General features: G+C 39.0%; 1 protein-coding gene and 1 pseudogene across 3 annotated transcripts; one reads left to right on the forward strand and one right to left on the reverse strand.

Moving 5' to 3' along the window:
- The first annotated feature begins 35,174 nt into the window (after nucleotides 1-35,174).
- Nucleotides 35,175-243,310, forward strand: MAN1A1 (mannosidase alpha class 1A member 1). 3 transcript variants are annotated; one of them, XM_008263299.5, is made up of 13 exons: nucleotides 35,175-35,328; nucleotides 36,537-37,397; nucleotides 81,264-81,360; nucleotides 93,579-93,694; nucleotides 111,566-111,646; nucleotides 151,611-151,705; nucleotides 205,407-205,530; nucleotides 207,075-207,168; nucleotides 216,892-217,007; nucleotides 226,954-227,173; nucleotides 227,846-228,018; nucleotides 240,077-240,192; nucleotides 240,590-243,306. In XM_008263299.5, the coding sequence occupies exons 1-13, from the start codon at nucleotides 35,302-35,304 to the stop codon at nucleotides 240,714-240,716; spliced, it is 2,247 nt and encodes a 748-aa protein (XP_008261521.1). In that variant the 5' UTR covers nucleotides 35,175-35,301; the 3' UTR covers nucleotides 240,717-243,306.
- On the reverse strand, nucleotides 58,769-58,867 carry LOC127493335 (U6 spliceosomal RNA; annotated as a pseudogene).
- Nucleotides 243,311-243,793: the final 483 nt, after the last annotated feature.

The following is a 243,793-nucleotide window of genomic DNA, read 5'->3' on the forward strand; positions in this document are numbered from 1 at the left end:
ATAACTCTGATTATGACTTAACATTTAAGTAGGGAAAATTCTTTTTCCCAGGAAACAACAAGAGTAAATTTGTTGTAGATACTTGATCAGCATAGCCCTGACTGTTAATGAACAACTTAATACATTATCCCTCTTAGTAGTTTTTTTGTCTGTTCTACTTAATATGACTGATTTAATTCTGTAATTAATACACAGTTATTCTTAAGTGTTGAAATTTAACTGAAATGTGATCCCTGTTAAACATAAGAGTAGGAATAAGAGAGGGAAGAGATATATAATTTGGGACATGCTCAAGCTGACTTGCCCCAAATGGTAGAGTTAGAAACATACCAGGGGACTCCAATTTAATCCCATCAAGGTGGCATGTACCAATGCCATCTCACTAGTCCAAGTGATCAATTTCAGTTCGCAATTGATCATAATGAAAGGACTAAGAGTCAAAGGGAGCACATAAGCAAGTCTAGTACCTGCTAATGCTAACCGATGGAGTAAATAAAGGGGAGAGTGATCCAACATGGGAAGTGAGATACTCAGCAGACTCATAGAATGGCAGATGCCCTAAATAGCACTCTGGCCTCAGAATCAGCCCTAAAGGCATTCAGATCTGGCTGAAAAGCCCATGAGAGTAGTTCAGGCATGGAAAGCCAAGACACTCTGGCAAAAGATCTCTGTGAGTGAGATCTCAGTGGAAAGAACAGGTCTTCAAAGAAGGAGGTACCTTTCTCTGAAGGGAGGAGAGAACCTCCACTTTGAATATGACCTTGTCTAAACAAGATAAGAGTCGGAGAACTCAAGGGGCTTCCATAGCCTTGGAAACTCATGACTGGAGCATAGGGAGATTACTGATGCCATAGACAGGAGTGTCAATTGGTAAAGTCAACAACAGGAGTCACTGTGCACTTACTCCTCATGTAGGATCTCTGTCCTTAATGTGCTGTGCATTGAGATTTAATGCTATAACGAGTACTCAAATAATATATTTCACTTTGTGTTTCTATGGGGGTGCAAACTGTTGAAATCTTTACTTAATGCATACTAAACTGATCCTCTGTAAAAAAAAAAAAAAAAAAAAAAAAGAAAAGAAAAGAAAAGAAACTATCAACTCCCAACTTGACTCTCACTGGGATTAAACATGACAATAGGTCTGATCTGATTTCATCATCATTAAAAAAAATCATCTATTATTTTTCACTTTATGTTTCTGTGTGGGAGCAAACTGTTGAAATCCTTACTTAATGTATACTAAGCTGATCTTCTGTATATTAAGATAATCGAAAATGAATCTTGATGTGAATGGAAGGGGAGAGGGAGTGGGAAAGGGGAGGGTTGTGGGTGGGAGGGACGGTATGGGGGGGAAGCCATAGTAATCCATTATTCGTACTTTGGAAACGTATATTCATTAAATAAAAGTTAAAAAAAAAAAAGAAAAAAAAAAAAACATTTAAGTAGGGAAAATTCTTTTTCCCAGGAAACAACAAGAGTAAATTTGTTATAGAGTTAGTGAAATATGGTTTAATCGTATTATTGAAGTATAACTGACATGCAATAAGTTGGACTAAAGTGAACAATTTTATTTTTCAAATTTTATTTCTTAATCTTTTTATATTTTAAACATTTCATTGAAATATAGTATATATACCAAGAAATGCACATAAGTATACAGATAAATAAGCTTCTGTTCCTCTGATCACATTCATAACAAACACTCAAATTAAGAACACCCTCCATTTATTTTGGGAAGAAGACTGTATTTTCATTTATATGGCATGATTCAGTGAAGTGATATTTGTAACTATATACCAAATGGTATGATATCCATATAATTTTTATACTCTATATATATTAGCTACCACAAATATCAAAAAATATGTGATATTTATTTTTTTGGATCTGGTTTATTTCACATAGCATAATGATCTCAAGTTGCATCTATTTTGTTGCAACCGTCAGGATTTCATTTCTTTTATGGCTGAGAAATAGTCCATCATGTAATTATGGCATATTTTCTGTATCCAGTCATCAGTTGAATGTTTAAGTTGATGCCATATCCTAGTTATTGTGAACTGAGCCACGATAAACATGGGAGAGCAGGTAACTCTTTCAGATGCTAATTTCATTTCCTTTGGATATATCCCCAGGAATGGGATAGCTGGGTCACCTGGTAGATCTATTTTCAGTTTTCTGAGGAATCTCCATACTATTCATCATTGTTACAACATTCTACATTCCCACCAGCAGTGTTTTGGAGTACCTTATTCTCCACATCCTTACCAGAATTTGTTATTTTTGATTTTGGGGTAGTACCTGTTCTACCTGGGGTGAGGTGATACCTAATTGTGGTTTTCATTTCCACTTCCCCAATGGTCCGATTCCAAGCATTTTTCATGTACCTGTTGTCCATTTGTATTGTATCCTTTGAAAAATGTCAATTTATATCCTTTTCCCATTTTTTAACCAGATTGTTTGTTTATGTATTTGTATTTTAATCCTTTATGGGATACACAGTTTGCAAATATTTTCTCCCATTCTGTTGGTTGCCTCTTCAGTTTCCTAACTGTTTCCTTTGGTGTGCAGAAGATTGTTAGCTTGGTAATATCCCATTTGTCTATTCTTGCTTTCATTGCCTATGTTTCTGCGATGTTATCCAAAAAGTATTGCTGAGGCCAATGTCTTGCAGAGTTTCCCTCATGTTTTCCTCTAGTAATTTGATGATTTCAGATCTTAGGTTTAAATCCTTGATTGGTTGTGAGTTGAATTTTGTATAGGGTGTAAGTTAAGGGTCTTAATCCAGTTTTCCCAATGGCATTCTTTGTAGAAATTGTCCTATCCTTAGGGAATGATTTTATTTAATTAATCAAAGATTAGTTGGTTGTAGGTGCATGGACCAATTTCTAGGGTTTCTATTCTTTTGTATTGATTTACATGTCTATTTTTGTGCCAGTACTGTTAGTAAAATGGCACAGTCCCCACACCATCCTAGGCTCTAGCCCCCGCTGACATTGCTGGAAACCAGGTGGCCACATGGCCCAACCACTGGTGGCAGCCCCACCCCCATCCTAATGGAATTCGCTGCTCCTACTTCCCTGCCTGCCCCCTGGCAAAGTTTTAAAAGAACCTGTTCCTGAACACGTGGCTCTGTTTCTTTCTGTCTCCTGATCTCTGTCTCTGTCTCCATCTCTGTCTCTCTCTCTACACTGTTCTTCTCCTTCTTTTTCCTTCTTCGCCCCTTCCCTCCAGCCTGTCAGGTATCCCCCAATAAACCCTTTCCCTTACTCCAGTGTTTGGTGTATTTTGTGGTGGCCTTACAAGTACCATACAATTTTGAGTAAACATTCCTGTAGTTTGTCTTGAAATCTGGTATTGTGATACCTCCAGCTGTTTTTATTTTTTAAGGTTGCTTTGGCTACTCAGCATCTTTTGTATTTCCATATGAATTTTTGGATTATTTTTGCTATATCTGTAAAGTATGTCCTTTTTTAAAAGATTTATTTTATTTATTTGGAAGGCAGAGATATATGGAGAGAAACAGAGAAAGTGAGACAGCCCAAGAGCAAGATCTTCCATCCACCGGTTCACTCCCCAAATGGCCACAATGACTGGGGCTGGGACAGGCCAAAGCCAGGAGCCAGGAGCTTCTTCAGGGTCTCCCACATTGTGGCAGGGCCAAGGTTTGTACCACCCTCTGTTGCTTTCCCAGGAACATGAGCAGGGAGCAGGATTTGAAGTGGAACAACCAGGACTCAAATTGGCACCCATATGGGATGCCAGTTCTGCAGGCAGAGGATTAACCTTCTAGGCCACAGCACTGACTCCAAGAATGTCCTTGATATTTTGATTGGGATCACATTGAATCTGTAAATTGCTGTGGGTAGTATGGACACTTGATGATATTGATTCTTCAATCCATGCCACGGAAGATTTTCCCATTTTCTTGTGTATGCTTCTATTTCTTTGTTCAATGTTTTATAATTTTTGTTTTTGAAATCTTTCCATCCTTAGTATTTAAAATTATCCCAAGGTATTTAAAATTTCTTTGTAGCTATTGTGAATGAGACTGATCCTGTAAGTTCTTTCTCAACCAAAACATTGCTGGACTATAAGAATGCTATTGATCTTTGTGTGCTGGCTTTATATCCTGACACTTTGCCAAATTCTCTTATGATTTCTCATAGTCTCTTAGAAGAGTCTCCTGATTCCCCTTTGTAAAGGATCATGGGAGGGATGAGGGAAAAAGAATGAAGGAAGATTGAATAACTTATTGAAACACAAACACTAGAAGTTCTACTGCACAGTGGGGTGACTGTGATTCACAAAAATGTATTATATACTGTAAAAAGCACTGGAGGACAAAAGTGGGCAGCCTTCCTAACTTGAAGAAGATTGACTTGTTCATTATAGCTTTGTATTTTTTAGGGTTTGTTTATGGTTTATACCATTTATATTTACCTTATCTTTGTCTACCTCCAATAATATTCTACCACTCACACAGTCTTATCCCATTTTACAGTATACTTCCATTTCTCCTCTCCATATCATTGTGCTGTTGTTGACCCACATTTGACTTCTACAAATATTATAAACCCTCTAATATTTGTAAATTTTGCTTTAAATAATTATCTTTCAATATATTTAATACAAAGAAAATAAGGAATTTAAATGTAAACATGTAGTAACCATTTCCAGTGCTCTTCATTCCTTTATGTTGGTCTAAATTTCTACCCAATTTTTCTACTACCTGAGAATTTCCCATCAAATGTAAATGTGATCATGTTATTCTTCCACTAAAACTGTCCAGTGAATTCCATCACATTTAATATAAAATTCAAAGTCTTAACCCATGACCTGCTTGGTTCCAAAACATCTGGTCCCAGGATGCCTTTCTGACGTGCTCTTCCCCTCACTCACCTCTTGTATCTGCTGCAATCACAATGGTTTCCTACAAAGTACTTGCTCCCCTCAAAACTATGCACTCTTCCCCCAAGTTTTTGCTTCTATTGCTCTCTCATTTCATGGTTATTTTTCCTACAACATCACCTCATTACACACAGACACACACACCCACAGACACACACACGTCATTTCTTCTACTTTATGTTGCGTTGTTTCTTCTCAGAGCATTTACGGTTACTTGAAATCATGTTATACTTTTGTTAATTATCTCTTATGTCTGTCATCAAAATCAAGCTCTAGGAAGACAGATTTTTATTTTCTTCACCCGTGTATCTCCAGTGCCTAGAAAAGAGACTGGCATCCAGAACTAGCTCAAAAAGAAGACTGGCTTCCAATAACTACCTAAGTTAATTCTGATAATCCTCATTATCCTATATCAAAGAATTTCAGAAATAGAGGACCAAGAGCAGACTGGATTCTGGAAATAATTCAAGGGTAATCACAACTTTGCCTATTCTAAAATGACAATTTCTTTTCTATTAACTTAAGTAAGTTGGCTTTGAATTTCAAAGCTATAATTAAGATTCTGCCTCAGGGCAGCAGAGGGCAAAGAACAAAGGACAAGAAAGGCTCTTTTCTTCTTAATTATTCCTTCATCTCCAGTCCTTCACATTTATTGAGTATACAAAGCATTATTAAGGAGGAAAGGGAGAGGAGGATGAAGTGCCACCTTCTTTGGAAGAATAGAGCTACCTCATATCTCGCTCCAACCATTAGTACCCAACAGGTCATATCAGATCTTGGATTCCCAGAATGCGAAGGTGCACAAAGGCTGCAAAGCCGTTTCCTCTTTGATAAATTATTTGACCCACTCAACTGGCCACACTTATAAAGAATTAAGTGATGGACTGAAGCCTGGATTCTTGGACCCAGTCAAAAGAACAAGCACCGGAGTTCTCTGTCCACAGAATCAGCATTTGTCTTCCGTATTCTGAGTACCCTGCTAAGACAAATGGATGTTACTTAGAATTACACTATTAGTCCCTAATTTATACTTAGTGTGTAGCATTTCCAGACAACACTTTCTGTGATTTAACAAAGGTGAATTTATGCTATGTAAATTTTTTGTAATGCAAATTATTTCCTTTTTTTTTTCTCACAAAAAATCCATACTTGCAACCAGAGCAGAAACCATAATAAACTGTGTTGGTAGTAAATTTGGAGCAGGACTCCTAAAGCAAAAATTATTTTCCAAATTCCTTATACCACATTATATTTTCATGATTTATATCCTATTTCAGAAACTATATGCAAATTAACTGCAGGAAACAAAGACAGCATTCTAACAACAGAACCCATATTTGCCTATGCCCCAGGTCTATTCATGTTTACAATAAGAGAGATTTTGACTATCTTTAAATGTGCTTTTATATAGAACACCTGAAAACATTCCTAACACACAGTTTATTCATAAGATCATTTTGAAGAGAAAAAATAATGTTGGTAAAACCTTTCATGCATATTAAACATTTACTAAATGTTACATTTTATTTATTAATAAATAGTAGTGCTCCAATTACATGAATTATCTCATCTGGAATATCATAAAATGATTCTCAGGGCTGGCACTGTGGCGTAGTCGGTAAAGCCTCTGCCTGCAATGCCGGCATCCCATATGGGTGCCCATTCTAGTCCTGGCTGCTCCACTTCTGATCCAGCTCTCTGCTATGGCCTGGGAAAGCAGTGGAAGATGGCCCAAGTCCTTGGGCCCCTGCAACCGCAAGGGAGACCCAGAAGAAGCTCCTGGCTCCTGGCTTCAGATGGACCCAGCTCTGGCCGTTGCAGCTATTTGGGGAGTGAACCAACTCATGGAAGACCTCTCTCTCCGTCTCTGTCTCTGCTTCTCTGCAACTCTGCCTTTCAAATAAATAAGTCTCTAAATCACAGGTGGCCTGAGTCAAGAAAAGCTTCTTTAAGGAAACTGCACAACTTCACATGTTATCTTGATGTATAAGATGTTGTTTCTTTAAAGATTTCAAAATACTGAAGAACTGAAACTTAGTCTGTAGATACAATATTTGTCATAAAGTCATCCTGAACAGTAGTCAGTCTGAAGTTCCTGAATATTGCATACAATTAAAATTATCTTGAGTGACAACAAAAACTAAGTATATGCACTAAGATTTGTATGGGATTGCCAATTTTGAGCTTTAACTGTGAAACCTGTTCTGGAAAATTGCAAATATTTTTATCTTTTTTTTTTTTTTTTTTTTTTTTTTACAGGCAGAGTGGACAGTGAGAGAGAGAGACAGAGAGAAAGGTCTTCCTTTGCCGTTGGTTCCCCCTCCAATGGCCGCTGCGGCCGGCGCACCGCGCTGATCCGATGGTGGGAGCCAGGAGCCAGGTGCTTTTCCTGGTCTCCCATGGGGTGCAGGGCCCAAGCACCTGGGCCATCCTCCACTGCACTCCCGGGCCACAGCAGAGAGCTGGCCTGGAAGAGGGGCAACCGGGACAGAATCCGGCGCCCCGACCGGGACTAGAACCCGGTGTGCCGGCGCCGCTAGGCGGAGGATTAGCCCAGTGAGCCGCGGCGCCGGCCCGAAAATTGCAAATATTAAGAAATTCTCTTTATCCTTTTGTGTTCTGGGAAGTTGCTTACCCTTCCCATATGTCTCAGGTAAGACTTGATTCATTATGAAACCAGACTGATTCTCCAACTTCCCATTCTTTGCCTCTTAAGTAATAAGCTAAACAGCCTGTCCCCCCTCCCCTGATGAAGCAAATGAATGCTTCTTAACCAAATGTTGACTATACTTTTCTCCTTCCCTGAAGTCTCTAAATGTTGGCCTATCTTCACTGTGAATCAGCGCACAATCCCTCCTTAAGCCAGCCCAGAGAGAGTGGGCTTAAGTCAGAAAAAATCATTCTCTGATCTGTCCGACCATGCCATTGTTTTGTGCCACTTCCCCTCACTCCGTTCCTTCTACTTTGTTTAGTTCTCTCTGCAAAAGAAACCCAGTGCTTATTGGGTAAGATATTCATCCCTTTCCCACCTTGCAATAATCCTTTCAAATAGTCTCACTCTTACTAAGTCCAGATTTGTATTTTATTTGACACCATACACTGGAAACCAACAGAGTGTCTCTCAATAAGTACAATACAGATTCACTCTAGCTTGTTTTGAAGAGTTTAATGTGTTCTCAGTAGTTCAACAGATAAAATATGTACTTGGGATGTGGCACAAAGGAATATGTGGCTTCAAACACCACAATCACAAAGCAAGATGCGCACACTATGAGAGCTGAGAGAATAACTCAGAATGGAGCGACAGCAAAGGCCTGCCTGTCTCTCCAAGCCCAGAGCTCAATGTGTTCTCACAGAGTGGAGCGGCCAATAGAAACACCACCATGGGCTTTTTTCTTCCTTTTTTTCAGTACTCTTTTCTTTTTCTTTGTTGTCCCAGATACATACAGCAGGATTAAATTCAGTGAAATTAAAGAGTGATATGTCTTCTCCACATTCTAAAATACTACCTAAGAAAGGAGACAAAAGAAACACAATATAATGAAATCTCATCTGTCAGGAATCCTCAGAGGATGTGTCATTTTTGAAGGGTTGAAGATTTGTTCATATCTTTATAGAAATCGTTCTGAATTGCCTTGGATATTTTACTGCTTTTAAACAAAGTACAGTGAAGGTAATTTAACCTTTTATTGGATGATACATAATCACTGTTACTTTAAAATAAAAGTCCACTCTAGTGTAGAACACTGCATCATCTGCCATGGTGCATGGCATTGTGCTTTGCTGGGCTGGGAGTTCTCCTCCCCCTCCTTTTGTGGTTACTCTCTCTTCTCCTGCAAAAGGTCAGGATTGTTTTTCGCTTTTGTCATTGTATCTGCATGTGATGGCCACTCTTCCTTTTCAAATATTCCTTTTCCTGTTCTTTAGATGGGAGGGGAGAGAATAGCAGGAATGTCTCTACCTCTAGGACTTATTGGAAAGAGGACTTCAGGAGGTTTTCTACCTCACAACTATTTGCCTATGTGTAAATTATAAAACCTTTAGCATGTTGACTTTGTTCCCACCTTGGCTGTGCAGAGCTCTCTTTATCTAGTGACTTCCAGCTATATTCCAAACATTGAAAAAAGTAAAACATAGTCATGCATCACTAAAGATCATTGAGAAATGCATCATTAGGTGATTTTGTCCTTGTTCAGAAATCTCAGAGTACATGCAGGGACTTCAAAATGTCTCTAGAAAAGGACACTAAAAATAAGTTTATTTCGTAATTATAAAATCTATGCACAGTGTTTTTTTGTTTTTTTTTTGTTGTTGTTTTGTTTTGTTTTGTTTTGTTTGTTTTTGTTTTTGTTTTGTTTTCTTTTGACAGGCAGAGTGGACAGTGAGAGAGAGAGAGAGAAAGGTCTTCCTTTTGCGATGGTTTACCCTCCAATGGCCGCTGCGGCCGGCGCACCACGCTGATCCAAAGCCAGGAGCCAGGTGCTTCTCCTGGTCTCCCATGGGGTGCAGGGCCCAAGGACTTGGGCCATCCTCCACTGCATTCCCAGGTCACAGCAGAGAGCTGGCCTGGAAGAGGGGCAACTGGGACAGAATCCGGTACCCCAACCGGGACTAGAACCCGGTGTGCCGGCACCGCTAGGTGGAGGATTAGCCTCGTGAGCCGCGGCGCTGGCCGCACAGTGTTTTCACAGTACACATTTCTCATAAATTTTCTGAAGTACTCCCATACTTAAATAGACCTAAATGGTATAGGTCAATCAGTCAGCAGCACCTCCTGACATGAGCTATATGAGGATTCTGCTAGTCTAACACAACACTGTGTTATAGTCAACATTTTTAAAAAGAAGGAGTAGGATCCTAAATTAATGATAAAAGTTTAGTAAGTACATAAACCAGTAATGTAATAGCTTATTATCATTATCAATTATCATATACTATACATAATTGTTATGTGCTATACTTTTATTTGGCAATGCAAGAGGTCTGTCTACACCAGCATCACCACAAATACATAAAGGCATTGCACTAAGGGATGGGCAGTTGTTAAGTCACTGCTTGAGGTGCCCATATCACATATAAGAGTACCTGGTTTGAGTTCCCATTCCACTTCCTATTCCAGCTTCTTGCTAATGTAAACTTTGGGAAGGCAGTAGATGATGGTTCAAATTTTTAAGGCCCCCACATGGAGAGGCCAGATTGAGTTCTTGGCTCTCGAATTTAGCCTGGCACAGCCCTGACTATTCTGGATATTTGAGAAGTGAACCAGAGGAAGGAAGATCTTTCTCTTTCTCTGCCTTTCAAATAAAATGAAAATAAATTAATAATTTTTTAACTTTTATTTAATGAATATAAATTTCCAAAGTACAGCTTATGGATTACAATGGATTCCTCCCCCCCATAACTTCCCTCCCACCCACAACCCTCCCCTTTACCTCTCCCTCCCCCCTTCCATTCACATCAAGATTCATTTTCAATTCTCTTTATATACAGAAGATCAGTCTAGCATATATTAAGTAAAGATTTCAACAATTTGCACCCACATAGAAACACAAAGTGAAAAATACTGTTTGAGTAACTAGTTATAGCATTAAATCACAATGTACAGCACATTAAGGACAGAGATCCTACATGAGGAGTAAGTGCACAGTGACTCCTGTTGTTGACTTAACCAATTGACACTCTTGTTTATGGCATCAGTAATCACCCTAGGCTCTTGTCATGAGTTGCCAAGGCTATGGAAGCCTTTTGAGTTCACCAACTCTGATCATATTTAGACAAGGTCGTAGTTAAAGTGGAAGTTCTCTTAATTAAATTTAAAATTAATAAATTTTAGAAGAACTTGTTGCACTAGGAAATTATGATGGCTATGATATCACTAAGTTATAAGGGTTTTTCAATTCCATTTTAATCTTATAGGGCCATTGTTGTACATGGGGTCCATCACTGACTGAAATTTCATTATGTGATAGTGTACAACAGTATAAAGAATTGAACATCCTGGAAGAGCATGCTGATTTCAGTAAGAATGAAGGCTCCTTGCAGTGTATTTGAAGGGTTAGACTGACAAGTCATGTGAAAGATTGTATTGGGAAGATCAGTTCCCTCCCAGGAAATATAATATCCAGATCAGCATTTTTTAATAGGCAGAAGAACCTGAAAATGTAATTTAATTAAAAGGAACACTGAACTTTTGTCAGAGGACTTCATTCAAAATAAAGACCTGCCATTTTGAGTATTATCTGTACAACCTTGAATATATGATTGGTTTATCTACACAAATTTTAGTTTCTTGAACTATCAAATGGAAATAGGAATGGTTCCTCAATCTGTATAAATAATCTTCCTGTCAATATAAATAATATAATATGCTTTAGAAGTGGTTCATAAACAATACAAGTATTAAGACTGAACTATCATGCCACAGCTGAGAAAGAACTTCTAAGATCAACCCCATTCACAATAGCTACAAAAACAATCAAATACCTTAGAATAAACTTAACCAAGGACGTTAAAGATCTCTATGATGAGAATTACAAAATCTTAAAGAAAAAAATAGAAGAGGATACCAAAAAATGGAAAAAATCTTCCATGCTCATGGATTGGAAGAATCAATATCATCAAAATGTCCATTCTCCCAAAAGCAATTTATAGATTCAATGCGATACCAATCAAAATACCAAAGACATTCTTCTCAGATCTGGAAAAAATGATGCTGAAATTCATATGGAGACACAGGAGACCTCGAATAGCTAAAGCAATCTTGTACAACAAAAACAAAGCTGGAGGCATCACAATACCAGATTTCAGGACATACTACAGGGCAATTGTAATCAAAACAGCATGGTACTGGTACAGAAACAGATGGATAGACCAATGGAACAGAATAGAAACACCAGAAATCAATCCAAACAGCTACAGCCAACTTATATTTGATCAAGGATCTAAAACCAATTCCTGGAGCAAGGGCAGTCTATTCAACAAATGGTGCTGGGAAAACTGGATTTCCACATGCAGAAGCATGAAGCAAGATCCCTACCTTACACCTTCACAAAAATCCACTCAACATGGATTAAAGATCTAAATCTATGACCCGACACCATCAAATTACTGGAGAACATTGGAGAAACCCTGCAAGATACAGGCACTGGCAAAGACTTCTTTATGACCTTGGGTGTTTTTTCATGTACTTACTGGCCATTTCTACCATTTTCTTGGAAGAAATGCTGGTTCAAGTCCTTAGCCGATCTTAAAATTTATTTATTTGTTTATTTATTTATTTGAGAGAGAGGGCACGTACATTTCTGTCTAGTGATTAACTCCACAACAGCCAGGGCTCAGCCACAGCCGAAACCAGGAGTCAGGAACTCAATCCAGGTCTCTTACGTGGGTGGCAGGAAACCAAGTACTTGGGTAATCACTGCTGCTTTGTGGGGTTTGCATTATCTGGAAGCTAGAGCCAATAACTGGAACTGGGTATGCCAATGTGGGATGTGGGAGGTCTTAACAGATGTTTCAACTACTAGGCTAAGGCCGGAGTCGCGGCTCAATAGGCTAATCCTCCGCCTGCAGCGCTGGCATCCCGGGTTCTAGTCCTGGTTGGGGCACTGGATTCTGTCCCGGTTGCTCCTCTTGCAGTCCTGCTCTCTGCTATGGCCCAGGAGTGCAGTGGAGGATGGCCCAAGTCCTTGGGCCCTGCACTCGCATGGGAGACCAGGAATAAGCACCTGGCTCCTGGCTTTGGATCAGCGTGGTGCGCCGGCCGCAGCGGCCATTTGGGGGTGAACCAACAGAAAAGGAAGACCTGTCTCTCTGTCTCTCTCTCACTGTCCACTCTGCCTGTCAAAAAAAAAAAAAAATCAACTACTAGGCTATATAATTCCCCCCCTTAATCCATTTTAAAATTGTGTTATTAGGGTTGTTTTCCATTGTGTTGTAAGAGTTTTTTAAATTTTTGGATATTAACCCCTTATCCAATATATGGTTTGCTGATATTTTCTCCTAATCCATTGATTGCCATTTCATTTTGTAGCCACAACTTTTGGCAACTCAAGTTTATCATATTAATCATGGCAGTTCCCCTACATTTCTGGGTAATACAAAATATCTCAAATAGCACTTCTTAAATGTTAATTGGCACACAATCATGTTAAAACACGCTATTAAAGGCAGATTCGAATTTGAAAGTTGGAGGATAGAATGGTACTTCCACCTAATGAAAATGCTACTCACCTGGGAACAGTTTAGCTACTCATCTGATAGCTTATTGTAAATGCAAAACCCACTCTCAGACTCCCAAAGTTGGAATCCACACTTCAGTTATGAGAGTGACTCACATGCACATTGAAGTGTAGAAGCACTTTCCCAGCCCACAGCAGTGGTTCTCAGTTATAGAAATGCAAATTATCCAACCACACCCTGGACTTAGTGAATCTGGAAACTGGAAGGGAGTGAGGAGTAACATTCTCACAGCTTTAACAAGCCCCCTAGGAGATTCAGATACACAATAAAGCCTGAGAACCACTGGCCTAGAACATTTATTAAAAGGACACATTTCTGGGTCAAGTTTCCAGAAATTCTGATTTCACAGATCTGAGTCAGGACTATAGAACATATTTGCAATCATTTATTCCTGGTGTATTTTATGTTCAAGCACATTTAGAAAACATGTTGTGGCCATGGGGGCCTCACCTTCAGGGCCCTTTCACTTTCCCCATTGTATTGGAAACATTGCTGTACACCATCTCCCATCCATTTGACAGTTCAGCAAGTCTCTACTGAACAGTTGTGTAAGTAAAGCTCTATGTTAAACACCATCTGAAATTCCATCCCCATAAATCCTAGGAGCTAGTGTTAGATTCTGGCAACTCTGTAGCCATGTGAATAACTTGTTTCTTTCCACCAAGAATTCTTTATCTCTCAAATGGGCCTTTTAGCAACATTTGATCAGTACATTAGATACTGCGAAGAGGCCACAACTTTGCCCTTAGCACATATAAGCTACTTTGTTATTAAAACACACACACATACACACACACACACACAAACACACACACACACAGTTTTGCTTTTGTTTCAACCAGCTACAACTGTAGCACACACTAACTCAATGATTAATATTATAAAAATCAAAGCTAGCTTTCTAATGTTTCCCCCAAACAACATCAACTGGATTAATGTTGGTTCATTCATCATTCATTCATGTATTCATTTATATCATTCATCACAGTCTATTCAGCAACCACTTCATGGCTAAGGACTGGGAACTTGGGAAATGTGTCTATAATTTACTTCACAATACTTTGGCATAAACAATGGAATGTTATCAATGTTCAGATTGTACCCTAGCTATAATATTTTTTGTCCTAAACTGAAACCACCTGTCTGTGAATTCCATGGGTACTCAACTAACATACCCTATCCCCAAAAGGCCACAATTTAGAACCAGTTATTCACAAACTTCAACAACCTTAAACATAGAAAGCAGAGGTCTTTGCAAATTAGCATGTGAGTATGAGAAATTTATTTTCTTTGGTAAAATTAGTGGCTTCTTAGTTAGCATAATGGATGTTAGAAATGCACACCCATTAGTGAAATTAGTATTTAAAATATGCAGTTTGAGCAAGGTATTTTGGAGCATCCTTGCCCATGTCATCCCCCGTGTTTCCATAAACAAGGTATAAGAATCTAATGAGAAACTCATTTTCCCCTTCATCTTCCACCCTTATGGATGATGCTGAAGCCTTGATCTCTAACTGGACTTGAGTGCAACTGTTGGGTCAACATCTGACAGCTGGTGCCCACTCCGAAGATAACTGAATCCTTATTCTAAATCAATGTTGCTTTCAGTGAAACTGTCTTCTAGGATGTAATTAGAACACATAAAGGGACTGAAATCTTTTGTGTAGCTTATCAGAATATAGTGTACACTGGTTTTTGCCTTCTTATTGATTCGTATGTGTTCAATAAATGACCACTGAGCGGCAATAGTCTAAGACCTGCTTTCAGCATAACCTGGAGGAAGCATCCAATCTTCACCCATTTTATTATCAGCTCCTATTATCTGTGGAAAGGAAACTGCTGTGCTTGTCCAGAGTGGTTTAAGTCAGTTCTAAGCAAGCAAAGCAACAAGCACCTTCTCCTTATGGAACTTACTCTATGAGCAGTGAGATAGACATTAGTGACATACCACTAAGCATGTGTCAAATGCATTCATGGGAAGTTCTCTAAAGAACAGTTAATGGAACAACAAGAGCATGTAAAAGGGATTCTAAACTTGTTAGAATCAGAACCTTGTTAGGGTCAGGGGACATCAATTGCTATGGATTGAATTAGTTGTCACCTCCTCAAATTCATATCTTGAAATCCTAAACTCCAATGTGACTATATTTAGAGAGTCTTTAGGAGGTAATTAAAGTTAAATGACACCACAATAATAGGACTCTGATAGGATTGGTGACTTTATAAGAAAGAAAGAGATCTCTCTCTTCCACCCCTGATCTGTCCCTATCTCTGTCCCTGAGCTCATACCAAGGAAAGCCAATTAAGGACACAGTGAAAAGGTGGCCACCTGCATATGAAGAAGAGGGCCCTCACCAGCACTCAATCTGCTGTCGCTTCACTGTTGGACTTCCTAGATTGCAGGTCTGTAAGAAATAAAGTCCTATTGCTTAGGTCACCCCACTTTTGATATTTTGCTATAGCAGTCCAAGAAAAATAAGAGCAATCACAGGGAAGGGTAAGTAGAAGATGTGAAGAAAGAATATGAATTAACTATTTATGGAGGAAGAGAAAAAGAGAGTTCCAAGGAGAGAAAAAAGCATACAGGGAAGCCTGAAAGTAGGTGGCAGGCAGCAAGGCAGGTTCCCATTTGGCTGAAAGAAAGTGGATATTGTGGGGCAGTAAGGAGTATAAAACATGATCAGATTACAAACTTAGAAAGTGGAGGGTGTGGGGCTGGGGAGGACAGATTGACCAAATAAGTTGTTGTAGTCTAGGCAAGATGTATTAGTGGCTTGGACTAGGGTGTTGCTGTTGATGGTCGTAGAGCTGGAGAGAAGTGAGTAGACTCTAGGGATATTTAGAAGGGAAAATAAATGAAATCTAGGGATGGTTTAGATGTGAGGTTGAGAAAGAACAATTGTGGGTGCACCCTGGGATTTGGCTTGTCCAACTGCATCAATGATGCCACTCACTAAGACATAGGATATTAGAAATGGACCAGGATCATAGAAGAAAGAGTTCTGAACAGGCCATCAGGGAGGGAGGCGCCTTTCTCCGAAGGGAGGAAGGAACCTCCACTGTGATATGGCCTTGACTAAACAAGTTCAGAGTTGGTGAACTCAAGGGGCTTCCATAGCCTAGACAGCTCATGGCAAGAGCCTCGGGTGATTGCTGACATCATAAATAAGAGTGCCAATTGTTAAATCAACAACGGGAGTCACTGAGTACAGGCTCCCCACGTAGGATCTCTGTCCTTAATGTGTTTTACTATGAAACTTAAAAACAACACTACTAGTCGAACAATATCCTATACCTTGTATGGTTGTGTGAGGGCAGCCTGTTGAAATCCTTACTTAGTATATACTAAGTTAATCTTCTGTATATGAAGGTAATTGAAAATGAAACTCGATGAAGGGCGGGATGGGAGACGGAGTGGAAGAGGGGAGGGCCATGGGAGGGAGGGAGGTTGGGGGGGGGAAGCCACAACAATACAAAAGTTGCACTTTGTAAATTCATATTTATTAAATAATAAAAAAAGAGAGAGAAAAAAGACCTTTCTCTCTCTCTCTCTCTCTCTCTCTCTCTCTGTAACTCTGTCAAATAAAAAATAAATAAAATAAAAATATTTATGTATTTGAGAGGCAGAGTTACCAACAGAGAGAGGAAGAGACAGAGAAGTCGGTCATCCATCTGCTTGTTCACTCCCCAAATGGCTGCAAATGGCAGGAGCTGGTCTGATTGAAGCTAGGAGCCGGGAGCTTCTTTTGGGTCTCCCGTGTGGGTATAGCAGTCCAAGCACTTTGTCCATCTTCCACTGCTTTCCCAGGCACATTAGCAGGGAGCTAGATGGGAAGTGGAACAGCAGAGAATCAGACCAGTCCCCTGATGGGATGCTGGCACACAGGCAGAGGCTTAACCTACTACACCACAGTGCTGGCCCCGATGAATAATTGTCTTTTGGACATCAATTGATGTATAGTTTTATGGTTGGAATTGGCTCATTCAGAACTGGCTTAGCACCATGGTGGTTTTACTTTTTTTTTTTTTTTTTTTTTGTAAGATTGATTTTATTCATTTCAAAGGCAGAGTCATAGAGAGAGGCAGAGACAGAAAGATGTCTTCCATCCACTGGTTTACTCCTCAAATGGCTGCAACAGCCAGAGCTGAGCCAATCTGAAGCCTGGAGCCAGGAGCCTTTTCGGGTGTTTCATACTGGTGCAGGGGCCTGAGGACTTGGGCCATCTTCCACTGCTCTTCCAGGCGCATTAGCAGGGAGCTGGATTGGAAGTGGAGCAGCCAGGACTAGAACTGGCACCTCTATGGGATGGGCACTGCACCATAGTGCCAGTCCTACTTTTACTTTTTAATTGTTGAATTTTTTATTTAGTGGGGCCATAAAGTCTTGGAACATAATATATGTAAAATGTTATTTATAAAATAAAAAATTAAAGAAATAAGTAGTTTAGATATAAATATTTTTAATTTTTTATTTGAGAGACATAAAGAGAGAGACTTTATACAACAAATATGCCGAGACATTTTGAATTGTTTGCATAATTTCTAGGAATTTATGGGCACAAAACTTTCTCTTGTGAAATATGAAATCCTTTTAAATCATATGACAAGTTCTTAAATGTTAATACTTCTAATAATTATATTCTTGCAAATTCTAATTTTAATGGTGGTATGGTAGTGCATCCTATGGAAATTTGATTTTTAGGAATTTGAATGTTGGATTATTTTAATTTTTTATTTTTTTTAATTTTATTTAATGAATATAAATTTCCAAAGTACAACTTATGGGTTACAATGGATCCACCCCACCCCACCCCGCAAAACTTCCCTCCCACCCGCAACCCTCCCCTTTCCCACTCCCTCTCCCCTTCCATTCACATCAAGATTCATTTTCAATTCTCTTTATATACAGAAGATCAGTTTAGCATACATTAAGTAAAGATTTCAACAGTTTGCTCCCACACAGAAACATGAAGTGAAAAATACTGTTTGAGTACTAGTTATAGCATTAAATCTCAATGTACAGCACACTAAAGACAGAGATCCTACATGAAAAATGCTGCAACAACAACAACAAAAGAGTTCTGAGAATATCTTAAATTCTGCATTCATTAGGATGCAAATAACATTTGCAAATAATAGAAATGAGGGAGGAGAAAGGCAATCAAGAGCTCACCAAATCAAAGGATGCTGGAGCACAAAGCCTGGGAAGCAGACAGTAATGTCTAAGAAGCAGGGTTTGGAAGTACTAGATGTGTCTTCTGATAAGAACCATCTGGTCAAGACACCCTAACATCCCAAGAAACATGCCATTCTAATACCAATGATGAATCATAATCCTGTCTTTTTTTTTTAAGATTTCTTATATATTTGAAAAGCAGAGTTACACAGAGAGAGGAGAGAGAGAGAGAGAGAGAGAGAGAGAGAGAGAGGTTTTCCATCCACTGATTCACTCCCCAATTGGCTGCAATAGCTGGAGCTGCGCCGATCAGAACCCAAGAGCCAGGAGCTTCTTCGAGGTCTCCCTTGCAGGTGCAGGGGCCCAAGGATTTGGGCCATCTTGCACTGCTTTCCCAGGACACAGCAGAGAGTTGGATCAGAAGTGGAGCAGCAAGGATAGAAACCGGCGCCCAAATGGGATGCTGACTATGCAGGCAGCGGCTTTACCCGCTATGCCACAGACCAACCCCATAATCCTGTCTTCATTCAAGTGCTCCTTATCCAAGTTTCTAGTACCTAGCAATAATGTGTAAGTGACCAGGTGAGACACCCAAGCCTTGGTTTCCAAGAGCAGAGAAAAAGAGGATCTGACACCTTCAACATCAGAAGTGGGAAATAGGCACTTATCTTTACCCAGACCATATTTACTAGAGACTCCCTTATATGGGAATGTGGTTAAGAGCTAGGCAGTCAGAAATAAAAATGATAAACATAGATTCAAGTCCAGACCTCTGGTAGACCAACATTCATTCATATCCTTCTCAAAATTATACTTCCTAAAAGATTGTTCCTAAACTAATATCTGAGAGGTCTTCACAATGTTTACAAAGAATGCATTATATATATATATGCATTGATACCCCCCAAAAAGTACCAGAATAAAATCTTTTTTAACTTTTATTTAATAAATATAAATTCCAAAGTACAACTTTTGGATTCTAGTGGCTTTCCCCCCCATAACCTCCCTCCCATCTGCAACCATCCCATCTCCCACTCCCTCTCCCATCCCATTTACATCAAGATTCATTTTCAATTATCTTTATATACAGAAGATCAATTTAGTATATACTAAGTAAAGATTGCAACAGTTTGCCACCACACAGAAACACAAAGCATAAAGTACTGTTTGAGTACTAGTTATAGCATTAATTCACATTGGACAACACATTAAGGACAGAGATCCCACATGGAGAGTAAGTACACAGTGACTCCTGTTATTGATTTAACAATTGACACTCTTGTTTATGGCATCAGTAATCACCCTAGGCTCTTGTCATAAGTTGCCAAGCCTATGGAAGCCTTTGGAGTTCGCCAACTCTGATCTTATTTAGACAAGGTCATAGTCAAAGTGGAAGTTCTCTCCTCCCTTCAGAGAAAGGTACCTCCTTCTTTGATGGCTCATTCTTTCCACTGGGATCTCACTCACAGAGATCTTTCATTTAGGTGTTTTGTTTTGTTTTGTTTTGTTTTGTTTTCTCCAGAGTGTCTTAGCTTTCCACACCTGAAATACTCTCATGGGCTTTTTTTTTTAATTTTTTTATTTAGTAAATATAAATTTTCAAAGTACAGTTAATGGATTACAATGGCTTCCCCCCCCCATAATTTCCCTCCCACTCACACCCCTCCCATCTCCCACTCTCTCTCCCATTCCATTCACATCAAGATTCAATTTCAATTCTCTTTATATACAGAAGATCGATTCAGTATATATTAAGTAAAGATTTCATCAGTTTGCACCCACACAGAAACACAAAGTGTAAAATACTGTTTCAGTACTAGTTATAGCATTACTTCATATTGGACAACACATTAAGGACAGATCCCACATGAGAAGTAAGTACACAGTGACTCCTGTTGTTGACTTAACAATTTGACACTCTTGTTTATGGCGTCAGTAATCTCCACAGGCTCTAGTCATGAGTTGCCAAGGCTATGGAAGCCTTTGGAGTTTGCCGACTTCGATCTTATTCCAACAGGGTCATAGTCAAAGTGGAAGTTCTCTCCTCCCTTCAGAGAAAGGTACCTCCTTCTTTGATGGCCCCATTCTTTCCACTTGGATCTCACTCACAGAGATCTTCCATTTAGGTCTTCCTTTTTTTTTTTTTTTTTTTTTCTCCAGGGTGTCTTGGCTTTCCATGCCTAAAATACTCTCATGGGCTCTTCAGCCATATCTGAATGCCTTAAGGGCTGATTCTGAGGCCAGAGTGCTATTTAGGAATTCTGCCATTCTATGAGTCTACTGTGTATCCCGCTTCCCATGGTGGATTGTTCTCTCCCTTTTTGATTCTATCAGCTAGTATTAGCTGACACTAGTCTTGTTTGTGTGATCCCTTTGACTCTTAGACCTATCAGTGTGATCAATTGTGAACTGAAATTGATCACTTGGACTAGTGAGATGGCATTGGTACATGCCACCTTGATGGGATTGTATTGGGATCCCCTGGCATGATTCTAACTCCACCATTTGGGGCAAGTCCGATTGAGCACATCCCAAATTGTACATCTCCTCCCTCTCTTATTCTCACTCTTATATTTAACAGGGATCATTTTTCAGTTAAAATTTAAACACCTAAGAATAATTGTGTGTTAATTACAGAGTTCAACCAATAGTACTAGAACAAAACAAAGAGAAAATACTAAAATGGATAAAGTATCACATTGTACATCAACAGTCAGGACAAGAGCTGAATGCCTTAAGGGCTGATTCTGTAAACTCACCTTTTAATTCCATTTTCCACAAACCTTTTGACTTCCCCCCATATTCTTTGTACCAAAAAACACACAAAGAAATTCCTTTACCAAATGAAGTTAATCCTAAATCTCACTAGTTACCATATCCAATAACTGGGTAACATCTCTTCCTTCTCTCATTTCATCGTGATATATATTCTGCAGCCTAAAGAGTACATTTTAAATTTGACCATCACTGATGAGCCACAGTCCTACCATTTTTGGATAAATGAGTCAAATTGACCTAAGTAAACTGTTCTGTTTTAACCCCAAGGAATAGATGATCAATTACCCACTGCTAAAGACCAGTATAGTCAGCCTATTTCCCCACCATTTCTCCAGCTGTGAATGACCCATCTGCTTTCTACCACTTTAGGGATTCCTATTCCTACTGAAATCAGGGAACCCATTTCAGCTTTTCCCACACCCTCCAGAGAATAACCATTATTTCCCTTCCAATTTTCATCAGAACATTGATTACAATATATATCTCAAAACCTTAGTGCTAGGGGTCCGGCGCTGTGGCTCACTTAGCCAATCCTCTGCCTGCGGCACCAGCATTCTATATGGGCACCGGGTTCTAGTCCCAGTTGCTCCTCTTCCAGTCCAGCTCTCTGCTGTGGCCTAGGAGGGCAATGGAGGATGGCCCCAGTGCTTGGATGCCTGCACCCTTGTGGGAGACCAGGAGGAAGCACCTGGCTCCTGGCTTTGGATCAGCATAGCTCCAGCTGTAGTGGCCATTTGGGGGGGTGAACCAACGGAAAAAGGAAGACCTTTCTCTCTGTCTCTCTCTCTTTCACTAGCTCTATCTGTCAAAAAAAAAATTAAAAAAAAAAAAACTAGTGCTATAGTTTGAAAGTCTACTTCAAAACTCCTGCTAAAATCCAATTCCATGGTAACATATTAGAGTGGAAACTTGAACTGACTACAGAAGTGGGATGTTTGGGAGGTAATTAAGGTTAAATGAGGCCATACGGCTGTGTCCCTAATCCAATGAGACTGTGGCTTTATAAGAGGGGAAACCAAAGCAAGGACATTCTGTGTCATCATGGTGCCCTGGGACTCTGTACAGAGCCGCACCAGTAAGAAGGACCTTGCCAGATATGCCTGCCTGATTTTGCGCTTCCCAACCTTCAGAAACATGAGCAGAATAAACCTTTATCTTCGTAAATTAGTGTGTGGTTTTCAGTAATAGCAACAGAAAATAGACTAAGACACCTAGTGAATGCAATGTCCTATGGGCCTGCATGAAGGACATTTTTTTGAATAGGTAGCAGGATGCTGATTATACATCAAATGCAGGAATCCAATCTCCCAATTATTTGAATTGCTTTCTCCATGTTATTCTCAGACATTTCTGGCATTTCAAGTTTATTTGTCATTTCAAGCTAATGTTAACCAGCCCGGCTTCCCAACATCATGAAGCATTAGGAGTCTCTGATAAGGAAATTCATATAGATAAATTCAGTATAATACAAAATGATGTTTCTCCATCTATGGTTACATACCCTAAAATTCCATTCTTAAATATGTTCTCCAAATTACTGCTGATATCAATTGAAATCTAAGCCTTCTCTTCCTACTGATACAATCATTGAAATCTAAGCCTTCTCACTTTTTAATAGGCATCCTGGGGCTTTCTGGGACTCTAAGTCTGGATACAAGTCTGAAAACAATTCTAGTTCCTTCTAGAATCATAACTGCCTCATTTAAGGAAATAGTACATCAATTCCATGAGTCTAGGTGTCTTAATAAATACTCCTACCCTTCTTTCTCTGGCTGAAGGAGATCTGTATTGCTTTCTGTTATTTATAGTCAAAAGCATCTTAGAGAAAAGAATTTGGAACCAGGAAAAAGGAGGTTACACAAGGCATGAAATCCTTCTTAATATCTTGGGAAGATAATGTAGACTTTTATGGGACTCAATGACCAAAAGCAATGCAATTATCATTTTTAGTCACCCAGAATCAAGTATCCAATAGGGATAAAACTTTGGGAGACATTGCTGCCATCACCAGTGAAAAATTCAAACAATTTAACAACCATTAGTAAAAGTTAATGCTTTTGATGGCACTGGAAATCTTAAGGGAAGAGCTTATTAATTTAAATATCTACATTTTTGTTTCACAGAACTAAAACCTAGGAATATTTACTTACACACTAGTAGGAACTTTCGTTTCCTGCAAAAACTAAAACCAGACTATCAACAGTCCAAATGTTAATCCATTTTTGATTGCCATATTTTAATATCAATCTACCTAGCCCTCCCATGAATGTAAGCATTGATTGCAGAAGAATTGTCCCAAAAAATTTGGATGAGGGCATAGAGAAAGACTCCCACCAAGATAAGCACCCTTATCCTCACAACAAACCCTAATTTAACAGACAAAGACTGAGATCAATTTGTAGATCAGGAACCATAAAGGACTATAAACATCTTTTAAAGGGGGCAGTCTGACCAAAACCACTACAGCAGAGTACTATTATTATTGCATAAACTTAAAATGAATGCTAATACCTCTTTGTCTTTGGATCAGTTTTTCAAGTGGCAAAGAGGAAATTAGAATAGCTTACATCATGTGCTATGAACTGGCTGTTTTGGTATTGAAGAGAAAGAGGATAAGGCTCTTCTAGATTCCAAGGTACAAATCTGTAACTTCCCTCTATCCGGAACTAGGGACTCTCCCCAAAATTGGAAGGGGTGTGTAGGAAGGAGGAGAGTCTAAGAAAAGAGGCAGATGTTCAGTAGAAATATGTTGAGACTGACATATTTTGAGACATAAAAAAAGGAGGTAATTGGAGATACAGTCTGAAATTCTAAGAGATCTGGACCAGAAATATTAATTTTAAAATATCTTTCATATGTATTCTAACTGAAGCAATAGGCTTGAGTGATGCTAGTTAGGAAGAGAGAAAATTAGGAAGATATGAAATTCTAGGATTGAAGATTAAGGAATTATCGACATTTAAAAGACAGGAAGAAGATGATCCTCAAAAAACAAAAGAGCTGACCAGAGACAGTGAAAATGAGAGACTGTTATGTCAGAGAAATCAGGGAGGACTGCTTCACCAAGCAAGGATTGATAAACATTGTTGAATGCGCTGAGAGGTGAAATCAAATGAAGATTGAGACTTATCTCAAGATAACATGAAGGGCCTTGGTGATGTTCATTAGAGCTATTTGGAATAACAGGGCTAGAAGTCAGACTTGGGTAGTCTGAGCAGTGAGTGAGGACTAAGAAACTGCAGACAGCTCACATCATTAACAACCATTTGGAGAAACATGATTGCAAAGAGAGGGCAAGACAGCCCCTGGATGGAGAGGAGAGTTTTTGTTTGTTTTGTTTTGTTCTAAAGGAAGAAATCTTGTGCTTAGAATCAAGAGAATTTAAAGAACAAGAATCAATATACACAAAAGAATAACAAGTGATATAAAGTCACAGAGAAAGTGAAGAGCTTTGAAGTCAAGTCACAGGTGATGGGGGCGGGGGAGTTAGTCTCAGCCTGGAGAGGGGATACCACCTCTATTCTAACAAGATGTGAGGCTGGGTGAGTAGTATATGTTTTGTGTTTGAAATGAGAAAGATGGGGGCATTTCCATCAGTTGGCTGTAATTTTCTCTGTAAAGGAAGGGACAATTCTGTGTATGACAGGATGGTGAGTAGTTCCCTGACCTTTACCCAGTAGATGTCAGTAGCACTCTCCACCTGCAACCAGGAAAAAACCTGTCTTCAGACATGTCCAAATGTTCCCCAGGGATGGGAGCGGGAGCATAGTTGCCCCTCTCCCACACCTCCCCTTCCCCTCAAGACTCAGTGGACTACAGGTGTGGAAGCGAATGGAGAAGGTCTGAACATGTTGGGCAGAGCGGGGATGTAAATTGACCAAACAGACACAGGCAGCTTGCCAGGCAGTGTCAAGGCCAATCTGAGGTTGGCTATGAATCCTGGTGGAATCAATCTGGACTTTTTCTACTTGGGTCTGGCTGCCAGGATATAGACACTGAAAAACTAGATGCTTGTGTTCCCAAGAGATGGAGCTTTGGCCAGAGAAATGTGACAAAAATAATGAGGGACAAAAGGCTTAAGATATTGCCAAAATATTTATTGAAATTATGAGCCACAGAATCTAAGCAGTCTGAAAGTTGCACAGTGAAAAAGAAATTATGTTTTTAAAGAAAAATATTAACTTTAGGAGCTAGAAACAAAGTTTTGACCAAAACATCCTTGAGATATCCAGACATAGACAAACAAAAGCAATTTATGACACAGTATCTAGCATCCCTTCTTTAGGTACAAAATGAAGAAAATAAATGTGAAGAGAAAATATGTGTTTACTTTGTATCCTAATTTCAAATCGCTGTTTCCATAGTGTTCAGTTTCTCATTAACAAGATCTGGAAACTGTTGTAGAGAATTTTATCTTTGCACTTCAGACTTCCAAGTCCCTTATTTATTACAGGTAATATATAAACACTGAGGTACTTACAAAGTACAAAAGAATTCTTCAGGTTGGCCAACTAACATGTCCTATCACTTACTGTATAGCATGCCTAGAATTACCTCCTTAGTTTTCAAAGAATAGTGACATTGAAGGGAGAAATTAACAGCGGTACAACTATTTTGAGAGATGGAAAGAACTGATGAGCCAGTTTCTTTCAACTGGTTCTAACATGTGGGAGGAAGACAAAACAAAATGAAACAACCAAATATATTTAATTGAACTACAAACTTCCAAAGAGAAAGGTGAAACAGAACAAAAATTAAAGAGTAACCACAATTTTTTAGTCAACCAAACGAGGCTTGTATAATGTGAATCTGATAGGAGAAGAAAAGGCACATAGAAATAAGTGACGATGTTAAGTCCTCCTGAACTAATTCAGTTTATTCTTTCTACATGTCAAGTTTCTATGATTTGTAAAAGAAATTGTACCTAAACATTTAGCTGCTTTTACACTTTTGTCTAAATAGTTTCATTCTATGTGCATATGTTAATGATGAAAGTATATGAAAGATATTAATATTACATATTGTTTCTATGAGAATAACTGGTTTCCTTTTATCTTACTGTGTTTTTATTTCCCCAGTTTTCTGTAAAAATATAACTCTGTATTAAAATACGTGTTGCTACATTTTAATGGTTTGGCATCAAGTGAAAGCAAATAAATAGGTGGTAAGAACAAACTGGAAACTTTACGGACTAGAAAGAGAAAATTGGTGATAAAGATTATTTGATTTCTCAGCAGTTATATCGTTTTTTAGAGAATTAGACTTTTAGCAAAGGTATTACACAATCCTTCTGCCTTCAATGTTAGGCAAGAAAGATAAATATTAGTGCAAGTGACTTTTAAAGGTGGAGGTGAGGTAATCCAGAAAAAAAGTTAGTTGAACATATTGAAAAAGAACTGACAAATATGCTGACTTGGACATTTACAAATAATATTATTTTAAGAGTTTTTAAAAGATTTATTTTATTTATTTGAAAGATAGAGTTAAAGAGAGAGGTAGAGACAAAAAGAGAAAGGGCCATCAACTGGTTCACTCCACAAATGGCAACAATAGCCAAAGCTGATCTGATTCAAATCCAGGAGCCAGGGGCTTCTTCCAGGTCTCCCACATGGGTGGAGGGGTCCAAGGACCTGGGCCATCCTCTGCTGCTTTCCCAGGTACATCAGCAGGGAACTGGGTTGGAAGCAGAGCAGCCGGGACTTGAACCAGCACCCATATGAGAGGCTGGTGCTGCAGGCCAGGGCTTTAACTTGCTACACCACAGTGCCAGCCCCTATTGTAAGATTTTTTAAGTTTTTTTCCTTTTTTGCTAATGCATATATTATAAATTTTATAACATATATGTCGCTCCCCCTCTTCGTGGAGGAACGACACAGGACCCTGCGCTGTTCTTTTGTCTGCTCGGCCCTCCCCGGGTTTGCTGCTGGTTCTTCCCGGGTTGGCTACCATCCCTTCCACCTCTGTGGAAGGGCAGTTCCCCCTGGCCACTTTCCCCACTTCTGCGGGGGAGCGGCACACCGCCGGCCGGCTCTCTCGGGGGCTGCACAGGTGTTCCTTCAGATAGATGTTCCCCTTAGATGTTCCTCGTGCATGTTGTCTCTCTCCTCCTTTATAGTCCTCTTCCACCAATCCCAACTCTGCTACCTACACGCCTAGTATGCTGCTCTCCTCCAATCAGGAGTAGGTCCTACAGTTTATCGGTTGAACTGGAGGCAGCTGTGTAGAAGCTGTTTCTCCCTTCTCAGCGCCATATTGTGGGAGAGCAGATGCATAGAATAAGTCTTAATTCCAGTAACTTAGTCTAGTCCGAGTTGCTCCCAGTTGCTCCCCACACATATAGGTATTATATTTGTAATAATAATGTAAAATAACAAAAAGACAAAAAGTACAAGTCAATGAAAATGAAAAACAGAAAATTCTTAGGATGTCCCAGTATTATTATTTTTGAAGGCATGCGTGATAATGAGGTTTCTGTTTTGAAGGGATTGACTGAACTAGAAGAATCAGACACAGGTTCTACTAAAAACTTGATGATATGGCCTATTAAATATTATACCTTTAAAAGAATAATAATCAATTCTTCAAAATATTTTAACTTTTTTAAAAGATTATTTATTTGGAAGAGAGAGAAGGAGAGAGAGAGAGAGAGAGAGAGAGATCTTCCATCTGCTGGTTCACTCCTCAAATGGCCACAATGGCTAGGGCTGGGCCAGGCCAATTCTGGGATCCAGGAACTTCATCCAGGTCTTCCATATGGGTGCAGATGATTAAGGACTTCGGCCATCATCTGCTGCTTTCCCAGGCCATTAGCATGGAGGTGGATTGGAAGTGGAGCAGCTTTGACTCATATCAGATGCCTACAGGCAGAGGCCACAGTGCCAGCCCCATATTTTTTTTAACTTTTGGAGTTAAGAATCCTGGGGAATTTTATCTCAATGATGATTGTAAAGTAATTCTTTTTTTTTTTTTTACAGGCAGAGACAGAAAGGTTTTCCTTTGCCATTGGTTCACCCTCCAATGGCCGCCGCGACCGGTGCACTGCGGCCGGAGCACCGCGCTGATCCGATGATAGGAGCCAGGTGCTTCTCCTGGTCTCCTATGGGGTGCAGGGCCCAAGCACTTGGGCCATCCTCCACTGCACTCCCTGGCCACAGCAGAGAGCTGGCCTGGAAGAGGGGCGATTGGGACTAGAACCCGGTGTGCCGGCGCCACTAGGGGGAGGATTAGCCTAGTGAGCCACGGCGCCGGCCTTGTAAGGTAATTCTGATACTAGGTTCTACACATGCTTAAAGGCAGTAAGAAATATTAGCTAACAATATTAGCTATTATTTAAGTAATAGTTATTAACACTTATTAACAGTTATTTAATACCTTACCCTTGTGGAGTGTTCTCTATACATAGATGACATCTAATTGGATCTTTCAGTTAGAAATTTCCAGCAGAAATTAGAGTTTAGGGTTTAATCCATAGAAATCATAGCTACTTTTTAAAATAGTTCTGCTGATTCCCAATTCAGCTCTCCCACATGATTTTGCTTAAGTTTAAAGACTATCATGTTAAGTTCTCCTAAAAAACATTTTGGTCACCACAGTACTGTGAGGAACAGTTAATTTAATAGTAATTTTCCATACATCAAAGATATGAATGATATTTGTCTAAGTTTCACTTCATAGGAATGGAAGTGATTCATCGCTGAAAAACATTCCCTTGGTGTGACTACTCAACAGAAATAGCTAGTTCTCAAGCTGAACAAGTGTAGCATTTTCTTCAGTGTTTTTGGAAATGTTCCTCGACTTTATATTCTCTACTTACTAGTTTTTAGGCTTTGATATTTAAAATGCTATTTAGTATGATGCCTACTTCATTCTCTTTGCTTTTATATCTGTTTTCATCTTACATATTTCATGATTCTTGTTCTAAAAAGGAAACGTTTTTATAATAGCTCTATTAAAATAATTCCTATCCCATAAAATAACCCATTTTAAGTATACCATTCAACAGTTTTTAAAAGTATATTCAGAGTCATGCCACCATCACCAAAATTAATTCCAGAACATTTTATCACCTCCAAAAGAAATCTTATAGGCATCAGTGGATACCCTACTGCCCTCCATCCCACCCTAATGCAGCCCAAGACAATCGCTCATTTTCTAACTCTATGGGTTTTCCCACTTTAGACATTTCATACAAATAGATTCATACTGTATATGGTCTTCCATGATAGGCATCTTTAGTTTAGGATAATGTGTTCAAGGTACATCCATGTCATGTGATGTATCAGTGCTTCAGTTCTTTTTATTGCTTTGAATGGATATGCCACATATGTTGATCCATTCATCAACTTAAGAACATTTGTGTTATTCCTACCAGTCTGACTGTTTTGAATACTATTGCTCTGAAGATTCACATAGACTTTTGTGTGCACATATATTTTCCTTTCTTGTGGGTGAAATTTTAAGTGTGGAATTGTTAGATAATATGATTACTTTGTATTTGTCCTTTTGAGGAACTGCCAGTCTGTTTTCTAAAGCAACTTCACCATTTTATGTTCCTACCATTAGTGTATATGAGTGGAAAACTTATTGTAAGGAGAAGGAAGTTATGAAACTACATATACATAATAAAATGTACTTATATAGTTCACTCACAACTGGAAATTTTCACAAACTTAAATTTCATGACTTTCTTCTTAAAGTAATTTATTCTACCTTAAGAAATAAAAGAAATTAAAACTAGGATTACTTAATAAATTAAAGTCTTTATCATGCTTATTAACTGATAAGGATACTGAAGTGTTTTTTTGATGGAAATATATATGGATTCTAATGTTAAGAATGCAAAATGAATGGCTTTTTAGGTATGTGATATTTTCATTTCTTGTTAATCACTGAAGATATAATTGTATTGTAATAATGGAATGTATTACACCCTTTTGATATTAGGTAGAAACTGGGGAATCTAATGAGGTTAGTGAATGTTCAGTAATCATTTATGATCTAAGAGTCATCTCAAATTCATCGCATTTAAATCTCAATAATTTACAGAAACTATATATGAGTCCTTGCTAGTACCAGCCAATTAAGACTAACAGATACATGGGTCACTGGCTTGGAATTCTTCCCTTATCTTTTCTGATGGTAATTTCAGTATGTCTCCCCCTCATTTCCCACAGTCAACACCAGTTTTAATTGTACCAAATGAATAGACTCTCAGTCAAACACCAGGAACTACCATTTGTTCAGGTACAGATCTGCTTTTATCTCAGCCCCTAAATGAATATATTCCAAAAGAAGCCTCGAAGTGAACTTGAAAACAAGTTTAGTGGACAAAGAACCATAAGTGAATTCCTATTTATTTATAGAGATCCAGGGCTAAAACAAAGTTCTACCCTCATAGACAATCTGAAATATGAAAAATCAAAAATGTAGCACAAACAGTACATTTATTTTGCAATGAAATTGGAAAGCCAAGCACTGTCAAGTCATAGTTGTAGATAGTTTCTCCAAAATAGAAACAAGCACATGTGGTTTCATTTCACTTTATTTCATATAAAAAAAATCAACTGGGTAGAATAATGTATCACATTTTTTTTCTATTTCTAAGTTTGTTTTGGTTTCAAATTTCCCTAATGTATTAACGACTAAGAAACTAAAATTTTTATCTCTTTTTCTGTCTATGAAACCTCTTCCTTTGTTTCACTTAGTTGAAATAGTATATTCTCTTCAAGTAATGAACTTCAAATATTTTATATACAAGGGCCCTTAATGATTATTGTTAGCATTCTCTGTCCGCTTTTTCTGCCCTAAGCCCTTGGTTTCCAGATTCTTCAAGCACTGAACCAGAATATCATTCTGTCTCTGTGAGACTTTGCTGTTACTCACATTTTCTCAAGTCTTTAGGAACTGTAAAGTTGGTTAGTTGGCATACCTTTTGAGTACTACTCATAAAGTGAAGAAACAGTGTATGATCCTTCTCCTACCAACCCAAGGCTGCTCCTCTGACTCACCATTTCATTTCCGGTTTCTACTATTCAGAGTACAGGGCTTGAACAGTGACAGCCATAAGAAAACCACTACAATCTAAAATTTTGTCCTTGTCACCCTTTTCTGGGTCTTCTTTTTAAGAATCCCATAAGGGCCAACACTGTGGTGCAGCAGGTTAAAGCCCTGGCCTGCAGCACCAGCCTCCCCTATGGGTGCTGGTTTGAGTCCTGGCAACTCCATTTCCAACCCAGCTCCCTGCTAATGTTCCTGGGAAAGCAGCAGAGGATGGCCCAGGTCCTTGGACCCCTCCACCCACGTGGGAGACCTGGAAGAAGCCCCTGGCTCCTGGATTCATATCAGCTCAGCTCTGGCTGTTGTGGCCATTTGTGGAGTGAACCAGTTGATGGCACTTTCTCTTTCTGTCTCTACTACTCTTTGTAACTCTTTGAAATACATAAAATAAATCTTTTTTTTTTAAAAGCAATCCTATAAGGATCTTTTTTTTCACTACTCTCAATACTCATTTTTTTAAATGAGCAACTTAATTAATTTCTTGAATGCCTATGTTAGTTACATCATTTAACCGAAGAGCCACACCAATGCTGGAGATGAAGACTGACAAACCTAGAACACAGGTGACTTATTGGCCATGGTCACCCAGCCAAGTCCTCTTTAAAGAATTCTACTCTTATTCAAACCCTAGCTTAGTTACCTAAGAAAATCCTCTTCCTTCCTTATTTCTTTGAATACTTTTCAATCCAAAACAAAAATACCATAAGGCTATTTCTCACCATATTCCTCTAAGCAATAAAAAGCTACATGTGATGAAGGGAAACTACACTGAAGTTCCATACATCTTTCTGACCTTGAAAGTTGGCTTAGCATCTTTCTAAAGCTATTATCAAATATCTCCTTTTTCAAACAAATCTGTTAGTCCTCAGGCTCTACCACTCAAAATTAAAAAACAAACAAAAAAAACCTTTCTAATTTAATCCTACTTTGATTATTAGCATTGCAACAGTATTTTATACCAACATTTTATTCTTCCCCAAGGTCTTAGGCCTTTGTAGAACAGGCTAGAAACCCAAAGTATCATTTACAACTCTGCTTCAATGAAAAGAAATGCGCTGAAAGTTCCAAAGAGGCAATTCACAAATACCTGTGGGACCCAATGTTTTTAAATGGGATGCTGCTAATATTTATTAAGTTAATATTCAAAACCTTTCAACAGTATCCCACAGGGACAGAGGGGCCGTTTCAGTCCTTGGCCTCAATCTTTTTCCCTCAGTACCCACAAAGGTGAATGAAGTTCTATATTTTAAAAAAAGATTTGCTATTCAGGCAATTCCAAGGTAAAGTGAGGAGGAATAAAAAACCATGGTATCAAATATATATGACTTAACTCCAGTCTAATTACGAAAATCACTGCTAATTTCTTTTAAAACTTTGATCAGTTCCCACCTTATTAAACTTCATGTGAAAATCAGAGTTGTCTATTGAAGAAATTTTCAAACTAATATTTATAATGAACTAGCTCTTACATATTACATTTTGATTTTTCTCAAAATAAAATAAAACCCTATGCTTACCTGATATTTGAAGACAATTAGAAAATCTCCTACAGGAAGATTTATGAAAAATGAAATTTGTTGGAGAATTCCAGTGGTTAATTATTACACATATACACTAACTTCTTTTATTTTATTAGATTACTTTTTATTTTTAAATCTGAGAACACAAATACTTAGAGGGATTCTTCCCTAAACCTCTAATTAGTGCCTTCTAGAAACTTTCTAGTAAGAAATATTTTTGCATCAAAATTTCCGAATTTATAATTATTTAAAAGTACTAATTCATCACAGTTTTTATAAAAATATTGCCAATTTTCTCTCTATGCCCTTGCTAATAACTATTATATTTTACCTTATGCATGTTAAGGTAAAATTGTAGCTATTCTTTGTTAAATGCTATTTTAAAAACAGAGGAACAAAAGCAGCCAAATATATTGGGAATTTCTTTGTACTTTTGGGGGTATCTCTGACTATAACAAGTTTCTAAAATTACTGATACTAAAGATTTTATCTTGGAACACAAAAATCTGTCAATTGTGAAATAAGACACATAGACATGAGCATTTAAAAGAGAAAAGAAAGAACTACATTTACAAGCAAACTTTCAAAAGGTATAAGGGAATCATAGTTCAGAAGGACTGGCTGGCAAATAAAAAAACACAGGTATTTAAAGAGAAAAAACTCACAAAATTACTATGGTTGCCAAGTTTGTATGAGACCATTCATAATGAGCAAAGAGCAATTTCAACATGATCGCTGCATTCACAAAGATCATGATCTATCTCCATGTAATTATGGCCGCCAAGAGTCTGGACTTCAGGGACACACTCAAGGTTTGGTCTATTGATGGACCAGAACCAGAGACTTAGATTTTGGGTTCATCTCAGAGTACAGAGCATTTTTTAAAATAGTGGGCTATGAAGTGCTTTGTGCTTATTGAAATCATGGCAAAGCATCAGATTTTGCTTCTACAAAATGCACATTTTTACTTATTGACTGTTTTCTACTCTCCCATACCACAATTACACAGGACTTTGCATAGTTATTTTAAATGGATTTATATGGTTAATTTCATTGGTATGTCTCTTCAAATACGTCTCTGAGAACTTTTTCTCTTAAACTGGCTTTAGCCCTTACACAAGTATTCCCAAATATTCCTCATTCCACCTTATGTTGCTTGGCACCCTTTAATATGTACAATGACCAATCAAACATGTTAACTTCTTTAACAAATTATTAAATCCAGGCTTCAATCACAATAAACCTTTGCATTGTAAGAATTACAGATACTAAGAAAGCAATCTTAAAAAAAAACTTGAACTAAAATAAAAAGAACATACACCTCAAAATATTGAGAAATATTATAGATAAATCAAATTTCAAGTTCTTGGTGGGGGAAGACCAAACATAAATATGTGTGTAACATTATGAAGGTTGCCACTACAGGTGTTATGTTAAATACCCAAACTAGTCTAGTATCAAAATGAGAGTGGCAAAAATAGGATTAGGCAATACTTTCCCCTCACTCCTTTAACATGCACAAGTAAGTGGTTTTTATTGCTGTTCTGGAATACTTAGTAATTTAAAACAAAAGTGTCCAAATATTTCTGTGGCTGAAACATAATTTTTCAAATCATAACTCATTCCAAAAAGATGATCGCAAAGAGACTTGCTTTGGGGACATATTTACCCCAGTTTCTACCTCTCTTCCACCTAACTACGAGATCGCTCAATTTTAAGGAAGTTGTTGCAAACAATATTATTTCACAGTGATTCAAGCATTTCAGGCTGTTCAATGTAGTTTGAAACAAAAATTATCTTTCCATCAATAAAAAAAAGATCATTTTTCTTTTCTTTTTCAGTCTTGCTAAATTTTATTACCCTGCTTGGATATGCTGCACTCTTCTGGGCATAGAATTTCATAGCAGGCATCAAAAAATAACCAAGCCATAAAGCCGACTTTATCAAATCATAATTCCCTACAGATAAGAACTTGGAGGCTATGCCTGGCATATTTTACACAAAGCAAATACACCACAAATAATGACGGCTCAAGTTAATCCTTAAATGCAAGCTGGAGTTGGGGCGTGTGATTCAGTGTGTTTACTCACACAGCCTCACACGTGAAAACATCTGTACTGTGGACACCATCCTGAAAGGTGCCCAGCTGCTTCCTCTGTGCTAAGACCAAGGGCAGCAGCAGAACTGAAAGCACGTTGCCAGAGAGGGGTGTAACATAAGTCTGCTACTTAAGCAGCTTCCAGAAATGGCAAGTCAGTCAACTTTTCCTCTCTGATAACCCTGTATTGCGAAGCAACAGGAAATTCAGGAACGCACACTGGAAAACAATGCTGCGTTATCTTTCTTTCTCTGGGCGGGGGTCTTAGGAGGCGGTCAGGGCACTGAGGCTGTCTCTATGATATCAGCAGGGGCCGGGGTATTCTGAGCGATGTCACTGGGGGTGGAGCCAGCGTTTCCATGACATTCCCCAGATAGCAAACCCTGTAAGGCTGTCTGGAAAACAATCTCTATTGGACCAAGTCCTTACTTCGCTGGAAGTAGTCGGATCCAAGACTTAATTTCAACAAAGTGTTCAATTTATTGCTTGAAGCTCTGGCAGCATAAAACTGTCTTCTTTGAATGGAAAATTTGACCAACTGCAATGAGGTAAATGAATTTCGAAAGTGGGGGTTGGCGGGGAGGCGCACAACTTTTTTTTTTCTTCTTCTTCTTTTTAAGGGGAATAGGGTGCATGTGTGAGGAGTCCTAAATAACCACAAAATCCTGGGTGTCTCGGGACGTAAAAGGGTGTTAGTCAGCCAGACCACAGGGCCCCGAAGCGCTCAGGTTCACCGCCCCTGTAAGGCAGGGACTCCAGCTTCCAAGCTCCCGGGAGCCGGGGAATCCCTGCCTCGGTACTAGGAGGAGACGCGCTTCAGAGCCTCCCAGGGCCGGGCTTTCCTCAGCTTCCACAGACCCCTGGCGGCGGGGCCCGGGCGCGGGCCGGAGAGGGAGCCCAGGGGGTTCCGCATCAGCCCTGGGTTCCCCCGGGATCAGCCACCCGGGGCAGGGGCCGAGGTCCCAGCGCGATAAACTCCCCGACCCCGAGCCCCGCCCGCTGCCTGTCCGCCCTGGGACCGCGCCAAAGGTCTGGCCGGCTCGCCTCTCCGCCGCTCCCGCCGGGCTCGCGCTCTGGGAGGGGGAGACCCGCGACCTCCCCGCCCCCGACCCGGGCCCTGCCGGGGGCCCCGCCGGGCTGCGCTTCCCGTAAACTCCCCGCCCGCGCTGCCCCCTCCCCGCCTCGGCCCCGCCCCCGCGGGACCCTGGGCGGCGCGAGATTGGCCCGGCCGCGCTGTCACTCTCCGGCCGCGTCACCGCCCTCGTTTCCGACCGCCGGGAGACCGGCAGTGCTGTTTTAGTGCTGGCGGGGCCGCGGCGGAGGGCATCGTGCAGCCTGGCTGGTTCCTGCTCACCGGCCGCTCGCCGCGCTCGCCCACCTGAGCCGCGGCAGGGGCTGCGCGAGGCCGCACGCCCGGAGGGACGAGGCTGCCGGTCTCCGCTGGGAGATGGGGAGCGGCCGAAGTTGACGAGCCCCCACCCACACCGCGCCCCTGCTGCCAGCCGAGCGCTGCCCCCTCCAGGAGGTGTCGGCGCGCGGCCCGGCCCCAGGTGTGCGCGGGACGCCCCGCCCCCGGGGACCCGAAAACTTCCCCCCAAGTCCGAGGCGTGGGCTGCGAGGGCGGTGCCCGGAGCTGGACTCCGGACTCCGCACAGGGGAGCTGTCCTGTGGCTGGCCAGGCCGTCGGAGGGCGGAGACCCGCGGGAAACTTTGTCACCGAGCTCATTCCGTGTTCCTGTCTTCTCTCTCCCCGCAGGGGCTGCAGCCAGCGGTCTGTCGCGCCTGCCTGTTTGCTAAAGGAGCCGCCCCGGGGAGAAGCCCCAGCAGGGAGTGGTGTGCGCTGGGGGACCCTGAAGCCCAGCCGCGCGGCTTGGGCGGCCTGGATGCTCGGGACCCAGCCCCGCAGGCGCTGACGCCCGGCGGCGGCGGCGGAGGCGAAGTTTGGCTGCTGAGCGGCGCGGCGCCGGGCCCCTGGACAGACGGCCACCCGGCGGCGGAGGCGATGCCCGTGGGGGGGCTGCTGCCGCTCTTCGGCAGCCCCGCGGGCGGCGGCCTGGGTGGTGGCCTGGGCGGGGGTCTCGGCGGCGGCGGCGGCAGGAAGGGGTCGGGCCCCGCCGCCTTCCGCCTGACCGAGAAGTTCGTGCTGCTGCTGGTGTTCAGCGCCTTCATCACGCTCTGCTTCGGGGCGATCTTCTTCCTGCCCGACTCCTCCAAGCTGCTCAGCGGGGTCCTGTTCCACTCCAGTCCCGCCTTGCAGCCGGCTGCGGACCACAAGCCGGGGCCCGGGGCGCGTGCCGAGGACGCGGCCGAGGGGCGAGCCCGGCGCCGGGAGGAGGGCGCGCCTGAGGACCCGGCGGCGGACCGGGAGGACCCCTTGGCCAGGATCCGCGAAAACCACGAGCGAGCCCTCAGGGAAGCCAAGGAGACGCTGCAGAAACTGCCCGAGGAGATCCAGAGAGACATCCTGCGGGAGAAGGAGAAGGTGGCTCAGGACCAGCTGCGTGACCGGGCGCCGTTCCGCAGGCTGCCTCCCGTGGACTTCGTGCCGCCCATCGGGCTGGAGAACCGGGAGCCCGCCGACGCCGCGGTCCGCGAGAAGAGGGCAAAGATCAAAGAGGTGAGTGCTCCGTGCCCGGAAGCCCTGCTAGCGGCCGCGTGGTCAGGCAGAAATGGAAAACCCGTGAAACTCTGAGGATGCATGTGGTTCCAGCGTAGGCGGACTCGGAGGTTGTCCTCTTACTCCAGGTGCTCTCGGGGCCAAGGCTTTTTACGCTTCCCTCTTTTCCTTATCATAGTAGATATGACCGTTACGGATCAGAGGTTGAATCCCATTGCCTTTAACTTGCATGCTCTGGTGAACATCAACCAGACCAGGTAGAAAAGTGACAGGCGATGGAAACCTCCTCCTAACCTGGAGAAAGGTAACAATGAAGGTATTAACCAGCTCCTTCCGCTCCCCTCCCTCCGCCCCCGGGAAGCTCAGACGTGGCTTTAATGTAAACGCAAAGCATCAGTCTTGCTGAGTAAAAAGGTTCTCCCAGAGGCCAGCCCAGCTGGCGTTAAGTCATGTGTCCCCATTCTGCCAGGTGGCACTGTAAGAGACTGTAAGGGTGAACTCCCGTCACAGGAAGGGTATTAATATTTACTCTTTTGTGGGGGACGGCGGGCAAGAAAACTTGAAAAGCCAGTGTTTTTGTCGAACTGTTGTGCAGTCAGAAATAGGGAATTCCGTATGATGCAACAGGTTTGCCTTTACAGCAACACAGTGATGACAAAGTTAATCTAGGACAAACATGGACTTTGGCATGGCTTACGTAATTTCTTTCTGGTAATTTTCACTTAGAACTTGCAACATGATTAAGTTCATGGCCAGCTTAAAGCTGAAGGGGACCTTAAAAATCCTTAAAGATTTAAATCCTTAAAGATCAAAGTTGAAGGACCCAGAGTTCCAGAACCAGTTAGTGATGGAGTCAGGACTGAAGAGAAGTACAAACTTACTGCCAGGCACCTGTCACCAGGAGTGCTGTGGACATGGCTCCCTCGAGGACCTACTTCCCTCTGTGAACCTCTGCCAGCTGGGTGTCACACAGAGTCAAGAGCGGCAGGGGCCATATTAAAAACTTGCCATCCCAAACTTGACTCAGTTTTCTAGAATATTTTATGAATGGAATAGGACTTTGGCGTTTTGAAAAGTAACACAGTCTCTGAACTGGAATGCTGTGTTCTCTCCTCGGGTGCGTACTCAGTCAAGGAAGCTTCCTGATGGCATGTTCAGAAAGTAAGCAGAATTGTGAGGTGGTCAGGAGGTGTTTTCTTGAGTGACTGCAAAAGAGAGGCAATCTGTTGTCTCAAGGGTTAAGAACGGATGCATTTGGCGAAGCTGTCATGGGGCATATCTGAGTGCTTTTCAGGTTCCTCTAGGAAGAATGCCTTTGTGCCTCCAGCTCACGTAGCTCACTTCCACAGTGCATCTGTCTTTCTGCCTCTTTGTGGCCTCTCCTCAGATGTAACACCCTCCCAAACAGGGGGATGAACTCTGCTCACCTGGATAACTTCTGTCTAGTAGTTTCCATTCTCCATGAAGTCCCACCAGTGTTTTCCAGTCAGGAAGTGTATCTGCCTGTGCTTCCTTTAAATAGGAAGAGTTTCATTTATACGTTTCATGCCTCGGAATTCATATGAGCTACCGTGTAGTACATCACAGTTGTCCCTGGGAAAGATTCTCAATTCTGAAGAGGCACAGATGTGAAAAAGCCGCCAGCACTGACCAATAATTCACAGTGCGTTTAGAGCAGAAGCAGTGGGATAGGAGCAGTCCATTCAGGATGGTGTATTCAGTGTGCATAGCCATCTCTAGTAGATCCATGTAAAATGTGTCCCGAAATCAAAGGGTCTTAATTAACCATGAAAAGGGAATTGATGTGGCTTCTGTGTAAATGTGATGCTAACATCTTAGCACCTACATGTTTTGAAACTGCCCGGTGTTGCATAAAGTGCTGGAACTAAATGTGTTTTTAGAAATTCCATGTTGCTGTGAGAACCCAGAAGAGCCAGCATAATTGCCTTCAGCATTTAGTGCAAGGCTAACGGAAAGAAATGGACTATGATTTCCTATCAGATTGGTTCAGGCAGATGTCTGTCTTTGTAAATTAAAAAGGTACTCAGGCTATTCTAAAACCGTGCTATTTAGAGAGGAGAGAGTGGTTGCCCATTGTGGATAGGACACTGGACTTGACACTTTAAAAATTAGATTGGGGAAACACTATGGACTCCTTGGTGTTGGCCAATGAATCTTCTCTTTGGTTTTGTTCTTTATTGTGCCTATATTTTTAGTTCTCTTTATACTTTGGTTCTGTATTGCACCTGAAAGCACTAACCCCTCTGTTAAAATTGAGAAGATAAAGGCAGATGTAACATGTTGGAAGCTTAGACCATAATTGAAGATAAACTCTTGTTTCATGAATTTGGTTCCAAGGCAGTCCTTACAATTTTTTATAATGCCAACATAGTTGCATTATGGCACTGCAGTAAATTTTTTAGCAAATTTGTGTCTTAAAGGAGATGGATAGTTGGTTTATTTCAAATGGGACATTCCTGATGCCTTTCACAAAAAAGTGTTGAGTGATTTCTACTACTATTTTCCACTATGAAATCTTTGATGTAAAACTTCAAATTAAAGAAAAAAAGATTTTATTTCCCTGGTCCTTGTGAAAATTTTGTAAATGAATTAACTCCGGGATGTCCCAGAAATTAATGATATGTTCATATATAGTATGTATTTATTTTCATGAGTTTGATCTGGAAATTGTATTTGAGTGTCCTTAGCTTTTAAAAGCAGTGTTAGAATAATGAAGCACAGAAGTTAAAGTAGCACTGTGGAATTTTTAGGAAAATAATTCATTTCCCCTTCTCTATCCCCTCTCCCTCCCCCCCTTTTTTGGTCTATACTACCCATTAGGATTAGAGCCATAATTCAGTTTGGGGAATTAACAGTTTATTGTTGGATTTCTTGGGTAAAAGGGGTTGAATACAAATTGCTAGAGGGGATTCCTCCTCTCAGACACTGGAGTCTGCACCAACCTCAGTGGCTCTGGGGTATCCAGGCTTTGGGACTATCATGTAAGACTTTTGGACCCATCAGCGGAGGAATCACAAATGCCTCTCTCAGTTTGTCCAAACAAAGCATTGTTAGTCTTCTATTCCAGACTTTATATAACCATAAAGAAAATTTTGATACTGGTGGCTAATGGTTAAAATAGGTGTTTTTTTTTTTTTTCTGGCCTTTCATATACAGCCTTGAATACAATATGTAATTATGTAAACTATTGACAATTAACTTCTAGTAAAGATCAGATGTGGGAATAATCTACTTTTATTAAAACAAAATTATTTTATTTTGATACTTCAATTTATTTTATGGGACATTCTAGTGCAGAAAATAGCATTTACAAAATAATAAAAGCTACAGCTTGAAGACCTGTTCCAAGAGGCTTAGACACCCTTCGGCTGCTTGCCTATTCCACTGTTCTCTGCTCCATGACACCCTGTGTCCTTGAACATGGACCAGTGGAGATCATCCTACTTTGAGCTGGGAGAGGGCCTGCAGAGTTTGTAAAGGCTTCTCTCTAATGCAAAGCTATGTAAATTAAGATTTCAACAATGTAAGTACTGCAGTAGATGCTGATCATTGAATATTAATATGCAAAAGCAAGAGAAGATTGTTAATGGATAGTTAATTATATTTAGGTTAATTTTCTGTAGTTACTGATAAATTCTCTGAGAGGAATATTCTGTCTTCCTCAGCACAGGCAACAGAAATTCATATAAAAGGGCTCTATATAGGACTTAGAACCTGGTTAGGGTTGTAAAAAGAGGTTTGAAATATGCATTTTCTAATCTATGCATCTGTATTTCTTAGGTGAGTTAATGACCTAATCCATCTTGAGCACTTGAACCTAGTATTTCACAAGTTTAAGAAGTGCTGTTGTATGAGATCTGAATTGTTGAAACCTCTTGGAGAACTTGCATATTTGAGTCATATTATTTCATAAGCTATGGTAGTACCGATTCTTTAAGATTTGTAGGCATGTGTCGCAAGGACAGAGAGAAGAATAACTACACATCTATGTGAGGTATGAGGGGTAATTGTATAGAGAGGTCAGAATTGCTCTGGGACCTACTGATATTTCCTGGATCGGAAGAGCCCCTTTAACCTTTTAATTTCTTTATGACCTCCAAAATCATAAGTCTTGTATGTGTTTGTAGAAGATGAATTTTGATTGATCAAAATAAGAGCAGCAGCTTCTCTTTTGATAGTATAAAATGATTGGTCAATGGTCTGTTCTCTAGGATGAAAATGATAAACAAGAAACTTAACGTTTAATTTAAGGGAGAGGGGCTGGCGCTGTGGCTCACTTGGTTAATCCCATATGGGCACCGGGTTCTAGTCCTGGTAGCTCCTCTTCCAGTCCAGCTCTCTGCTGTGGCCCAGGAGGGCAGTGGAGGATGTCCCAAGTGCTTGGGCCCCTGCACCTGCATGGGAGACCAGGATGAAGCACCTGGCTCCTGGCTTCGGATCGGCGCAGTGCCGGCCGTAGTGGCCATTTGGGGGGTGAACCAATGGAAGGAAGACCTTTCTGTCTCTCTCTCACTGTCTGTAAACTCTACCTGTCAAATAAAAAATAAATACATCTTTAAAAAAATAATTTAAGGGAGAGATATTCTTTCTTTGTGGAAAGAGAGTCTCAACTTTGCTGTCAGTGTTCTTTGCCTAGTTCCTTACTTGGTGTTCAGTAATTGAACTAGGTATATTCCTCAATCCCCTACCTCTCAATTTGTTAAAAGACCCTTTACACAAACTCTGTAATTTTTTTAAAGTTACCAACAGTACACCATAAAAATGATAATTTTTAAATCTCTGATTTTTAAAACTAAACCTATGTTCTAGGTCATAAAGTATTGTATCTGCATGAGACCTTAGAGGTAGCTCACTGCATTCATTTTATAGTGGAAGCAGCTGAGATACAAAGATTGACCTGAAAATCACTTCACCAGTTAGTGGCAGAATTGAGTTGAGAATGGAAATCCTGGTCCTCAGTGAGTTTTGCTCACTATTCCCTTCATGGCAGCCTGCCTCCTAAATAAAGCTCTGAAATATAAAAATGGACTGTATTCATTGCTTATAGACCCTAATGTACAGTGAGTACAAAACACAGTCAGTACAGTTCTGTAGTATTTTAAATCTGGTTCTATGTTAGTTTTTGTTAACTGGTCATTTTTAAAATATCTAAACTGGAGGCACATTATTGACATCTTCTTTTTAAAGTAACCAAGGAAAGTTTGATGTAACATCCCCTTCTCTTTATAAAGATCTCTGTATGAAGCAGAGACATAATTATTCCATCAAACATTCTTCTTGAAGATATGAGAGGACTAAAAAGGGAGAAAGGAAGCAAGACAGAGTTGCTGATATGCAAACGGTGGAGGGCTGCCCAGAGAGTAGGGATGTGATGGTGTAAGAAGTTCATTCAAGCTATTAACGGGCATGCTCTTCTGACATTGCACAATGTGTAAGAGAATTGATAACTATCCTAAAAGGCTATATACTTTTTAATAGAAGACACACATTTCAAAATCACATAGGTCTCTCTACCTCAGCAGGTCCTAGAGACAATCTGGGTGCTCCTGTCTGTCCCTGCTCTGTTCCTCTGCGCACTACAGTGATTAGAAGGATACGTTCTAACAGCAAGCATTGTGTTGCTTCAAGTTAAGCTGCTGTTTACAATGCCAGCATTCCAGATCAGAGAGCTGGTTCAAATCTTGGCTACCCACTTCCATTCCAGCATTCCTGCTAATGTGCCTGGGAAGGCAGCAGGTGATGGCCCAAGTACTTGGGCCTCTGCCACCCGTGTGGGAGACTGAAATACAGTTCCTGGCTCCTGGCTCTGGCCTGACCCAAACCTGGCTGTTGTAACCAGGTTTGGGTCAGGGGAGTCACTCAGCAGATGGATGATCCCTCTCTCTTTCTCTTTCTACCCTCCCCACCCCCATCACTCTGCCTTTCAAATATATAAATCTTAAAAAAAAAAAGCCTACGTTCTAGACTTCAGTTAGCCGACTTCTGTTCACAAGCTTTGTGACCTTCAGCAAATTACTTCTTAGAGTTTCAGTTTCTTCATTTGTAAAATGGGAATAATAATAGTACCCACGTTGTGAAATACTTAGAATGGTATCAGGAATGCCTTGGAAACGTAATAAATGTTACTTGTTATTGTTACTGATCCATACCTAAAGCCACCAAGCCAAGATTACATTGTTCCATCTACTGTTCAATAAATCAAGAAAGTGGATCAGGAAATTTCAAATGATCAAAAATAGTTAAAATTAAGTTTTGGTGCATAAAGAGATACATCTCCAGTTCAGCTAAATGATCTCTCCAGATGGCTACAATTTTATTGTGGTGTGGTCAACTCTGGTTTTCTCATATTCTTGCCAGATTCCAAAAAATCCTTAAGTATCTTTAACATCATAAACTTATTGGGTATACCTCTTCAGCTTCTGCACTTCAAAATATGTGCTACAGTATGAATTTGTCTCAAAGCCAGATGTGTTTATTTCTAAAGTATCATCATCTCAGAGCAGTCCCAGTTGGCTTGTGTTCTTAAGCATTAAAACATTCCTCAAAGTAGGGAGATGGAGTAAACTGAATTTCAATTAAGTTTGTCTTTAGAGGAATTTTTTTTTCTTAGATTTATTTTATTTATTTGAAAGGCAGAGTTACAGAGATATAAGGAGAGAGAAAAAAAAAGTGGTCTTCCATCTGCTGGTTCACTCCCCCAGATGGCTACAATGGTTAGGGCTGGCCAGGCCTGAGTCAGGAGCCAGGAACTCTATTCAGGCCTCCTGTGTGGGTGGCAGAGGGCCAAGGACTCCGGCCATCTTCCTCTGCCTTCCTAGGCGCATTAGCTGGATAGGAAGTCAAGCACTTATTATACTCAAACTCATACTTCATTATGGAATCTGGGATACAAGTGGCCACTTAACTCACTGCTCCATGATGACTGCCCTAGAAATGTTAAGAAACTATTTTAGATTTAGAAAAAATGTATAATTATGGCAAATTCTATAATCAGATCTAAGTCTATTACCCGATAGGCATGGTTTGCAGAGATCAGTTATACTTTGGATCTCATAAAGTCTGGTCTTTTTGAGGGCTTCCCATTGAATTTAAATGTAATAGGGTTTCAGACCCTGAAGGAGCTCCTGAACTCCAGTATTCACTTTACATCTGAGAAATGGGGCCTGGTGAGCTGCAACTTCCTAAGAATCTCCCAGTGTCCAAAAGCAGGGCTGGAAACTGCTTCTTAGTGCCCAGGCCCAGATTCGCCTGGATAATCTTGACTGCAGTGAGAACATGTGCTTTGGAGACTGGCAAGTGGTGCCCTCCCTCTTCCTCAGCCCTGAAAGGCACGCCAACAACAAGAAGCCCAGAGGATCACATCCGGGAGGAAGAAGGAACATCTTTGCTGGGTAAGGCATTGCCAGACAAAGCAGTACTGGCTCATTCCTTTGCTCCAAGGAATGTGCCAGCACTGCTCCACCCTCCGTGAGTCCAGATAAAGACTTCTGTGATCATTAGGTACTTGAAAGAAAACCAAATGCGATTAAGGTTTAAGAGCATTTAAGAGTCACAGCCCTCATTTCTATCACAAATACTCTGGGCACATTAGTGCTCAGCGCTCTTGCAGATAATCCAGAACGAAGATAATAAAATTAAAAAGGGTGCATATCCTTTATGTTTACTTGACTTCTTTAAACTGTCTGCTCCCTCACTCTGATTTGTTTTTTAACACTGTGTTTGTCTCCCTGGCTCTTAAAATTATGAAAAGTCCAATTCCTGATTTGTTCTACTACTTTCGCTCTGTATCTTGCAAACAAGTAACACTCCCACCATATTGTACCAACTTTTATTTGCAGTTTTCATTTATTTATATGTGGGTTTCCATTAGATTGTCCTGTCTCCAACCCCTTGTATGGGAGTATTCAATATGATTAACTTAGTCTGAGAGAAGGCATGGAAATAAGGATATGAAACCTGGTCAAGTTCTGCAAGTTTAATAATAGTGGCACACCACATTCTAAAGCAGTCCTTGTTGCAGTGCTGTTGAGAAAGCCTGTTTACCCATGCTTAGAGTTTATGGAAAAGGATGTGGCAATAATTTGATGTATATAGGCCTGTGAAAGACTATGGTGAAACACAAACTCAAGCCACCCAAGGACCATGAGCTATTGCTGGACTATCCATTTCTGCCAACTGCTTCTTCACAGAATGGTCTTTTCAAGATGACTTGACGAATGCTTGGTTCTTCCAAGAGACAAGAGGGTTTCACAGATAGGAGGCCAGGGCTCTAGGCCCATGCTGGGATTGGTACATCCAACTATTCTGATTTATGTTTAGGCCTTGATTGCCTAACTCTAGCACATCTTTTATGGGAATATATGCTGTAGCTATTAAAAGGGTATGTTTCCTCACTGTAACTGTGTGTTGAGACATAAGGCACAAGGACAGACCTGTGGAATGATAAAGATAGCACAGGGGTATGTGCCCAGGGTCAAAGTTTCCATCCAGCTGCCTGAAATTTCACCACTGGTGCTTCTCTTTCTTTGGTGCATTGCTTGCTAAAGCTTGCTGTTAAAGGTATATCACCCAACTTGCTCAGCAGAAATCATACTTTGAGATTTGTCACAGCAAGGAGCATAACAAGTTATTTGGAGAAGCTAGTATCTTTCATTGTGTTATTTCATTATAAACAAATGCCTGCTTAGGAAAGAACATTTTGAAAGTACATAGGAGTAGAAAAAAGAAAAACAACTCTTCACAGTTCCCTCCTCAGTCATAAGCAGGGTCAGCACTACTCTTTGCCTGCCCCAACATGGAAGATTTTTTTTCCTAAAGTGATAACCCTATATATGTGTATGTATATGTATATATGTATATATGGGTGTGTGTGTGTTTCATTTTCTTTTAAGTGTCATTTTACCATAGTATAATACATGAGATAGAAGCATCATAATTTATTTTAGAATTTCCTTTACATTTCCTCATTGTGAGTTGTATAGAACAAAGACTTTCTAAGGAGCAGGCTGGGAAGAAGGCAGAGCTCTGAGTCCTAAGGCCTGGGATAGCAGAGGAGACCCACCTCCCCAGCTGGCTGGAAGCATGTGTGCTCCACAGGGAGGCCACGTCCTGAAGGCCATGGATACAGTTTTATGCCAAAAAACTTTACATATTGACTTCTTCCCTGTGTTGGACACCTAGGATAAACAATTATTTTTATTGATAAGGAGTTGCTACTAAGTACCTACCAGCAGCCCACTTTCCTACAGCTGAGACCCTGTCTCCTTCCACCAGCTCTTCTTCATTTTTCAGTCCTAGTTGGGATTTGCATGAGATACATGAGAAAGGCATTAACATCTATAGATTCAGGCATGGAGATCGGGGGAGGGGGGACCTTCTCTTTTTAGAATTCATCAAGGTAGTTTCCTAATCTTTTAAGGTCATAGATGAAGATCAAACATGGTCCAGATGAAATTTCAGAAGGGTTTTATTGGTGCCAGAAAATGCCAAGTCTTACAAAGCTGAATTCTTATCAAAGAAAAATTAACGAAAAAGACACCATTCCTAGGATTTCATAGCAACATACATTCTTATGGTTCAAAGGACAGGCAAATCTTTTTTTCACTAGAGACCTTTAGGGTTTTAAGTAGAATCAATAGGCTTTTTGTCTAAGGTATTTTTTTTTTTTAAATAAAAGGAAAGCATGATTTGTTTATGAAGTTTGGGCTCTGTTTCTTTTGGTTTTGTTTGATTGGGAGGTTTTGGGGTTGTTGTTTGTTTGCTAACTCCTTCAAGGGTTTGCAGTCATGCTTTTTAAGATAGTTAATAGCTGCATGTTTCATATTCTGACCTTAGTTAGTTCATAAAAGTCTGCCAAGTGCCAGGACTATTTAAATTCAGCTTTGAGACTGCGTTAACATGATGAATAACGATTGACATAAATGTACTATATTATTTTTATAAATTGTGGTTTAAGATGATAGTAATTTTAGAATGTTTAGGATGCTGTTCTCTGAGGCATGTTATTTTTGTAGTGAACTAGCAGAGTTGAATGTTAAACCTAGTCTGCTACAGGTTTTCAGCTCATAATTAGAAACGTCTGACCAGTCCATATTTTGATTTACAGAGGTATTAGCCCAAGTCAGCAATTTTATAAGGCATTCTTATTAAGAAATATAAAAGGAACTTTATGTAGTAAAAAGTGTATTTTATAATTGGCACATATTTAATAAATTGTATACATTCACTCATATTAAGCACTTTGGCTAGCCTTCATTATTTAATCCTTCTGGGGTTACTTAACATAGAATGCATGATGAAGAACTTGGTAGCTTTCAAGGGGGAATGAGGTATTTGAGGAGCATAAAAAATGAAGATGATTTATTAACTACTGTTGAAAGCTGCATTAGCAGTTAGAGTGAATAAAAATTATGATTTCTGGAGTATTCTCTCAGTGGTAAAATAAAGCCATAGTGCAAGTTATAAGTACTTTATTTTTCTTCTACTGCAAGAATACAAAATTTCTGTGACACGGGCTCTTCATAGTCATCAATTTACTTGCAGCACTACTCAGTTGAGGGTGGGAGAAAGAACCTCCCCCTTTCATTCATATTTCCCCCGGCTCAGTTATCTGTTGGCTTTGTTGTATGCGCAAGCTTTTTAAAGACAAACATACCAGCAGGAGTTATTCAGGTAAAGTGTGATCCCCTTCTAAGTAATAAAATAGTCCAAGAGTGGTGACCAGTGGTCTTTGGAATCTTTCTCCTATGTATACGCTAAGTGTAGCTGTCATCTGTTGAGGGAATTTTTTTTTTTTTTTACAGTAGTCAAACTTTGTTCAGAATCAGATCTAGTGTTAAGAGTGGAGTATGTTAAAAATTACCTTTCCCAGTTTTAAAGTTTTTATGAATGATTTTTAAGGTTAAATCTGTATCTGTTTTCTTACAATTTATAGGCTGGCTGTGAAAATGGTTCCTAAAAAATATTTTGAAAAATTTTGCAGCATTGGAATAAATGTAGATAATTGTAAGATTCTTTTAAAGGTCAAAACTTGCTTGACCATAAAAGTTCTGTGGTTTTGTTGACAAGTCAATGTGCTTTGTATTTAGAACCTATGTTTTTTCAGATATGTTATTTTTAAATTAGGTACATTTCTGTTCATTCTTATCTAAAGTAATATACTGTATTTAATAAGAGCTGCCATTTTTCTTGTGTTTCAATGTTATACAAGATAAAGATACACCTAATTAAAGTTGGTTTGAGTTTTTTTTCTCTTCCAATAAAAAACTTTGAGATAAAAACGTGTTTTAATAAGTAGTGCTTACAATACCGCACTGAGTTGAAAAGTTAGAGGTTAGATATTATTTTCCACTAGAGGAATCAAAATTTTATAAGCATATTCTTTTGTAAGAAAATGTGCTATTTTAAGCAAGAAGAACACTAGCCGTCTGTTTCCCAGTTTAACATTATATCTTCTGAAATGTGCCATCTCATATACTAATTGCAGGGTAGAGTCTATGAATTTGCCAGTGATTCCTTTTGCAGCCCACTCTGCAGAGATTAGATTAATCTTCCTAAAATATCACTCCTCTCGTGGTGCTCATCTCAGTTATAGTGGTCTTCCCATTTCATATGAAGCAGCAATTCAAACCTCAAGGTGTACTAGAATCACCTGGAAAAGATGTTAAAATACAGATTGCTTGACCCTGTCCCTAGAATTTGATTCAATGGACATGGGTGGGCCCCAGAATCTGCAATTTTAATATGTTCACAGGTAATGCTGATGCTGTTAGGCTAATGATTTCAATTTGGAAAACATTGCTGTAGAATGAACTTGTAACTCCTTAGCTTCTACACATGGAGCTCAGTTTGCTTCTTGAGTCATATCTTCAATTATTTACTGGGAAGGACTCTGCTTTCATTAAACTTAAATCATTACTATCTCCAAAACACATGTAATGTAGGATTTTCCCTTGTTTATTTCATTCCCCCTCAAAAAAGAGTGTCCTTTGATTTGCTCAAAATCTATGTCTTCACGCAGCCCTCTCTATACTCTCAGCCTTTACTGATATCCCCACTTCTGCAAATCCCATGTCATTTGTTATTTCTGCCTTTGTTTTATACATGTATGTGTTATCTTTCTGCTGATTTCAGACCCCTTAACAGAGGAGACTTCTTTTCCTATCCACTGGGTTCATGGTCCAGAATTTGACAGTAGAAGTTGATTCAGATTAAATATGAACAAAATGAGAAACAGTTTCATTCAATACATCACCAAAATTTTTTACAATCTTGGTAGAGTGTTGAGGAAGTCTGTCAGAACAGAAACAATGTGAAGTGGGGATAATAACTATTGCCGGGTTCTAAGAGTTAAAATAGGAAGTGTATGTGAATCTCAACACAATGCTGAGTACAATGGCATGTAGCATTATTTAATAAATATTTATCATTTATTTATTAGCAATTAGGGTTGGATGGGAGTAATAATCTTGGACTTTTGCTAAGAAAAATAGTTGGTGGGGCCGACACTGTGGCATAGCAGATTAAGCCGCAGCCTGCAATGCCAGCATCCCATATGTACGCTGGTTCCAGTCCTGACTGCTCTGTTTCCAATCCAGCTCTCTGCTAATACACCTGGAAAGGCACCCATATGGGAGGCCTGGAAAAAGCTCCTGGTTCTTGGATTTGGCCTGGCCCAACCTAGCTGTTGCAGCCATTTGGGGAGTGAACCAGTCAATGGAAGATATCACTCTGTCTCTCCCAGTGTAACTCTGCCCTTCAAATAAATAAAATAAATCTTAAAAAAATAAAATAAAAAAAGGAAAAGAGTTTGTAAGTAAATTGGATTCAGGAAGTTTTTTCCAGGAAAGGAAAAGTTGTTTGCAGCATTGGTGTGTTGAGCAATATCTCCTATTTTCTATTGTTATTTTCCTCTTCAGTTGCTGCTGCCAAATCTGTGCTTCCTGTGGCAGGAAAGTAAGCATTGTTTGCCTTGTTTCAATTGTTTTTCCACCGAAGTCACACTTATCCTTAGGGAGACAGTAGAAAGGGTGTTAAACAGAGCAGGTTCTCATTCATTCATCAGTGTCCAGTTTCCTCCGACTTCCTAGCTTGGTGTCACAGAAACACTCAGATTTGGGCAGAGGAAGGACAGCCTGGGAGAAGAACAAAATCTGAAGAAATAGTGTCAGGGCAGCAAAAGTAATATTGTGTGAACCAAAATGCTGAAAGTCTTTCATTCAGAGATAGCTATGTGTATAAATTTAGCTCAATAATTAGGCATATGGTGCTTTCATTTTAGGACATCTCTGCAGCCTTTGTGATAATATCCGTTGATTATTAGAGCTGCTGCAGCTTTAGCTATGTTGGCAGTACAGATTCCTACTGCATTGAAAACAAGAAGTGAAGAATGAAATGGAAAACTGAATTAATAACTTTTCTTGGTTGGCTTTAATCTGCTCTTTATTAACTGGGTAGTTTATGCCTGGAGGATTAAATTTGGAAACAGAAAACCAACTAACATTCTAAAAGTTTACTCCCTCTTTCTGGAAAATTATACTCTTAAAGACTTCTGAAAAACATTTTGGTTGCCGTTAGTCTTAACATAAGACACTTAAATTCTTATGATTCAACTTAAAATAATAGTCCTTAATCTATGATATAATTCTTAATTTTAAGAGTATTTCATATTAGAATTGAAATCAGGAGTTATTTAATAAAAATTGGATAATATTAAATGGTAAAGGTATTTTTCCTGGGCATAGATGTATTTTGATGCCCCATTTTTTCCCCTAGCTTTTCAATCTACCCAGACCCATAGCTTTCAATATTAGAATTATAAATCTGCTTGCCCTTAGTTGGTGGTAAGGAACACAGGAAAAGCAAAATCAAAAGATATTTCTCTTTCTTTCCCATGCTGTGCCAAATGTTTGTAGAACTGATTTGAAACAGACAATTGTAATTTTATAAATTTAGGAAAGAGCTCCAATTCAGGATGTAGCATAGTAAGATGGACTCAAGCACAGAGGTTTAAAAACAGTTTCTTTCAGGGGAGTGAGGGAGGGTGATGCTATTCATGTATTTTTAATGCTTCTTTAATTGAGTCCCATTCCAATCGAGTATGTATGCCTTTGAGCCCGGGACATCAGTGTCTTCAAATGCTTCTGCGGTTGTAGCTCTCCACCCACCTGTGATGCGGAGAATTACACTCTAGGTTTCACTAAGGCATCCACACTAGAATTCAGACATTCAGAGGGGCTTCTTGGAAAACAGGGAAGAAGTTTGGCAAAAGGTAATACCAGGTATTAGCCTGAGTTAACCAGTTGTGGATTCCTTATTAGGAAAACTGCTCTGGCTGTGTGTATTCATGCATAAAGCTTCAGACCTAGGTTTCCTGTGTTTGACTGATGGGGTAAGAGAGATTTAGGATTTGATAACTAAATATGCCACAAGTAATCAGGTGTTAGTTTCACTTGCATAGTTCTGATCAGTTTCCTGTTGACTGCCTTTTTCTGTCATGCCTTGCTGTTTACAACGTGTATTCTTTGGTGTTTTGTCTTAGAGGAGAGCAGCACTGATGCACAGAAGGAGACAGCAGGAAAGCAGCAGAAGTGGGGTTATAAATATTAGACACATCCGCTTATTAGTCACCTTCATAATCAGGAATGGAGTGTGCTTGTCAGCAGGATCTCGGCAGCTCTCCTCTTCCTGGAAGCCTGACACGTGAATCACCCACACCACCACTGCCTGCAGACAGGTTACCTTTCCCCTGAGCCCTGCAAGGCACTCTCCAGCTGCTCGGATTGGAATTCCTGAGGGAGAAAGCTGTCTACTTAGGCGATTGGTTAATGTGTTTGTGGGCCTTAAGCTCTCCATAGAGTTGCTCCAGAGCTATCCCAGGAAGTGACGCCTTTGATTTGAAGTCTGCATCACGATTGTGTTGCCCCTGTGTTCCAGAGCACAGGGGATCTTTGCAGGCAGCACTTCCAGGATCTGACTTGAAGGTGATAAAGCAAACTGGCAGGGAGGGAAGGTTCTTCCCCCACTGCACGGTGAGATCACTGCTCCTACACTTCACTCTGGAGTGCTCCGTCCTCACAACCCTCAGGGGGCACAGAACACAGCAGTACTCTAAAAGAGAATGCCTGCTGTATATAATGCACTCCAGTTCTCCACTGTTACATAACAAGATCCCAAGTGGGAGATTTCTCTTTTAAGTAGAATTTTGCCTTAATATTAAAAATGAGAATTTTATTGCTTTAAACCTCAGCTATTTTTAGGTGTATTTGTTTTATGAACAACAACAGTGCCTGGTAATTATCTTTCTCTGTAGGTTTGAAATAGTGGCAGCCACTAAAACCAGACATTTCATAAAAGTGCAGCGCCTTTGTTATACTCTACATACGTTTCTTCTTCCTTCTCATATAAGGGATTTGTTACTCTTCCTGTTCTGAGAATGTCTCTTTACCTATTTTCTATGTAGCTAGATCTGTATGCTTATATAATTAAAAAGTCAATAACTAGATTCTTTAAATCTTGTACAGATTTTTGTCTGCTTTATCCACATTTGTAATTTTAGAGTGTTGAAAGTATGCAACTAAATGCTGCATGCCACATGTTCCAGTGTTTTCTTCTTTTTAGGCACTGAGCCAACCCCTTTATATACCTATTCTCATTTAATTCTCAGAATGATCTTGAGTTCAATACTGTTTCCTCCATTTTACACATATGAACTTGAGGCTAAGAAAGAGTTCAGAAAATTGTCCAGAGTTAAAAAGCTCCAGTGTGCCTTCCTGGAGATTTGAACTCAGGTCTGTCTGACCCTCACAAGCATTCTGCCATCAGGCACTGGCTCCACTGGGCTTCTCTTGGCCTCTGGGGCATTGGCGCTCTCCAGGGCCTTGAGCAGTGTTTGCATCCCAGCTGTGGCAAACACTATGCTTTGATTCTAAGAGTAAAACCCATGTTCAGATTCTTTGGAAAAGCTTCTCTTAAGAGCAATATTGTGCTCAACATTAAGCATTATGTTTACTAGTGTGTATTCATGCATTTGATATACCTAAATAATATGTATATACATAATGTATACATGGTTGTGTGCATATATAATTATTTAAAATAATGCTTTAAGCACTAATAAAAATAATTGAGAGTTCTAGAAAGTTGTTTAAATCAACATTATGAGAAAGACTGCCAAATTAAGAATTTGTTTCCTTTTCTATTCCTGGCCCTGAGGAAACTATGACTTGTAAATTTTGGAATATATAACCTTACAATTATTTAATTTTTAAATGAGAGATTCCATAAAAAGTATAACCATATTAACATAGATGAAATTTGAATGCTAAATTCACAGTGAGGTAGGTATTCATGGTACTTCAAATACCACTGGAGATGCAGAATTAAAAGATAAGTTTAGTTTGGGTGCCAGAGAACTGAGCTACAGTATTGTAGCTGAGAACATGCTAAGAAGTGGGCCACAGAACTAAAGCAGAGAAGAAATCTTGTGAAATGTGTAGTCTTTATCCTGATATTCTTGGGAACCAGGAGGAGGGGTGATATGTTTAAATTGGGGAAATAATATCATTTTTGCATTTTCAGATGATGCTGGGGTCAAGGACATGTGTTAGAATGCTCATCAGTAATGCAAATAAGTGATGACAATGGCCTAAATATAAAAAGGGGTAGTGGAGCTAGAGAAAGTGAACAGATCCTTGAGATAATTTAAAAAATAAAATTGAAAAGCAGAATGTTTAGCCTAATGGTTCAGACACCCTTGCCCCACATCATGGAACCTGGATTTGGTTCCCGGTGCTAGACTGACTCTACCTTCCTGCTAATGCAGACCCTGGGAGACAGTGGTGATGGCTGAGTTCTGCCACTCAATGGGAGACCTGCAGAGCATTCCCAGCTTCTGGTTTGAACCCCAAACTCAGGCCATTGTGTACATTTTGAGAGTGAACCAGTGGTCAGAAGCTCTCAGTCTCTGTTGACTCTGAAATAAAGATAAAATGAATTGTATAGAACTTTGTGAGCCCTTAACTCTGGAGAATGAGGGAGGAAATTGAATAAGAGATGGTACCTGGGTTCCTGAATTGAACAAAGGGTTGGATGGCAGTTGAAATCCCAGGTAGAGGAGTGGAGTGAGGAGGGGGTGACAGATTGTGGGGTTTGAGGTGTGATAGTGAGGAGAAATGTATAATTAGAATAGCTCTCTTGTAAGCAGGAGGAAATATACAAGATTGCAAAGAGAGGTCCAGATCAGAGATACCAACCTTGAGACCATCAACCATGGAAGTAAAGAAGATCCCTCAGGACAGAATGTCCCATTAGGAGAAATGAAGGCAAAGAAGCCTGAAGAACATGGGCATTCAGTAGATAGAGTAAGAGAATGACAGGGAAGGAGCTCAGAGATGCAGTGAGAAAACCAGCAGAGTATGACGTTTAGGAACGTTTTTTAGATGTTTAATGTTAAGTGTAAGGATTGAGAATCACTTTTGGATTTAGTAACAAGTAGGTGAAGGTAACCTTCCTGCATTGTAGCTGAGGAAGCTTATAGGCAACTCTTTCAAGAAGGTCGCTGTGGACAGAACTGGAGAGGCCGCATAGTGCTTACTGCAAAGTGACAAAGGATGACAGACTTGAGTAGGCAAGGGAAGGCTTGCCGGGCACAGCTGAGCACAGTGCCTGGGCTGGTAGCCATGGATGTTGGAGAGGCTGCCTCTGCTCCCTGGTTTGGTTTTTCCATAGCAGGCCTCGGCCAGTCTGCCCAATGTGGAGAAGCAGGAGAGTACATTTACCCCACCTTTGGGGTTTTCCTAGGTGTTGGAAACAGAGAACACACAGGATCCTCTTATGCTTTTTTGAAAACCTGACAGAAGTGATCATTTGTTTGTAAGTTTAAATCCATTCAATTTAGACTAAAGGAAGACAGAGTTTTCTTTTCTTTTTTAAGATTTATTTATTTGAAAGACAGTTACAGAGAGGCAGAGGCAGAGAGAGAGAGGGGTCTTCCATCTGGTTTACTCCCCAGATGGCCGCAATGGCCAGAGCTGTGCCAATCCAAAGCCAGGAGCCAGGAACTTCTTCCAGGTCTCTACATGGGTGCAGAGGCCCAAGGACTTGGGCCATCTTATACTGCTTTCCCAGGCCATAGCAGAGAGCTGGATTGGAGGTGAGCACCTGGGACTCAAACCAGTGCCCATATGGGATGCTGGCACTGCAGGCAGTGGCTTTACCCACTATGCCACAGTGCCGGCCCCTAGAGATGTTTTATTACAAACATAAAAAGGGGTATCTCATGGATCCTGGTCAAAAAGTACAGCAGGACCTCAGAGGGACTGGAACTACAAGTCTAGAAGGCACCAGGAACCAAAGCTGCTATTGTTCATTTCTTTTCCTGGGCTACTTGGTCTTGTATCTCTAGATAGACTTGTTTGACTTTTTTCTCTGCAGACAAGCTCCCTATGGGTCAGCCTCCAGGTTTACATGGCCAATGCGTTTAAGCACTGATTGAGTCCCTAGTAAGCATCCGAGAGGCTCCATTCCAAATTGCCAGAATGGCGACTCCGACCCAGCTTCAGTTAGGTATCTAATCAGCTATGGCCAGGGGGTGGAGTATTGATTTTTAGCACAATGTGGGTGTGGCATAGAGCCTCCTGAGTGACAGGGAAGAGCAGTTTGCCTGGCTGCACAGGAGCCTCCCAGTGTCTGCTGCATCCAGATATCTGCTTTGCTTCATTATCGTTATCAGACATTTCTCTGTTGCAGTGTTCGGTGTCAGAGGCAGATTTCCTGGACTTATACTATATATTCATTTCAGAACATTCTGCCTTCTTTGTTTTTTTCTATATTTTTTTTATTTTGATTTATTTGAAAGAAAAACAGAGAGGGATTTTCCAGCGACTAGTTCATTTCCCAAATGCTCACAGTAGCTAGGCCTGGGTCAAGTCAAAGCCAGGAGCCTGGAACTTCATTTAAGTCTTCCATGTAGGTTGCAGGGACCCAAATACTTGAGTCATCGTCTGGTGCCTCACAGGGTGTGCAGTAGCAGGAAGCTGGAGTCAGAAGCAGAGCGCAGGGGCCAGCGCCGTGGCTCGCTTTGTTAATCCTGCGCCTGCGGTGCCAGCATCCCATATGGGCGCCAGGTTCTAGTCTCTAGTCCCAGTTGCTCCTCTTCCAGTCCAGCTCTCTGCTGTGGCCCGGGAGGGCAGTGGAGGATGGCCCAGGTGCTTGGGCCCCTGCACCCGCATGGGAGACCAGGAGGAAGCACCTGGCTCCTGCCTTCGGATTGGCTCAGTGCCAGCCATGGCGGCCATTTGGGGAGTGAACCAACGGAAGGAAGACCTTTCTCTCTCTCTCTCTCTCTCTCTCTCTCACTGTCTGTAAACTCTACCTGTCAAATAAAGAAACAAAAAAAGAAGCAGAGCTCAGACTTGAACCCACGCAGTCCGATATGGGATGCAGGGGTCCCAGTCTGCATCTTAACTGCTACACAGAATACCTGCCCCCTAGTTCTGCGTTTTTGGAATGACATTTCACCAGCATTAGCATTGTGTTGTTCCATTAACTATGACGCAAGCATGCCTACGACATACTAGATTGTGAACCAAACTTACCTGCCCTGAGATGGTCAGCACTTAGTAACTACCATATTGCTATTTTATGCTGTGGGGGAGTTTAAACACTTTAATGGTGACCTTTCCCCCTCTGTTTCTCTCTCTCTCTTTCTCTCTCTTTTCAAACACTTTAATGGTGACCTGTCCTCTCTCTCTGACACACCCACAAACACACATACACACTCACACGTACACATGTGCTCGCACACACAGAAGGAATTGATTCCGAATCAATTAAAAAATTAAGTTGTACCATTCATCTTTTGAAATCCCACCTGTCCATCAAGACCTGATTTAAATCTTACCTGTTCCATAAATTCTTACTTGTTTTTACCTCTGCCAGCAGAAAATCATTTCTCCCCCTGTGTTTTTGTGGCTCGTTTTGTTTAAACCTCTATATTTATTACTCTCTTGCTGTTAAAGGCAGCACAGGTTTATAAAGGCAATGAGATGAAAGAGCTCACAGCTGTGTCACTTCTTAACAGTCCAACCCTGCATCCATCCATACACAGTGCCTTTGAGTCTCTGTCTCTCATCTGTGAAAGTTGATGACCGTGCCTGCGTTTCATGGCATCTGTTAGAAGCCTGTAAGTGGATGCTAAACAGTTTGCATGTTAGGAAATCAATGCAGATATGATTATTTAAGGAAATAGTTTAAGGGTTTGAAAGACCCGATTTTCTAAACTCCTACCTGCCTTTGCTAATTCATTATTTATCGGTGGCCAAATTTCCTGCTTGTCCTGAGCATGTTCTTTTGCTGCTGTAACAAATAGTCATAAACATCATGGCTTAAAACAGAATCAATTACTAATTCACAGTTCCATTCATCAGAGTTGCACTAGGCTTGTTTAGTTTCTCTGCATTGGGTCTCATATACCAAAAAGGAGATGTTGCCTGGCATGGGCTGTTAGCTGCAGTCCTCGGGAGAGAATCTGCTTAGAAGTTTGTTTGTGTTGTTGGCAGAATTCAGTTCCTTGCAACTGTAGGGTTGAGGTCACCATGTCCTGCTGGCTGTCAGCCAGGAGACTCTCAACTCCTCAAAGCCACCTGCATTTTTTGTTACAGTTGCCCCTCTCTATTTTCTGTGAGGGGGTCTTCAAAAAGTTCATGGAGGTGCTGGAGTTGTGGCATAGCAGGTAAAGCTGCAGCCTGCAAAGTCAACAACCCATATGTATGCACTGGTTCAAGTTCTGGCTGCTCCACTTCCAATCCAGCCCTCTGCTAATGCACCTAGAAAAGCAGCAGAGGATGGCCCAAGTGGATGGGTTCCCTCCACCCATGTGGGAGACCCAGAAGAAACTCCTTGCTTCAAACTTCAATCTGGCCTAGTCCTGGCTGTTGCAGCCATTTGGGGAGTGAACTCGTGGGTGGAAGATATCTCTCTCTTTCCCTATCTGTGTAACTCTGCCTTTCAAATAAACTTTTTTTTTAAAAAAAGTTCATGGGAATTGTATTATGAAAGAAAGATATATGAACTTCAAAATTTTTGCATCAAAATAAACTATCAATTCCATTTTCCACTGACTTTTTGAAGTACCCTTGTGTTCATTCATTCATTCAAATAAAATGCATATGTATTTTTTGCATGTATCATGTTTTTAAATACATTTCCATGTAGAATGACTAAATCCAACTAATTAACATATCAATTACCTCACCTTTTTTTTTTTTTTGGTAAGAGCACTTAAAATCAACTCTCAGCAACTTTCCAGGATAAAAATACATTTAAGTATATTCACCATGTTGTACAATCTTAAAAATATAGAATGTTTTATAAATTTGCTAGTCATTCTTGCACAGGCCCATGCTATTCTCTCTATGGTTCCACTGTTATAATACAGTAGCCATCCTCCCCCAACCTCTCTCCTGTCTGCATTTTCAGTTACTCATGATCAGTTACAGTGTGAAAACATGAATATTTGTCTTGGCTATTTCAAGAGACAGCCCACATTCATATAACCCTTAGTACAGTATACTGTTTTACTTGTTTTATTTTATTGTTGTTGTTAAGTGTTTACTATACCTGATTTATAAATTAAACCTTATCATAGGTACATATGTGTTGGAGAAAACATACTATATGTATGGCTTAGTGTGTTTAAGAGTTCACTCCTCTACTGATTCTTGGAACACATTCCCCACAGATCAAAAGGTACCATTGTATGTGCTCCAAAAGGAACATACTCCATCCATTTCCAAGCAAGCAATATCCCATCAAGTCCTAGTCACTTGAATCTCTGTGACTTTCCCTTCTGCTTCAATTCTTGTGCCCCAGCTGCAGAATGTTTTTTGCCTTTATGGGATCAGGTGATTAAAATGGGTCTACCTGCCTGGACAATGCAGACTAGTCTCTAATTTTAAGGTCACTTTAATCATTCTTAAGTAAGTTTACTTATATCTTCCAATGCCCTTTTGTATATAAAATAACATTCACAGGTTAAGAGATTAAAGCATTACTATAGTTTGAATGTGATTTGTCTCCACTTTCTCCATCTCAAGCAGGAGTTTAATTCCCAAAGTCTTTTGTCAATGGATTAAGGAGGTAGAAACCTAATCTGACTATGGGCTATGGTGTTTAGGTGGGAGCCTTTGGAAACTGGTGTGATTAGATTAGGGCATGAGGATGGGTGCCCATGATTGAATCCTGGTAGCATTAAGAGGAGGATAAAAGAGACCCCACGGATACAGACAGACGTGCCTGCTTCCTGACTCCTACCACATAATGCTGTGCGTTACCTTAAGACTATCAGCATGAAGGCCAGCATCAGATGAGGCCCCCAGGCACTGACCTCTAGAACCATGAGCCAGAATAAACCACTTTTCTTCATAAAGTTAGCCTGCCTCAGGTATTTCATGCAGTGATGAAAAATAACTAATACAAGCATAGACATTGGGTGTTGGAGGCCATTTGTTCCGCTTATCACTTGTGAATACGATGTGCATATAGAGTGTGGAACCCGAGCACAGTGCCTTACATACATAGAGATACTCAGCAGTCACTAGTGACTCATGTGCCTGTTGTTATGACTCATGCTCAGCAAACAAAAGATGTTACCCAAAAGGTGTTTTGAATCTCAAGTTACTGGTAGGAGTAAACCAAATCAAAAGAAAGTAGGTATACAGTAGTTCCTTTGTATAACCAGCTGTTACTATATGTAGTTACACAGGGAAGGAAACTGAAGATGATGTATTGATGTGTAAGGAGTATTAAAAAATAGGAAGAACATTGCATTCTTTCCTAAACTTTTGTTGAAGCCTTACTAATTGCCTTTGATAGAGTATTTTATTTTAATCCCATTATTGTTTCTGTTTTACAAATGAGTATCCTGCGTGCAACATATATATTTAAGATATCCAATGTTACAAGACTACTAAAATTCCTGAATGAGGGGCAGGCATTCCTTGTAGAGATTAAGTTGCTGCTTGGGATGTCTGCATTCCATTGTCAGAGTGCCTGGTTTGATTGCTACCTATTCTGTTCCTGATTCAGTTTCCTGCTAATACGCACCTTGGGAAGCAGCAGCTCAAGAACTTGGGTCTCTGCTACCCACCTAGGAGACCTGAATTAAAGCCCAGGTTCCTGACTTCAGCCTGGCTCAGCACTGGCTGTAATGAACATTTTGGGGAGAGAACAAGGAGATGGAAGATCTTTCTTCATCTCTTTCTCTCTCTCTTTCTCTACTTATCAAAAAATAAGTAAAAATAAATAAAAATTGAAAATCTTGAATGAAAAAATCTTGATTTGTGGTTATTCTTCCTGTATTTTAGCAGGTGTAGTGTAGAAATCAGGAGTACAAACTCTGGAGCCAGACTCTGCATTGATTCCTCTCTCTGCCACTTGTATGGCCAGTGACCCTCAGCAAGTTACTTAAACTCCCAAGTATCTTGGTTTCCTCATCTGTGAAATGGAGCCTAAAACAGGCCCTGCGTGATGGAGTTTTTATGCAGGATTGAATTGCAAGTCGTGTTATGTGTAAAATGCTTAGAATCTTGACTGATGCATAATGCTGTGTAAGTATTGGGATTGTTATCCTAATAGAACAGTTTGCTTCAATGCTTGGCTCTCAGAGCTGCTTTGTCTCCTGGGGTACACTTGACAATATCTGGGGACAGTAGCTGTCGCACCTAGGGGTGGGCTGCAGGCACTGAGTGTTTGGAGAATAGCGATGCTGCAGAGCATCCTGGAAAGCACAGGGCTGCCCCAACCCGACAGAAAGAATGGCCTACGCTAGTGTCCATAGCACGAGGGTTTCATCACTCTGTTTAAAAGGCTTCAGTAACAACTTCAGTTGCAAATAGCTTCTTCATGTGTCCTAACTGAGTTTTCACAGTGAGGATATTCATACCTGAGACCCCTGGGGCTGTGAAGTCTACAATTAAATGAAAAGTAGAAAATAAAAAATAATAAAAAAAATTTTCTAGTGTACTCCATATCTACTTTATTATTAAATGTAACATATGGCCAGCGCTGTGGCTCACTTGGCTAATCCTCCGCCCGCAGCGCCAGTACCATGGGTTCTAGTCCCGGTTGGGGCGCCAGGTTCAAGTCCCGGTTGCTCCTCTTCCAGTCCAGCTCTCTGCTGTGGCCCGGGAGGGCAGTAGAGGATGGCCCAAGTGCTTGAGTCCCTGCACCCGCATGGGAGACCGGGAGGAAGTACGGAGCTCCTGGCTTTGGATCGGCGCTGTGCCGGCCATTAGGGCCATTAGGGAAGTGAACCAATGGAAGGAAGACCTCTCTCTGTCTCTCTCTCACTGTCTATAACTCTCTGTCTCTCTTTCTGTCTAACTCTGCCTGGCAAAAAAAAAAAAAAGTAACACAAATATCACCGGAAAACAGTGTGCTTATCCTATGCAGTACACATTTAGGGGTAGGAAAAATCCTGTTCCTGTGGAAAGTTGAGTGAAATTTCTGATTTTCTTGATTTCCTAATTTTCCATTGAGCTTTGTTTTGAAGATCGTAAGAAAATAAATTACCTGAACTTGAAAACTTGCTATTACTATGTGTGTTGGGATACTGTAATGGTATAGACAGTCCTGTACTATAGTCTATGATTTGCAAGGCCCAAAACATTTTTGCCAGTTTCATTTTTATTTCTCAATATTATGTAAAGCATTTGCATTTCCTGTATTCACGTTCTCCCATCCCATGAGCATATCTAAAAGTGTTAAATGTTCTATGCTGTATTCCTTAACTACTTTTCCCACCATCACTTGCTCCTGTCACTTCTCCCTCAGTTTTACCTACTTGAGTCTCTCTCACTACCTGAGATCCCATTCATCCGTTCTTGTGTTCACACAATTTGTCCTTTTGGTAACTGGACAGTTAGTTACCAGCACCTGCGTTACCACAGAGCTGGTGAGCCCACCGTTCCTGGAGGGTAGGAAAGAACTGGGCACATTCCAATGCTTCCCACTCTGTTGTCTATTTAGAGAAATTGAGAACCACAAGAGAAAAACACAAAGGTAATTTGCAGTTGTACATCACTATGGATTGAACAGCTATGCCTGGCATGAATTAGCTACTCAAAATACTTGATTACGTGATACAGTTGCTGTGTATTGGTGATGCAAATAAGATTGTGGTCATATTATAATGGCAATACATTTGTCTTGTGGCATTTAGCAAATTATTGACTTACAAATGTTAGCAAAAGGAGCATGTTGTAGCAAGGGCGATACCTACTCAATCCTTTTTGGGTCATTATGTTACAACTTTGAATCTATGGGCGTAAAGGAAGCACCCTGACATCTCATTGAAAGGGAAGAAACAAAACATGTTGCACTCAAATCTATATGCCACATTTTCAAATCAGAGCTACTGCAAGTGTGGAAAAAAGCAGTTTACAACAGAATTGCTATTTTGTGATGTGATTTTTGTGTTAATCTTGACGAGTTTATTTTGGTGACACCCTCTAAAGTGGTGAAACAGTGATGACTGCTTCTTCACAGACTCTGTAATTCAGAGGGATCCGCTTTAAATGTAATTGGCATCTTTCGAGGGTTTGTTTCCTGCAATCTCGAGATACTAGAACCCTCCTATGTCAGTAGCCATCTTGCTGCAGACTTGGCTGTGTTTTGGAGCGGCATGCTGCACATCGAGCTTACTGCAGCTGAAAATGAGTCCCGACCTTCTTTCCATTGTGAAATGACTGCTACCCACAGCTTGTTCTGCCACTTTGTAATTCAGAACCTCATGCCAAAGACATTTTAGAAAAACTAATAGCTTTATCCATAAAATACGGGGAGTTGATGAAATTTCTCCATCAAAAATTAATTGATCTGAGGAAGGGGAACATTACCTAATTTCAGTAAAAATAATGGCATTTTATTAGATAGTCTGGGCCTGGGCTAATGGGCCCAAAGACTAGAGGTCATACTCAGAACATATTTCCTTTACAAGAGATGTTTGGTACCAGTAGTCCTCGGAGTAGAATTGAGATGTGAGTCTGGATTTCAGAGACTACCAGCGAGGGATATCATAATAGTCATGGATGTAAGATGAGTAGATCCTAGTACCTGAGGATTCAAATCAGGGAGAGGAAAAAAACAAAACAAAACAAAAAACTCAAAGTGGAACCAGAATTAGAGCACTAGGTGTCACTGAAAAGATTAGACTTACAGCTGTGCACTAGTGAGTCCCTTATGGACAAAAATTGAATGCAGGATAGACCTTGTAGCTGTAGGTGCTCAGAGGATGTTTGTGGAAGCAATAAATGGTTCAACCTGTCACCAAGGAACAGGGAATGGGATTTGGTCTGGAGAGTCCTGCACCCTGACAGGTTCTTCCCTGCTGCCCAATTGAATCTCTTCAAGAACTTGCTTTCTGCCTGGCTGACACAGGTGTGACCGCACATGGTGCAGTAGCCAGCACCTGCAGTACAGGAGCGTTTTCCTGAAATGTCTTCACCATTGCCCAGTGCAGACGCTGTAGGCCATGTGTTGGATCCATTACATTTTGGGACCTCACTTCCTTGTTGGAAACTACAGGTGAGTAGTTAGTTGCTGGGGTGAGGGTGGAGGCTGCTTACCAAGAGGGAACCAAAGAAGGAGGCAGGATGGATATCTCCCAGGTAAATTCTGATAGAGCATCCTGATAGAAGGCAAAATACTCTCCTGGTTTGATGGAGCATTTTAAACAAGGATATTTTAAATCAAGTTAGAAAGTCCTGAGCCAAGGACAGTTTTGATATTCAGTACTGGGAAGGTATTTTCTGTCAACAGCAGAAGGTCATACTTTTCCATTTGGAACAACAATCTTGTTTTCAGAAATGAAGGATATGGAATTCTAATGTTGTTCAAACAATGAAAAGAAAATGCGTGGTATTAAGAGAGTCAGTTTATATGGAAATTGATAGTGGAATATTACAAATATACAGTTCCATTTTAAATAAAATTTGGTGTAGTTATAATGAAACTTGGGGGAAGCTTTATATACATGTTTTAGGGTGAAAACTTTACACTTGAGAAAAAAGGAATTATAGCTTCGTTATGATCATCTGTAAAAGTAGATAAAATTACATTTCAAATAGTATTATTTTGCTAACCTTAGGTACAGTACTTAGTAAAAATGTTAATTTTAAAAATATTTTTAACCAAAGCTCTTTTCAAAAGCCAAAGCTGTTTAGTATAGTTAACAAAATGAGATGCAGTTATCTGGGTGAATCAGTTTTTACTAGCATTGTGAGCAAATTATTGGAGATGCTTTAATTAATACTTGAGGCTTTTATCCAAAAATGGTATGTCATCTTCTTTGATAGCAGTATTTACTTGAATAGTTTATTCCAGATAAAGCAAATATTTTACTTTTTCAAACATGTAGTCCTCAGAGTAGAATTGAGATCTGAGTCTGAATTTCAGAGACTCAGCGAGGGATACCAGGATAGTCGTGGGTGTAGGGGAAAACTACTTGAAGTATTCCATGATGTTGCTGTTTTCTAAGTAAATCCTGGAACTCGAATATTTACCTCTTCTGCTTGTGCCCTCCAACTTTACACATCATACAAAGCTTGATCAGAGGGCCTGCCTATAATTTCTAGTAAATCCTATTGATTATAATACAACTGTCGCCTGTCCAACTTTGAAAATAGTTAAAGTGGGGCCAGCGCTGTGGCAGCGCCGGCATCCCATATGGGTACCGGTCCGTGTCCCGGCTGCTCCATTTCCAATCCCACTCTCTGCTATGGCCAGGGAAAGCAGTGGAGGATGGCCTAAGTCCTTGGGCTCCTGCACCCTCATGGGAGACTGGCAAGAAGCTCCTGGCTCCTGGCTTCAGATCTGCGTGGCTCTGGCTGTTGTGGCCAGTTGGGAGCGAACAAGCGGATCGAAGACCTCTCTCTCTCTCTGCCTCTCCTCTCTTTGTGTAACTCTTTCAGATAAATAAATAAATCTTTAAAAAAAATAGTTGAAGCTATCAAACAATATAATGAAAAGACATATTGCAGGGAAAAAAGCTTCATATTTTCCCAAGTTGGGGGGGGTGGTATGGAGTTCAATTTTGAACAAATCACTCAAGTTTCATAAAAACAACCAAAAGATAGCTCTTAAATGTTAAAAACCTTAGTGGCTGTAGCCTATCTGTTAATAGTGAAATAACCTTTGAACTTTAAACAAAACCAGCTGACTCCTGCGAGGGTCTAGGTCCCAGCAGTTCCCCTGGCTTTTCACTCATGGATGGCAGCATGTCTGCACTGTGACAGCACGCCTCTGTGCGGCACACTTTGGTGCAAGGCAGAGGGCCAGGGAAAACATGGCCACCCACAGACCTTGGCATGTGTCTGTTGGTCACTTCTTGCTGTGCAGAGGCTGAGACAGCACACATTTGACTTTTATAGCTTCTATTCTGGGAAAAGCAAAGGGAAAAATAGATTTTTGGTGTGGGGCAAATCAATCTATAGTGTCTGGAATAGGTAGGATATTTTTCCATTTTTATTATTGTTTTTCGGCTTTGACTAGTCTTTTGAATAGTAAAATAATTTGATCTCTGCTGACAAACTTGACATTTTTTTCCTTCCTAAATTTATGGAGATCTTTGGCCGATTTTTCAGCCATAAAATCACTGTACAAAATTGGAAGTCGTTGTACTCAAAGCTAATACAAAGTAATGCAGTCTATTTTAACAGGTCGCTGAATCTGGCATATATTTAATGCTGGGCACTTGCCATCCTGCAGCCATAGAATGAATGATGATTATCTTTTTTACCATTTGAAAAAAAGTCAAGCTTTATCGAATTTTAAAGCTCTACTAGAATGGCTAGAGTAATGTATTTTCAGGTACAGGATATACCTGCTGTCATTTCTAGAATGTTTCAGATGATCATCAATCCATAAACAATCTGTTTTATAGTATGATAATGATACATACATATGGATATTAATGTTGCCTTAAATATAGTAATATATCTTATACAGTTCAAATAATTCTGTTATTTCCAGTAATAGTTTATTTTTTTAAGATTGATTGATTGATTGATTGATTTTGAAAGGCAGAGTTACAGAGAGGCAAAAGCAGAGAGAGAGGTCTTCCATGCGATGCTTCACTCCCCAGATGACTACAATGGCCAGAGCTATGCCATTCCAAAGCCAGGAACCAAGAGCTTCCTCCGGTTTCCTATGCAGGTGTAGGGACCCAAGGACTTGGGCCATCTTCTGCTGCTTTTCCAGGACACAGCAGAGAGCTGGATCAGAAGTGGAGTAGCCAGAATTCGAACCAGTGCCCAAATGGGATGCTGGCACTGCAGGCGGTGGCTTTACCTATTACACCAAAATGCTGGCCCCCAGTAATAGTTTTAGTAACATAGTAGAAGACTAATTGAAACTATAACAGAGGAGGCTTTTGAAAATAATCAGTATCTCTGATGTTGCCAATTTAGAATAATTTTTAGACTGCTACTGACATTTAAACTAGTATATTGATTAATATGTATTTTTTCACTAGCCACAAAATTAAATTATTAGGGTATTCTACTGGTGATGACCATGTCATCTGCAGTGAAACCAAAAATAAAGATTATGAGCTAACTACGTAATATACTCAAAGATGAACACATATCTTTGAAATAAAGGAATTTTAGTGGTTAAAGTTGCCATAAAGCACAGTTTTTTCCTAACACTAATAACTTTTTCCCACAGCATGCCAGAAGCAAGAGAGATTGTTGTTTTCAGCCCTTATTGTACCAGGGTATTTAATGTTTCTCCCTGTGTCTGTACACTTTTCAGAAGAAAGATTGGAAGCTGGTTTTACATGTCATATTTCTGAAAGCTTCACCTTAAAAGTTAAATTTTCTCAGAATAATTAAATAGGAGATGGAAACTCTAGCAGATGCATACTAACAGCACATTAGTAGCAGTTTATTTAGAAGTCTATTTGGCAGGCAAGTTTCTCTCAGATTTCTTGGGTCATGTGTTCGACTCAGGACAATGTACAAGACAATATATCTTAGGTTTCAGAGTTGGCCTGGATTCAGAGCCAGCCACCACTTGTCACAGGTCTGACCTTAGAAAATGTACTTAACATTTTGATTTGCTCATCTGTGCAGTGTGACTCTCAATGGCGAGATGACTTTGTTGCTTTGAGGGACTGAGAAAATATGCAAATACTTTACATACTTTCCAACATAGAACTGTTAATAAATATTGGCTATTTCTATTATAAAGATAAAAAAAGTACCTTTTTGGAACATGCCATTTATGGACTTTCTTAAAAAAGGATTTTTATTTATTTGTTTGAGAGGTAGAGTTACAGAGAGAGGGCAAGACAAAGAGAAAGATCTTCCATCCACTAGTTTACTCCCCAGATGGCTGCAATGGCTGGAGCTGTGCATATCTGAAGCCAGGAGCCAGGAGCTTCTTCCAGGTCTCCCACGTGGGTGTAGGGGCCATCTTCTACTGCTTTCCCAGGCCATAACAGAGAGCTGGATTGGAAGAGGAGCAGCTGGGACATGAACCGGCACCCATATAGGATGCCGGCATAGCAGGCAGAGGCTTAGCTGACTACATCACACATCAGCCCCCAATTATGGACTTTAAGTCTTATGAAATGACTAGTTGCTACTCAAATATTATACTTAGGAACCAACATTTTTGGTAGTAAAACACAAATATTACATTTCATAAGCAATTTTTGAAATATCTCTTTTTACTCATTTTTATTGCTATGCCCAGATAATAATTTTAAAAAATTTATTTGCAATATACAAAAGTATTGCTTGCAGAGTCTCATAAGATGATTATGAACTCTAGGATGACAATGGATGTTCCACTTATTAATAATGGATTATTTTGAGTAATCATTTTTTCCTGTAATATGTAAAATCTTATACCTAGTCTATTTAATTTAAAGTTTATCCTTCATAACACTTCAGTTAAAAGAGTAGTAATTTCAGGTTTTAATTTGTAAAAAGAAACACTTTGGTTGGTATTGCGGCACGGCAGATTATCTCTCTGCTTGGAGCGCTTGTATCCCATATCGAAGTGCCTGCAATCAAGTCCCATTTCCAGTCCAGCTTTCTGCTCATGCACATCCTGGGAAGTAGCAGATGCTGGATCAGATACTGAGGTCTCTGCCATCCAGGGGAGACCCAGATGGAGCTCCTGGCTTGCATCTGGCCCAGTCGTGGCTGTTTCTCCATTTGGAAAGTGAACCAAAGGATGGAAGATGGTACTCTATCTGTCTATCTCCCTCTATTGCTCTACCTTTTGAATAAATAAAAATAAATCCAATAAATTTAAACAACAAAAAAACCATACTGTGCCCTACAGTTACAGGTCTATTGATAATAGTGTTATTCATAATTGCTAAAACTTGGAAATAACCAAGATGTCCTTCAGTAGGTAAATGAATAAGCCATGCCAAATCCAGACAATGAAATATTATTAAGTACTAAGAAATGAACCATCAAGCCATGAAAAGACTGGAAGGAAACTTAAATGCACATTTCTGTGTGAAATAAGCCATTCTGAAAAGGCCACATGCTGTGTGATACTGACTGCACTTATGTGGTAATCTGTGCAGGGTCACACTGTGGAGACAGTAATCAGATCGAGATTGAAGAGAGACAGGGATGAACAGGCACAGCAGAGGATTTTTGGAGCAGTTAAAAAATATGTGCTCTGTGTATGTATAGTGGTGGATTTGTGTCATTGTACATTTGTCAAAACCTGTAAAATATACCACTCTGAGAGTGACCTTTGGTGCAGGCGGGGACTTTAGGTGATAATGATACGTCAATATAGGTTTATCAGTTTGGTGTATGATGTTGATGGTGGAGAGGTTGTACATTTGTGGGTAATACATGGGAACTCTGTACTTTCTTCCCAGTGTTGCTGTAAATCTAAAACTACTCTAAAAAAATCTGTTTTAGGACACGCACACACACTACAGACTTACATGCTTATACCCTGCAAGTTTACTCTTGAATAACTAAAGAACAGAGCTTGACTGCTAAGGTTGATCTGCTTGACAGTTTAAAAAGTGAAATACCTCTAACTTTTGCTCATTTTTATATAATTCAAGCTAATTCTAATTCATTGATTATTAAAGATGTTTTCATAATTAGTGACTTTACTAGTTATAAGTCATTAATCCTAATAACTTCCTAGGTTTGCACAGCTAAAAAAAAATCTAAAAAACAGTTTAGTTGTTTTGAACATGACAAATCCATAAACAAATTCCTTACAGGATACTTCAATTAAAAAAATTATTGTGTCTCTACTAGAAAAAGAGAGATGGAGACAAACGGTTTTTCATTAGTTTGTGTGTTATGTTTTTTAATAAGAAGTATAGTATGTGGCACTTTTTAAAGAATAAAGGAAATAGCTTTGTATGAGTACTCTTAATCTTTCAGGTAAAAGATGCTCTTGCACTAGTGAATTATCTAAAGAAACTAAAGGGCAATGATGCTGTGTTTGCAGTAATAATATTTGTTTGTCAGTTTGTTCTGGCTTAACTTTCAGGTTCAGTGTAGTAAATTATGTTTCTTAAATATTTGAGAGCCAGGGCGAAACAGATCTGCTGTAGACTTTTTTTAAAATACATTCACTCCTATAACCTCCATATTTTCAGGTTTCCTGCAACTGTTGACCCTTTTATGGTAATTGTTTTAAACTGTGTGAAATAGTATGAAAATCATTGATGTTCATTATTTGCTTTGCTTGAGCTCAGATCAAAATGTTTGAAGAAAGAAACTTTATTTTTGCAACTTAAGTACAGTTTTTATGCTTGAGATATTTCAATATGTTATGTATATTGGAACCGCAGCTTAATGCCTCCTGCTTTTTTAGCAGTGTATGGTGAGCACATGAAAGAGAGGGTGTGTATGTGTAAATTTTTGAATATAAATATATAACTGTCTTCACTCCATGTTGCTAAGTGATAATTCACATGTGTGGTTATACTAATAATAGTGGGCCTTGTATGTCTTTTGACCTTTCATGATAATAAATATGTACTGCTGGCATGTAAAAAAAAAAAAAAAAAAAAAAAAAAAAAAAAAGGCCGGCGCCGTGGCTCAATAGGCTAATCCTCCACCTTGCGGCGCCGGCACACCGGGTTCTAGTCCCGGTTGGGGCGCCGGATTCTGTCCCGGTTGCCCCTCTTCCAGGCCAGCTCTCTGCTATGGCCAGGGAGTGCAGTGGAGGATGGCCCAGGTGCTTGGGCCCTGCACCCCATGGGAGACCAGGAAAAGCACCTGGCTCCTGGCTCCTGCCATCGGATCAGCGCGGTGCGCCGGCTGCAGCGGCGGCCATTGGAGGGTGAACCAACGGCAAAGGAAGCTGTAGGATGCATTTGAAGCTGTAGGATGCATACATGAGTTAAAAGAATGATTTTTTAAAAATTACAAATATTAAAACTCTTTTGAGATAACAAACTATATGAAAATGGTATTAGTTAAAAAATCATGTTTTAGATCTCCTTGTAATATGAAGGGAGCATCATGATATTCCATCAAAGGATACTATTTCCTCTTGATTGCAAAAAAATAAAAACCTGTAGTAGTTAATATGTCCCAGGTCTTGGCTTGGATACCAGGTAGGCGAGATCAGCTAACATCACAGTCCTTCAAGGAACCACTTGCTGGTTACACATTGATCCCAGAGGTCTTGGCTGGACTAATGTAATTAATGCAATTTTAGTGTTAATTAAAAGCCAACCAGATAAACGGACCAAAAGCTTTTAGGTCAAACCTTTGAACTCAAGTGTCAACTTCTGCATAAAGAGCCTGTTGTCATTTACAGAGAGAGAGAGAGAGAGAGAGAGAGAGAGAGAGAGAGAGAGTTTTGATAAGGAAATAACTGCCAGTGGTAAAGCGTCCCGAAGCGAAATTACTCCATGTAAAGAAAATGTCCTTGGCTGGCGCTGCGGCTCACTAGGCTAATCCTCCGCCTGCGGCGCCGGCACACCGGGTTCTAGTCCCAGTTGGGGTGCCGGATGCTGTCCTGGTTGCTCCTCTTCCAGTCCAGCTCTCTGCTGTGGCCCAGGAAGGCAGTGGAGGATGGCCCAAGTGCTTGGGCCCTGCACCCGCATGGGAGACCAGGAGGAAGCACCTGGCTCCTGCCTTTGGATCGGCCGCAGCGTGCCGGCTGTGGTGGCCATTTGAGGGGTGAACCAAGGGAAAAGAAAGACCTTTCTCTCTGTCTCTCTCTCTCTCACACTAACTCTGCCTGTCAAAAAAAAAAAAAAAAAAAAAAAAGAAAGAAAGAAAATGTCCTTAGCAATACAGCTGCACTCCAAAGAAATGCTCTAGATACCCACACATAAACACGCCTTTTCTATCCTTTAACTTTTGAGATGCTAAGCTTGTATCTCTTAGAATATTGTAAAGAAATGTAGTTACATATTAGTCAACTAACAATTTTCTCTTTTTGTTTTACTATGTGTTGTTTTTGTTTCTTGCTCCCTGCCCTCTTCCTTTTTGTAGCAGCACAGAAGTGTTGTAAAATAATTTCAGAATTTGGTCACAGAGAAAGAGAGCCATTAAATGTTCATGATCCTTTTTTTCTTTTTTTCTTTTTTTTTTCCAGCTAGAACTAGAAACCCTGGCTTTTTCTTAGGAGAATGAAAAACTTCTTAGAAACAGGACGATCTGCCCTTTACAAGTAGTGATTACTAGAATTCACGTTTTTTTAAGCTGGCTTTATCAGGCATTCTGACTCTTGTTACAAAGAAATTGCTGTTACTAGCCACTCTTTCATTTCACTGGGAAATAAATGCCCAGCAATGCATTAGGTCTCAAGCAATAGCATTATATAATTACTCTTTCTTTATATGTCTCCTTCTGTCTTCCAAAATGTTTATGAAAATTGGCAGATGGGGAATTTAGGACATCTGAACCTAAAGAGAATTTACACACACCTGTATATATGCTCAGTGCTTAAGAGGCAGCTTTGAGTACTAGGTCACAAATGAATTGCACACACATCAGTGAGGAACAAGAAGAGGTAGAGTTGTGGAGAATCAGGAGAGAAAAACTGGTCAACATGAGCTGCACTGGTAGTGGGCTGATCCTTGGAGAATGGTGTCAGTGTAGCCAACAGCTGTAGGAAGGGAAGGGACACGTGGTTTTCCATTACTCTAGGCCACCCAGGTCAGCATAGAGCAGAGCAGTTGCGTGTGCCCAAGGTGCATACTGGGCCAGGTGGAGAACATTTGGGTGTAGATCTGCAGGAGAACTGAGGTGGAGGAGAAGGAAGCTTGTGAGAGCTGAAGTCTGCAAGAAGAGGCATTGCTGTGGTTTCCCTTGTCAGCTCACAAGCCCAGTCTGGCACATATTATTTTAAAATAAAATAATAATAAAAAATAATAAAATAAAAAAATCTTTAATTTACTCATTTCCACTTGATTTTAACAGCAAAGAGACATAGAAGGAGTTTCTATATACTGGCTCAGTCCCCAAATACCTACAACAGCCAAGGCTGGGCCAGGATAAAGCCAAGAATCCAGGTCTCCCGCAGGTGTGGCAGGAAAACATGTACTTGAGCCATCATCTGCAGTCTCCCAGGGTTGCATTGGCAGAAAGTTGGATCAAGGCAGAGCAGGAACTTGAATCCAGGCCTCTGTTATGCGATGCAGGTGTTCCAGACAGTATCCTACTGCGTTCAAGGCCATTGCCAGTGTTCATGTTATTTTGGTGCAGTGTCTGACCATAGTTCATCAGACTCCAGAGAGAGCTGCACTCTGTGCGTAGAGCAGCAGGAAAACTCAGAGGTTGCAGCTATTTGTCTTGAGGTTTGAAAGTAGCAAAAAAGTTAAGGTTGGGGCTGGTGCTGTGGTGTAGCAGGTAAAGCTGCCACCTGCAGTGCCAGCATCCCATATGGGCACCTGTTCGAGTCTCGGCTGCCTCACTTCTGATCCAGCTCTCTGCTGTGGCCTGGGAAAGCAGTGGAAGATGGCCCAAGTCCTTGGCCCCTTCATCCGCGTGGGAGACCTGGAGGAAGCTCCTGGCTCCTGGCTTTGGAGCGACACAGCTCTGGCTGTTGTGGCCATTTGGGGAGAGAACCAGCAAATGGAAGTCCTCTCTCTCTGCCTCTCCTCTCTGTGTAACTCTGGCTTTCAAGTAAAATAAATAAATCTTAAAAAAAAAAAAAAGTTAGGGTTGTTTTCAGTGGTCTGCTGGAGAGAATCAGAAATGGGAGTTCTCAGCCTTGTTTTGCCTCTCTGCTAAACTGGGTCTCAGCTTTCTCCTCTATAAAATGGGAACAGTGACATCCCAGAGGGGTGTTGTGAAAATTTGTACGAAGTTCCCCTCATAAGCACAGTAGGAGTCTAACAAATCAATTCACTTCTTCCTTTTCAGCCTTCAGCTTTACAACCCACACTGATGCCAGCCTCCTACAGTTTCATTTGTAGGACATGGAATTAGAATTCTTAATGTTTTCTAAAATGTGACACTGCTACTCATCCAGTGAAAAGAAAATGGAGGATTTCATGCAGAAGCTTTATGTATCTCAGGTATTAAGGACTTTGCTAGTTTGTGACAAAGAGACAGAACCTCCAGCGGGGCCTGAGCCGACCAGGGCACCGGCACTGAAGGGCAGACTCCACCGAAGTGGGCCGGTTGCTGCTTGCTGAGCAGTGGGAACAGACCCATAGCAGAGTGGCTAGTCCTAGACACGTGCCTGCAAACTGGAGCCTGCAGTGCTAACTGCTGGGCTGAGGCTCACTCTGGCTCACAGACGTTTTTTCCTTTAGCTAGCGTTTTATTTTTTCTTAAAATTTTATTTATTTTATTTGAGAGGTAGAGTTACAGACAGTGAGAGGAGAGACAGAAAGGTCTTCCTTCCATTGGTTCACTCCCCAAATGGCTGCAATCTGAAACAAGGAGCCAGGTACTTCTTCCAGGTCTCCCATATGGGTGCAGGGTCCCAAAGACTTGGGCCATCTTCTACTGATTTCCCTGGCCTTATAGAGAGCTGGATTGGAAGTAGAGCAGCTGGGACTAGAACCAGCACCCACATTGGATGCCAGTGCTGCAGGTGAAGGATTAACTTGTGCCAAGGTGCCAGCCCCAGCATTATATTTTTTCTAAATGACTTTAGTTAGGGCCCTCTGTCTTTTGGTCACATTCCCCAACATTCCAGTTGTCCTAGATCTGGCCATTCTAATTCAGTCTGGTCCTTCAGTTTTCTGTCCCTCTTCTTCAGAGCCCAAGGCAGAGCAGGGGTGCCAGCCAGAGAGCTGGCAGTGGAGACAGAACCAAGGATTGACTGTGTCCTCTCTATATGCGAAGGTTGCTAGATGAAATATAGCACTCTCAGTTAAATTGAATTTCAGATAAACAACAAATACTTTTTTTAGTGTAAGTATGCCCCATGCAATCAATCATTCTATTTCTTCAATCTGGCAACCCTACTGTATTCCTATTTATAATTCTTGTCCTGGCATCAGTAGGTACTCAATAAGCAGAATTGTCATTGTAACACTGGAAAAGAGATCTTGGAACTAGAACACCTTAGCAGGCTTAGTAGGGAAAGGAAGAAGGACTCATATTTTAGCATTTGAAAGGGGTAAGTTGAGCAAAAAGTAGGAATGTATGTTTTAATTTGATAGGGGGAATATCAGAAACTGTCGTGGCTGGGGAGGTTATTTTTTCCTCCATGTGAGCAGTGACAGCTAGAAGGTGACTGGAGATAGGGCCTTGCTCTGTGAAGAGGCCTGTTAGGGTGAGGAACACTCCCAAGACTGATACCCCTCAAGTGAGGGAGTGCTCAGCATTTGGCAGTGGTAATTGGGACAGAATCCAGGCTTGCAGTCTCTGAATGTGGAGGCACATCAGGCTCTGTGTTCTGTCACCTCCCGGTGACATTGTCCTCTTTTCCTTCCAATCCAGTAATCCACCTCTCCGTGAATTGCCCTGTACACCTCGAGTTTCCTTAGAACCCCACTTTCTTTCAGGCTGTTCTTCTTTGTCTGTGTGACACCTGAAGCTAGGTGGATCTGAGGAAGGCGGGGTGTGTGGGTACAGGTCAGCCACACTCACCGAATGTCCTCCACCAGTCTGCTGCCTTATCACTTTTGATCATCTGACCATGTTGTCAGAGAGATAAATGTTAATATTTATTTTTTAAAAAATAGGCATTACTTTTAGAGCAGTTTTAAGTTCACAGGAAAATTGAGCGGCAAATATACAGAGTTCCCACATACCCCCATACTCCTGTAGGCATAACTTCTCCCATTATCAACATCCCACACCACAGTATGTGCACTTGTTACAATTGGTAATTCCATTTATTTATTTATTTATTTAGACAGGCAGAGTGAACAGTGAGAGAGAGAGACAGAGAGAAAGGTCTTCCTTTGCCGTTGGTTCACCCTCCAGTGGCTGCCGCGGCCGGCGCACCGCGCTGATCCGATGGCAGGAGCCAGGTGCTTCTCCTGGTCTCCCATGGGGTGCAGGGCCCAAGCACTTGGGCCATCCTCCACTGCACTCCCTGGCGACAGCAGAGGGCTGGCCTGGAAGAGGGGCAACCGGGACAGAATCTGGTGCCCCGACCGGGACTAGAACCCGGTGTGCCGGCGCCGCAAGGCGGAGGATTAGCCTATTGAGCCATGGCGCCGGCCAGTTCCTTTTATTTTATTTTATTTTATTTTATTTTATTTTATTTTATTTTATTTCATATTTGTTATTTATTTGAAAAAGAGAGAGAGAGAGAGTCCCATCCATCTTCCACCCATTGGGTTACTCCCCAAATAGCTGCAAAGGCAGAACTCAGCCACACCAAAGCCAGGAGCCTGGAACGCCATCCAGGTCTCCACTGTGGGTGGCAGGAGCCCACATACATGAACCAACTTTCACTGTTTTCCCAGGCGCATTAGCAGGGAGCTAGATCAGAAGTGGAGCTAGGTGGACTCAACCAGAACTCATATGGGATGCGGCTTCTCCCTCTGTGCCAGGACACCAACCCCATTCAGTTACTTTTTTTTAAGGATGAGAAAACCAAGAGTTTGAGTATCAAGCCTTTAGGCAGCACAGCTTCTGTTCACCTACTGCAGCCTGCCCTACCCTGTCCTCAGCTAGCTCCCACATTGTCTGCACTTCTCTGCTCATCTGTGGCTCCATCCCCATGGGAAAAGACAGGCGCTTCATAACGTTAGATGTGCAGAGCAAAGGTGGCTATGTTGCTCTCTCTTCTTCAGCTTTCTAGGAGTTCTTTTCCAATAGCTGACTGAGGGTTTCGAGAAGCTGTGAATTAATTCTTGCAAATTACTTTATATCTTGTTCTTCCTCCTATTTCCAGTTCCACCAAAGACTGAAACAAAGTGGATACTGTGACTCTAAAAATATTTTGTGTTGACATTTTATTTAAAAGCTCTAGAAATTCCTTTTACCTGGCAGTCAAGTGCTTTGGTGGACACTACTATCAGAAGAGCCATGGCACATTCTTGTTAGCTCTATGGACCAGTTTGTTAGATTGATCTTCCACCGTGGACCTCTCCTAAACCAGACCCACCCACCCCCATCCTCCAGAATTGGGGGGAGGGGAGGTTGAGTATCACTACGCTGCAGAGCCTCTTCCCTATAGTTCCAAAGAGCAAACTTTTATCAGTTAGCCAGATAGCCTCTGTCTGTTGGCCTTGGCATTGCTTATTTCCCCACTGTAGGCTAAGGCCTATTAACAGAAAACTGACACCAAACAAATGTTTAATCATGTAATTGCTTTTGAAATTGCCCAACCTACCTTCTTTTTGGCCATTTAGAACCTGCCTGCTTTACACTGTCTGCAAAATCGTACCCAACACCTATTGGTCATTGATGAGATAAAATCTTGTGGTTTGAAGACCCTAAGCTGCTATTGCTGACCCAGAGACTCTCCACCGGGCTGCTGATGGACATCACATAGTCCTAGGCCAGAGACCCAAGCCCTCCCTCTAATGCCGTCTCTGGGAGCTCCCTCTCCTCCTTCCTTCTGGGTTGACCCTCTTACCCTGCCCTAAGTCTCTGCTCTTATGCCATGAGAGGTTTCTGTCTCATGCAACCCCATGCCAACAGCACCCAGTAAAGCCTGTAGTGTGTGACTGCCTCGTGTGGCCAGATGTTCTTCTACATCAGCTGCCAATCCCTCAGACATGCCTCTGACACAAGTCTGTGGGGGCACAGTGACGATTTCCTGAAAACCACCCTGAACCTCTCTTGAACCAGGCGCATGCACTCATATCTTAGTGGGGACTGTAGTTTTTCTGCACTGGAGAGTTTCTTCAGAACTCAAGAGTCCAAACCCTTCCTGCTCTTCAGCCTCTCTCCCTCCACCTTTTCCATGGCAAATAGTTGTGTGTATTTTTAAAATGCAGATATTTGTAAGGATTTTCCTGGTTTTGTATAACTGTCTCTCATCCTTCCTGCTGTGTGTGTGTGTGTGTGTGTGTGTGTTTGTATAAAACTAGGAAAATAATTATGAAGCTCCTTCATAAATCAAAACATACTTATGACTTTTAGAAAAAATACGCTTCAGGCCTTAAGCGTATTGAATACTTACTGTGTGCCAAGCAATGTGTTAAATAATTTGTTTGCATTATCTTATTTAATCGTCACCACAGACAATGAGACTGGTGCTTTTACTTATTCACATTTTATGCCTGCAGAAAGTGGGCTCAGGGAGATGAATTGCATCACTTAGAGTCACATCTGTGTTGGCAGAGCGTGCGTATGAACCCAGTTTGTCAGAGGCCTACACCTGTGACCTGCTCTTATGCATCACTCCTAGTAGATGAGAAGGCTTTCTGCAAGGACTCTCGGGGAGCAGGCAAACAGGCATCAGGCAAAGAGCCACTCCTCACAGAGGAGATGAAGATAATCCATCAACATTCAGGCATCAACAGCTCTGTTTGTAGTTCTATAGCTGTTCTACAGCCATAACATAATCCACTGGTGCACCTTGCAAATGACGGAGCACCTAATTCCAGCTGCTCTCAGCCGTTTACTCTTCTTCCTTGCCTTCTGTTTCCCTCGTGGTTTCAATTGCCTCATGACTCCTTTTAATGCTTTTTTTCTTTGTGTATTTTTACTTCTCTGCGTCTACAGCACTTTCTGGCCTCCAATTCTCGGTGGATGTCTCCTAGGCAGAGTAACGTTTGAGTTGGCCCAACCTCATCCATGAATGAGGGCCACACCCTGGAGTGCCTCACCTAGGATGTTCATGGCCACCCCTAGGCTATGTGCTTTTGGGCCAGGCACCAGACTCTGGATCATTCAGCAAGGGCCAAGGTCACATTATGAATTCTGGAAATATTGTGTAAGACACCCCAGAAGGGAGCTATAAATGGGAATTGAACTTGAATAGGCTTCTTTGAAGGGGGTAGTAAAAGCCCAAAGCCTTTGTAAGACCTGTTAAAAATGGTGAAATTTTCTAAAAGATTTTTGATGTGTTTGTTATGAAAAATTTTAGATCCTATGATTAAAGCTTCAGCTAATGAAATGTTTGCTAAGGTTAGTTTATAGCGACAAAAATGCATACCCTGGGAAATTCAAGCATACTTCACCCCCCCACACCCCACTGTCCTTGATTGGGTCGCAACATAAAGTTTAAGACAAATTGTTAGGTACAATAAAAAGTTGTGTGCAAACTTTAATTAATTCTTATTGTTTTCCTATATTTATAAGCTTTTATTGACTGTGTAAGAAGAGAGAGTGTTAAACTTCCATACCTTATCTGTTTGATTATAGGCAAGATAGAGTCTGTTTGCCTCATTTCTAGGCTTTTAGCACCTTATTATTCATAGGGTAGCAGACACTCAATAAGTGACATTGCCTGGTTACTCAGCCTGATACCCACTGAGAAGAAAGTACAAATTGAGGAATCTTTTCTATAAGCATATACTCAAAGAAGTAATGCTTTTCCTGGGATATCTTATGCCTTAATTCCATCTTCTCTAGGTCGAAATAAAGGATTACTGTTTTGAGCCAGTCTCAAAACAGTAGTTTTTTGTTAGTGTTAGTGTTCCCTTTCACAATTGCAAAGATAAATATGCAGAAAAATATCTTTGGTTTGCTTTCAGATTTTATTTTTTCATGAAGGTTTTAGTACTGCATTTGAAGTTCTGATCAGCCTCTGGTTTAAGCCTATTTTAATCCTTCTACATGGGATGTCAGACTGTAAAACCCTAATTAAGTTGATGAAAGACTACAAAACAAAATTAAGGGGCCTGTGAAAATTGGGGTGGGGGATCAATCCTATCTATTGATTTCTTTGTTAACAATTGAAATTTAAAAGTGACCTTCTTGTCTTGTCAGCTCACAAGAACAGAGTCTGGAGAGATTAAATGCCTTCATCCACTTGGTTCTTGAACTGACTCATAGCTAGTAGCATTTTGATGTTTTCAAATATTTGTATAAGTCATAAGTCTAAGTTAACAAGTTATTTTATATGCATTGTGAATCTGATTTTATGGTTATTCTGTATGCATGCATGTACACTCAGGCAAATACCTAGTGTCTGGTAGTTAGCTTTAATGTAGTGAATCATTTCCAGAGGTGACCAACCACTGGAATTAGGTAGCAGTGTGACTGTTCCTCTTGGCTTTATAGATTACCTAAAAAAACATTCTTGATGCTCCATTCAGGACATTTTGATCACATTGCTGTCTTATTTTTAACTTTAACTCATAGAAATCCCACAGGATGAGGAACCCATTTTGAAAAACGTGTCACAGCAGTTTTTGAAATGTAGGCATCTACGCAATTAGTGTCAAATTTTCCTTTGGGGAGGGAGATAAATTCATTTATACTACAGAGGTAACTTAAGGAAATTCTGTGTTAGTGGTGCATTGTATAAATGATCGTGTTTTTTTTTTTTTTTTAAAGCGGTCCATTCCTCTCTGATCTTCAAATCATGATAGTCTATGCCTATTTTATTTAATGGGAAAAAAACTTGGATATAACCTCAAGGAGTTTTTCTGAATATATCTATTCTTTTGGAGGCTCATTACTTTCTATTTTTTGTCATGGAAACTTAATTAAATTGTTTCAATATCGGTTTAAAATTTAATGAACTTGTAACTGTCAGCCATCTATCAAACTGTATACAAGATGCAAAAACACAGGCCACCCTTTTTGGTCCTTCCATATACCCTATGAGTAGTTATCCCCATTTTTTCAGATGACAAAATAGAGCTTCACAAAAACTATGACTATGCATGAGTATGTGACTTATCAGTGGCATTCTGGATTATAAATCAGGTTATCTGGCCCTCAAATGTATTATACATTTCAATAAAATTAACTCATAAGAAGAAAATTCTATTAACACTATTTTATGCACATTCTTTGATTATTGGGAGATAAACAACAGTGCATTAAAAGAAGATTCTGTTGCTGATTCCTTAAAGAACCTTTAAAGCTTCATTATGTCGGCACCGCAGCTCAATAGGCTAATCCTCCACCTAGCGGTGCCAGCACACCAGGTTCTAGTCCCTGTCAGGGCGCCAGATTCTGTCCCGGTTGCCCCTTTTCCGGGCCAGCTCTCTGCTGTGGCCCGGGAGTGTAGTGGAGGTTGGCCCAAGTACTTGGGCCCTGCACCCCATGGGAGACCAGGAGAAGCACCTGGCTCCTGGCCTTGGATCAGCGCATTGCGCCGGCCACAGTGCACCAGCCGCGGCGGCCATTGGAGGGTGAACCAACGGCAAAGGAAGACCTTTGTCTTTGTCTCTCTCTCTCTCACTGTCCACTCTGCCTGTTAAAAAAAAAAAAAAGCTTCATTATATGATTTATTTTGTAGCAAAAACAATTCAAATTTTAATACTGTTTTTATTTCTTTTCTCAGATGATGGAACATGCTTGGAATAGTTATAAACGTTATGCCTGGGGATTAAATGAACTGAAACCTATAACTAAAGAAGGCCATTCAAGCAGTTTGTTTGGTGAGTAGAATGTGCTTTGGTTTCTTAGTAACAGTATCACCTGAATTTATAGATAGTGGTGGAGGCAGGGGAGTGTGTAACGAGGTGACCCTCCAGGACATCTCATTAGGGAACTTGAATGCATGATGGGCTGTCTGTGAGGTCTGCACAGTGTGAACTCAGATGGCACAGTGGGCTGCACGTAGGAGGGACCTGTGTAACTTGAAAAAGTGCTGCTGTCAGAGGCATAGTTACAAGGAGTCTCACTTTGTGGATGTGGGGTACAGCATCAGGACATTTTAGCTCCTAGAGTCCTTCCAGGAGAGGAGCAATCGTCAGCTGCATCAGTTGTGGGTAGGTATACGCAGGCTGGCCAAGACGACCAGTTGAGGTGATCTTCACTGGATATCAGCTTTGGCTGTGAGTTTCTCCTCTTTGAAGAGAAAGTGAGGATAATTTCAGCCAGTATTTTTGAACTTCTGTTTATCCACTTTTACATGCCCTATTGCATTTGGCTCTCACAGTTGCCTCTATGGTTGGTACTGTGAATATTAATAATGTTCTATTCTGGAAGTGAAAAAGCTAAGTAACAGAGGGTTTGATGAAATCTTTGGGACAGAGATCTACCCAGTCTCTTTCTTATGGCACTTTCATTTCTTTCTAGCTCCAAAAATTTTGTCTGTAAGGAATGAGATGAAGGGAATGAAGCCTTATTCTGAGATTACTGAATTCACCAGCAGAACCCGACTTTCTGTACTTTGAATATGTGAGATAATATACATCATATAGCACATAGCATTTTTGACTGACCATTCAGCACTTACTGTGTACCTGATGCCATTCATACATCATCTCATTTGACCTCATTACAATATCTATTTTATAGTGAGGAAAATGAAACTCAGAGATAAGCCTTCCAAGAGATAGTCACTCACTAACTGGTTAAGCTGAGTCTTGAATCCTGATGTGTATTTCTAATCCCACCACTATGCTTTTCTGTTTATTTTAGACCTTCCATATGTTTGGCTGCATTGCTGGCACTACTGTTAGTGAAGATAGTACAAGTCTGCAGAGTTCATGGCCTAGCCCAGAGTACTTATGAGGGGGCTTCAAAAAGTTTGCAGAAAATAGAGTTAAAAGATGTTATTTTGGTGAACAAAAATGAGATTCATGTGTAATATGTTTTTTCATGATGCACATCTTCTGCAGACTTTCTGTATGCTCATTTGTATAAATAGTGACTTAAAGCTCTAAGGTAGTTCAGAGGATACTTATGCAAAGTTCTGAGGAAACAATTGGATCTTGGGTGGGGTGAGTTGCAGGGGTAGCACTGGGAAGTATGCAGAAAGGAGGCTGGCTGGTCAGTCACAGTGACCTAATTTAGACATGAGAAGGATCCCAAGCTTGGAGTCCTGGGACTAGAAGAGACTTCAGTTGCTGGTAGTGTTTTCAGGACACAGTGACCCATTATTGTTTGTGGTGAGAGGCAAAAACTGAATGGAGAAACTCTGAAACTTCATGTTGAACCAGAGGTCTCTATGTTATTATTATTTATTATTATAATTTTTAATAAAAACTATCTCCATTTTTGCTTTTATCTCTATGAAAAATGCAAATGACAGAATTTCAGTCTTTTATGGCTGAATAAATAGTTCATTGTGTGTATATACTACATTTACATAAAAATAACTTGTGTGTTAATTTTCTATAATCTTTATCAAGGAGATTATTTGCTTGTCCTTTCATATGTTCGTGGCTTTAAATTTACTATAGAATATTAAATACATCCTAGTCCCTTTTGCCTCACTTTTTATATAGTTTTCATTAACTTTTTCAGTAATTAACTTTTTTCATAATCTAGATAATAACTCACTCTTTAAAGAAAAAAGGAGTTTCAGGTATTGGTATAAGGAAATGCAATATTAATAATTGAAATGCTATTTATCTCATTCCATCTTCAAATTAAAATAGGATACATAAAGATTTCTTATAGTAACACCAGTGTACTAGGACTTATTACAAAAATATAAAGTTCTCACTTTTACAAATAAGAAAAATTATTCTAAAAATGTTTTCCAGTTTTAATTGACACCTGGTAGCTGTACACAGTTATGGGGTACAGTGCAATATTTCAATACATGCAAACAATGTGTAATAATCACATCAAGGTTTTTAGCATGGCCATGATCTCAAACGTTTATCACTACTTTGTGCTGGGAACATTCAAAATCCTCTCTACAGCTGATTTGAAATGTATAAATAGTTATTGCCAACCATAGCTATCCTACTGTTGTGTAGAGCATTAAAGTTATTCCTCCAATCCAACTGCAGCCCTGTACCCATTAATCATTCTCTGTCCTTCCTTCCTACCCCAACACCCTTCCCAGGCTTGATAGCTGCTATTTACTCTCTACTTTTGTAAGATCAACATTTTAGCTTGCACATACAAATGAGAATGTGCAGTGTTTGTCTGCACCTGACATATTTCACTTAAGAGAGTGTCCTCTGGTTCCATCCATATTGCTGCAAATGACAGAATTTTATTCTTTTTTTATGGCTGAATAGATGTTTCATTGTGTATATATACTACATTTACTTATCCATTCATCTGTGCGATGGACACCTAGGTTGATTCTGTAAAGGAAAACTTTTAAATGACTTCTTTAACCTACTTCTCAGCCAACTTTCTTATCTGCATGTCTTCCTGTATATTTTCTCAGTAAGTCAATTAGAAAAAAGAGAAATTTAAATTCTTTACCATTATGGCTTCTTAGGAAATGGTTCTCAATTTGCCATGATTTATTCTGATCTTTGACCTTAAAAACAGTCTTACAGCCTTGATTTTTGTTGTTGTTGTTGTTATGTTTTTTTTTTTGTCTTTTTTTAGAGAAAGTATTAATCACTAAGAATCTGGGTTTTCTCAATTATTAGCCAGTAGGTAACCCTTTGAGACTGCTTCTTTCTCATGGTTGTTTCTTGCTAGTTATGTTGAACCTTATATCTAAATCCCATCAAGAGCAAAACTGGTTATTTTATTAAATTAAAACAATTTTTTTGTTTGTTTGTTTGTTTTTGTTTGTTTTTTTTTTAACTTTTATTTAATGAATATAAATTTCCAAAGTACGATTTATGGATTACAATGGCTTCCCCCACATACCGTCCCTCCCACCCACTACCCTCCCCTTTCCCACTCCCTCTCCCCTTCCATTCACATCAAGATTCATTTTCGATTATCTTAATATACAGAAGATCAGCTTAGTATACATTAAGTAAGGATTTCAACAGTTTGCTCCCACACAGAAACATAAAGTGAAAAATAATAGATGATTTTTTTAAATGATGATGAAATCAGATCAGACCTATTGTCATGTTTAATCCCAGTGAGAGTCAAGTTGGGAGTTGATAATTTCTTTTTTTTTTTTTTTTTTTTTTTTTACAGAGGATCAGTTTAGTATACATTAAGTAAAGATTTCAACAGTTTTTTGCACCCCCATAGAAACACAAAGTGAAATATATTGTTTGAGTACTCGTTATAGCATTAAATCTCAATACACAGCACATTAAGGACAGAGATCCTACATGAGGAGTAAGTGCAGTGACTCCTGTTGTTGACTTTACCAATTAACACTCCTGTCTATGGCATCAGTAGTCTCCCTATGCTCCAGTCATGAGTTTCCAAGGCTATGGAAGCCCTCTGAGTTCTCCGACTCTTATCTTGTTTAGACAAGGTCATAGTCAAAGTGGAGGTTCTCTCCTCCCTTCAGAGAAAGGTACCTCCTTCTTTGAAGACCTGTTCTTTCCACTGGGATCTCACTCGCAGAGATCTTTTGCCAGAGTGTCTTGGCTTTCCATGCCTGAAATACTCTCATGGGCTTTTCAGCCAGATCCGAATGCCTTTAGGGCTGATTCTGAGGCCAGAGTGCTATTTAGGACATCTGCCATTCTATGAGTCTGCTGAGTATCTCACTTCCCATGTTGGATCACTCTCCCCTTTATTTATTCCATCGGTTAGTGTTAGCAGGTACTAGACTTGTTTATGTGCTCCCTTTGACTCTTAGTCCTTTCATTATGATCAATTGTGAACTGAAATTGATCACTTGGAATAGTGAGATGGCATTGGTACATGCCACCTTGATGGGATTGAATTGGAATCCCCTGGTATATTTTTAACTCTATCATTTGGGGCAAGTCAGCTTGAGCATGTCCCAAATTATACATCTCTTCCCTCTCTTATTCCCACTCTTATGTTTAACAGGGATCACATTTCAGTTAATTTTTAACACTTAAGAATAACTGTGTATTAATTACAGAATTAAACCAGTCATATTAAGTAGAACAGACAAAAAAACTACTAAGAGGGATAATGTATTAAGTTGTTCATTAACAGTCAGGGCTATGCTGATCAAGTCACCGTTTCCCATAGTGTCCATTTCACTTCAGGAGGTTTCGTTTTTGGTGTTCAGTCAGTTGTCACCGATCAGGGAGAACATATGGTATTTGTCCCTTTGGGACTGGCTTACTTCACTCAGCATGATGTGTTCCAGATTCCTCCATTTTGTTGGAAATGACTGGATTTCGTTGTTTCTTACTGCAGTATAGTATTCTAAAGAGTACATATCCCATAATTTCTTTATCCAGTCTACCGTTGATGGGCATTTAGGTCGGTTCCAGGTCTTAGCTATTGTGAATTGAGCTGCAATAAACATTAGGCTGCAGACCGCTTTTTTGTTTGCCAATTTAAATTCCTTTGGGTAGATTCCAAGGAGTGGGATGGCTGGGTCGAACGGTAGGGTTATTTTCAGGTTTCTGAGGAATCTCCAGACTGACTTCCATAGTGGCTTGACCAGTTTGCATTCCCACCAGCAGTGGGTTAGTGTCCCTTTTTCCCCACATCCTCGCCAGCATCTGTTGTTGGTAGATTTCTGAATGTGAGCCATTCTAACTGGGGTGAGGTGAAACCTCATTGTGGTTTTGATTTGCATTTCCCTGATTGCTAATGACCTTGAACATTTTTTCATGTGCCTGTTGGCCATTTGGATTTCCTCTTTTGAAAAATGTCTATTGAGGTCCTTGGCCCATCTCTTAATTGGGTTGTTGGTTTTGTTTTTGTGGAGTTTCTTGATCTCTTTGTAGATTCTGGTTATTAACCCTTTATCTGTTGCATAGTTTGCAAATATTTTTTCCCATTCTGTCGGTTGTCTCTTCACTCTCCTGACTGTTTCTTTTGCAGTACAGAAACTTCTCAATTTGATGCAATCCCAATAGTTGATTTTGGCTTTGACTGCCTGTGCCTCCCGGGTCTTTTCCAGAAACTCTTTGCCTGTGCCTATATCTTGAAGGGTTTCTCCAATGTTCTCTAGTAACTTGATGGTGTCAGGTCGTAGATTTAGGTCTTTAATCCATGTTGAGTGGATTTTTGTGTAAGGCGTAAGGTAGGGGTCTTGCTTCATGCTTCTGCACGTGGAAATCCAATTTTCCCAGCACCATTTATTGAATAGACTGTCCTTGCTCCAGGAATTAGTTTTAGATCCTTGATCAAATATAAGTTGGCTGTAGATGTTTGGGTTGATTTCTGGTGTTTCAATTCTGTTCCATTGGTCTATCCATCTGTTTCTGTACCAGTACCATGCTGTTTTGATTACAACTGCCCTGTAGTATGTCCTGAAATCTGGTATTGTGATGCCTCCGGCTTTGTTTTTGTTGTACAAGATTGCTTTAGCTATTCGAAGTTTCTTGTGCCTCCATATAAATTTCAGCATCATTTTTTCCAGATCTGAGAAGAAGGTCTTCGGTATCTTGATTGGTATTGCATTGAATTTATAAATTGCTTTTGGGAGAATGGACATTTTGATGATATTGATTCTTCCAATCCATGAGCATGGAAGATTTTTCCATTTCTTGGTATCCTCTTCTATTTCTTTCTTTAAGGTTTTGTAATTTTCATCGTAGAGATCTTTAACGTCCTTGGTTAAGTTTATTCCAAGGTATTTGATTGTTTTTGTAGCTATTGTGAATGGGATTGATCTTAGAAGTTCTTCCTCAGCCATGGCATTGTCTGTGTATACAAAGGCTGTTGATTTTTGTGCATTGATTTTATACCCTGCTACTTTGCCAAAATCTTCTATGAGTTCCAATAGTCTCTTAGTAGAGTTCTTTGGGTCCCCTAAATAAAGAATCATGTCATCTGCAAAGAGGGATAGTTTGAGTTCTTCCTTCCCAATTTGTATCCCTTTAATTTCTTTTTCTTGCCTAATAGCTCTGGCTAGAACCTCCAGAACTATATTGAATAGCAGTGGTGAGAGTGGACATCCCTGTCTGGTACCAGATCTCAGTGGAAATGCTTCCAACTTTTCCCCATTCAATAGGATGTTGGCTGTGGGTTTTTCATAGATTGCTTTGATTGTATTGAGGAATGTTCCTTCCAAACCCAGTTTGCTTAGAGTTTTCATCATGAACGGGTGTTGTATTTTATCAAATGCTTTCTCGGCATCTATTGAGATAATCATATGGTTTCTCTTCTGCAGTCTGTTAATGTGGTGTATCACATTGATTGTCTTGCGCACATTAAACCATCCCTGCATACCAGGGATAAATCCCACTTGGTCTGGGTGGATGATCTTTCTGATGTGTTGTTGCATTCTATTGGTGAGAATTTTATTGAGGATTTTTGCATCTATGTTCATCAGGGATATTGGTCTGTAATTCTCTTTCAGTGCTGCATCTTTTTCCGGCTTATGAATTAAGGTGATGCTGGCTTCATAGAAAGAATTTGGGAGGATTCCCTCTTCTTCGATTGTTCTGAATAGTTTGAGAAGAATTGGAGTTAGTTCTTCTTTAAATGTCTGGTAGAATTCAGCAGTGAATCCATCTGGTCCTGGGCTTTTCTTTGTTGGGAGGGCCTTTATTACTGTTTCAATTTCTGTCTCAGTTATGGGTCTGTTTAGGTTTTCGATGTCTTCCTGGTTCAATTTAGGTAGGTTGCATGTGTCCAGGAATCTATCCATTTCTGATAGGTTTCCCTGTTTGCTGGCATACAAGTCCTTGTAGTAATTTCTGATGATTCTTTTTATTTCTGTGGTGTCTGTTGTTACGTTTCCTTTTTCATCTCTGATTTTATTGATATGGGTCTTTTCTCTTCTTTTTTTAGTTAGTTGGGCCAATGGGGTGTCAATTTTGTTTATTTTTTCAAAAAACCAGCTCCTCGTTTGGCTGATTTTTTGTAATGTTTTTCTTGATTCAATCCTGTTGATTTCTTCTCTGATTTTAATTATTTCTCTTCTCCTACTAGATTTGGGTCTGGTTTGCTGTAGGTTTTCTAGATCCTTGAGGTGAATTGAAAGCTCATCTATTTGGTGCCTTTCCAATTTCTTGATGTAGGCACCTATTGATATAAACTTTCCTCTTAACACTGCTTTTGCTGCTTCCCATATGTTTTGGTATGTTGTGCTGTTATCCTCATTTACTTCCAGAAAGTTTTTGATTTCTCTTTTGATTTCTTCTATGACCCATTGTTCATTCAGGAGCATGTTATTCAATCTCCATGTGTTTGCGTATGCTCTAGGGATTCCTGAGTTGCTAATTTCCAACTTCATTCCTTTATGGTCTCAGAAGCTGCATGGTATGATTCTAATTCTTTTGAATTTGCTGAGACTTGCTTTATGGCCTAGTATGTGGTCAATCCTAGAGAAGGTTCCATGTACTGCTGAGAAGAATGTAAAGTCTTTAGCTGTAGGATTGAAAGTTCTGTATATATCTGTTAGGTCCATTTGGGCTATAGTGTCGTTTAAATCTACTGTATCCTTGTTGATCTTCTGTCCGGATGATCTGTCTATTTCTGAGAGTGGAGTATTGAAGTCCCCCAGTACTATTGTATTGGGGTCTAAGTCTCCCTTTAAGTCCATTAACAAATCTTTTAGATAAACCGGTGCCCTGTAGTTAGGTGCATATACATTGATAATTGTTATATCTTCCTGTTGAATTGATCCCTTAATCATTATGTAGTGTCCCTCTTTGTGTCTCTTAACGGTTTTTGTGGTAAAGTTTATGGTGTCTGATATTAAGATGGCTACGCCCGCTCTTTTTTCATTTCTGTTGGCATGGTATATCTTTTTCCAGCCTTTCACTTTCAGTCTGTATGGATCTTTGTTGGAAAGATGTGTTTCTTGTAAGCAGCAAATAGATGGGTTTTGTTCCTTAACCCAATCAGCCAATCAGTGTCTTTTAACTGGACAGTTCAGGCCATTCACGTTCAATGTGACTAATGATAAGTGGTAACTTTGCCCTGCCATTTGCCAAAGAGAAGTTCTAATATATGCTTTGAATTCCCTGTGATCTTTTGCTGTGAGGTTTCCTTCCTTGGTTTCCTTCCTTTATCTTCTTTCATATTGATGACCGTGTTTCTGTGTTTCTGTGTGTAACACATCTTTAAGCATCTTTTGCAGGGCTGGACGAGTGGCAACAAATTCTTTCAATTTCTGTTTGCTATGAAAAGTCTATTTCACCTTCATTCACAAATGATAGCTTTGCAGGATATAATATTCTGGGCTGGCAGTTTTTCTCTCTTAGTACCTGGGCTATATCTCGCCATTCCCTCCTAGCTTGTAGAGTTTCTGATGAGAAGTCAGCTGTGAGTCTGATTGGAGATCCTCTGAGAGTAATCTGACGTTTCTCTCTTGCACATTTTAGGATCTTTTCTTTATGTTTCACTGTGGAGAGTTTAATTACAACGTGTCGTGGTGAGGATCTCTTTTGGTCGTGTTTATTAGGGGTTCTGTGGGCTTCCTGTACTAGGATTTCTCTGTCCTTCTCCAAACCTGGGAAATTTTCTGCTAATATCTCACTAAAAAGGCCTTCTAATCCTTTCTCCCTCTCCATGCCTTCAGGAACTCCTAGAACCCGAATGTTGGGTTTTTTAATAGTATCCTGAAGATTCCCGACAATATGTTTTAGATTTCTAATTTCCTCTTCTTTTCTTTGGTCTGACTGTATCCTTTCCTGTTCTCTGTCTTCTAAGTCCGATATTCTCTCTTCTGCTTCACCCATTCTGTTTGTAAGGCTCTCTATTGTGTTTTTCATTTGATCTATTGAATTCTTCACTTCAGTCACTATCCCAGTTTCCTGTTGTACTAGTTGTTTCGTTTCATTTTGATTCCTCCTTAATATTTCATTTTCACGAGAGAGATTTTCTATCTTGTCCATTAAGGATTTCTGTAGTTCAAGAATTTGTTTTTGAGAACTTCTTAATGTTCTTATCAATTTTTTGAGATCTGCTTCTTGCATTTCTTCTATGTCATCATCTTCATAATCTTGAATTGGGGTGTCTTTTTCATTTGAGGGCTTCATGTTGACTTCCTTGTTTTTATTACCTTGGTTTTTGCGTTTGTTATTTGGCATATTGGAGATATTTGGTTTCTTCACTGTGGTGCTTTTTCTTGTTATACTATGACTCTAGATTAAGTGGACTATCTGTTTTTGATGGAGCCTTAGGGCTTGAGATGGGTGTGGCCTGAGAGCTCTATTTGGTGTGCCAAAGGTGACACTCCCAGGTTAGGCGTGGTAAAACTCTCTCTCTCTCTCTCTCTTTCTTTATTTTTTGATTCAAAAGGGAAGTTATTCTGCACAGCTGAACGAAGTTGGAGGTAGTTAGCAGGCAAATGATATACCCACAGGAGCCAGAGATCAGAAGCTCTTTCCCAGGGACCACACAGGGAATCTGTTCGGCCCTCAGAGTGGGCTCAAATTCTCCTTCAGTCTCCCACTGGGTTGCCAAAGTTACGGAATTGTAGCGTCTCTGGAGAGTGCTCACGTGAATTCCGTGAGTTCTCTCCCCCACCGTCTCTTTTTTCACAGTCTAAGTTCAGTAGCACCACAAATTTACTAGGTCCTAATCTCCTGTTAATTTGCCCCGCCCAGAGTCAGGTTTTTCTGCTAGGCTCAGGGCCGGTGCAGACCTGAGGTCGCTCTGCTTATGACTTATGTCCAAGATGGCGCCTGCTCTTTGTCTTGCTCGCCCTTGAGAGGTGAGCGGAGAGAGAGAAACCCGTGTCCGTACCAGTCACCTTTTTTTTTTTTTTTCCTCTCTCTCTCTTCCAGTTAGCCTGGTGAAGTTTCCCCCCACCCCGGGGGTCGTTCCCTCTAGTCTCCTCTCTCCACTTGCCTGCCGGTGTCTCGGGCTATTGAGGTTCGGCTCACCTTGCGTTCCAGCGCTGGTGTGTTGAGTCTGCCGCTGGTGTCCCGAACTGTGGACTCCCACGCTCTCCACGCAGGTCCGCTCCCCTTCCAGCGCCGATGTGTGGACTCGGAGCCCTGGACGTTCCAAGTCTCCCCGCTGTTGTCTGTGTGGCACGCACTCCCCTTCGAGCACTGGCGCGCAGAGCCTGCAGCTTGCGCAGCTCGGTCCCGCGGCTTGGCTTCCGCGGCTCGGTCCCGCGGCTCGGCTTCCGCGCGGTGGGCGACCTTGTTCTCCCACTAGGTCCTCCGATTCACGGCCACTCAATCCAGAAGAGTTTCCTCTGCAATATTTTCCTGGTTCTTTTTTCTGAGGCTACCGTAACTCCCCTTTTATTAAACTAAATTTTCCCGGACTATCGGTGCGCGCCCTCACTATTGTGCCATCTTGGCTCTAATGCCAAATTAAAACAATTTTAATGAACATAAAAAATTGTCTCAAGCATTCATGTTCTCCACATTCCACTCTAAATAGGACACTAAAACTGTAATTTCAGAATTTCAGAGGTAAAAAATATTTCACCTGGAATTGTACCTCAGAAAGATATTTTGTACTTAACAGGTTATACTCAGTGTAAAGTTAAAATATAAGGAATAAAAACATTTTAAAGCACTTAATGACAGAGAAGTGATACACCAATGAAAATATGAAGCTATTATAACATTTTTAAATGCCCACAGTAAAATGTCCCCACCAGTGTCTCTTTAAATCCATAGTTCTAACTCAAAAATAGTTACATTTTTAAAGAAAATGGAGTTATAGTAAAATATGTCATGAAATGAAAAATAATACTCTGGTTGTTTTCTCCTAATCACTTTTAGAATTACTGTTTACATCTTTTAAAATCAGGTATTTTAACATTCCATTACTTATAATTTCTACTGATCATTTCTCTCTTTGATATTTAAAGAAGTATTGTCACTAAAATAATTTCTACTTATGTGCAGTTGGTCTTGAACTATGAGAAACAATGTTTATAGAAAGTATAGTACCCAGTCTTTCAACAGCTATTCACTGGGCATTACCGTCAGGTGTGTAGGGCATTATAAAGAATGTGGAGATGAACAAAATATTATCTCTTTTCTGTAAGGAAGTTTACACACTGAAAGATATACACACAAGTAATTGTAACCTGAGACTGAAACTGATGAGTGTCAGAGCAATGTGGAGTTTCCATGTTAGGAGTTCAAAGGAGATAAATGAGAGTCCTGACTTGCCAGGGGTCCAGTCTCAGTCAGGGTTTCATAGAGGGGTGAAATTTCATTTTAGAGCAATCATTTCTTAGAGGTATCATGAAACAATTTTAGATCTAGAAATTATATTCTAACAGTTTTGCACAGGTGTACTTTGATGTAATTACACTAACATTAATTGCATTGCTTTTTTTGTTTTAGGCCTATTCTTTTGATAGAGAATGCAGTCATAAATGGAATTTTAAGATCTTCATTTTCTACAATTCATCAGCCTGTGATAACTTTTGGTTCAGTTGTAGTTTTTATATTTTCTTTCGCTAAAAGAATTTTGACTGTATTCAGTATTACCAGTTATTAATAATTCCAGTACTACCCTCTTTCTTTCCTGGGTATGGTCAATTGGTGTGTAGGAAGATACCAGTGTGATGGTGCAGTGGGTTAAGCTGCAGCTTGCAACACTGGCATCCCATATGGTTTGTGCTGGTTTGTGTCCTGGCTGCTCCGTTTCTGACCCAGTGTGCTCTCTTGCTCTAACTCTCTCTCTATCTCCCACTTTTCCTCTTTCCCTCTCTTGTTATCATTCTGCCTTTCAAGTGAATATTTTTTTTTAATTTGTAGCAAAATAGAATTAAAAGATAAGTTTGATTTGGTGCAAAAATTTTGAAATCCATACATCTGAAGAATCTTAAAAAATTTCAAAAATTTTTTGCACCAAAGTGAACTCGTCTTAATTCTATTTTCCACAATCTTTGTGCAGTACCCTTGTATATATTTGTCAAAGATATTTTACTGAATAAGTGTTCTTTTGATATCTTCAGGTACCATCAAAGGAGCAACCATAGTAGATGCCCTGGATACACTTTTTATTATGGGAATGGAAAGTGAATTTCAAGAAGCCAAATCATGGATTGCAGAGAATTTAGATTTTAATGTGGTAAGTTTAAGTTGCTAATTCATTCCTTCAATCTCAGTTAACAGGGATAAATGTATAGTGGGACACATTACTGTATTATGATATACTGTAGCAGAAACAAATCTGATTCAGAACTAAAGATAGTGCCTATTTCTATTATTGCTTGTTAATTTTGATTGGAGGGAACTATACCCTATCAAATCTAATTCAGTAGCCATTATTTTACTTTATAATGATGTTGACGGAAAAAAAAAAAAAAAACTTATTCAGAGAAAAGAAAGTGTGTTGGAGGGAAGGCACTGTGGTGCGCTGCTTGCAATGCTCACACCCCATATGGCAGTGCTAGATCAAGTCCCCACTACTCTGCTTCCGATACAGCTCCCTGCTATTACCAGGGAAGCAGCAGCTCAAGTACATGGGCTCCTGCCACACTACTGGGAGACCCAGGTGGAGTTCCTGGCTCCTGGCTTCAGCCTGGCCTAGTCCTGACTGTTGCAACCATTTTGGAGTCAAATGGTGGTTGGCAGCATTCACTCAAGTTCTCTCTCTCTCTCTCTCTCTCTCTCATTCTGTCTTTCAAATAATAAATAGCTAAAAAAAAAATAGTATGTCAGCCTGGCAGTTTTTTAGCTATTCATTTATGGTTGCCTTATTTGTATTATTTTTTATCTGAGATTACTTTGTAGAAATCCTCATAAGCTTCTCGACCATCTGGTAAGTATTTTATAATATATGTAAATTCCATAACCAAGCATAAGTAATGTGCTGTATGTGAAAATGGACAAGGAAAGAGGTCTCCCTATTGATCCCTAAGCTTTAGGGCACTCTTGTTCTCTCACAAACCAAGTAAAAACACCAGGGTCAGTACAAATATTGAAGGCTTTTCCCCATCTCTTTGGAGATATATATATATATATTTTTTTTTTTTTCTGCTCTTCTAATTAATTGCTGTATAAATAGCACTTGGGAGACCTTAAGGACAAACAGATAAGTCTGTCTGATCATTGCATCTAGAATATAAAAGAGACTATTTCAATACAAAGAGACCTTAGAGATCAATGTGTTAAGATTTTTTTATTTTAAACATGAGAAAACAAGTGTAAGGAGCTAGTGATTTTCCCTAAGGTTGTAGAGATAATTGATTGGAATGACCCTGGTTGCTCTGATAATTACAGGTAAGTATGAAAAATTAAAGCAATGGAAAAAAATTATTGATTTTTTTACATGTTATTTCTGTTAATAATACTTTTGCCCTGTCTTGTTATTATCATAAAATTTACCTACTCACCCTCAAAAACCTACCGGCTTGTCTGCCACTATCTATGTGATCACTCTCTCTCTCTCTTCTCAGCAAAGAGTGAAGAAAATGATAACTAGGTTCCTCCAGAACCTTATGATGGAAAGCAGGAAAGTTGACCTTCATAACTCTATACCTATGAACTTAATTTGGGGGTTTGGGGAGTATATGTCTGATTATTATAGTCATGTTGACCCAAACCTCCCACAATATTTCAACAGCTCTTTGCTTTCATGACCAGAGACAGTAAATTGTAAATTTAAATTGTAAATGTAAATTCCATAACCAAGCATAAGTAAAGTGCTGTATGTGAAAATGGACAAGGAAGGAGGTCTTGCTGTTGATCCCTAAGCTTTAGGGCATTCTTGTTCTCTCACAAACCAAGTAAAGACACCAGGGTCAGTACAAATAAGTTTAAGGCATCCTAAACTTGGAGTAGAAGTGGGGATGAATTAGAGTGTTGAAAGAAGTTTTATTTAAAAGGACTAAGCACCCATTCTCCCAAAAGCAATTTATAGAATCAGTGCGATACCAATCAAAATACCAAAGACATTCTTCTCAGATCTGGAAAAAATGATGCTAAAATTCATATGGAGACACAGGAGACCTCTAATAGCTAAAGCAATCTTGTACAACAGAAACAAAGATGGAGGCATCACAATACCAGATTTCAGAACGTACTACACGGCAGTTGTAATCAAAACAGCATGGTACTGGTACAGAAACAGATGGATAGACCAAAGGAACAGAATTGAAACACCAGAAATCAATCCAAACAGCTACAGCCAACTTATATTTGATCAAGGATCTAAAACCAATTTCTGGAGCAAGGACAGTTTATTCAATAAATGGTGCTGGGAAAACTGGATTTCTACATGCAAAAGCGTGAAGCAAGACCACTACCTTTCGCCTTACACAAAAATCCACTCAACATGGTTAAAAATCTAAATCTACGACCCATCAAATTACTAGAGAGCATTGGAGAAACCCTTCAAGATATAGGCACAGGCAAAGACTTCTTGGAAAAGACCCCAGAAGCACAGGCAGAAAGCCAAAATTAACAACTGGGATTACATCAAATTGAGAAGTTTCTGTACTGCAAAAGAAACAGTCATGAAAGTGAAGAGGCAACCGACAGAATGGGAAAAAATATTTGCAATCTATGCAACAGATAAAGGGTTAATAACCAGAATCTACGAAGAGATCAGGAAACTCCACAACAACAAAACAAACAACCCACTTAAGAGATGGGCCAAGGTCCTCAATAGACATTTTTCAAAAGAGGCAATCCGGCCAGCACCGTGGCTCAACAGGCTAATCTTCTGCCTTGTGGCGCCGGCACACCGGGTTCTAGTCCCGGTCGGGGCGACGGATTCTGTCCCAGTTGCCCCTCTTCCAGTTCAGCTCTCTGCTGTGGCCCGGGAGTGCAGTGGAGGATGGCCCAAGTGCTTGGGCCCTGCACCCCATGGGAGACCAGGAGAAGCACCTGGCTTTTGCCTTCGGATCAGAGCGGTACGCTGGCTGCAGCGCGCAGGCCGCGGCTGCCATTGGAAGGTGAACCAACGGCAAAAGGAAGACCTTTCTCTCTGTCTCTCTGTCTCTCTCTCACTGTCCACTCTGACTGTCCAAAAAAAAAAAAAAAAAAAAAAAAGGAAATCCAAATAGCCAATAGACACATGAAAAAATGTTTAGGATCACTAGCCATCAGGGAAATGCAAATCAACACCACAATGAGGTTTCACTTCACCCAGGTTAGAATGGCTTACATACAGAAAACTATCAACAATGGATGCTGGCAAGGATGTGGGGAAAAATGGACACTAACCCACTGTTAGTGGGAATGCAAAGTGGTTAAGCCACTATGGAAGTCAGTTTGGAGATTGCTCAGAAACCTGAATATAAATATAATAATATAAACCCTACTATACAACCCAGCCATCCCACTCCTTGGAATTTACCCAAAGGGAATTAAATTGGCAAATAAAAGAGCTGTCTGCACCTTAATGTTTATTGCAGCTCAATTCGCAATAGCTAAGACCTGAAATCAACCTAAATGACCATCAACAGTAGACTGGATAAAGAAATTATGGTATATACTGTATAGAATATTATACAGCAGTCAAAAACAATGATAACCGGTCATTTGCAACAAAATGGAGGAATCTGGAAAAGATCATGCTGAGTGAAATAAGCCAGTCCCAAAGGGACAAATATCATATGTTCTCCCTGATCAGTGACAACTAACCGAGCACCAAAAAGGAAACCTGTTAAAGTGAAATGGACACTATGAGAAACAGTGACTTGATCAGCCCTTGTCCTGACTGTTGATGTACAACTTAATACTTTCTCCCTTTTAGTATTTTTTTGTTGTTGTTTTACTCAATACTATTGGTTGAACTCTGTAATTAACATACAATTATTCTTAGGTGTTCAAATTTAACTGAAAAGTGATCTCTGTTAAATATAAGAGTGGGAATAAGAGAGGGAGGAGATGTACAATTTGGGACATGGTCAAGCTGACTTGCCACAAACGGTAGAGTTAGAAACGTGCCAGGGGATTCCAATTCAATCCCATCAAGGTGGCATGTACCAATGCCATCTCACTAGTTCCAGTGATCAATTTCAGTTCACAATTGACCATACTGATAGGTCTAAGAGTCAAAGGGATCACATAAACAAGACTAGTGTCTGCTAATATTAGCTGATAGAATCAAAAAGGGAGAGAACGATCCAACATGGGAAGTGAGATACACAGCAGACTCATAGAATGACAGATGCCCTAAATGGCACTCTGGCCTCAGAGTCAGACCTTAAGGCATGTGGATCCAGCTGAAAAGCCCATGAGAGTTTCTCAGGCATGGAACGCCAAGACACTCTGAAAAAAAAAAAAAAGACCTAAATGAAAGATCTCTGTGAGTGAGATCCCAGCGGAAAGAACGGGCCATCAAAGAAGGAGGTACCTTTCTCTGAAGGGAGGAGAGAACTTCCTTTTTGACTATGGCCTTGTCTAAATAAGATTGGAGTTTGTGAACTCAAGAGGCTTCCATAGCCTTGGCAACTCATGACAGAGCCTAGGGTGATTACTGATGCCATAAACAAGAGTATCAATTGTTAAATCAACTAAAGGAGTCACTGTGCACTTACTCCCCATGTAAGATCTATGTCCTTAATGTGTTGTGCAATGTGAATTAATGGTGTCACTAGTACTCAAACAGTACTTTACACTTTGTGTTTCTGTGTGGGTGCAAACTGTGGAAATCTTTACTTAATATATACTAAATTGCACTGAACAGTAATTGTATGTCTCAGAGTAGCTATTGGGATTCTGCATGTTCCCAACACGAGTGATCAGCATTTGAGGTGACGGGTATGCTAATGAACCTGGTCCTTACATGTTGTGTACATGCACTGGAGTACCGCACTGGACCCCATGTGGATGTATGTATGTGTCAGTTATGAATAAATACACGTCAGTGTCAAAAAAATATATATATATACTAAATTGATCTTCTGTATATAAAGATAATTGAAAATGAATCTTGATGTCAATGGGATGGAAGAGGGAGCAGGATATGGGAGGGTTGCAAGTGGGAGGGAGGTTATGGGGGGAAAAAGCCACTGTAATCCAAAAGCTGTACTTTTTTTTTTTCTTTTGACAGGCAGAGTTAGACAGTGAGAGAGACAGACAGAGAGAAAGGTCTTCCTTCTGCTGGTTCACCCCCCAATAGTTGCTACGGCCAGCGTGCTGCGCCGATCCGAAGGCAGGAGCCAGGTGCTTGCTCCTGGTGTCTCATGCGGGTACAGGGCCCCAACTGGGACTAGAACCCAGAGTGTTGATGCTGCAGGCAGAAGTTTAGCCTATTCAGCGGCGGCGCCAGCCTAATAACTGTACTTTTGAAATTTATATTTATTAAATAAAAGTTAAAAAAAAAAGGACTAAGCACAAAGGCCTCTCAAGATAACAAACAAGGTATAGACTATAGCAGAAGTTGGTTGGCTGGCCTTATACCATATGTGATGTTTTTATTGCACATCAGGGACCTGTGAGAAAGCAGAAGGGATTAAGATAGGGGATCTCAGACTATATAGAAAAGAACAAGTCACTTGGCTTCTTTACTTTGTAAGATATAGGAATTGAATTATTATCAAGTGACTGTTCAGATACTGAATGGTAATGTTTTCTTATTTAATATTTTTGTTTCTAGTAAGATTATATTCAATTACACATTTTAGGACTATTAATGAGGATCCTGGAATATAGCCTTCAATATATACCATAAATATTTACTTAAAAAATTAAGGGCTGGCATTTGTTACAGTAGTAAAGACGCCACTTAAACTGCCCACGTCGCATATCAAAGTGACTGGGTTCCAGTCCCAGCTCAGTTTCTGATTCCAACCTCCTGCTATTGCATTCTCAGGCAGCCGGTGATGGCTCTCACCAACATGGGAAACATGGATTAAGTTTAAGTTCCTGGCTCTGGCCTGGCTCATGCTATTGTGAACATTTGGGTAGTGAATCAGGCTATGGAAATGTGCTTCCTCTCTCTTTCTCTCTGCCTTTAAAATTAAAAAAAAAAATAAATGATGTTAAAAAGAAAGAAAAGATTCCAAGCATAGGTCACAAATTTCTGTTTATTACACATTTCTTAATTTGGAGATTCTTGAAACATATTTTTTGCCAGCCTTTCTTTGGGTATTCCCATGTTTTTTCTTTTTAAAAATATCAGTTATTGGGGTCGGTGTTGTAGCATATGGGTTAAGCCTCCTCCGATTTGTGTCCTGGGTGCCCCACTTCTGATCCAGCTCCCTGCTAATGGCCTGAGAAAGCAGTGGAAGATGGCCCAAGAACTTGGGTTCCTGCACCTACTCAGGGAATTCAGATGGAGTTGCAGGTTCCTGGCTTTGTCCTGGCCCAGCCTCTGCTGTTGCAGCCAATTGGGAAGGAACCAGCAGATGGAAGATCTCTATGACTTTCAGATAAATAGATAAATCTTTTTAAAAATAACCATAAATTATTAATAATATCTAAAGGTTGCCCATATTAAAAATAGTAACACATATATTTAGGAAAAATATATTGATTTACTCTAATCATTGCAGTATAAAATTCTTCAGCTTACTGTTTTCAGTTTATATTCATGCATCTTACAAGAAATTTGTTTTACATTCACCCACTTTACCTAGATATCCTAATGGTTGTTTATTGTTACTCAGTTATCAAAATAAAAAAATTTTCCACTTTATCTGAAGGAAGGAGAAGTTGACAAATTTAGGAAAAAGAGAAAGTCCTTTTTGTGATTAGTATGTAATATCATTATAGTTTAAATATGTTATACCTTGTATTTAGTACTTTTTTCTGATAAAGATTTTAATAGTATGACGGTATTTTTAAAAATTAAATGAATGCACCAAAACTTATTGCAAGGGAAAAGTAAACGGAGACGCTGTTGTTGAGCATGAGTTTATCCTGTGATAAACCCCTAGATGTGAACAGGTCTTCCAGTCAAGAATAAATTCGTTTATATGTGAAATACTCGATTTACATCACTTAAAAGTAAAAGTAAATGCTTTTTATTGGTTGATACTGTCATTAACTAAAACTTACTTTCATTTCACAAGGCACAGCAAGTTGATTCATTTTGCATACTGGGTATCACAGAGTTCAAATGGTTTCATTAACTAGCTTAAAATAAGTCACCGAGATAATGTGTTTGGGGAATGGGAGCTCGGGTTCTATAGGTGTAGCTTCATTTTCAATTAAGTTCTCTGCAGAGGCACATGGATATTGGCAGGAGACCCTGAGAGGAGAGTCCAGTGGATATGTTTTCTGATTTTATTTCAAAGTAATCCTAGGACAAAGAATCTAGAACTGACTCTTGGTTATTCAGTAGTCACTCATGCATCTGTTAATTATTCATCAGGTGCCTTCTGAGGGTTAAGTCCTTACCCTTATGGGGCTTCTAGTCTAGCAGGAAAGTGGCCCGAGTATCCTGGCTAGAGCTGGGTCATCTGAGGAAGAAAAGAAAAAGGGGAAATTTCAATTTAATGGGTACCACGTACCTGTCAGATATTATGGTAGGTGATTTTTTTTCATACTTTATTTCATTCAGTCCTTGTGACAACCATACAGGGTAAGTGGTATTTTCCATATTTTTACAGGTGAAGGAGGAATGAATTAACCTACCCAAAATTATGTAGCATATAAGAGCTGTGATTTGAACAAAGTCTGCCTAACTCATTGACCCTGTTTCTTATTGAATAGGAAATACAAAAAGTTGAGAAATGTTGAAATAACCAGAAAATTTGAGTCCTTTAAAGTTGAGCACATAATCTTAATAGCACACTATTTAGAATGTGCCATTCAATAGGCATTTGTAAATGTTTGTTAAATGAATGAGATGTTAACTCTCTTGTTCTGCTTCCTGACAGACTATGCTAGATTCGGGTGGAAGATAACTTGACTAGGGAACAAGGGGAGCTGTATTGTACCATTTTTTAAATTTTTGTTTTTTATTTACTTGACCGCGGGGGTGGAGGGAGAGACAAACCAAAACCAGGAGCTTGGAACTCTATCTGGGTCTCCCATGTGGGTAGCAGGGACCCAGCTGCTGGAGCCATCACCTCTGCCTAGCTGAGTGCACACTAGCAGGAAGCTGAAATTGGGAATGGAGCCTGTATTCAAACCCAGGGATTCTGACACACATGCTGGTGTGTGCCCCCACCAGCATCTTAACCTCTAGACCCCTCACCTGTGTCATATTTCTGTATAGTTAGAAATGATCTGGAGTTCTAGTGTAGGTGATCTCCCTGCGTATTGTCACCTAACAGATCTGTGGTGGCTCCTGATGTAGGAAAATCATTAACATAAGGACAAATGAATAAGACTTTCCTATTCAGGAATTTCTAAATTCAGTTGTGAGCTTCCTGTTCTTTACTCGCACTTTAAAAAAAATTGAATAACTAGATCCTCACATGAGAAATATTGAAAACTATCTTCAGTAACAAATTTTGTAGCATATGTACAACTTTTCTCCAGATAAAAATTTCTTACATAAAATTTCTGTAAAAGCCAAAGCTATATTAAAATTATCCTTAAAAAGCATCTTTATACACTAAGGTAAAGTGCTTATCTCAGAATGAGAAGTAAAGCTTTGAGAATGAGAGAGTCATGACTAGTTCATTCCAGACAGTAACTAGCCATACATGGACACTGTGATCTTTGGCAGGCATCTGGCTTGTGCTTTTGATTGTAATGAACAACATGTTTTAGAAAGTGGAAGAACTGGTGGCAAGGGTGACTTTATTTTTTTAAACTTAAAGATTCAGAATGTTAGTGCATCCAACTGAAATGTTGCCCTACCTTTCAAGAAAGAAAACTTTAGGGCCGTATGTCAGAAGGATGTAAACTGACTTGAAGAAGCAACGTTGGATCTTCCCAAATGAGTACTTGGCTTGGATCCAGTGTTCCATGCCATAGAGCAGGAAAGAAGTGATGTTTGTCTTAGTGCTTCTCCTGAAAAAAGGCCTGTTTGAGAGCAGCGTTACCTCCCAGTGGGTGCAAATAATTTAGTTAATTATTCCATTGAATACAGTTATTTACTATATTCCATCTGAATGCTAAGGGGTACCTGCCAAGAGTGATGATTTGTTTTCTTGCTTTACTAGGATACTGAGCTGTTTTCCCCGACAATAATTAGCAGTGGTTTAGGCAGCTACTTGAAAGCCTTTCTGGACCTCATGGTTAAACGAACAGTTAACACAGAGAAGATGAGTATTTACCTATCTTTGTGGTCCAGAGGACTTGCATTTTTTTAACAATCTATAAAAATTTATCATGTCATTTAAGTATGAAACTAAAACCTACTTTGAACTTACTGTTATACTGACATACACTGTGAAATGTTGCAGTTTAATCTGTTGAAAGGACTTATGCTTAAACTTAATTCTCTCTTTTTAAATTTGTTATATAAGGTGAACAAATTTCATGTATTTCATATAAGCAGATTTAAGGGCATAATGATACTTCCCACCCTATCTCCTCCTTCCTTTCTTATTTTTCTTTTAATTGTTACAATGACATACATTAAGTTTATTTTCTAATCATAAGCTTAATCTTCCACTAAATAATTCAACAAGTAGTAAGAAGAAAATCCACTCTTCCTTAAGAGTATAGACAAGAGCTATAAACAATAACAAAATCTCAAAATGTCAATTTTACTCATACATTACTTTTTTATGCTCTGCATAATACCACAAATCAAGGAAATCATATTTGTCTTATGTGGACTGGCTTACTACACTAATCATAATTGTTTCCAGTTCCATCCATTTTGTTACAAAAGACAGGATTTTGTTCTTTTTTTCACCGAGTAGTATTCCATGGTATATACATACCACAATTTCTTTATCCAGTCATCAGCTGATGGACATCTAGGTTAATTCCAATGTATTAATACAACACATACTTTAAAATAACATTTATAAGAAATAGGCTTTCCTAAGTACCATTTATGAATATTTAGATTCGGCATACATTGATAAATAAATGTGTATGCTACCCTAAATTTGAGGTGACTTCAAAATGTTTGTGGAAGAATAGAATTAAAATGGAAAAATATAAAATATAAGCTTTATTTTTCAGCATAAATTCCATCAAGTTCAAGGCACTTAAAAGCACTGATATCAGCCATTCGGTCCTTCTAAAAGAACTGAGGATCCAAGAATAATAAGCAGATGTTATTCTTCCTTGGCCCTCTGGAATACCACCAAGTGAAGTGCTTGAGCTCTCCAAAAAAAGTGTTGCCAGGACCTTTACTCTTCACTGCGTTTGCTTCGACTATACCACTTCCACCTCTTGCAGCCATTGTTTTGTTTGTGCTTTGTCTTCAGCATCATACTGAAGAAGCCATGTTTCATCTACAGTTAGAATTCTTGGAAGGAATGTTTCAGGATCTTGATCCCATTTGTTTCAAATTTCCACTAAAAGTCCTATTGTTGTCTATAGCTGACGTGAGCACAACAGTTTTGCCACCCATCATGCGTAGTCTGCTCCACTTTAATTTTTCAGTCAGAATTATGTAAGCTGAACCTTTCGAGATGTCTATGTTGTCTGTTGTTTTTGCTATTAATGATCAGTAATTTTCAGTTAGGTCACAGAGTTAATTTTTTCCTCACAAATTAATGTGGATGATCTAATGCAAGCTTCATCTTCAACATTGTCTTTTTTTTTTTTTTTTTGAGAGGTAGAGTTACAGTGAGAGGGAGAGACAGAGAGAAAGATCTTCCTTCCATTGGTTCACTCCCCAAATGGCCGCAACGGCTGAAGCCAGGAGCCAGGTGCTTCTTCCTGGTCTCCCATGCGGGTGCAGGGTCCCAAGCACTTGGGCCATCTTCTACTGCTTTCCCAGGCCACAGCAGAGAGCTGGATTGGAAGAGGAGCAGCCGGGACTAGAACTGGCGCCCATATGGGATGCTGGCTCTGCAGGCGGAGGATTAACCTACTGCGCCACAGCACCGGCCCCAGCATTGTCTTCTTAAGAAGAGTCGTCATTTGTAAATTTGATCTCTTTGAGGGCATTAGCATTACCTCTATAAATTTCTCATAAAGCATGAGTGATTTCACCATTTTTCCACCTAAGCTTCACCATAAGTTTCATGTTCATTCTTACTTCAATTTCAGCAGAATTCATGTCACTCTGATAGGGCCTTTTTTCAAACTGATGTCTTTGCCTTCCTAAGACTTAAAACTAGATCCTGCTCAGGCATGTTAGGATGAATTTATTTTAGTGCAGAATAATTTGAAATTCATGCATTTTCTATGAACTGTTTGAAGATTCCATGTATAGATATGGCCTATAGACAGTCACTGGTATTTAATCACTGACTTTGAAAAGTCTCATGTTTCCAAATGATTCTTCGTAAGCACAGTTACCATATATACATAGTTGTGGAGCAGTTGCTGTTAAACACAGATTGTACTGTAGAGGGGCACTGTTATCACAGCTTGCTTGTTTCTCATGTGTGACAGTAGCTTGAGGACCTCAGCATTATGGTTCACTGATTAAAAAGCTGACAGGGAATTTTGAGGAATAGCTAGCAAAGGAGCAATGTCTTTCAAGGATCAAAGAGTTGCCCTTAAAAAAAAAAAGGAAAACTATTATATTTTGAATATACCCTGAAAATCAAATACTGTAGAATTTAAGCATTTTCCCCCAGAAGACTTTTATTTAAGGTATACAAACTTCATGCATGTCATAAATACATCTTCTGAGAGGTTGTTTTCCAAGAGATCATTTTCAGCTTAATGTAATCAGTCTGATCTGTGATGCTCTGTGGATTCATAAGAAGACAATTAAGAAGGAGAATTCTTGTACCAGTTTCATTATGAATAACTAGCATAAGGTTTAAAGATCATAAGAAGCAGCTCTTCTCCCTCTTAGGGGAAGCTTGTGTCTGTGTAGTTCCTTAGGCAAAAGGAAGTGTGGTTGAAATTGCTCCCAATCCTAAATTTGTTGCTTTCATGGACAAGTCTCTTATTTCACTTGCTATGATCTATTAAGTAGATCATTTTGTAGATAATTTTAGTGAATGAATTGCTAGTTTTAGAAAGCATTCTAAGAATTTTTTTGAATTGCTTAAAATAATACATTGTCAGTGGCAAGAAGTTGATCACACAAGCATTCTTTGGAAATAGATTTTAAAGTGTTCACTTTCTCTGCTGCTCAGACAGGATTAGCGTCTTCATGCGCATGAGTTCATGTTATGTTGATGTGAACTGCAGGACAGGGACAATCAACATATAAATTAGACTCTTTTGTGTGTATTATCCATCTTTATCACTTTCAGCCCATAATTATGTGTATGCGCATCTCATAATTGTGTGTGTGTGTAGTCAGATAAAAGAAATCTCTTAAAAAGGAATACCCTTATGGTGAATTATGAGTTTTAGACACCCAAGGGCCGGCGCTGTGGCTCAACAGGCTAATCCTCCGCCTAGCGGCGCCGACACACCGGGTTCTAGTCCCGGTCGGGGCGACGAATTCGGTCCCAGTTGCCCCTCTTCCAGGCCAGCTCTCTGCTATGGCCCAGGAGTGCAGTGGAGGATGGCCCAGGTGCTTGGGCCCTGCACCCCATAGGAGACCAGGAGAAGCACCTGGCTCCTGCCATCAGATCAGCGCGGTGCGCCGGTCGCAGCGCGCCGGCCGCGGCGTCCATTGGAGGGTGAACCAACGGCAAAGGAAGACCTTTCTCTGTCTCTCTCTCTCTCATTGTCCATTCTGCCTGTCAAAAAACAAACAAAAAAAAAAAGACACCCAAGATAAAAATAGAGATTAGTACTGGAGCATAAACTTTTCACGATTTATAATATCTCCTGTTTTAAAAAGATTGTACATATTTTCTGATAAATTTAGTAATATTATATATTTTATTAAATCTATAAATGAATCTAGTTAAGTGTCTTCTTTGATTCAATGGCCATTACTAGAAGAAAGTCAAAACCAAAGAGCAGTTTCTGCACTACAGATTTTAAGTGTAATCTTTTAGCCAAAAGTTTCCAACCTCTTCTCACTCATCACTAATAAGTACATAAAATTTAAACAAAAGATTAGGTCTACTTCTCAAACTGGCAGTTTACATCAAACTACATATTAAAAGCCACAGAATACATAGAGCAGGAATGCAATTTTACTTAAGGATTTAAGGAGGAACCTAATTTTAAAACAAGCACAGATGAAGTAGACAGCAAAGGTCACACTACTTGTTAGGGTATATCTCACAAGTTCTAGTGTTACAGGCTGTTTTGTACACTTACTATCCTTTCATTGCCTCAACTCTTTTTCTGTCATAAGGCAAAACCATTAAGAGAACTTGAAACATTTTAAGACATTGCATGATTTTTCATAGGAGGAATGTTCATGAAAACAGCCTTGAACTCTCAGATTGTAGATAATCTCTTTTGAAAAGCCAGGATTCATATGAAGTATATCAAGCCCAAAATGAAGTTCCTCAGGCTACTGTATTTTTTTTAAAAGATTTTATTTATTTATTTGAGAGCCAGAGTTACAGACAGTGAGAGGGAGAGACAGAGAGAAAGGTCTTCCTTCCGTTGGTTCACTCTCCAGTGGCCGCAACTGCCGGAGCTGTGCCGATCTGAAGCCAGGAGCCAGGTGCCTCCTCCCGGTCTCCCATGTGGATGCAGGGGCCCAAGGACTTGGGCCATCCTCCATTGCTTTTCCAGGCCACAGCAGAGAGCTGGACTGGAAGTGGAGCAGCCGGCACTAGAACTGGCGCCCTTATGGGATGCTGGCGCCGCAGGCGGAGGATTAACCTACTGAGACACAGAGCCGACCCCAGGGTACTATATTTTAAAAGAGGATTTCTAGCCATTGAGAAATATGACCCCCTATGAGCTTAAGGGAAGATGAATATTATGATTGTAAACTTTCTCATTTTCTAATAACTTTGTGGAAGGTACCACTTGTTTTTTTTTTATCTTGAGCTACTGCATGGTGGTAATGGTAACAGCTATCTGTTGAACAGTAATGTGCACAGTGCTTTACATTCAGGAACCCATTGTGCCTTGTAAGGGAGGGATTGTATTTGTTAGCAAATGATGAAACCAAGGGACTGAGAGGAAAAATGAGTTACATGAGTTCTCGTTCTCAAGTAGCTTCCAGACTAGCCTTCAATCCCAGGTCTTTCTGGCTCCATGCCAGTATTTTTATGGCCTGTTATCCCACGATACCCAACCAATCTGTTATGGTAGAAATATTTTTGTCTTCTTAGTCCTTATCATCTAAGGACTAAGAGTCTGTAAAGAGTGACCTAAAGTGTCCAAATTTTAAACTTCTGGGCTTAAAATATAGCAAACATAGAACATTGAAAAAGCTCTGAAATTTCTAAATTTTAAATTTGAAAAAAGGAAGGAGAAAGAATTACAGGGTGGAATTCAAATGTAAGTCTGATTTTTCATACAGAGGAAGATGAAGATGGTGACTTTTGAGAACTACTGATGAAGAAGTGACATTCCTGAGAAGGATTTGTCAAAACAAGGACACAGCAGTCACTGGGGATTGCATACATTCACTACAAGGAATGCTTGCTAGTTGGGCAGACTCACCAGACTGTTCCATCCATGAAATTCAAGAGTCATAACAGCTGACCTTGAGCATAGCACCGTGCAAGGTCATCTCTCAATATCTTACAGAACAAGATAAATAGAATTTAGATTCTCATATACTATTTATTGGGGGATCAATAACTACATCCAATAAGTGATTGATGTCTAGCTGAAGATATATTTCTGGTTGGATTTGACATTGCTCAGTCTTCTACCTTGAATAATTCCTATCAGATATCTCTATGAAGGTCCTGATTCAGAATTTTCCAAGGAGGAGGGGGAAATGCATATGAAATAAGCACATAACCAGAATAATATAATATAAAATCATTTTACCGTGCATCAATACGTGGAAATATAAAGAACTACTCTAAGATTAAAAACTGAAAAACAAAAGCAGAAATTGAGGTGAATATGATTTGAGAGTTTAAAATCATTAGATTTTTATTGTTAGACATTACTCTTAGACATAAGAAGTAATAGTAGTGCAAACAAGCTAAATTAATGGATTCTCTTCCCATTCCCTCATCAATGATTGTATAGATTTTTAAAGCTTTTACCAGTATTTATATCATATTCCTTCAGAGTGACAGGCCTTGAAGATAAATTATACATATACATAGTGCTTTTAATTAAAGTATATTAGGTCCATGTTACAAATTATGAAATACAATTAAACTCACCAGTCTAATTTTATGATGCTTTTGCCTAATTTTAAACTAGTAATTCTCTCCTGTTTTTGTAATCTTTTTTGCAGGATTTATTTTTAACTTAAGCAATTACTTAGGTTTGTTATTTCCTTATTACCTTTCTAGAGAGGTAATAAAATGAATATATGTATTATATATATGTGTATATATATATATATATATATCTCCTTTTTTGCTCTGGAAATATTTTGTCTCCCTAAATGTAGACTCAGTGAGTTTGAATGCCTTCTTTGCTGTGTCTCTAGCACCCAGGATATGGCCAGAACTTACTGTTGTTACTGAATAAATGTTTGTTAAAGGAAATGATAATTTAGACTAAGTTTGTCTCCCAGGGACTGACTCTATATGTCACAATTTGCTGTTATCTCTCATGATTATCAGTTAATGGTTTGATGTTAGGTAAAATGATTGTTAACAATTACTGAGTAAGCTCAATAAGCATTAAAAGAAGCTAACTAAACTTGAAGTGTATCTTATATCTATTGTAGGCTAACTATGCTAAATTATACAGAATGAAGACAGATCCACTTAGCATTAAGTATTACAAAATAATAAAAGTATTGACAATAGTTACTAATTATATGTCACAATTATGTGGCCATTAATAAAGAGATTTGTGGGGCCAGCATTGTGGTACAGCAGATTAAACCCTTGCTTGCTACTCTGGCTTCCCATATCAGAGCCACTGGTTTAAATCCGGCTGCTCCGCTTCCAATCCACCTTCCTGCTAATGTACCTGGGAAGGCAGTGGAAGATGGCCCTAGTGCTTAGGCCTTGCCACCCATGTAGGAGACCCAGGTAGAATTTTGGACTCCTTGTTTCAGCCTAGCCCATCCATGAATATTGTGACCATTTGGGGAATGAACCAGCAGATGAACAATCTCTCTGTCTCTCCCTCTCTGTCACTGTGCCTTTCAAGTGATTTTTTTAAATGCATGAGAGAGAGATTTTGTTGGATTCCCTTTTACAGCTTTTGAAGTTTTGTGTCATATGTTTTTCAACTTCATATTTTATTTACTTTTATTGAGATGATGTGTTTTGATTCATATTATACTCAAAGGCTCAATGGTTCCCTTAAATAGAGTTCAAGCAGTAAAAAATAAAGAAGACCACAGTCCAGCTACAAAATAGGGAAGGGCTATAAACAATAGTAAAATGAAAAAATGTTCAACTTCACCCACAAAAATTTTAAAATAGTCATAAAAATCAGTAAAATATAATTCCTATCAATTTGTTTCACAAAGATTCAGAACAGTTTGACAAAGCATGCATTTGCAGCAAAACTGATACACACAGTCATTTCTTTTCTGTTTTGTTTTTAATTTTAGCTCACACATTTCAAGGAGAACATGCATCATTTCTCTTTCTATGCCCGACTTATTTCACTAAACATGATGTCTTCCAGTCCCAACCATTTTGCAGCAAATGATAGAATGTTATTCTTTTATAGCTGAATAATATTCCTGTGTGTGTGTGTGTGTGTGTGTGTGAAGTAATTCTTAAAAAGTAGACAGATTTGGTGCACTATCACATGTGATATTATAAGAGTAAATGTAGCACAGCGCTAAACAAAGAATCTGAATTCTCAATTTCAAATCCTGATTCTACTGCTGAGTTATCTGACCTTCAGAAAGTTAGATTAACCAGCATGAGTCTCAATTTCTCCATCTATAAAATCAGCATAAGAATAGGAATTGATTCATAGGGTGATATCAGAATTTAAAGGCAAAATCAATGTAAAGAGATTAGCACAGAGGCCGGTGCCCCGGCTCACTAGGCTAATCCTCCGACTTGCGGCGCCAGCACACTGGATTCTAGTCCCTGACGGGGCACCGGATTCCATCCCGGTTGCCCCTCTTCCAGGCCAGCTCTCTGCTGTGGCCCAGGAGTGCAGTGGAGGTTGGCCCAAGTGCTTGGGCCCTGCACCCCATGGGAGACCAGGAGAAGCACCTGGCTCCTGGCTTTGGATCAGCGCGGTACGCCGGCTGCAGCGCGGCGGCCATTGGAGGGTGAACCAATGGCAAAGGAAGACCTTTCTCTCTGTCTCTCTCTCTCTCCCTGTCCACTCTGCCTGTAAAAAAAAATAAAATAAAAAAAGATTAGCACAGCATCAGCTAGTTCTGATATAAATAAGAAGCCTTTTGGCATGGTAGAGCATGCATCATTATTATCATTTCCTTTATGCACAAATAAAATGTTCTGTCAATGAAGTATAGCCATCCAAAGCCACAGGCAGAAGGTGGGAGCAGCACTAGGGGCCAAGTGCCCCAATTTCAGATCCTGTTTACTTTCTATCTATGATGCTACCTTAACATGACATGAAAGTTTTGCTTGACTCATGTTGAAGTATCAGCCACACTATAATCTGCATGGCTGCCCTTCCGGGAAGAAAAAAAAAAAAGAGACTAATGAATAAATACAGGGATAATGTAGTCTAGGAAAATAAAAAAGCCCCAGCCTTACTGCAGCTGCACACATAGAGCCAACCAAGTCTTGTATCTGCTTTCCACTAAAGAAAAGAACTTTATTTTATGAATATTTTTATAATTTTGATCTTAAGGGTCAAATGTATTTTTATCTACTTAAATACATTTTTATACCATTAAAAGCTGGGCTTCCCCCTCCCCCAGTTTGTAAACCTCTCTGGGCAAGGATTTGATATTTGAACAAAATGTCAGTGTGTATTGCGGTTTATCATGATGGTGATAACCATCTGGATTGTGTTCTATCATGTTTGAATCTCCTCTATTTTGTGTCCATAGAATGCCGAAATTTCCGTCTTTGAAGTAAATATACGCTTTGTTGGTGGATTACTCTCAGCCTACTATTTGTCTGGAGAAGAGGTAAGATGGAAAGTATATATAAATGTGAAATACAAAGTGTCTTCTATTATCATTTTTGTAAAATATCCCTTTCTGATATATATTTAGGAGAAATTCATTTTACTGTTGTATTTTAATGAAGTTATGGTTTACATTGAATTTCTTATAATGTATGATAAATGACCACGATGGGGGAAGTTTGGCAGAAGTATTGTTGGGAAATGTTAGGCAATGACTTTGTTATTATGTGTGTTGTGATTACAACTACAAGTTACATATACCTATGGACAAGTTAAAGAGATTTAGTCAAGTGGCAGGTTTAGGGATGAATTTTTCTCTTAAAATTCTTTTAACGTTGGTATAATATTAGCTTAATAAAATCTTGTTAAAATGAAGAATACATAGCAAAGAAACTATAAAACCTACAGTGTTTTGGAAGTTGAGGGGTGAGTGAGACACTCAGATTCCTAGTTGAATAATCCTGTAATCCAGTATAAAGTACTTTGGTGACTTTCCAAGGTCTAGGCTTAATTAATTATCTGCTGTTTACAGCAAAACAGGAATTTTTAACTTTGCTGCCTTTTATTGATAGATTAAGAAAGCATTTTTGTATTATGTTCATAAAGGGCATGAGTGCTATTTTCCTGAAAGGTTTTGGACAACTTTATGAATAATGTTAAGCATCCACTGGGAGTTGTTGGAATGGACCTCACTTTTAATGTGGACAGTGTTAAAAGCTGACATCAAGGAAAAGCAGTCACGTATTTCAATTGCATGACAATCAGATTTGTGTTAGCCTCAGCATTCTAGCTGGGGGAAAAGTGGCTCTTACCCAGGGTAGTATTTCACGTGTTTCTGTGCTCCTTCAAACAGATTTAAGCAGAGTAATAAATATTTAATGAGAAAAGTTCCTTGCCATTGTTCCTGTCCCTCAAGTACTTTTCTAACCATAGCAAAACAATCCTCTGAGTCTTATATTTTCTTTCTCTCTAGATTTTTGTTCCATAGTAGATCTTTTTAAAGTTAATATACATGGCTTCTGTATTCCTCTGTTTCTATCCTAAGAGTCACATTCTATCATCATGAATTCAGTCACCTTCCCAGCCAGGGTAATGAGACCCTCTGGTATGTTATGCCTCTTCCTCTCTTTTCCCAGTCCCAAATCACTTCATTTATCCAATTGCTTTAGAATGTTTTAAACATTAAGCCAAGGGATCCACGTTTTTTAAAAGTCATACTTAAAATTAACTAGTGTTATTATAGTTCACGTGTTTCTGTTTTTGGAGTACTTGTCTTTGAATAACCAGTGCCTGAATGTTTTCATTGATTTTAACATAGTAAATTGGTTTTAACTTTCTCCATAATTTTTGTGTAGATGGGACAGTTTGGAGAGAATCAGTACTGTATCCTTCTGTGTCTGGGCAAGAGAAGCAAAAATCCATCTCTCCTAAATATGCATTATGTTTAATTTGAATAGTTTTTCATTCACTAGCAATATTTTAGTAAAAAGTGAAAAATTTATACAATCTGAAGAGAAACCAGATTATACAATATTTTAAATCTATGTACATATCCATGTGTTTATATATGTATGCTTTTTGATATATATTCATGTAATTATATAATACATAAGTATTATAGATTGTAGATATAATTTGCCTAAGACCTTATTAACATTTTTAAAAAATCTATATTTATCTAATTTTAATAAACAAGGAAGAACAAAGAACTTTTCCATGGCAAATAACTATTCTTTTAGTATGTTTCCTCTGTCCTTTTCACCATGCAGCCATTGTTTTATTATACCTAGACCTTCTAAATTTTAATTTTAATTTTAATTAATTAATTAATTTTTGACAGAGTTAGGCAGTGAGAGAGAGAGAGACAGAGAGAAAGCTCTTCCTTCCGTTGGTTCACCCCCAAATGGCTGCTACGGCCGGCGCACGTGCCCGATCCGAAGCCAGGAGACAGGTGCTTCCTCCTGGTCTCCCATGGGGTGCAGGTCCCAAGCACGTGGGCCATCCTCCATTGCACTCCCGGGCCACAGCAGAGAGCCGGACTGGAAGAGGAGGAGCAACCGGGACAGAATCCGGTGCCCCAACCGGGACTAGAACCCGGGGTGCTGGCACTGCAGGCGGAGGATTAGCCAAGTGAGCCGTGGCACCAGCCCTATTTTAATTTTTATGATAAAAGGTTATTTTCATTCTTATATGCTTTTTTACGTGTCTATATAATACATTTTAATTTTATTTCATAAAGCTTCATCTTCTTAGCATATGTTTTCTTGAGCATTACCTAGATTTTAAACAATTTGGTTATCTTTAATATTTCCATATTTTGAATAATAGAATCATTCAATACATATTCTCTAAAGTGGAGTTGCCAGGTGAGAATTGATAAGTACTGATTGTTTTAAGTTAATCTCCTATTTTTGTCTCCTAGTTTACCTTGCCACTGACAGTTACCTTTCATTTGACTAAGGCACTCAGGATAATTGTCAGGCTTATGGTCAGGAGACATTATTTTGCCTAAGGTCTCTGAGTGAGCTGTTTGTCTCCACATCAAGATGAAAAAAATGATCAATCATTTAAAGAAGGAACACTAGCATGCCCAAATTACAAATTTTATAAGTTGGTTTCAGATAATTGGTAAAGTCCAATACCACACACTTCTATTATGTAGGTCAAAGGATTTACTAATGTAGTCTAGGAAAATTCATCTTCTTAAAGGGACTACCAGACCATCATAATTTGACATTCTGATGTCACCACCAAGGTTTAGGAGTATTTTGAGAACACTTTGTGAATCACCATTAGAAGTATGTGGAGTGGATGTTGTGACACAGGGGTTAGTTAAACCTCCACTTAGAATGCTTGCATCCCATCTCAAAGTGCCTGTTTCAAATCCCAGCCACCCTCACTTCCAATCCACCTTACTCTTTTGGTACCTTGGAGGCAGCAAATGATGACCAACTCCTTGGGTCTCAGCCACCCACATGGGAGACCTAGATGGAGTTCCTGGCTCCTGGCTTCAGCTTGGCCCAGCCCTGGTTGTTGCAGGCATTTAGAGAGTGAACTAGTGGATAAAATATTCTCTGTCTCTCTCCCTCTCTGCCTTTCAGATAAATAAATCAATCTTCTTTAAAAAAAGAAGTATATGAACTCATATTGATGAAACTTTTAAGTGTGTATTGCATAAAAGCAAGAGAGAAAACAGTGCCGATTTGTATTACATGCTTCAGGAAAGCTGCACATAGAACTGCTTGATTGCCACAATAGCCAGAGTGCCAGTGGAACGCTAACCTAGCAGAAGAACAGTAGAAACGCTCACTAGCTGTAGTAAACTTGGATTACAAGCAGATATTAAGAAGGTAACACATCCTATCCTTCCTCAGTTAAAATATCTGTAGTACCATAAAAAACAAGCAACCTTCAACATTTTTCAAAGTCTATATAAGAAACCAGTAGTTACAAACACATAGGAGACATGATTAATACTAAACTGAGATGATCAATATTAATAAATTTAAAAGATGGCATTGCTCCATAGTAAGCACAGGAGAACTGAAGTCCTTATGGGGGACAGTAAATATAGCAACATCTAGAATAACACCACCCGTTTCCTTTGATATGGCAGGATAAATCTGTATCTGCATAGGTGCTAAAAATAAGCTTGGGAAGAGCCACATCCTATATTCTTTTTTGGAAATTCACAATGCCCAGAAAAAGAAACTAATTTCATTTTTATTTATCCTTGTGTTTCCTACTTAACTATAACCTACTCTGGTTTTTTGTTTTGTTTTGTTTTTTAAGTAGCATCTATTTACACCAAGTTAGAATTTTTGTCTTCCCAGAGCAAATTTTGGAAATTGCCATTCTAAGTAGAATAAGAGTAACCAAAGAAAAAGCATGCTGGACATTGACTAATATGAAACATAAATAAGTAAAATAAACTTAAGACGTAAGAGGTGATAATACACATAGGGAAGAGCATTAAGAGTATCCTATGTAATATTATTTGTGTTATAAACCAGTAGCTTTATTGAGCAGCATTTAAAAGGAAAGAGTAATGCCGTAGAAGCAGAGGTGGCTCAGGAACAACCAGGAACAAGTCTCAGTAGACATAGGGGATGTCAGTAGCTTGATTATCACCCTGGGACATCCTAGAATTAGTCAACAATTTCTTCTACCTATGTCTTACTCTGCCTGACACAAAATCTCTGGAGAAAGACTGGCAAAATTTCAGTTATGTGCAGCCACAGGGGAAATAGAAGAAAGGATCCAATAGAAGTCTTCTACAGTGTTTGAAATCAGTACCCCATGAAGGCTGGGTATAAGGAAATATATAATTCCTGAAATAAGGCCCTGTGAGAAGAGTGGGGAGAGATTTCTGAGAGCCGAATGTCAGCTATGAGTCTACTATGTGAATATTATGGGTGTCAAAGGAAATAGAAAATCTTTATAGAAACTGATCATTTAATTAAATACCTGAAAAAACTTTACCTGATTTGAAAAGGTACTTTATTTTGTAAATGAAGAAACTACATTTAGAATTACTAGAGTATTTAAACTTCAAATGATGCATTCCGCTAATGTAAATCTTCAACATGAAAAACACAGACCAATTCCTGGAACCCAATATTAATCAACATGCTTCCCACATCTTCCCTCTTCAGTCAGTTCCCCACTTTGACACGAGGACAACATAGAATCACATCACACAATCTTCTTGCAAACCTTCCCTGGGACCTATGTTCTTTCTTGATTGTCCTACAAAGACTAAATAATTTGGCCTCAACCTGTCTTTCATCGTTTCATCCATCACCTTCATCACACATCTTCCCATATAACTGTGAGAGGACCCTACCACCGATAAAACCCCCAGAACATATCGATGTGCTTTTTATATCCACATCTTACCTAGAATGGTTGTCACACTGCTTGTTCTACCTCTACATCTTAGATTGCTCCTCCATGGGCCATCCCCGCCCCCAACACTGCCCACCGTCCTCTGGGCGTTGAGCCCTTTCTTTCCTGCATTCTCTGTGCTGCAGTTAAAGCACTATTTATGAGTCTGTGAGTTGTCTTAGCATCTCACTGCCTTTCCCCAGTTAATTTCTACAGCTCAGAAATCAGGTTAAACTCCCGCAGCCTCTGTATCTCCTTGATGAGCACTGACTGTATGCCTGGCAGTAAAAAGCATTTAGTAAATGTTGGTTGACTATACTTTCATTAGGTTATCTGTGACCTTGTTAAAACCACAACAGAAAAATTTCACAATGACTTTCAAAGTAGTATCTGTACATTGATGACACAGATAAGCAACTGACCTGGAAGTCTTGGCATTGGACATGGGAGAAAGAAAATCTAGCATAAGATGAGTAAAAATGTCCATGATCTCTAGCCCTGGTGTAAACCCCCTTTGTCCCTACCCCAGTCCCACCTCCAGCTCTCCAATGCCAGAAAAGCATCTTTCTCTTCGTCTTTTCTATGCAGGCTGGTTCTCTCAAAGGGAAAGTTTTGAAAAACCAGTGATATAGAACTCATATCTAAATTAAGTCATTACCAGATATAGCAGGTCATTTATTAGGGACCTTTTAAATATAATTGACATTGTCAGGGCATTTTTTGAAATTATAAAACTAGCTGGGAAATTATTAAAAGTAAGTATAAAACAAATTCTGCAGAATATTTTCTTTAATTTGAGAAAACTGTTCATCTAAAACTTAGTAAACCATTTAGTGAAACATTTATGCTAATTTCTTAGAAACAAACAGCTTTATTCATATTTATCAAATGATATTGATTGTTTATGTTTTGTACTAATGTGCTTGGCCTTCTGATTTCATAGACATTTAGATTGATCCCTATGCATACTTTAAATATTTAATTTATTATTTGGCATTAATTATTGAAATTTATGAAAAGAAAGGAATATGATATACTTATTAGTTAGCATTTTCATTAAAAAGGTTTAGTAAAGCATATTAATTTTCCTTATTTATAACTATGGTTGATGAGTTACCACAGTCATACTTTGAATATTTTTTGATTTATAAATTTAATATTGTCTCTAAAAGGAATATATCTGTATACAAAATTGATTCTAAAAGACATACATTTTTTTCCAAAATAAATGAATACTCTTTTTATCCTACAGTAAAATGTAATATCTAACCTCCTCCCTAATTTAGGTTGATTATATGTGCCTCCCGATGTTTAAACCTCTCCCCTTATTTGTAATTGTTTTCAAAACCCTAGAAGTTTTATCAACTGTAAGACTATTGTCTCAGAAACTCATGAAAGCATTTCTATTTGCTACCAGCTCCAATTCTTCAACTATATACTGATGTATAAATAATAGAAGCTGGCCTAGCCTTGGATCTGATTTCTGAGTGAGTGATTAACAACTAAAGGAAAAGAGGATTAAGAAAATTCTTTAAAGAAATATTTTCATCCTTTTTGGTTTAGCACAGTTCTCACACGTAGTACCAAACTACAAATTTAGATCAGTGACAATAACAAGGTACTTCAAAAAAAGTGTGTGGAAAATAGAAATAAAATATAAGTTGATTTGAGTGCAGAAAATTTTTTTAAATCATATATGCAAGTAGTTTTCAAATAATTTGATGGAAAATGCATATTATGATAAAACTGTGCATGGATTATAATTTTTGCACCAAAATAAGCCTTTTAATTGTATTTTTCCACAAACTTTCTGAAGTTGTGATTCAGTAGCAACCTCAGAAGTTGAGTGTATTGAATAAGTCTGCTCTGTGAGAGTGCTGCTTCTCATCATTCCTCCCTTGTGAGCCCAGACTGAGAACAGCAGCCCAGCCATCTGGGTCATTTCCAGTTGCCATGAGTGAGAGGAAGGATCAGCAAAAGAGAACTTGACATCTCTGAAAGGATGCACATTACTTCTGTTCTTATCTCATTGGCTGGAGCAAGTCACATGACCCCTATACTTTGAAGGGTTAAGGAGAAGGTGCAGTGTTAACACCATGTGCCTGGATAATGTGGTGAACTGCCACAATGGCTAGTGATTGGGTTATACTATATAACTATCCTGATAACAGTAGCAAAAAGTAAGAATCAGTGAAAAGACAGGTTCCTTGTCAAGGGTCCCCAACAGGAACCAGTGAGCTCTGCTGAATAAGCCTCCCATACGTTAGTAAGAAATATGGAGATAACTGATTTTGGATAGGAATACACACCTTCACTAAATTTTCAAATAAAAGTTTATTCTTCTAGCACCTGATAAAAAGCTCTGCAAGAAACATCCTCTACTCTGTAGGCTTCTCCCGCGGAGGTTCTCAGTAGGGCTGAGTGAAGAGCTCTGTCACCCCCACTGCACTTGTCTGGAGCTGGGCTAGTCACTGCTCTGTGGCAGCCCCTGCTGTGGTGGCCAGACTCTGAGGACCTGGTGCTTTTCCTTCTGCCACTTTCTCTGTGGGTAAGTGTTCCCCCTCATGAGTCACTGCTGTTTTACAAAAGCCTACTGAAAGAGATGAGGTGGTAGACTCACATTTCGATTTGTTTTGAATCATTTCATAACTCACAGTAACTGTTGAAACCAATACTTGAATCAAATGAATCATATTGACATAGGTTTGTGCCTATTTCCAGCAGAAGTAGTTTCGCAAATCAGGTCTTTTGATGGGTTTTATCCCCACCTTGTAACTGAATGTCATCTGAAATTTTTTTCTTCCCCCAAAATTGTGCGTAAAAATCCCAGAACCACCAGCCTCTTCGGGTTTTTCCCTCTTGTGGAAGCCCCTCTGACTGGACGTCTCTGACTCTAATAAACTTTGTTTTAAATCTAAAAAAAAAAAAAAAAAAAAAATGTGGTTTTTGTCTAGGGGTATTCTTAAGTATTTTCCCTTGAAATTGGAATACCTTTTAGAGGCGTGTCATGAGGTCATTATATGAGGAGTTTAAAATTTAATCTGGGTAGCAGAAATGCCTCAGAATTGTGATAATTACCATCTGGTAAGCTCATTCATTAAGTGAATCAGCAGGTGTTCCCTGAGAACCTGCTTTGAAGTGTGCATTTCTGTGCCTCAGAAACAACAATGAACAAGAGAAACACAATCCCAGTGACAAATACTCATGCAAATCTCAACTTCACAACCCTGTAAAGTTGGAGCAGATGTTTTTATCTACATTTTACTGAGAAGAAACAGAATTAAATAATTTGCCCAACGTCCTGCAGAGTACAGAGCTGGGATTTTTTTTTTTATTTTTTTGACAGGCAGAGTGGACAGGGAGAGAGAGAGAGAGACACAGAGAGAAAGGTCTTCCTTTTGCCATTGGTTCACCCTCCAATGGCCGCCGCAGCCGGCGCACCACGCTGATCCGATGGCAGGAGCCAGGTACTTCTCCTGGTCTCCCATCGGGTGCAGGGCCCAAGCACTTGGGCCATCCTCCACTGCCTTCCTGGGCCACACCAGAGAGCTGGCCTGGAAGAGGGGCAACTGGGACAGAATCCAGCGCTCCGACCGGGACTAGAACCCGGTATGCTGGCGCCGCAAGGCGGAGGATTAGCCTAGTGAGCCGCGGTGCCAGTTCAGAGCTGGGCGTCTAGCTTGGGCAGTCTGGCTCCAGGATGCTGAGTAGCAGTTAGTTAGTAGGGATACCAAGCCCAGAAGAACCACATCAGCCCTAAGCCTGCACTCACAAGTCATCAATAACTAAATGAGAACTGAGGAAACATACAGGAATGGGGTTGCCCAGGGCACTGCAGGCTGATGAGACTAGAGGGCCTTGACACGTAGGCATTGGTGAGAAGCAGAAACTAGAAAAGGAGATTGAGAACGGGGAAGGGTGTCAGAGAAATAGGAAGAAAACCAGGAGAAAGTGATATTACAGAAGCCACAAAAAATAAGATTTTATAAAATGAAATACTCTAATGTGTCAAATATTGGTCCTAGGACAAGTCGCATAAAGACCATATCAGTATGGAAGTGCCAGATGACAGTATGGAAGGTACTTTTAGTAGAGGAGAAGGTAGAATCCTGGTTGTTTCTGACTCAAGAGGAGACAATGGGTATGAAGGAGGATTAGTTTAGATCTGTAAGCGGATAGAGGAGACTGGGATCCAGGGGACAGATGGCCTTAGGGAGGAGGAGGTCTTTCTTACATTGCAGTATGAGAAAGTTGGGGAGAAAGTATCAATAATGCAATAGTAATTATCTCCTGTCTTTGCCATCAAATCTATCCCATGGTCCTTCTTAGCTGCATGAAGACATACAAGGCAAGGATATTTGCGGAGATTCGGGAAGAAGACAGACATTTGAGATGAGTGTGTAGTTAAAAATTGTCATTCAGGAAGAGTTGACTAAAGAAACATGGCAGTTTCTGGAGGGTATCTTAAGTGGTGAATTTATGCTGCCTTTAGTCTTCCCAGGTGTATGACATTTCTTTTAACAGCTGGGCTCAGCTCTTCAGCTACAAGTATGAAGAAGACAGTGAGTTAGTTTTAGTTGAGTTTTTGGCAGCCAGCTGACACAGACATTTAAAAAAGCACAGAAGGGTCGGTGCTGTGGCATAGTAGGCTAACTCTCCACCTACAGTGCTGGTATCCCATGTGAGCTCTGGTCACAGTCCAGGCTGTTCTTCTTCTGATCCAGCTCCCTGCTGATGCATCTGAGAGAGCCGTGGAAGATGGCCAAAGTGTTTGGACAACTGCATTCACATGGGAGATCTGGAAGAAGCTCCTTGCTCCTGGCTCCTGGCTTTGGAATGGCCCAGCTCTGGCCATTGTGCCATTTGGGAAGTGAACGAGTGGATGGAAGACCTTTCTCTCTGTAACTATGCCTCTCAAATAGATAAATAAAATCTTTTTAAAAAATAAATAAAAATTTAAAAAATTAAAAGGCATGGATTTTAAGGCATTTAGGCAAGGTTTTTTGAAGTTAGGGAGTGTAAATAGTATCAGGAAAAGGGAGTGAGTGGTGATTAGAGAGTAAATGGACTAAATAACCTAAAGTTTAGTTTAAGTAGAAGAGTAAGGGTAGCAGTAATTTAGTAGTGGCAGGAAGCTCTGGAATTAGAGCTATAAACAGATGTATGAATCAGAGGAGTTTTTTTATTTTTCAGTGGAGCATTTTTAAATGTCATAATCCAGGATAGCATATAAGACTAAGTGACTGAAGGGGGATTTTGCCACAATCTATCTGCAGGGATGACTATGCAGTATATTTTTTAAAAAGATTTATTCATTCATTTGAAAGGCAGAGTTACAGAGAGGCAGAGGCAGAGAGGGAGAATCTTCTGTTCGCTGGTTCACTCCCCCAAATGGCAGCAACGGCTGGAGCAGCACCGATCTAAAGCCAGGAGCCAAGAGCTTCTTCTGGTTCTCCCACATGGGTGCAGGGGCACAAGAACTTGAACCATTTTCCACTGCTTTCCCTGGCCAGAGCAGAGAGCTGGCTCAGAAGTGGAGCAGCCGGCGCCCATTTGGGATGACTGCGCTGTAGGCAGCAGTTTTACCCACTATGCCACAGTGCTGGCTGTCGCTCCCCCTCTTCGTGGAGGAACGACACAGGACCCTGCGCTGTTCTTTTGTCTGCTCGGCCCTCCCCGGGTTTGCTGCTGGTTCTTCCCGGGTTGGCTGCTGGTCCTTCCCGGGTTGGCTGCTGGTCCTTCCCGGGTTGGCTACCGTCCCTTCCACCTCTGTGGAAGGGCGGTTCCCCCTGCCACATTCCCCACTTCCGCGGGGGAGTGGCACACCGCCGGCCAGCTCTCTCGGGGGCTGCACAGGTGTTCCTTCAGATAGATGTTCCCCTTAGATGTTCCCGGTGCATGCCGTCTCTCTCCTCCTTTATAGTCCTCCTCTGCCAATCCTAACTCGGCTGCCCACACGCCGAGTACGCTGCTCTCCTCCAATCAGGAGCAGGATCAGCTCCTGGAGGTCATCACTCAAGTTGGCAAGAGGCAGCTGCGTAGAAGCTGTTTTCTTCTCTCCCAGCGCCATATTGTGGGAGAGCAGATGCATAGAATAAGTCTTAATTCCAGTAACTTAGTCCAGTCCGGGTTGCTCCCCACAGCTGGCCCCTCTGCAGTATATTTTAATTGCACCTACTCCCCATGTAGGATCTCTGTCCTTAATGTGTTGTACTATGCAAATTAACGGTAAAACTACTACTCAAACAGTACTCTATACTTTGTGTGTCTGTGTGGGTGCAGTCTGTTGAAATCTTTACTTAGTATATATTAAGTTGATCTTGTGTATATAAAAATAATTGAAAATGAATCTTGATGAAGAATGGGATGGGAGAGGGAGTGGGAGATGGGATGGTTGCGGGTGGGAGGGAGGTTATAGGGGGAAAAGCCACTGTAATCCAAAAGTTGTACTTTGGAAATTTATATTTATTAAATAAAAGGTTAAAAAAAAGAAAGAAAAATAAACTTTAGAAGAAATTAAAAAAAGTGTAATATAATTTTTTTCTTTAGAAAAATCCAGCAGGCATTGATGAACTTAGTTTTGAAATTGCTAAGATATAAATACTGTTTATATAAAATTCATAAATGTATGAAAATACATACTGAGCAAAAGTGGCTGCTAAAACAAAAAGCAGAGAAAAATATTAACACAGAAGGAATTTAAATACATGATTGTTGGGCATACATTGCAGACTCTGAAGCCTTAACAAGTTAGTACATATAAATGCAGTTGAAAGTATAAACAAAATGCATATCAGCTAATTAGTTGGATTTAATGTAGCTATACCAATGCAGAACTGTTTCTTTGAAACTAACTGGTAGAATTTGTCTACATGGATACATATAGTAAATTTGGTCTTGGTGATGTGAATTTGCTTTGGGTTTCTTTTAAAGATAAAATTTACCTAATATATGAAACTATCTTTTGATTTACCAAAGAAATGCTTAGTTTAAAATCTTTATGGTTTGAATGAATAAAAAATTATGATTTGGAATTAGTAGCTTTCTTTCTAGAGTGTATTTTTTTTAAGACTTATTTATTTGAAAAGCAGAGTTAGAGAGAGATAAAGAGAGACATAGAGATCTTCCATTTGCTGGTTCACTCCCCAAATAGCCTCAACAACTGGGGCTGGACCAGGCCGAATCCAGAAACCAGGAGCTTCTTCTGGATCTCCCATGTGGGTGCAGGGGCCCAGGGATTTGGGCCATCTTCCGCTACATTCCCAGCACAACAGCAGGGAGCTGGATCAGAAGTTGAGCTGCTGGGCTCGAACAAGTGTCCATATGGGGTGTGGGCATCACAGGCAGTGGCTTCACCTGCCATGCCACAATACCAGCCTTGAATTAGTAGCTCTCTAAAGTAAGTCCTTTAAATATTTCATTTGCAAAGCTTTATCATGTTATTGTTTTATAATAAAGATTTATTGTTTATGTAAATTTTAAAGTTCTCTAAAACATTTTAGAAAATAGTTAATTTACATGTCTTCATGCTAACCATTTTAGTAACTTTGTCCATTTCTGCCCCCTTATGAAATGTTTTTCCAAGAGAGATCATGGAAAATGGAATTAAAAGATTAGTTTATTTGATGAGTTTATTTTGAAATCCATGGATAGTTTTTTCATACTACACATTTTCCATGAACTTTTTCGCCATTAACTCTATTTCAAAGTGGAAAGTCTCAATCTTATAATTTAACTGAAAAATCATTTATATAATATTAAATAAACTTAAGCCTTGAGGACAATGCTTGTTTTTTAACTTAAGAATTGATTTTTAATTTGAAGTATGTTGTTCCTCTGAGGCAGTTCAGATAGAGATTCTAGGTTCCTGCAAAATGAGGAAATCCAACAGTTATAATGGGATAGTTATAGAGCATAGGATTTTTTTTACAGCCTTTTATTGTAAACTTTTGTTTTTTCATTCTTACCATTAGAAGGCTAGGGCAAGAACACATAAGCAGAAGAGACTGTCACCTTGGTTTTGTAGATTGATCTGTTTACTTGTTTGAAGTGATTCTAACCAAGTTCTTAATGTAATAATGGGTACAATTGCTGTAATTTATAAATCACTGTTAACTTCAGTTTTTTCAGTTCTTAAGTGTAACTCAATATTATGATTTTTAAATAATGACTTATTTAGTTTTTATTCATATACTTCCTCTACCCAGGTAGAAAATACACTATATTATGAAATTTAAGTTTAACTGTCAGTTCAAACAACTCCGGTATTTCTGTGACCTGATCTTTGTAACTGAGTGTGTAATAATGCTAACCTGGAGTCTCACCCTGAAGAGTTAGTAATGGTAGACTTTCCTCTACGTGTGCTCAGCCTCTCCAGTTATTATATTTAGTCCCTTATGACTCACTCCTTTATTCAGCAAATATGAACTGAGCATCTGTTGTGTGCTGGACAATATTATGGTTTCTATAGGATTCAGCGGTGAAAAAATTAGACAAAGTCCTTGCTTTCCTGAAATTTACGAGTCAGAGCAGGAAAATGTGAAAGGATTTCATAAGATAATGGTATTTATTGACAGCAATAAGTGCTGTAGAAAAAAACACAGTAAAGACATGTGATAAAGAGTGATGAAGGGTGTGGTGGGGAGATGATACAGGCTACTTTGGTCAAATTGGAGCCACAAACTGACGTAAAGAAGCCAGCCATTGACGATGTCAAGAAACTGACATTCTAAATGGAAGAACTGAAGAGTTCTGAGCTTGTGGTTGATTTCTCTCACTTGAGATGAAGAGATCATGATGGTAATAATTGTATGGCATGACCATTTTTTTGAGAACTTATTGTTTGCCAGGTATGCAGTATAAGAATGGGAAGTTACGAAGTTATATAATCTCCATATTGTAGGTACACTGAGCTCTGAGAAGCTAATTCTTTAGCCACATAGGAAATGGCATAAATGGGATTACCCTCCTGTGTCTGCCCCAGAATTCATGTCTCTGCCAACATGTTGTTACCCCAAAGCCAGTGTTACTATGGTCATTACCACATTTTTTTGTTTTTTTTTTTTTCTTATTTACTTTCTTATTAGTTCATTATCTAAACCTCATATGATGAACTAGAAGAAATCTGTGACCCATTAGATCTTCCATTTCCTGAGCAATGAAGGAAACTTAAGTTATGAAAACTAAACCATGATGCATTTATAACCCTTGTGAATAAATAACAAATTTTGTTAAATTGCATTGGGAGTTATTTATTCAGTGTACTTGGCTTTTTCAAAACACAGAAAAAAACCTTTTTTATATTTTCCCACACTGTTAATTAAGTTGAGCACATTCTCATTCTTCTTCTCCATATTTTCATTCTTCATTTCCCCCTCCCCTTCATCAGTAGGGTGAAATGATTGCTATTATCTATCTAGTAAGTGTATGTAACAAGAACTTTGCAACATATGTAAAATTTCCATCTCTAGTTCAGCTCTAATCTCTCTTACATTGAATTACTTTCACAAAAATTCAAAATGTTGGTAATATTTTTATCTACATTTTGGTCTGACACTGTGATGATTAAATATACATTTCTTTTTCTCTAGAAGTTAGACATATTGAAGACAGTAGTAATTGAGAGCACTGAATGATATAGATGTATACAATTTAGAAACAACTATTTTCAACTTTTGAGTCAATTTTCTGATAAAGAAATATGAAGGGATAAGGTATTACCTTGTCATTTCAAATGAAACTAGAACATTTTGGCTTTATCAACAGGTTGTGAAGGCTTACCAACACAATTGGTGTGCTTTTATGCAATTAGAGAATTCCAAACACATTTAGAAATACCTAACCTACCTTATGTTGACAATACTTTAACAAATTTCACCAGACTGTGAATAAATATTTGGAGTCCAGTTGCCTACATAGTTTTCATATTTTATTCACTTAGGAAAAATAAGGAGAGAAAGCTCATATTTATCATACTTTAAGAAAGTAACTGCAAAAATTATTAAAGTATTTACTCATCATAGTTATTAAAGATTTATACTGAACCAATATTTTATGGTATGAATCTTTAATTATATTAATTGTTCTCAAAAGAAAAAACTCAAAACCAGTGACCCTACATTAAACTAAGAAGAGACTTAATGACCCCGTATCCACCAAGAGTTTTTCTGAGGGGTCCATCTATTATGGAATTTCAGGTTCTTCAAATAAGGAAGTTTAATCAGTACTCAGATAAATGGGAAGTGCTTCTATTTCAAGTACTACCAATTTCACCAATTCTGCATTTGTCATTACTTTTAATTCATTCATTCAATGGATGCTTCCAAAAGCCAAAAGATACAGATTCATCACTCACTTTATAAAACACTCAAGTGAAAATACAAACATGTTGTTCTTTCCCCGTCTTTGTTCCTATGAAATAAGCGAAGATTTTTTTTAACTTTTATTTAATGAATATAAATTTCCAAAGTACAGCTTATGGATTACAATGGCTTCCCCCCCCATAACTTCCCTCCCACCCGCAACCCTCCCCTCTCCTGCTCCCTCCCCACTTCCATTCACATCAAGATTCTTTTTTTTTTTCTTTTTTTTTTTTTTTGACAGACAGAGTGGATAGTGAGAGAGACAGAGAGAAAGGTCTTCCTTTGCCGTTAGTTCACCCTCCAATGGCCGCCATGGCTGGCGTGCTGCGGCCGGCGCACCGTGCTGATCCGAAGGCAGGAGCCAGGTGTTTCTGCTGATCTCCCATGCGGGTGCAGGGCCCAAGCACTTGGGCCATCCTCCACTGCCTTCCCGGGCCACAACAGAGAGCTGGCCTGGAAGAGGAGCAACCAGGACAGAATCCAGCGCCCTGACCAGGACTAGAACCCGGTGTGCCAGTGCCGCTAGGTGGAGGATTAGCCTATTGAGCCGCGGCGCCAGCCAAGATTCATTTTCAATTCTCTTTATATACAGAAGATCAATTTAGTATATATTAAGTAAAGATTTCAACAGTTTGCACCCACACAGAAACACAAAGTGAAAAATACTGTTTGAGTACTAGTTATAGCATTAAATCACAATGTACAGCACATTAAGGACAGAGATCCTACATGAGGAGTAAGTGCACAGTGACTCCTGTTGTTGACTTAACAAATTGACACTCTAGTTTATGGCATCAGTAATCACCCTAGGCTCTTGTCATGAGTTGCCAAGGCTATGGAAGTCTTTTGAGTTCGCCGACTCTGATCATATTTATACAAGGCCATGGTCAAAGTGAAAGTTCTCTCCTCCCTTAGAGAAAGGTACCTCCTTCTTTGACGACCTGTTCATTCCACTGGGATCTCACTCACAGAGATCTTTCATTTAGGTTGATTTGTTTGTTGTTTTTTTTTGTTTGTTTGTTTTTGTTTGTTTGTTTGTTTTGCCATAGTGTATTGGCTTTCCATGCCTGAAATACTCTCATGGGCTCTTCAGCTGGATCCACATGCCTTAAAGGTTGATTCTGAGGCCAGAGTGCTATTTAGGACATCCGCCATTCTATGAGTCTGCTGTGTATCGTGCTTCCCATGTTGGATCTTTCTCTCCCTTTTTTTGAAATAAGCAAAGATTAAAACCCATGTTGATACCAAGTTTTCTGAAAGTAGGTTGAAATATTCACCCCCAAATATTGCTCATGGGAATGTAATTTGATAATATTATTCTAAAAATTATTAAGTACTATGTATGAATATATAAGCAGATCCTTAATTGGGATATTTATGTAGATCAGTTTTTCTGTATTTGTGATTCTATCCAAAGAGAATAACCTTAAAATACAATTGTACTATCGCTTCTCAGCCTTTTCGCTAAGATCAAGTGTAAAATGTAATTGTATTACACCTAAAACAGATAATGGATATATTCTCTGTATTTACCAAATAATAAAACATCTCAATAATCCAACAGTAAGGGAACAGAGGAGCTGATCATGGGATGCTAATGTCATGGAATATTGGGCAACCAGTAAAGTTTTTGTTTGTTGATTTATTAAATTACACGGACAAGCATTGTTATAATAAGTAAAGCAGGATCTAAAACTCCATTTGTAATAGGATTACAGTTGTAGAAAACACATAGGTAAATGCATTAGAGGACTATTCCTGAATATAAACAATTTCCTAAATTTAAATCAATTGGCTCTTGATCCATGCACTGATGAAAAGAATATGTATTCTGTGCCTGTGGGATGAAATGAAATGCAAGTATCAATTAGATCCATTTGGTCAGCAGTTTAGATTAGCTCTGTTGGTTCTTTGTTGACTTTTTGTCCAATTAACCTTTCGATTGTTGAAAGTAGGGTGTTGATGTCTCCCATTATTATTGTATTGCAGCATATTTCTTCCCTAGACCCATTAATGTTTGTTTTAAATAAGTGGTTGCCCTGGTACTGGGTGCATAAATATTTACAATAGTTAAACCTTTCTGTTGAATTGTTCATTAAAAATTACATAGTAACCTTCTTTGTCTCTTAACAGTTTTTGTCATAAAGTCTATCTTGTCTGATAAAAGGATAGCTGCTCCTGCTCGTTTTGATTTCCATTTCATGGAATATTTGTCCATCTTTTCACTCTTAGACTATGTATATCTTTGTTGGTGAGGTGTGTTTCTTATAGGCAGCATACAGATGGGTTTTGCCTTTTCATCCCTTCTGCCAGTCTATACATCTTCTAATTAGAAGATTTAGCCCATTTACATTCAAAGTTATTATTGACAAGTTATGACAAAATTTTCAATAAAAATTACTATTTTTTGTTTTTGTTCTCCTCTTACCAGGAGATTTTCAAACTCCGCATTATTTCTTGATGCTGATTATCGTTCTCTGTTTCTGTGTGTAGTACATCCTTTAGTATCATTTGTGAGGCTAGCCAAATGGTGACAAGTTCTTTTAATTTTTGTTTTTCTTGGTAGGTCTTTATTTCACCTTGATTTATAAATGAGTGCTTTACTAGATACAGTATCCAAGTTGATAGTTTTTTCTTTTAGGACTTGGGGCTATATCTCTCATTCTCTCCTAGCCTGTAGGGTTTCTGGTGAGAAATCTGTCCATCTAATTGGAGATCCTTTAAAGGTAATCTGACATTTCTCTCTTGAACATTTTTTGCTATTTTCTTATTTTTTTTGAAATTTTTGTTGTAATATGTGATGATGAATATCTTTTCTGATCATGCGTATTTGGGATTCTATGCACTTCCTGTACTTATATTTCCATATCTTTCTCGAAATTGGGGAAATTTTTTGCTTTTTTGTTATTAACACAGAATAAGTCTTCTAAGCCATTCTGTTTTTCCATTTCTCAGGAACTCCTAAGACACATGTGTTTGTTCATCCTGTAGATTGCATTGTTTTCAGTTTTTCTAAATTTTCCTCTTTGTGTGTGTGTGTGTGTGTGACTGAGATATTTAAAAAGATTTGTCTGATAGCCCAGATCTAGAGATTTAATTTTTAAAAGCTTTTCTGACTACAGTCCAGTCTAATTCTTAATAGTCACCTTTTTCCTTTTCTGATATTTGCTTCATAAAGAAAATGTCTTTGCTTAATGATAATTGAGTTTCCTTCTTTATAGTCAACTGGTAGCTTGCCATTTCAGAAGATGATTTATTTACCACATTTGTTAATTGTTAATATTCTCCTCAGTTCACATGAGAATGGAGGTGACACAAATTGGTCATCAACCTGTGCAGTCTTAGATCTAAGTACTTACTATTAGCAAAAACAGTTTAAAAAGATGAAGGCTCAGTATAGTAACAAGATTTGTCTGTTACATCATGCACTTACAAGCAAATCAACACAAAGTATCACAAAATTTTATGTAGAATTTTTTTTTAAAAAATTGTGCTTTTGAAATCCATTTGCATTTTCTCTAATCAACCCATTTAAAAGTTTAAAAGGTGGAATTATTTGTGATGTGTATTGGTTCTGTGAGCAAAGTTTATGTTCATTATTAATATAGAAGGAGGCGTGAGGATACTGAGGCACTTGGCACGACTTGTGACTTTGTCTTTCCCTACAGGATCTAATTGAAAGAAGGTGTAGGGAAGACATAGCAGAGAACGTTTTCTGGTTGTTACAGCAGTAAATTTCCTTTAAGAAACCTCAACAGGAATGCATGTTTGCTTGACAAGACAGTAAGAAAAAAGCTGTTCAGTAATGAACCAGGGGAAACAAGTAAACCTGGTGTGAGAGATAAAGGAGGTGACTATAAAAGGGGGAGGACACAGTCTACCAGAAACTCATGAGGATTCACAAATCAAAATCTAGACTTTACGTTGGAAACTCAAGGTAATTAGAAAATGTATTTTTTCAAATTTATACAATTTTACTATTTTAAAACGCAAAGTAAATATAACTAAAAGACTATATTTTTGTGGCTACACAGGTATTGAAATTTTTGGCTTTGAAATATTTAATTTTTAAATGTCTTGGGGAATCTGTAGATGTGATAAAATATTAGTAATGTCTTTTTTGCTGTACTGCGTCCTCTTCCTAAGATGGAGCCTCTCCTGGTTAGGGGTATTAACTGCTTTTCTGTGAATTTGTGATTGGAATAGAATTTCATGTATTGATATGAGACTCTCACAACTTAAAATTGCACAAGTATTCCTAAAGGGAATTGCCAAATTTTAGCCTGTAAATAAAGCATTTGTAATTAGGAGACTGTGTGAAATATTATATTGGAGACATTCACTAATGAAACTTTAGAGGTAGCTTTTATGGAATATAAAGAATATTGCCCTTAGGGTCTGAAATCCTGATTTCTCAAATGCTGATTGCTGATTCTCTGCATTATCTTTATTGTGAAACAAATCCTTTTAACACATTTTATTGATTTAGAATCATGTTATAAGAAATAAGTGTCATTAAGTGTTATTAGAAAAAAGCATCCTTTTATGTCTGGTTTTTTAGCACTATGATCCACTGATTTTCAAGTTCACAGAATGTTATGAACTAGGGAAGGGAAAGGTGAGAGAAATTTCCTTCCCATAACCTCATACTTCTTAACTCATTTGAGTGTATAAACATGATAGCTGCTTCTGGCAAAGTGTAGGGTTGTGATGTCTGCTATGCACTGTTAAGGACATGCAGGTAAATAAAAATACATGGCGACAAAATAGAAGTAAGAAAATATGGCAGCTGCTTTCCCTGGAGACTCCTGTGTTCTATGGAAGTCAAAGTGACTGGTTCATAGTATAAGGGAAATTTACTTAAAAGTTGAAAAATACTTCAAGGAAAGCAATAAAGTTGTATTAAAACAGAAACAATTAGGAATACATACTGGTTCTTTATTTATGGAATGGTCACAGTCATAACACTTTTCTTACCCTAAATTTGAATGCAGAATGTATTTCACTATAAATATATTATACATCTCATTTTCATGACCATTTCAAGGGAGAATACTGGTAGCTATGGGTAAGAAAGTAAATAGTGATTTTATACTCAACAAAATTGACTCTTAATGGTAAAGGACGTGAGTAAACTATTACCAGTAAGTGAGAACTCAGAATATTCCCAGGAGATCTACCTATTGAATCTACCAAATAGTCTTCTCAACTTAAAAGACTGTAGTTTATATGATTCCACACTTTTATGAAATGTCCAAAATATGTACTTCCATGGAAACAAAGAAGATGACGATGCATGATCGCCTGGAACTGGAAGGGTTGGGAGTTGAGAGAATGATGGAGAGTGATGGTTAATGAGCAAAGTATTTCTTTTGAGGGGTGATAAGAGTATTCTAAAATTGGTGGCTGTGAAACAATATTTGAGTATACTAAAACCACTGAACTATACAGTTTAAATGGTTGAATTGTATGGTAAAGGTGTTAAAAACATCATACTAAATTTTAATAGAAAATATTAGTGTAAACAAGGGATTATTTTGTCCTACAAATATACAAATATGTTTACAGATATATGTATGTGTAGCCCCTGAAAAGGCTTAGAAACATTGTTTAGTGCAGTAGCTGTGAACATCCCTATCAGGAAAATAGTACCTTTCAGTTCTTATTTCCTACTAGTTAAAATTTCTTGGAGAAATGACTGACATTGGAAATTTACAAGATTAGTCTGAAACATGTCATTAAACCAGATCGAAAAGAAGCTAGCAAAGACCACGAGAGTAATGTAAAATAACTCAGGAGCCAACTTGAAGAAGCTTCCACTGGACAAGGATAAGAGTTTTGAGTTGCAGTGAAAATTAGAAAGTAACAGATTAAAACTCATTAAGTATGCTTAAATGGATAATTTCATTATGGTGTAAAATTTAAAAATTAATCAGTTACCTTCGAAGAATGACAGTGAAACAGTATATTATACTGAAAACTGGTTAAATAAAGGAAAAGAATGAAACATACATGTTACATTTTCTATGTGAGCTGTATCACTGGTAACCAAATAATAAGCAAGCCAAATGTCTCTTAATAAAATTAAACTCCTGTTTACAAATGAAAGTGAAATGATTAAAAAAAATAAAATCACCTATTTTTACAACCCTTGATGAATTGTTGGATATAGGCCATGATCAGGAGTATCTACTAAGTTCTCAGCAGGAGAGTAAACCACCTAAGTGCCTCCTGATAAAACAACTTGTCACCTACAATCTTGCCAAAAGGATCAGGATTCTGGATCCAGTCCATAATGTGTCAGAAATAGAAGAAGGTGTTAAATTAACACTATGCATGTGCAAGCAGGAAAACACACAATGTGCCTAAAGTGTCTCCTACAGTTAAAATGACCTAAGTTTGTTCAAATAAATTGTAAGGAAAAGAAAGAGAGTGAAATGGGGAGCCTATGATTTAAAAGCTTAAAAGTTCTAGTGTTTCTGTCATTTTCAGTGAGTGTGAATTTCTGTAACGTCTAATGACGCTACATCATTGATAAAACCATAATGAAATATAAGATAATAACTTCCAGTTGTGATTACCTTTGGAGAAAGGGAGGGCTATGATTAGACCAGTGCAGATATAAGACTTCTAAGGCAGATCACAAAATCTTGTTTCTTGATGGTGGTTACGAGGGTGTCTGTCTTATTAAAACAGGTCATACATTTTTCGGAGTTTATGTTGGGGATGGGAGGATATGTATCTGTGTGTCCTTATAACTTAAATATAATTTTAAATAAATGAATAATCTTAAAAAGATTATCCAGAAGAATAGTGAAGCTTAGTGGCAACTACTTTAGGTTTTTTTTTTTTTTTTTTGGACAGGTACAGTGAGAGAGAGAGACAGGTCTTCCTTCCGTTGGTTCATTCCCCAAATGGCTGCAATGGCCCGGCGCTGTACCGGCCCAAAGCCAGGAGCCAGGTGATTCTTCCTGGTCTCCCATGCGGGTGCAGGAGCCCAAGCACTTGGGCCATCCTCCACTGCCCTCCCGGGCCACAGCAGAGAGCTGGACTGGAAGAGGAGCAACCAGGACTAGAACCTAGTGCCCATATGGGATGCTGGCACCGCAGGCGGAGGATTAGCCAAGTGAGCCCGGGCGCCGCCCTCCCTCCCCGGCTTTTTTTTTTTTTTTTATTTTGACAGGTAGAGTTATAGACACAGAGACAGAGAGAAAGGGTACTTTAGGTCTTAAGACCTGCTTTGGATCTCTCACTCACGCTCTCACTCTCGCTTTCCTTAAAAGGATATTTAATAGCCAGCGGTTCTAGTCCCGGTCGGGGCACTGGATTCTGTCCCAGTTGCTCCTCTTCCAGTCCAGCTCTCTGCTGTGGCCCGGGAGTGCAGTGGAGGATGGCCCAAGTGCTTGGGCCCTGCATCCGCATGGGAGACCAGGAGAAGCACCTGGCTCCTGGCTTCAGATCAGCACGGTGCGCAGGCCACAGCAGCCATTGGAGGGTGAACCAACGGAAAAGGAAGACCTTTCTCTCTGTCTCTCTCTCTCACTGTCCACTCTGCCTGTCAAAAAAAAATAATAATTTGAAAGCTAAAAAAAAAAAGGATATTTAATGTGTTGTATTGAGTTGGCTTTATGTAACTAAATTAGGTACTATATTTCAGACATCAATGATGCATAATTCAAATATATGTAAATGCTACAGTTATCTTAAAGTGCTGCTATAAATATGTACAGGTCTTTGCAGGTCTTTGTGTAGACATATAGCTTCAACTTCTTTGGGTAAATACTAAAGAGTGCCTTTACTGGATTGCATGGTATGAGTGTGTTTAGTTTTGTAAGAATTGCCAGACTATCTCTCAAAATGACTGTACCATTTTGCATTCCTACCAGCAATTACTCCATATTCTCACCAACACCTGGCGCAGTCAGTGTTCTGGATTTTGAGCATTCTAATCAGTGTGCTAGCGTCTCAGTGTTCTAATTTGCTTTCTATGGTGCAGTATGTTGTGGAGCATCATTTCATATGCTTATTTGTCATTTGTATTTGTTAAGATCATTGTTCTATTTTTAATTGAGAGTGTTTTCTTATTGTTGAGTTTTAAGAGTTCTTTGGGGGCCTGAGTTGTGATGTGGTAGGTAAAGCCGCCACCTGTGATGCCAACATCCCATAAGGATGCCAGTTGGATTTCCAGCTGCTCTACTTCTGATCCAGCTCACTAAAGATGCACCTGGGAAAGCAATAGGAGATAGCCCAAGTGCTTGAGAGCCTGCACCCACATGGGACACCTGGAGGAAGTTTCTGGTTCCTGGCTTCAGTCTGACCTACCTCTGGCTGTTGCAGCCATTTGGGGAGTGAACCAGCAATGGCAGAACTAAATCTCTCTCTCTCTCTCTCTCTCTCTCTGTCTGTCTCTTTGTAATTCTGCCTTTCAAATGCAAAAAATAAATCTTTTTTAAAAAGGGGTATTTTTTTGTATGTTTTGGCTAATAGTACCATATCAAATTTTTTTTTGCAAATATCTTCTCCCAGTCTGTGGTTTCCCTTCTTATTCTCTTGACAGTGTCTTTCATATAAAATGGGAAATTTTAATTTCAATGAAGTATTGCTTGTTAATTCTTCCTTTTGTGGATCATATTTTTAAAGTTGTATCTAAAATGTCTTCAACAAGCTCAAGGTTTTCTAAGTTTTCTCCTATATCCTCTAGTATTTTTATATAGTGTTTCATTTTACGTTTAGCTCTATGATCTATTTCAAGTTAATTTGTAAATGTTGTAAGATCTGTCTGGATTCATTCCTTTGCTTCCCTTATTTCTTCTTCCTCTTCTCTCTCTCCCCCTCTCTCTTTCTCTCTGTATTTCTCTCTTTTGCATGTGAATTTCCATTTTTTTTAATATTGTTGAAAAGACTTTTCATAGACTCTGATTATATTTATACAGATCTATCTTTGGAGTCTCTGTTCTGTTCCATTAATCTATTTATTCTTTCACTAAGAACATACTATCTTGATTGTAGGCAAGTCTTGATTAGAGTCTTGAAGTTGGGTAGTAGCAGTCCTCTAAGTTTGTTCTTTTTCAGTATTGTGTTGGCCATTCTGAGTAATATGTCTCTCCAAGTATAATCCTTATAATTAGTTTGGTGATGTCAGCAGAGATTTTGATTGGGATTCTATTCAAACTATAGATCATATGAGAAGAAGTGACATCTTGACAATATTGTCTTCTTATCTATATACATGAAATGTATCTCCATTTATTTCATTCTTTGATTTCTTTCATCAGAATTTTGTATTTCTCCTCACATAGATCTTATCACTTTTTCAATAGATTCATACCTAAGTATTTCACTTTAGGGTGTGCCAATGTCAGTGTCATTTGGTTTTTAATTTCAAATTCTACTTCATCATTACTGTAATATAGGAAACTAATTGATTTCTGTGTATTAACCTTGTATTTTACAGCCTTGCTGTAATCATTTATTAGTTTTAGGAGGTTTTTTGGTCAATTTTAGATTTTCGAATAGGCAATCGTGTCATCGACAAATAAATGTAGATTTATTTCCTCTTTCCAAATCAACATATCTTTTATTTCCTTTCTTGCTTTGTCCTTTTTGTCTCATTGTGTTAGCTAGGACCTCCAACACAACATGAGAATATTGGTGAGAGATAGCATTCTTGCCTTGTTCCTGATGTAAATATGAAAGCTTCTAGTTTCTCATCATATTATGATTTTGAAGTAAAAACTTTTATTCAAAACCAGTACAAAACAAATATGTTGATTTTCTCCCAGTTCTAGATTCTAATTAATCATTGATAAATGAAGCTAAACTTATTTGAGAAGAGTTTGGAAAGACCTTAGGAAACTTTTTCAAATGTTTATTTAAATTTTCCATGTTTCCCAAGGAATCTAGACATCAAGAAATATTTACATATATCCATTGGTTTACATTTCTTTCCTGCTGATTTGCTTATTAAGAACTTAAAAGAAGTCCAAGATGTGCTTTAAGAAACTCATACATTAATAATTAAGATATACCTTATGATAAAAATGTCTTCAATTACATTATTTGAAACATATGGTATGGTGTAGTTCTGTTGAAAAATTTTTATTTTAAAAAACTATTTTTAACCTTGTATGACTAATCTATACTAAAACTAGGTTACCTACAAACTACCACAAATAGATAAAATAGCTACTTTACATATAAATGACCCTTTAAAACTGGATACTATATTATGCTGATTTGCAACATTGTCTGTATGAACAGGGAAAAAAGTAATAAATGCTGTATTGTGAACCAATAATTAGATTCTCAATGTGGTATAAAGTACTCACAAGAGGCTCATTCTTGGCCTCATAAATTTGACCATATCTTTCCATTCTAATGCTATTAAGTGACTTAGAGATATGACTTAACGGCTAAATAAGCTCCTAAACCACAGTGGCAAGCCCATAAAGACTAAAATTATGCAGTGATGACATGCCATTTGTTTAGGAATTGGCTATCCCATTTGCTCTTAAATGTAATAGCAAATGGAGAGTTGGTTGTTAAACTGAAAGTTCAGGATCACATGGTTTAATACCTTTTGTGCTATTTGCTAAACCTGAAGATTATTAAAGATTTTTGCTTTGTTCACCACAGAAACAGCATAATATCTAGGGTGTTATACAAATATTTTGATTATGCTACTGTTTCCAGTACCTTTAATTTTTCCCATTCTTATTGAATTACCCGAGTCCAGCTGGTCCATTGATTCTCAAACTATGATGTAAAGCAGAATCTAGAGAAAGGTTTGTTAAAACACAGATTTATAGACCTAACTGTCAGAGCTTATGATTTTGCTCTGGATGGAGCCTAATAATTTGCATTTCTGTCCAGTTCCTCAGTGGTGCTGAGGTTGCCAGTTTGAGAACCCTACTTTGAAAGCCGATGACCCAGTACTGTGGAAGTTTCTCTAAGCAGTTTACAGGGTTCCTTTAAAAAAAATTAAGAATACACACATCAGAATTCAGCTGTTGCCATTGTTTAGAAAACTGTGTCCTAATTTACTTGGTCATGCATTGAGGGAAACATTTCTCCTATTAGAGATTATAATAAAACTTTTCCCCTAAAACTTTACAAATGAAACATTAAACAATTTGACATTCCATTTATATTAGGGAAACATATTTATATAAAGCAGTTAGAGGCACTGTCTAGCTCCTGTCTCTATGCTTGAGAAACAGTGGTTTTTCTACTTAGTACTTGTTGAATTATTTATTTAGCAGAGGTTTAAACTTGTGATTATGAAGAAAATTGAAAGTTATATCATCGTAAAAATTGATAACTAGTAGGGAATGTAAAAGGTAACCTACAGAACTGAAATTGACACTTGAGATCCAGTGACTTTTAACAGCCTTGTCTTCACTGTTGAGAAACAGTTTTTTTTTTCTATACTATTTGTTGAACTGTTTACTTAGTATAGAGTTAATTGTGTGTGTATAAAGTTAATTGAAAATAGATCTTGGTAAAAAATAAGCATGGGAATAGGAGAGGGAGGAGGAAAAAGTATGGGAGTATGGGGGGAATGGTGGGGTCCAAGGGAAGAATCACTATGTTCCTAAAGTTGTATTTATGATATACATAAAGTTTGTATTACATAAATAAAAGGTTTCTGGGGAAAAACTTGAAAGAAAAATAGAAAAAGAGAAGGAGGGAGGATAAGTTTGAGGGAGGGTAGGGTGGGAACTATCATTATGCTCTTAAAACTATATATATGTATATGAAATATGCAAAATTTGTTACCTTTACATAAATGTTAAAAGTAAAAAAATCCCTGAAGAATATGTGACACGAAGTTATATCATTAATATATAATAAAGAGATTTTAGGAGATTATTGGAATCTTATTTCCTTAAATCCAAGGTCATGATAGATTTTGTCTGAATCTTTGAGCTTTTATAACCCAACCCCTAAAAATGATGTTTTCACTTTCCCAACTTGCCAGTCAGTTGTCCTAATCAGTTCTGCTTTGGGGTGACTAAATTTAGGGTCTGGGTTAAATATACCCCACTTTTATTCTATTCCACAACAGATGAAATTTTCAGTGTTCATATTAAGTTTTAAAACCAGTGCATTGCTAATGTTGATACAGCTTGACTTCATTTCTTTTGTACCTTGATTCTGTGCATTTTATCTTCCATCCCTGTCTGCTGCCTGGCTCTGGGTCTCACCTCTGGACTATGGCCCATCCTCTTTCACTTCCATTTTACTCCCCTCCTATCCTACTTGCACTTGTTTATTCTACTTGGAACTTGAAGTCTTTTTAAAGCACAGTACTGCTATCCCATCTTATACCTGTCTATTAGAGCTGATTCTTTTGAACAGATTTGATGGAGCCATTCCTTAGCTGCTAAGGGTGATCCTTGTCTGAATGATAACCTTCATGATGTTGACCAGTCACAGAAGGAACAATGTGGATGTGATGTCCACAAATCACACTGGGCACGTCTGCTTTGTCTAAAGCTAATTTAACTTGTTCAAAACACCTAACTAAGAACTTTCTCTGGAGTTTTGTACAGTTGTCTTTCTGTATATCTGTGATACAGTTGCCAATTTTGTAGCAAGACTGACCAGCTTGTGCAGTATTCACAGCAATGTTATATTCATCTTCATTTTCTTTTTGAAGAGGAAATGGAAGTTGCTGCTTAATCTCTTCCTGTGTGCCATAAAATAGTAGCCTGTGGATGTTGTTCCAGTGACACCCTTCAAAAACAAGCATTACTATGAGTCATTGGCCACAGCTGTCTTGTTTACTTATGTATTCCAAGTGCCTTGAACAGCTTGGCATGTGGTACATAGGCACTCAATAAATATTTGTTGAATAAATGAATTGACATTTTTAAAAGGTCAGAATCGTAGAAGGGATTCCTTTTGGAAAGTTTATAATTTAGAAAGTTTAAATTATGTTGAAATGTGTGTGTGTGTAATCCTTTAAAAATGTAATTATTTAAAAAGCATTCAGAAAAATCTGGTAGTATAAGAGTGTCCATAGTGGACATAATAAATTATGTTTCCTGGTAGTTATGATTTATATTTGCATTTTAAAGGGACAATGTCTCTTTAAATTGATATGTTTGAAATTTCTGACACGTACTGAGTTATGCTACATTTTGGTATTCTGGTGATGATTGTTATTAATTCAGGTCATTCAGATATCTGAGGAAATAATTAACGTATACAAGTAAAGGTGTATGGGAGTATTTGTTCCACAGCTGTTTTTAATATCAAAACAAAGGAAACCTAAATATCAGCAAATAGGTGACTGTCTATGTTCTGTTGTATCTATTCACTGGCATACCTTGGAAATGGTTATTGAAATATGTTATAGAAGTGTATCCATTAATATAAAACAAGAGTCATTCAGCTACAGTGTCCTGCCCAGATGTGGCCTGAAATCTGATTTTGTACTGTTAGAGCTAAGACATGTTTTATGTTTTAAATGATTATGAAAGCAAGAAATAAACATAAGACAGTAAGTTTACACTTGTGTAGAATGAAAAAGGAGTAGCTTATATTGTGCATTTAAAAACAAACAAATCCTATATACACACAGAGGTATTTAGTTTAGTTTGTAAATTTGCAAACTGTCACTGCCAAAAATACAATAATTTATTGCTATTTTTTAAAAAATATTTATTTATTTGAAAGAGTAACACAGAGAGAGAAGGAGAGACAGAGAGAGAGAGGTCTTCCATCCACTGGTTCACTCCCCATTTGGCCACAATGGCCAGAGCTGTGCCAATCTGAAGCCAAGAGCACGGAGCATCTTCCAGGTCTCCTACGTGGGTGCAGGGGCTCAAGGACTTGGGCCAACTTCCACTGTTTTCCAAGGCCATAGCAGCTGATCCACAGACAGCTGGATCAGAAGTGGAGCAGCCGGGACTTGAACCAACACCCACATAGGATGCCAGCACTGCAGGCGGCAGCTTTACCCACTATACCACAAAACCAGCCCCATTCATTTTTTTTTAATATCTATAGAGTTAATAGTTCAGATTCAGCTGTGTGACATAAAAAGGCATTCATCCTGAAGCTCAAGCCTTTCACTATTCAATAGACACAGAATAGAATTGACTTACCCTTATGTAGACAGCTATTTACAAGGTAAGTCAGGTGCTTGGAAGAGGAGACAATATATTATAATAGTGAGAAATCTTTATTGTAATGAACTAATAACTATTACAGCTCATGTTGTCGTGTAGCTAATAACAGAAGGAAGCACTAGGACTATGGAAAGCAGAGGTAAAAGCTAAGCAGTCTTTGGGCCTTTTAGTGTATGGATAGTAAGCCCAATGTCTGTTATTCCTGAGGGAACCACTGTTTTATAGCAAAGAACACTGATGATGGCTTTCATTGCTCTTCAGAAAGCACCTGTGCTTTATTCATAAACTTTTTGTGATTTGAGAAAATGATTCCCTATTCACATAGTTAGAAACTGAGGCACAGAGGGGATTACACAAGTGTTCAGCATGGTAGAGATCACCCAGGTGATCCTGCACTTTCCATACTTATGTCACATTAAACACAGGTGATTACAGAAAACCAGAACACCTAGTTGCAGCTTATTGTCTGCAGAGGATGAAGAAGCGGAGTCATCAAGTCAGGATCACTGTACATTTCACTAAATCAACAAAGAAGGTAAACATGTTTTTAAAACTGGTAAAAGGGCTAACTGTAAATGTTTCTATGTTTAGAGGTGAAGAATCACAGTGTGCATGCATGGATGAAGCTGTCATTGTTCTTCTCTTGACTTTTTTTGAACAAAGAATTTTAGCCTCGACTTTATGTTTCAAATAATTTCTGATGTCTTTCTGCAAAAGCAATAGTAAATGAAACAGCTCCTATTTTAACAGTATGATATCACATATTAACCTCCGTGTCGTCAATTCCATGCATTCCAGTAGAAATCACAGCCAGGCGGAGTACATATTTTCCTGATTCTCTGTCTCTTTAGCAGGCATTGTACTTTATCAAAGATATTTTCCTTTTGATGTGAAACATATTTTCAGGAACTATTTGGCATATCTATATTAAATACATTTCATTATAAGCTACATATTTCTTAAATATCATGTTTGTTATATTCCCATTTAAAATTTTTTTATTTGAGAAGCAGAGAGAGAGAGAGAGACAGACAGACAGACCAAGAGCACCCATCTACTGGTTTAATCCAAGATGACCATAGTAGCCAAGCATGGACTAATGTCAAAGCCAGGAGCCAGGAACTTAATCCAGATCTCCTGTGTGGATGGCAGGAACCCAGTTACTTGAACCATCATCTCTGCCTTCAAGGGTCTGCATTGGCAGTGATGACCCAGAGCAGGATATTAAGCCCAAGCACTGTGATGTGGACCATAGGATTTTTTTTTTTTTTTTGACAGGCAGAGTGGACAGTGAGAGAGAGAGACAGAGAGAAAGGTCTTCCTTTGCCGTTGGTTCACCCTCCAATGGCCGCCGCGGCCGGCACGCTGCGGCCAGAGCACCGCGCTGATCCGATGGCAGGAGCCAGGAGCCAGGTGCTTTTCCTGGTCTCCCATGGGGTGCAGGGCCCAAGCACTTGGGCCATCCTCCACTGCACTCCCTGGCCACAGCAGAGAGCTGGCCTGGAAGAGGGGCAACCGGGACAGAATCCGGCGCCCTGACCGGGACTAGAACCTGGTGTGCTGGCGCCGCCAGGCGGAGCATTAGCCTAGTGAGCCGCGGCGCCAGCCTACCATAGGAATCTTAAATGGAGTCTTGATTGCTAGGCTAGACACCCACCCCAACTTTCGCATTTTAAAACCTAAACTGAGAAAGAATGAGCACCTTAACAATCTCTCTTTGAGCACTGTAGAGTGGCTTGGATTATTATGTATTATGTGTTATTCTGGCTTATAATTGTTATTTATTCTTGAGGAGGTATTTTAGGGGTTAGAATTTTTTGTTTGTTTGTTTGTTTTTTGTTTTGTTTTACGGGCAGAGTGAACAGTCAGAGAGAGAGACAAAGAGAAAGGTCTTCCTTTTGCCATTGGTTCACCCTCCAATGGCCACCGCGGCCGGTGTGCTGTGGCCGGCTCACTGCGCTGATCCAATGGCAGGAGCCAGGTACTTATCCTGGTCTCCCATGGGGTGCAGGGCCCAAGCACTTGGGCCATCCTCCACTGCACTCCCTGGCCACAGCAGAGCTGGCCTGGAAGAGGGGCAACCGGGACAGAATCCGGCGCCCCGACCGGGACTAGAACCCGGTGTCCTGGCGCCACAAGGCGGAGGATTAGCCTAGTGGCCGCGGTGCCGGCCAGGAGTTAGAATTTCTAAGAAAACAAATGTGTTGTAAAACAAGAGATAATTCTAAGCTGTACAGCCATTGGGTTTCCTCTCTTTTCTGTGCATTTTTAACTTCCATGTTGAGTGCACATTACAAGGATATATGAGTACAGTTGCATCACACTATTTCCTTTCTTTAAGCCTATTCATTGATACCTATAACAAATATGTGATCTCCTCTTAAGGACATATTTTTAAGAGATGCTAATTATTTCTCAAGATTTTCCATTTATTAGATAGCCAGTAAAGGGTTACTTCATATTGTCATGTTTGTGTGTTTTTTTCTTACAACTCAGAAAAGTTCTATAACCAGTGAGCACTGTTGCCTTTCTCCCTGCCCCATTTCTCATGACCATTATGAGCTAGAAATCTACTTGCCATAAATGGGAGGCACACAGATAGCAAGTATTGGGCCTCACCTAAGACATCTGATGTGCTCTTTGAACCATTCCTTTTCAATTCTCTCTCCAGTATTTGACACCTTTGTTTTGTCTTAATCTTTTTGTTACCATTTCCTAGGTGCTATTAACCTAGCTTTCTGTCTGTTCTCTCTGATGAAAAGTGTAAACCTTTCATCTCTCATTTTGTTTTATCTCCTGCCCTCCCCCAAATTAACCCAGAGTGTGTGCACAAATGAGTGCATGCCTACCCCCAGACAAGCAGATAACCTACACCCACATAAGTGCTACAGCACCAATCTTACCTATCCCCCAAGACCCAACTCAGTTTTGGCTTTTTTTATTTCCACAGTTAGAGCCTGTGTCACTCAATTTATTATCTATCTATGTGTTGGTTTATGGTGGGTTTTTTTTGTATATTTTATTTTTGTAAAGTTTTATGTGACTGATTTGCCTTCCTGGTTGTAAGCTCTGTGCAGTCAACGACCTGTTTGTTTGTTTTTCATGTATCTTTTATAACCCTCATCACATTATACATATAGGTCATGCTGTTAAGTCCTAACCACATATCCTGTGGAGCAGAAAAGTACCTCAGAAAGTGTCTTATCTAGTGTCTTCATTTTACAGAAAAGCACATGAGAGCAATGAAGTTACCTATCTTGATTGTGGTAGAACTGGTGAGCAGCAAACGTACAGCTCCTGCCTCCCAAGTCAGTGTACCTACCAGGCATCCTTGACCGTGGCTGATGCTCAGAGAAACACAGGGCCAATTCCAGGAGTAGGTGGCCTTGGTTGTTGTCCACATGGATAGTGCTAATATGCCTATCGTGAACAACTGCCTAAAATTCTCCCACGTATATCTCCCAGTGTTTCACTCTGCCCTCTTAACTTCATAAAATTCACCACTTGGGTTCTAGTGGATGAAGTCAGAGTCCTCTCAGGAAACAATGCCACCATGCAGTTTTATTCATTAATTTGTCAACATTTATCCATTTGGTCTATGGGATCATATAAAAGCAACCTATTTTTAAATTTTTACTAGCTGCTGAATTTTTCATGAGAATATTTTTTAAAATGCTAGATAAATCTAAAATACCTATTTATTAGTGCATTTTATACTTAGATTTTTTATTTTTAATTTTTATTAATGTAAAGAGAATACATTGCATATATTTCATAGGCACAATTCTAAGAATATAATCATATTTTAAATTATACTTCTAATCATAAGCTCTTCCTTTGTTTAAAGCTTGTGTTTTCATATATTAGTAAATTCAGGCTAAAGAGACAGTTAACATTGATCCTTCTTGGTTATGACCCATGATTACTACAAATTAGCATGGATATCCTTTTTATTTTCAACGAACAAGTTGAGGATGTCTTCTCCCTTTAATTTTGCAGGAAAAATGCACAGCACTCTCTTCATCTAATTGCCCAAAGACTGGAAGTTGAATTGTGTATTGAATAACAGGGGACTTGGGGTTCGGGTGTAAGACAAAAATTGAAAAGTTAACAAAAATAGTCTCCTGATTTTATGTATGATACTTTTAAAATGACGTTCATAATGCAATTTGACAAATACAACAAATAATTCACTTAAAAGCCAGTTTTAGGTTGTGATCAATGAAAGAGAGAATAGGGAGATTACAGAGGTTGTGAAAGAAAGATGTGTGCACAAAACATACACATACCAGAGACCCCCAGGGACAGTCACCCTGCATGGAAAGGATTGCACTATCTGAGAATGCAGAAAGTGGCCATATCTATCAATGAAACAGCTCACATCAGGGCATTTATCATGGAGAACAGGGTCTCTCTCAGCTTCAGTTTCCACAACTGTGTACCAAGGTTATGGAACTAGATGACCTTGGATGTCACTTTCAGCTCTACGTTTCAACTGAATTAAGTGTTTTTGTGTTATCTGTATTCTGATAATTAAACTTTTCAAGATTCTCCTCTAAATTGAAAAGCCAATAGTTTAGTGAGTAGATTTCAGTTGAGTGATTGAACTTGGTCCATATTATGTGCAAGTGAACCAAACCAACCATATGTGGGTTATTTCTGTTACTTTCACTTGAAGATATCTGTCATTTGATATCTTGTGCTGAAAGGTTTATGTAGTAAAAATGAGTAGTAGTTAAATTTTTCTTATACTAATGGGGAATTAGTGTTTGAACAGAGAAGTCGCAACAAGAACATTTGAAGAAAGGCTTTGATATTGATTGTGCGTTTCAAAATGAAGCATTTCTTAACTGCAGTGTTTCTTTCCAGAGCCATCTGTTCTTACTCATTTCTGCTTCCCTTACTCTTTGCTCTAGCTTGTATATACACTTATACCATTCTTCAGAGAACTGCAAACTAGAAAGCAAAAGAAAGCCATGCATGTTATTTACAGCTTTGTCTAATCCTATCTGTAAGGGTAAAGTAAAAAGATAAATATTTTGTTCTGATACATTTAATTTTTTGAAATTTTAAAACATTAACCAACAAAAATAAAGCTATGTTGATCTTAATAAAATGCAGTGAAAAGATAAAAAATTAAACTGATTATTTTGAAATTCTTAACCATAAAAGTTGTTTTTGAAACGATTTCATCATTTTTAACCACCCTTCTGTCAGCAAATGATATTAGTTTTGACTTTTGCTATGAATATAATCAAAAGCTCATAATGCAAAACTGTTTTGAAAAATTGGGGGTCATAAAATGTCTACCCATCTCAGAGCTACTTGCCAGGTATACAAAAAGCCCATTTTCTTTTTAATGGTCATTTTTAAAGAAGTCTTCCATTATAGGCGAAGATTACATTTTGTGAACTGTCATTTCTCATCTTGCCCTCTTAATGTACAACCCTCTGTACAAAACTCATATAAGTACCGGCAAACCTTGGAAACGAATGTTGACCAAGAATTGGGAGCAAAATAGCCCTTCCCATCTTTTTAAAAATAGTGGTAATTTTGCTTTCCTGCCAGTCAAAATTTTGTACTAGTTTTGTGGCTCTAAGTAGTTTTTCCAGTGATAATTCAAAAGTAGAAATGATCAGTCCTGTTCTCCCATTTTACTAGGGAAACAGAGCTAGAAAAGTTCATTCACTACAGCAGGCCTCCCATTGAAGCAGTGATGGGACCATTCCCAAGACCTAGGTCCTTGCCGCACCCAATGACATTTCCAGCATGCCTGTCCCCATTGGAAGCAGCACTGAAGTACACTCCAGTGTTCTTTTGTAATGCTTTGCTTTCTAGCACATCATCTGAAATATGCTGGTTAAAGCTTAGTTGCCCATTAGAATGATTTGTTATATGCATCTTCATTCTTTTAACAGTATTAATTTGATCAGCTAATTTATATTGAATGCTCACCATTTTTAGGTACAAAGATGTTTGCTTTTAGAATCTAGGTTCATCTTCCAGGTAACCTTTCAGGTCTCAGAAGTAGATGCCAGGCCGGCGCCGCGGCTCAATAGGCTAATCCTCCACCTAGCGGCGCCGGCACACAGGGTTCTAGTCCCGGTCGGGGCGATGAATTCGGTCCCAGTTGCCCTTCTTCCAGGCCAGCTCTCTGCTATGGCCCAGGAGTGCAGTGGAGGATGGCCCAGGTGCTTGGGCCCTGCACCCCATAGGAGACCAGGAGAAGCACCTGGCTCCTGCCTTCGGATCAGCGCGGTGCACTGGCCGCAGCGCACCGGCCGCGGGGGCCATTGGAGGGTGAACCAACGGCAAAAGGAAGACCTTTCTCTCTGTCTCTCTCTCTCACTGTCCACTCTGCCTGTCAAAAAAAAAAAAAAAAGAAGTAGATGCCAAATAGGACTTTGAGAACTGAAAAGTTTCAGGTTCATCTTTAAATCATCAGTAGGTAATGTTTACATCAAAAACTATTTTTTAATTGTTTCCTAATTCTGCCCAAGGTTGAGACTTCAGAATTGAGATGATTACTTGCAGATTGTTGTTACCAGTGCGATGGAATACAGCACTTAGTAAATACTCTAGTATCAATAATTTCTCATTACAATGCATTAGGTATGCTCATCTTTGATTGATTTGTTCATTTATTAAATAAACATTTATTGAGTACCAGCCACTTTGCTGGACACTGGGTATAAATACAACAAAAAAACAGGGCAAAGCCCATGCTGTCATCAAGCTTGTATCTAGTGGTAATGTCAAGTAATAAGTAAGCAAATAAGATAATTAGGATGTGATCAATAGTGGGACAGAAACAGACAAGGTGGTAAGATAAACAATAATGAGGATGGCAAGTTTTGCATGGAGTTGTCAGGAAAAGAGCTGTCTTAAGAAGAGACATTTAAACAATTCTTTCTTGTAGATAAGAATGAGCCAGGCATACAAGGGTTAGCAAAAAAGTATCACAGAGTAAACAACAAAATCCCTGAGATGGGAAAGGGTCACTGCTTCCTCTCTGTTGATGGAGAATATAAACATCATCCTATCTGCTGCTCAGAGAGATATCAATAAATTTAAGCATAAAGTTACATACTGTAAGTTAGACATGTATAATAGACAATGGAGAATAAGTTGAAATCTTTTTCTCTACTTTTAGAAAGAAAATTATTGTGGGATACAAGAGAGTAATACAAGAAAACATTTAAAGATCTGTATGTTGCCTTCTGTAATCAAACACTGTATTATATGATAACCACTTGTAAACAAAGGAGTTCAGAGTAGGCCAAAATCTTGGCCTGGAGTTGACACTTCATCTGGGCCTTGAAGAATGGACGCATTTGGGTTGGCCTAAAGGAGGCAGAAGAGAGTGATTCAAAATGAGAGAACTGTGTTAATAAAGTCGCTGAGGAGTACTGAACTTGAGTGAACACTTGAGACCACAAAGACTCGAAAGTTGGAACTTGGCAATCTTTAAGGAATTAGAAAATAATAGATAGATCTGATTCATACAGCTTCTTGAAATATCAGTAGTACAGTTTTAACATTACATTTTGGATCACAAAAAGAGTCATTATGGTGTCTTGAACAATAAAATTGTATAGTAGAAAAAGAAAATTGGAGATACAAATACAAATTAGTGAAAATAAAAGGAAAAATCATGGAAGGCAGCATAAGAACTTCTTTTTTCAATCGTGTTTCATTGTGCCTGGTGCTGAGAACATGGCCTATGTTTATTTTAAAGATGAGCAGAATACCAGACATTTCTGTGGGATTAAGAATAAAACTTGGTGAGTGAATAAGAGTAAATCAAAAGTCAACATGCTTTCTCCCTCAAGTCAAGGGACTAACCAATTTTATCAGTGACAGAGTGGGGGAAGTTTGCCCAGGATATGAAATGATTGTTTCCATGTTGGACATGTTGAGTTTCACAGAACAAGGGGCCCCACTTGTGATGTGATATACAAGGAATGAACTAGAGCTGTAGTGGAAAGTGGATTTCAGAGATCTAAATTGGTATCGAAAACTGAAGGCTTAACTCTTGAGAATGAATGCTCATGATCAAGAGTGTGTGTGTTTGTAGGGGAGGAAGGCAGAAGAGGAATAACTTAGGGGCAGAGGATGGAGGAGGAGGAGAGAGAGAATACCTGTAAACCTAAATAGGTAGAAGGTACCAAAACAGCAGTTGTATAAAATCCAATACAAGAAAAGAATTTCAGGGGCTGGCATTGTTGCGCAGCAGTTTAAGCTGCCACCTGCACCTCTAGCATCCCACGTGAACACTAGCTTGAGGTCCCACTGTCCCTGATAATGCACCTGGGAAAGCAGTAGAAGAGAGCTGAGTAGTTGGCCCCTGCCACCCATATGGGAGACTCAGGTGGAGTTCCTGACTCCTGGCTTCCGCCTGGCCCATCTCTTGCTATTGTGACCATTTGAGGAGTCAAACAGCACATGAGAGATCTGTCTGCATTTCCCCCCTCTCTCTATATCACTCTGCCTTTCAAATAAAAAATATTTTTTTTAAAAAAAGGTAATTTCAAGTAGTAAATAAGGGAAGTTTTGGGGGAAATATCATTATCATTGTCACCATCAAACTACAACTAACCTTTAGAGAGACTACTCTGTGTCCTAAGGCCTTTTAATATTGTAGCTTATTTCTTTCCACAACCTTTTAAAAGCAAGTACCATTGTCTCCATTTTGTAGATTAGAAGTTAGGCACAGAGAGATTAAGAAACTAGACCAAGATTATCCAATTTGAGGTATAGCAGAGATTCAGACACAGGCATTGTGCCTTCAGAGTTTGAGTCCTTAACTTGCATGCCATATGGTTATATTCAAGATGGTGTTTTAATTACATGGTTTGACTTCTGTCTTATGTGAGTGTTTTGAAAAGGAGTTAATTAGCAGATTACAAAGTTGGGTGGAAACCAGAAAGTCAACAGATGATTAGGCAGTGATCAGATAGATCCTTGTGGCAGAAGACAACCTCCAATTCTCCAAGGAAGGGCAGAGAAAAAGAAGGAAGAATATCCCCTTTGATTTGTTTGCTTGCTCTCTCTCTCTCTCTAATTTAGTGTGTTCTGTATACTACAGGGATAGAATATCTTAATTTATGTATCTTAAATGTATATGGAAGGAATGCCAATTTCTCTAAATTATCTACCCAACTGTTAATAAATGTGAATTAGATTCCAAAAGAGTAAGGTTTGGAAGTAGCCTCAGTATTGTTAGTCCTAAATTACCTTTTAGTCTGGAATCTCAAATGGCTGGATTTCTGTGTTCAGAGGCTCAGGTCTTAAGTCGGTAGTTACGGATTGGAGCCATTCCCTCATGTGGAGACACGCAACTTCTCTGACAATCCCTTTAATGACTGCTTCCCTTCTAGCTGAGAGAGGCCTTTGCTTCTATTCTCTATGCTTTTGGGGGCTCCTCCAGCCTTTCTCATTCCTCACTTACTTGATAAGGCAGAAGGAAATCATAAGGTCCCAGCCCACCATGCTGAGTCATAGAATTTCAAGGAGCACTTGCTTGTTCCACAGCTGTTGCAGGAAAAACTGAAACACTCTTCTTTCAATGAATATAAGGATTACTTTCCTTTAGACCTAAAACCATCAAAAGATATCATCATCTAATTAATCATCCCGAAGCACAGTTCTGCTCAATTCAGTGGGATGCCCCAAAACTTAAATGGAATATAATTCTTAGCTTGCATTTGTGACTACTCATGATTTTTAGCCCATGCTATGGGTGCCCAATAGTATTTCCCAGTCCTCTCCTTTATGGTTAGTCAAGCTGCCCTCTACCTGTTCATTCTGCGGTACCCCACGTGCCTCCATCTGTACTTAGACTGATCCCTCAGGAACGCCCCCTCCACTTCTCACTCCTCACACCAGTGTCTCATATTGTTAGCCCCAGTTCAGTGCTATAATAGATTCTTCTTCTACCTCCATCTGTATACAGGCTTACTGAATTCATCCAAACAACTATAGGGTTTCAGCTTTTATCTTTCCTACTAAACTCTAGGTAGAATCTGTGTCTAATTCAACTTTCTATTTTCCACAAAACCTATAATTAAAATCAAAGGAAGTTATAGCTGCAAAGCACTGGAGGAATGTGTGATAATGTCTTTTCTAAAACTTCTGCTTTCACTGTTCCCCTGTAAATAATGGTCCTGAAGATGGGGTAGGTCCACATCTCCCATTCCCAGCCTAGGACTCATCCTCCGAGAGCAGAGTTTTCCCCACCACCTTGTGCATCACCTGGGTGTCTTCTGTAATGTTTTATACATCCTGATCCAGGAGCCCCAAACCATAGAAATTAGAGTCTCTCATGGGGCCCATACATCACTACTACTAACATTTCCCCACATAAATCCAATGTGCAATCAAGATTGAGAATTGATACCCCACAATGCCATGGCCTTTGGATCGTTCTTGCTTTACCAGGTAATTCTATTAATTTGAAAAACCTTATTTTTTAGATAAAGAAAATTTTGAAGTAGAAAAGTGCTAAATGTGAGATAATAATGTGATACATTTTGTTTTGCTTGCTACAGCAGTTTACTTGAGTGTTTTAACTTTTCAGATATTTCGAAAGAAAGCAGTGGAACTTGGGATAAAATTGCTACCTGCATTTCACACTCCCTCTGGAATACCTTGGGCATTGCTGAATATAAAAAGGTAAAACTCTTCATTTTCAGTAACATATTATAAGGAAAAGTATTCAATATTGTGGCCTGACCTGCAGACACTAAATGGATGATTGCTTGTGTGCTGCATATGACTAACTGACTCCATTGAGACTCCTGGAATCCATACCTACATGAGAAGCTATTATCTTTTCAGTGTTCCATAGCCTCAGATTAGTCCTTGTCATGGGAGAGCATGACCCCACCAGAGCCATGCAACTAAACATCATTTTAAGTTTTTACTATTTCATGATGTTATCAGTGATACTATCTTGTCTATAAATAGCAAGAGCATCGCATTATCTTTTAACTCATCAAACACTTTGATGACAGCTTGAAAGATAATGAGATGATCTTGGTATTCATGGAAAGAAAACATTTCACTTCCAGTGAGGCAAATTCCTGAGAGCACTTTCTTCTGTTAATCTGGTCAGAGACATTGCAGAGATAAACACTGGGACCAGTCAGAACTCCATACAAGGAACTGGCCTAAATGAGACTGCTAGTACCTTAGGCTGCCCAGCCCACAACTCTGAGGAGGAAAAGGTCTTGATCTGGTGACCAAGGTAGATCTAACCTGCCCATGCCTTTTACTTGGAGAGCCCTGGGATGCCAAGTAAATGAGAATATGGCCCCCTTTAAAAAACTGGGTTGGCCAGGCTTTCTCACATTCCCTCAGGGAGTAATTTGAATTGTGCAAGCTTACCCATTTCACATTTCATTAATAAATGGCTTTGTCTTAAAACTCCTACTTAACCCCTTCCTCCCATAAGTTATTAAATGTGTGTCTTTGTGAAGATGATGGTGATGATTTATTATCATCATAAATGTGACAAGCTTTTTACATGTTTTACTATATATAATCCTCATAACAATCCAATAAGGCTAGTACTGTTGTTATCTCTGTTTCACTCACTGGGAACTCCAATCACAGAGATATTGAGTAATTTGCCTAACATTGCACAATAATAAGGAGCAGAACTAGAATGTGTACTTAGATGTTTATATACACATTAATGCACACACACAGATGAAAGAGATTTCTTGTTTTAGAAATTCAGTAAGGGTGTTCAGGGTAGTGTGATATGAGTAATGTAGATTTCTTCTTTATTGTTTATTCCAGTGACATGCTGCCCTAATATTAACCATGAAAAATTGTGAAAATAATAATTGATGGTTTTAATTAATAAATCAATAAATACCATGCCTTGTTTTATTTGCCTATTATGAATCTATTCCTGAAATCATCCTGTACCAATCTATAAATGTGCGAGTAGGAGAGGGTATGGGTACATGTGTTGGGGGACATAGCAATGGTGTTAAGGCCAGTGAGATGGGGAGATTCCACACTACTGGTCCATGTTAAAGTATGGATGTTCTTTGTGGTATGGTGTGATGTCTAAATATCTGCCCTTTCCTTTGCAGTTGGAGTGCTTTCTCTGTAGGTTTAAGATCATTGTATATGTTGCAGGATATTAAGGCAGGGATGGGTCTGAGCTTCACATGGAGGCAGTTTGGAATTTGTTCTGAAGCCCATGAATTTCCTATTTGGCTCAAGTAAAACTTTTTTTTGTTTGTTTTTAAAGATTTATGTATTTATTTGAAAGAGTTACACAGAGGAGAGGCAGAGAGAGAGAGAGAGAGAGGTCCTCCATCTGCTTGTTCACTACCCGGATGGTTGCAATGGCCAGAGGTGGGCTGATCTGAAGCCAGGAGTTTCCTCCAGGTCTCCCACACGAGTGTAAGGGCCCAAACACTTGGGCCATCTTCTACTGCCTTCCTAAGCCACAACAGAGTTGGATTGGAAGTGGAGCAGCCAGGACCCGTACTGGCACCCATATAGAATGCTGGTCCTGCAGCTGGCGGCTTTACCTGCTACGCCACAGCGTCGGCCCCTCATGTAGACCTTCTGTATTATAACCTTCCGTTCATCACATTTTGTGTTTATAGATAGTGTCCTGAATAAGAGATGACTCTATTACCTAAAATAAGAGCTGGTTGCAAAATCACTGTGCACAATTAATGCATAATTTTTCTGACCTTCCTTCTGAGAAAATTGATATGGGAAGAGTAGTCCCCTAAACCAGTTGTCTTTCAAAAGACCTCCCGCTCTTGGAGGTTTCCGTTTGGAGCAATCATTTAAATTCTCCGCGCTTGTTTGTAAACCAGACAGTAAGCTAGCTCGGCAGCTCTTTGGTCAGCCTTTTTGGGTTCACCATCCAGTATGAGATTCTGCTGAAAACATGGTTCTTTCCTTATAAAATGCACATTCCTAAGTACATTGTTTCTAGTTTCCAAAAGCTGACAGTGCCATGGGAGCCTATGTAGGACCTAAGAACCTCAGGCTTAAAATCCTGGAGCGGACAATTACTCCAGCCTTCTACTCTGAAATTCAGTAGAGCTATTTTCTCTTGTCTCCTGGAAAGTAATGAAATTAGATAACAGCCTACTAAAACTAATAGAAAATGATGTAGGTTTACATCTTTGCAAAAATTGAGTCAATTATTGTAAGATGCTGCTATCATTATATTAGTTCTGGCCTCTCCTGAAATAAGCATAACAAATTAGGTTATTTTTAAATATATATAAGTTAATGCTTATTTCTAATAGATAAGTAGATTTTTTCCTTAGTTAAATATATTTTATTTATTGTAGCATGGAGGTATTTTTCAGCACATAAAAGAATGTGTACCTATTAAATAGTGAATACTCTATTATCTGTACCTGTCAAGAATTCATTAACTCAGCATTCAAACTTTTTATAATACCTTGCTTTGCACAGTATTTTACATTAGAACTTTTTAATTCCAAAGATTACAGAAAAACTATATGTGGTAAAAAATAATGTGTCATTTCATTTTGTGTATTCTCCAATATTTTTAAATTAAACTAAATGAAATTAGGCAAATATTTGGAAGCATATAGGAACACAATTAATTCCTTCTTGATAACTTGCATGATTTTTATAATTTATCCACTCTTAATTCCAGTTACTAAATAACAGGGAAATGACTCAAATTAAAATGATAAGCAAAATAATTGAAAAACTTATTAGTAATATCAATTCACTAAAATGCTTATCCTTTACCCAGTCAGGTATGTTCAGTGAATCACTCCCCTTGCAAAAGTTGTAGCTGATTAACTATCTTCAATAGTTTTCTGTAGGAGAATAAATATTGAATAGTTATCTTTAATAGTATTTCTTAGTGTATCCTGTTGATATGACTTACACATATGTGCTGTTTCCTCTGAATCTCTGTATTTTTGCAGTATGAGACAAGGTGTAAGGGACAGCTAGCATAGAGCTTCTTTTCTGGTTTTTGAAGCTGTCACCAGGAAAAGTTCCAAAGGAGAGGGGGAAAAAATGTCTGACAAAATCAGATTTTCTTAATTACCTTCTCAAAATAAGGGCATGTTTGTAGAAGGATGCCCAAGAGTAGCTGGGCATTCACTGTTGACTGGCTTTGAAACTCTTAGCAAGAATTATGAGTAGAGAGGCACTGAACATGCTGGCTACCAGATCTTAATTCTCTTTACCACTCAATTTTGAAAATAGTTATAAATGCTTCTCTTTGCCCACATCTACATGGTAATGAAAATATGAACTTTTTGGAATTATCTGTTCATATTACTCTAGTATTCAGGTTATTGCCTAAAGATTATTGGTTTCTTTACCTTTCCCTTGTCAAAAGTAAGCATTAATTTTGTGCCAGCTGTGATGAAAGTTCCATTCTAAGTCCTGAGAAGATTTTCTACTTCGCTTTATCCAAGAAGATAACAGACATATTTTCCCCTTGGGGAATTCACAGCTTGGTTGGTAAAGCAGAATGTGCATTTTGTATGTTATATTATATACTCACACATGTAATTGGCAAATGTAAGATATTCAGTGCCAAGGAGAGATAATAAGTACTCACCAGGTTGAATTTAAAGAAAGCAGTATTTTTGAATTGGGGAGACTTACATATTTGGAGGCAAAACAGCAATAAGCCAAACTGGATTTCAGTATTTATGCAAGCTGAAAATATGTAGAGAATCTAAGTAATTATCAATATTTTAATTAGGAACTCTGTCTCAAAATCTGTTCAGAAAAAAAAAAGTTTTTTCAGATTGTCTCTTCTGCCACATCTATGATAAACTCTTATTTTTAAAAGATTTATTTATTTATTTGAAAGGCAGAGAGACAGGGACAGAGATCTTCCAACTGCTGGTTCACTTCCCAAATGCCTGCAACAAATGCCCAAGGCTAACTAAACTAAACTAATGTAGGCCAAACCCAGGAGCCAGGATCTCCATCTGGGTCTCTCAAGACCCAGGACTTGAGCCATCATCTTGCTCCTCAGGCATCTTAACAGGAAGCTGGAGTCAGAAGCAGAGGAAGGACTTAATCCCAGGCACTCCTGTATGTGATGCAGGCATCCCCAGTGACAGCTTAATCTGCTGAGCAACAATCCCTGTACCTGTAGTAAACTCTCAATTCAAGAACTGACATACACATTTAGTTGTAAGTTAATTGAATTGTGATTTAATACTGAAGGTGTCCCAAACAGTACTGACTAGACTAACATCCTTGCTTCATCAATATGATCTTAGAATAAGCAAGCGTAGGTTGTATATCCCCTTTGCTAAAAGAAAACCATTGCCTTCCTAAGAGATTAGATTTTGGTAGGACTCAATTTCCCTAATGCAAAAGTGTCAAAATTTGATGTCTGATCTCATTATCACTGTTAGCAAGAGGTTCTGTGCATTTTGTCCTCCAGTCCACAGCAGAGGAATCATGTCTGTGGTTTGTAAAATCAAGCATTTCACCATTTCCATATTTCAGGAGTAGACTACTAGAGTAGACTTATTAGATTTGAGGTTTCCTAAAATGTGTTCTTAATTTAAAATAATGTAGTTAATATTCCCATAATTCATTTCTATCATAGAACATTGCAGTCTGTAATTATTCTCTTTCTTCATCAGTGAGATGAAGTTTTAACTATGTACTGTTTTATCACTTGTTTGTCTTTGATTTTTCTGAACCGACACCTGTGTGGTGGTTTTGTGAAGTGGTAGGATGGTCGGTAGGATGGGTATCCTGGGAAATGGCCAGTCTCTGTTCAGATTCTCAGTAGTCAGGTGATGAATAACACACAACTCCCTCACCTGTTTTTATTTCCTATTTTGTGAAGCTTTACTTACTGACTGTTCCAATCATCTGAAAATATATACTCTGCCATTATTCACATTGCAGTCTATAGTTATATTGCAGATCTTTTGCTTTAACTAAAATAGGGCCTAAGAGTAACACATAGCTTGATGTGTTCTAGTAGTTAAATGTGGAATGTGTAGCATCTATATTTTAACTAAAGGTGATAGTCCCTTTATTGTTTCTTAATAGTATGATGGTATATTAAATATTAAGTTATAGTTGATTAGTTTAATAGACACAACTATGAAAGATAGTCTAATAAGTGAAATTCTTTTTAAAAAATGTTTCCATATATTTCTTCATGTTTTTATCTGACAGTTGAAATATAAATTTCTATATTACTAAATTTGCCAGCGATTTTTCAAAGTTTCTGGTATCAGATCTGAAGAAAGTGCATTATGTTTTAAAATGAAGCAGGATGTGGTTTCATACATCAACATGGGAATAATATTAAAAATATCAATAAGCAAGTTCACTGCATGTAAGAAGGCCAAACTGACTTAATGATTTGCTAGTACTCTAAGAGGGAAAAATAAAAATATTGCCTAATTATCCTAAAAATTTTCTGTAGCAGTGATTTAAGCCTGAATATAAAAATCAAAGCTTCATCTTACAGTTTATGTTTTATTTATATGTTTTATGGTCTGTTAAGAATTCAAAGACAAGTTCTGCCAACTCAAGAAAAGTAAAAAGGAAATCATATTTTTCCATTGGAAAGTTCTGTTTTCCCCTTGATTGAGTATTTTATTATATTGGATTTCCCTCTTTCACCTTTTTAATTCATTCTCTTAAGTCATTTGTACCCTACTAGAAACAGTAATCAACCATACTTTATATTCTTAGTGACATGCACAAAGTTATTAATATCAAGCATTAGATTATTACCAAAGTCAAAGCTTCTGTTTATTAACATTATCAGTATAGTTCTTAGCCTTGGATAATTCTCTTGACTATTCAAGCATGTCTTTCTTTTCTTTTTTTTTTTTTAACAGTCAGAGTGGACAGTGAGAGAGAGAGAGACAGAGAGAAAGGTCTTCCTTTGCCGTTGGTTCACCCTCCAATGGCCGCCGCGCTGATCCGATGGCAGGAGCCAGGTACTTCTCCTGGTCTCCCATGGGGTACAGGGCCCAAGCACTTGGGCCATCCTCCACTGCACTCCCGGGCCACAGCAGAGAGCTGCCTGGAAGAGGGGCAACCGGGACAGAATCCGCCACCCCAACCGGGACTAGAACCCGGTGTGCCAGCGCCGCAAGGCGGAGGATTAGCCTAGTGAGCCGCGGCGCCGGCTCAAGCATGTCTTTCACAAGTGAAACTAAAATAGCAGCAGTAATATCTATTCTGATGACCTCACAAGACTTGAGTGTAAATCTAATTAATATGTCAAAGAAGGTTAAAAATGGCAAAATGCTGTGAGATAAATGTATATTGGAATTATTTTTATTTCTGGCTTTATTCTCAGTGTGTCTTTGCAAAATAGTGTATATAAATAGCTTGATTTTGCTAGCCTTCAGTTTTTGAGCCATCAGTGCTCCTATCCTGTTTACAAGCTCCAGTCCCATTTTCCCAGGTAGGAAGGGAGTTGGTGTCGCTAAAACTGACTAGAAATGGGGAATGTCTCCATGTGGTCCATGTAGGATGGTGGGAACTCCCTGCTTGAGTCTTTATTGTTTTTATTTATCATTTTGGGTTCAATCTGTAGGATCAAAACAGAACTTTATTGTTGATTTGGTGAATTGCCTAATTTCTGTCTAGAATTTAGAACTGCTGAATCCATAAGCTTTAAAGACTGTGAGGCAATAAAATATTAATGTTCTTTCCCAAGTCATGAATGATGAATGCTAGCTAGCACCTAATTAATATGGTACAAACCCAGTCTAAGAAAAAGTGTATATTCCTGCCAAAAACATCCACATGGCCCTATTTCCTGTTTCCTACTAAGGGGCTGTGCGCTCTGGCTACTTTGTATCAGTGATTCTCAACTTTCCCAGTGCTTTAAAATAACTGGGAAAATTTTAGTAACATTGCTGCTTCTCCCATTCCTTCCCCTCAGTCTTTTTCAGGTGGCTAATAGTTAGGTATTTTTTAAAAGCCACTTGGAGCATCCTAAACTTCCACTAAGGTTGAGAGCAACTGCTTTAAGTCTAATATTTACTTGAAAACAGCCTCATTTCTCTTCTCAGTTGCCTTTGAAAATTTTTGGCTATTAATGGTCAACTGAATTACTGAAATAGAAAAATTCTAGAACATTTGTTTGAACATACCCACCTTTAATAGAAAAATGCTTCTCAAATTTGAATATGTACAAAAATTGCCTGGGTAACATTGTCTGATGTATATTGCTGGATCCCACACACAAAGTTTTCTGATTTAGTAGATCTTTAATATGATTCAGTAATTTGCTTTTCTAACTAATTCCCAGCTGAACCAGAAGCTGCTGGTGGTGGTCCAAGGACCACACTTTGAAAACTCTTGGAATCGGAAATGCCTAAGCTGTCAGAGCTACTTAGATCTTATACCTCTGAGCTGCTCCATGAGTCAGCCGACTCCACTGTCTGGTAAAGGTGAGGGAGTGTTCTGGTTCTCTCACTATTGTTACACTTTTGTTACTTGAGCATTTTTTTTGCTTCTTTGGAAAGCAGCTGATTCCAAACATTAATTTCCAAGTGAGAGTTTACATGTCCTTTCTCTCCATATTTATGTTTAATCCACTAAGTCCAGAAAGCAAACTTTGGGCCATTTTAACATAGAGAAAAAGAAAAACCATTTAAAATGAAAACTTCAGCATACTTGCTAAAAAGAAAATCCATAAAGCTACACTTGTAATTTCAGCAAAGTGATTTTATTATAAGCAGTTGATGACCTGGCCCCTATATATGAAGGTATAACGGATGCCAAAGCAAACACAAGCATTATCCTCCCAGCCAGTGAGTTAGGAGGGAACCCAGGCCTTTTCTGATACTGTTTAATTTTCTCACCAAACCTTGGAGTACTGTCTCTTTGCCAGATCCTCCATAGCTTGCCCAAGCTAACAGCCTTTGATTATTGCAAGGGAACAATAAGGATAGCAGCATTTAATTTGAACATGCTTTGTGCATAGCCTCCTTTCTGGAGACATGACAGACAGGCAACTCTGAGCAAAGAATGCTTTGGTGTTCTTAGTCATGCCTTGTGAAGTAGATGAGATTTGAAGAGCCTCAGAATGCCTGGACTACTTTCTTTCTTCCCAACTCTCTGGTTCCAGTTGAAGGTAATGCACAGGTAAATCAGGTTTTAAAGTGTCATCTTCTCTCTGGGGGATAAGCAAAAAAGCCTCTGAACACAGTCTCCAGTGTTCTCATTTCTTCTGCAAACCCCCCTCCCCTTTCTCCTTCTCCTGGAAGTCCCATTTACATGACACCTATTGAAAGGCAGGGGCAGAAAATGGACAGATGAGTGGAGTGTCTGGTTGATGGTTCACTCATCCACTTATAAATATTTTTATAAGCTTCTAGAAGGTCTAAGGAAAAATTGTATCATATGAGTAATGAAAGTGCAGACTTTTATCAAGGGTGATATGTGGATAACGTAGAGACAACTTATCCGAAAAGGGTTGCTTTCATTCCATAAAAAACAACGTGGTTTATGGGAAGTCTTGTTAGGAGGCCTTCTTCACCTTTCAGTTTGGAATAGTTACAAAATAGCTACATAATACATGGGACTGGCTTGTTAAAAATGGCCACAACTTTCCCCATATCATCTACCATGTTAAAGCAGTTAACTCACTGGGAAAACTATATATAAGGAAAATTACAGTTATTTGAATGCAAAAAACTCAAAGTGGCTTTCATCGCTACTTTTTTCAAATACATAGAGCCAGCGCTTTACAGATTCAGCTTTGTTCTCTATTCACAGAACTGGTGGTGAATCAGCCTTGGCAACTTGAAATTGATGCTGTGTGCAGAACTTAGGTTAGGAACAAGTCAGAACACATAAATTCATGCACTGTCTTCACAAACCAGCAATGGAATAATCTTCGAAGGAATTGACTTCCCCAGGTTTTTAATGAACCAGAAGTCAATTTTACTGTGATTAATCTTAAGACCAGGCTTATGTTGTTATAGTGGGATAAACCTTTCAAATATATAATTAATAAAGTTTTATTTAAAAGTTTATCAAATAGTTTGAATAGGTGTTTGAAAAGTAGTGCAGGTATTGAAGCACTTTATCAGCCCTTATATTTTTTAATCATTGCAAATATTGAACTAGCCACATTAAATCTGCGAGTGGAAATTGGAAGGTCAATATGAAATACTTCGATGACAGCCAATGACTTTTAGAGAATTCATAATTCAGTGGGTACATTAAGCACTACATTTTCCTGTTTGTGTAGTAATAGCTGTAGTTGATCTGTTCTGGAAAATGGGATGAACAATAATTGATTGCCACATCTTTTATTAACTGGAGAGGGAAAAGTGATGGAGCAATACTGAGAATTAATTGTAATTTACGAATCTGGATTAATGTGCAGCTGGGCATGAGTACAGGCAGTGCAATTTGGTGATTTAGCAATCATGACAAATTATCTTCATCTGTAAGGTGGAAAATTGTTAGCATTCTTTTATTCAGTTTTTAGTAAAACTCGGTTTTAAGAAGATGCTGTGTGAATGCTCCTGTTGTCCTTTGATCCTGAAAGTGTCTTTTGGAGTTTAGCATTATTAATTAAACCTCACTTTCTTTCTTTGTCATGTCATGCTATAGTTTTTATGGAACATTTATACAAAACAGTGATTACTGGTAATTGACCTGCATATGTTGAATAATCTTAAGATGCAACTGAGAGTTTAATGTACCTTGTAAATTGAGAGGCTTCCAATTAAGTCGAGTTCTTAAGATAATCACTTTCAAAACTAATCAAGTAATAGGACATTAGTAAAGCTCTTATTGATTTAATTGTGACAAATTAATAAACATACCCAGTGCAATTACTATAATGGCTTTATCAGTGAACAGTTTTCTAAGATTTAAGCATAAATCTATTCTGTGCCCCCCACCAGAAGTACAATAAAAATTACATAAGCCATTTAAGATGGATATCATTTCTAATAGCTATATTTGAGTACACTGTACAACTAGCTTGGATCTGTGTTTCTTTAAAATATGATTGTATTTGTATGTTTCAAGGATAAGTGCATCTACTTGCTAAGTCTTTAAAGCATATAATTTTGTATGAGATCTAGACAAAGCTATATTACATATTCTCATGGGTTCCCTCATATCTGCTTTTCTATGCCCTATCCACTGGTTTGATGCTCTCTCTGCTGTGAGTGCTGTAGAATGTCTTGCTCTGTGCTCTCTCTCTCTCTCTCTCTCTCTGTCCCTAGAAACTGTCACCGTAGTGCCTTTTTATGCCTGGCAGACGTCAGCAGATGAACACTGGAAAATGAATGAATTATGAATTATGGATTTGCTATAATTTTTTTCAATATCTGACAGTGCCAATTTCGATAACTGTTGATTATGTTTTAGAAAGGTCAGCAAAAAGAAAGGACAGCAGGAAGAGCAGGGGAACAAGTGCTGCTTCCATCTTTTTAAGCATACAAGTGATGTGGAAAAGAATAATATTACAAAATGCATCAAACTCTGTGATACTGTGTTTCAGTGAATGTAGTAATTTTTTAAGAGACAGAGAAACATACAGGATCAAGAGAGCTTCCATCCACTGGTTCATTCACAACGTACCTGCAAAGCCTGAGCTGCACTAGGCCAAAGCTGAAGCCAAGAACTCAATCCAGGTCTCTTACATGGCAGGAACCCAATCATTTGAGCCATCACTACTGCCTCTCAGATTTCTGCATTGGCAGGAAGTAGAGTCAGGAGCCAAAGCTGAGAAACAAACCTAGGCACCCTGATACACAACACAAGCATCTTATCTGCTAGGCTAAATGCCCAATCTCGTGTATTACTGTTTTTTGAAAAATATGATCACTTATTGCACAATTTACCTTAAAATCCTACCCTCCCTTCTGCCCACACTGCTACCCTCCCTCCTCCTTCCTTTCTTATTCTTTTTTTTTTATCTTTTATTTAATGAATATAAATTTCCAAAGTATGACTCATGGGTTACAATGGCTTCCCCCCCATACCGTCCCTCCCACCCACAACCCTCCCCTTTCCCACTCCCTCTCCCCTTCCATTCACATCAAGATTCATTTTCGATTATCTTAATATACAGAAGATCAGCTTAGTATACCTTAAGTAAGGATTTCAACAGTTTGCTCCCACACAGAAACATAAAGTGAAAAATAATAGATGATTTTTTTTAAATGATGATGAAATCAGATCAGACCTATTGTCATGTTTAATCCCAGTGAGAGTCAAGTTGGGAATTGATAATTTCTTTTTTTTTTTTAACAGAAGATCAGTTTAGTGTACATTAAGTAAAGATTTCAATCGTTTGCACCCCCATAGAAACACAAAGTGAAATATACTGTTTGAGTACTCATTATAGCATTAAGCCTCAGTGTACAGCACATTAAGGACAGAGATCCTACATGAGGAGTAAGTGCACAGTGACTCCTGTTGTTGACTTTACAAATTGACACTCCTGTTTATGGCATCAGTAATCTCCCTATGCACCAGTCATGAGTTTCCAAGGCTATGGAAGCCCCTTGAGTTCTCCGACTCTTATCTTGTTTAGACAAGGTCATAGTCAAAGTGGAGGTTCTCTCCTCCCTTCAGAGAAAGGCACCTCCCTCTTTGAAGACCTGTTCTTTCCACTGGGATCTCACTCACAGAGATCTTTTTGCCAGAGTGTCTTGGCTTTCCATGCCTGAAATACTCTCATGGGCTTTTCAGCCAGATCCGAGTGCCTTTAGGGCTGATTCTGAGGCCAGAGTGCTATTTAGGACATCCACCATTCTATGAGTCTGCTGAGTATCTCACTTCCCATGTTGGATCACTCTCCCCTTTATTTATTCTATCGGTTAGTGTTAGCAGATACTAGACTTGTTTATGTTAATTTTTACAATGATCTGCTTTCAGTTTACTTTATACTCATAAGATTAACCCTACATTAAATAAAGAGTTCAACAAATAGTAAGAAAAAAACACTGTTCCTCAATAGTAGAGACAAGGGCTGTAAACAATCATCGCATCTCAAAATATCAATTTCATTCCTATACATTACCTTTTTCTTATTCTTTTGGTTACCACAGATAAGGGAAAACATAGGTATTTGTCTTTGAGACTGGCTTATTTTGCTAAGTATAATGATTTCCAGTTGTATCTAATTTGTTGCAAAAGACAGGGTTTCATCCTCTTTTACTGCTGAATAGTATTCCATTATATATATATAATATACATATTACATATGTATATATATATACATATATATATACACACATACCAAAATTTCTTTGTCCAGTCATCAGTTGATGGACATCTGGATTGATATAGATATTAGAAATTGTGAATATATTATTAGATATTGTGAATATATAATTCACAATTTAGATGTTGTTAATTGAGCTGCAGTATACTTGAGGATATCAATAACTCTTTCATAAGCTGATTTTACTTCATTTGGGTAAATTCTCAGGAGTGGGAAGTGTGGGGAGCAGGGTCCGTCTCCCGTAACATGGCAGGGCCTGTCGCCCGGTAGACAAATAAGTACTGAGACTATTGACAAATAAGTACTGAAACTACCGAGACTAGATTAGACCACTGAGATTATTAAGACTAACTCTATGCATCTGATCTCCCACCATATGGCGCTGAGAGGGAGTAAACAACTTCCACACAGCTGCCTCACCAATTCGACCAACAAGCTGCAGGAGCTGATCCTGCCCCTGATTGGAGGAGAGCAGCGTGCTCAGTGCATGGGGAGAGAACGCCAGCAGAGTTGGGATTGGTGGAAGAGGACTATAAAGGAGGAGAGAGACAACATGCAGGAGGAACATCTGAGGAACCCCTGAGAGAGCCGGCTGGCAGTGTGCTGCTCCTCCGCGGAAGCGGGGGAAGCAGCAGGGGTGCCGCCCCTCCGTGGAGGTTGGGGGGAGCAGCAGCAAACCCCGGAAGGGCCGGGGAAAGAGAACAGCGCAGGGTCCAGTGTAGTTCCTCCACAAATAGGGGAGCGACAGGGAAGGCCGGGTCATATGGTAGATCTGTGTTCAGCTTTCTGAGATGCCTTCATACTGTCTTCCACAATGACTGCATTAGTTTACATTCCCACCAGCAGTGGATTAGCATACCTTCTCCCCCGCCACCCCCCACATCCATACCAGCATTTATTGTCTGTTGATTTCTTTGTGAGTAACTGGGGTGAGGTGAAACCTCATTGTGGTTTTAATTTGTATTTTTTCATGTGTCTGTTGGGCATTTGAATTCTTTTCAAAAATGCCTTTCAAATTTCTTGATTTAGGTACCAATTGCTATAACCTTCCCTCTTAACACTGCTTTTGCTGTATCACATAAATTTTGACATGTTGTATTGTCATCTTCATTCAGTTCCAAAAATTTTTTGATTTTTCGTTTGATTTCTTCTGACCCACTGTTAATTCAGGAGCATGTTGTTCAGTCTCCATGGGTTTGCATATTTTCTAGAGATTCTTGAGTTGTTAATTTCCAGCCTCATTCCATTGTGGTCAGAAAAGATGCATGGTATGATTACAGCTTTTTTGAATTTTCTGACACTTTCTTTATGACCTAGCATGTGGTCTATGCTCCAGAAAGTTCTATGCACTGGGGAGAAGAATGTGTATTCCTCAAATGTGGGATGAAAAGTTCTGTAGATATCACTTAGGTCCATTTGATCCAGAGTGTACATTAGCTCTGCTGTTTCTTGTTGACTTTCTGTCTAGTTCACCTGTCCATTGGTGAAAGTGGGGTGTTGAAGTTTCCCAATCCTACTTTATTAGTGTCTATTCCTTCCTTTAGATCCATTAATATTTATTTTCAATATCCAGGCACCCTGGCATTGGGTGCATATACATTTATTATAGACACATCTTCCTGTAGAATTGATCCCTTAATCATTATATAGTGTCCTTCTTTGCCTCTTTTAGCAGTTTTTTTTCATTAAAGTCTATTTTGTCTGATATTAAGATGACTACACCTGCTCATTTTTGCTTTCCGTTAGCATGGAATATCTTTTTCCATCCCTTCACTTTCAGTCTGTGTGTGTATCTTTGTTGGTGAGGTGCGGTTCTTTCTTCCTTTCTTTTTTTTTTTTTTTTTTTTGACAGGCAGAGTGGACAGTGAGACAGAGAGAAAGGTCTTCCTTTGCCGTTGGTTCACCCCCCAATGGCCGCTGCAGCCGGCGCACTGCGCTGATCCAAAGCCAAGAGCCAGCTGCTTCTCCTAGTCTCCCATGCGGGTGCAGGGCCCAAGCACTTGGGCCATCCTCCACTGCCTCCCCAGGCCACAGCAGAGAGCTGGACAGGAAGAGGGGCAACCGGGACAGAATCCGGTGCCCTGACCAGGACTAGAACCCGGTGTGCCGGCGCCGCAGGCAGAGGATTAGCCTATTGAGCCGCAGCGCCGGCAGAGGTGTGGTTCTTGTAGGCAACAAATATATGGGTCTTGTTTTTTTAATCCTTTCTGCCAGTCTGTATCTCTTAATTGGAGAATTTAGGTCATTTACATTCAAAGTTCTATTGATAAGTAATTACTTGACCATGCCACTTTTCCATAAATATTCCTGCTGTTTGCTTTGGATTCAATTTGTACTTTTACTACAAGATTTTCTGCCTTCACATTCTTTCAAAATTATGACTGCCTTTTTACGTTTCTGTGTGTAGCACATCCTTAAGCATCATTTGTAAGGCTGGACAAGTGGTGACATATTCTTTCAATCTGTTTGTTATGGAAGGTCTTTATTTCACCTTCATTCATAAATGAGAGCTTTGCAGGGCACAGTATTCTTAGTTGATATTTATTTTCTTCTTTTAAGATTTGGACTATATGTCTCCATTCTCTCCTGGTTGTAGGGTTTCTGATGAGAAACCAGCTGGGAGTCTGATTGGAGATTCTCTGAAAGTAATCTGGAGTTTCTGTCATGCACATTTTAGAATCTTTTCTTTAGGTTTTACTGTTGAAAGTTTGACTATAACATGATATCATGCACACAAGAGCTGCCACCACTACTGGTGTTCAAATGGCACCTTCTCCCTGCCAGTGGCCAGGCACCTTTGTTGGGGGATAGGGAGAAAGAAATGTACTTTTCTTTTGCTGGAGTAGGCAGGTACCCTGCCCCCGGTGAGGGTCTCGGACCAGACTGAGAAGACGTCAGTCTAACAAGTGGCATAGGGCACCACATGCTGCCCGCACCTCCGTCTCCAAAGCTGGCAAGTCCTGCAGCTCTCGGCTGCTCATCACTGCAGGTCCACACCTTCCACGCTGCTCCACGTGTCCCTCTTCCTTCTGTAGAATTTCCACTGCAAAGTTCTCTCCAACTCACCGCCGGAAATGCACTTCCTGCACTTTTTTTCTATTTTGCCCTCATCTATTTTCCCCTCATTTTTTCCTGTTCAGCTATCCTGGAATCCACATTTCAGATTAACACTTGTGATACAGTGAATGATGCAAAGGTCTTATGCTTTGGTGCTTATCTCAAAACTTGGTCTTAACATCTCTTAGAGGTGAAAAGCACAAAATTGTGTTGATGAAAGAAGTGTGGCCAGCGCCGCGGCTCACTAGGCTAATCCTCCACTTTGCGGCGCCGGCACACAGGGTTCTAGTCCCGGTCGGGGCGCCGGATTCTGTCCCTGTTGCCCCTCTTCCAGGCCAGCTCTCTGCTGTGGCCTGGGATTGCAGTGGAGGATGGCCCAAGTGCTTGGGCCCTGCACCCCATGGGAGACCAGGAGAAGCACCTGGCTCCTGCCTTCGGATCAGCGCGGTGCGCCAGCCGCAACGTGCCAGCCGCGGCGGCCATTGGAGGGTGAACCAACGGCAAAGGAAGACCTTTCTCTCTGTCTCTTTCTCTCTCACTGTCCACTCTGCCTGTCAAGAAAGAAAGAAAGAAAGAAAGAAAGAGAGAGAGAGAGAGAGAGAAAGAAAGAAAGAGAGAGAAAGAACTGTGATATTGACTGACTTTTCTAAAACATGTTTTTTGTTAAAACCCATCTTCTAATTATGCGTAGAATTTTCTTAAAATTCAGCTAGGAAATTTCTATATGTTCTCATATTGTCATTTAATTTTGCAAATTAGTAGAAACAAAGGTGTCATGTGTACATATAATTTTCATGTATAAATATGTATATACTTGTGATATAATTTTAAGTATATAAATTGTAATGTATATACACATATTCAAACACAGTTTTTACAAATGAGCTCAAAAATCCCTGAAACACTTCTTTTTTTTAATTAATTAGTTTATTTTTTAAGGAATACAAATTTCGTAAGTACAACTTTAGGATATAGTTATTCTTCCCACCATATCAGACTTCCCCCGTATCAGCCACCCCACCTACACTCCCACCCCTCCTCCTCCTCTCTCTCCCTTTGCCAGTCCCATTCTCCAGTAAGATTCATTTTCAATTAACTTTGTACATAGAAGACCAACTCTATACTAAGTAAAGATTTCAACAATTTGCACACACACACACACAAACCGTTTTTCCTGAAACACTTCTTCTGGAAGATTTTTAAAGCAAAGTAGGAAATTCATTTTTAATTTTACTACAAATTGAATTTCCACAAATGTTTTCCTAAGCATCCCATTTCAAAGTGATCTTTTCTTAGATGTGGCATTCTAAATGCAGATCTGTTTTATTCATGTTAAATTGTCACCTTCTCTTCGAGTGGTAGATTAAGTACATTATTTTTTTTCCTGTTTCTTCTTTTCAGCTTCTTTGGTAAGCAGCATATTTACTGTCACAGAAAGCATCAGGAACTGTAGGGACACCTTTCTTTTTATAAAATAACAACTCTTGGTTAAATCCTTTGCCTCAAGATAATCAGAAGTTTAGTGCAAAAAATTATTATAATCACTTTGCAGCTCTTCACAAAGCATCATGATATTATAATTATTCCACTGTGTGAAGATTTTGGATTTTAAAATGAATGCTTTCGATAAACCACAATACCTCAGAAGTCACTGAAAGCTGTAGGAGTGAAGGTCTCATTGCCAAATTCTCATTATGGCCTCTGTGGGAACCGCCTGTGTTGCTCAAATATAACATTTCACAGAATTACCAAAGGATGGGAGCGGTGTATATCCGAATATTTAATAAAGCTTTTCTCTTACTTTTACATAAAAAATTTAGAAACAGCAGCTTTGATAGCTTTTTCTAGCACAGTAATTAAGAGTCTTGTATTCAGCCTCAGAGGCTACTGCCATAAACAATAAGTGTCTAAATGTCATTTACCTTTAAGCTCAAGCCAATTTCTCATCATTTGGCAGTTTATAATGGGCATATTGTCTCATTATATTAAATGGACTTTGATCCTGCTTAGATTAGTCTTGAGAATTTTTTTAAATTGACTTAAGAGAAAGTTCTAAATTTCTTTTAACTATATGTAAATATTAGAAGACTAAATAATCTTGTGGTACATTCTCTTTTTATTTTTTTTGCTTGTTTTTCTCCACTTTAAAGTAAAACTGTGATCATACGCCCCAAAGTGTTATTTATTAGATCAAGTGCATTTCTTAGGTTTGAATATGGTATAGCTCCAAAAGGGTTTAAATACATTACTTTTTAATGGTGATTAGGTAAGAAATGAAAGTGTGGATGTTTCCAGTCTACACTGAAAAAGGAATATTTTCAAGTATACATATTTGGCATTACTATCCAATCACTAGATTTAAAGGGAGTCAAAGAATTTGCTAATCCGAGTTTCTGAGTCCTATGAGCAAGAGAGCAATGATTTCATATTTACATTTGAAAAGGAAGTTTTCAGAAAGTGGGATTTATAGAGTAAATGTAGGCACTGAATAGAATAATCTATAAGAATTATAAATTTATTTTCAGTTTTTTCTGAATGTGCTAAAATATAGATGCCCTTTCAAATGAAAGGTGCTACAAAACATATTCATCATTGTGTTGAATTTAAAGGAAAAGAGTGTAGAAGGGAGGCAGTAGGTGTTGGGAGGAGTTGTGAGTGTACAAGCTGTAGGCAGCCAGACTAACCTCATGCTTCTGCAAGTCACTGCAGTCTACAGAAGACTCCCCAGTATCTGTATATTTTAAATATTGCGTTAATTTGATTCAGTGTAATCCAGTACAGACACACATGAATTGCTAGTTCTGTAATTTGTATTTCCTTTTGAGCTAATTTCGAATTGTTGGGAATAAAACAAATTTTGTTAAGCTTTTAAACTTCTTGATAACTGGGGGGGGGGGGGACAGGATAGAAAATGATCTTAGTGTTTTACTGGCACTGCAGACAATCACTGTCTTTGTCTATTTGTTGTATATTCATCATTAAGCACTTCCAGGGTATTAGAAAAAGTTTTACTTGGATTTGATTGAAATCTACATACTTCTCAGAACTAAATTTCAACAGTAACCCTAGGGTTTGACATATATACACAACCATTGTTTGTAAAGCTCACTCTCAGTATTTAAAGATAAAATTAAAGGTAAACTTACAGAATATCCTGTCTGAAGAATATAAAAATGAGGGTTATGGGGCCAGCACTGTGGCATAGCACACCAAGCCTCCAACTGCAGTGCTGGCATTCCATATGGGACCTGTCTGTATCCTGGCTGCTCCTCTTCCAATCTATCTCCCAGCTTATGGCTTGGGAAAGCAGTGGAGGATGGCCCAAGTGCTTGGGCCCCCGCACCCACGTGGGAGACCTGGAAGAAGCTCCTGGCTCCTGGCTTTCGATGGGCCTAGATCTGGCCACTGTGGTCATTTGGGGATTGAACCAGTGGGTGGAAGACCTTTCTCTCTGTCTCTCCCTCTCTAACCGGCACCCATAAGGGATGCCGGCACTTCAGGCGAGGGTGATAACCCGCTCCGCCAAAAATCCGGCCCCCTGTCTCTCCCTGTCTCTATCTGAAACTCTGCCTCTTAAATACATAAATAAAATTTCTAAAAAAAGAAATGGAGGGTAGAGTTTCACCTAGTAGTTAAGGTGCCAGTTGAGATGCCCACATTTCATATCAGAGTAACTGGGCTCAATACGAAATCCCACTCCTGACTCCAGCTTCCTAAAGCAGACTCTGAGCAGCAGCAGTTGATGGCGTAGTAGTTAGATAATGTTAGACTCTTACCACCCATGTGGGAGACCTCCATTGAGTTTCTGGCTCCAGCTTGACCCAGTCTAAGCCATTGTGGGCATTTAAGAAGCAACCCAACATACAGGATCATGTTCTTTATCTACCTCTTAAATAAATATTCTTTTAAATAAGAAACTATATGCAAAGTATCTTAATTATCTGGTTGCAAAAAGTAGGATTATGTAAATTTCCCCTGAATCTCTTCTAGAAAAAATAACCTGAATTCCTTTTAACTTCTTTCACTAGAGCCAGTTTTCTCCTTCACACCATCGTTCTGACCCATCTAGTCTTCTCCCTTCTGCCTGTTTTGTGATAATGTGATCGGGATTTGAAACTGTATTCAGCAAGAGCCTTAGTGAAAAGAGCAGACGCTTTTCTCTGTAGTCTTGTAGTGCCTTGGCCAGGCCCTCTGTGCAGAAGGAGAACTTTTGGTCTTCCCTCCCACCTTGGTTGGCCTCCTGAATACTCCTCCCCTCCTGTCTTCATCTTTCACACAACCCACTGGTGAGCACCTCATCCTCCCACAGCACAGCAGTGATTAAGGTACTCTCCCAGAGGCTTCTCTAGATTAAAAAAGAAAAACACACAGCTTGGTAACTCTTCAACTTAACCAAAATTGTTCCTGAATCCCTTCCCATTCCCCCCTCTTACCTCACAAAGGAGTATGTAACCAACACTTGTAATCTGAACAAACCCCATTCTCTTTCTTCCAGAAGTTTGTTTTCCAAGGCCTCTTTCCCTCATCCTTCTCTTTTTCATTCTCTATTCATGATGTCTCACATCAGTCTGTTTCACTGTTTCTATCCATTCCCTATTTTAGTTAGAGCTCTCTAGAAGAGTAGAGATATATGGGATATATAGAGATTATATGTAAGAGGATATTTATGAAGGGAATTGGTTCACCCAGTTATGGAGGTGCAGTCTGCCATCTGCAAACTGAGGTACAGGAGAGCTGCTGGCGTGATTCAGTGCAAGTCTGAAATCCAAGAGTCAGGAGCTATGCTGTCCAAGAACAGAAGAAGGATGTCCCAGCTCAAGGAGAGAACTCCCTTTATGCACATTTTTGTTGCATCCAGGCCCTCAACAGATTGGATGATGCCCACTCACAGGAGTTCAGGGGGATTTTCTTTACTCAGCCTGAGGATTCAAATGCTGTTTTCCTCCAAACACTCTCAGAAACACTCAGAAATATTTTCCCAGCTGTCTGGGTATCCCTTAACCTAAACAAGCTGACCCATAAAATTAACCTCATAGGTCCTCATCAGACTTACTTCCACCTTTAATGCATCCACTTTAATGCATCTTCTTGCTTGGCTTCCCCAGCCACCTACTTTTAGGATGGAAATTTGCTTGTGCCTTATTATTTAGTAGTAACTCATTACCTTATGCATAAAATCAAAATCAGCAGCCAGAAAGATGCTGTATAATCAATACTTCTGTTACACAAACTTCTTTTTTTTTAACTTGATCATAATTTCTATTTCCCTTGCACACTCTCGTGGTTCTTTCTGTCTGGAGCAACTTTCTCTTCTCACGTCACCTTCAAGACTCAAGAGTAGGCCTCACCACTTCCAAAAAATTTTCCTCACCTCTGCCTTCACCCACAGCACTGCCCCACTGTATGCAGCATCCCACGTTGCCCAGGTGGGCAACCCTGCACTAGGTCAGTGGCAAGTGTCCAGGCCCTTCCATGGGATGTAGATACCCCCAAATACGCTAAAGAACATAGTACTCTGAGCACCCAGTAAAGGAATGTGGCTGTGGGCAATATGAGGGTACTGGACACATATTTTGGGGTACCCTTGACTATATTATGAAGGTAGCTCCCATTGCTATGCTTGACCTCTGCTTTCTACTATCTTTCTCTGCCTAGCATAAAGGTAAATTCAAGTATTTATGAGACTCATGGAAGAAGTTCATGGAAAAATGTGTACTGTGAAAACAGAATGCATGAGTTTAAATTTTTTTGCATCAGTATAACCTTCTCTGTCAATCTGTTCCTCCACAAGCTTTTGGAAGCAATCTCATATAAGTAAAAGAACAAGTGAGGCTCCCAGGCTTCACTGGCTCTTTAAAACCCATTACAGGAAACAGATGCAGAGCCCTCCTTTGTTTTAAAAGTCACAACCACTGTCGTTCTAGATCTCTATCCCAGTCCTCGCTGGTGGAATGAATCCCCATGTCCAGCCTAATGCCTGGGTGGCCCCTGACTTAATCTGTCAGAAATGGTGTCTGTCTGTCATGTTAACCCAGAAACCAGTCTCCCTTCCAGACTGACCTTTTCTTATTTCAGTAACCTCAGTTCAGAAACCCTGGGGTCATCTTCAAATAGTTTTCCCTTACAGTGGTTTACCATCAAATCCTGTCTACTCCATTTCCATAATATTTCTGACACCTTCTAAAGAAGCTAAACTTCTTTACCATTATTTCATCACCCTGGTCAGGACCCATGCCGAGCCCATCAGCTCAGTTCTCTGCTGGAGTCACAGCTTTGAAATAGGTCTCTTGCCACCAGTTTCTCTCTCCTCCAGTTTGACTGCTTATGTATCTCACAGCGAATTCATCTTCTCAAAACATAATTTCCCTTTGTCCTCCATACTTTTGCCCTGTAGTCAAGAATCTTTGTGTCCCAAAAGATTTTCTTTGGTGGGTGCTGGCCTGTCTAGCCCCTGTATTCATGCATATGTAACCACTTTGCCTCCAAGGACGCTTTTACCCTCCAGAAAACCACACAGTGGTTACGTCATATCACCTCTTCTGTGAGAGATTTCAGTTCCTTTGTCTCTGCCTTGTCCCTTCCTCACCTTGGAAGTTTATTATCTTCCCCTTCTTCGTTCTCCAATCACTGCTTCCTTCTACAAATACAAGTTATCACATTGAACTGTGAATATTTTTTAAGGTTTTATTTATTTATTTATTTGAGAGGTAGAGTTGCAAATGGAGAGAGGGAGAGACAGAGAGAAAGATCTTCCATCTGCTGGTTCATGCCACAGATGGCCACAATGGCTGGAGCTGAGCACATCCAAAGTGAGGAGCCAGGAGCTTCCTCCGGGTCCCCCATGTGGGTGCAGGGGCCCAAGCAGCTGGGCCATCTCCTACTGCACTCCCAGGCCACCAGCAGAGAGCTGGATTCAGAAGAGGAGCAGATGGCACACAAATCAGTGCCCATATGGGTGCCAGTGCTGCAGGCAGAGGCTCAGCCCACTGTGCCACAGAGCTGGCCCCATATGGGATATTTAAAAGTCCTTCATAACTGGGTTGTGTACACAAATATGGAAGCCCCTAGGTAAATTAAAGCATATATGTTCATTTTTTTTACCATAAGCAAACAATGACACACATAAAAGAAAATGACCTACTTTTTGGACAAATCTCTATCTTGTAAATACAAAGGTAACTCAAAACGTTTGTAGAAAAAGAACAGAATTAAAAGAAAATGCAATGCCAAGCATGTGGAGTAGGGGTAAACATCTGCCTGCAGCGCTGCCTTTCTATATGGGCACCACTTCGTGTCCATGCTGGGAAAAAAAAAGGAAAAGTTTATTTTCAGTCAAAACAACTTAAATCCAAGCATAGTTTTTTTGATAATAGGCATTTTGCAAGAGCTTTTTGAAGATTCCTTATATGATAATAATTTAGTAAACAGAACATAAGCATCTTTTTATCATTTGCTGTTTTTTTGTTTTTCCATGACTAGATAGGTAAGAGATGGAAATGCCCATCACCTAAAAATGGCCATAATTTTTTTTAAATTTTTTATTATAAAACTTTTATTCAATAAATATAAATTTTGAAAGTACAACTTTTGGATTATATTGGTTTTCCCCCCATAACCACCCTCCTACCCACAAACCATTCCCATCTCCTACTCCCTCTCCCATCCCATTCTTCATTAAGATTCATTTTTCATTATCTTTATATACAGAAGATCAACTTATTATATACTAAGTAAAGATTTCAACAGTTTCCACCCACACAGACACACAAAGTATAAAGTACTATTTGAAGACTAGTTTTACCATTAATTCTCATAGTGCAACACATTAGGACAGAGATCCTCATGGGGAATAAGTGCACAGTGACTCCTGTTGTTGATTTTACAATTGATGGTCATAATTTATTTTATTATTATAAACACTTTTATTTAGTAAATATAATTTTCCAAAGTACAGTTTATGGATTACAATGGCTTTTCCCCCCATAACTTCCCTCACACCCGCACCCCTCCCCACTCTTGCTCCTTCTCCCATTCCATTCACATCAAGATTCATGTTCAATTATCTTTATATAAAGAAGATTGATTTAGTATATATTAAGTAAAGATTTCATCAGTTTGCACCACACAGAACATAAAGTGTAAAATACTGTTTGAGTACTAGTTATAACATTAATTCACATTGGACAACACATTAAGGACAGAGATCCCACATGAGGAGTAAGTACACAGTGACTCCTGTTGTTGACTTAACAAATTGACAATCTTGTTTATGGCGTCAGAAATCTCCCTAGGCTCTAGTCATGAGTTGCCAAGGCTATGGAAGCCTTTTGAGTTCGCTGACTTCGATTTTATTTAGACAGGGTCATAGTCAAAGTGGAAGTTCTCTCTTCCCTTCAGAGAAAGGTACCTCCTCCTTTGATGGCCCGTTCTTTCTACTGGGATCTCACTCACAGAGATCTTTCATTTAGTTGTTTGTTTTTTTGTGTTTTTTTTTTTTGGTTTTTTTTTTTGTTTTTTTTTTTTTGCCACAGTGTCTTGTCTTTCCATGCCTAAAATACTCTCATGGGCTCTTCAGCCAGATCTGAATGCCTTAAGGGCTGATTCTGAGGCCAGAGTGCTGTTTAGGACATCTGCCATTCTATGAGTCTGCTGTGTATCCCGCTTCCCATGTTGGATCATTCTCTCCTTTTTTATTCTATCAGTTAGTATTCACAGACACTAGTCTTGTTTGTGTGATCCCTTTGACTCTTAGACCTATCAGTATGATCAATTGTGAACTGAAATTGATCACTTGGACTAGTGAGATGGCATTTGTAGATGCAATCTTGAAGGGATTGTATTGGAATCCCCTGGCACATTTTAACTCCACCATTTGAGGCAAGTCCGATTGAGCATGTCCCAAATTGTACATCTCCTCCCTCTCTTATTCCCACTGTTATATTTAACAGGAATCACTTTTCAGTTAAATTTCAACACCTAAAAATAAATGTGTGTTAATTACAGAGTTCAACCAATAGTATTAGCTAGAACCAAATAATACTCAAAGGGATAAAGTATTAAATTGTACATCAACAGTCAGGACAAGGGCTGATCAAGTCACTGTTTCTCATAGTGTCCATTTCACTTTAACAGGTTTCCTTTTTTGTGGTTGGTTAGTTGTCACCGATCGGCAAGAACATATGATATTTGTCCCTTTGGGACTGGCTTATTTCACTCAGCATGATGTTTTCCAGATTCCTCCATTTTGTTGCAAATGACCAGGTTTCATTGTTTTTGACTGCTGTACTCTATAGAGTACATATACCATAATTTCTTTATCCAGCCTACTGTTGATGGGCATTTGGGTTGATTCCAGGTCTTAGCTATTTTGAATTGAGCTGCAATAAACATTAAGGTATAGAAGCTTTTTTTGTTTGCCAATTTAATTTCCTTTGGGTAAATTCCAAGGAGTGGGCTGGCTGGGTTGTTTGGTCAGGTTATATTCTGGTTTCTGAGGAATCTCCAGACTGACTTCCATAGTGGCTTAACCAGTTTGCATTCCCACCAACAGTGGGTTAATGTCCCTTTTTCCCCACATCCTCGCCAGCATCTGTTGTTGGTAGATTTCTGAATGTGAGCCATTCTAACTGGGGTGAGGTGAAACATCATTGTGGTTTTGATTTGCATTTCCCTGATTGCTAGTGATCTTGAACACTTTTTCATGTGCCTGTTGGCCATTTGGATTTCCTCTTTTGAAAAATGTCTGTTGAGGTCCATGGCCCATCTCTCAAGTGGGTTGTTTGTTTTGTTGTTGTGGAGTTTCTTGATCTCATTGTAGATTCTGGTTATTAATCCTTTATCTGTAGCGTAGTTTGCAAATATTTTTTCCCATTCTGTCAGTTGCCTCTTCACTCTCCTGACTGTTTCTTTTGCAGTACGGAAACTTTTCAATTTGATGCAATCCCAATAGTTAATTTTGGCTTTTACTGCCTGTGCCTCCGGGGTCTCTTCCAAGAAGTGTTTGCTGGTGCCGATATCTTTATTAAATTTCAAAAATTGGTGTGCCAATTCCAGTGACCTAAATACTCATGTGCATGGATCTCAAAAATTTTTGAACCAAAACAAGCTTATCTTTTAATTCCATTTTTATGTGAGCTTGTTGAAGCGCTCCATACTGTTTAGATTCTGTTATTCTGGCATGGTAAAGAAGCAAAACTTCCAAATATGAATTATAAGAAAAAGCTGAATTGTATCTGGATATTTAGGAATGGAATGAGATGTTTTGTTCATAAGGGACTATTTAAAAGATAGACAACATGAGAATTATAGTTAATAATACTGTATAATGGAAATTTACAGAGAATACTTTTATTACACACACAATTGTGTGACACTGTGGACATGTTAATTTGTTTAACTGTAGTAATTATTTTACTATATAAATGTAGAAGTCTATGAGACCATTTTGTGTACTTTAAATATACGATAAAATATTTTTCAAAAAAGTAGAGATACACTTTTAGGAAAACACTCTTCCTAAAGTTCCAGTATGCAAGCATTATAATTAGATGGTAAGGTGGAAAATTAGTTCTATTAAGAATGGATAAGCATGAATCTTTGGTCTAGCAAATCTGGAATGATAAACAGTAGAATACAGTGCAGCATGACAAATACTCCCCATTAATCACCTTCTGCCTAGACAATGACCAGCAATGCATTTCTCTTGCCTTTGCCTTATAAACACTGGGTTAATTCCTTTCTGAGAAAATCTTTAAGTGTAAAAAATACAGTTTTAATACCAAGGAACCTTTACCCAACCACACTCTTCCTTAACATTCTAGTAAGTGGCTTCAGGGTTAATGACAGGGTAAAGTAAGTTTTTCTGATACTTTTGCATGATAAGAAAGCAAGACACTAATGCACAGAGCAGGTGAAGAATGATGTAATCGGTAGAAGGACCGTGAGGGGAGACAGGCATATTCCTGTGATTGCCTCTTGATGTCTAGTTTTACATGTAAACCAACGATCACAGCTGTGCACCAGCAGAGAGCAGTTGCTCAGGGAAAATCGTCAGTGAACTAGTCTGTGCTGTAATCGTGGTGAATCCAAAGACCCTATTCATATACGCAGCAAGTATCAGGTAAACACCCTTCTCCTGGATCCTGTATTTGTTCCACGTATGTGTATTTCAGCCAAAAAAAAAAATGGAATTTAAGATAAGAAATATTTCCCAAACTACATTGCACAGAATGTTATGTCCACAAAATCTTAGTAAGTGATCTAAGAAAACAGGAAAATAAGTTTGTAAACACTGGATTGAACACTGGATTACCATCACTTCTCAGAGCCAGTAACTGGCTGACATGCAAAGTACATTGCTGCAATCTGGAATGGAGCTTTATGATAACATGGCTTCCCAAGCTTCTCTCACCATGGAACCTCTTATCAAGAACAACTGTTACCATTTCTGATCTGCAGTTCTTTTCTCCATCACAGAGTTTGATAATCACTAATTCTGATGAGTGTTGTTATGTGTCCTTCAAAGTAATCCCCTTAGTGAACATATCATTATCCTAATCATAAACTTTTCTGGGGCCCAGACTCTGGCACAGTGGGTGAAGATGCCACCTGCAGTGCTGGCATCCCATACGACACTTGTTCAAGTGTGGCTGTTCCACTTGCAATCCAGCTCCTTGCTGATGCACCTGGGAAAGCAGCACAAGATGACCTGAGCACCTGAGCCCCTGTCACTCACGTTGGAGACCTATTGGATTTCCTGGGGAGTGAATAGAAGTGAATAGAAGTGAATAGAAGAACTCTCTCTCTTTCCCTTCCACCATTCCTCCCTCCTTCTCTCTCTCTGCCTTTCAAATTCATAAAAAGTAAATGTTTTAAGAAATAAATAGACTTCTTTAAAAACAAGTATTATATTGAGAAATAATTTGCTGTAATTCATTTGTTGCACATTAGCTACTAGTAATACAAAATCTTAATCTCAAGATTACTGACTGCAAAAAATCAACATTTTTTTAAAGATTTATTTGTTTATTTGTAAGGTGAAGTTACAGAGAGAGAGAGAGGCAGAAGCAGAGAGAGGAGTCTTCCACTGGTTCACTCCCCAGATAGCTATGGCAGCTGGAGCTGGGCCAGTCCTAAACCAGGAGCTTCTTCCAGGTCTCCCATGTGGGTGCAGGGATCCAAGGACTTGGGCCATCTTCCACTGCTTCCAAAGGCATATTAGCAGAGAGCTGGATCAAAAATGGAGCATCCAGGTCTAGAACCAGCACCGTATGGGATGCTGGCATCTCAAGCAGAGGCTTAACCCACTACACCACAGGGCCAGCCCCAAGTCCTTTTGATTCAATCAAAATCTGTCAACCAGTAGCTTAGAGTTTTTAAAAAAGTTTCCTGAAAGTATCTAAGCTATTTAATTTGGTGAGGAAAATTTAAGCTATGTAGTCACAGAACTTTATTATTTTGATGATGGCCTTTATGTCCTAGTGACCATCATCAAACAATAAAGTTCTGTTACTACATATTTGAATGTAGTGTAGATGTGACACATATTTGAATGGAAAGTCTAAATAAGTGAGTTTCACAGTAAAAAAAAAAAGGAAAATAAAAAAGTTTAAAATACTTAACAATGATCAATATATATTTATTTATTTTTAAAGATTTATTTATTTATTTGAAAGGCAAAGAGGCAGAGGCAGAGAGAGAGAGAGGTCTTCCAGAGAGAGAGAGAGAGAGAGAGGTCTTCCATCTGCTTGTTCACCTCCCAGATGGTTGCCACAGCCTCAGCTGCGCCAGTCCGAAGCCAGGAGCCAGGAGCTCCCTCCAGGTCTCCCATGCAGGTGCAAGGGCCCAAAGACTTGGACCATTCCACTGCTGTCCCATGCCATAGCAGAGAGCTGGATTGGAAGTGGAGCAGCCGGGTCTCGAACCAGCACCCATATGGGATGCCGGCATTGTAGGCAGCAGCTTTACCCTCCATGCCACAGCGCTAGCCCCCAGTCTACTTTCATAAGTTAATATTTTGACATTGTTTAGCTTTCAGTGAATGTGTTAAACTAAGAGTTAGGAAATCAAACTTTTTTTTTCTTGTTTCCTTTTCATTTCAATAGATATTTTCTAATTTTTAGATTAATTTTGGTTGTCTAACCATTTAAAAGGGAAGAGCAATGAAATACTAAGATTATTTCTCAGGCCGGCGCCACGGCTCAATAGGCTAATCCTCCGCCTGTGGCACCGGCACCCCAGGTTCTAGTCCCAGTCAGGGTGCCAGATTCTGACCCGGTTGCCCCTCTTCCAGTCCAGCTCTCTGCTGTGGCCAGGGAGTGCACTGGAGGATGGCCCAAGTCCTTGGGGCCTGCACCCACATGGGAGACCAAGAGAAGCACCTGGCTCCTGGCTTCGGATCAGCGTGGTGCGCCAGCCGCAGCGCACCAGCCGTGGAGGCCATTGGAGGGTGAACCAACAGAAAAGGAAGACCTTTCTCTCTGTCTCTCTCTCTCTGTCACTGTCCACTCTGCCTGTCAAAAATAATAAAAAAAATTTTTAAAGGTTATTTTTCTAAATATAATGTATTTTCTTAAAGTTTTATGAATAAAAATATAAGTCCATGATTTTTAACAAAATTTCTAGGTTCTTTTTTCTGATATTGAAGTAAATTGTATGTTCATTGGAGAAAATAGATGATGTAGAAAACCAAAAGAAAATAATACCTTAAAGTTTTAATCCAGTGTTAATATATATTATGTTTCACTCAGCTCTCATATTTGAAAAAATAAATAAATAATATGCTTTGGTAACATTCTGTTTTTAACCAATTTATTGATATATAATTTACAAATAATCCTTTTTTGTAAATTTTGACAAATGTACACACCTGTGTAATTATCACTTAAGATACACTTAAGATACAGAGCTTTTCATCACCCACAGAACTTTCCATATGACTCTCAGGAATTACATAATCCCCTTATCTGATTCCAGGAAACCACTAATATGTTGCTCTATTCTAAATTAGCTATACCTTTTCTAATTTTACAAAGGGAATATCAGGATGTACTCTTTTCTGTTTTTGGTTCTTTTTGAAGTTGTCATTCTGCATACAGTAGATTATTCCTTTTTATTGCTGTATTTCACTGATGGATGTACCATAGTTTATTTAGCCATTCTTTTGTTTATAGACACTTATGCTACTTCCAATTTTGGATAATAATGAACACAGATTTTTTTAAAGATTTATTTGTTTGTTTGAAAGGCAAAGTGATGCAAGGGTGAGATAGGGACCGAGAGGAAAGATCTTCCATATGCTGGTACCTCAAATGGCTTCAACTCAGCCAGAGCCAATAGCTTGGAACTCCAGCCAGGTATCCCACATGGGTGGCAGGGGCCCAAGCACTTGGACCATCTTCTGCTGCCTCCCAGACTCACTAGCAAAAAGCTGAATTGGAAGCAGCACAGACGGGACTTGCTTTGGTACTCATAGGGGATGCAGTATCACAGTAGGCAGCTTAATCCACTGTGCCACAGCACCATTCCCTTCAGTTGCTTTTTAAGATTCATTTTTGATTTTTTTTAAATTTATTTATCTAAAAGTCAGAGTTCAAGAGAAAGGCGAGAGAAGGGGGAGAGAGGGAGACCCAGCTTCCATCCACTAGTTCACTCTCCAAATGGAAGCAATGACTGGGGCTAGGCCAGGCTGAAACCAGGAGTCTAGAGCTTCATCTGTGCCTCCCACATGGGTGCAGAGGCCCAAGGACTTATTCTATCCTCCACTGCTTTCCCAAGTACATTCACAGGGAGCTGGATGGGAAGTCAACGGCAAAGACCAGAACCAGTGCCCATATGGAATGCCAGTGCTGTGGTGCAGCGGGTTAAAGCCAGGGTCTGCAATGCCAGCCCCTATTTCCAATCCTTGCTATTAAAAATTTTTGGAAAGATTTATTTATTTATTTGAAAAGAAGGAAAGACAGAGAGAGATCTTCCATCCTCTGTTTCACTCCCCAAATGGGCCAAGGCCGAAGCCCCTAGCTTCATCTGGGTCTCCCACATAGTTGGCAGGGGCCCAAGCACTTGACCATCATCTGCTGCTTTCCCAGGTGCATTAGCAGGGAACTAGATTGGAAGTGGAGCAGCCAGGACTGAAACCAGTAACCACATGGGATGCCAGTGTTGCAGGAGGCAATTTAATGCATTGCACCACCGTGCCACCTCAGTTGATGTGATTATTTTATGGGTTTATTTCTCTCCAGTAAATGCTCAGGAGTGGAATTAATTGTTGGATTATGTCCTTTTTGTTCCTGTCTTTACAAGGATGATCTCATAGTAGATAGCCAGAAGATGAAGTGTTTACAACAATATTTGCTCTGGCAGGGAAGGGAAACCTTTATGATGTAATTCACAGACCATACAAAATTATCAACTTAAAAATTAGCCTCAACAGATTTATTGAATCTTGAGTCCTGCCTGCAGTTGCACTGGCTGGGTCAGACCAAATGACTTCACAGGTCTTACCCAGCCCACAGGCTGGACACTCCCCACCCCTTTCTATGGCAGTGGGCAGTTTTTAAAATTTTGTTTTGTTTATTGTCCAGTAAACCTAATATTTCCTTATGGAACAAAGATTGGACAGGTTCACTAGCAACCTATTTGAAAGATTAGTTTCTTCGGCTGTCACACAAACCAACCCCTGTGCGGCATCTTCACCCAGGCCAGGCACACTCCTTCAGGTCCAGGCTACCATGTATGGTTGTACTCTTCCACCTGAATAGATTCCTTACGGCAGGTCTGCAGGTGACAAATGAGCCCAGTGTTTTCCTTATCTGCAGATGCTCATTTCCCTTTCACTTTTGGAGGAAAGTTTCATCAGATTTATTATTAGTGCCTTTCAGATATTTTTATCAGCATTTGAGGTGTCCTTCTCTTATAACCGCCGTTGCTTCTGATGTCAGCCATTTATCTTATCATTGTTTCTCTATATGTAATGTGTTATTGAGGAGAATTGGAAAAGTTCATGGAAAAGATAGAATCAAAGATAAGTTTACCCTGATGCAGGGAAATTTTTTTACATCCATACATAAATTTTTCAGTTTGTGTTTTCCATTCATTTTTTGAAGACATATTTTCTGAATGCTGTCAAGATTTTCTCATCTCTGGCTATTAGAAATTTGACTCTAATGTACATAGCTAATTGGGTTGATTTTGAGTTTGTTGTTTATCCTGCTTGAGTTTTAAATTAGTAAACTCAAATTTTTCACCAGATGTTGGGAGTTGTTGGCCATCAACTCTTCAGAAATTGTTTTCTGCCTCTTTCTGTTGTCCCTTTAGGACTCCAGTTACACTTTTGTTTGACCCCTAAGTGCTATTTTACAGGTTGCTGAAGCTCTGTTCATTTATAATGAATCTTTTTTCTTCCTGTTCCATGGATATAATCATTCTTATTGATATCTCCAAGTTTACTGTTTCTTTTTCCCACCTTTATCACATTGTACTTCAACTCTTGGAAGTTATTGCTAAATCCGACATCTAGACCCCCTCAGAATCAGTTTCTGTTAACCATCCTTCTTCCTGACATGGGTCACCTTTTCCTGTTTCTTTGTGTGTCTGGCAATTTTTGGTTAAAAATCAAATATTATAGATTATGTTTAGTAGCTCTTGATGTGTATACTGCTGAAAATTATTTTATTATTTAGCAAGCAGTTAACTCCCTTGGATTCCAACCATAAACTTCATCTCCCCTGCTGTGTATAGTGGCTGATATTTCTGTTCAGTTATTTCCATTGCCAGCTGTTGTTTTTTAACCTTACCTCCTGGGTGTGCTGTCTGAACCTGCGTAATTTAGCATTTAGACAAGGAATGGGCAGAGTTTGGAGTAGGCCATCGCTAAGCCATCCTCTGACACTTCGAATCAGCAAGGATTTAGCTTTCTGCCTTTAGAATTAGGAAGCAGCAACCTCTCATTTCTTATCCAGTAAAGACCTTTCATAGATAACTGTCCCTTTGGGTTCTGTCCGCTGGTTTCCTTATGTCTCCCTTCTGAATGTCATATTTAGTCGTCTTCTAGGAATTTGGGCCGACATTGTACTCAGATGTTTTTTCCACCCCTTCCATGGCTCACTTGTCTCCAAGATTCCACCCTCAATTCTCAGCTGTTCTACCAGCCTTAGACTCAATTCTGTGCCATCTTAAAGTAAAACTGCAATTTTCTGAGATGACACAAAAAAGCCTCTAAAACAAATTGTTACTCATTGCAGTTGCTGTTTTTCCACTCGTTAATACCCTTTTAGTTTGTGCCTGTCTTAATCTCTTTCTAATGTCTTTAAATAGTTGGGTTTAAAATATGCAGTGTGCAGATTTCATACATAATTGCTGCTTATTGTAGTATTTGCCAACCAATTTACCTCACTATTACTGGAAACTAGAAATCTTTCCTTTTTGAAAAATTCTGTTATTAAACATCTTCTCACTTTATAATCTTCAATTGTTGCATCATATTAGATCTTCTAAATACACCATACTTCTTAAACCCATCTTCTGTTGTTCAATGTCAAAACTCTTTATAGTTTTACAATAATGTAAAGAGTCCTATAATATGCAGATGTATATTTATACTTGAGGATATAACTGTATATTTATTCTTGGGTATAAAATTATAACATTTTCTTTAGCATCAGATTCTAGAAATGGAATTATTAAATTAGTGAGTGTGAAAATTAGTAGTATGTTTAATGCATTTTGCCAAGCATCCTGCAAAATGATTATCCATTTTCAATACCGCCCACAAAACTTAATATTACTTACCTCTCTTTGAGTTAGATAACTTTATTATGAGATTGGATATTGATTTGGTTTATTTTGTTAAGAGAATTATCTTGTTTTAGGAAACAGAAGATTATATTTTATTTATCCTGATTTGTAAAATGTTTGTACTATGTTTACATTCATGAGAGCCACACTGTAATATGGCTGTGTAACCAAACCAGCAGTTAGGAACTTTACTTTATTTGATTCAAGTATGCTTTGATCTCAGTAAATACAAATACATAGAAGTTTTTAATTCCACTTCAAGATAAAACTTATGTCAGAAGATATTTTTAAATGATTTTTGTATGTATTTCTCCCCTTCATCCCTTTTAAAACCTCTTTATTAACATAGAATTCATATTCTATACAATTCACTCCCTTAAACTGCTCTGCATATTCAGAGTTGTGCAGCCATTACCACAACCCATGATTCTTCCTTTTTCAGTTCATAAAATCAGAGTACCAGATAGATCTCAGCAAAGTCAGAAAACAAAGAGATCCACGGCAGGCAGAAGGAAGATTGCACATCAGGGAAAGCTGGATTTTCCCCTTCCCACTCCGTAACCACACAAGAGTTTAGCTGTGATTATATAAATAACATTTTAAGCCAATTTTATGCATTTCAGACTGTAGAAAGCTCATCATGTGAAGGTTGCCATGCTAATGTGAAAATGCAATAGACTTCTTTTAATATAAAAGAAACTGTTAAAAATAAAGTAAGAATCACCACCAAAAATAAAAACACTTCTGGGTTAGCATTGTTGTGTAAAGGATAAAGCCACCACCTGCTGTGCCAGCATCCCATTTGGGTGCCAGTTTGAGTCCAGGCTGCTGCACTTCCAACCCAGCTCCCTGCTAATGACCTGGGAAAAGCAGCAGCAAAAGGCCTAAGTGCTTGGGCCCCTGCTACCCATGTGAGAGACCTCGATGAAGCTCCTGGCTCCTAGCTTCAGCCTGGCCCGAAACTGGCTGAGATGGCCACCTGGGAAGTGAACCAGTGGATGGTGGATCGATATCGGCCCCCCTTTCTTTAACTGCCTTTTAAATAAGTAAATCTTTTTAAAAAAGATTTACTTATTTCATTTGAAATGCAGTTACAAAAAGAGAGGGAGAAACAGCACGAGAGATCTTCCATCCGCTGGTTCATTCCCCAAATGGCCACAATGGGTGGAACTAGAACAGGCCGTTGACAGGGTCATCTGCTGCTGCTTTCCCAGGCTCATTAGCAGAGAGCTGGATCGGACGAGCAACTGAGTCTTGAACCAGAGCCCATAGGGGTTGCTGGCGCTGAAGGCAGTGGCTTAATCCACTAAGCCACAGTGTCAACTCCATCAAATAAATAAATCTTGAAAGAAAAAAAGCCAAAAATAAAAAACACTTAGAGGTAAGCTCTTGATATTAGCTAAAATCATATTAACTTTATGCCAGGAATGAAGTAGCAAAAGTGAGCTTTGTAAAAACAGTAGTTCTTCATATTTTAAGGTCAGTTGGGGAAATTTGAATATAGACTAGACATTAGATGATTTGAGGAAATTCATTTAATGTTCCTTATTGCCATATGATATTATGATCATATAGAAAAATGCCCTACTTTTGAAGATGTATGCTAAAATATCCAATAATTTTATGTCAGTAATTTCTTTAAAATGATTCCCCAAAAGAATGTTAATATGCTGGGGCCGGCACTATGGCTCACTTGGTTAAACCCTCCTCCTATGACACCGACATCCCATATGGGTGCCGGGTTCTAGTCCCGGTTGCTCCTCTGCCAGTCCAGCTCTCTGCTATGGCCTGGGAAAGCAGTGGAGAATGGCCCAAGTGCATGTGCCCCTGCACCCATATGGGAGACCAGGAGGAAGCACCTGGCTCCTGGCTTCAGATCGGCACAGTGCCAGCCATCACAGCCATTTGCGGGGTGAACCAATGAAAGGAAGACCTTTCTTTCTGTCTGTCTCTCTCTCACACACTGTCTATAACTCTACCTGTCAAATAATTTTTTAAAAAAGAATGTTGATATGCTTACATATAGATATGTGGAGCAAATACTGCAAAACAAATATTAGTATTTGTTAAACATAGGTGGAAGGTGTACAGTTAGATCTGTTTATTGTATGCCTGCTTTACCTTGTCTGTGTATTTAAAATATTTTATTAAAAGTTAAGATTCAACAGGGCCAGTGTTGTGGCACAGTGGATTAAGCCACTGCTTGTGACACTGGCATCCCATATTGGTATGATGGTTCAGATCCCAGCTGCTCCACTTCCCATTCAACTCCCTGCATATGCACCTGAGAAGGCAGCAGATGATGGTCCAAGTGCTTGGGCCCCTGCCACACACATAGGAGACCCAGATGGAATTCCTGGCTCCTGGCTGCAGACTGCCCCAGCCCTGGCTATTATGACCATTTGGAGAGTGAACCGGCAGATAACAGATCTCTCTCTGTGTCACACACACACACACACGCTGACTTTCAAAAAAATAAATATATATATATATCTTTAAAAAAACAGATTTAAGGATGGATGTTTTACCTAGCAATTAAGATGCCAGTTGGAATGTCCACTTAACTATTTTGGGGTGTCTGGGTTCTAGTCTCAGCTCTGCTCCCAATTCCTGCTTCCTCCTAAAGTACACCTTAAGAGGCAGCAGGTGATGGCTCAACTACCTGTATCCTTGCTACCCACATGGGAAACCCAGATTGAAGTTGGCCCAACTCAAATCTGGCTGCTTCAGGCATTTGAGGGGTGAACCAATGTATGGGTACTCTCTCATATTCTCTCCCCCCGCCCCCGCTTCTTTCCCTCTCTCCCTCCCTCCCTCTCTCTCTGTCTCTCTCAGCGGGGTTCTGCCTCTGAAGTAAATTTTAAAAATTTTAATTAAGATAAAAAAATAAAGTTTTAGACATGAAAGAATAATATTGTCTTCTTAATGGTGTTTTTAGCTAGCTAGTATTTGAGAAAGTATTTTCACATTTGTTAGTAGTTGCAAAAATTAGATTTAGAATAAGATTTGAGAAACAACAGTGACCATAAGTGAAGAGAGACAAAGAAAAGTGTAGATGGGGCAGGACTTGGAAGCAAAATTTATTTTGCTTTTTTTTTTTTTTTTTTTGAAAGATTTATTTGAGAGGCAGAGTTACTGATAGTGAGAGAGAGAGATCTTCCATCTGCTGGTTCACTCCCCAAATGGCCACAATAGAGGGAACTGAACCTATTGGAAGCCAGGAACCTGGAGCTTCTTCCATTTCTCCCTCATGGGTACAGGGGCCCAAGCACTTGGGGCATCTTCTGCTGCTTTCCCAGGCCATTAGCAGAGAGCCGGATGGGAAGAGGAGCAGCCAGGACAAGAACTGGCACCAATATGGGATGCTGGCACTGCAGTGTTAACCTGCACCACAGCGCTGGCCCTTTATTTTACTTTAAAACTTTAGTATTTTGAAACGTTTTATTATCTAATAAAAATTATATATTGAAGGACAGGCATTTGATACAGCAGTTAAGATGCCCCCTGGAACTCCCACATCCATGTCAGAGTGCCTGGAATCAGATCCCAGCTCAGCTTTCTGCACACCCTGGGAGGCAACAGGTGGTGGCTCAAGTACTTGGATCCCTGCCACCTAAGTGGGAGACCACATTGAGCTCCTGGCTTTGGCTCAGTTGTTGCAAACCACCGGGAGTGAATCAATAGTTCTTATCAGCACCGGGACTGAATCAATAGATCTTATCAGCAGATAAGCGCTCTCTCTCCCTCTTCCTTTCCTTCTTATAAATATGTATAAATAAACAAATTTAATATTATATACATTAAAAGAGAGAAAAAAATGTTCTTAAACTGCCCTTACAGATTGGATTGTAAAATATATAAATATGAATATAAAATACATATAAATTTTATTTTATTTACAGACTTCAGATATTAGTAAAGCATTGGAAATTAATAATGTTTTGACCCAGTGACAGTACATTTAAAGTATGGTATGAGGGTATAAAAATATTGAATTTGTTTTATTTTGTTGTAAGATGTCAGTGCTGTTTCTCTTTTTTAAATCTCTATATAGTCTGTTTTTACTGGGGATGTTTATTTAAAGAAAAAAGTATATTATAAGCCAATTTTGTGTGTATTTTTTTTCAAGTAAATAAATATGAATTAGTAATATCTCCATTTTCAGTGCTGCTGTATATTCCCTTTGCTCTCTTAGGCCCAGGAAATTGGCTAATTTAACTGCTAACCTATTTAAGAGCATGACCAGTGACATCCTGAAGTGTCTGAAAAGAACCAGGCCCAACTTGTAGAACTAGTCAGACCTGGTGTGAGGCCTACCCTCTCTCTGCCACTTTGTAACAGGAGCAAGCCACTTAACCCTCCTCAATCCCAGTTTATGCTATTGTGAAGACTAGTTGGGGATATGCACAACCTCTTAATGTCTTTCCTACATTTGAAGGAAGCTGTGATTTTTTTTACAGTGGATTATGGGTAAGTCTATGTAGGAATAGAATTTTTAATTTAGTTACATAACTGCTTTGTTTATAGGTAATTCTGTTAATTCTGTTATAGGTAATTCTGCACATATTTAATATTTATGTGCAAATAGCACACCGTACAAAAGTAATTTTTAAATTATATTAAAATTGGATAAAAGTATTAAATAAGAAAATCCTGAGTTATCATTCTAAGTTTTTACTCCTTAGAAAGAAGCTTTGAATCTTCTAATGTATTTAATACACAAGTTCCCTGGTAATTAGACCAGCAGCTCTGAAAACCAAAATGTTCCTTACAAATGTGATATATTGGCTGTATTATGAGGATAGGTGTCATAATGAATCAGTTTGGGCCTAAGAAAGACTTTGATGGTAGGCTTTAAGAAATCATTCTAAGATGAATATTGTGTTAAAAAATCCTCTTCTAGTAGGTGATCATTTCTGAGAATAATTTCTGCTCATTTCCAACGCATATGGATATTTCAAAGTAAATGGATTTTTTCAATGATGATTCTATTGAAATCCCAATTGGTTACTTTATCAACTTGCAGAAAAGCTGTACTACACCTGTCCCTAACAGGTTAAGATTATATTACCATCAGGGAGGAAAAAAATCTCTGGACGAGATATCTCTAGCCTTTCATATTAAATTGCGTAATGTGTCTTAGATTTCTGTGGCTTTCTTTTATTATGAGAAATAATTACTTTTTTATAAGACAAATAAGAACTTTCTCAAAGTGTTACATATGTGGTAGTTAAATAGCAATTAAGTTACCTTGAGAAAGTTGGCTGTTAACAGTAGCAATTTGTTACATTTTAAATCTTGGGAAAGCCTTACTTTGTTTCATTACAACTTGTGTTAAAATTTCTATCTCCAAAGTGAACATTTGGTGAATTTATTTTTATTGAGTAGACAGACATCTCTAAAATTGAAGAGAAAAGCCTGAAAACAGATTTCTTTTGGATAGCTAAATGTCAGTTGCTTGATCCAAAAAGATAAAAACATTTTTGTTGGCTAAACCCTGTAGTTTCAAAGCATTTTCATGTGTGTTATCCCATTTGATCCCACTAAAGCCTAGAAGGTAGAGGAGACAGGTGTTACTTGGTTTTCTGCAACAGGGAAGACTGCCTAGAGAGTTTGTCCAGTATCATTCTAGAAGATTCTCTAAAGGCATAAATAATGTTTATGGACTAATGGCCCATTTTCTGATTTGTCTTCAATCTCTATTGTCTAAATTTTCTTGAATAAAATGTTCTTCTTATTAACTTTTATTTAATAAATATAAATTTCCAAAGTACAACTTTTGGATTATAGCAGCTTTTCCCCCCCCCATAACCTCCCTCCCACCTGCAACCATCCCATTTCCCACTCCCTCTCCCATCCCATTCACATCAAGATTCATTTTCAATTATCTCCATATACAGAATATCAATTTAGTGTATACTAAGTAAAGATTTCAGCAGTTTGCACCCACACAGAAACACAAAGTATAAAGTACTGTTTGAGTACTAGTTATACTGTTAATTCACATAGTACAACACATTTAGGACAGAGATCCTACATGGAGAGTAAATGCACAGTGACTCCTGTTGTTGATTGAACAATTGACACTCTTATTTATGACATCAGTAATCATCTGAGACTGTTGTCATGAGCTGCCAAGGCTATGGAAGCCTCTTGAGTTCACCAACTCCGATCTTATTTAGACAAGGCCATAGTCAAAGTGGAAGTTCTATCCTCCCTTCAGAGAAAGGTACCTCCTTCTTTGATGGCCCGTTCTTTCTGCTGGGATCTCACTCACAGAGATCTTTCATTTAGGTTTTGTTTTTTTGTTTTGTTTTGTTTTGTTTTGTTTGTTTGTTTGTTTTGCCAGAGTGTCTTGTCTTTCCATGCCTATAATACTCTCATGGGATTTTTAGCCAGATCCAAATGCCTTAAGGGCTGATTCTGAGGCCAGAGTGCTGTTTAGGACTAAATTTTCTTGAATAAAACATTCTTTATCAAAATGCAAACTGCCCCCCCCACTTAATGGGGAAATATTGGTGAAACTACTAGATCTTTATTTTAAAATGAGATAAATCAGTGAAATTTTGCTCAAGATAAAAAAGGGGAAATTAACTTCAGTATAGTTAAATATTAAGTATTACGGCAACAGCCACAATTAGCTAAGCTATTGAGCAGGTGAGACCAATACAACAATAACAACAAAATATATACCATATTATGCTTTAAACTATACATTTTAAACTCATTTATGTTCTATACTATTATAATTCTCAATTTTTTTAAAGATTTATTTATTTATTTGAAAGACAGAGTTACAGAGCCACAGAGAAAGAGAGAGAGAGAGAGAGAGAGAGAGAGGTCTTCCATCCACTGATTCACTCCCCAGATGGCCACAACAGCCAGGGCTGTGCCCAACTGAAGTCGGGAGCCAGGAGCCAAGAACCAGAAGTTTCCTCCGAGTCTCCCACATGGGTGCAGGGGTCCAAGGACATGGGCCATCTTCTAGTGCTTTCCTAGGCCATAGCAGAGAGCTGGATCAGAAGTGGAGCCACCAGGAATTGAACTGGAGCCCATATGGGATGCTGGCACTCCAGGCGATGGCTTTAACCACCATGCCACAGAACTCACCCCAATTCTCAGTTCTTGAACCTAATTAGAAATAAACAAGGTACTGCTGAGATTTTCAAAATTTTTAAAACATAATATTGGGTGAGGGGAGAAGATTTTCTAAATAAAGCACAGAACCAAGAATTTTTATGGGGAAAATAAATGGAAAAATTTATCAAATAAAATCAGTATAACCAAAAGTTACTATAATAAAAAGACAACAAATTGAGTGAAAATTGCAAACATAGAATGGATTAAATCAAGATTTATTAGTGTATAAAAAGCTTTCTGAAAGCATTGGTGTCAATACTTATGGCTAAAATGACATGATTATACAATTTTTAAAAATCTGAAGAGATGTAACTATTCGTCAATAGAGGATTAGTTTAATAAAATGTGATTACCCATTTTATACAGTTATTATATAGCTGTTAAGAATTATTATCTTAGAACAATATCTATGGTAGGCTACTAATTGAGATAAGCATGTTGCTTAGTAATTTATACAGTATAATCCCACTTTATTAAAAGTTACAAATTCTTGATCATACATGTAGATGATTAACATTGCTTAACTCTGGCTAGGATTGCAAATTGGAAGTGCAGGAGGAATTGCAAAAGGAAAGTAATACCAGGTCATCTTTACATTATTTTACTCATTATAATGAGTATACACCACTTGAAAACTTTTATAGAATTTATAAAGACTACTTTAATAGAAGGGAAAATGGCAGTAATACCAAGACATAATAAAACAAGTTGGTAACTAGGCTCTTCTGAGGAAAAAAAAAAAAAGTACATTTGCTATTGAATATCAGAAACCTATAATTAAAGAAATGCAAGTTAAAACAGCTTGAAATTGTTATGTACTGCCTAGCAGATTGACCAAATTTTTAAAATTTGATAAATGCCCAGTTAGTGAGCACTTAACACCATTTTCATGCACAATTAGAGGGAATGTACATTGGGGCAAACTATTTACAAGGCAATTAGATAATATTTACTAAACATGTTCTTTATAATTTGGAATTCCACAAAAATCCCACGATTTTCCTGGAGACCTACTCATGCATCTGCAACTGTGTTTATGATTTAAAAAAAAACAGAAGGAAGTGTTCAGTAAGTCATTGTGCCCCCACACTCTGGAATACTTTGCAGCTGCAGCAAGGTAGAACACTATACACTCCCCTTTCATGAAACACAGGATATAGCAATATGTATAGTACACAACCGTTTGTTTTTATTTTTTTCTCTTGGGTGTGTAACCACACACTAGGAAATTTTAGAAGAGATTTGATCAAAGTGTTGATGGTATCTACTCTAAACAGTAACAGTAAAATCTAAACAGCCCCATCATTTCTATTACATAGTATTTTAGTCTTTTCAACATTTTGCCATATGCATACTGTTTTCATAATTCTATGTGGTTTTAGAAAACAATATTTCAAAAAATGCCCAAATTCAATAAATTGACCTTTATTTTAAAAAACTTTAAAAAAGAAAACTAAAATGGTAAAAGCTGTTTCCTTATAATTGTGAATAGCAGTTATTATGGCAAATCTGAGAAACAGAATTTGTGCTTGTCATTATCACACCCGCTCCTATCCCCATCTTTTCTACTTTCTGAAATAGCTTCAGTACTCACTCAGCTGGTGGAGCCCAAAAAAAAAAAAAAAAAAAAAACTAGAAATCATTCTTCATTCCTATCTTCCTTTGTCACCAGATCCAGTTCTTCCTGATAGCACCTACAGAATGCAGTCCCCATCCCTCCATATCTGTCCATCTTTACTGTTGGCACCAAGTCCAGGCCACCATCTGCTGGCTCTTGCCTGGACAACCATTTGCTTTTATGCGTCTTGTCTTGCTCTCATGTAGGTTATTGTTCCCTAATGTCCAAAGTGAATTTTAAAGTGTGGATCTGGTTTTATCATCCCAGTGTTTAAGAGCCAATTGCAGTGAGCATAAATCCGAACACTTGCTCTGCCTGAGAATCCTGATCTCCTTTATGGGTTCTCTGGTTCCCTGGAGTTTCCTCACTGTCTGCCTTTGAGCCACACCAGCCAGCCTTCTGTTTTCACATTTAGTACTGTCAAGCCCAAGGGCACTTACAGGAGCCACTCTCAGGTCTTCAATAGTAGGTTCATTTGACCATTTCTAATCTCAGCTTGAACAACTCACCTTCACCCTGTTCCCCCCAACAAGCCAACCTAAAAAGCTCCCCATCATCCTGTTTCATTTCTTCATAGCACTTCACAAGTCAAGATAATTGCCATTTTTCACATTGGCATCCTACTATTAACTGAAGAAGGTAATCTTAAATTCTGAGAACTTACATTTTCCTCATGGGATGCAAGAAAGCATTTTCATTTTGAATAAGGGGAAAGATTTGTTGTTCTTAAATTGACACTCAAGGAAAAAGAAGGCATGCATGACAATCATAAGCTATATTTTGTACCAAGAGTAGACCCAATCTGTAAAACCCTGGCATCTGCCTGCTGCTTTATTGCTTGATGTCACAGCTGCTCATTTCAGACCAGATCCATCTGGAAAAGTCCTGACTTATTCTGTTAAAATCTAAGTGCTACCTCTCCCTTTCCATTGCAGATTGCTCTCACGCTCCAGCCCAGTGGTTCAGAATGATGGTGTCTAGGACCTAATTATTACATGAGGTTTTCTGAACCCATTACCATATGCCTTGCCCTGTATGCTTAATCCATGCCAAGCACTAACTCCAAAAACAAACCATAAAGAAGGAAAACTTTTTTCTTTCTCTTTCTTAAAGGCACAATGAGAATGATTACTGTTTCTCATTTCAAAATACTATGTTGATACTTTTATTTTAGCATTTCATAACACTTCCTAAAATTAGGTTAACATACTAAAGCTACAAGTTTTTTGTCTTATCACACACACACACACACACACACAAATATATGTGCTTCCTTAAAGATAAAAATAATAATTGTAATTTTTTTAAGGGAAAGAGTTTATTGGAGGAAACCTGACAGACTTGGAGGGAAGGGGCGAAGAGGAAAAGAGGGAGAATGAGAGCGTAAGAGAGAAAGAGAGAGACAAAGAGAGATGGAGAGAGAGAGTGTCACGTGTTCAGGAACAAGTCCTTTTACTATGAGAAAGAGTGACTTGATCGGCCCTTGTCCTGACTGTTGATGTACAACTTAATACTTTATCCCTTTTAGTATTTTTTTGTTGTTGTTTTACTCAATACTATTGGTTGAACTCTGTAATTAACACACAGTTATTCTTAGGTGTTTTATATTTAACAGAGATCACTTTTCAGTTAAATTTAGAGTGGGAATAAGAGAGGGAGGAGATGTACAATTTGGGACATGCTCAAGCTGACTTGCCACAAACGGTAGAGTTAGAAATGTGCCAGGGGATTCCAATACAATCCCATCAAGGTGGCATGTACCAATGCCATCTCACTAGTCCAAGTGATCAATTTCAGTTCACAATTGATCATACTGATAGGTCTAAGAGTCAAAGGGATCACATAAACAAGACTAGTGTCTGCTAATACTAACTGATAGAATTAAAAAGGAGAGAATGACCCAACATGGGAAGCAGGATACACAGCAGACTCATAGAATGACAAATGTCCTAAACAGCACTCTGGCCTCAGAATCAGCCCTTAAGGCATTCAGATCTGGCTGAAGAGCCCATGAGAGTATTATAGGCATGGAAAGACAAGACACTGTGGCAAAAAAAAAAAAAAAAAAAAAAAAAAAAACCTAAATGAAAGATCTCTGTGAGTGAGATCCCAGTGGAAAGAATGGGCCATCAAAGAAGAAGGTACCTTTCTCTGAAGGGAGGCGTGAACTTCCACTTTGACTATGACCTTGTCTAAATAAGATCGAAGTCAGTGAACTCAAAAGGCTTCCATAGCCTTGGCAACTCATGACAAGAGCCTAGGGAGATTTCTGATGCCATAAACAAGATTGTCAATTTGTTAAGTCAACAACAGGAGTCACTGTGCACTTACTCCTCATGTAGGATCTCTGTTCTTAATGTGTTGTCCAATGTGAATTAATGTTATAAGTAGTACTCAAACAGTATTTTATACTTTATGTTCTGTGTGGTACAAACTGACGAAATCTTTACTTAATATATACTAAACTGATATTCTGTATATAAAGATAATTGAAAATGAATCTTGATGTGAATGGAGTGGGAGAGGGAGCAAGAGTTGGGAGGGGTGCAGGCAGGAGGGAAGTTATGGGGCTGGAGGGGGGAGCCATTGTAATCCATAAGCTGCACTTTGGAAATTTATATTTGCTAAATGAAAGTTAAAAAAAAAAAAAAAAAACTTTGCCAGGAAACAGGCAGGGAAGTAGGAGCAGCAAATGCCATTAGGATGTGGGTGGGGCTGACACTTGTGTTTGGGCCATGTGGCTACCTGGCTTCCAACAATGGCAGCAGGAGCTAGAGCCTAGGATGGTGTCAGGGTGTGGATAGCACCATACATAAGACTGTGCCATTTTACTAACATTCCCCCCTTTCGTTTTTTATAAAGCAGGAGTTGTATGGGATTACATTAGTCTAGTTGTAATTTTTTACTCAAAATACTATACTGAAATTTTCATTTTTTATATTTTACAGAACAAACAAGCATTCAGTGCTTTTTAGAAACTATAGTTATGTCTGTCAACACTCATGCATTTTGAATATTTAATTAGCCATCAAGTTTCCTTTGGTTGGTTAGTTTTGCACTTGATGTTAAGAGAAATAACACAGCTTTGAAAGAACACCCTAGTTATTGGCCCTAATTATCATAATTTCACCTGTTTTCTGTAACTTTCTTGCTAATAACTCACCAATTGTGAATTTGAATAGAAATTGCACTACTAACTCTATGACTTCCCTATGGGTTCCTTAATCTAGCATTTATTTTACTGATATTTCCTGAAAAATAATTTATTGACCATTCTGAAGAATAGTGATAACTAATTTATTAGGTATCCAGAAATTAATGCTTCCCAATTCTCCCAAGTGGTTTAATATCTGGAAAAGACCTACAGTGAGGATATGCTGAACTCGGTAGTAAGATATTAATGTACCCTATATCCCACCCAGATGAAGTTCACTTTTCATTTATAAAAATTTAATTATACCCATTTGATGTTTTGGCTATGCCCACAGAAATACAGAAATGGTTTTCTAAAATCTGTATTTCCTTTTTACTACTAACTGAATAAAATTTTAATTAAATTGCCATTGAGACCCCAGCCCTCCAAAGTCATTGCCAACCATCTTGACAATAAAAATCCCTGATTGTATCTACTGCAATATTTGATGTTTGTATTGCATGATCACTGGCACCTAATAGTAAGCACTCAATAAATTATGATCAACTGACTGGGTCAGCCTTATTTGCTGAATTTGGGAAGATGCATCCAAAGAGCATATATTTTAATCTGTTGAACAGTCATTTAATGTTATCTTCAAATATCTCAGCATTTCAGCCAAAACTTAGCATGAGTTTTGGCATCATTGATAGTGAACTGTTGTTTCCAATAGGAATTGCTCCATTGTTTCAGCTATGCCCTAAGGCCAGTGGTGCCAGACTTTTAGCTTTCATGGACCAAGAAAAATTTCCATAATTATGGAGAGAAATCAAATATAGGTTGACAGTGTTTTTCTTTCATCAATAAAGTATACCCCAAACAAACAAAAACCTGCCTACTGTCATTATTTCTTTAAAACGATAAGCTAAATATCAAAAAAATAGGGAGGACATGGATTCAGAATTTTTTAAAAACCATTTAAATTGAATAAAATTTAGTCGTCTTCAGAATGTTTCACCCTGCCCTTTTTTTCCTCATTTCGCCTTATCTCAGCTTTTAGAAATCCTGACTTCAGAATCCTTCAGTCCTGTGATAGTCAGCCACGTGATTAGCCTGGAAGAGGATGCGTAAGAGGCTGTAAGAGGACGTGTATTTGGTGACTGTAAATATGAGCTTATATGAGGATTATTTATATATAAATTAGTGGTGGGGTCCAATGACACAACCTCTTTTAGTTTTGCCTTTTGCTTTTACTAAATAAAACATTTATGGGGCAACTACATGTCTTGACACTACTCTGGACATTATACAGGTTCCATAAAACAGGATCTCTGTCCCTGTTGATCTTAGAATCTATAAGGGCACTTCAAAAAGTTTGTGGAAAAAAGGATTCAGAAGATAAGTTTAATGCAAAGAAAATGAAATGCTTACAATTTTTTTGATAGTACACACTTTCTATGAGCATTTTTAAGATTTTCCTTTATATGTGCTTCAAAATTTTTTCTATCAAAATAAACATCTTTTAATCCCTTTGTCCATAAACTTCTTGAAGTATCCTCATAATAAAAATGAATAATACTGATCAATCCAGTTACAGAAAGAAATTATAGAACAGAATTTGGAGAATTGTTTTTAAGCCTGGAAACTATTGATTTCATGTAGCTTGATCCAAAGATGATCCACAGACCAGTAGAATGAAAGCAGACAAATAGATGGACAAAACAGCCAAAATATCACAGCAGTCTTGTCTTAAGTACTGTCATGGCATGAGAGGTGTTAAACACTTGCAGAATGGAACAGTTGCTGCAAAGTCAAAGGAAATTTCTAGCGGATATCTCAGAAACTGATTTAGTGAATTACCATTTCCCAAGATAGAATATACTATTGCGTCTGTTCCATTCTGATGTTTACTATAGAAGTATCTGAATATAAATGATGGTATTTAGCTACCAACTCCTGATTTTAAAGGACTTCATGCAGAGACCTACTACACATGGATTTGAAGTATTCCAAGAGTTCCAGAGGTTATCACATGTGGTGGGATATCATAGGCCTACACTCTAAAAATAGCTCTGTTAATAGTGGACATTTATACCTCCAATATGCATTCCCAAATCCATCTTAATTATCATTGTAGAGAATTCAAATAACATCTTCCAACTGGAATCTATGTAAACATTTTTGTCTGAAAATAAGTTTCAGTATCTATCAGTAGCATATACTTAAATAAATAATATGTCCATTCAGTCAGATATTGTACAGTTAACTGCACTGATGGTTTATATTGATTGGAATGGAAAATGTCAGTGAAAAATGCACTATATATTTAAAGCAATGTGTAGAATATGATTCATTTTCTTAAAAAAGTACAATAAAGTAAATTCCTATATATATATGTATAATATATATATATATATAAAACACTCATTCTATATGCACCAAAATTTTTTATCAGTTCTTCTAGCCTTTTTGGTGATGGTCCCCAAAACTAATGATAGGATAGTGACTAACAAGAAGATCTTACAATCTTTGTAATCCCCAGCTTCCCCCATAATCCAGGGTAAACAAGTTAAAATACAGTGGTATTGAGGGGCAGAATAAAATGATAAGTACTCAATTTCAACTGTATCTAACTACCCATGATAAGATTGAACACAATATGACTAATTTTAAATACTGTTTTGGCCTTTGGTTAAAAACATGAACTGTAGAATTCATTGCAGATTTCACCCACATGCTACTGTTCAGAAGCAGGAAAGTGTGCATTTGAATTAATTCACTCAAAAAACTGCTCTTTATTAGCCATTTTTCCTTGATGAGATAGTCCTTCCCTATCAGATTTTCAATCAGCAACCTGATATAATAGAAGCTTGGCTAGTCTTAGAATGCCAGCCCCTGGGATTGTTAGTCCAGCTCTTAGTACAATCTTAAATGTAAACCTGAAAGAATGGCAGTGTGCAGCCCTTTTCAGGAAAGAGTCATTTGTAAGTGAGGCTGAAATTGCTTTATCTGAAAATCATTAAGCTTTGGGACTATAACTAAATGAACAACCATTCATGAAATTTCAAATTATCCTTTACTAATTTGTGCTAAAATCCAAAAGGAATATTTGGATGGTCTGCTCTGTTGAACTAAATATTTTATGTGTCTTTCCACTTGCAAGTGAGTAAGGCTACCTAATAACATATAGGCTGGCTTGGGGTGAGTTTCTTCCCAAAACTGGGAACTCCATAACCGCTATGAGTGAGCTATATTCTGGATGATGAACTTGAAGAGAGTTGGTTCAGTTACCATCCAATCAAAAGTTATTCAAGCAATAATCAAAAATTTTAGTGACCCATTTCCCGTTTTGCATTGAAGAGCAAGCAGCAAGTAACAATAAATTAAAAGGCATAGCTAACCACGATGTTGTGCCTATTTAATGCTTTGTTTATATATTCATATGGAAATTGTTTTAGAACTGTTTCACCTCAGTAACTTCTTTGTTCCATTTGATCATACCAGGCGCTCAAATATATGCGTTAACATCCCACATCATAGCTGGGACGTCATTTATACACACATTCCTTTAGTCACCTCAATTTAAGATTATTTTGAAGGGGTACACATCAGTGCAGACCAGCCTTAGAGCCAGAACTTGAATCATTACACGCTCTAGGAAAAGAATTAGCACCATGGGATTCAGACATGAGTAGAATAGCGCCAGTGCCTCTAATGACTATACCCAGGAGAAAGAAGAAAAAGCATATAACACCCATTACTTGTCAGAGCTATGAGGTCAGTAAATAATTATACCTTCCAGCTTTTTATTACAGTAGGAAGATGAAATATATTACCACTGCTAATAAACTGCATTCAAATTATAATCTCTGAAGCAACAAAACAGCATTCTACAATTTCAAAAGAATCTTCATGATTCACTTCTTTTCAAGTTGTATTTCTAATTGCAGTCACCAAAAGCAGTTATTTTGGTTGTGATATGTTTTATTTTCAAATAATGAGTACCTTTGTAGAACACTGAAAAGTTAAATTAAAATATAGATTAAATAATGCTCTAGTTTCAAATGGAAGAACTTAGGCATTGGAGAAAAGAAATAAATTAAATTAGAGTAAAACAAAAGTTTGTAGTTCTCTTCTAGGATTCCCTGAAACAAACACATGGCAGCTCCCCAGATGGCGTTCATTCCCTTTCTGTGTATAAGTTTCCATGTGGCGACTCGTCATTCTGTGGTCATCATAATTAGATTGGAATATTCAAATATTCCTCCCTTTCCAGCTTATATTATGGAACTAATAGTTCCTGAACACAAGTTATTATTTTATCTTTAAGACATTTTATCTAAAATACTGTTCATACTTGTAAAATAGACCAGATAAACAACATCACAACTGCCTTTAAAATGCTGTGAAACCGAAGTTAATGACATTCTAAATCCCCGCCTCCTGGAGATGAGATGCATATTGGTCTGGAGTTCAGAAATGTCGTGTTTGATGATGTGGGATGCCCAGGACACGACGATCCCTAGACCAAGGGAGCCGAAGACTTTCTGAACTCATTTCATTTCCACACACCCCCTTTTAGCATCCAATGCCTGCTGTCTTTTAGAGATTAGAGCCTCACAAGTACATAGCTTCCTCAGTAGATTCAGAATTTAGAGACAAAATAGATCTTAGCAAGCATGCTGTTCATCTTCCTCATTCTGTGAGTAGTCAAAAGGTGGTTTTAACTTTAAGACGGGAGACCACCATCTGCCCGAGGTACACATTTCAGCTGTGAGGGCCCATGGCATGGGCTCCTGTGCTGTCATCCAGGTGAATCCGCAGGTCTTTGTAGTTCAGACTAATAAAGGTCAAGTGACCTAACGTGATATCTAGATGCAGTTGTGCCCTCTCTGATTCCCTGAACCCCTTCCCTGACTTATATTTGAAAGCCAGCTACAACCTTTAATCTTCTAAGTAAGTAATTTTACTAAAATGCATTGATTCTGTAGGTTGAGTGAATGGTTAGCAAAGCCATCCTGTCATATAAACACACCATTTTTTCTAAACCCAGTTTGCGTTGTTAGCATGACATATTTTCGCTAGTGCTTTTAGTGCTCTTGCTCCCCTGTGATTAAACAGTGGTAGCAGAGTGTTGCTTTCCTTCAGATATGGCTGTGTTCAGAGGCGGTAGGAGGAGGAATACATAACCTTTTTTAAATTGTAATTTTCTAACCTACTCAAAATTTTTTCAGTATATCTCTGGTTTTCTCTTCATTCACATTAATGGCTGAGAACAACTATGTGGATACGAAAGTAATTCGAGTTTGAGTTCAGCGCTTACCTTGTGTGTCTGTGTGCGCCACCACACACTGCAGTCGCTGCACGGAAAGTTCAGTCCCTGGAGAGCAAGGGGGGCTGGGCGTCCTCAGCACCCTGCTCTCCTTTTCCAAGATGAAATCATTATCCCACTCGCGCCCTAATACTCCTTTATGTTGCAGCTTCATTTTTATTATTTCTCCAGGATACAGAAATCTTTAATTTTGTTTAATAGGGCTATTGACTTTCATCAGTAATAGAATGGAGTAAAAAATTCATCTCTTGGGCTGCACCCCATCTCAAAAGTGCCTGAATTGAGTCCCAGCTTCACTTCCAATTCCAGTTTCCCACTAATGAGCATCCTGGAAGGCAGTGGGTGATGGCTTGAGTACTTGGGTCCCTGCCACGTACATGGAAGACCCCAGCTGAGTTCCTTGCCCCTGGCTTCAGCCTGATCCAGCCTAACTATGGCAGGCATTCAGGGAGTGAACCAGCAAAAGAAAGATATTGCACTCTCTCGCTCTTTCCCTCTCTCTCTCTCCCTCACCCTCTCCCTCTCGCTCGTGCTCTCTCTTTCTTCTTTCCTTCTCCCTCTCCTTCCTCCTCTTCCTTTCAAATAAATTTTTGAAAACTAATAAAATCAGTATGTCATGACAACAAATTAATGAGAATTACTATGTGTACCAGCCATATGTTAATAAAATTAGAAATTAACATTCATCCTATTTGGTTTTTTTTTGTTTGTTTGTTTGTTTTTTTTTTTTTTTTTTTTGACAGGCAGAGTGGACAGTGAGAGACAGAGACAGAGAGAAAGGTCTTCCTTTGCTGTTGGTTCACCCTCCAATGGCAGCCGCGGCCAGCGCGCTGCAGCTGGCACACCGCGCTGATCCGAAGGCAGGAGCCAGGTGCTTCTCCTGGTCTCCCATGGGTGCAGGGCCCAAGCACTTGGGCCATCCTCCACTGCACTCCCTGGCCACAGCAGAGAGCTGGCCTGGAAGAGGGGCAACCGGGACAGAATCCGGCGCCCCGACCAGGACTAGAACCCGGTGTGCCGGCGCCGCAAGGTGGAGGATTAGCCTGTTGAGCCGTGGCTCCGGCCATCATTCATCCTATTTGAATTATTAAATATTCCTTTTGTCTAGGCTAGCCATGAAAATAAAACTCACCCAAATTTCCGGAACCTAAAAAATTTAGTACATTTTTAAAAATAAGGGAATGTGTGACTTTCAGATATCTGAGTCTTACTTCTATTTGTTCTTTATTAGGTATACTGCACATGTGAGTTTTAGAACAAATTCTAGACTTTGCTATTAAAGGGCACAGGGAGCAAGAAGGAGTCTAGCCCAGGATTTCAGGCACCAGCTTCTCATTTGGCCCTCATTGCTTTCCTTTTCTTCAGCATTCCTCAGCAGAAGCATTGAGGTGACTGGAAAAATGGTTTAATCCAGAGTTGTGACTGGTAGAAGGCAAATTTGGTGGGTTAGGAAAGGCAGGGGAGAGCAAGAGCAGTTGACATAGGGCCTACCTTGGGAAAGGAGAGCAGTGAGAATCCCTCAAGCCTCTGAGACCTGGACTCAGCTTATCCCTGCAGCCTTCTCCCAAGTCACCTGCCCTTCCTTCCACCTACCAGGATCCAGAGCTGCCCCTGGCTGCTGCCTAGCCCACCTGCTTGTGTATTTTCTCCATGCCCATGGGTTGCGCCCCACCTTCCTTTTCTTACCAATTCTTATTTATCCTTCAAGAGTCAACTCAGGGGGATAGGCGCCTGCCCTCTCTTAAGATTCCCACGTCCCACATTGGAGTACCTGGGTTCAATTCCCTGCTCTGTCTTTCAATTCTAGACCCTCAAATAATTGGGTCCCTGCCAGGAGAACTCAGAGTGAGTTCCCAGCTCCTGCTTCAGCCTGGCTCAGCTCCAGTCATTGCAAGCATTTAGGGAATGAACCAGCCTATGGGGGCTGTGTGTGTGTGCGTGTGTGTGTGTGTTGCTGCCACTCAAATGTGTTTTCTCAGGAGACTCCTCCTCCTCAGAGAAGCTTTCTGTGAGTGCCACGTTAAGACTGCATTCTCTGTTCACACTTTTACCTTAGCATTTACCATGGGCGATTGGAAGTATTCACGTTTATACCTTTCGAGCCATAACAGTGTGAGGTCTTTGAGAACAGAAAAGAGTGATTTATTATCACAACCATGCCTATAACCCAACACCATGCTTAGTTTGTAGCAAATACTAGACATGTGGCAAATAATGTGCATAAGAACTAAAATCACAATGTGGATTTTTATTGATCAGGAAAATATTTGACTATATTCTTGATTTGAATTATAAAGGCGTCTTCAGAAGTAAACTGTACCCAAGAGTATAACCATCTGTAAGAGTCACTTTATATGTGTGTGTACCCTTGCTTATAGCTAACTCTTTTAAAAAGCATTTCTGCAAGGTGAAACGTGAAGCAATAATTTTTGAGCCTCGTACCTTTGTCCTCTTTCAGATTTGTATAATGTGATTTTGTTGAGATTCTTGAGCAAGGAATAATTTAGGGCCTAAGAAAATACATAGAGTAGTGTGAAGATAAACAAACAGATAGTCCAGTAAATGGAAGAAGCATTTGGAGAGGGGTGGAATGAGTAAATAACAAATGAAGCTTTGGTGTTTAATTTCTGTCCAAATAAAATTTTCTATAGAATGTGAATTTCTAAAATTCCATGGAATCTCAGACTGAAATTCATTAAAATGTTGGACTGATACAAAGTGGGAGTGTTTTGGTCGGTTTTATTTTATATGCCACTAGAAATCTTTGTAGATCTCTGTATACCACCTGTGCCTTCCAAAAATATCTGTCTGTTCATCAATAGCGAGCTCACAGAAACTTCTTTCTGACTTTAAGTCAACACTAATTTTCAATTTGGAGGTAGGAGTCAAAGCCAAAAATCAATAGCCAAAACAGTTAGTGCTCAGTTTTACAGTACCCAAGTAGATTATTTGCAGAGATACCATTGTTAAAAAGCTGTCTCCTTCACTTGTACTATTTTGAACTGTGGACAATTCAATGAGCCTGCTCCATAACTCTCCAATGACTCTCTTCTTTAGTGGCATTGGAAGGAACTGGCCCTGGGCCTCAGGAGGCAGCAGTATTCTGGCAGAGTTTGGAACCTTGCATTTGGAGTTCATGCACTTGAGCCACTTATCCGGAAATCCCATATTTGCTGAAAAGGTGAGAGTCTGCAATACACTTTGCATTGCAAAACAACACGGTGAGAAAAAATATCCTCTCCTGGGAGATTTAGTAAAATGTGATGTTATTGACAACCAAGGTTACTAGAGCTCTTCATGAAGTTTTGTACCATGCAGCATTTCATTTAATCTGACGAAAAACCTGCATTCTTTCCATAGCACCCTCTAACCCCAGGTGAGAGAGCCTGGCTTCCTTGTTTGGTTTTCTCTGCCTTCTTTTTTTTTTTTTTTTTTTTTTTTGACAGGCAGAGTGGACAGTGAGAGAGAGAGACAGAGAGAAAGGTCTTCCTTTTGCCGTTGGTTCACCCTCCAATGGCTGGCGCGCTGCAGCCGGCGCACCATGCTGATCCGATGGCAGGAGCCAGGTGCTTCTCCTGGTCTCCCATGGGGTGCAGGGCCCAAGCACTTGGGCCATCCTCCACTGCACTTCTCTGGCCACGGCAGAGAGCTGGCCTGGAAGAGGGGCAACCGGGACAGAATCCGGCACCCCAACCGGGACTAGAACCCGGTGTGCCGGCGCCACAAGGCAGAGGATTAGCCTATTGAGCCACGGCACCGGCTTCTCTGCCTTCTTAAAATCCATTACCTACTTGAATTTTTTCCCTTACCTAAAAATACATAGAATTGCATAGACTATCAGAAACAAGTATGTGAAACACCTAAATTCAAAGTGTTTTGTAATATGTGATATGACAAGTGAATTCATTTCCAACTTTCAGGAAGTAAACCCATACATATTTGGATAAAATCACCCTACTACTGTTCCACTCCACTTTTCAGGTCCCTTGTGTAGCAAAATTCCTCGAAGGAGTTGTCTCCATCTGCTTTTCTTAAACTCCATCCAGTCGAGCTTTTCTCCCACAACAGTTGTCACAGTGACCGCCACATTCCCCAGGCCAGTTTTCCATTCCTCCTCCTCGAATTGCTTGTCCTGTCTGCGTTGGACAAAGTGGGAGAGTTCCTCCTCCATCTCTGCACTTGGCTGCAGGCGTATAAAGCTCTCAGCTTTGCCTGTATCCTCCCTGGTTGCTCCTTCTTGGTATCCTTTGTTGGATTCCTCCTCAAACAGTTCAGCCTTTAAATATTGGTAACTGGGTCCGCCTTCATGGGAATTTGTGGAACTCACCGTTCAGTCCATGGCACCCCTTTTATTTTTTCACAGCTTTTGCTGTTCTTGACATCATGTGTTTTACTGTCTGTATCTTATCAGTGGAATGCAGAACTCCCAAGAGGACTGTGACTTTGTTTACCCACTGCCTAATATGGGGCTTACATTGTGGTAGATTATTAGTAATCAGTGTGTAATCGGATAATTAGTATTCAAATAATCAGTGTGACTGTATTCACGTTTTGCCATTATTTTTGTAAAGATAATAATATGCTTATACCAACTATATTTACTCTAACTCTGCATCATTTAAATCAACAGATTTTTTTTCCAACATGGAAAGACATAGTCAAGAAAGAAAGAATGATGTGAACACTTTTGTTGATTTTTATGGGAATATTTAATTTCTGTTGTAGGTGATGAATATTCGAAAGGTACTGAATAAACTAGAAAAACCAGAAGGCCTTTATCCCAACTATCTGAATCCCAGTAGCGGACAGTGGGGTCAACGTAAGTAAAAACATTAGTATTCCTTTAGGTCTTTTCGGTGCCCAGCATTGTGCTAGCAGGAAAGTGAAGGATCACAAAGTAAGCATAAATCCTGGGGAGCAATGTTTAGAAAAGGAGAAAAGGTACGTGGTTCCTTTAATAAACAGACTTCTGTCGTAAGGCAGATTGCGTTAACAGGAAACTGGATTGTTTACTTGTCATATAACTGTGCATATGGTGACATCAAAGCCCATTAAAAGCTTTTCATCAGAAAGGAAAGATCTGGTGAGGGTGGTGTATGAATGTTAGCCTGTGATAAGCTGGTCACGTGGACCTCTCTGTGCTAACAACAGCTAGAGGGGGTTTGCACAGAGTAGCTGAATCATTCTGCTTTGTGGCATTTTTTTCTTGTTCAGCATGGCTCTTCAGTGGGAAAGACATGTGAATCTTTAGGATTTGGAAAATTGGAAGAACAATCAAGGCTTTTTCTCTTCTCAATGTTAAGCCACAAAATAAAGGTTTCTTGTCAGTAGAGTTACCTTTAGGCCAGGAGCAAGTATTATACAAGGATTTTTGATAGAAGAAGCCCTCACTTCAGATTCTTAAGACAGTTTTGACCAGGGGTATGAGACTCAGAGTAATTGAAAGAAATTTTCCCAAGCTAATTTGAGAATACAGTGGTTGATTAAATAGCAACAGAAAGCAAGTAAAGAATGTTAAATGAGATGCCTAGCTGTGGCAAGGTTGTTAGCACTGCCTTAAAATTGTACTCTAATTTACGTTGTTTCTTTATACTTAAATATCACATTCTTAGATGATTGTGCCTCATGGTTACTTTACAAATATTTTCCTAGAGAATAATTTAGTCAGAAAAAAGTGCTGGCCGGCGCCGCGGCTCACTAGGCTAATCCTCCGCCTTGCAGCACCAGCACACCGGGTTCTAGTCCCGGTTGGAGCGCCGGATTCTGTTCCGGTTGCCCCTCTTCCAGGCCAGCTCTCTGCTGTGGCCAGGGAGTGCAGTGGAGGATGGCCCAAGTGCTTGGGCCCTGCACCCCATGGGAGACCAGGAGAAGTACCTGGCTCCTGCCATCGGATCAGCACGGTGTGCCGGCCGCAGCGTGCTGGCCGCGGTGGCCATTGGAGGGTGAACCAACGGCAAAGGAAGACCTTTCTCTCTGTCTCTCTCTCTCACTGTCCACTCTGCCTGTCAAAAAATAAAAAATAAAAAAAAAGTGCTAAAACCCACATTTTTATGTTGGTAATAACTATGACAGCTTTACCTATTGAAGCCTTAGGCCCATGATCGAGGCTAACCACCGACCTCGGTGTGGTCTATAGACCACTGGAAGACCATGAGAACTTCTAGGGGTTCCACAAGGTCAAATTTATTTAGTTTTTTAAAAGATTTATTTATTTACTTGAAAGGCAAAGTTACAGTGAGAGAGGGGGAAATAGGGAGAGATCTACCATCCTCTAGTTCATTCCCCAAATGGCCACAACAACTGAAGCTGGGCGGGTCCAAAGCCAGGAGCCAGGAGCTTCTTCCAGGCTCCTCATTCATTATGGTATACCACATTGGGTGCATCATCTTCCACTGCTTTCCCAGGCACATAGGCAGGGAGCTGGATTGGAAGTAGAGTAACTGAGACTCAAACTAGCACCTATATGGAATGCCAGTAAGGTCAAATTATTTTTATGATAATAATAGCAAATGATGCTTTTTCACCATGTTGACATGTGCACTTACATTGCAGAAGTAATATGGGGAGAACTGCTGAAGTCCCAGTGAGAACCAAAACAGACACCAAATAGTACTGATGCTCATTGTGGTGTTCTCTGTACTTAAAAGAAGATAGTGGTTTCATTTCTGAATGTTCTTAATGAAGCGGTAAAATTATTGATTCTAGTGCATGTCAGCTCTTGAATGTATGTCTTTGTAATGCTTTACACAGTGAACTGGAAAGTAGATAGAAAGCACTTTAGCTGCATAATGAGAAACACTGGTTGCATGGAGGAAAAGCTCTCATGATTGAGTTGCGAGCTGAATTAGCCACTTATTATTTCATGGATCAACATTTTCACTGAAAAGAACAACAAAAAACAAACTGGATGTGCAGACTTGAGTAATTGGTAGACATGTTATCGAAAATAAGCTTGTCACTTCAAGGAAATGTATCAGTATTTGTGCCAATACTATAAAGTTCAAGCTTATAAATAAAAAGTAGAATTTGGGAAAACATGTGTGTGTCACATGAGCTTGACACAAACACTTTTCTAATGAGATTACTGGTAATATTAGTAAGTGTGCTTTTGGATATTGTGTAATGCAATGTGTCAACATTAAGAAGAAATGGGTGTCTCAGTGAATGAATATTTTCCAAATGACCAATGCATGCTGTTACAAAAGTATGCATGAGAAAAAGATCCATTCAAAGTACAAGATAGATGAGTAGATTTTAATCTAACAAAATACAAAAGTCCTTTAATGTAATTTCTAATTCCACATTGTAAGCAACCTTAAGAAGACAGCACATGTAAATTTTGTTGTAGTGTTGAATAAAAATATCCATAAAAACCTGAAAAGACTATCAAGACATTCAGCTTTTTTCCAATTGTAAAACTGTATGAGACTAACTTTTGTCTTATATGTCAGCCAAAACATGTCAGCAGTAGATTGAAATTAGAACAGATATGAGAATCCAGATGTCTTTTACTAGGGCAAACATTAAAGGGATTTGCAAAAATGTAAAACAGTCAGGGCAAGTATCCAGTGCAGCAGTTAGGATGCCACGTTGGCTGCTTGCATCCCGTACGAGTGTGCCTAGGTTCCAGTACTGCCTCCCCTTCCAATCCAGATTCCTGTTAATGGGTAACCTGGGAAGCAGCAAATGATGACTCAAGCACTTAGGTTCTTGTAGCCTGGCCCAGCGCCAGATGGTGTGGTCATCTGGGGAGTGAACCAGCTAAATAGAAGATACCTCTCTCTGTGTGTGTCTCTTTCTCTCTGTGTCTCTTTATTGTCTCTGACTTTCAAATAAATGGGAATAAATAAAGTTTTAAGTGTAAAACAGAACACTGATGGGTTCTTATCATCTTTTGGTTTTATAAAATATAGAATTTTATGAAAGTAACTATGATAATATAATGGGAATATAATTGTTAGTGAATTAACAAACATATCTTTTAATTCTATTTTTTATATTTTATGACTTTATTTTTCAGTAATACCTAGAAGTTCATTGCTTTACATTTATTTGATACATTTCATTCATTATGGTATACCTTCCTGCCCTTTCTGTATCACTACAAACTTTCCAAGTACAGAAAGCAATTCCTCCCCCTTCAAAGTTAAAATTTATACAGATATGTTACACTATTCATGCCTCTATATATTATCTTTTCTTTCTTTCTTTCTTCCTTTCTTCCTTTCTTTTTTTCTTGCTTTTTTCAACTTTTGTTTAATAAACATAAATTTCCAAAGTACAACTTTGAAAATAAAAATAAAAAATAAATTAAAAAAAGTACAACTTTGGGGAAAAGCTGCTATAATCCAAAAGTTGTATTTTGGAAGTAATTCTACTTTTAATTTAGTTTTCTAAATGGTAAATATTGTTAGACATTACAGACATTCTTTGAGGTACTTATTTGTTTCTAAGAGCATAAAAGTACTGAGACCATAAAACTTTATTGAAATTTTATTTCAGAGTAGTTTTGAACTTACAAAACAAAAATTGCAAGGTATTAATACAGAGTTCCCAAATACCCTTTACCCCACCTCCCCTTTTCACATCTCATATTAATGTCTTTGTCACAATTAATGAAACATACCCAGCTTCCCATATTTTTTAATACAAAAAACCTTTTATCTCTTCCATCCCTCCCAGCATCTAGTAATCAACATTCTGTATTTTTTTTTTAATTTTAGCTTCTACATATAAGGGAGAACATGTGGTATTTTTCTCTCAGTGTCTGGCTTATTTCTTTCAGCATGATGTCCTCCAGTTTTATCCATTTTGCTGTAAATGACAGGTGGTCATTCTTTGTTACAGCTGAAAAATATTCCATTGTGTATATATGTATATTCCACATTTTCTTTATCCATCCATATGATGATGGACACCTTGTTTGATTCTCTGTTTTACCTGCTGTGAATAGTGCTGCTATAAACATGGTGGGGCAGGTATCTGGTGCAATGAGTTTCATGTCTTTGGGTATGTACCCGGTAGTGGGATTGCTATATGACAATTCCGTTTCTAGTTTTTAAGAAATCGCCATACCGTTTGCCATAGTGGCCACACTAGTCAACATTCCAACCAGCAGTCCATAAGGTTCCCCCTTTCACCACATCCTCATCAGCATTTGTTACTTGCTGTGTTTTTTATAATAGCCATTCTGACAGCTGTAAGGATACCTCATTGTGGTTTTCATTTGCATTTTCCTGATGGCAAGCGATATTGAGCATTTTTCACACATTTGTTGTCCACTTATATTTCTCTGTAGAACTGTCTTCACATCTTTTTTGCCTATTTCTTACCTGGATTGGTTGATTTTTTGTTTGTTTGTTTTTGACTCTTTGGGGTTGCTGATATATTCTGGATATTAATCCTTTGAGACTAAAAGTTTGAGAGCCGTTTGCACTTGAGGATAAAACAACTTGGATAGCTTTCTAGATACATGAGAGGTGTCGGAGTACTGAGAACCACAGGTTTTGAAGTAGAGGAAAAGTCTCAAGGATTTACTGTCCTCTTACTGTGATTTGGGATTCAGGAGCCACTGAGAAGAGGAACAAAAGACGCCAGTTGTATTAGAACATCTGAACTGCTCCCACTCAGCCACCTGCAGGCTATGTTTTTGGCCCTGTTTCCTGGTACAGAGTCCTTTATATTTGGATTGCTGGTGGGCCAATTTCCTGATGGAAAAACAAACAGGATTGATGCGTCCCATGTCGCTCTCTTCCTCCAGCCCCTATCCTGTGTTTCTGCCACAAGACAGTTTTTTTTGTTTAATTCTTTAACCAAGGCCCATTTGGCCACATTCAGGTGTTTGCTTGTGCTTTTTCCTTAGCCCTTGTGCCTCTCTTCTTCCTCCACCAAGGCCCTGCCTAATAGCCATTTCTTCCAAAAGGTCTTCTTCTTTAGGGCTCTGACCAAAATTTGTCATCCACTCCTCTTCTGCATCTTCCTTCCTGCCCCGGCACATTCCTGTCATACTCCTTTGCCTGATTGTTCAGAGATATACCGTTGTCCTAGGGATCCAAAGCTTCTGAGGGTGGTAACCATGTCTTAGTAACATCTGTTCACCCAGAACGCAATGCACCTATTAAGTAGGTTTTTATTTACTTGACTTTTGTGAATCCTCATGTGCTCTGTATCCAATCTATATTTCTACCCCTGCTTTTTAATAATTGTTCTATTCATTCTCTTTTAACGTTTGCCTATGATCCTCAGCTGTGGCTGAAAGACAGCATTCTGTCCTGACCATTAATAATATAATCAGATCTTGTAACCACTGAAGCTAGATGTGGGGTCCCATGTTTGCACATAGAACTGTTGTAACACTGCTTTATGCAAAACCATGTTGTGTCACTAGCATCATTGCAAGGTGGCTTCAAGAAGAAAAATTCAGGCTATAAAAAAAGTCAAGATCTTTTGCTGTTTATTCTCTGCCTCCACTGGCCCCCTATACCCCTAGCCCCTAGATTTTTTTTTTTTTTTTTGGACAGACAGAGTGGACAGTGAGAGAGAGAGACAGAGAGAAAGGTCTTCCTTTTGCCGTTGGTTCACCCCCCCAATGGCCGCTGCGGCCGGCGCACCTTGCTGATCCGAAACCAGGAGCCAGGTGTTTCTCCTGGTCTTGCTTGCAGGTGCAGGGCCCAAGGACTTGGGCCATCCTCCACTGCACTCCCAGGACAGAGCGGAGAGCTGGCCTGGAAGAGGGGCAACCAGGACAGAATCCGGCACCCCGACCAGGACTAGAACCTGGGGTGTCGGCGCCACAGGCGGAAGATTAGCCTGTTGAGCCATGGCACCAGCCCACCCCTAGATCTTAAGAATCTTTTTATGGCTGGGGCCAGAGCTATGGCGTAACAGGTAAACCCACTTCCTGCATTGCAGGCATCCCATATGGGTGCTGGTTTGAGTCCCGGCTGCTCTACTTCCAGTCCAATTTCCTGCTAATGTGCCTGGGAAAGCAGTAGAAGATGGCCCAAGTCCTTGGGCCCCTGCACCCACATGGGAGACCTGGAAGAAGCTCCAGGTTCCTGGCTTCAGATCAGTGCAGCTCCATCCATTGCATCAATTTGGGGAGTGAACCAGCAGATGGAAGACCAACCACTCTCTGCCTCTGCCTCTGCCTCTGCCTCTCTGTAGCTCTGCCTTTCAAATAAATAAATAAATCTTAAAAAAAAAAAAAAAAGAATCCTTTATGGGGTCTATCCCTATTAGGAAGAAAACAACAAATTATCCCTTTAGAGATGAGATAATATTTGACTAGCACCAGTGCACCTTTAGAGCAATTGGACAGAAAAATACCACGTATGTTCTTTGTAAAAGTAGGTAGTCCTTTCCTTTTCTTACAATCAGGTATGTTCTCTCTCTTAGGCACTGAGAGGTTTACACAAGACTCTGTTGTCTACAATCATCCAGTCCTGGGGGAAGCTTAGTGAGTAAGAGATTAAATTATCAAAAAGACATGTTTGTCTTTTGGGTTCCTGTATTTTAATATTTCCAAATGTGAAATTTTATAGGCAGGAAATTTGAAAAATAGAAAACTAGCACTTAACACAATAAATAAATAAAGCTAAGATTTTATGATATAACCATTTTCTCTCCTTCAAGAATCCCCAAACGTCCCAACTTGCTTCTTCCTTCCATTACAGAATCATAACCCAAGGCAGAGGCGAACGCCAAGCTGCTTCTGGCTGTTAGTTTTCAATGCTCATTGCCTTAACTCTGAAGGACAGGTCTGGATCGTGGCCATCGCTCCCTGTAACTTCATTTAGTCCTTGTTATTTTGATAGTAACCGGACAGTGATCCACTTTACCATGCATCACTTGCATTTGTCTCCTACAATTATGTTTAGGACAATAGGGCTTATTATTGATGAGCTAGTACTTAGTCTATTTAGTCTGTAAATGTCGGTGGTTTCTCTTGTGATCTGTTTGGGAAACTGTAAAGGTCACTTCAACCCCTGCTATTTTGAGAATCAGACTTATGACTGTAAAAGCACATTTTTACATTAAAATCAAAACTATAAATCTGGACTTTGTGGAATAAGAAAATTGTGTAGTTAGGGACTTTCAAATAAATATATAAATCTTAAAAATATATATGGGCCTTCTAGCTCGAATAAATAGTCCTTTTTAAGGTTGACTTAGAACAGTTTTTCTTTGCTCATCAAGTGTTTGTTGAGTACTTTCCACATAAAAGACAGTTCCTAGGGGCTGATGTGGACTGAAAAACGCTAGGCATAGTCTCTTTCCTCTTGGATCATTATCTTGTGGAGTAGACAGAAACAAATTATGCCACATTATGAAATTGCAAATATGATAAACAGGTGGCACCAAAAAGCATGGTACAAGGGAACCTCACAGGGATGTCAGAGAAGGCTTCTTTGGGGAAGAATCATCTGATCCTAGAAATGAAGCGTTTGCAGTTCAGGCAGAGAGTACCAGGTCTTAGAAGCCCTGAGGTGGAACAGAGCCTGATATCTTTGGGGAACCAAAAGCAAGCATAGCAAGCAAGCTGAGAGCAACTGGAACAAGATGTGAAAATACAAAGAAAATCAGTATCTTCTTGCAGAACTTCCTGGGTCCCCAAAGACCCAACATTGAAGGATTTCAAGAAAGGGATGATCGGATTCACAAATCTAAAAGGTTGCTCTGACATGAATGTGGGGACAGATTACAGCGGCACTGCCATCAGAACCTTATGCAGTGATGGGAATTTCGTGCATTTTCCCCATCCGGTGTAGTAAGCAAGGCCACTATAGCTATTGAGCTTTCCTATAGCTAAGGAACTGAACTCTCCACCTAATTTTATTTCATGTAAACTGAAATAACACATTCTGTCAGAGCAAAAGCAGAAAAGCAGTTAACTGGCCATTGCAAACTCAGAGGCCGGAGACAGTGGAGGCTTGAGCCAGAACCAAACTGGTGAAGACAGAGGTGAGTGGATGGATTCAAGAGATAAATGGAACATGAAATCCATAGTGTTGGGGCTGGCGCTGGTGAGTAAAGCCACCACCTGCAGTTCCAGGATCCCATATGGACGCCGGTTCGAGTCCCGGCTGCTCCTCTTCAGATCCAGCTCCCTGCAATGGCCTGAGAAAGCAGTAGAGGATGGCCCAAGTCCTTGGGCCTCTGCACCCATGTGAGAGACCTGGAAAAAGCTCCAGGCTCCTGGCTCCTGATTGGCTTAGCTCCAGCCATTGTGACCATTTGTGAAGTGAACCAGCAGATGGAAGACCTCCCTCCCTCCCTCTCTCTCTCTCTGTCTCTCTCTTTGTTTCTCTCTCATTCTCTCGCACTCTCTCTGCTTCTGTAACTTTGCCTTTCAAATAAATAAATCTTTAAAAAAAAATCCATAGAATTTGGTGGTACCAGAAGAAAAAGTGAAGAATTGTGTACCTGATTTCTAACATGCTAGCATGTACAAATGAGAGGATAGAGACAACAGCAGAAGGCAGGGTTGATGAGGGAAAGATGAATTCAGTTTTTAACCTGTTCAATTTGAGGCTCCTTTCTAGGCACCAAATAGAGAAGAATTGTCTTAGTAGTTGTATAAATATTGTTTTCCTTTTGAATAATTAAGTCAACAAATAAAGATTTTATGTCTAAAAATAGATATGTTTGTTTCAATTTATGTAACTTAAAAGGGTATCTTATTAATGTTGAATTCATGTTTTTGTAAGCAAACATGCTTGAAAATTAAAAGTATTAATTCTAGCAGTAGGTTAAGAAAGCCACTTAGTGTGAACCATTTTCAACCTGTGTGGGTTGTAGAACAGATGGCACTTTATCAGTGTTGTCATGTCACTTAGCCTCTCTAAGCCTCAGTTTTCTCACTTTTAAAATGAGGCTCTAAGCCCTACAGTTTCAGGATTATTGGTCACATGTGTTTTGAGTCTGGCATTGTATTGGCAGTGGAGGTGGACTGTAGGAATGGAGTACTGGGAGGAGTAACTTCTGCTGCCCTAATTTCTTTCTTACTTATTACTCACCACTTCAGAGGTGTAACACCAGAAAAGCTGCTTCATCATCATTAGAGAGCAAGAATCTGAAGAGCTTCTTGTTTTATAGCCTATCACTGTTTTTTTGATATTTGCTAATACTCAGCTTTGATAGATTTACTAACCAAAACCAAAGAGAATAGAATTTGTATGTATATATGTGTGTGTATATATATATATATACATATTACATATGTATATGTATATATAGGAGCATTTTAATTTGTTATTTTTTACTAGAGAACCAGATTTCTAGTATTAGGGGTTAGTACATATCTTGTATCTTCATGTTTACAAAATTGCACTGATAATTGCTATTAGTCTATCACATTAGTTAATGTGCATCTGCTCATTTCAGAATATCTTTCCGAAAACAAGAGATTTGTTGGCACTTATATGTAACAACAAGTTGCAGTTGGCATAGAGGTTTGCATCCTAGATATTGATGCGGCTTTTGCCACATTATCTGCGTTAATGACTGATTTGCTCTAAACTTCATTTCTATCTCTTTTCAGATCATGTTTCAATTGGAGGACTTGGAGACAGCTTCTATGAGTATTTGCTGAAGGCGTGGCTAATGTCTGAAAAGACAGACCTAGAAGCTAAGAAGATGTATTTTGATGCAGTTCAGGTAACCCAATAGTTAGATCATCTTTGACAATTTTTGAGGAACAAAATTTTATAGCAGAATCAGATGCCTTTGTGATTGATAAGTATTTTATATGTTAACTCACATATATTATTTTAAAATTGTAACTTACAACTTACATATAAATCAAGCTTTAATGAGAATAATGGAATGTTACATGAGTGGGTTACAGAATATTTCTAGATAATGAGAGTTAAGTGACAGCATATTTTATAATGGTGGTAACACTTGATGTGTTTAGTCTGATACAGTAGTTAGACATTTTTTACATGGTTCCAGCCTCAGTTAAGAATTAGTTGTCTGTTACTTTCTGTCTTTCTGGTAATAGCCATTTTACCATGGATGAGGTAATATTCCATGATGGTTTTCATTTACATTTCCCTGAGGTCTAGTGATATTATTTTTTCATATATTTATTGGCTATTTGTATTTCTTCATTTGAAAACTGCTATTCAGTCCTTTGTTTATTCTTAACTGAATTGGTTATTTTCTTGTTGATCTTTTTGACTTTTTGATATATTCTGGATAGTAATCCTTTGTTGGATAGTAGCTTGCAAATGAATGGTAAAGCAAATGTACATGCATAGTCAAATCTTATTTGGCTGTGAGAAAAGTGAAGTCTTGATATTAATAGCAAAATTGATGGACCTGGAGGACACCATGTTAGGAGAAACAAGCCAGTAAGCCAGAATGCAGAAAGACAAATACCACATGTTCTTCATCATATTTGGGAGCTAAAAAAAAAAAAAAGGCACAATCTGTACCTAAAGCAAAGTAGTAATTACTAGATGCTGGGAAGGGTTGGGATAGAGGGAATTTGGATAAAGAGTCAGACTGAAGGAGTAATACACACACACACACAATGAGCAAATACAAGCAAGGGACTCCAAACTTCCACAAGTGTCACACTGCAACCCATAAATATGTACAATTATTGTCAATGAAAATATTTTTTAAAACATCACTTAACTGAAAAAGTTGTATTCTTCTTTCATGAATATGAGTTCCCTTATTATAGCCACAATTAAATTATTGGGGATGAATACTAAATTTGTATTCTGAAATTGATTAGTAGAAAAACAGTCAGTTCCAATGGCTACCTCCATTTGAAATAAACTTGTCCCCAAAGATACATGGATGGTTCTCTAAGGAAATCCACATAGAGACATCTGGACAAACTAATATTTAAGGGAAGATCATTAATAGTTTTCAAAGATTTTTAACCATGGAGGAGGAATGAAAAGAAACAAATATGTACTGAATTGCCTACTGTGTGCTAAGAAGTAAGTTAGGTAGAAGCTTTAAATGAAGTAGTGAGTTTTTTTTTCCTTACGGTATCTTAGGTACTATTCATCCAATTTTACAGATAATGTTGCTAAATTATAGAGAAGTTAAGTGTGGAGCCACAACTATACAAAATTTTTTTTTTTTTTTTGACAGGCAGAGTGGACAGTGAGAGAGAGAGACAGAGAAAAAGGTCTTCCTTTGCCGTTGGTTCACCCTCCAATGGCCGCCGCGGCCGGCGCACTGCGGCCGGCGCACCGCGCTGATCCGATGGCAGGAGCCAGGAGCCAGGTGCTTTTCCTGGTCTCCCATGGGGTGCAGGGCCCAAGCACCTGGGCCATCCTCCACTGCACTCCCTGGCCACAGCAGAGGGCTGGCCTGGAAGAGGGGCAACCGGGACAGAATCCGGCACCCCGCCCGGGACTAGAACCCGGTGTGCCGGCGCCACTAGGCGGAGGATTAGCCTAGTGAGCCGCGGCGCCGGCCTCTATACAAAAACTTTTGTCAACACTTATCCTTTTTAACTCACCACTGTGGATTTATTTGTAATTAGGAAGTGTCATCCTATGTGTATGGGTTTGTTTACTGGCAGAAAATCAGGAAGGTTAGAAATTACTTAGTGGGGCCAGCGCTGTGACATAGCAGGTAAAGCTGCTGCCTGCAGTGCTGGCATCCCACGTAGGCCCGGTTCGTGTTCCAGCTGGTCCACTTCCAATTCAGCTCTCTACTATGGCCTGGGAAAGCAGTGGAAGATGGGCCCTTGTACCCATGTGGGAGACCCGGAAGAAGCTCCTGGCTCCTGGCTTCGGATCAGAACAACTCAGACCCTTGAGACCATTTGGGGAATTAACCAGCGGATGGAAGATCTCTCTCTGCCTCTGCCTGTCTGTAACTCTGCCTTTCAAATAAATTAATTAATTTTAAAAAAGACACTACTTCAGAAAATCTATAAAAGGTGACCACATAAAAGTAAACTAAAAATGCCTCCAGTTAAACCTCAATCAAAAATTAAAATGAAGTTAGAAAATTAAAGTCAAGAACATTTTATGTAAAAAAACTTGTACCCAATTTTTGAGGAACAAAATTTTATAGCAGAATCAGATGCTTTTGTGATTGATAAGTATTTTTTATGTTAACTCACGTATATTCTTTTAACATTGATTTTTTTAATTTTTTATTAAAATTTTTTAATTTATATAAATGAAACAAATTTCATGTATCTCATACATACAGTTTTTTTTTTATCTTTTATTTAATGAATATAAATTTCCAAAGTACGACTCATGGATTACAATGGCTTCCCCCCCCCATACCGTCCCTCCCACCCACAACCCTCCCCTTTCCCACTCCCTCTCCCCTTCCATTCACATCAAGATTCATTTTCGATTATCTTAATATACAGAAGATCAGCTTAGTATACCTTAAGTAAGGATTTCAACAGTTTGCTCCTACACAGAAACATAAAGTGAAAAATAATAGATGATTTTTTTTAAATGATGATGAAATCAGAGCAGACCTATTGTCATGTTTAATCCCAGTGAGAGTCAAGTTCGGAATTGATAATTTCTTTTTTTTTTTTTTTTTTTTTACAGAAGATCAGTTTAGTGTACATTATGTAAAGATTTCAATCGTTTGCACCCCCATAGAAACACAAAGTGAAATATACTGTTTGAGTACTCGTTATAGCATTAAGCCTCAACGTACAGCACATTAAGGACAGAGATCCTACATGAGGAGTAAGTGCACTGTGACTCCTGTTGTTGACTTTACAAATTGACACTCCTGTTTATGGCATCAGTAATCTCCCTATGCACCAGTCATGAGTTTCCAAGGCTATGGAAGCCCTCTGAGTTCTCCGACTCTTATCTTGTTTAGACATGGTCATAGTCAAAGTGGAGGTTCTCTCCTCCCTTCAGAGAAAGGCACCTCCCTCTTTGAAGACCTGTTCTTTCCACTGGGATCTCACTCACAGAGATCTTTTGCCAGAGTGTCTTGGCTTTCCATGCCTGAAATACTCTCATGGGCTTTTCAGCCAGATCCGAGTGCCTTTAGGGCTGATTCTGAGGCCAGAGTGCTATTTAGGACATCCGCCATTCTATGAGTCTGCTGAGTATCTCACTTCCCATGTTGGATCACTCTCCCCTTTATTTATTCTATCAGTTAGTGTTAGCAGGTACTAGACTTGTTTATGTGCTCCCTTTGACTCTTAGTCCTTTCATTATGATCAATTGTGAACTGAAATTGATCACTTGGAATAGTGAGATGGCATTGGTACATGCCACCTTGATGGGATTGAACTGGAATCCCCTGGTATGTTTCCAACTCTACCAATTGGGGCAAGTCAGCCCGAGCATGCCCCAAATTATACATCTCTTCCCTCTCTTATTCCCACTCTTATGTTTAACAGGGATCACATTTCAGTTAATTTTCAACACTTAAGAATAACTGTGTGATAATTACAGAATTAAACCAGTCATATTAAGTAGAACAGACAAAAAAAATATTAAGAGGGATAATGTATTAAGTTGTCCATTAACAGTCAGGGCTATGCTGATCAAGTCACCATTTCTCATAGTGTCCATTTCACTTCAGGAGGTTTCCTTTTTGGTGTTCAGTCAGTTGTCACCAATCAGGGAGAACATATGGTATTTGTCCCTTTGGGACTGGCTTACTTCGCTCAGCATGATGCATACATACAGTTTTAAGCACTTAATGACACTTCCCACCCCATTCTCCCTCCCTCCCTCCTTCCCTTCCACCCTTCTATTTCCTTTCTTATTTTTCTTTTAACTTTTGCAATAATATACATTTTTTTCTTTGAGAACAAGTTTTATCATTAATTGAAGAAGTACCTAAGGAGACAAGCAATGGAGTTGGGCACTTAGGTTTATCTAAAATTTATGAAACATAGGAATATCCTCTACTTAATACACTAAAACAAAGTATATCTTTGAGAACAGGTTTTACTATTAACTCTCATAATACAAGTCTTTGAGGATAGAGATACACAGTGGTGCACAGTGACTCCTGTTGTTAATTTATAAATTACCACTCTTTTGTATGATGTCAGTGATCACCCAAGGCTCTTTCATGAGCTGCCTAGGCTATGGAAGTCTTTTGAATCCAAAAACTCCTTCAGTATTTAGACTAGGCCATAAGCAAAGTAGTTCTCTCCTCCTTTCAGAGAAAAAGTACATCCTTCTTTGAAGACCACTTCATTCTACTAGGGTCTCACCCACACAGGTCCTTTATGTAGGACACATTTTGCCACAGTGTCTTGGCTGTCCATGCTGAAATGCACTTGTTGGCTTTTCAGCCAGACTATAATACCTTAAGGTCTGATTCTGAGGTCAGAGTGCTACTTAAGTTATTGTCTTTCTATGAGTCTTCTGTGGACTGCTTCCCATGTTGGAGCACTCACGCCTTTTTAATTCTATTATTATTACCAAACACTTAATGCTATTTGTTTATGATCGCTTTGATGCTTAATCCTATCCCTATGATCACTTTAACACTTAAAATACCTTTTTCCCATACTTGTGAGGGTTTGGTTTCCCATAGCAAGTTTTTAAACTGTCACCTTAGAAGTAAGTCTGTAGGAATGTATGCAGAACCATACAGTTTTACAGTTACGAGCTTCATACATTTCATAATTACAAGTTTTGGAACATGGTGATTTTTCCCACCATGCCCACCCTCCCATCCACACTCTCACCTCTTTTCCTCCTCTCTCTCTTATTCACACTCTTATTTTTTACTAAGATCTATTTTCAGTTAACTTTATACACATGTGATTAACTCTATGTTAAGTAAAATGTTCAACAAATAGAATGGGGGGGGGGGGACAGAGAAAAAAACTGTTCCCCAACAGTCAAGACAAGGGCTGTTCAAAGTCATTGCTCTCAACATGTCAATTTCACTTCTACACATTGCCTTTTAGGTGCTCTATTAGTTATCAGAGGTCACAGAGAACATATGGTATTTTTCCCTTTGGGACTGCCTTATTTCACTAAGTATAATGTTTTCCATTTTCATCCATTTTGTGACAAATGACTGAATTGTAGGTTTTTTGTTTGTTTTTCAAAATATTTATTTATTTTTTTGAAAGATAGTGTTACCGAGAGGCAGAGGCAGAGTGAGAAAAAAGTCTTCCATCTGGTGGTTCACTCCCCAGATGGTTACAATGGCCAGAGCTGCAATGATCTGAAGCTAGTAGCAAGGAGCTTCTTCCAGGTCTCCCACATTGGGCCATCTTCTACTGCTTTCCCAGACCATAGCAGGCCCATATGGGATGCCAGCACTTCAGGTAGCAGCTTTACCTGCTATGCCACAGTTCCAGCCTCCAGATTTGGGTTATTTTAATTCTGTGTAGTATTCCATGGTATACATACCCCATAATTTCTTTATCAAATCTTCAGTTGACAGGTAGTTAGATTGATTCCATGTCTTAGCTATTGTGAATAGAGCTGCCATGAACGTGGGCATAGAGATAATTCTTTGATATGCCAATTTCATTTCCCTTGGGTAAATTCCCAGGAATGGGATGACTTGGTCATATGGTAGGTCTGTATAGGGTTTCTGAGGAATCTCCATATAGTCTTCCATATTGGCTTTACCAGTTTACATTCCTACCAAAAGTGGATTAGTGTACCTTTTTCTCCACATCCTCACCAACATTTGTTAGAACCAGGGTGAGGTGAAACCTCATGGTTTTGACTTTCATTTCCCTGACAGCTAGTGATCCTGAGCATTTTTTCATGTGTCGGTCATTTGGATTTCCTTTTTTGAAAAATGTCTGTTTAAGTTCTTTGCCCATTTCTTAACTGGGTTGTTTGTTTTGTTGTTGAATTTCTTGATCTCTTCATATATTCTGGTTATTAATCCTTTATCAGTTGCATAGTTTGCAAATAATTTTTCATTCTGTCAGTTGCCTCTTCACTTTTCCAAGTGTTTCTTTTGCAGTACTGAAGCTTCTCAATTTGATGTAATCCTTTTGTCAATTTTGGATTCGATTGCCTATGCCTCTGGGGTCTTTTCTAAGATCTCTGTGCCTATGCCAATGTCTTGCAAGGTTTCCCCAATGTTCTCTAATAATTTGATGGTATCAGATCATAGATTTAGGTCTTTGATGTATTTTGAATGAATTTATGTGTAAGGTGTAAGGTAGGGGTCTTGCTTCATAGTTCTGCATGTGGAAATCCAGTTTTCCCAGCACCATTTGTTGAAGAGACTGTCCTTGCTTCAGGGATTGCTTTTAGCTCCTTTGTCAAAGATAAGTTGACTGTAGATGATTGGGTTGATTTCTGGCATTTCCATTCTGTTCCATTGGTCTATCTGTTTTTGTACCAGTACCAGGTTGTTTTGATTATAACTTCCCTGCAGTTGTCTTGAAATCTGGTATTATAATGCCTCCAGCTTTGTTTTTGTTGTATAAGATTGCTTTAGCTATTTGGGGTCTCCTGTTTAACATTGATTATTATTAAGGCTTCTCAAATAATGTGAAATTGTGGCTAAATCCTAAAAAAAAGTTGGCTGCCTTCTTAACTGCTTAGAATTTTTCTAATAAATAATATTTATTCATATGGAAATTATCAAAATTTATAAGCTATTTTTAGATGACATAGCCATTGTTCTAAAATTGGTGTATGAAACAGGAGGTCTCAATGTTTTTGACATATGATGATTTATTGATTTAAATGTAAATGCAGCTTCCTTTGCTTGGGTTAACTATATCAAATATTACCTTGATTATTCCCCCAAGATCAACTGGGAACTTCACCTATCACAGCACATACAACTCAACAATTTCACATATGAGAACCAGAAGTGCCTTGGTTAGAACATTGACCTTTGTTTGGCATAGCCTTTGTTAAGGCACATGATAAACATCAGAAGCAGTCCATGATGTAGTCCATGTGGTCTCTTCCAGGCTTATTTTACTCATTTCCATGAAGCTTCAGGTTTTAGCCTAAGGAGTTCTTCCCGATGTATTATGGGTTTCCTGTAAGTTATCTTCTAGTTACCATTCTGGCAGACATTTTAATCATTCTCATCTTATAGTGACCCTCTAAGGTCTTAATGTTTCAAAAATGACAGCTTTAAAATATTCTTTGAAGTATTTCCCCCTAGTTTTAGACTATAACCACACAACTGTTAGTGATTGTATTTAGAGAAATCATTGACAGGAACATCCATTAAGAACAAATGAAGTCCAAGTGTTCCCTGTTTCTCTTAATAAGAAAAACATTTTCCATCCATTGCGTATTTTCAACTGAGGAAACAAAGCTAAAACAACTAAACTGATTTTGAGAGGTAACTGTCTCCTATAGCAAAGTTCTTTCAGTTGTCCTTTAAGACGTCTTCATCAGAGACATAGGCCTTCTTATATCCGTGGTCTGGGTGGTTGAACTACTGAACATGAGGGTATACGTTTTTAGCTTCTGTGGATCTGGGATACCATTTATTCACAGAGTGGCATATTTTCTTTGGTTGCTTTAATAGCAAACCATTTTGAGTTTTCAGTTGCCTATTATGGCCCTGTGTAGACTATACTGAGAATCCACAACAATGAATGATAGCTGGGCAGGTGATATATCAGGCACTTAAGATTCTACAGTTCTTCATCAAATTGACTTTCTTTTCAGATACAGAAGGATGAAATCACAAAATATACAGTATTCTTTCTTCCTAATCAATTCTTTTTGGCCTTGACATACCCAAAAAAAAAATTAGAGCAAATAAGGACTATTTTTCCTTCTTTGTATTTATTTATATTTTTCTATTGCCAAACAAAATCAAATTTTTATTGCCATCCAGATACAAAATTTATTTGAAGGCACTGAAACTTCATTGTAGCTTGAGAGGTAATAAATTGGTCAGAATCATGCTAAAAATAACCTAGTACTTTAGTCAAGATCCGTAACAGGGTAATAATGTTTTTCTAATCCATGCTCAAAAGCTATTACTCTTGCCTTGTAGAAAGAATAATTTCTTGGGTGATGAAAAAGTATCTGCTTGAAGTAATTTACTGTAATTTGTGTTATAAGAAGTGTAAATAGCTAAGATGTTCAGTTGCATTAAATAAGAATGAAATATTAATGTAATAACTAAACCATCAATAAAATTAGCCTAACCACAGTTAATGAGCACAGTACTATGTTAATTTCTACCATCTTGTTTTACTTTTTTTGTTTACTTCTAATAAAAACAAAGGTTTTATCTGCCTGTGTATTTTATCTGCCTGTGTATTTCATTCATTCTTCCCTAGCATAAATTTTTTCCTATGTTTGCCATTCTCAAATGTATTCCCCACCCCACCCCCCAAGTCCCTCTTTTTTGATAGTAGCATAGAGGTATAGACAGAGTCATAGCCATTTTCCTCCTGTAAAGTGTATGAGGTGAGGGTAGAAGGCATTTTCTGCGAAACTAATGGGAAATTAGTAATTTGGAACACACTTCATTTTTGCTTTGTAAAATATAAAGCTGGGTGGACATTTGGTGCAGCAGTTAAGACGTCACCTGGGACACGCGCATTCCATATCAGGCTGCCTGTGTTTCAGTCCTGATTCTAATTTCAATACCAGCTTCCTGCTAATGTGCAGTCTGAGAGGCAGAAGATGATGGCTTGAGTACTTGGGTCCTTGCCACCAAGTGAGAGACCAGGTGGAGACGAGGTGGAGACCAGGTGGAGTTACTGCTCCTTTGGCCTGGTCCAGCGCTGATTGTTGTGAGCATCTGGGCAATGAGCAAGCAGATGGAAGATCTTTTTCTTTCCTTTTCTTTGTGTCACTCTACCTTTCAAATAAATAAATAAATTATAAGCTTTAAAAAGGTAATAAATAAAATGTAAAGCTTCTTTATCTACTTTAAGAGTATCAGCAGTCCTGCACAGAAGTCAAAGATGCTATATAAATCATTTTTGCAAACATTGTTATTTCTTCAGTAAAGTTAAATATCTTTCTTCTTTTTTAAAAAAAAATTTATTCAGTGTATACTAATATGCATTTTAATAGAATGGTTAGGGAGGAACTTGATGTATGTGTTCCCACACTGGAAATGTAAATTATGATGCTAAATAATCATCAAATGACAATTACAATTCTAACTACTTTGGGGATATAGTCATCAAATTACCCACAGAGTTCACAGACAGGAAGTAGTTTGCCTCTCTGCAATTCTTTTTTGCCATGTCTCCAAGTCTAAGGGAATGAAAGAAAGAGTAATGCCACCAGCCTGGAGCATATATGCAGATAAGCTCTGTTCTCCATCCATAATAGGGCCTGGATCTTGTTCTTGTTTTCTGTTTCTACAAATGAAAAAATGAACATACACTATCACCACTATATCAGTGAGTGGCCTGCCTTTGAGAAAGGGTTGGTTTTTTGGGTATGAGGACTATGTGTGTTGGGTCATGGAGCCAGGCAGATCCAACTGGGCTGGCCTAACAATGTGAATTATAACTAAGCAATTTAATAAGGCATGGATGAGAGAAAGTATACAGAAGGCAGTAACATAAAACTTCAGGTTGAATTGGATTTGTACCACCTAATTCAAATTGTAAGTCATGATATTTTTTCTTTTAATGTTAGTGATATTTTAAGTATGAGCTAGAGTTTCCAAAATGTTAAAAATGTATTCTTTTTAGGCCATTGAGACTCACTTGATCCGCAAGTCTAGCGGGGGACTCACTTACATCGCAGAGTGGAAAGGGGGCCTGCTAGAACACAAGATGGGCCACCTGACCTGCTTTGCTGGAGGCATGTTTGCACTTGGGGCAGATGGAGCCCCTGAAGGTCGGGCTCAACACTATCTTGAACTCGGGGCTGAAATTGCCCGTACCTGTCATGAATCTTATAATCGCACATGTGAGTATATTCTTCATTTACAAACAATTTTCACATGCTTTGTTTTCATTAAATAAGAAACTTTGTCATTGCTGCCATCCAAAGAGTGTCCACTGTGCCTGATGAAACTTGATCAGGTGGACATCGTAAAAGGATCAATATTTTTAAAGCACTACTTTTCTACCTAAAAATTTATACCCTTAGTTTGTCAAGAAACAAAAATCCAGTTAATAGAGGGTTTGACTAGGCTAATATACTGAGCCCAGTTCTAGCTAAATAACACCGGTCCCTGTCCCAGTTCAAAAATAAGCATAGTGTTTTATAAAACATTATTAATCCTTCCTATATTTCCATGTCCCTTTTTATAAAATGGGAGTCTGAAGCACAGTTATGTAACTGGCCTTTGGGCCATGAGAATTCTCAACCACTTACAGCTAACTAACAGCTAAATGTCCCATGGTGCATTGTGACTACTTGCTGTGTGCTCAGTGAATGGGGCTTATGTGGAAAAAAAAATATTGTTACCACAGAAATTAAAAGTGTACTGAATATTGCCTGTTATATTACTATTAGTTAAAATTATTCTTTTGGTGTCACTCCTGAGTGTTAAGTACTTTCTAGTTTCATGTAAGTTATAGGCTGTAGGTGTTGTCCAGGACGATAACCCTTGTTCACCCACTGTGTGTTCTGTAGTTATGAAACTCGGACCAGAAGCTTTCAGATTTGATGGTGGTGTTGAAGCCATTGCTACAAGGCAAAATGAAAAATACTACATCTTACGACCAGAAGTTGTTGAGACTTACATGTATATGTGGCGACTGACTCACGATCCAAAGTACAGGAAATGGGCCTGGGAAGCCGTAGAGGTGATATTTTCATTTACATATTTTCTTACGAATAACTGTCTTGGTAAAACCTGATCAGTGATACCTATAAATCTGGTATATCAACCTGTCTATAATTAGTAAAGCTTTAATCAGAGTGTTTCCTTTTCAGGACTGAGTATTTTCAGTTAGGTCATTCTGTATCCCTGGTTTGACTTTGTTGTGTGTAGCAATTATATTTTTATATATATATATATATATATATATATACACACACTGATAAACTTGAATATTAAAGAAGCTATCCAGAAAGCATATTATAAAATTAAATTCCCATCACTATGGAAACAGTAATCACTTAATTCTACAAAGGATTGTGGACAACTTTGAAACATTGAACCCTATCTATAGTCTGTTTCAAGAAAACACTACAGGGGCCTGGCATTGTGGCATAGCTGGGAAAGCCACTTCCTGCAGCGCTGACATCCCATATGCCACTTGTGACACTGGCATCCCATATGGGCAGCCACCTGGGCAGTGTGAACCAATGGATGGAAGCTCGCTCGCTCTCTCTCACTCTCTTTCTCCCTGAAGCTTTTTTACAAGTGAATGTATTATATTAGTCTTTGGGCTTGGAAATGTTAGTATATACTTAAATGAGCTACTTGCATCTAACTTTTAGAAAGAACTTACGGAAAAGTTACTTTGCAGAAGGACTTCCTTCGCTAGCAGCCTTCTCTGAGTATCTGTAAGCATTCCATCTGTCCAATATGCTGTGTAAAGTGTCTTTCACCTCCTGGGTGTCTCCTTACTGATTGTGGTGAATCATCTTCCTAAGCTAATCTGCTGAGCATTTTGTGTGCTGGATGCTAGAGGCACTGCCCTCCTAGATATGCATTGCACGATCTCTAATTTTAAGGGCTATTATTCTGAAATTATAGTGGGATGGAATTCAGGGAGTAAGAGTAAGCAAATGCTTTAATTATACCCTCATCCTCTAGCACTTTTTGTTAGAAAGTTAACTATATTTAAAAACTATCTATTAGGAATCTCTTCTTTCAAGAAATCTTAAATGAATATTGCCTTTGTATAAAATTTAATATCTTAGGAAGCCTCTGGTGAATTTCTTATTTCCCTCTTCATTTAGTGTATTACCACTAATCATCAGTCATTTTCAGTAATAGCATTCCAAGTAAAACATGCAAAGTTTTCTAATTATGTTTAATCAGTAGTCATTTCAATTCCTTTTAACTTCTGGGGTTTTTTTCCTCTGGAAAAAATGTTTTTAAATTGTGGTTCATCTAAGCTTTGGTGATACTTAATTATTTTGGTCTTGAGCTTAACTTGAAAATATCAGAAATAATGTATTTTATCAAGCCTAAAACACTATAATTTGTAAGAGGCATCATTGTTTGATACACCAGTAATAAAGAACAGTGCTGCCAGTTAAAATAGGATGCACTAATTTTATAGATGTTAAAATGTAAAAAAATTGTAATGAAAGAGAAGACATAAAAAAAACAGGAAGTAAATATTGCTAGGTGGGCAGGGAGTTTTGGCTTTTCTTCATGGGGATGGTTTGTGGGTTAATAAATTTGGGCCAGCAGCGGCTCAATAAGGCTAATCCTCCGCCTGCGGTGCAGGCACACTGGGTTCTAGTCCTGGTTGGGGTGCCGGATTCTGTCCCCGTTGCCCCTCTTCCAGGCCAGCTCTCTGCTGTGGCCCGGGAAGGCAGTGGAGGATGGCCCAAGTCCTTGGGCCCTGCACCCCATGGGAGACCAGGAGAAGTACCTGGCTCCTGCCTTCGGATCACTGCGGTGCGCCGGCCGCAGCGCACCGGCCGCAGTGCACCGGCCGCGGCATCCATTGGAGGGTGAACCAACGGCAAAAGGAAGACCTTTCTCTCTGTCTCTTTCCCTCACTGTCCATTCTGCCTGTCAAAAAAAATAATAATAATAAAGTTGGTTTTATGTGCTGTGCTTTTTATCTTTGCCAACTTCAGCATAACACAAAATGTGAAATCACTCCTCGGTGTCACACCACCACCATCACCCTCCACTTTCCACCACTGGTACCCTCTGCCAGAACTTGAGTAGAGTGGTGGGCAGGGCACGCTGGTGGCACTGGCCTCTTTCTCAGCACTGAAATCATAGACATCGAAGGCATGGCAGCACTTGTGTTTGCCCGCTGCATCCCCTTGGTCCCCCATGTTTCGGCAGCAGCTCCATGGGGCAGCACCGTGCATGCATGCTAGCAACTCCCAGCTCAAGTACCCAGGGCTTCTCGGCTGCTCTGACTCAGACTTCGTCACGCCACTTGGCCCTGAGTGGTCACAGCTGCAAACATTGTCAGACGACAGGAGAACCTTTCCCCAAGAAGCTGGCTGTGGTGGGGGAGGATAACGGCCCCAAGGACAAGCTGCTACCAGTGAGATTTTGGAGTTGATGGCAGACTATCCATTTCTTCCTTCTTAAAGAAGGACTCTGTTCCGTGCTGCATGCTTCCTCGGTGGTGCCAGCAGAGGAGAGCCCTGTCACACACAGCTGGATTCTACTCGGTGTGCTTCCTGGGCTCTTCTCCAGGCCCTGTTTCGCTCTCACGCTTTCTTACTGCCTGCTGTCAACCCTCCCCGGCCCATAAACATCCTGAATCCAGCCCTGTCTCAGCTTTGTTTGTAAGGGAACCCAAACTACAACATGCAGACAGGCTCTTAAAAATCACGTCATCCTACCCTGTACTCAAAGACAAGACTCCCTATCTCTGCCAATAATTATTCCTCAGCAATTCGAGACTTCACAGCAAAAGCGAATGTGCCACCTAGTGAAACAGTTCTTCCCATTGTGTTAATGACTGACAATGTTAGAAAGGTATACCTCTTTCTGTTCCTATTTTTAAAACTTTGAGTTAGTTTTAATAGATTCAATATAGTTCATAGATACTATTCTTTCTTTCTTTCTTTCCTTCTTTCCTTCTTTCTTTCTTTCCATCTTTCCTTCTTTCCCCCCTAAGGAAACCTTTTATTCAAGGAATAGACTTCCATAGATACTATTTTAGAAGTATGATGATATTTCCTTCTGTCTCCTTCCCACCTCTCCCTCTCTTTCTTTCTCCGGTTTTTGAGATAACATATTATAAACTTAAATAACATTAGGAAGACTCAATGTATCACCAAATAAGAAGTTTAACAAGAAAAAAGCAAAAAGATCCTCATTTCATGGGAATATAGGCAATGACTATAAACAATAATTGAATAGAAAAATGACCATTTCACCCATATACAGTAAATTTTAAAGTAATCACAGATCATTAAAACTACTGATACATTCTTAACCATTGGTTTGACAAAGCTATAAAGCAAAGCTTACAAAACTGTATTTGCAGAAGTACTGATACACACACAGACATTTCTTTCTTGTTTGTTTTTTGATGTTTTTCTTTTCTTTCTTATTTTCAAGTTTTAGCTGACATTTGTAAGGGAGAACATGCAGCATGTGTCTTACTGTGTTCAGCTTATTTCACTGAACATGATGTCTTCCAATTGCATCCATTTTAAGGCAATTGGTAGAATTTCATTCTCTTTTCTAGCTGGATGATATTCCAGTGGGTATATGTACCACATTTTCTTTATTCATTTATCGCATGATGGACATATTGATTATGAATTTGGTTAATGTGAACAGTGCTGTTATAAATGTTGTGGTACAGGTTTCTCTTTCATACAATATATTCAAGTCTTGGGGGCGGGGGGAGACCCAGTGGTGGGATTGCTGGATCATATTGCAAGTCTACTACTGGTTTTTTAAGAAAACCCCACACTGTTTTCCACAGTGGCTGCACTAACTTGCATTCCCACCAACAGTGTATATGTGTTCCCCTTTCTCCACATCCTCTCCAGCATTTGTTAACTCCCTTTTGGATTCTGGCCATTCTGGTGGGAGCAAGGTGATATCTCATCGTGGTTTTGATTTCATTTCCCAGATGGCTAGTGATGTTGAGCATTTTTTCATTTATTTTTTGGCCAATTATATTTCTTCTTTCAAGAATCGTCTTGTGAACATTTGCCCATTTCTTAACTGGGGTGCACTTTGGTTGTTGCTGTTGAATTTTTTAAGTTGCTGGTAATTCTGGATGTTAATCCTTTGCCAGATAGCTAGCATACAAATATTTTTTCCCCTTTCTGTTGGCTGTCTCTTTATTCTGTTGACTATTTCCTTTGCTGTGCAGAAGCTCCTGGGTTTATAAAATCCCATTTGTTTACTTTTTCTTTTGTTGCCTGTGTTTGGAGGGTCATTTCCAAGATGTCGTCCCCTACACTAATGTCTTGGTGTGTTTCCCTTACGTTTTCTTTCAGCAACTTTATAGCCTCAGATATTACATCTAGGTCTTTGATCCATTTTCAGTTAATTTTTGTATGTAGTAAGAGGTATGAATCTAATTGCATTCTTCTAGATACATATAAATCCAGTTTTGCCAGCACCATTTGTTGAAGAGATTATCCTGACTCCACTGTATGGATGGTCTGAGCACTTTTGTAAAAATCGGTTGGCTATATGTACATGGATTAATTTCTGAGCTGTCTATTCTGTTTCACTGATCTATGTAGTTGTTTTTGTGTCACTGCCATGCTGTGTTAATTATTATAGCTTTGTAGTATGCTTTGAAGTAAGGTATTGCAGTGCCTCCAGTTTGATTTTTCTTCCTCAAGATTGCCTTGTCTATTCTGGATCTTTTGTGATTCCATCTGAATTTTATTTTTTTTTTAAATCCTAGCTCATTACTCTTTTTTTTAAAAAAAAGTTTTATTTATTTATTTGAAAGTCAGAGTTACACAGAGAGAGAAGGAGACACAGAGAGAGAGAGAGGGGTCTTCCATCCGCTGGTTCACTCCCCAGCTGGCCCCAACAGCTGGAGCTGTGCCAATCTGAAGCCAGGAGCCAGGAGCTTCTTCTGGGTCTCCCACGGGGATGAAGGGCCCCAAAGACTTGGGCCATCTTCTGCTTTCCCAGGCCATAGCAGAGAGCTGGATCGGAAATGGAGCAGCTGGGACTTGAACCAGTTCCCATATGGGATGCCAGCACTGCAGGCAGTGGCTTTACCCGCTACACCACAGCGCCAGCCCCTCCATATGAATTTTAGACTGTTTTTTTCTAATTCTCTAAAGAATGTCATTGGTGTTTTGATAGGGATTGCATTGAGTCTGTAGATTACTTTTGGTAGTATAGACATTTTAATGATATTGATTCTTCCAATCCACAAACAAGGAATAGCTTTACATTTGTTTGTGTCCTGGATGATTTCTTTCATCAATGTTTGATAATTTTCATTATAGATAGCTTTTACTATGGTTAAATTTATTCCTAAATATTTGATTTATTTTGTGGCTTTTGTGAATGGAATTTCTTTATTTCTCTTTCAGTGAGTTTATTATTAGTATATTAAAAAGCTACAGCTTTTGGTATGGTTATTTTTAGCTTACAACTTTTTTTTAATTGGTTGATTCTAACAGCTTATTGGCACGTGCAATGAAAAGATAAATATTTTGTTAAAATCCATGAGTTACCAGCAATCCATTAATCACAGTTATCCAAGCACTTGTGAATCCACCTAACAGAAACACCTGATGTTTCATTTCCATTTTCTCAATAATATCATGGAGAACTTCGTTATATTTCTGCCAATTAAACATCTGATAACTTACAGTATGAGCTTTATTAGAATATTAGTTATAGGTATATATATATAATACATTATCTTAGCTGGTCTACCACAGTAGAAGCTAAGCTTTTACCTAGGGATTGTTGCAGTGGGTGGGGAGGAGACGGCTGTTGGGGGCAGGGTGGAGGCATGGACATCCATAGACATTTTCATTTAGTTCCCTAAAACCAACTTTTCCACATAAACATCTTGACTCACAGAGAGTAACTCAACTTCCCCCTTCTCACTTCTGCCTCCCCAGGCTTGATTCCTGTTTTTACCTCCCTTTGATGTGTCCATGTAGCCTGGTGCTCTGTATTCTATCCTTGAGTTCAGACCCATCTCAAGCAGACAGCCTCAGTAGTATTTTCCTTTGGGTTCACTCCTGGAAATCACTATGGGCCAGCCATGTAATCTGGGAGAGGGAACACTCCCCCGTTCTCACATTGCGGCTTTCTGACTTATGGTTTAACTCATCTATTTGCTCTTTTATTACATCCTGTTCCCAAGTACAATCGCTTAGGGTCAGATTTATCCTTTTATCATTTGTTTACAACTCTAGTCACGATAAACATTCTCATACCCTGTTCTCTGTTATAAACACATCTCGGTCACATATGGTCACTGATAATATAAGCATCTACACAAAATCAAGGTGTTCCATACACCTAGAGACTGAGTCCCAAGAGCACGTTGTAGTGAAATGGTGATCTGATCATGCTAAGCTGTACAGACACATAACTGCTTGAAGAGATACTGGTAGAAGCAAGACGTATTGCAAAGACCTAGGAAAAGCTACTTGTCCCTAACTTTACATTCCTAAAATCTTAAAATTTTGACTTTTGATGTGAAAGTATTTTAATTTTTGAAAGTTAAAAATGCCTCTTTGGGCATTTTGTCTTTTTACTTTTTTAAATTTACCAAAAGTCTCAAAAATTGAAAGTAGCTGGTCCTCTCTAAAGCTCTAGAAGCAGAAATTTAGCCTACCAGTTTAGCTCCCATTATCCCATATTTGAGCTTGTAGGATCAGTTCCTGACTCTGGCTCCTGATTCCAGCTTCCTGCCAGCACAGACCCTTGTGAAGGCTCAGGCACTGCCACCCACATGGGAGACTTGGATTGATTTCTTGCTCCTAGCATTGGCCCCAGCCCAACCTCAGTCGTTGTGGGTAGGCATTTGGGGAGTGAATCAGTGAATGGAGGATCTTCCTATCCAGAGAGATGATTGACTGATAAATGATTGAATGTTTGACAGAGATATATATCTTTCTCTCTGCCTGTCAAACTGATTACTAAAAAATTCACCTCTGAAAGGCCATTATCATTGAACCAAGCATTTCTTCATCTTGTTTTATTCTCACTACAAGCCCATGTTGAGAAGTGCATTGCCTGAATCAAGGAATCTCAGAGGCCACAGTTAGGATGCTTAGATCCAGCCCCCTCTCTAGGGCATTGTGCTCTTGACTACTCTAGCTTGTCCCAGGCAGACTGAGGGAGTAAAAGAATGAGTGAGATGGTCTGCAAAGACCAATGGGTGCTGTCTACTTCAAAGCAACTATTTTCCTGTAACCAGTGAAGGAGCCTGTAGATGTTTTCCTGGGCAGGAGGGACAACTATTTGTCATGCTTGGCCCTCTCATTCACCTGTCATCAAAGTAACTCAAAGGAATGAACAGCAAAGATTGTTGGGTTAAAATAATTTTAAGGGAGTATCTGGAAATGGAGTTTCATTATGTTCCATAGCAAGGATACCCATTTCTTCTCAATTTTTTTGCCTTTTTTATAGATGGTCTTTGGCCTTCATGTGCCTGTTATTGGCTTTTTATCTAACCTCTTATAAAAAATAAAATAAAAAGGAAGGAAAGAAAGAAAAGAACTAAAAGTTTCATTCTTGAGGCTTGTCCTGCATTTCCTTCATGGTCTGGAACTTAGAATTTAATCAAAGCATCTTTTATAAGTGGGTTGTTCCCTTTTCCTGGGGGCTTTTCAAAGGTACCAAATTACGAGGCATTTTCTTTACTCTCTTGCAGCCTGCTGGTCAGATTTTCTTTAACCTGGTAATTAAATGCTTCTCCTCATGGCCCCAAGCTCTCTCCCTTCTGCCTTCCAGCCTGGTGTGAAGATCAATATCTTCATTATTAGCGTCTGCAAGTAGAAGCTGAGCTCCCAGGCAGAGTCCCTGATCTTGAGAAGCCGTGGCTGAAACTTTCTCTCTCTCTCTCTTATAAGTTCTACACTATATAAATTCCTATGTTCCTCATTTTTTTTTTATTTATTTGGGAGGCAGAATTACAGATAGAGAGGGAGAGACAGAGAGAAAGGTCTTCCTTCCACTGGTTCACTCCCCAAATGGCTGCAGTGGTCACAGCTGGGCTGATCCAAAGCCAGGAGCCACAAGCTTCTTCCGGGTCTCTCCCATGCTGGTGCAGGGGCCCAAGGACTTGGGCCATCTTCTACTGCTTTCCCAGGCCATGGCAGAGAGCTGGATCAGAAGTGGACCAGCCGGGATATGAACTGGCACCTATATGGGATGCCGGCACTCAGGCGGCAACCTAGCCTACTCTGCCACAGCACTGGCCCCTCAAACCCTTTTCTAGCCAGTGGACATTTTTCTCACTGTGGCAAAACCTGTGCTTTCCAGAAAAAAGAATGGTGTATACTTAATGTATGTAGAAAAAAAGAAAAGTATGAGTCATGAAAGAAAACTGAAAAATAAATTTAAAATGGCATAGAAAACTTTACTTTGTTTATACTTTATTTATTTTATTACAAGTATTAATATTTTAGTCTTAAATTTAGTTATTTTTGTACACGATTTTGAATTAAAACCACATTTCAGATAACAATTTTTTTGCAATGGTAATTTTTGGCCATTGTATTAGTAGCATTAATAAATGTGGTAAGCAAAAAAATAACTTGCCTAAAGATAAAAATGCCTGATAATGAACAAAGCAACCAATATAATCTCAAAAGACAAACAGCACATAAAAATCAACTGAAAATGGATTAAAGACTGAACCATAAGATCTGAAACCATGAAACTCCTAGAAGAACACACTGGGAACAAAGCTTCTTCTTGACATTGATCTTGGCAATGATTTTTGGGTTTAACTCCAAAAGCACAAGTAACAAAAGCAAAAATAAATACATGGCACCACATCAGTCTGAAAAGTTTCTGCACAGCAAAGGGGATAAGCAACTCGATGAAAAGGCAGCCCACAGAAAGGGAGAAAAATTTTATAAGTCATATCTGATAGAAGATTAATATCTAAAATGTATACAGAATTCACACAATCAATAGCAAAAAAAAAAAGGACCTGAATGGACATTTTCCATAGAGGATATGCACTTGGCCAACAGGCATAGGAAAAGATGCTCAGCATCACAGATCATCAGAGACATGCAAATCAGAACCACACACGTGGTAGACGGTTGTTACCAAAAAGTCAAAGATAACCAGTGTTAAAAAAGATGTGGAAAAAAGGGAACCTTTCAACACTATTGTTGGTGATACAAATTAATATAGCCATTAAGGAAAACAGTGTAGAGGTTCCTACAGAAATTAGAAACAGGACTACCATAGGTATACAGTTGAGAATCTCTTATCCAAAATGCTTGAGAATAGACTTGTTTCCAGTTTCTCAAATTTTGAAATATTTATGTAGACTTTGTTTGTGAACTAGCCCTAATACAAATCTCTAAGGTCAGAAAGACTCCATATTCTGATGCATTTAGAGCACCAATATGATCTCCAGGCAGTACATCCAAAGGAAATGAAATCAGAATATCAAAAAAGTTGGCACACACACTCCCGTGTTCATTGCTTGACACAATAGCTAACATATGGAAACAACCTATGCGTTCATGAACAGATGACTAGATCAAGAAAATGTGTGTTTTATATATGTATATACATATATGTATTACATCATGTCTAATATATACACAGATGAATATTATTCAGCCTTAAAAAAGAATGAATGCCTGCCATTTGTGACAATATGAATGAACTTGGAGGAGATTATATTAAATGAAACAAGCTTGATGTAGAAAGACAAAAGTTCTATATTATCATACAGAATCCAAAAAAAAAGTAATGTAGAACTCATAGAGTACAATGTCAATTACCAGAAATTGAAGGATGAGGTAGAAGCTGATTGGTCACAAAGTACAAATTTTCAGTTGTACCTTAGAAGAGCAAATTCTGGAAACCTAACATACTATGGTGACTATAGTTAGTAACAGTGTCAGAGTAGATCTTAGTTGTTCTCCCCACAAGAAAAGGTAACTATGAGATACGAGGTGACAGGTATGTTGGTTGGCTTGATTATAGTAATAACTTCACAATGTGTGTATATCAAAACACAATGTAAAATTTTTATAAATAACATCAAAAAGCTAGAAAACTTTTAATAACTGATGAGAATTTTAAAAGGTAAATAAGGGCCGGCGCCATGGCGCAGTGGGTTAATCCTAGGCCTGCGGCGCTGGCAACCCATATGGGCGCCAGTTCTAGTCCCGGCTGCTCCTCTTCAAATCCAGCTCTCTGCTGTGGCCTGGGACAGCGGTGGAACATCTTGGTCCTTGGGCCCCTGCACTCACGTAGAAGACCGGGAAGAAGCACCTGGCTCCTGGCTTCGGATCAGCGCAGCTCTAGCCGTTGTGGCCATTTGGGGAGTGAACCAATGGAAGGAAGACTGTTCTCTCTGTCTCTCGTTCTCACTGTCTGTAACTCTACCTCTCAAATAAATAAATAAAAATCTTGAAAAAAATAAAATAAAAAATGAAAAGGTAAATAAAGAGGGCTTCTGGAAGGGAAAACAGCACAAGTGGCAGCCAATCCTCTGGCACTCATGATGTTGAAACGCAGGTTAGTTTACATTGTTACCTGAGTTTTCATACCCACACTGTCCAACCCTCCTTTTTTCCAAATACTGATTATGTTCAGACAACTGAGAAATGTAGGGTCATTTCTTCCCAGTGGCCAGTGCATTCATCCCATCTTCTTCCATACAAAAGGAAAAATATGTTTACTTTAGGAATAAATACCAGTCACATTTCTCCACCTACCTTCCATTCTCTGCTTTTGGCTCTGTCACCAGTATCACTTTCTAGTACCCTATACTCAATTTTTAAGAAGTAAGATGTTCTGGGGCTGGCGCTGTGGCTCACTTGGTTAATCCTCCGCCTTTGGCACCGGCATCCCATATGGGCGCCAGGGTCTAGTCCCATTTACTCCTCTTCTAGTCCAGCTCTCTGCTGTGGCCCGGGGAAGGCAGTGGAGGATGGCCCAAGTGCTTAGGCCCTGCACCTGCATGGGAGACCAGGAGGAAGCACCTGGCTCCTGGCTTCGGATCGGCGTAGCTCCAGCTGTAGCGGCCATTTGGGGGTGAACCAACGGAAGGAAGACCTTTCTCTCTCTGTCTCTCTCTCTCACTAACTCTTATCTGTCAAATAAATAATAAATTTAAAAAAAAATTTTAAAAGATAAAAGATGTTCTTATTTTAATAGCAGCCGTTTTTGGTCTAGTACATTTCCTCAACCATGGATTTATAATCACAGTTACTAACTGTCTCAGTAGAACCAGGAGTCAGCACACTTTTTCTGTAAGGGCCAGGCAGTATAGGCTTGACACAATCCAGTCTCTGTTGCAGCTACACAACTGTCATTTTATGCAAAAACAGTCCAGACAACATGGAAACGTAAGTATGGCTGTTGCTCAAAAGAAATAATTATCTGCACAAATAAAGAGAAGGGTCAGGCGTTTGGCGCAGTAGTTTAAGTCACCATCTGGGTTACCGACATCCCATGGAGTGCCTGGTTAGAATCCCAGCTACTCTGCTTCTGATCCAGCTTCCTGCTTAATGCACAGCATTGAAGGCAGCAGATGATGATTCAAATTCTTGGGATCCAACTACCCAATGGCTACAAGTGAAGTTCCTGGCTCTTGGTTTTGGCGTGGCCAGCCCTGGCTGTCACAGACATTTGAGGAATGAACCAGCCAATAGAAGTTCTCTATCTGTCTGCCTTTCAAAGAAAATGAAAACTGATCATTTTTTAATAAATAAGTAGGAGGCTAGATTTAGTTTGCCAGAAATAAATGTTGTCCATAGTTTGCCAAATTCTCCTCTAGACTATAGAAGGAAATGGTCAAAATCAGTGAAAAGTTACTCCAAAACTAAATGTAGACATCTTTCCAATTAAATAAAGCATGCTGTCTATATATACTTTGACTTCACATATTTTATAGCATTTGTATTTTTTGGTTTTTAAATTTTTCACCTAGAACTGTTACAAGTTTTCATTCAATTTCAATCTATTTTATCTGAATCTGATGATAATAACCATTAGTGACAATCAATTTACTGAAAAATGACCATTTTTTTCTCCTCCTCTTTGTTCTTTAGGCCCTGGAAAGTCACTGCAGAGTGAATGGAGGCTACTCAGGCCTCAGGGATGTTTATTTCACTCATGAGAAATATGATAATGTGCAACAGAGTTTTTTCCTAGCAGAGACACTAAAGTAAGTGAAAATGGTTCTAAAAATATGTGACTGAGATACCTGAGCTCATCGTCTTTGTATATGTCATTGTCATGAACACATCCAGTTAATACCAAGTATGACTGATTCAGAATGCCATTCTACGTGCACAGCAATCATTACAGGTGCTTTCAAGCCTTGCTAAATTCAATGAGTTGAGATAGCATTGCATTGTGCTCATACACCAACACCAAAGCACAAACTCGCATCTTCATTCCATGTTAGTGAGTACATGTGCAAAGGGTTTGATACACCTCACCGTTGTCCTGTTCTTCCGTGAGTTGACTGGAGACATTGATGTGGTTTTTGCTGTGTCTTTTTGGCTTCACTGCCCACTGTGTTCTTCTTGAGCCTCATATTCTCGTATTTCTCTCACCAGATATTTGTACTTAATATTTTCTGATGATGATCTTCTTCCACTGGAACACTGGATCTTCAATACTGAGGCACATCTTCTCCCTATCCTCCCTACAGATCAAAAGGAAGTTGAAGTGAAAGTGAAATAAAAAGATATTTTATATTTTACTCTGCTGTATTTCCTTCACTGCATACCTTAATAATTCCTTTTCTGATAATCAGGCACATGAAATTTTATTAATGTCTGTGTTATTCTAAGTTGTAAAATTGTTTTGCAGTCTTTTATGTTTATTATCATAAGCATAAATGGACCTAAATTCCTAATCATGTCCTTTATTATTCAGTCAGTGGATCAACAGGTTTTTGTTTTTAAGTAATCTATTATCTCTGGAGTTCAAGAAGGGATAATATTGTTTTTAATAAACTGAGTAGAATGGTATACCAGTGACTTCTTAATTACAATTTGATTTGACTGCAAAACTTTTTCCTCCTCTATGAGGAGATGATGTCTGCTTTAAGCTGTAATGTTTTGCCATGTTGCAAAAAGCCATAATAATAAATTAAGTATTAAAAAAGCTTTTTCCTTTTCAATTTCTTGTGAATCTGGTTTGTCTATCCACCAGAGACAGATCTTATAACTGTGACAGCTTCCGTATGCGGGTCTATCATTATTTGATAGAATATTTCACTCACATTGCAATTCAATTAGAACATCATCCCAAAAGGCTCATCTCATGTTGACCTCATTTCATTAGAACTGCAGTATATTTTTGTTAGTTCATTATATTAGTGTTCCCTATTTTGTGAATTTGTTCTTGATTTTTATTTTAAATGCAGTGTGTCACTGCTGGATCATGTACTTCCTAATTTCTTCCATCCCCCACTACACAGCAAGGTGAGCTCTCAAGTTTTCACAGAGCTTTTCTGTCACTGAATTATAGTTTTTAAGTAGAAATAGTATAACTGTTAGTGTGTTGAATTGGGTCTCTGAAGAGAGAGTGAGAATTTCATATGACCTTAGTTCATTTGTTTGCATTTCATCTTTAATTTTTTTTCTTGAGAAAAGAAGTATTCTGTTAGATTCAGATTTGAAAATTGCCCTTTCTTAAATGTACTAATTTATTTCATTTCTGTTTATGAAAGCAACATTTGACTCTGGAAAAAGGTTTGGCAAATTTTTCTATTCATAGTCAATTAAGGAAAACCTAATAAACTGTCGGGCTAAATAAGAATATAATTTAACTATGGTTAAATTCAAAATCAAGATCCTAACCTAGAAGCAACTTATAGGAATGGACACTCTGAATCCACCACAATTTGATCTGCAGCGAATCAAAAAAACTACATGATTCTTCTAAACATTAAGTTTTGAAATGTGAATGGTTTCCCCAAGAATGGATTGATGGCACCTTGTATTCTCTTACATTGGTTCATGTAACCTTTATTTCCATAAAAAGGCTATGATGATGCACATTCTGAGGTACAATGACTTCACCTAAGTTTAACATACAATGATCAAACAGATCAGTGTAATCCATGAATTACACTGAAGCTTATGAAATTGCTGTGTTTGTAGTTTTAAAAACTGCCCCAGATCAGCAATTTCATATGGTTTAACCTAATAATTTTGACACTTGTTTTCTTAGCTGTCAATAAACTTAATGGTTTGAATATTTCAGCTGTTAGGAATGTTTCAAAAGATTTCCTTTGTCTGGACAGGATCACCTTGTATGACCTCCTTTTCTCCATCCCCACCCCCTCCCTAATATTGTGCATTGCTTTATATCAAAGAGTAAATTAGTAAAATTAGCCAATGAAAAAGATCCTTCAGAACATCGTTATAGCCACGTTCATGTGTCTCTGTGACCCAGAATAGCTTCCTGCACTCATATTTTCAGCTCACCTAGTGAAATAAATGGATTATGAGTATCCTGTTTTTCCCAGAACTTTAAGGCAAAATATGAAATTATTGCCAAAATTGGGCCATGAGTATTTATATTACAATTTTCATCTGAATGTCCTTGGACTCACAATTGAAATTAACTAATTTGCTTTCCAATTTAATTTGAAAGAACACACAGAGCTGAGAAGTATTTCTGCAGCAAATAGGGTATTAAAGCCAAGTGGTCTGTACACACTACACTATAATGTACCATTTGTATCCTGATGTAAGTAGACAAGAAATCATACTATTTGTCACTCCACCAAAGGCAAGAATAAAATTTTTTCAGTTTTAGAGTTTGAGTTTTTTTAGCCTAAGTCCCAAAACACCAAAAATGTAAACAAGATAAGAGATTAATATTAGGGAGATATGATTTACTTAAAATTATACTTTGTGTTAATTATTTTAGACAACTGAAGTCTTCAAGTAGACAGTAGCTTTCATTCATTTTCAACAGAACTGTGCAGTTGAATTTACATATGTATTCACATCCTAAAAGATGAACAATTAAATTAGCACTTCATTTCGTGTTTATACAACGATATGCTTTTTATATACTCTGTGCAATTAATATTACACATGTAAGTTGTATGCCAATTTACAGAACTCCATGACTTGTCATGATTTTTTCATGTGTATTATCTTTTTTACATTGTTTTTTATTTGTACATAAACCCATTCTGTCATCTCCAACTTTATATAAATCTAATGTTATGGGAAACATAATAGATTGACACATAATTTTTAAAAATTATATTTGTAAAATTTCTCTATTGTGAATAAAGTCTTTTAATATATCTCCTCATGTGTTATATTTTTTCTCTTTTTAAATAAGCTTTATGTATATCTAAAGGTAACTTTTTCAGTTGCAAATGGAAATATTAGATCCTATTAGAAATTACATACTACACCTAAAGAATATTGACAGGGAAGCATTACACTCGACAGCGTTAGGTCAATCAAAGACCTTGATTAGGAATCTGCCATGTTCAACACCAGGACATAAAAGGGTGGAGGAAGGGAGATGGTGTCAGCACAAAGTCCAATCATTGTTCTTAAGGCTACAATCAATCACAATCAGACCAACCCTACACCCCACCACCATCAAACACAAGAGTATTTGGTTGGTTAATTCTGCTGTAGAGGATCAGAGAAATAGGAGGTCCAAAGGGTTTGAAGAGTCTTGGTAGAAGAGAGAACTTCTTTTGAAAAGCCTAGGCTTTTCAAATTTGTTACTGATTTTCCAACATTTTAGTTGCTGTCCCCATTGCTTGGAGCTCTCTT

The sequence above is a fragment of the Oryctolagus cuniculus genome, chromosome 5, assembly GCF_051225735.1.
Source record: "Oryctolagus cuniculus isolate XC-2025 breed Fujian yellow rabbit chromosome 5, ASM5122573v1, whole genome shotgun sequence".
Taxonomy (NCBI): Eukaryota; Metazoa; Chordata; class Mammalia; order Lagomorpha; family Leporidae; genus Oryctolagus; species Oryctolagus cuniculus.

Excerpts from the sequence above, each read along its gene's own strand:
- MAN1A1 (XM_008263299.5), top strand. The coding sequence starts at position 35,302 with ATGGAAAATTTGACCAACTGCAATGAG. Across the intron at positions 37,398-81,263 it reads AGAGGGCAAAGATCAAAGAG|ATGATGGAACATGCTTGGAA; the intron begins GTGAGTGCTCCG and ends TTCTTTTCTCAG. Across the intron at positions 81,361-93,578 it reads CCATTCAAGCAGTTTGTTTG|GTACCATCAAAGGAGCAACC; the intron begins GTGAGTAGAATG and ends TGATATCTTCAG.